This window comes from Marasmius oreades, chromosome 5 (genome assembly GCF_018924745.1).
Source record: "Marasmius oreades isolate 03SP1 chromosome 5, whole genome shotgun sequence".
In the NCBI taxonomy this organism is placed as follows: domain Eukaryota; kingdom Fungi; phylum Basidiomycota; class Agaricomycetes; order Agaricales; family Marasmiaceae; genus Marasmius; species Marasmius oreades.
This window is the reverse complement of record NC_057327.1, coordinates 1,046,097-1,315,691: the sequence shown is the minus strand read 5'-3', so window position 1 is coordinate 1,315,691 and position 269,595 is coordinate 1,046,097. Positions and strand designations below refer to the sequence as shown.

At 45.6% G+C, this 269,595-nt stretch overlaps 56 protein-coding genes across 62 annotated transcripts; 25 read left to right on the top strand and 31 right to left on the bottom strand.

The window, feature by feature from the left end:
* Nucleotides 1–604: 604 nt before the first annotated feature.
* E1B28_008445 (uncharacterized protein) lies at nt 605–2,344 on the bottom strand (the record flags this gene model as incomplete). The annotated part of the gene is made up of 2 exons (XM_043153250.1): nt 605–2,076; nt 2,296–2,344. 2 exons carry the CDS (start codon nt 2,342–2,344, stop codon nt 605–607), a joined length of 1,521 nt encoding a protein of 506 aa, XP_043008534.1.
* Nucleotides 2,345–13,520: 11,176 nt separating this feature from the next.
* Nucleotides 13,521–14,069, bottom strand: E1B28_008444 (uncharacterized protein; the record flags this gene model as incomplete). Its single annotated transcript, XM_043153249.1, has 3 exons — nt 13,521–13,607; nt 13,660–13,875; nt 13,923–14,069. The coding sequence occupies 3 exons, from the start codon at nt 14,067–14,069 to the stop codon at nt 13,521–13,523; spliced, it is 450 nt and encodes a 149-aa protein (XP_043008533.1).
* Nucleotides 14,070–16,999: 2,930 nt separating this feature from the next.
* On the bottom strand, nt 17,000–17,946 carry E1B28_008443 (uncharacterized protein; the record flags this gene model as incomplete). The annotated part of the gene is made up of 6 exons (XM_043153248.1): nt 17,000–17,020; nt 17,070–17,207; nt 17,262–17,507; nt 17,562–17,618; nt 17,670–17,726; nt 17,773–17,946. The coding sequence occupies 6 exons, from the start codon at nt 17,944–17,946 to the stop codon at nt 17,000–17,002; spliced, it is 693 nt and encodes a 230-aa protein (XP_043008532.1).
* A 3,945-nt stretch (nt 17,947–21,891) lies between these two features.
* On the top strand, nt 21,892–22,467 carry E1B28_008442 (uncharacterized protein; the record flags this gene model as incomplete). The annotated part of the gene is made up of 1 exon (XM_043153247.1): nt 21,892–22,467. The coding sequence occupies one exon, from the start codon at nt 21,892–21,894 to the stop codon at nt 22,465–22,467; it is 576 nt and encodes a 191-aa protein (XP_043008531.1).
* Nucleotides 22,468–24,642: 2,175 nt separating this feature from the next.
* E1B28_008441 (uncharacterized protein) lies at nt 24,643–24,921 on the top strand (the record flags this gene model as incomplete). The annotated part of the gene is made up of 1 exon (XM_043153246.1): nt 24,643–24,921. One exon carries the CDS (start codon nt 24,643–24,645, stop codon nt 24,919–24,921), a length of 279 nt encoding a protein of 92 aa, XP_043008530.1.
* A 10,355-nt stretch (nt 24,922–35,276) lies between these two features.
* On the top strand, nt 35,277–35,697 carry E1B28_008440 (uncharacterized protein; the record flags this gene model as incomplete). The annotated part of the gene is made up of 2 exons (XM_043153245.1): nt 35,277–35,343; nt 35,402–35,697. The coding sequence occupies 2 exons, from the start codon at nt 35,277–35,279 to the stop codon at nt 35,695–35,697; spliced, it is 363 nt and encodes a 120-aa protein (XP_043008529.1).
* Nucleotides 35,698–35,770: 73 nt separating this feature from the next.
* Nucleotides 35,771–36,100, top strand: E1B28_008439 (uncharacterized protein; the record flags this gene model as incomplete). Its single annotated transcript, XM_043153244.1, has 1 exon — nt 35,771–36,100. The coding sequence occupies one exon, from the start codon at nt 35,771–35,773 to the stop codon at nt 36,098–36,100; it is 330 nt and encodes a 109-aa protein (XP_043008528.1).
* Nucleotides 36,101–113,129: 77,029 nt separating this feature from the next.
* E1B28_008438 (uncharacterized protein) lies at nt 113,130–117,939 on the bottom strand. The gene is made up of 13 exons (XM_043153243.1): nt 116,994–117,939; nt 116,702–116,940; nt 115,800–116,649; nt 115,592–115,742; nt 115,342–115,528; nt 115,171–115,281; nt 114,993–115,105; nt 114,738–114,934; nt 114,429–114,469; nt 114,100–114,243; nt 113,793–113,915; nt 113,704–113,734; nt 113,130–113,646 (listed from the first exon to the last, which is right to left on the bottom strand). Exons 1-13 carry the CDS (start codon nt 117,855–117,857, stop codon nt 113,608–113,610), a joined length of 3,090 nt encoding a protein of 1,029 aa, XP_043008527.1. The 5' UTR covers nt 117,858–117,939; the 3' UTR covers nt 113,130–113,607.
* A 98-nt stretch (nt 117,940–118,037) lies between these two features.
* On the top strand, nt 118,038–120,343 carry E1B28_008437 (uncharacterized protein). Its single transcript, XM_043153242.1, has 6 exons — nt 118,038–119,175; nt 119,306–119,423; nt 119,497–119,672; nt 119,732–119,931; nt 119,997–120,171; nt 120,227–120,343. The coding sequence occupies exons 1-6, from the start codon at nt 118,070–118,072 to the stop codon at nt 120,261–120,263; spliced, it is 1,812 nt and encodes a 603-aa protein (XP_043008526.1). The 5' UTR covers nt 118,038–118,069; the 3' UTR covers nt 120,264–120,343.
* Nucleotides 120,344–120,634: 291 nt separating this feature from the next.
* E1B28_008436 (uncharacterized protein) lies at nt 120,635–122,187 on the bottom strand (the record flags this gene model as incomplete). The annotated part of the gene is made up of 5 exons (XM_043153241.1): nt 120,635–120,820; nt 120,893–121,228; nt 121,287–121,494; nt 121,559–121,833; nt 121,897–122,187. 5 exons carry the CDS (start codon nt 122,185–122,187, stop codon nt 120,635–120,637), a joined length of 1,296 nt encoding a protein of 431 aa, XP_043008525.1.
* Nucleotides 122,188–122,598: 411 nt separating this feature from the next.
* Nucleotides 122,599–125,737, bottom strand: E1B28_008435 (uncharacterized protein; the record flags this gene model as incomplete). Its single annotated transcript, XM_043153240.1, has 4 exons — nt 122,599–123,377; nt 123,469–124,996; nt 125,066–125,595; nt 125,659–125,737. 4 exons carry the CDS (start codon nt 125,735–125,737, stop codon nt 122,599–122,601), a joined length of 2,916 nt encoding a protein of 971 aa, XP_043008524.1.
* A 201-nt stretch (nt 125,738–125,938) lies between these two features.
* PSMB7 (Proteasome subunit beta type-7) lies at nt 125,939–127,073 on the bottom strand. Its single transcript, XM_043153239.1, has 5 exons — nt 126,989–127,073; nt 126,775–126,928; nt 126,556–126,722; nt 126,321–126,495; nt 125,939–126,267 (listed from the first exon to the last, which is right to left on the bottom strand). The coding sequence occupies exons 1-5, from the start codon at nt 127,042–127,044 to the stop codon at nt 125,998–126,000; spliced, it is 822 nt and encodes a 273-aa protein (XP_043008523.1). The 5' UTR covers nt 127,045–127,073; the 3' UTR covers nt 125,939–125,997.
* Nucleotides 127,074–127,131: 58 nt separating this feature from the next.
* On the top strand, nt 127,132–129,284 carry E1B28_008433 (uncharacterized protein; the record flags this gene model as incomplete). Its single annotated transcript, XM_043153238.1, has 14 exons — nt 127,132–127,332; nt 127,386–127,444; nt 127,496–127,672; nt 127,723–128,020; nt 128,071–128,143; nt 128,197–128,237; nt 128,293–128,355; nt 128,413–128,512; nt 128,568–128,622; nt 128,676–128,722; nt 128,772–128,788; nt 128,856–128,891; nt 128,945–129,176; nt 129,229–129,284. The coding sequence occupies exons 1-14, from the start codon at nt 127,162–127,164 to the stop codon at nt 129,282–129,284; spliced, it is 1,425 nt and encodes a 474-aa protein (XP_043008522.1). The 5' UTR covers nt 127,132–127,161.
* Nucleotides 129,285–129,399: 115 nt separating this feature from the next.
* E1B28_008432 (uncharacterized protein) lies at nt 129,400–131,500 on the bottom strand. The gene is made up of 9 exons (XM_043153237.1): nt 131,277–131,500; nt 130,782–131,222; nt 130,629–130,726; nt 130,465–130,567; nt 130,296–130,412; nt 130,114–130,240; nt 129,657–130,054; nt 129,484–129,605; nt 129,400–129,424 (listed from the first exon to the last, which is right to left on the bottom strand). Exons 1-9 carry the CDS (start codon nt 131,475–131,477, stop codon nt 129,412–129,414), a joined length of 1,620 nt encoding a protein of 539 aa, XP_043008521.1. The 5' UTR covers nt 131,478–131,500; the 3' UTR covers nt 129,400–129,411.
* Nucleotides 131,501–131,547: 47 nt separating this feature from the next.
* On the top strand, nt 131,548–132,938 carry E1B28_008431 (uncharacterized protein). The gene is made up of 4 exons (XM_043153236.1): nt 131,548–131,900; nt 131,956–132,201; nt 132,252–132,475; nt 132,531–132,938. The coding sequence occupies exons 1-3, from the start codon at nt 131,654–131,656 to the stop codon at nt 132,254–132,256; spliced, it is 498 nt and encodes a 165-aa protein (XP_043008520.1). The 5' UTR covers nt 131,548–131,653; the 3' UTR covers nt 132,257–132,475; nt 132,531–132,938.
* A 1,580-nt stretch (nt 132,939–134,518) lies between these two features.
* Nucleotides 134,519–136,107, top strand: E1B28_008430 (uncharacterized protein). The gene is made up of 5 exons (XM_043153235.1): nt 134,519–134,909; nt 134,975–134,992; nt 135,051–135,319; nt 135,377–135,658; nt 135,718–136,107. The coding sequence occupies exons 1-5, from the start codon at nt 134,760–134,762 to the stop codon at nt 135,731–135,733; spliced, it is 735 nt and encodes a 244-aa protein (XP_043008519.1). The 5' UTR covers nt 134,519–134,759; the 3' UTR covers nt 135,734–136,107.
* Nucleotides 136,108–136,122: 15 nt separating this feature from the next.
* Nucleotides 136,123–136,389, bottom strand: E1B28_008429 (uncharacterized protein; the record flags this gene model as incomplete). Its single annotated transcript, XM_043153234.1, has 1 exon — nt 136,123–136,389. One exon carries the CDS (start codon nt 136,387–136,389, stop codon nt 136,123–136,125), a length of 267 nt encoding a protein of 88 aa, XP_043008518.1.
* Nucleotides 136,390–137,070: 681 nt separating this feature from the next.
* Nucleotides 137,071–138,935, bottom strand: E1B28_008428 (uncharacterized protein). The gene is made up of 4 exons (XM_043153233.1): nt 138,832–138,935; nt 138,053–138,777; nt 137,884–137,993; nt 137,071–137,825 (listed from the first exon to the last, which is right to left on the bottom strand). The coding sequence occupies exons 1-4, from the start codon at nt 138,861–138,863 to the stop codon at nt 137,130–137,132; spliced, it is 1,563 nt and encodes a 520-aa protein (XP_043008517.1). The 5' UTR covers nt 138,864–138,935; the 3' UTR covers nt 137,071–137,129.
* Nucleotides 138,936–138,982: 47 nt separating this feature from the next.
* Nucleotides 138,983–143,173, top strand: E1B28_008427 (uncharacterized protein). Its single transcript, XM_043153232.1, has 7 exons — nt 138,983–139,039; nt 139,095–139,411; nt 139,491–139,863; nt 139,912–140,283; nt 140,336–142,357; nt 142,411–142,661; nt 142,717–143,173. Exons 1-7 carry the CDS (start codon nt 139,027–139,029, stop codon nt 142,882–142,884), a joined length of 3,516 nt encoding a protein of 1,171 aa, XP_043008516.1. The 5' UTR covers nt 138,983–139,026; the 3' UTR covers nt 142,885–143,173.
* A 241-nt stretch (nt 143,174–143,414) lies between these two features.
* On the top strand, nt 143,415–144,484 carry E1B28_008426 (uncharacterized protein). The gene is made up of 2 exons (XM_043153231.1): nt 143,415–143,949; nt 144,000–144,484. The coding sequence occupies exons 1-2, from the start codon at nt 143,439–143,441 to the stop codon at nt 144,125–144,127; spliced, it is 639 nt and encodes a 212-aa protein (XP_043008515.1). The 5' UTR covers nt 143,415–143,438; the 3' UTR covers nt 144,128–144,484.
* A 638-nt stretch (nt 144,485–145,122) lies between these two features.
* E1B28_008425 (uncharacterized protein) lies at nt 145,123–145,608 on the bottom strand (the record flags this gene model as incomplete). The annotated part of the gene is made up of 2 exons (XM_043153230.1): nt 145,123–145,163; nt 145,227–145,608. The coding sequence occupies 2 exons, from the start codon at nt 145,606–145,608 to the stop codon at nt 145,123–145,125; spliced, it is 423 nt and encodes a 140-aa protein (XP_043008514.1).
* A 485-nt stretch (nt 145,609–146,093) lies between these two features.
* Nucleotides 146,094–146,924, top strand: E1B28_008424 (uncharacterized protein; the record flags this gene model as incomplete). Its single annotated transcript, XM_043153229.1, has 5 exons — nt 146,094–146,106; nt 146,338–146,544; nt 146,608–146,678; nt 146,735–146,812; nt 146,877–146,924. The coding sequence occupies 5 exons, from the start codon at nt 146,094–146,096 to the stop codon at nt 146,922–146,924; spliced, it is 417 nt and encodes a 138-aa protein (XP_043008513.1).
* A 338-nt stretch (nt 146,925–147,262) lies between these two features.
* On the bottom strand, nt 147,263–148,775 carry E1B28_008423 (uncharacterized protein; the record flags this gene model as incomplete). The annotated part of the gene is made up of 6 exons (XM_043153228.1): nt 147,263–147,417; nt 147,496–147,962; nt 148,024–148,217; nt 148,272–148,305; nt 148,364–148,410; nt 148,473–148,775. The coding sequence occupies 6 exons, from the start codon at nt 148,773–148,775 to the stop codon at nt 147,263–147,265; spliced, it is 1,200 nt and encodes a 399-aa protein (XP_043008512.1).
* A 474-nt stretch (nt 148,776–149,249) lies between these two features.
* Nucleotides 149,250–150,445, bottom strand: E1B28_008422 (uncharacterized protein; the record flags this gene model as incomplete). The annotated part of the gene is made up of 6 exons (XM_043153227.1): nt 149,250–149,458; nt 149,511–149,947; nt 150,010–150,188; nt 150,246–150,279; nt 150,334–150,347; nt 150,413–150,445. The coding sequence occupies 6 exons, from the start codon at nt 150,443–150,445 to the stop codon at nt 149,250–149,252; spliced, it is 906 nt and encodes a 301-aa protein (XP_043008511.1).
* A 724-nt stretch (nt 150,446–151,169) lies between these two features.
* On the top strand, nt 151,170–152,203 carry E1B28_008421 (uncharacterized protein). Its single transcript, XM_043153226.1, has 4 exons — nt 151,170–151,309; nt 151,369–151,990; nt 152,048–152,098; nt 152,163–152,203. The coding sequence occupies exons 2-3, from the start codon at nt 151,786–151,788 to the stop codon at nt 152,053–152,055; spliced, it is 213 nt and encodes a 70-aa protein (XP_043008510.1). The 5' UTR covers nt 151,170–151,309; nt 151,369–151,785; the 3' UTR covers nt 152,056–152,098; nt 152,163–152,203.
* Nucleotides 152,204–152,681: 478 nt separating this feature from the next.
* Nucleotides 152,682–153,497, bottom strand: E1B28_008420 (uncharacterized protein; the record flags this gene model as incomplete). Its single annotated transcript, XM_043153225.1, has 1 exon — nt 152,682–153,497. The coding sequence occupies one exon, from the start codon at nt 153,495–153,497 to the stop codon at nt 152,682–152,684; it is 816 nt and encodes a 271-aa protein (XP_043008509.1).
* Nucleotides 153,498–153,879: 382 nt separating this feature from the next.
* E1B28_008419 (uncharacterized protein) lies at nt 153,880–155,116 on the bottom strand (the record flags this gene model as incomplete). Its single annotated transcript, XM_043153224.1, has 3 exons — nt 153,880–154,135; nt 154,187–154,777; nt 154,833–155,116. The coding sequence occupies 3 exons, from the start codon at nt 155,114–155,116 to the stop codon at nt 153,880–153,882; spliced, it is 1,131 nt and encodes a 376-aa protein (XP_043008508.1).
* Nucleotides 155,117–155,210: 94 nt separating this feature from the next.
* Nucleotides 155,211–155,633, bottom strand: E1B28_008418 (uncharacterized protein; the record flags this gene model as incomplete). Its single annotated transcript, XM_043153223.1, has 4 exons — nt 155,211–155,283; nt 155,336–155,350; nt 155,413–155,580; nt 155,626–155,633. 4 exons carry the CDS (start codon nt 155,631–155,633, stop codon nt 155,211–155,213), a joined length of 264 nt encoding a protein of 87 aa, XP_043008507.1.
* A 2,501-nt stretch (nt 155,634–158,134) lies between these two features.
* On the bottom strand, nt 158,135–158,998 carry E1B28_008417 (uncharacterized protein; the record flags this gene model as incomplete). The annotated part of the gene is made up of 2 exons (XM_043153222.1): nt 158,135–158,903; nt 158,961–158,998. 2 exons carry the CDS (start codon nt 158,996–158,998, stop codon nt 158,135–158,137), a joined length of 807 nt encoding a protein of 268 aa, XP_043008506.1.
* Nucleotides 158,999–159,131: 133 nt separating this feature from the next.
* E1B28_008416 (uncharacterized protein) lies at nt 159,132–159,546 on the bottom strand (the record flags this gene model as incomplete). Its single annotated transcript, XM_043153221.1, has 4 exons — nt 159,132–159,147; nt 159,216–159,333; nt 159,387–159,421; nt 159,470–159,546. The coding sequence occupies 4 exons, from the start codon at nt 159,544–159,546 to the stop codon at nt 159,132–159,134; spliced, it is 246 nt and encodes an 81-aa protein (XP_043008505.1).
* Nucleotides 159,547–159,935: 389 nt separating this feature from the next.
* Nucleotides 159,936–162,266, top strand: E1B28_008415 (uncharacterized protein; the record flags this gene model as incomplete). The annotated part of the gene is made up of 8 exons (XM_043153220.1): nt 159,936–160,368; nt 160,432–160,550; nt 160,622–160,703; nt 160,773–161,083; nt 161,144–161,497; nt 161,563–161,789; nt 161,860–162,039; nt 162,103–162,266. Exons 3-8 carry the CDS (start codon nt 160,662–160,664, stop codon nt 162,264–162,266), a joined length of 1,278 nt encoding a protein of 425 aa, XP_043008504.1. The 5' UTR covers nt 159,936–160,368; nt 160,432–160,550; nt 160,622–160,661.
* A 125-nt stretch (nt 162,267–162,391) lies between these two features.
* Nucleotides 162,392–163,737, bottom strand: E1B28_008414 (uncharacterized protein; the record flags this gene model as incomplete). The annotated part of the gene is made up of 4 exons (XM_043153219.1): nt 162,392–163,165; nt 163,232–163,338; nt 163,399–163,472; nt 163,541–163,737. 4 exons carry the CDS (start codon nt 163,735–163,737, stop codon nt 162,392–162,394), a joined length of 1,152 nt encoding a protein of 383 aa, XP_043008503.1.
* A 75-nt stretch (nt 163,738–163,812) lies between these two features.
* E1B28_008413 (uncharacterized protein) lies at nt 163,813–164,851 on the bottom strand (the record flags this gene model as incomplete). Its single annotated transcript, XM_043153218.1, has 9 exons — nt 163,813–163,870; nt 163,924–163,967; nt 164,031–164,056; nt 164,122–164,294; nt 164,345–164,361; nt 164,419–164,428; nt 164,483–164,612; nt 164,665–164,761; nt 164,822–164,851. 9 exons carry the CDS (start codon nt 164,849–164,851, stop codon nt 163,813–163,815), a joined length of 585 nt encoding a protein of 194 aa, XP_043008502.1.
* Nucleotides 164,852–165,949: 1,098 nt separating this feature from the next.
* E1B28_008412 (uncharacterized protein) lies at nt 165,950–168,335 on the bottom strand (the record flags this gene model as incomplete). Its single annotated transcript, XM_043153217.1, has 11 exons — nt 165,950–166,639; nt 166,705–166,811; nt 166,881–167,258; nt 167,333–167,349; nt 167,409–167,452; nt 167,516–167,541; nt 167,607–167,871; nt 167,904–167,913; nt 167,974–168,103; nt 168,156–168,252; nt 168,306–168,335. The coding sequence occupies 11 exons, from the start codon at nt 168,333–168,335 to the stop codon at nt 165,950–165,952; spliced, it is 1,794 nt and encodes a 597-aa protein (XP_043008501.1).
* Nucleotides 168,336–168,864: 529 nt separating this feature from the next.
* On the top strand, nt 168,865–170,085 carry E1B28_008411 (uncharacterized protein). 2 transcript variants are annotated; one of them, XM_043153215.1, is made up of 3 exons: nt 168,865–168,947; nt 169,032–169,385; nt 169,444–169,838. In XM_043153215.1, exons 1-3 carry the CDS (start codon nt 168,896–168,898, stop codon nt 169,575–169,577), a joined length of 540 nt encoding a protein of 179 aa, XP_043008499.1. In that variant the 5' UTR covers nt 168,865–168,895; the 3' UTR covers nt 169,578–169,838. The 2 variants fall into 2 exon arrangements, with proteins under 2 accessions (XP_043008499.1, XP_043008500.1); XM_043153216.1 differs by adding exons at nt 169,877–169,937; nt 169,995–170,085 and having other exon boundaries at nt 168,894–169,797.
* A 368-nt stretch (nt 170,086–170,453) lies between these two features.
* Nucleotides 170,454–171,721, bottom strand: E1B28_008410 (uncharacterized protein). Its single transcript, XM_043153214.1, has 6 exons — nt 171,555–171,721; nt 171,071–171,508; nt 170,973–171,007; nt 170,848–170,912; nt 170,653–170,786; nt 170,454–170,590 (listed from the first exon to the last, which is right to left on the bottom strand). Exons 2-6 carry the CDS (start codon nt 171,311–171,313, stop codon nt 170,546–170,548), a joined length of 522 nt encoding a protein of 173 aa, XP_043008498.1. The 5' UTR covers nt 171,314–171,508; nt 171,555–171,721; the 3' UTR covers nt 170,454–170,545.
* Nucleotides 171,722–171,875: 154 nt separating this feature from the next.
* Nucleotides 171,876–173,750, bottom strand: E1B28_008409 (uncharacterized protein). The gene is made up of 2 exons (XM_043153213.1): nt 172,985–173,750; nt 171,876–172,926 (listed from the first exon to the last, which is right to left on the bottom strand). Exons 1-2 carry the CDS (start codon nt 173,714–173,716, stop codon nt 172,174–172,176), a joined length of 1,485 nt encoding a protein of 494 aa, XP_043008497.1. The 5' UTR covers nt 173,717–173,750; the 3' UTR covers nt 171,876–172,173.
* A 681-nt stretch (nt 173,751–174,431) lies between these two features.
* E1B28_008408 (uncharacterized protein) lies at nt 174,432–175,808 on the top strand. The gene is made up of 9 exons (XM_043153212.1): nt 174,432–174,561; nt 174,615–174,812; nt 174,873–174,920; nt 174,973–175,036; nt 175,104–175,233; nt 175,289–175,393; nt 175,446–175,498; nt 175,558–175,601; nt 175,655–175,808. Exons 1-9 carry the CDS (start codon nt 174,486–174,488, stop codon nt 175,660–175,662), a joined length of 726 nt encoding a protein of 241 aa, XP_043008496.1. The 5' UTR covers nt 174,432–174,485; the 3' UTR covers nt 175,663–175,808.
* Nucleotides 175,809–177,457: 1,649 nt separating this feature from the next.
* E1B28_008407 (uncharacterized protein) lies at nt 177,458–178,653 on the bottom strand. The gene is made up of 6 exons (XM_043153211.1): nt 178,521–178,653; nt 178,155–178,471; nt 178,006–178,096; nt 177,874–177,946; nt 177,674–177,792; nt 177,458–177,622 (listed from the first exon to the last, which is right to left on the bottom strand). The coding sequence occupies exons 1-5, from the start codon at nt 178,621–178,623 to the stop codon at nt 177,681–177,683; spliced, it is 696 nt and encodes a 231-aa protein (XP_043008495.1). The 5' UTR covers nt 178,624–178,653; the 3' UTR covers nt 177,458–177,622; nt 177,674–177,680.
* Nucleotides 178,654–178,973: 320 nt separating this feature from the next.
* Nucleotides 178,974–182,197, top strand: E1B28_008406 (uncharacterized protein). The gene is made up of 4 exons (XM_043153210.1): nt 178,974–180,015; nt 180,066–180,599; nt 180,669–181,300; nt 181,356–182,197. Exons 1-4 carry the CDS (start codon nt 179,167–179,169, stop codon nt 182,137–182,139), a joined length of 2,799 nt encoding a protein of 932 aa, XP_043008494.1. The 5' UTR covers nt 178,974–179,166; the 3' UTR covers nt 182,140–182,197.
* Nucleotides 182,198–182,346: 149 nt separating this feature from the next.
* On the bottom strand, nt 182,347–189,270 carry E1B28_008405 (uncharacterized protein). The gene is made up of 8 exons (XM_043153209.1): nt 188,562–189,270; nt 186,355–188,509; nt 185,557–186,301; nt 183,429–185,491; nt 182,989–183,375; nt 182,878–182,939; nt 182,665–182,808; nt 182,347–182,607 (listed from the first exon to the last, which is right to left on the bottom strand). Exons 1-8 carry the CDS (start codon nt 189,190–189,192, stop codon nt 182,534–182,536), a joined length of 6,261 nt encoding a protein of 2,086 aa, XP_043008493.1. The 5' UTR covers nt 189,193–189,270; the 3' UTR covers nt 182,347–182,533.
* Nucleotides 189,271–190,122: 852 nt separating this feature from the next.
* Nucleotides 190,123–192,818, top strand: E1B28_008404 (uncharacterized protein). Its single transcript, XM_043153208.1, has 6 exons — nt 190,123–190,992; nt 191,049–191,320; nt 191,380–191,564; nt 191,622–191,802; nt 191,855–191,989; nt 192,039–192,818. The coding sequence occupies exons 1-6, from the start codon at nt 190,159–190,161 to the stop codon at nt 192,571–192,573; spliced, it is 2,142 nt and encodes a 713-aa protein (XP_043008492.1). The 5' UTR covers nt 190,123–190,158; the 3' UTR covers nt 192,574–192,818.
* Nucleotides 192,819–192,937: 119 nt separating this feature from the next.
* EIF1AX (Eukaryotic translation initiation factor 1A, X-chromosomal) lies at nt 192,938–193,893 on the bottom strand. Of its 2 annotated transcripts, XM_043153206.1 has the most exons (6): nt 193,810–193,893; nt 193,735–193,746; nt 193,491–193,673; nt 193,322–193,424; nt 193,124–193,266; nt 192,938–193,054 (listed from the first exon to the last, which is right to left on the bottom strand). In XM_043153206.1, the coding sequence occupies exons 1-5, from the start codon at nt 193,816–193,818 to the stop codon at nt 193,142–193,144; spliced, it is 432 nt and encodes a 143-aa protein (XP_043008490.1). In that variant the 5' UTR covers nt 193,819–193,893; the 3' UTR covers nt 192,938–193,054; nt 193,124–193,141. The 2 variants fall into 2 exon arrangements, with proteins under 2 accessions (XP_043008490.1, XP_043008491.1); XM_043153207.1 differs by having other exon boundaries at nt 193,491–193,746; nt 193,810–193,891.
* An 8,864-nt stretch (nt 193,894–202,757) lies between these two features.
* E1B28_008402 (uncharacterized protein) lies at nt 202,758–204,913 on the top strand (the record flags this gene model as incomplete). The annotated part of the gene is made up of 12 exons (XM_043153205.1): nt 202,758–202,865; nt 202,918–203,025; nt 203,083–203,211; nt 203,259–203,421; nt 203,468–203,551; nt 203,600–203,696; nt 203,754–203,889; nt 203,944–204,069; nt 204,129–204,306; nt 204,365–204,471; nt 204,543–204,679; nt 204,736–204,913. The coding sequence occupies 12 exons, from the start codon at nt 202,758–202,760 to the stop codon at nt 204,911–204,913; spliced, it is 1,551 nt and encodes a 516-aa protein (XP_043008489.1).
* Nucleotides 204,914–205,111: 198 nt separating this feature from the next.
* E1B28_008401 (uncharacterized protein) lies at nt 205,112–205,411 on the top strand (the record flags this gene model as incomplete). Its single annotated transcript, XM_043153204.1, has 1 exon — nt 205,112–205,411. The coding sequence occupies one exon, from the start codon at nt 205,112–205,114 to the stop codon at nt 205,409–205,411; it is 300 nt and encodes a 99-aa protein (XP_043008488.1).
* Nucleotides 205,412–205,572: 161 nt separating this feature from the next.
* On the top strand, nt 205,573–205,955 carry E1B28_008400 (uncharacterized protein; the record flags this gene model as incomplete). The annotated part of the gene is made up of 2 exons (XM_043153203.1): nt 205,573–205,665; nt 205,716–205,955. The coding sequence occupies 2 exons, from the start codon at nt 205,573–205,575 to the stop codon at nt 205,953–205,955; spliced, it is 333 nt and encodes a 110-aa protein (XP_043008487.1).
* A 345-nt stretch (nt 205,956–206,300) lies between these two features.
* On the bottom strand, nt 206,301–209,665 carry E1B28_008399 (uncharacterized protein). 4 transcript variants are annotated; one of them, XM_043153200.1, is made up of 11 exons: nt 209,485–209,665; nt 209,344–209,415; nt 209,046–209,293; nt 208,528–208,985; nt 208,377–208,466; nt 208,158–208,317; nt 207,817–208,090; nt 207,581–207,744; nt 207,035–207,530; nt 206,643–206,963; nt 206,301–206,580 (listed from the first exon to the last, which is right to left on the bottom strand). In XM_043153200.1, exons 3-11 carry the CDS (start codon nt 209,048–209,050, stop codon nt 206,443–206,445), a joined length of 2,106 nt encoding a protein of 701 aa, XP_043008484.1. In that variant the 5' UTR covers nt 209,051–209,293; nt 209,344–209,415; nt 209,485–209,665; the 3' UTR covers nt 206,301–206,442. The 4 variants fall into 4 exon arrangements, with proteins under 4 accessions (XP_043008484.1, XP_043008483.1, XP_043008485.1 ...); XM_043153199.1 differs by having other exon boundaries at nt 209,046–209,278; XM_043153201.1 differs by having other exon boundaries at nt 208,528–209,293.
* Nucleotides 209,666–210,187: 522 nt separating this feature from the next.
* Nucleotides 210,188–211,183, bottom strand: E1B28_008398 (uncharacterized protein; the record flags this gene model as incomplete). Its single annotated transcript, XM_043153198.1, has 1 exon — nt 210,188–211,183. One exon carries the CDS (start codon nt 211,181–211,183, stop codon nt 210,188–210,190), a length of 996 nt encoding a protein of 331 aa, XP_043008482.1.
* A 280-nt stretch (nt 211,184–211,463) lies between these two features.
* Nucleotides 211,464–216,995, top strand: E1B28_008397 (uncharacterized protein). The gene is made up of 11 exons (XM_043153197.1): nt 211,464–211,579; nt 211,649–213,963; nt 214,030–214,117; nt 214,182–214,456; nt 214,509–215,608; nt 215,679–215,887; nt 215,975–216,013; nt 216,105–216,202; nt 216,252–216,323; nt 216,377–216,437; nt 216,492–216,995. Exons 1-11 carry the CDS (start codon nt 211,528–211,530, stop codon nt 216,959–216,961), a joined length of 4,779 nt encoding a protein of 1,592 aa, XP_043008481.1. The 5' UTR covers nt 211,464–211,527; the 3' UTR covers nt 216,962–216,995.
* Nucleotides 216,996–229,003: 12,008 nt separating this feature from the next.
* On the top strand, nt 229,004–229,369 carry E1B28_008396 (uncharacterized protein; the record flags this gene model as incomplete). The annotated part of the gene is made up of 2 exons (XM_043153196.1): nt 229,004–229,100; nt 229,167–229,369. The coding sequence occupies 2 exons, from the start codon at nt 229,004–229,006 to the stop codon at nt 229,367–229,369; spliced, it is 300 nt and encodes a 99-aa protein (XP_043008480.1).
* Nucleotides 229,370–229,605: 236 nt separating this feature from the next.
* Nucleotides 229,606–231,294, bottom strand: E1B28_008395 (uncharacterized protein). 2 transcript variants are annotated; one of them, XM_043153194.1, is made up of 6 exons: nt 230,997–231,294; nt 230,868–230,941; nt 230,718–230,814; nt 230,098–230,648; nt 229,948–230,036; nt 229,606–229,896 (listed from the first exon to the last, which is right to left on the bottom strand). In XM_043153194.1, exons 1-6 carry the CDS (start codon nt 231,264–231,266, stop codon nt 229,739–229,741), a joined length of 1,239 nt encoding a protein of 412 aa, XP_043008478.1. In that variant the 5' UTR covers nt 231,267–231,294; the 3' UTR covers nt 229,606–229,738. The 2 variants fall into 2 exon arrangements, with proteins under 2 accessions (XP_043008478.1, XP_043008479.1); XM_043153195.1 differs by having other exon boundaries at nt 229,633–229,896; nt 230,718–230,806; nt 230,997–231,269.
* Nucleotides 231,295–231,489: 195 nt separating this feature from the next.
* On the top strand, nt 231,490–233,426 carry E1B28_008394 (uncharacterized protein). Its single transcript, XM_043153193.1, has 2 exons — nt 231,490–232,553; nt 232,616–233,426. The coding sequence occupies exons 1-2, from the start codon at nt 231,733–231,735 to the stop codon at nt 233,007–233,009; spliced, it is 1,215 nt and encodes a 404-aa protein (XP_043008477.1). The 5' UTR covers nt 231,490–231,732; the 3' UTR covers nt 233,010–233,426.
* Nucleotides 233,427–238,622: 5,196 nt separating this feature from the next.
* E1B28_008393 (uncharacterized protein) lies at nt 238,623–239,234 on the top strand (the record flags this gene model as incomplete). Its single annotated transcript, XM_043153192.1, has 4 exons — nt 238,623–238,788; nt 238,842–238,948; nt 239,005–239,035; nt 239,092–239,234. The coding sequence occupies 4 exons, from the start codon at nt 238,623–238,625 to the stop codon at nt 239,232–239,234; spliced, it is 447 nt and encodes a 148-aa protein (XP_043008476.1).
* A 3,897-nt stretch (nt 239,235–243,131) lies between these two features.
* Nucleotides 243,132–247,657, bottom strand: E1B28_008392 (putative NRPS-like protein biosynthetic cluster). The gene is made up of 18 exons (XM_043153191.1): nt 246,818–247,657; nt 246,600–246,760; nt 246,414–246,545; nt 246,312–246,365; nt 246,179–246,261; nt 246,094–246,128; nt 245,940–246,040; nt 245,736–245,894; nt 245,665–245,683; nt 245,464–245,614; nt 245,345–245,402; nt 245,234–245,292; nt 244,980–245,180; nt 244,407–244,932; nt 244,316–244,349; nt 244,128–244,262; nt 243,837–244,075; nt 243,132–243,788 (listed from the first exon to the last, which is right to left on the bottom strand). Exons 1-18 carry the CDS (start codon nt 247,137–247,139, stop codon nt 243,357–243,359), a joined length of 2,901 nt encoding a protein of 966 aa, XP_043008475.1. The 5' UTR covers nt 247,140–247,657; the 3' UTR covers nt 243,132–243,356.
* Nucleotides 247,658–249,503: 1,846 nt separating this feature from the next.
* On the top strand, nt 249,504–250,716 carry E1B28_008391 (uncharacterized protein). Its single transcript, XM_043153190.1, has 4 exons — nt 249,504–249,717; nt 249,778–249,876; nt 249,935–250,004; nt 250,062–250,716. Exons 1-4 carry the CDS (start codon nt 249,572–249,574, stop codon nt 250,566–250,568), a joined length of 822 nt encoding a protein of 273 aa, XP_043008474.1. The 5' UTR covers nt 249,504–249,571; the 3' UTR covers nt 250,569–250,716.
* A 149-nt stretch (nt 250,717–250,865) lies between these two features.
* On the bottom strand, nt 250,866–252,232 carry E1B28_008390 (uncharacterized protein; the record flags this gene model as incomplete). Its single annotated transcript, XM_043153189.1, has 3 exons — nt 252,148–252,232; nt 251,848–252,094; nt 250,866–251,792 (listed from the first exon to the last, which is right to left on the bottom strand). Exons 1-3 carry the CDS (start codon nt 252,195–252,197, stop codon nt 250,866–250,868), a joined length of 1,224 nt encoding a protein of 407 aa, XP_043008473.1. The 5' UTR covers nt 252,198–252,232.
* Nucleotides 252,233–269,595: the final 17,363 nt, after the last annotated feature.

Genomic DNA, 269,595 nt, shown 5'->3' with positions numbered 1-269,595 from the left:
ACGGTGGACATATTCTGTTAACCTGCGATCCATCCCAATGTTCCAGACTCTGCACATAGTTCCCAGAGAACAGTTCCCCCATACACCACTTCCCAGCATGAACGCATCTCCGATGCATCAAATTACCAGTGGGCGTGGGATTAACGAATGTAAATGCGGAGAAATGTGATGCATCATGATCTCAGTGATCAACAGTGTTAGGGATATCCTCGAGAGAAAGAGATCAATCATAAAACAGAGATTCCGGATCAGAACAGAAACCTCCATGTAAGAAATATAGCCGGTTGGAGTAGTCAACTTGCCAGGAGGAGTGCTGGCCGTCACTACGAGGTAACAGTGTTTTCGGAAGGAGAATATGGCAGTCGCCTTCCTCAAGTCGCAGTCCATAACCATTCTCCATAATAATACCCCCAGAAAAAATATTAAAGGGAGCATTGGGCGAATACAGACAATTAGGCATCCACACTCGAAATTTTTCATTCAAACCATGGGCCGGGATCTCAAATACACATATTCTGCCCCCTGTGACCTCCACATTTCTGGCAACCCCAGTTGTGATACATTGCTTGCAATCCTCCTCAAAGGAGACAAAGGAACTCCGGTCTCAAATAATGTGGAAAGACGATGCCGTATCCAGTATATTACTGAAACATTGTGTCAGTTCAAGATATGTCGCCAGGTCCTTCTTGTGAAGAGAGACTAAAGGCGGATCCTCAAGTGATGAGGAACCCATTTGCAATATCACACCTGCAGTGCACAGAGAAACATTGGGTTTATTGGATTCTGTAGCTATAGCAGGCTTTGTAGTAACAGATTTCGTGGTAGCGGTAGTGGTACTCATGATTTCCTTCTTCTCTGTGGCACATCTTGAACATTCAGCATCTGCAAAATGCCAATGTCCATTCGTACAATGTATATGTCTTCCCTTCCTCTTCACACCCCCATTTGGTGCCAAGGTCCCAGTCAAAACATCAATCAGTTGATTATGCCAGATTTGGTATTGAATCATCACATCTTGGACATTGTGGATAGCGTCGTCGAAGGTAGCCCGAGTGCAAAGAGAATAAGAAAGACAATTAATGGTGTCCTTTGCAACTGAAAGAACAGAGTTTTGGGGTAGTCCGCTAGCAAAGTGGAATATAACATCTCCCCATTCAAGATCTCTGTGCATTCCTCGTTTGATGAGCAAAATCTGGTCCCAATATGTCTGCACATATCCATCAACCTTCCCAATATCATTCGCCACTGTCTGGAATAGTGCATTCCGAATAGTCTGCAGGCGGGCGAGGTTCGTGGTACCCCATGTGGTATGGATGGTGTCGTAGAAGGACCGAGCTGAGATACACGAACCATCTTCCCCTACTGTGCATGGCAGTTGTCTTTTAGCATCATCCGATATTTTCGCAGTGATAATCGATAACACCATGAAATCATTACTCTCCCATTTCTTGAACTCCGCTCTATCCTCCTCTGATGTGATTGGGGTAGGTTCGTCTAGAGGATATATGGGAGTGTTATGCCAGGTACACCTCACACTGTCTGCAGGTTCCCCACAAATGTGTGGAAAAAGACCCAGTTGCACAATTGTTAGTCGAATCGCTTCATCCCAGGAAGCTAGATTTTCCGCACCCATTAGGACTGGCTGTTCCTTGAGCTGTGCAAGTGCGTTTGCAAGATCCTTCTGCGATACAGCATCAAGACTGTAGCGGATAACATGAGGCAGCACTAAGGGAATCGGTGTCCGAGATATGTGTGCATTCGACAAAAATTGATTCCATTGTGGTTGCATATATGGGACAGTCCCAGGATCTGGATGATGGTGTATAGTCATGCCCGGCACATATTGGGTTGGAGTTTCATGGGATACTGGATGAGTCGACAGAGGTCTGCCCAAATCAGCCTGGCGGTCGGTAGATGAAAGAAAAGGATTATGACTACTATGATAAGTAGGAAATGGAGCCGTAGGTAAAGCATTAATTAAGGGAACAGAGGGGGCAACAGGAAAAGGAGAAAATGCAGTTCTTTTAACAGTATTCTGCGCAAAGATAGTATTATTTGTAGGTACATGCATCATATCTGGATGAATGTGAGAATGAATTGGATTTGGAGGATGTGATGGGGCGACAAACGGATTAAAAGATGAATGAATGCTACGTAAAGGATGTGGAAACGAGTGAGATGATGGAAAGGTGTTCGAATGAGAGTTCAACAATTGATTAAAAATTTGTGCAGGAGAGTGAGAAGTAAATTGGGCCTGACCGCCAGAGATTGAAGTGGGCAGTGCATGGGACTCACCCGCTGCTAGACCCACATCCTCCAGTATCCGTAGACCATTACTCGCCATCAGTGCTGAGACAGGTGTGGGTATCGCGATAATGGGCGAAGTATACCACTCAAGAGTCAACCTAATATCAGAGCTACGGGAGTAGCACCAACACCAAATCAACCCAAAAACTAGTAAACCTCCATGAAAAGTCTATCAATAACTCTACACACCAGGAAAGATTGCAAGGGTGGACTGCTTGGCAAAGGTTACGCACAAGATCACAGTCTCAATATCGTATGAAGTTCTTATGAAATCAATGTGTAACTGCAAGTGTAAAAACACCACAGCTACGGGATTCTAAGGTTTGTAGGGGCTCTGTTTATTGTCCAGTGGACTAAGTGGGACTATGAATTTCGTCTACGGTAAGACTAATTCAAATGATTGGAGACTATTGCCCTCGACGGACACGAACGCTAAGACCCTCGACAGATCACGAAACAGTAATCAAGACCTCGGCGGCCTACGGACGGATAGTTCTCTAGTTTTGACCTCGATGGTCTCGTATAGTTCAAATCAAATCTTATCGTTTCACTGCACAATGACAGGGCAAATCTCTCTATTGGTGTCAAGAGCAGTTACTCACGGGCAACTCACTCAGGACTTTCCTACGCACGGGTAGTACTTTTTTATCTACGGATACATGAGCTGCTTTTATACTACTTCTACACTAGCTTTGTAATCCTATCTCTACTTGTTCTATCTCTAAAAATAATGCACCGTAGCTACAAATCCATGCGGAGTCTTATCGCTAGGGACTGCTACATGTGCAGAATCTTGTCTATGGAGCTTTTCCGTATTCGAATCATATGTTTTGGACCAATCTGGACCGTTCTTCATTCTTGTTTCAGCATGTAGAATGGACCTACATAGGTGTACCATATGGTATTTCCTGCCTATGGACCTTATCCTGCATTTCGACGTTATCAAATCATATGGACTTTGTGTGTCCAAGTAGTTCCAGCATATGGATCCAGAGTTCTGAATCGCCGTAGCACCTGAACAGCGCGGACTCCGAGATCCGTTGTTCATTCCTGCCTAGTTCCTAGGTACTCTATCTGTGATCTGGGATCTGTATCATGTCTTTTTGTCTTTTCCTCAAATCGGGACTCGATCTACGGTCATATCAAATTTCTCCTAGTCTGTGCGGTCCTATGTCTGATTTCTTGTCAACTAAATCCCCCGTAGAAGTAGGTACTCCTAGTATGAAGGTCTTTTGACTTTGTTAAGTTCTGCTACGAACGGTTCTGTGAAGACTACAAGTCTTCTAATAGTACAATCCCTTGATATGCCAGTGCATAGTAGAATGTAGAGAGTAGAACTCGGTGGATTACCGCTTAAGTCCTCTGCTCATAGTGTTCTACAGGTTTCGAACGGTCATACAGTTTTCTGACACGATCTACGGCTCTCTCTAACTGGTCTAGCTGCGCCTATGGCACATCCTACTAGCGGCACTAGCTTTAACTAGCAATTCGGGCTCACTCTAGTTCTTAATACGATAAATATCGCTCCGTAGCACCATTTAAAGTGCAAAAAGAACTGTGTAGCATAGTCAACTAAGTCGCATTAGCGATCCGACTTGGTATCATATCAGAACAACCCTGAAAACAAGGCGGTACTATTGCAGGTGCTTGATCATGATGATCAGAATCCATCTTGATTAAATCTGCAAGTACAGGCCAACAACAATTGATCCCGAGATTATTGGAAATAAAAGTAAAAAACTCATTTGATGTCTGGGTATCCTCGAATAGATCAGCTAATCAGAACCACTCTCTAGAAAAAAGAGAGGACCATAACCTATAGGAGTGGACTAATAACATGACCTAGCGAGATACAATACAGGTGAGTAATCAAGCTCCTCAGACCAGACACAAAGGTGAAAGGATCATTCTACCTAGCGAGATACGATACAGGTGAGTAATTGAGCTAGTAGTAAATGAATCAGTAACTAATGGTGTCTATAGTGGAAAAGAGACTCACCTCCTCAGACCAGACACAAAGGTGAAAGGATGAGGAGGTAAACACAGGTACCATATAAGGCAAAGATCATGTGACTATCGGTAATACAGATACCATACAACAACTCTAGCAGCAAGGGAGTTGAACTTCACTATGTAACGAGCAATTCAGTCAGTAGTCTTTATAGTGAGTAAATCCAACTTGTCTGAAGCTTCTCTGGCAGAGTCCACTTGGCCAAAGTTTGTCTGCAATTCTACCATCCAAGCTTTATAGCTACCCATCCATGCCAGCGGATCCTGCTCGGAAAATTTGCTACCCAATAGTTCAGGTTTGAAAAATTCAAGAGCAGTACCTCAGAGGAAAGAGAGGCCATAATTGACCTTTGCGGATGGATCAGAGAAAACGTCGGGGTAGTGATTAAATTGTAATTGTAGACCAGTGAGGAAATTTTTGAGTTTGTGAGGATCAGAACTGTCGAAAGTCTCGGGTTCCTTCAGGCATATGCCCTTCTTGGGTTTGGCTTTTTCGCGGAGCATCTGTTGAAGCAACGCATTCTGAACGGTAAGATAACTGGTGAGTGTGGAATAGAAATTATCAGACAGGTTTCGGTAAGGAGCACCGCCTAGCATTCTGCCAGCTGGAGGACCACTACCACCTGGAGGACCACCGTCACCACCACCACCACCAGAACCTCCTGGACCTCCAGAATTATCTGGAGGACCTCCAGGGCCACCACCATTACCTGAACCACCAGGAGGGTCCGATGGATCTTCATCAGGATCATCTGCATCTTCAGGTGGATCATCAACGTCATCAGCTCTACCTTTGCCTTTGTCAATCCTCGGCGTTTCTTCTCCTATTTCCTCCATTTCTAATTTAGAGAGGATAAGAGATGGTTGGGGTCGTTGGGTGGAAGAGTGTCATGAACGATTGATGGTTCCTTGGAGTTTGCTGGGAGAGAGTAGGGTGTTGTAGGGATTGTTGGAATCAGAAGCATAAACATTGCTGACCCTTCGGGGAGTTTTGGGAATATTGAGATGAGAAAAACGAAGAGCAGAACTGACATGGGCCTGAGTTGTAATAGTATATGTGGGAAATAGAGTTTTGAAAACAAAAGGTGTTCATGATGGTCGTCTGGATTGAACAACATGTCGACTCAAGAAAGAGAATTTAACTACTGTTAAGGACGTGTGGAGAACGATTGGACCTGAGTGGATCCGACGAATAGAATGATAGATAGATAGAAAGAAGAAGTGAAGAAGTGATCGGAAGTGATTGGAATGTTTCGGACAGCGATGAGAGAGATGAGAGTGACGAGTCTTGACAGTAGCTGAAGTTATTGGACAACAGCTCCCTGAGTCGAACTGTCTTAGACCTGATCAATGATAACCAGAGTCGAGTTAAATTCTAAAGTACTAGCTATTAAGAAGTACATCTTATGTAGTACTCAAGATATCTAAAGGAGATAGAGTGAAAGTAGATGAGATCCGATCGGAGTCCGAGTCAGACAGACTAAGGAATTAAGCAAAGTTACTAGACCGAATGGACACTCGGCCAAGTAGAGATAGTGGAGTAAATAATGTGAATGTGTGGAGTATAGGAATGATAGTAAGTAAAAGCATCTTGGTCTTTGTTACAATCCTTGGTCATAGACTAGGGACTGGATGGAAGCAGACCGTAATCCAGTCGGTCCGGAATGGATCTGGCACGGATATAACAGTATCCCCCCTCTTAAGGTTCTTGCCTTCAAGAACCTTTCCGAGTCAGGAACCGAAAATGAAATAAAAGTCATAAGTAGTTCAGAATCGGATGGAGTCCGAGAGACGTAAAAAAATTGTAAGTATAAATGATCGAGTGATAGCCGATAGGCCAAAGCGAGACAAATAGAAGAAAGTGATATAAGGCGTACCATGAAAATTTCAAAGTCCAATCTTCCTTAACCCTCCATCCGCACCTTCCTAAAAAATTCTTTCCAAGCTCACCATGTCCAACATCCAGCAACCCCCTTCCCACCTCGCTCAGCCCACTCCGAACCCACAATTCACATGCAAGGCTTTCGAGCAACCAAAACCAAGTCGGACACTGATGGTGTTCGATGAGGACGTATTCGACAGCCAGAGGCCGGAAGGAATGTCGAGGAAGGAATGGTCAAGGGAGGTGGAGAAGGAGCAGGTGAAGGTGAAGGGGTACAACATCAACTTAGAGGAGGAGTTGAAGGAGTGGAGGAAAGCGTGGAACGCACACGAGGACATGGAGGATGAGAGAGAGGAGGCCATAAAGGCTGCGTTGAAACAGTGGGAGGAGACGGAGGCCGAACGGCGCCGTCTATTAGAGGAGTGGTGGGTGGAAGAACAACGGAAAAGAGAGGAGGACGCAGCAAGGAGGAAGGAGAAGGGAAAAGGGAAGGAGGTGAGCGCCGGACCGGGCGGATCCGGTCACAATGTAGAGGATGAGGCTGAAGACGCGGATGAAGAGGTAAGTAAAAAATCTTTCTAAGTATTTTTCTTTTCTTTTTATTTGTTTTTCTTCTTCTTCTAGTTAGCTTTCAAGAGTATCGCTGACGCCTTCAAACAGGGAGAAATGCATGGATATGAGCGGGGAAAGCAGGATGCTGAGGCATCCAAGAAAAGCCCAATAGTGGGCTATTTGAAGCACGGTCATCTGGACCCGAAAGGAAAAGGAAAAGGAAAAGAAAGGGCCTATGTGGAGGCCGAAGAAAGTAAGTCTTCGTTTTCTTTTAACTCTTCCAAAGCTGATTTGAGAATTTTGTAGAGTGTAAGCAATGTCAGGACCATGACGAGGTCTGCCAGGTTCCGGGCGGGTCGAGCAAGGCAAAAGCCTGCGAGGCCTGCAACCTCAAGAAGGTCGGTTGTTCCTTTGCCGGTGGAAGTCGGTCGGCCGTGATGGTCGCCAACAACACGAAATTGGAGGAGATGATGGAGGAATTGGTGGCTGCTCAGGGGGAATTAGTGGAAGGGCAGAAGGAGACCAATCGGTTGCTAAAGCAACTGATTAGTGTTACAAAAAGTAAGTGTTCCTTTACTTGTTGTTTTATTTTCTTCTAACTTTGACTGCAGAGAATGCCAAAGTGGCGATTCCCGAGGTGGAGGCCGGTTCCTCCGAAAGGCTGAAGAAGAGGAAGAGGATAGTGAGGTCGGTCGAAGTAGAAGTTCCGAAGATGAGGGAAGAGAAAGAGAAGGAAAAGGATACCGAGCCGGACGCCAATGAAAGAGAAAAGGATATGGAGATAGAAGAGTAAAGGAACGGGTAGATTGGCTGTTCTCAGCCATTTGTATATAGACAATGTTTTTTGTAGCAGTGTTCTGGAAGTTGTCAGCTTGATGCAAATTGTGTTGATTTTTCTTGACTTTGATTTATTGAAATGAATGAGTGACAGTGATTATAATGAAGTGAGAGGACCAGGCTTATTGGGGTACTTAGCGTGAAACTCAGAAATGATTTCTTCAGCTCAGAAATTATTGGCCAGAATCCAAGAGTATTCTTTATCTGTACCTTCATGGCCTAACCACCATACATAGTACTGTAGTTTGCATCGGAACCGTTGGTCGAGTTTCGAATCAAGAATTTCCAAGACCTCGAAATGATCTTTGGAGTCTTTGACCTTGACAGGTCTGGGCGGATTCTGAATACGATTAGGAATAGGATTTGGAAGGATAGGTTCTAGTTGAGAGACATGAAAGACAGGGTGAATGGAGCGGAGTTCCTTCGGAAGCCAAAGGGTGTAAGCAACTCTAGAAGGTTTCACAATAATTTCAAAAGGACCAAGATACTTCTCTGAGAACTTCTTAGTTGGCTGAGTGGTTTTCACATTTTTCACTGTGACCATGACTCGGTCTCCGACTTTCCAGTCTGGATGAGGCATAAGTTTTTTGTCCTTTTGTTCCTTATAGCGTTTCTGAGAGGCTGCTATTTCGTCACAAAGCATAGTGTGGAGTTTGTCTAAATCGACAACAAATTCACGGGCCCGTTTGGAGGCAATGTCGCGTTCTGGATGAACAGTGATGTTGGGATGATAGCCCTTGTTGACAAAGAATGGTGAAATGCCGGTGGAGGCGTTCGGAGCATTGTTATATGCGAACTCCGCTAACAGAAGAAGTTCATCCCAGTTGTCCTGCTGATAATTGCAGTAGACTCGAATGTACTGTTCTAGAGTTTGGTTAGCATGTTCGGTTTGTCCGTCGGCCGAAGGGTGATATCCGGAGGTGAAGTGTAACTTCATATCCAGAGCTGTGCCTAAAGAGCGCATGAATCGAGAGATGAATTCGGAGCCTCGATCGGAAGTGACATGATTTGGAACTCTGTGTTTAGAGAAGACATGGACAATGATAGCTTGTTTGGAAGCACAATCGATAATGACTAGAATGGAGTTGTAGCCGTTAGAACCTGGTAGTTCCTCAATGAAGTCCATGGAGATGGAATCCCATGGCCGTTCTGGGACTGGTAAAGGTTGGAGCATTCCATATGGTCGATGTCTAGGTGATTTGTTTCTAACACAGATAATACAAGACTTAACATAGTCTCGGATCAATTCTCGGATCCGAGGCCAAGTGTATTGTCTGCGAATAGTTTCTAGAGTACAGTTTTGACCGAAATGTCCAGCTAATATGTGGTCGTGATGGATGCAGAGGATTCGTAATGGAAGATCATTAGCATCCAGAACATAGATTTGTTCATCGAGACAGAGAAAACCAGAATCATCTAAAGACCAGCAAGATTTCTTGGGGACCGAAGCAGACCAGAAGTGTTCTCGAAGGGATTCGTCTTCAGATTGAGCGGTACGGATATCGTTGTGAAGCCGTTCAATGTCCATGATGACACTTGCACAAAGGACTGGGCCTTTAAGGAATGTAGCACGGAGGGAAGTGGAGAGTTGTTCTTGGGTAAAGACTGGGTGGAACTTGTGTGGATTGAGACTGGCATAAGCGGTATCCCCCTCTTTAGGATAGACGTCCCACCATCTAGTGAGAGCGTCCGGTTTGGTTCCGAGATGGCCAGGGTGGAATCGAATTATCATGTTAAAATGAGATAAATATTCGGACCATCTAACTTGCCGATGGGTGAGAATCTTGGTAGAGGTGAAGTATTCCAATGTGATCTGTTACCACATCAACTGGAGTTCTGGAACCTTCCAGATAATGGCACCAACATTTAAAAGCCTCAAAAATAGCAAGAAGCTCTTTATCGTGGACGTCATAGTTGAGTTTGGGAGGAGTGAAAGTCTGAGAGTGGAAGGCAATAGGGTGAATCTCACCGTCTTCAGTTCTAATGGAGAGGATAGCGGCTAAAGCGTGGTCGGAAGTGTCGGTTTCTAGAATGATTTCTTGGTCCGGAAGCCAATGCGTAAGTACTGGAGCATGAGTAAAAGCCTCCTTTAATGTTTCAAAGGCTTTCTGGCATTCTGGTCTGAGATTCCACTTGACACTTTTGTGGGTAAGGCGGGTAAGAGGGACAGTAATGGCACTATAATCATAAATGAAGTGCTGATAAAAATTACAAAAACCTAGGAATGATTGGATATCCTTGATTTTGCATGGCGCAGGCCAATTGGTAATAACTTTGACCTTTGCCATGTTTATGCGCAAGCCTTTGGGGGAGAGAATGTAACCTAGGTATTCAATGGTATCTGTATGGAATTCACATTTTGAAGCTTTGCAGTAACGGCCATTTTTTTGGAGCCACCGGAAATCCTCTTTGACATGTTCCATATGGGACTCAAGGTCATCTGAACACATGAGAACGCCGTCCAAGTAGACAAGGACATTGACATCAAGCATATCAGATAAAATATCGTTAACAAAGTGTTGAAAAACAGATGGAGCATTGGTAAGACCTTCAGACATAACACACCATTCAAAGGACCCGTACCGGGTCCAAAAAGCTGTCTTTGGTTCATCTCCAGCTGCAATCCAGACAAGATGATAAGCATGATGTAAATCTAGCTTGGTGTAAATTCGAGCCTTTCAAGGAGAATTGAGAAGGTCGGAGATAAGTGGAAGCGGATACTGGTCTTTCTTAGTGATCATGGAAGTCAACGCAAAGGCGGAGATCGCCGGACTTCTTTTTAATGAAGAGGACTGGAGCACTGAAAGGAGATTTGGAAGGAGTAATGAGCCCAGCACTGATATGTTCGTCAATGAATTCTCTAAGTGCCTTGAGTTCTGCAGGAGATAGTGAATATATCAGACCGTACGGAGGATCTGCTGTTTCCTCAATATTAATTTTAATATTGTGAGAACGATGTGGAGGTAGTTCCTTCGCCATAGATGGAGAAAATATGTCAGAGAACTCATGGTATTCTTTAGGGATATGTGCAAGATCTTCATTGGAGACATCCAATGCTTTTCCATCTACCGTTTCGGCCGATAGGTTGGCCAAGTGCATAGTATAGGATTTCGCACCTGATTCCTTAGTAGCCCTCATATAAGTGCGAGATGAGATGATGGATACTAGCAGAACTGAGTTTGTAGGGGCATTTAATAGATCTGCATAAGAATAAATAGGCTCAAAAGAATAAGGAGTAGAACTGGATGTGTAGCGGAGTTTTGCCTGTTGGCGTTTACTCGGGCCAAGCAGAGGAATGTAAGGAGAGTCCAAGACCTCAATAGAGGGAATCGGACGTTCGGCCAGATTCGGATGCGTGTTGGTTCGGAAAGCGATACTGTTTTCAGACCAGTCAATCAATGGATTGTAGCGGTTGAGCCAGTTATATCCCAGAACTAAGTTGCAGGTAGAATCTAGAGAAGTGACATAAAAGTCAATTGATATGATTTCTCCCGTAGAAAATTTCATAGGAAGAGAGACGGAGGAAGTAATAACAGAACCGAGAGAACCATTAAGAAGTCGTAAAGATATAGGAGAAATAGGTACAGTATGTACATGGTTCTTAGTAACAAAGTTTGAATCAATAAAACAATGTGACGAACTGGAATTGATAAGGGCCGAGAAACTAAGAGCGTTCGAGTATGGAGGGACAGAAAGAGAATTAGGAGAAGAGAGTGCAGCTGCATTGAGAGTAACCTCAATTCAGACACGATCCGGTGCAGTGCAACTCCGAGCTCATGCCGAGGTCTTGGAGTCGCAGCCTAGTTTCCCAACTTTCTGTCAGACTTGACTTGCTCCGAAGTGGAAGCATTAGCTGCACGGGCCTTAGCCTCTTTTGCAGCTTGGTTAGTTTTCTTCTTTTGACAATCGTCAAGCTTATGTTTACCCCCGCAATAGCTACACAACCCATCCTTCAAGCGGTGGGCCTTTTCGGCCGCATTCAGCTTTCCATCTTTTTCTAACTTATCTAAGAAGGGAAGACGGGGAGCGGTGGAATCTGATCCACAAGCAACAGTGTTCAAAGTCGTAGTGGATTGTTGTCCCTTGCCTTTCGGCTTGGGTTGAGATTGGGAGTTGGTCGAAGAAGTAGAAGAGGAAGTAGATTGTTTCAGTTTGTTGGCAGAATTATTGTTGGATTGACCATGAGCAGCGCGGGTTTTTTGGCCTCACGTTACCAATAGCGTTGGTCACCTGCTTTCACGGCGGCCTGAAGCGGATGGTAAAGGTCTGGACAGCCTCCAGGAAGTGCAGAGACCTGATCCTTGATGCGGTCCGGAAGTCCACGATAAAAGGAATGACAGAGTCCTGGATCACTGTAACCAACTCTAGCAGCAAGGGAGTTGAACTTCACTATGTAACAAGCAATTCGGTCAGTAGTCTTCATAGTGAGTAAATCCAACTTGTCCAAAGCTTCTCCGGCGGAGTCCACTTGGCCAAAGTTTGTCTGCAATTCTACCACCCAAGCTTTATAGCTACCCATCCATGCCAGCGGATCCTGTTCGGAAAATTCGCTACCCAATAGTTCAGGTTTGAAAAATTCAAGAGCAGTACCTCGGAGGAAAGAGAGGCCATAATTGACCTTCATGGATGGATCAGAGGAGAAAACATCGGGGTAGTGATTAAATTGTAATTGTAGACCAGTGAGGAAATTTTTGAGTTTGTGAGGATCGGAACTGTCAAAAGTCTCGGGTTCCTTCGGGCATATGCCCTTCTTGGGTTTGGCTTTTTCGCAGAGCATCTGTTGAAGCAACATGTTCTGAATGGTAAGATAACTGGTGAGTGTGGAATAAAAATTATCAGACAGGTTTCGGTAAGGAGCACCGCCTAGCGTTCTGCCAGCTGGAGGACCACCACCATCTGGAGGACTGCTGCCACCACCACCAGAACCTCCCAGATCTCTGGAATTATCCGGAGGACCTCCAGGGCCACCACCATTACCTGAACCACCACCATGAGGGTCCAACGGATCTTCTTCTGGATCATCTCCATCTTCGGGTGGATCATCAGCGTTATCAGCTCTACTTTTGCCTTTATCAACCCTTGGTGTTTCTTCTCCTATTTCCTCCATTTGTAATTCAAAGAGTATTGGAGATGGTCGGGGTCATTGGGTAGAAGAGCGTCGTGAACAATCAATGGTTCCTTGGAGTTTACTGGGAGAGAGTAGAGTGTTGTAATGATCGTCGGAGTCAGAAGCATAAACGCTGCTGACCCTTTGGGGAGTTTTGGGAATATCGAGATGAGAAAAGTGAAGAGCAGACCCGACATGGGCCTGTGTTGTAATAGTATGTGTGGGGAATAGGGTTTCGAAAACAGGAAGGTGTTCACGATGGTCGTCTGGATTGGATGACATGTCGACTCAAGAAAAAGAATTTAACTACTGTTACAGGGAGCCGTTGTCCAATAACTTCAGCTACTGTCAGGACTCATCACTCTCATCTCTCTCATCGCTGTCTGAAACATTCCGATCACTTCCGATCACTTCCTCACTTCTTCTTTCTATCTATCTATCATTCAATTCTTCGGATCCACTCGGGTCCGGTCGATCTCCGCACATCCGTAACAGTAGTTAAATTCTAAAGTACTAGCCATTAAGAAGTACATCTTATATAGTACTCGAGGTAACTAAAGGAGATAGAGTGAAAGTAGATGAGATCTGATCAGAGTCCGAGTCAGACAGACTAAGGAATTAAGCAAAGTTACTAGACCGAATGGACACTCGGCCAAGTAGAGATAGTGGAGTAAATAATGTGAATGTGTGGAGTATAGGAATGATAGTAAGTAAAAGCATCTTGGTCTTTGTTACAATCCTTGGTCATAGACTAGGGACTGGATGGAAGCAGACCGTAATCCAGTCGGTCCGGAATGGATCTGGCATGGATATAACAGTAAGTTTCTACAAGAAACTTACTTTTGCTCGCGAGGTCGGAGCATTGATAATAATATCCAAGTCAGCATCAGAGTCGATGAATTCGTTAGATTTCTAAGACAGGGATGGTGAGTGCCTCAGAGTATAGTAAATCAAAGGAACATACAGGACCAGGACGTTTGACCGTCTTCGTCGCTTTCTTATGCAATTTTTCGTTGATGGAAGCTTGCACCTCATTAAGAAATTGTAAATGGGATGCGTACGAATGAACAGGAGTAACACCTGGAATGGCTTGGAGCTTCTCAAGAAGAGTGAAGCACTTCTCGAAGAATTCCAATGCCTCTGGGTCCTTCGCAAAGTGATAATGAGACAAGGTGGGGGTCTTTATAAAGTCAGTATATGAAAAACCATGATTTGGGAAAAACATACCAATTGAGAGGCAATTGTACGAGCACCGGCGTCCACAAGGATATGGTTGTTGCTGGTGAGAAGATCTTCCATCTGCTTGAGAAAACTGGATTGGTCGGCGAGAAATTCATCACGTCCGGACCAGTTGGGAACTTTGGGATCAGGCATTTAAAGAAGTACTGAAAGAAAGGATAAAGGAAAGGATGCTGAGGTCCTCAAAATTTTTGAGGGACCCTTATATACCGTTTGAACGTCAACAGGGGTTGACATTTCTTTTTGTTGGGGGGAGAGGACTCTGAGTTTTCGGAAAATTATGGAATTTTGGATTCCAAAAGGTGAATTCTGTGAACCTTGCGAAGTCACCTCAACAACATAAGAATGAAACGGATAGGAGCTAGGGTGTAGGGAATAGGATTGGAATTTTGGTTGCTTAACGCGATTTCAAATGACAGACAGTTACTACACTCTAACACAGGATAGGGAGACAATGGTAGGCAGGGTCTACAATTCTAGGGCGAGCCAATAATTGGTTATATGCCATAGAAACCCATCTGTCATCCCCTAAGGAAATAAATGAGTAAATTCAAGAGACTTTGCGAAGTCTTGGAGAAGACTCACATCTTCGGGAGTATAATTAGTACTTCCAGGAAAAGTGTACCTAGCAGTATTTGGTTCGAAAGAATAGAAGCCATAATACCCATGTTCAGGTAGATAAAGGACGGAATCTGGGACTAGAGAAAGAAAGAAGTTAACTTCATATGCCCAAGCTTCAATGGCTCCGGGTATTGAAGCCACTTCAAGTTTCAAAAATCCAACTCAGGCCATGGCATTTCCCAACTGATTGAACACTTTGTGCGAAGTTGGAGGGAAGCAATGAGCATTGAGAGGACCAGGATAGAGGTGTCTTTGAAGAGGATCGAATCGATGGAGGAACTGGAGATAGGGTCCATTGTGGTGGATTGCCACTAGGAACTGGAGTTGGATTGCCAACTCTGCCTCACGTTCTGTTGAAAGTGGAGTACATTGTACAACTCTATAATCATCTCTAAAATAGGGAGGTCCACCAAATGGAGGAATAAAGTTGACAGGATATGCATCTTCACGAAGTTAGTGGGAACTTGAATAAATATTTTCGGAACTCACATTTCGCTAGCATAGCATACAGAGTCTCAATAGCTAGACTCATAGAGGAAACAGGAAATAGGAAAAGAAAGGAACTTAGGGAACACTCTCTGGAGACTTCGCGAAGTTCCAGGACAGGGGTGTGTTTATGACAATTCTTAAGTTGGTTGCTATGGAATTTTCTTAAGTCACTCAAGACAGGAAAGGAAAATACAATTTATGTATTTTGGCTGCATAAGCAGCGGGGCAGGTGTACAAAAAGTTTTTAGAGTGGTTTCACCACTATTCTATGAAGACAGCTACACAAAACATGTAATAAAAGTCTGAACGCCCATGTAGAGCCAAGAAGCGCTGGTCTCCAAAGACCTCGGTGAAGTCTGACTTAGAGCCACTCTTTGCAGGTGTGGGTTAGTAGAACGAAAAGGAAAAGGAATGGGAGGGAGACTTACATTCAAGAACCCCAGCAAGAGGGTGAGAAGGAGAAAGCGGGTCGATGGACATCGTACTATCAACCTCTGCATCTCCGGTCGCTTGGAAATCGTCATCGACTGGGTCCTCCTCCAGAACTGTAGTGCAGACGGACTCCAAAGTGCCGGGTGGAAGTGTCATAAGACGTTCAGGCAACGGAGGAAGCTAGGAGTACAGTTAATAAAATAAGAAGGGAATAAAGGAATTTAAAGCTTACCTCAGAACGACAGATCAGATAACCACTGAGGTCGACAGTAAACACTTCTTGAGTCTTGCAGTTGCGGAAGACAGTCTGGGAACCTTGAATGGAAACCTCATGAAAGTCTTCGGTGAAGTTAAATTTGAGGGGCCATTCGAAGAGCGAACCAAGTCCTCAGATCGATTCTTGAGACAGTTGCAGACCTTTGGCGTGGAGTTGGAGATACTCCAGTACGATCTTTGGGTTGGTGGCAATCTTGCAAACCTCAGCTTCCTTGTCAATGATGGTCTTGCGGACCAGGGACATGGTGTCAAGAAGGGACTGAGTGGTTGTGGAAAGACGATCATGGGTCTCTAGGAGCCGGACAAGCTCGGCCATCCGTTCGTGAAAGTCTGAAATAATGTTAGCAGTTAAAAGAAAAGGATTAATAGATTACTTACATGCAGGAGTGGGTCCACCCCATTCACGGACATGGTCCATCTGCGCGAAAGCTTGCTTTTGAGGCAGTATCCAGTTACAGAGGTGGCGATGGGTCTTGCACCACTCGCACTTCTCAGATTTGCCTAGATAGTTGCATTCCGTGTTTGAAAGGACGCAAGTCAGACAAGGCACGCAATGCTCCTAAGGAGAATTGTGATCAAAAAGGAACAAGTTAAATGGAATGGTGGACTTACAGCAGACATGGTACACCCGCTTTCCAAGACCTCACGAAGTGAATAAGCCTCGCCAAGTTCGACGTCGAATCGATAAGGGATTTCTAAGGATAATTAGAAGGCTATAAAAAGGATGATGCAAAGCAAGGACTTACCAACGGCAGATCTGGCCAGAGGATGTTTGACAGCTTGCGATTCCTGGAAAGATAATAAGACAAAAGGATATAAAGGATAATGAGAGACTTACCATGTCGGTCTGACGACCTCACGCAGGCTTCTTGACAGGAGGAGGGCTTGCAGAGACTGCATGACCTTTACCTTTGTCGGTAGCCAGAGTCTTTGCTGGAACGGCGCTGACTTTCGAAGGACCAGACTATAGTAAATGGCAAGTTAATATGGAAAAGAAAGGAAATGGACAGAGCATGTGACACGGCACTTCTAGCTGTGGGCCAACCTTCCACTGTCAGAATCGGGGTCGCAGAGACCTTTTCGCTAACTTTGTGAGGAGTCTGTAACCAAGATTAAGGAAAGATTCCTTTAAAAAGAAAAGGGACACTTACTTTTGTAATGACAGGCTTGGGAATGGGCCGAGGCTTTGGTCGACTGGGGACTACAACTTCAAGCTTTTGCTTGTTGACGGAACCTTTTGGACAACCTCACTTCAAGTGAGCCAAGGGCTAGAAAAAGATTAGCAATGTTGGAATGAAGAAGGAGTAAAGGACTTACGACTACAGGAGATGAACAAAGTTGATCGACCTCGGACTCTCCAGAATCGTAATTTTTGGTCTCTTCCTCATTGGCGTGAGGATCCACCGCTTCTTCAGCCTCTGACACAGACTCTGGCTCTGTAGTAGTGACTTTGATCTAAAGGAAAGGATAGCTAAGTGAAAAAGAAAAGAGAAGAAATGTAAGACTTACGTTCTTCGAGGATCGGGTAAACTTTGCCTTTTTGGAAGGAGGAGGAACCTCCTCGACCTCAATTTTGGAGCTTGCGGATGGACTTTGAGCCTTATTCTTCTTGCTGGAACAGTTGCGCTTGGGGGCCGGTGTTTCTTCGAGGACTTGTCGGTACTCCGGTGTCCAAACGTGAGGCTGAAAATCAGAGGAAGGAAGGACTTCACGAAGATAATTGAGCGGAGGAGAAGTTTTTAAGTTGCAAGGAGGCTTTGAAAGGATAGTTAGTATAGCTAAAGAAAAGGAATACAAAGGAATATGCACCATATGAAAACTGTCCCAGCTGGCAAGCTGAGCCGGTGTCAATACACCAGATGAACTCTGAAATCAGGAGGGTGCAAGTTGAGAAATAGTGACGATGAGGCTCCTGACCTTAGCAGGGAAAGAGTGAAGATGGTAGTAGTCACGGAACTTGGAGGCAATCATGTCCTAGAGAGTTCGTTAGAAAAAGAAAAGGAAAAGGAAAGATACTCACTAGGCCACTTTCTTCAAAGAAGAAGGCCCGGTCAATGAGCTTTTGATGCTCTTCTTCGCTCCGAACTTGTTTTGTTAAAGCATCTTGGAAACATCGGTGAACGCGATAAAGCACGTTGTTGAACGCGCTGAGGTCTTCGTCGACGAATTCACTGAGGCCATCACAAGTGGACATGATGAGGGAGAGTGGAGAAAGTGGACGCGTTGAGAGGAGGATGAAAGGGAAAAGGAAGAATGGAATAAGTCGCAAAAGGGGGACATACCTTTTAAAAGGGGAGTTCGGGAATACCCGAATTAACTTAGAAAATATTTGACTTACCTCTCGTGGGAGTAGCGGGGTGGGAACTTACGAATTGGGAAATGATTTTGCTATTCATAGAACTGGGACCCTTGATGGCTCAGATCTTTTGAATTGTGAAAAGATCTTAGTGATAAGATCGACCGGAAAAGGATAGATAGGTATGCAGGGCCTAAAACCCACGGGAAACATAGACCGATATCGTTGAAAAAGTCCATTCCAACGAGAAAAACATTGCGAAATAAGGCAATTTCGTTGCGGATTGACTCCGGGGAACCAACAATGGACTGAGGACATTCCTCCCCCCCTGTTGGGGGGAGATATCACGCTGAAAATTGGATTTAGCCTTAATATGCACATTTTTAATCATTTTATTAACATTTGAGTTATAAAATAAGGGAATGTAGGACTAGGGTGAGCCTGAACTACTAGTCAAAGCACAAGCCTCTATGTGAGACTTTAGCAGTACGAAAAGTACAGAATCAGAAAGACGAGAGACTTCGCAAGGTTTCAAAAACGGTAGAAACTTCAAGAAGCAGCCTCTTAAAAACCTTCATATTTTGAATAGAAGGCCTCATCTGACTTGCAGAATGCTTGGGGCGAACATAGGGAATTTATTGAACACTTTACTTTGACTTCACAAAGTATTGTTGGACAACTCGGACTTAAAGGAAATAACAAAGGATATATCGGACAAAGGACCTACATGCAGACTTAGGATAGAAATATCCGATGCCCATGAAGTCATAGGAAAAGGAGAGGATTACAACGTTCCGAAATAAAGGAAATCTAGACCTCGCAAAGTTGACATAATGGTTGTTACTGGAGACAGGAACACAGGAAATATGTCATGGACGGTGACTGGTTCTTTTCCTTATTTAGAGGACATCAGGACAATGGTGACATAGGAGATATGTTTCCAAGAATATGTGGGCAACTCGGAGACCTCGGGAAGTCTAGGCTCTGTCAGCATAACATGGATACAGACAGGGGACTCTTGGCTTATTATTTTATTCATGGTTTCTGGCACAATCTCTGGCATTATACCCAATTAGGCGAGTTTCTGTTCGACTGAAAGGGATTTTATTATTATTCTCAAGTTTACTACATATCTCGGACTTTTATTATTTTTATTTAGAAAAGTGTATATAAGGAGGGAGGGTAGCAGGAAATTTCCCCCAGCAGCCTACGAGTGGAGACGCAGTTCACCTACTAGTGCTAGCTCAAGGATTTTACCTTTGCCCCTCACTTTGTCGAAGTTTGGTGTTCTGTGTTTGGATTGGATTGATTTGGACCTATTGCAATTTGGATTTGATTTGATTGTTATTGGAATTGAACTTGGATTTTGAAGTCAATTTGGACTTATATTGAATTGGAATTGCATTTGGACTACTTGAACTTCGTGAAGTCTTGAGAAAAGCTTTGTTGAATCCTTATTGTTGAAATGTTGAATTAGTGTTTTGTCTTGTCATTTGATAAGAAGGAATAGAAACTTGATTGAACCTTAAAAACCAAATATCCCTATATTCTCTCTTTCTTAGTGCCTCTTAGTGCAAACTAAAGCCTTAGAATACTGACCTCCACCCCTTACTCTAAGAACACTCTTTTGGTGTGGCTGGTTTGCGCACTTCATGCTTGAGGTGTGTTTTCCAGTCCCATTAGTAGGGCGTTCCAAGCGTTATTAGCGTCTTGGGAGGTATGTATCCAGGAGCACATGGCAGGTACATGTGGTTGCTTTCAACAACCCATTTGCCTGAGCTGAACCAGCTCACAGGGACCAGACTTAATTAATAATCACTTACAGTAATTCATTTCGCGTAATGATGGGAGCACCGTAGTACAAATTTCATAGGCGTGGGAAAAAACCCTTAAATATCTGGGCATAAGTGGGACTATGAATGTCATCTAAGGTAAGAGTAATTTGAACGATTGGAGACTATTGCCCATGACGGACACAAAAACTAAGTCCTCGGCAGACACGAATGCTAAGACCCACGACGGATCACGAAACAGTAATCAAGACCTTGGTGGCCTATGGACAGATAGTTCTCAAGTTTGACCTCGACAGTCTCATATGTTCAAATCAAATCTTATCGTATTAGGTTCTGCTATGAACGGTTCTGTGAAGACTACAAGTCTTCTCATAGTACAGTCCCTTAATATACCAGTGCATAGTAGAATGTAGAGAGTAGAACTCGGTGAATTACTGCTTAAGTCCTCTGCTCATAGTGTTCTACAGGTTTTGAATGGTCATACAGTTTTCTGACACGATCTATGGCTCTCTCTAACTGGTCTAGCTGCGCCTACAGCACATTCTACTGGTGGCACTAGCTTTAACTAGCAACTTGGGCTCACTCTAGTTCTTAATATGATAAATATCGCTCTGTAGCACTGTTTAAAGTGCAAAAAGAACCTTGTAGCATAGTCAACTAAGTCGCATTACCGTTATAGAGACTTGATCATTTTAGGCATATGACTCAGATGGCGACACATCATGGCAATTTCCAGACCTCATTCAACAGGACCACCATCATTAACCTCCTCTGAACTGTGAGGTAAGTTTTTCCTCTTCATACTTCGTATTACAGATTTGTAGTAGTTATAATAAGAAGTTCACAATTACTAAATTACTTGCATGAACCCTCATAAATGTCAAAAAGACGTTGTCTAGATTGTTTATTAATTCAACTTGGAAAAAAAACCTATACCTACACTGTCAGTCTGTAACTAGAATGAATTATTGATAAAGATTCTCACAGTTTCCGTCTCAAATCTGCTAGCTGGGGTGCACACATACATCCAAGCATTGACAATGCCTGCCAGCCATGCAAGCTACTTCAATATTGAGGCTGTAGTCCACTGGATGACAACGACGACTACTCATCTGGTTTGGATGACGATGATGCTGAAGGTATCTAGTTTAGGTCTTGATAAGTCTTTGTTGCATTGACTTCCTTGTTTTGATAGAGTGCAAGTTTATAGAAGATAGCGCAGGTTCACAATCAAATATGCCAACAATACCATACTACCAAAATGCTAATTACAACCACCCACCTCAAACATTCATCGATATGCTTCACAACAAGTATGCTAACCAAGTCATGCAGCTCCTCAACAAGAATTATCAAATGCACCAATGGCTTCCTTCCATCCAATTACCCCAATATTACGATGACATGGTGAAGGTGTCATGAACTGAACCAGGGGGCACCCTACTGTTGACTTTTCCACCTATGGAGTCAACTACGGTCAGACTCGAGGTATGATCAAGGAGAATGTCATGTGAAAGGGTCAATTCATAGGAGAGTACTCCTAATCTTACTTAGGAGAAGGGGTCATCAGTATAGGAGTACAACCCTTTCTATTAGATAGGTATATAAGGAGTACTTAGTAGTAGATAGTTCCCTAGAATTTGATCTCCTTTCGTCACCTCTCTGTCCTGATTCTCTATCCTTTTCCTATCTTTGTCTTTTGCCTCTGCTCTATTCACTCTGTCACTCTACGTTGTCCAGGTTGCCTTTATTAGGGGACTCACTGTCCAGTCATGAGTCCAGAATCATCCTAGAGTCCCTTCCTTTGTGTTAGAGTACAGGATGGGGTACACATGGATTAGGTATGTGGTACCCTATATTGGTGTGCGTTAGGTACTGTCTATTGTATGCTCTCGTCATTGTTGGAGTACTGGCTCGTAAGAGTACAGTCCTTGTCTTAGGACGCTCTCATTGTCAGAGGTTCACTCTCGCCATAGGAGTACGCCCTATGTGGGTGTTGGGTTGTTGTAGGCGTATGCTATCCTCAGCATCAGGGCTTGAGGCCTGGCATATGCATAGGTGGTTCACCCTCCTGACAGAAGGGCATCCGCATGTGAAAAAACATAAGATTTTGAAGAAGTGGGCGTCTTGGGCAGCAAAAGGAAGTAGGGAGGCACTGGAGGATGGTTTTCATAGGCGAAAACTGGCACCTGGAGAGTGGGTTAGGATTTGCCGAGGGATGTACGGAGAAGATTATGGGCTTATTTGGGTCAGCAGCCAAACCATGTCGTATGGTGGGATTGGACATCTTGTTCTCCTAGTACTGCAGCTTAAGGAACTCACGAAGGACATGCAATTCATTGACAAGCAAATTCCTGCCTCTTCCAAGCATAAACAAAGGGAACATCCTTCCCCCCATCTCTTCAACCCTCACAAATGTGATCCTTCTACCTTGCGAGTGAAAGGGTTTGGTGATGGGGTTGTACATGCTTGGTGTTTCGAAGCAGGGGATATGGTGGAGCTCAGCAAGGAAGATGGGGTTTTCATTGTTGACAGTGTTAACGATGCAGGCTGTATTGTTGATTGTGACGACATTGTTGTGCCTGTTTTGCGCAATACTATAAAAGACTTCAATTTTTGCTTTTAAGAAAGAAGAACAGATAATATTTAGTGGAATAAGAGGACTAGAGATAGCCCAATCTGCTAGTCAAAACCCTAGACCTCTGTTTGAAGGAAATTGAATAGAGAGAGATCTTCAAGAAGAGTAATCCAAAACCTGTAGGACTTTGAGAAGACAGCTATCTCCAAACCTTCTATGTTCATTGGCCTCTCTGCCTTTGGTAACATGTTTTGGGTAATCAAGGGATATTATACTATTTTATTTTACTTTTGTTAAATATGGAGGAAAACAGATTACAGACAGATTGTTAAGACATTGACAGATATTAGAGCGAAGTTAGAGATCCTGGACATGAAAACTTCTGAATAAGATTAGATTACTCAGAGATATGACAAGAAAAGTAAGATAAGAGGAGATTAGAAATAGTCCGAGGGAAAGTGTTTCGGACATCGAGCAGATTAGGACAACAAGAGATATGAGATTCATTCAATCATAGCAATGGAAAGATGTGGAATGGAAGGGAGTGATCAAATATGCAAACCATGCATCCGACTTCAGACCGGAAGAAAGAGGGGCTTGGACCTACAAGGATTGCATATGGTAGAAACTGAGAAGACTGAGAAGACTGAGGGAAGAAGAACATTATACTCCAAATCAACGGAGAAATGGCTGAAGAAGGAAATTCAATGTCTATTCCAATTCTTTTCTCATCTGAAATCAGGGATTCTGTAGAAAATCTGTTTATTATTTACTTTTCACATTTTCTAATTCTCGAGCAGTATATAAGGAGCTCTGTAAAAGCTAGGATTCTTCAGTTTAGTACTGCCCAAAGTTGTTGCAATTAAGCAGTTTAGTACTGCCCAAATTGTACGATTAAGCAGGAACTCTCAAAGTGATTGGATTTGCCCTGACTCTGTCAGTGTGTTGGTTTTGGTCAGAACACAGATTTGGTTGACTCCAAGCAGTTTGGCTTGTGAGTTTTATTTGGAAACTGTCCACTTGGGGACATTTGGAATTTGGAATTTGGTTAAGTCCACTTGGGGGCTTTCATCAGATTTTGTATTTGGTATTTGGTATAGTCCACTTGGAGACTCTAGACACTTGGGCCACAACAGATTGTTCGAGTTTCATAAGCCAAAGTAGGCTTCAGACTGTAAGATTCATATATATACATACAGAGACAGATTGGTAGTAGAGATTTCTACTATCTCAGACCAGACTTCAATATCAGAGTTAGTTTTGTCTCCATCTCAAGATTTCAAAGAAGGTGTAACCTTCGACAAGCCGAACTTTTGAACCCCCACTTTTAGAGAATACTAAGAGCAATAGATTTGTTGATCTATTTGCTTGGTGTGATTTTCTTGCTTCAATGTGTTCTGGTATATCCCCAAGATTGAACTTACTAAAGCTATAGTGCCGGGGGTATATGTGGAAGTAATTGAAGGCCCACATATCGGAAAAGAGGGGTTGGTAGTGGAGAGACATGGCTCTTTGGTTTGGATCTCAGAATATCAAAGCTGTTGTGGAGTGGTGAGCATAACAGATATCAATAGCTTATGATATTAACCAGCGACCTAGGATGTTATCGTACATGCCAACTCACTCCAGACAACTGCTAACACATTCTCAACAGTCGATACTTGCTGGAGAAATCTTCCAGTGTGAATCGTTCTCGGTGTCAATGCTGGGTTAGATGCCATCATAAAAGATGTCTGCATGATACACCAGTGCACTACCTTACAACTGTTGCTCTGAGTGCCCAGTATCCGGTCAACAGCGGTTGAGGATTACCATAACGTGGTAACAGAAGGGTCGGTTGTCTTATTCTTGTGCTAGCGCAGTAAATTGACAATAATCATAGAGGGGAGTGACTGATGGTTGGACATCCTCTTCCTCAGGATAAGCTCCAGTTCGAAATTTACACCATTGCACAGCAGATGTACACTGGAACAGTTCCCTGGATTGGTGTCAAAGTCACAGTTATTGGCGGTAATTTTAAGGGGAACACCAGTATCATGAGGGATGTCAACTGAACCTCCAAGTCTACATTCAAGTCTGGACTCGAGATAACCATATAACTGAATATTATCTCACCAACTGAAAGCCAGCCTCAGAAAAAGATAGAATATGACCATATCAGAGAGTTGATGACTCATAAATCTCTGAATAGCTACTGGTGGCTGGGATTACATCTGTCATTTTATGTTAAAGTACTGGTACATCGCCCAGGATTTTGCCCCCATCACGCCTCATACTGAAACTGGTACTCTGCTCTATATTCCTACAACCTTGGATGCTTTGGAAGTGTTATCTCCTGCCTGGGACCCTCATTATGAAGACCCACCATCTTCAGAAGGTGGAGATGCTAAATGGGATTCTTTCCTGCACAATGATGACATGTGGACAATAGATCTGGTGCCTCTTCTTCCCAAAAGCCCTTTGCCCCCCATCCCCACTACTCGTCCATCATCCTCACCATGACACCTCCACTAGTCAGAACTCCTTTGCCTCCTCCCGCTGGCTTGAGTTGGATAGGTGACTCATGTCTATTAGGTTTATCTATCCTTCTCAATATAAACAATGGTCCTCAATGCACTATAAGGAAGAAGTCAGGTGTATATCTCAAGACAGAACATGATTTTGACCAAAATGGAGAGATTGTCGCCAGGCATGTCACTCTAAGGGAGGTTCAGACTATCCCTCTTCAGTTCATAGAGAGCTATTGTGAACGACCAGACATCAATGGAAGGGGACTTGTGGTTGTCACTGGTCCATGACTGGAAGACATTGGGAAGCTAGGGCGATGTGTCTACTACTTCTATAATGGAGAAAAGAGTAAGGCAAATTGTTGGCCAATAGTTGCTGTGGTTGATCAGGTGAATGCCTATTGCGCTCAATTCACTGGAGAGCTGCTGGAGGTTTCGCCAGAACATTTAGAAGCAGTCAAAGAACCCACTGGGCATAAGAAATTTTCTCAGACAATCCTCCTGGCAGGAGTTCTTGAGGCCACTAGAACCAAACAACCCGACGTTTGAGGCCTGGGAGAGGGCGATCTTACCTATCTACAATCCTTCATTAACAAGCATTTACACAGCCTGTAGATTGACATTGTATTTTTTTGAATGTATTTTTGAATGTTCTTGATTGTATCTTTACAAAATTACAGCTAGTATTTGCTGAAGTATTCTACTACAGTAATCGTAGTATGGAGAGAAAAAACTCTTTCTGGCCTCTTTGTGGCTCAAGGGACTAGTAGCCAACTTGCATTGGTGAAGACAACAGATGCGGTGGTCTTGCTTTGCAAAAGGGTAAGTGGCATTACCTTTCATGACTTCGCAATGATCACTGACTGTTGTTGGTTTCAACAGAACACCTGAATGGACCCAGGGCTTGGTTATCCCCAAAAGTGCAGTAATAGCGACAATGGCAAAGTAGGTGACCTACAACACAATTGGTAACAAGCTTTCAACCGCTAAGTTCTCATCGTGCCACTAAAAGTAGTCTCCAGGATATCAACTGGCTTAACATTATCCTTCACTATGCCTGAAACATGTTCATCCATCCGACAAACACACTCCAAGGCAAAGCCACCTTCCAACCACACCGTTGCATCTCCTCCAAAGCAAAAAGTTGTATGGAAGTCCCGCTGTCAGGAGGGTGAACTGCCTATGCATATGCCGGGCCTCGAGCCCTGACGCTGAGGATAGCATACGCCTAAAACAACCCAACACCCATGTAGGACATACTCCGAGGGGTACCAAACCCCGGTACTCTGACCTACTATGAGATCATACTCCAGACTAATGCTGGTGGACCATCCTATGGGCCTATCGGCAATAGAGGATGACAAGAGTTGGTGACCAAGGAGAATGAATAATGATGATGTCTGGTATTGTGAATATCCGTTAATGGGCGAAGAATACCACTCAAGAGTCAACCTAATATCAGAGCTATGGGAGTAGCACCAACACCAAATCAGGCCAAAAACTAGTAAACCTCTGTGTAAAGTGTATCAATAACTCTACACACCAGGAAAGATTGCAAGGGTGGACTGCTTGGCAAAGGTTACGCACAAGATCACAGTCTCAATATCGTATGAAGGTCTTATAAAATCAATGTGCAACTGCAAGTGTAAAACACCACAGCTAAGGGTTTGTAGAGGCTCTGTTTATTGTCCAGTGGACTAAGTGGGGCTATGAATTTCGTCTACGGTAAGACTAATTCAAACGATTGGAGACTATTGTCCTTGACGGACACGAAAACTAAGTCCTCGGCAGACACAAACGCAAAGACCCTCGACGGATCACAAAACAGTAATCAAGACCTCGGTGGCCTATGGACGGATAGTTCTCAAGTTTTGACCTCGACGGTCTCATATAGTTCAAATCAAATCTTATCATATATCGCTGCACAATGACAGGGCAAATCTCTCTATTGGGTGTCAAGAGCAGTTACTCACAGGCAACCCACTCAGGACTTTCCTATGCATGGGTAGTACTTTTTTATCTACGGATACATGAGCTGCTTTTATACTACTTCTACGCTAGCTTTGTAATCCTATCTCTACTTGTTTCATCTCTTATCGCTAGGGACCACTACATGTGCAGAATCTTGTCTACGGAGCTTTTCCATATTCGAATCATATGTTTTGGACCAATCTGGACAGTTCTTCATTCTTGTTTCAGCATGTAGAATGGACCTACATAGGCGTACCATGTGGTATTTCCTGCCTACGGACCTTATCCTGCATTTTGACATTATCAAATCATATGGACTTTGTGTGTCCAAGTAGTTCCAGCATATGGATCCAGAGTTCCGAATCGCCGTAGCACATGAACAGCACGGACTCCAAGATCTGTTGTTCATTCCTGCCTGGTTCCTAGGTGCTCTATCTGTATCATGTCTTTTTGTCTTTTCCTGAGATCGGGACTCGATCTACGGTCATATCAAATTTCTCCTAGTCTGCGTGGTCCTATGTCTGATTTCTTGTCAACTAAATCCCCCATAGAAGTAGATACTCCTAGTATGAAGGTCTTTTGACTCTGTTAAGTTCTGCTACGAACAGTTCTGTGAAGACTACAAGTCTTCTAATAGTACAGTCCCTTGATATACCAGTGCATAGTAGAATGTAGAGAGTAGAACTCGGTGAATTACTGCTTAAGTCCTCTGCTCATAGTGTTCTACAGGTTTTGAACGGTCATACAGTTTTCTGACACGATCTACAGCTCTCTCTAACTGGTCTAGCTGCGCCTACGGCATATTCTACTAGTGGCACTAGCTTTAACTAGCAATTCGGGCTCATTCTAGTTCTTAATACGATAAATATCGCTCTGTAGCACTGTTTAAAGTGCAAAAAGAACCTTGTAGCATAGTCAACTAAGTCGCATTACCATGAACCGTAACCGTGTGGTGAGCCGTACAACGAACCGTACTCATATAACGAGAGTAGATCTTTGGCGATGAGAGCGTCCCACAATGAGGACTGTACCCTCACAGGTCGGTACTCCAATGACAACCAGAGCATACGATAGATGGTACCCAACATACACCAGTGTAGTGTACCACAAACACCATCAAGCCTCGAATTCTCAGAAGCCACAGGAAGCCAACTGTTGGACAAAAACCTTACATTCTGGTGCCACCACTGTATAATAGCAAACCCACCCACTATGCCCAAGGCTCATAAAGTCAAAGTTCGCCCAGACATGCCTCACTGCGATGAAGATCCCCTTTCAGTGTTCCCACAGTTGATCTCTCCTCAGAATATGCTAGTCTCAGAGTTCCACTAGACTTTCAGCTTGCATTACCTCTGCATTCCCCTACCCGTTCGACTCCTCCTGTGAATGCTACTACAACACTGGTTTCAGCAGTTGCTGGAACACTTGCTGTCAATGAACGCCCGTCAGATCTGAGCGCCCCTACCCCTTCTGTATCTCCCCATTCCCCCCCTCTGAACACTTCGACTGTACAAGCTCCCCCAGCTACTTCATTACTGCCTACAAATGCTGTGGATAATTGGGTCCCTCCTGTTTGTCCACAACTGATTGAGGCCACCCAAATCCCAACACATGTGACCCCTATAGCAGAGGAGGAAAAGGATGATTGTTCAAACCACAAAGCTCTTGCTGAGGACATTATCAACAACATCTCTGGGCACGATTATGATTATAACAGGACATGGGGAGGTATCAACACTGAACCTAGGGGGGAAGACAGCAGCAGTGGTGATGAGGATAAGAAGTCGGGATTGGAGGAAATGTAAGGGGACAACCTGCTTTGGTGGACTTGGTCAATTTTGGATCTCTAGTTCGGAGCTGTGCACTTGTTTGTCTTATAGGATCTGCCCCCGGACATCAATCGACACACAGCTTGCACAGTTCAAGAGAGCACATAAAACATGACCTAGCTGCACCCTGTGACTATGGATCCCACACAGATACGCCTTGTTACATCCCCTTGACTTTCCATGTTCTTATCTCACCGAGTTACGCATTTTAGATTTCTTTCGTTTATTGCACCTGCAGTTCGTATGGTATCAACAAACGGTCTTTACAGTATCATTGCGCACATTCGAAAGGTATATACTCCCATTTTTACGTCTATAGCATTTATCGTTCCCACTTTACTTTCGCTTCTTTCTCTTTCCCTTCATGCACTGTACTGGATATATATGGACATGGACATGTGACTAGCTAGATATAGTAGTGCTTGGTCAGAGGGATTCCTTAGTCTTTTCTCTTTGGATTCCCCTCTGCTAGGTGCGCATTTTGGATATGTTTTAGCTATGGCTGCCTAATATACTTTGGATTCCCCTCTGCTAGACCTGTGTGATCATTCTTCCACCTCTAGCAGGGTTGCCCTTATAGAAGAAAAGACTCTCCCTCTCAAGACTGGGTTTTTGCAGCCATCATTGCTCGCTTTGCCATACAGTCTACTGGCTCCCAGAGCTCACTGTCATCACCTCACACTTCAGCTGCAACAGCCCCCTCTTCCCCTATTCCTACTAGCCTATCCCCCTCATCTATTCCTGCTGATCAACAGATCATGGAAGATCAAGCTCATCACTCATCCCAGGACCTTGAACAGCGCATTTTGGGCTTGGAACAGGCTCTACAAATGGCAGATCTAAGGAATCAGAGAGTTGAAAGTGTGTTGAATGAGCTGTTGAATAGGATGTCCACTCCAGGTGTTCCCCAGCATCCTGCTGCATCATCTAACACTGCTCCTTCATCACAGCCACCCTCTGCACCTCAGAACATCGCCCAAACACCCCCTCCTTTACCTACAAACCCTCCTACATCCCTCACTTCCTCCAAACTTGCCAAACCAGCTCTCCCTGTTGCCTTTAATGGTGACAGAAAGCTTGGTAAAGCATTCCTTGCTTCTTGCTACATCTACCTCACAACCCTTCCCCATCTCTTCACCAGTGATCACCACAAGGTCACTTGGGCTCTCTCCTTCATGTCTCTTGGCCCTGCTGCTACTTGGGCTACTGAGCAGACTCAATCCATGATGGAGGGTGGTAATCCTTTCCCCACCTGGTCTGACTTTGAAAGGGCCTTCAAAGAGCGCTTCACTGTGCTTGATGATGATACTCTTGCTCGCAATGAGCTTCGTACCACCTCTTACTATCAGGGTAACCAGTCGTTAGATCAGTACATTGACTCCTTTGATTCTCTTGTCAAGCGCTCTGGTTACACTGATCCCCTTACCATAGTCAACTACTTTCGTGCTGGTTTGAAGCGCAGCATTGGCTCTCGTGTTGCCACCAGTGAGCATCGTCCCTCTGATGATGACCTTGATGGTTGGAAGGCCAAGGCCAAGGCTTACGATAAGAATGATCGTGAGTCCAATGCATTCTACCACCAATCGTCGCTTCCCGCCCCAGTACGTACTGGTGGTGTCTCCCATTCTGCTCCATCTTTCCCTAAGCCTCTGTCTGCTCCCCCTGCTCCCAAACCTCTTCCCATGGGTGTCCCTATGGACATTGATGCAAGCAAAGCTCGAGCTGCATCACAACGTGGTCCTGCTTGCTATTGGTGTGGTAGTCTTGATCATTTTGCCAAGCAGTGTCCTGCTCGCTTTGACATTCGCTACATGTCGCAGGAGGATGCCATGGACTTCTACCAGCAGCAGGCCTTGGATAAGGATACTGCACAGCTGTCCCAGTCATCTGAGCATGTTGTTGGAGCAGAGAAGAAGGAGGATTTTTGACTTTTAGACAGGTGAACTCTGGTATGCCCCTGTCTACTTCTAATCGCTATGCTTGTCTCTATCTACACCATCCAATACACGAGGATGATTCAGAACCACTGTCTGAACCTGAGACTGCTAGCAAAGTCATATCATCCCCTACTTCTTCTTCTCTCTCCTCTTCCATTCCTTCCACTCCCCCCACTCTTTCCTGCCTTCCTAAGCGTCATCGCTGGGAACGGCACCTCCCAGAGTTCTTTAAAATTGCTGCTACCCCTAGCAAGAACTCCCTTGAGATTCCACTAGAGCTCCAGGCTACTGATTCAGGTGTGTTGAGGGTCACATCTGGATTGGTGGATTCTGGTGCAACTGGTGATTTCATTGATCGGGAGTACGCCTCTGCCAATGGCTTTGTGCCTAGGCCTCTCTCTCACCCTATCCCTGTCTACAATGTTGACGGCTCCCTGAATGAGAATGGTTCTATTCGGGAGATGGTTGATGTTGTACTCAGGTACAAGGGCCACACTGAACGTACTCTCCTTTCTGTCACCTCTCTGGGCAAGCAGAATGTTATTCTAGGCCATTCTTGGCTTAGGAGACATAACCCAGAGATTGACTGGTCTGCAGGGCAGGTCAAGATGAGCCGCTGTCCGCGTGTTTGTAGGACTTGCAGAGATGAGTCTCGACATGATGCTCGCATCCGTCGTACTCAGTCAAAGCAAAAGCGCAAACATGCATCTCAGCCCTTGCCTGCCTTTGTAGAGGAAGTTGATGACGAGGATGATGATGTTCAGTGTTCACCATTGGATGTTGACTCAGTTTCTGGATCTGATTCAGAGACTGTGGTTGAGGAAGGTGATCGCATTTTTGCATGCAACCTTCATCCAGTTCCCTCCTCCCATTCCATTTCAGCTACTGGCACTGTTTCTCAGCGTTTAGCTGAAGCTCATTCAAAGCATCATCAGACAGAGACATCTCTTTGTGATGTTTTGCCTGCATCTTTCTGGGACTTTGAGGATGTGTTCTCAAAGGAGTCTTTTGATCATCTCCCAGAGTCACGTATCCACCCATCAAAGTCCCCTATGGCTTCACCAGTCTTCTTTGTCAAGAAGAAGGATGGTAAACTCCGTTTTGTGCAGGATTATCGCATGCTCAACTCTATCACTGTGAAGAATCGTTACCCACTTTCTTTGATTGATGAGTTGATCAACAAGCTCTCTGGAGCGCGGTACTTCACTAAGCTGGATGTCAGATGGGGCTTTAACAACATTCGCATCAAACAGGGTGATGAATGGAAAGCGGCTTTTCGTACCAACCGCGGTCTGTTTGAACCCCTGGTGATGTATTTTGGTCTCACCAACTCCCCTGCCACTTTCCAGACTATGATGAATGACATCTTGCATGATTTGATTATGGAAGGTGTTGTTTGTGTCTACCTGGATGATATCCTTATATTCACCAAGACCAAGGAGGAACATGAATGTGTTCTTCGCAGAGTTACTTCTCTCACCATGCTCAACCATTGTTTCAGTTGACACGCTCTAGTGTGCCCTGGCAGTGGGGCAAGGATGAACAGGATGCTTTTGACACTGTGAAGCATTCAATCACTTCAACTCCTGTTTTGATCCTCCCAGATCCAGACAAGCCATACAGAGTTGAAGCTGACAGTTCTGACTTTGCCACTGGTGCTGTTCTCTCTCAGCAGTCTGACAAGGATGGGAAGTGGCATCCTATTGCATTCTACTCCAAGAGTCTGAATGCAGTGGAACGCAACTATGAGATCCATGACAAGGAGATGCTTGCTGTGATCAGGGCACTTGAGGCCTGGCACCATTTCCTTGAAGGGGCTTCAAATCCCTTTGAGATCTGGACTGACCACAAGAACCTGGAGTATTTCCGCAAGTCGAAGAAGCTGAATCGTCGGCAGGCGCGCTGGTCATTGTATCTCTCCCGCTTTGACTTCACTCTCCACCACAGACCTGGTCGTTCCATGGGCAAGCCAGATGCATTGTCAAGGCGTGCTGATCATGGCAAGGGAACCAATGACAATGAGAACATTGTGTTGTTGGAACCTAAGCTGTTTCAGCTTCGAGTCCTGGAAGCAGTCAAGGTAGAGGGTGAGGAGCGAGACCTCTTGCGTGATATTCGCAACAGCCTCAATGGGGACCTGGAGGAACCTGTTGCTAAAGCTGCTGAGGAGTTGCGCAAGGATAGGAGTCGCCAAAGTGTCCGCACTGCAGAGTGGTCTTTGACTGATGGTTTGTTATCATTCAGAGGCAAGATCTATGTCCCCAAAGACAAAGACCTTCGCCGAAGAATTGTTTCACAATACCATGATACTCGAGTGGCAGGACATCCAGGCAGGTGGAAGACGTTGGAGCTGGTTGCAAGGAACTACTGGTGGCCACAGATGTCGAGATATATTGGTCAGTACACTCGCACTTGTCAACCTTGCATTAGGACCAAGCTACAACGTCGGAAACCACTTGGTGAGCTTCATCCCCTAGACACTCCTCCTGAGCGCTGGCATACAGTGTCTGTTGATTTTATTGTGGAGTTGCCAGAGGCTCATGGGTTTGATGCAATCATGAATGTGGTGGATACACTTGGTAAACGTGCACACTTCCTTCCTACACATACCACAGTTACTGCTGAAGGTGCTGCACGCTTATATCTCAAGGAAGTGTGGAAACACCATGGAACACCACAGGTTGTTGTCTCTGACAGAGGTACTCAATTTGTGGCTGAATTCATGCGTGAACTCTATCGCTTGCTTGGGATCAAGTTGGCTACTTCCACTGCTTTCCACCCTCAGACAGATGGTCAAACTGAACAAGTGAACAAAGAGCTTGAACAGTACCTTAGGCTCTTTGTCAGTCATCGTCAGAATGACTGGGATGATCTGTTGCCCTTGGGTGAGTTTGCATACAACAATCACATCCATTCATCCATCCAGACCACTCCATTCATGCTTGACACTGGAATGAATCCCCGCATGGGATTTGAGCCTAACCAACCCCCATCTCGTCTGGAGAGTGTCAATCAGTTCAAGGATCGCATGCAAGCTGGACTGGATGAAGCCAAGTCTGCACTGAACAAGGCCAAGGAGGAATACACTCAATACTACAATCGTCGTCGTACTCCTGCTCCAGAACTCAGTGCAGGTGATCAGGTATGGTTAGATGCCTCTGACATCCAGACTGATCGGCCTTCATCCAAGCTTGCACATCAACGACTTGGTCCTTTCACTGTTGACTGTCGAGTTGGTCATGGTGCCTACAAGCTCAAATTGCCCAACTCTATGCGTCGATTGCATCCTGTATTTCCGATTGTCAAGCTCACTCCTTTCATTCCTGACCCCATTCCCAATCGTGCTCCTACTCCACCTCCCCCTCCTGTTATTGTTGATGGCCAAGAACACCACGTTGTTGATGAAATCCTAGAAGCACGGTACAGATGGAACAGATTGTGGTACAAGGTGCGATGGAAAGGCTACAATGTCTCTGAGGATGACTGGGTACGGTATGATGACCTTGACAATGCTGATGAACTTCTGGAGGAATTCTACCAAAGGAATCCAGGAGCGCCTAGAAAGGTCATCAGAGCAGTATTTGACTCTATTGAATTCAGGACGATTCCAATGCCCTCTGCAGCTGATCAGGCAAGTAATTGGCGAGTGCGTCGAGGCCGCCGCACGCTAAAAAGGGGGGTAATGTAAGGGGACAACCTGCTTTGGTGGACTTGGTCAATTTTGGATCTCTAGTTCGGAGCTGTGCACTTGTTTGTCTTATAGGATCTGCCCCCGGACATCAATCGACACACAGCTTGCACGGTTCAAGAGAGCACATAAAACATGACCTAGCTGCACCCTGTGACTATGGATTCCACACAGATACGCCTTGTTAGATCTCCTTGACTTTCCATGTTCTTATCTCACCGAGTTACGCATTTTAGATTTCTTTCCTTTATTGCACCTGCAGTTCGTATAATATCAACGAACGGTCTTTACAGTATGATTGCGCACATTCGAAAGGTATATACTCCCATTTTCACGTCCATAGCATTTAAAACTGGCCTTCTTCACCCCTTTGTTCCATTTTCTTGAGTTTGGTAGAATGCATTTCACTACTATATCTAGCTAGCCACATGTCCATGTCCATATATATCCAGTACAGTGCATGAAGGGAAAGAGAAAGAAGAGGATGTAAAGTGGGAACGATAAATGCTATAGATGTGAAAATGGGAGTATATACCTTTCGAATGTGCGCAATCATACTGTAAAGACCGTTTGTTGATACCATACGAACTGCAGGTGCAATAAAGGAAAGAAATCTAAAATGCATAACTCGGTGAGATAAGAACATGGAAAGTCAAGGGGATATAACAAGGCGTATCTGTGTGGGATCCATAGTCACAGTGTGCAGCTAGGTCATGTTTTATGTGCTCTCTTGAACCGTGCAAGCTGTGTGTTGATTGATGTCCGGGGGCAGATCCTATAAGCCAAACAAGTGCACAGCTCTGAACTAGAGATCCAAAATTGACCAAGTCCACCAAAGCAGGTTGTCCCCTTACAATGGGCCCCACACTCCTTTAGCCTGCTGCAGCTCAAACATTGAAGAATACATTGAAATTTGACTTACACAATGAATCTCATCAATGAGAAAGACTGGAGGCAAACTACATTAACCATAATCAAAGAAAGTGAGGACGGTATGAATAACTACAGTGAGTTCGAGTACAAAGCTCAGCTTGACCTTGATGCCATCAGATACTGAAAATGTGTTGGTGGTGCCGAGTATAATCCTCCTGCAATTCCAGAACTTCGACCCAGTCACCATTCCTGGCAACGAAGCTGAGGTCAATGCAGCAAAAGAGAAAGGGAAAGAATGGTTGGAAGGAGACAAAAGAGCATTGGCGTTGATTGTAAAGGCAGTTCCAAAGGAGAAGCTGTATGTGGTTCGAGAATGCAATTCAGCCCACAAAGGCTGGAAGGCACTCAAGAACAAGTGCCAACCCACAAAGGCTGGAAGGCACTCCAGAACAAGTGCCAACCACCCAATATAATCACTGCCAATCCAGTAGCCTGGTGCAAAGTGATAGTCCAGCTGTACATTCGCTGTGCGATGCTGATCCAAAAATGATGCTGGACAAAGAATTTGCGAAACACCTCATTACTCTTATGTTGTCCGGCGATGACTGGAGATTTTGCAGAGATCCGCTGAGATACAAGCTTAAAGTTTGTGAAGCAGCTGGTAGACCATTGTTGTCAGCCACAGTCATCGAGACCTTAAGGGTTGAAGAGATAGAGAAGAGACTTGGACAATCTGTAGCTGAAATCCATGCTATCGTGGCAAGTGGAAAAGGGAAAGGACGCATCAAAAATGAAGCAGCAGTCGTACCTAGTGTGTACAATTACACTTCACCACCTAAATTCACTGCCAACACTTCATTTGCTGGTCCTAACTGAGCATCACGTCCACCTTGCTCCAGTTTTCAACCACATCCTATCTAAATTCTTTTACTGACTGATGTCAAAGTCAAAGACCTGTCTGCGACAATCCTCATTGTCTTCAACCTGTTGGTCATACCAAGGAAACTGCCCCTGTACCAGGATCATATATACTGAGTGAGTTGAGACAAAAGAGAACAAGAAGAGACAGATAAGATAAGATAGTAAGTACTAGTGAGACGAGACAGAACAGTCATCGTTTGGCAGAACTTGAAGGAAAACAGTGGTATCACAATATAAATAGAAAAAGACCTTAAAGATGCAAATTTGTACAATTTTAACACTTATGAGTTATAAATTATGGGATTAATAGGACTACACCACCAATTTGTCCGGATGTGGGTGCGATGGTCAGCACGCAATGTCATGTTGACATTTTTTTATGCACATCAGCCTGAGATCCTAACAACATCAAATCGACATGTCAGCGCTGCTATCCTTCCTCTGCCACTGGGATATCCTTTCGACATCTTCATCATCTCCCGTTCAGGTTCTCATCTCGTTACAACACTCTCATGAACATAGCCTTCTACTGAAATATCGATGTCCCATAAACATTCTTATGCCACGACACTCACAGTTTGAGAAATCTTAGAGAACACAACGGTCGGACCCTTTTTGTGCTGAGGCTATTCTTGTCGTGACTTGAAAAACGGACAAGTGAAAACGGGTGACGAAACCTGGGTTGCTGGCACTCTGTCTCTTTCTTTCATCCATCTAACTCTCCACTTTCCATTCCTGACTTTCTTCCACTGATGTCTGTCTCAGACGATTTTCTTGACAGTCTGCTTATAGCCACAAACTGCCTTCAGTTGGAGGAGACCTGTCGCAGCAGGGGTTGGTCTTGAACCCAGTGGTCAGTTTGATATGGCCACCACCCAGAATGCAGCAGCGCTTGATATTCTGAATGAAGCATTCAAGACAAATATCTCAACTAACTACAGTCGACTTGCAGCCAGTGTTACTCGAGTTGGTCTAACTGCCGAAAACCGCACATTTTTGCTGGAGTTTACTGGTGTATGTCCTTCATGTTTGTTTTCCTGGTCCAGTGAATTCTAACTACAGTTGTATAGATTGACAATGCTTGCCTAGCAAGTAAATGGATTGCTGCACGACTCATCAGCATCAAGAAGATTGTTTCCTCCATTCAACCCAATGAATGCGGTATGTATTTGTTACCTTTTCCACCTATCAAACATACTCATCTTGGCCTGTGGCGAAGGCACACATTGACCATGTCATCGTGCTGGTGTCACTCACCAAATCTCGGTGCCTACATCAAACGGGCATAAACAGTACAGTGGGTGAGTCGTGACAATTCACTCGCTATAAATCATACTTCCCGTGCAGCCGCCGATCCACGCTCCTTTAACCAATGTACATACATGTTCACATCCATCAACCCTTTGACTATAGTAGATACCTGCATTCATTATTCCCAATCCCATAGACTACATCTTAACATCTAATTTCTCGTATGAATAGAGTCTATTCATCACAATGTGCTCATGCAATCAAGCCCTGATTTTTACAATGGTCAAGTAAGAAACCTATTCCCATATGAGGTGCTTTTGAAATGGAGGTGTCCATTACAGAGTTCTGTCATAGTCAGCATGGAGATTTTACAGTAGAACTGAATGAAAAATATGGTCATTTAGCATAGTCTACACAGATTATCTATCTTGAAAGGATATCTAGGCACGATGATGAAGGGGTGTGAGACATAAAAATGCGAGGCTAGTATGAGGTGAGGAATACCTAACCCTACTATATCAACTATAGGGTTATTTTTCTTTTGCTACACAATGTGGGGAACCAAGTTATACAGGCTAAAGCCCTTAAGCTTTCAAAAGCCTAACAAAGATAAGAGCTAAACAGGGGCAGCAGAGAGGTTTAAAATAAGGCTATTTTGAAAAAAATAATTCCAGGTGGTATGTACCAAAGCCTACAAACTAGGTCAAGCACTATATGGTCTGAACAATCAGCGTACGAATGGTACTGGGAGATTAGTAACTTTCTTGTGGGTCTGGGCTTCTACGTGTCTCCTGCAGATAATGGGGTTTTCATTGGACGATGGGATGTTTTGGTAATAACGCTTGGAACGCCCTACTAATGGGACTGGAAAACACACCTCAAGCACGAAGTGCACAAACCAACCACATCAAAAGAGTGTTCTTAGAGTATGGGGTGGGGGTCGATATTCTAAGGCTTTAGTTTGCACTAAGAGGCACTAAGAAAGAGACAATATGGGGATATTTGGTCTTTAAGGTTCAATCAAGGTTCTATTCCTTCTTATCAAATGACAAGACAAATCACTAGTTCAATATTTCAACAATAAGGATTCAACAAAGCTTTTCTCAAGACTTCACGAAGTTCAAGTTCAAGTTCAAGTTCAAATTTCCGATCAAGTCCAAATGCAATTCCAATTCAATATAAGTCCAAATTGACTTCAAAATCCAATAACAATCAAATCAAATCCAAATTGCAATAGGTCCAAATCAATCCAATCCAAACACAGAACACCAAACTTCGACAAAGTGAGGGGCAAAGGTAAAATCCTTGAACTAGTCCTAGTAGGTGAACTGCATCTCTGCTCGTAGGCTGCTGGGGGAAACTTCCTGCTACCCTCCCTCCTTATATACACTTTTCTAAATAAAAATAATAAAAGTCCGAGATATGTAGTAAACTTGAGAATAATAATAAAATCCCTTTCAGTCGAACAGAAACTCGCCTAATTGGGTATAATGCCAGAGATTGTGCCAGAAACCATGAATAAAATAATAAGCCAAGAGTCCCCTGTCTGTATCCATGTTATGCTGACAGAGCCTAGACTTCCCGAGGTCTCCGAGGTCTCCGAGTTGCCCACATATCCTTGGAGACATATCTCCTATATCACCATCGTCCTGATGTCCTCTAAATAAGGAAACAAACCAGTCGCTGTCCATGACATATTTCCTGTGTTCCTGTCTCCAGTAATAACCGTTACGTCAACTTCGCGAGGTCTAGATTTCCTTTATTTCGGAACGTTGTAATCCTCTCCTTTTCCTATGACTTCATGGGCATCGGATATCTAAGTCTGCATGTAGGTCCTTTGTCCGATATATCCTTTGTTATTTCCTTTAAGTCCGAGTTGTCCAACAATACTTTGTGAAGTCAAAGTAAAGTGTTCAATAAATTCCCTATGTTTGCCCCAAGCATTCTGCAAGTCAGATGAGGCCTTCTATTCAAAATATGAAGGTTTTTAAGAGGCTGCTTCTTGAAGTTTCTACCGTTTTTGAAACCTCGTGAAGTCTCTCATCTTTCTGATTCTGTACTTTTCGTACTGCTAAAGTCTCACATAGAGGCTTGTGCTTTGACTAGTAGTTCGGGCTCACCCTAGTCCTACATTCCCTTATTTTATAACTCAAATGTTAATAAAATGATTAAAATGTGCATATTAAGGCTAAATCCGATTTTCAGCGCAATACCATTACTAGCTTTACGACAGGATGACCCAGACGAATATTCCCATACTATTCAACAGTACTCAGTTGTGCTTGATTCAGCCTGTACACACCATGTCATTAATGACTTGTCATACTTTATCTCTTATGATGCATTTACCCAAACAAAACTTATAACTGCTGGCAGCAAATCAGTAGTAATGGGGGGGAATGGAGTCTGTGTCTTTGAACTAGAGAATGAAGACAATTTTGTTTGTATATGGTTACACAACTGTCTCTATTCAATGGGCGCTTCGTTCAACCTTTTTTGTGCTAGTGCACTTATTGAGAGTGGCTTTACAGTCTTGTTTGATGTGGGTGTCAACAAGCTGTTATTGCCTACATTGTTCATGTCCTCTACTGGCCAGTGCTCCTCCTGGTCAGTGGACTGGAACCACTGCCTATTCTTCCTTCAAGGCCATTTCCTTACCTCATCTGATCATGCCTGCTCAACACTGGAAAATCACATAACATCTGATGTCGCATGCTTCACATTTGATCCTGTAACTGATGATGGGAATGTCGTTCATATACGCCTTGGTCACATTGGGGAATGGCAATTACACCACATGCTAAATGGTAACTAAGTGATTGGATTGAAATTGAATGGAAAACACATGAAAGGGATTTGTGCACCATGTATTGAGGGAAAGGGGGTGCGACATTCTTATGATCACAATCAACATTGAGCTGATATACTGCTTCAACTCTTTCACATGGACACATGTGGTGATTTCCCAGTTTGTTCTCTGTCGGGCGTGCAATACTTTCATATCATTTTGGATGATTATACCAACTGGGCCTCTATGTTACCTCTTAACTGGAAAAACGTTGCGTCTAAACATGTGAAAGAGACTGTGGCTGGACTGGAAGCTCTTGATCAGTCCTGGAAACATGACTGGAGAGTTTTATCAATCTGACACAATAATGGGAAGGAGTTTCTAGAATGGTCTTTTGCCCAATAGCTTGTTGCTGAATGAGGAATTGTCCAAGAAGTTACAGTGTCTTATGCTCACCAACAGAACGGGAAGGTGGAACAATACATTTGGACTGTGGAAGAAATGATTCAAGTAATGCTTACTGATTCTGGTTTGCCTCTCCAGTTCTGGGAAGATGCGGCTCTCACTGCCGTGTATATTCTCAATTGTGTACCAATGAAGACCCTGCCAGCTGATATCACCCTGTATGAGGCATTGTTAGGCACTAAACCAGACCTGTCAAATGTTCATACATGGGGATGTTGTTGTTGGTTCATGATCACAATTGAATTACAATCGAAACTTGGCCCCTTGTACAAGGAGGGCATCTTTGTGGGTTACAGTGAAGGAAGCATCGGTTGGAGAGTTTGAGCTAAAAATGGTAAATATCATTTTAGTCAAGATGTGAAGTTTGACGAGGGGAGATTTGGACATCTGGGTACTGCACGTGGCTCTTTTCAAGATCTTATTCCCGCAGCCGCCATGAATGATGATCTGCTTCCAGTTGATCTTCCTTCCTTTACCACCGAGATTGACATGATTATCAAGCCAACATGATCGGATTCTGGAACACCTACTGATGATGGGGATCAAGATGTAACTGCACTGCATCGATCATTAAGATTAAAGGAGACTACACAGTTGGGGGTTGATTGGGAACATGGTATTCAGGTGTCACGAACTCGCCATACTCTGAATACTCCTCCATAGTACTTCACGTGCTATCACAACCCCTCCCGCCCTCACGCTTGATCGTCCTCCCTTTGATCCCTTCGGCTCCTCACCGTTGAGCACTCTGTTGGACTCGTAATCTCCGTAGACCATCATAGATAGGGAGGCCCCTGTCCCCTTGACTCCTTACCCCTTAAGTAGTGTAGTATATAAGTACTCCAAGTGTACAGTAGAACTTCACTCTTGTCTGGTCAATCCTACCTAGGAGTCATTCCTTTTTCCCCTTCAATTGTCAGCTTGCCTCACCCAAGGATCGACTCCTGACAATAGACAAGAGTACCCCAAGGGCAACCTGACCTTTTCTACTCTTACCAACTTTTAGTTTGGAAACCTCCCATCCTGATCACTGTGCACATGTCTGCCACCTTAGATCAGGATACCCACATGAATCCCAACATCTCCCAACATGCTGGACCAGCTCTCCCCGATCCAGAAGTCCTTGCTCAAGGAACTGAAGAATGGTTCCAGGGTCTTAACACACAACAGCAGGAATGCTGTGGACCATGCAAAGGTCCTCGAAACCCTTGCCCATATGACTGACGGAGTACTATCTCCTAAATGGGTGGCTAATAAAATCCAGGAAATCAAGAACGGACAGTGGCCAGTGTCATTCAATGACCTAAAGGCAGAAATCTGTCGAGATTTTGCTGGTGGTGACCAGAAGGATATAGCACAGAGGAAGCTCCACAGCCTGGTCCAGAAACCTAACAAGTTGGCTAGTCAATTCTTCCTCAAGTTTGAGGAGTACTGAGCCGAGTCTGGGCTTGAAGAAGAGGGACTCCTCATGCTTTTAAAGACGAATCTCAAACCGTTCCTCATGAGTCGTATCTATGCCATGGATCCTATGCTGCAGACCTACAACAAATGGAAGGAAGTATAGTGCACGGACTCTGAGAACGCAGCATAATATGCGTACTCCAGCAGCCAAACCTGCAGCAGCAGTACCCTGGAGTACCAACCCTTCCCAGAATCAGGTATCTATGGTACCCACTGTGTCAACCACAACCTCGGGACCTGCAGAAGCTAAGACAGGAACCAGTGTAACCTTTGGAGGTCAAGGACGACCTATGGAAATCGATCGAGCCTGTGCTCATGCTAATGCTTGGAATGAAAACTGTCAAGAAGTCAGCCACCTTGCGTGGGACTGCCCTCATCCCAGGGTTAATCACATGTCTCGACTTCTTAATGAGATCCAGTCGTTTAGTACTGCAGAGAAAGCGGAGTTCAGGAAAATTGGAGAGGAGGCGGGTTTTTAAAACCCCTTAGGAAGAAAGATACGCCACCTAAGGGACCCTTTGCCTGTAAATCCAATAACAATCAGTTCAGTGTTTTAACGAACGAGAGTGACTTGGTGAAAGACAAAGACGTATCAGAAAAACCCATGCCCAACTTATCACCAAAAGCAAAAAGGGATGGAGTACCTCAGCAAGTACCTGCTCAAGTACCCCTTAAAACTAGTAATCCTGAACTTCGTTACCCTGCATCAAAGAAGGATGCCTATTGGATCTATTGGAATGTATGTCACAATGAGGGAAAGGGACGACATCTCCTGAAGAAATGGTTGCATGAAGGCAGGATGTCCAAAGTCGACAACGACTTGTACGCAATGTTCTCCAGATGACAATTCAAGATGCACTTTCAACCATTAAACAGCTAAAAGAATCTGTTTGATGGATCTGGAAGATTCAAGGAGATTCTGTGTTAGTACCGACGACTTTGGAGACCCTCATCTCACACAAAGGAATTGTTACCGAAGCCCTCCTCGATTGCGGAGCCACCAGTTGCTACATTAATAAGGCATTTGTGATGGACAAAGGACTTGAATTGAATGAGTTAGCTTGACCAATTCCTGTCTATAACACTGATGGTACTCCTAATCATGCAGGCAGGATTTCCCACATGGCCAAACTTCGAATTACGATCCAGGACCACACTGAAGTCACCATGTTCACTGTAACTGATATGGGAAAAAGCGATGTGATCATAGGATATAACTGGCTTCGGCATTATAACCTGACGGTGGACTGGAGAAAGGGGACCCTTCAGTTTAATCAATGCCTGCCAGAGTGTAAATGTCACCGGATGTGGCAAATATGGAAGGAAGAAGATACTGAAGATATTGAGAAAGAGGATCGAATCTTCATGACACAAATTTCGCTTTGAAGACTAGAAAGCAGAACAGATTCGCACAGCAAGAAGCATAGCGGCAGAACTAGCTGCCCAGTACATGCAGGAACAAGGAAAAAAGACTATAGAAGAAATGGTACCCCCGGAGTACCTTGAGAAGTACCACTCAGTATTTGAAAAGGGAGATTTCAACTCCTTACCCAAGCAAAGGAAGTGGGACCATGCCATTGAACTCAAGGAAGGCTCAGAACCCTTCAAGAGTAAACTGTATCCACTATCAGCAGAGGAACAGAAGGAACTCGACGTGTTTATAGAAGAACACCTGAAGACTGGACATATTCGCCCATCCAAGTCCTCCATATCCTTGCCCTTTTTCTTTGTAAAAAAGAAAGATGGGAAACTGCGTCCAGTACAGGACTACCGGAAACTGAACACAATGACAATCAAGAATCAGTACCCCATTCCCCTCATCTCCGACGTACTCTATAAACTCTGGAATGCCAAGATTTTCACAAAATTAGATGTACGATGGGGATAAAACAATATCAGGATTAAGGAAGGGGATGAACAAAAGGCAGCATTTGTGACCAACCAGGGCGTTTTTGAACCCTTAGTGATGTTCTTTGGCCTAACAAACTCCCCCCTACTTTCCAGACTATGATGAATGAAATCTTTGCAGATCTTGTTATTGCTGGAAAAGTTATAGTCTATATGGACAATATTCTGATCTTCAGTGAAGACATGGACTCGCACAGAGAAACAGTGGATGAGGTACTCTGCATTCTACAGGAGCACAACCTGTACCTCAAACTGGAAAAGTGTGAATTCCATAAAGCTGAAGTGGAGTACCTGGGTTTAATTGTTGGGAATGGCCGTCTATGTATGGATCCTGTGAAGGTCGATGGAATAAGGAAGTGGGAAATGCCTGAATGCGTTAAGGATGTTCAAAGCTTTCTAGGATTCACGAATTTCTACTGAAAGTTCATTTGTGGGCACTCCAACCTTTCCCGACCCTTGAACAACTTAACAAAAAAGGAGCACATATGGAAGTGGGAAGCCCCCGAGCAGAAAGCATTTGACTCACTAAAGAACGCAGTATGCTCAGACCCAGTACTCCATTTCCCTATCGATCATGCACCATTTAGGGTTGAAGCAGTAACAGCACTAAAAACTACTACCAGGTGCAGCAAAACACACTCCAAGCATGAAGTGCACAAAACCAAACCCAACACTAGCAATTAGCGTAGTTGATTTGTGGAGGTCGGTATCAATGGACGCTCTCAGCAAGGTTCACTGAGAACTCTAAGATATGGCTTCAAAGGTGGGGCTTTTATATGGTTCAAAACAAATTTTAATTCTGTGTTCACAAGTCACAATGACAAAGGCTTTCTATGAAGTTCACTACTTCAAGGAGGTGTTCAATTCTTTCTAAGTTCAAATAGAACTATCAAATTCAATTCAAATTCAAGTCAAAGCAACTCTACAAGTTCAAAGTTTCCAAGTACCAAAGTGGCAACAAATTCAAATCAAATTCAAAGTTCAATCAAATCTTTTCCAAATACAAACACCAACTTTGAAGAAGTGGGGCAAAGTATGAGCCAGAGTCCCCTAGTGAAAGCACTTAGGCTTCTGTCGTAGGTTACTGGGGAAAATACTGCTGTTACTACCCCTCCTTATATACGCTTTTTCGAATAAATAATAATCAAAAGTCGAAGATATAGTAAAAAGTCGAAAATATAGAGAAATCCCTTTCAGAGATACCAAAGTACCCTTAATCAGGTATAGTACATGTCAATTAGATATAAAACTGTCCAGAATACAGTATTTCTTATTTCTTTTCCTCATATTTTCTTTATTCCTGTTCCGAGTCGGATATCTTTGACATTTGCATGTGGATACATCCTGACCCCTTTTTGTTTCCAAGGCGAGTCCCCATGTGCTCCCTTGTTCTCTCTTGTTCTATCTGATCTGGAATAGTCCAAAACGGTTCAATCTACATTCCAGGGATCATTCCTATGGTTCTTTCCTGGCAGAATATCCTTTCTGACCAGACATCAATGACATCTGCCCCTTTTCTTGTTTCCAGCTGTAAGTTACAGCCACCGGCATTGTTTCCGTTCCTTAAGTCCGAAGTGGACTTTAGATAGTTACATCCATCCAATTGTTACTTCCAGATGTACTTCTAAGAGTTGTTTCCGTCTTTTCAACCAATATCGAAGAAATCAAGAAATTGATAGTAAAATCAAGTGTCCCCATGTTTGATACAAGTATTTGCAAGTGAGACAAGGCCTATACAAATGAACAAAGGTTTTTAAAGGCTGCTTCATCTGTTTCTACAGGTTTCAGAATGTCGAAGACTCTTGTCTATAAGGTATTTTGTACTTTTCTGTACTTCGTATAACCCACAAATAGACCCGTGCTTTGAGTAGCAGCTTGGGCTTGCTCTAATCCTCATATTATGTTTCCATTTTTATTATATTATATATAAAAATGTTAAAAATGCGTTTATTTAGGTACTAGTAGAGTTTATCCACGATACTGTGAGGACTTTTAAGTCCTAATGTCATACCCAGTCAACTGTGGCAGTATATATCCTGCGACTTGATCACCAAGCTCCTGGAGGCTGATGGGTACACCATGTTAAAGACGTGCGGAGAACGATCAGATCCAAATGGACCTGATGATGAGAATGATAGATAGATAGATAGAAGAAGGAATAGAAGTGATCAGAAGTGATCGGAATGATTTGGACAGTGATGAGAGAGACGAGAATGACAAGTCTTGACAGTAGCCGAAGTTATTGGACAATGGCTCCCTGAGTCGAACTGTCTTAGACCTGATCAATAAGATAACCAGAGTCGAGTTAAATTCTAAAGTACTAGCTATTAAGAAGTACATCTTATATAGTACTTGTTACATCCATGCCAGACCGATCTGGACTGACGTGTCACAATCACTTTCATTCTATTCTTACTTACTCCACTTACATTAATCTCCGTACTACCTATTAAAGCCTAGACTATCGGTTTGGGAGTCGGCAGTCCGAATGCGGATCCGACTATTGGATCTGTTCAGACCTTGTACATTTCTATCCTATATAAGATGTAAGACTTAGTAGTTACATTCTTTATTAAACTCGACTCTGGTTTCCCAGTGACCTGGTCTAAGGCAGCTCGACTCAGGGAGCCGTTGTCCAATAACTTCAGCTACTGTCAAGACTCCGTCATTCTCCTCACTCACTACCTTCTCTGTTCTCCTCGTCGCTCTCCGACACATCCCGATCAACTCTGTTTCCTTCCTCTCTTCATCTTAGATCATTTCTCTTCTAGTATATCTTTCAGTACATATCCTATATCTTATCTTATCATTTCTCTTTTCAGTTCCGTTCAGTTGCGAGTCATTCCGCACGTCCTTAACAGTAGCTTAATTCTTTTTCTTGAGTTGAAATGTCGTTCACTCCAGACGACGTCTCTGATCAGTTCAAGATCTTCGATTCTATGTTTCCTTCCTGTCCTACTCCGATTACGACCCATGTCAGGTCTCATCTTCGTATATCTCATCTTCAAGTTCCCAGTTCTTCATGAAGGGTCAGTAGTGTTTATGCTTCTGATTCCAACGACCCATACAATACTTTACTATCTCCGAGCAAACTCCAAGGTACCGTCAATCATCCCCAACGCTCTTCCAGCAATCACAGCTCCAACCAACACACCCCCCGACAATCTCCGATCATCTCCGAAATGCACATCGAGGAGGTTCCAGAGACACCGAGGAGGAATAAAGGCAAGGGTAGAGCAGATGACGACGAGGATGACTCTTTTGACAATGGTACTGACCCCGAGGAGGATCTGTCAGATCCTCCGATCGGTGGCTCAGGAGGTGGTTCAGGAGGTGGTGGTTATGGTCCGCCACAAGGCAGCAGAGCCGAGGGTTTCTTTTCGGCTTATGCTACCTACCTCACCACTCACAATCTTCTGCTTCAGCAAATGCTATGTGAAAAAGCAAAACCAAAGAAAGGTGCCAAACCAAAGGACCCCGAAACCTTCAACGGCTCTGACCCCACCAAACTCAAAAACTTCCTCACTGGTCTACAACTCCAGTTCAATTATTTCTCCGAATCCTTCGTCGACTCCACTTCCAAAGTCAACTACGGACTTTCCTTCCTTCGTGGTATAGCTCTCGACTACTTTGAACCTGATTTGTTAGGTAGCAAGTTTTCCAAGCTGGATCCACCAGCTTGGATGGTTAGCTACAGAGCTTGGGTAGTAGAACTCCAAACTAACTTTGGTCAAGTGGATGCCGCCGGAGAAGTGGCGGATAAGTTGGATTACTTGGTTATGCGGTCGAACGAGAAAATTGCGCTGTATATTACTAAATTCAACGACATCGCAGCTAAAATTGGTTATAGCGACTCCACTCTTCAGCATGCCTTTTACAAAGGTCTTCCTGAATGTCTAAAGGACGGAGTTAGTAACATCACCGGTGGGAAGCCAGCATTGTATCATCCTCTCAAAGCGGCCGCTAAAGCCATAGATCTTCACTATTGGCAGCGTGAGGCCGAAAAGTCCCGAGCTAATCGCCAGTCCAATTCCAATTCCAATTCCAACTCTACTCCAAAACAATCCTCTTCCTCTACCTCTACTTCCAACAATAACTCCTCTTCCTCTTCGCAATCCAAGTCCAAGCCGAAAGGCAAAGGACAGACCTCGAACTCTTCCACCTCCAACGCTTCTGCTTCGGCCTCTGCCGCTCCCCGTCTCCCATTTTTGGAGAGGTTAGGAATGGATGGAAAACTCAACGCCGACGAGAAGGCTCGACGGTTGAAGGAAGGGTTGTGTAGTTACTGTGGGTTGGGTAAACATAAAGTTGAGGGTTGTCAAAAGAAGAAGACTAATCAGACTGCAAAGGATGCTAAAGCCCATGCAGCGACAGTTTCTTCTACTCTGGAGAAGGCCAAGTCCGACGAAAAGTTGGGAAACTAGGCTGCAACTCCGATGCCTCGACACAAGCTCAGAGTTGCACTGCACTGGATTGTGTCTATCCTGAGGTTACACTCAACGCAGCTGCGCTCTCTTCTTCTAATTCGCTTACGGTTCCTCTTACCTCCGATACATATAATTTCTTGGCCCTAGTGGACTCCGGTTCTTCCCATTGCTTTATTGATAAAGGCTTTGTTACAAAGAATCTAGTACATACAATACCTATTTCACCTATATCTTTACAATTACTTGACGGTTCCATCAGCTCCGTTATTACGTCATCTGCCTCGCTTCCGATGAAGTTCTCTACAGGCAAAACCATTCTAATCGACTTTTATGTCACTTCTCTAGATTCTACTTGCAACTTAGTTCTGGGATACAACTGGCTCAACCACTACAATCCGTTGATTGACTGGTCTGAAAACAGTATCACTTTCCGAACCGACACGCTTCCGAATCTGGCCGACCGTCCAACTCCCTCTGTCGAGGACTCAGACAAATCCATTCCGGCAGGCCCGAGCAAACGCCAACAGGCTAAACTCCACTACGCTTCTAAAACTTCTCACTTTCCTTTTGAGCCTATTTACTCCTATGCAGATCTTCTTAACGCTCCTTCCAACTTGACTCCGCTAGTTTCCATCATCTCTGCTCATGCTTACTTGAACGCTATGAAGCAATCAGGTGCACGATCTTATACCATGCAGATGGTAGACACAACGGAAAAGTCGGTGACCAGAAGAGCCTCGGATCTTGCATGTATTCCTATGGAGTATCATGAGTTTGCTGATGTTTTCTCCGAGTCGAAAGCCGGGGAACTTCCCCCGCATAGACCTTACGATATTAAAATCAATCTAGAGGATGGTTTGGATCCGCCTTATGGACCGATCTACTCTCTTTCCACAGCCGAACTCAAAGCACTTCGAGACTTCATAGACGAACATATCAGTGCTGGACTCATCACTCCTTCGAAATCCCCTTACGGTGCTCCAGTTCTTTTTGTCAAGAAGAAGTCCGGCGATCTCCGCCTATGCGTCGACTTCCATGGCCTTAACAAGATCACGAAGAAAGACCGGTATCTGCTTCCTCTTATATCTGACCTTCTAGACTCACCTTGGAGGGCTTGGATTTACACCAAGCTAGACTTACGTCATGCTTATCATCTCGTCCGGATCGCTCCCGGAGACGAACCAAAAACCGCTTTCAGGACTCGTTATGGATCCTTTGAATGGCGTGTTATACTGGAAGGTTTAACCAATGCTCCATCTGTTTTTCAACACTTTGTTAACAATATTTTCTCTGACATGCTTGACGTCAATGTCCTTGTTTATTTGGATGACATCCTTATTTACTCGGACGACCTCGAATCCCATCGGTAGCATGTTAAGGAAGTACTCCGTAGACTCCAAAAGAACGGACTCTACTGTAAAGCTTCGAAATGCGACTTCCACACAAATACCATTGAATACCTCAGTTACATTCTCTTCCCCGAAGGCTTGCGAATGGACATGACAAAGGTCAAAGTCATTACCAAATGGCCTCCGCCACGTAAGATCAAGGATATCCAATCCTTCCTTGGTTTTTGCAATTTCTATCCCTCTTACCCACCTCACCCAGAAGCAGATAAAATGGAATTTCGGTCCCGAATGTCAGAAAGCGTTTGAAACGTTAAAGGAAGCTTTTACTCATGCTCCTATACTTACGCACTGGCTTCCTGATCAGGAAATCATTCTGGAGACTGACACTTCCGATTATGCATTAGCAGCAATCCTTTCCCTTCGGACCGAGGACAGTGAGATTCACCCTATTGCTTTCCACTCACACACTTTCACACCTCCTGAACTCAACTACGACGTCCACGACAAGGAGCTTCTTGCTATATTCGAAGCGTTCAAACGGTGGCGACATTACTTGGAGGGTTCCGGAGATCCGGTCGGCATGGTTACAGATCACAAGAACTTGGAATACTTCACTTCTACCAAGATTCTTACCCATCGGCAAGTTAGGTGGTCCGAATATCTCTCTCATTTTAACATGGTTATTCGTTTCCATCCCAGACGTCTCGGAACTAAACCGGACGCTCTTACTAGACGATGGGACGTCTACCCTAAAGAGGGGGATACCGCTTATGCCAGTCTTAATCCTCATAACTTCCGTCCAGTCTTTACACAAGAACAACTCTCCTCCTCCCTCCATGCTACCTTCCTTGAAGGCCCCGTCCTTCGCACTAGTGTCATTATGGACATTGAACGACTTCACAAAGACATCCGAACAGCTCAGTCAGAAGACGAATCCCTTCGGGAACATTTCCGGTCCACTACGGATCCTGAGAAATCCCGTTGGTCTTTTATGAGTCTGGTTTTCTTTGTCTTGATGAACGAATCTACATTCCAGATGCTAAGGATCTCCAACTCCGGGTTCTCCGCATCTTTCATGACCATATTCTAGCTGGACACTTCAGTCAGAATTGTACCCTAGAGACTATCTGCTGACAGTACACTTGGCCACGGATCCGTGAATTGGTCCGTGATTACGTTAAGTCCTGTGTTATCTGTAATAGGAACAAGTCTCCAAGACATCGACCGTATGGTATGCTTCAGCCTCTACCAGTTCCGGCCCGTCCATGGGATTCTATATCCATGGACTTCATTGAAGAACTCCTGAATTCTAATGGCTATAATTCCATCCTAGTCATTATAGATCGTGCCTCTAAACAATCCATTTTCATTCCAACCGACACCACTATCACTTCCGAACAACTTGCACGCATCTTCATTATTCATGTCTTCTCTAAACACAGGGTTCCGAATCATGTCACTTCCGATCGCAGATCCGAATTCGTCTCTCGATTCATGCGCTCCTTAGGTACCGCTCTGGATATGAAGCTTCACTTCACTTCCAGATACCACCCTTCGGCCGACGGACAGACCGAATGTGCTAACCAAACGTTAGAACAGTACATTCAAGTCTACTGCAATTATCAGCAGGACAACTGGGATGAACTTCTTCCATTAGCAGAGTTCGCATATAACAACGCTCCGAACACTTCCACCGGCATCTCTCCTTTCTTTGCCAACAAGGGTTATCATCTGAACATCACTGTCCATCCAGAACGCGATATCACATCCAAATGGGCCCATGAGTTTGTTGTCGATCTAGACGAATTACATTCTATGCTCCGTGACGAGTTAACAGCAGCTCAGAAACACTACAAGGAACAGAAGGACAAAAAGCTTATACCACATCCCGAATGGAAGGTCAGAGACTGAGTCATGGTGACAGCTAAAAACATCAAATCGACTCGGCTGACCAAGAAGTTTTCGGAGAAGTATCTCAGTCCTTTTGAAATCATAGCTCAACCGTCCACAGTTGCTTACACTCTTCGGCTTCTGACAGAACTCTGCTCTATTCATCCTGTCTTTCACGTCTCTCAACTAGAATATATCCTTCCTAATCCTATCCCTAATCGTGTCCAGGACCCACCCGGACCTGTTATCATAGAAGACTCTGAAGATCATTATGAGGTCTCGGAGATACTCGATTCCAAAATCGACCGACAGTTCCGATGCAAGCTGCAGTACTATGTATGGTGGTTAGGTGATGAAGGTACTGACGAAGAATACTCCTGGATCCCAGCCAATAACTTCCAGGCCGAGGAGATCATTACGGAATTTCACACTAAGTACCCTAATAGACCGGGTCCCTCCGGATCCTTATGATCCTTATTCACTCATTAACACTCTCTTCAAATTCAAGAAAACTTTTACAAATACTAAGGCCAAGTGGCCGTTTCGGTCCGCACTATATACATTTTTTTCTCTCTACCTATTAAGGTCCGACATTGGCCACTTCCGTTCCTTACGCTTCTACCTCCATCTCATCTCCATCTTTTTCCCCATCGGCTCCCTTCGGATTTCCTCTTCCTCTATCGCCTTTTTCTTCCCTTTCTTCTTTTCACTCTGTTCCACTTCTACTTCATCTTCTTCACCTGTCACATGCTTCCGTTTCGGAGCCCGCTTCAGTACTTCAACAGCTTCTAATTGAAGTTTTTTCTTCGTCCCCACTCAGCCCCGAACCAACTTCCGTAGCAACGCGTTGTTTTCCTCCGCTAACTCGTTGCTTCTCTGCATCTCCTCCAAAATCTCTTCTAAGACACTGTCCCTATCCTGGACAGTCAGAGCCGAACGACCACCCGAGGTCAAGGAACACTTGACTTTCGACTTCCTACACTCGGTACAAGCATGACCAAGCTTGGAAGCCGCTGGGACCGAACAGTCAAGCTCTTTCAAAGAGCAACGATCGCAAACTAAGGAAAGGTCAGACAGGTGTTGAAAAACGGAAACAAAAAAGACTTACCTTTCGGAGCCACGATAATCCGACCCCCTTCTGCCTCTTTCACTACTCGTTTCTTTTTGCCTCCATCCATATAATTTCCGATCAGCCGCTTCGCCCGATCTTTTCCTTCCTCCACTCCGAGTTCATATGCATCGAAAGGAGTCATTAATTTCAACTATCCAAAGGGTTAGTAAGTACTAAATTAACAACAAAAAGAACTTACGTTTTCGGACAACTCTTCTTCCATCTGCACTTCCTCATTTCTTTGTCCAACCCCGGACCCCCTCACGTCCATCAATCTCCTCTCTTCGTCCTCCCATTGGACCCGTTCAGCTTCATCTCGCTTCCATTTCGCCAACTTCTCCCTATGCTCAGCCTGCTCGGTATCCCACGCTTCCTGCTCCTAAGCCGACTTCACTTCCTTCTTGTACTCCTCATCCTCAAAAACTGTCTTTTCCCACTCCCACTCATCCAACTCCTCCTGTGCCGCACGGATCCGACTCTTTTCGTCTCGCACCATCTTCGCCCACTCCATATCAGAAACTCCGCCGGGGCATGTGAACTTGGACGCATCGAAGGGCTCGACCCCGATTGGACGCGGCTTGTCGAATGGCCTTCGTTTGTTAAGGGTGGGTCGAGGTGTTAGGAGGGGAAGAAACTCGGTGGGGACTGCGCTCATGATGGTGAAGGAAGGAGGTTAAGGGGGAATGGACTTAGAAATTTTCATGGTACACTTTATATATCCTTTTCTTATTTGTCTCCCTTTGCCTCTTGGCAATCACTCAATCGTTTTCAACTTAGGAAATCATGTTCATCGGACTCCACACGGATCCGATTCACTTCCATTTTTTCGAATTCCACCTTACTATATTTACATTGGTTTCCATCTCGGAAAGGTTCTTGAGGGCAAGAACCTTAAGAGGGGGATACTGTTACATCCATGCCAGACCGATCTGGACCGACGTGTCACAATCACTTTCATTCTATTCTTACTTACTCCACTTACATTAATCTCCATACTACCTATTAAAGCCTAGACTATCGGCTTGGGAGTCGGCGGTCCGAATGCGGATCCGACTATTGGATCTGTCTCGGACCTTGTACATTTCTATCCTATATAAGATGTATGACTTAGTAGTTACATTCTTTAGAATTAAACTCGACTCTGGTTTCCCAGTGACCTGGTCTAAGGCAGCTCGACTCAGGGAGCCGTTGTCCAATAACTTCGGCTACTGTCAAGACTCTGTCATTCTCCTCACTCACTACCTTCTCTGTTCTCCTCGTCGCTCTCCGACACATCCCGATCAACTCTGTTTCCTTCCTCTCTTCATCTTAGATCATTTCTCTTCTAGTATATCTTTCAGCACATATCTTATATCTTATCTTATCATTTCTCTTTTCGGTTCCGTTCGGTTCTGAGTCATTCCGCACGTCCTTAACAGTACTCAAGATATCTAAAGGAGATAGAGTGAAAGTAGATGAGATCCGATCGGAGTCCGAGTCAGACAGACTAAGGAATTAAGCAAAGCTACTAGACCGTATGGACACTCAGCCAAGTAGAGATAGTGGAGTAAATAATGTGAATGTGTGGAGTATAGAAATGATAGTAAGTAAAAGCATCTTGGTCTTTGTTACAAACAATCCTTGGTCATAGACTAGGAACTGGATGGAAGCGGACCATAATCCAGTCGGTCTGGAATGGATCCAGCACAGATATAACAGTATCCCCCTCTTAAGGTTCTTGCCCTCAAGAACCTTTCCGAGTCGGGAACTGAAAATGGAATAAAAGTTGTAAGTAGTTCAGAATCGGACAGAGTCCGGTAGAGACGTAAAATTGTAAGTATAAATGATCGAGTGATAGCTGATAGGCCAAAGCGAGACAAATAGGAGAAAGTGATATAAGGCGTACTATGAAAATTTCAAAGTCCAATCTTCCTTAACCCTCCATCCATACCTTCCTAAAAATTCTTTCCAAGCTCACCATGTCAGACATCCAGCAACCCCCCTCCCACCTTGCTCAACCCACCCTGAAGCCACGATTTGAACTCAAGACCTTTGATAAGGCAAAGCTGAGTCAGACACCGATGGTGTTCGACAAAGATGATTTTGACAGTCAGGGGCCGGACAGAATGTCAAGGAAGGAATGGGCAAGGGAGGTAGAGAAAGAGCAGGTGAAGGTGAAGGTTTTCAATATGGAGTTGGAAGAGGAGTTGAAGGAATGGAGAAAAACACGTAATGCACATGAGGACTTGGAAGATGAGAGGGAGGAGGCCGTAAAGGCCGCATTGAAACAGTGGGAGGAGACGGAGGCTGAGCAACGCTGTCAATTAGAGGAGTGGTGGGTGGAAGAACAACAGCAAAAAGAGGAGGCTGAAGCAAGGAGAAAAGAGAAGGGAAAAGGAAAGGAGGTGAGCGCCGGACTGAGTGGATCCAGTCGCAATGTAGAGGAAGAGGATGAGGATGTGGAGTCCGAGGCAGATGAGGTGGTAAGTAAAAATTTCACAAGTATTTTTTCTTTTCCTTTATTTTTATTGATCTTCCTTTAGTTGGCTTTCAAAAGTATCGCTGACACATTCAAACAGGGCAAGTTGCGTGGATACAAGAGGGGAAAGCGGGATGCTGAAGCGTCCAAGACAAGCCCCATAGTGGGCTATTTGAAGCATGGGCACCCGGATTCGAAAGCAAAAGGAAAGGGAAAGGAAAAGGCCTATGTAGAGGCCGATGAAAGTAAGTCCATTTTGTTCTGAACCTGTTTTCGTACTTATAATGTTTTTGTAGAGTGCAAGAGATGTCAGGACAATGATGATGTCTGTCGGGTTCCGGGCAGGTCGAGCCAGGCGAAAGCCTGTGAGGCCTGCAACCTTAAAAAACTGGGGTGTTCGTTCACTGGAGGGAGTTGATTGGCTGCAACAGTCACCAACAATATAAAGTTAGAGAAGCTAATGGAGGACTTAGCAGCCGGGCAGAAGGAGTTGGTGGAGGGACAGAAGGAGACTAATCAGTTGCTGAAGCAACTGATTAGTATCACAAAAAGTAAGTGTTCTTTCACTTGTCATTTTATTTTGTTGACTATTTTGCAGAGAACGCCAAAGTGGTGATTCCCAAGGTGGAGGCCAGTCCCTCTGAAAGGCCGAAGAAGAGGAAGAGAGTGGTGAGGTCGGTCGAAGTGGAAGTTCCGAAGATGAGGGAAGAGAAAGAGAAGGAAAAGGAGACTGAGCCAGAAGCTGATGAAGGAGAAAAGGATATGGAGATAGAAAAGTAAAGGAGCAGGTGGATTGGCCGAGATCGGGCCTTTTGTACATAGACAAAATGTTTTTTGTAGCAGCATTCCTGAAGTTGTCAGCTTGATGCCAAATGTATTGATTTTTCTTGAACTTTGTGCAGTTTGAAAAGAGTGATAGTGGTTATAATGAAGTGAGAGGACCAGGCTTATTGGGGTACTTAGCGTGAAACTCAGAAATGATTTCTTCAGCTCAGAAATTATTGGCCAGAATCCAAGAGTATTCTTTATCTGTACCTTCATAGCCTAACCACCGTACATAGTACTGTAGTTTGCATCAGAACTGTCGCTTGAGTTTCGAATCGAGAATTTCCAAGACCTCGAAATGATCTTTGGAGTCTTCGACCTCAATGGGTCCAGGCAGATCCTGAATACGATTAGGAATAGGATTTAGAAGGATAGGTTCTAGTTGAGAGACATGAAAGACAGGGTGAATGGAGCAGAGTTCCTTCGGAAGCCAAAGGGTGTAAGCAACTCTAGAAGGTTTCGCAATAATTTCAAAATGACCAAGATACTTCTCTGAGAACTTCTTAGTCGGCTGAGTGGTCTTCACATTTTTCGCTGTGACCATGACTCGGTCTCCGACTTTCCAGTCCGGATGAGGCATAAGTTTTTTGTCCTTTTGTTCCTTATAGCGTTTCTGAGAGGCTGCTATTTCATCACGAAGCATAGTGTGGAGTTCGTCTAAATTGACAATGAATTCGCGGGCCTGTTCGGAGGCAATGTCATGTTCTGGATGGACAGTGATGTTGGGATGATAACCTTTGTTGGCAAAGAATGGTGAAATGCCGGTGGAAGCGTTCAGAGCATTGTTATATGCAAACTCCACTAACAGAAGAAGTTCATCCCAGTTGTCCTCACCAGCGAACGTCGACCACTCTGGTTGGGCGCTGATACCCCCCCTTATGTGCGATCAGCCCGGTAAGTCCGAGCTCGCCTGATTGTCGCCTGATTGACATTAGCGTTTATGCTTTGGTGACAGTCACGCAAGCTCAGATGGACGGGACTGGTCAGATGGGCTAGCCTGACACGGCTGATAGGTAGGTCCCATCTGACGGCGTCTGATCAGACTCATCAGATTGACGGTTCTGGTCAGACACTGTTAGGATAATGCAGCTGATACATGTTAACAATCTGACAGCGTCTGATCAGCATCGTCAGATTGACAGGACGGCTCAGACAGTATTGGGATAACCGAGTACATAATGTAGTATTAGCCTTGTCTACGTATACCATGTATTTTATTCTGAATAAGACCTATCACCTAGTTTTAGTCTAAGTTTCTCAACCAGCCCATGTCAGTCTAAGCCCTGCTTTCAACATGTATTAGTCCAATTCCATCTATCAGCCTAAATAATAGTTGTCGTTACTTTCAGGGTATACCAGACTCAAGTGATCAATCAGAAGTGTTCGTTGCAAAGCGGAATAATACATTAATAATGGTACAAAAGAAGCAATAAGAGCAGCGATAATAGTGGCATCGACAACCAAAGACAGTGAGTAACAATGAGCAAGAAGTGGAACAACCGTGACAACAACGACAACTACTCTCTATGCTCCCCATTAACCTCCTCCTCAGCAGCCCTCTGAGCAGTGTGAAGGTGAAGCTGCTCTTCTGCAGCCGCCTTCCGCTCTGCGTGTTCCCGCCTGAGTTTGTCCATGTCCGACTCTTCCTCAGGCTCCTCGAACACAACCATCTTTTCCACGACATGACCCTCATGGTCTCCAAAGACCTTTCTAAATAAGAGGATGGTGTCAACGACAGTGGAGGGAAAAGAATGGAACACGTACATGTTCCACCATTCTAGAAGATTGCCTTTAAAATCCTCCATGCCAGATATGATAGCATCGCGAATGTTGCACCAAAAGCTGGGGTAGTGGAACATTCTATCATGAGGGGACCAAGTCTCTGTTGTTGACATGCCAAAGTAAGCCTATTAGAGAACGAAGTATTAGTATATGGATGGTGAAAAGAGATAGCCGTACCAATGTGGCAATGTGAGCAATGAATTCAGGCGTGAAGGACCGCATATCCATCTTTGCAGCGTTGTCGGTGGAACTGGCGTTAGCCTTCACTTCATACATGGAAGACTCAGAGGTTGCAATGACTCACATGCACTGTATGAGAAGTGTCAGCTAACATTGTAAAGTGAATGAACGAAATATACTCTTATCAAGAACTCGGACTTCAACAGGCCGTGTTCATTTTCGTCTTGGTCCTCTGGTTCACTGAGGGAATTGTCGAAGATATCAAAGAGGTAGGCAGGGCAGGCGTCGGCTTTCGGAATCATCTGACGGCCATCTGCAAGTATCCTATGGAGAGCATAGTGAGCAAAGTCAAAAAAAAGAGTATGAAAAGGCTTACCTTGTCTCTTTATCCTTGTCACCATAAGCTCGATAGAATTCCATGGCCAGTTTGTGAGGTAACCAGTAAGATGCAATGACCGGGTTCATGAGACCGCGGTCAGCTTTCGATGCCTTGCTAAAGACCTGTACACAGGTTTCATGAGTGTAGATGTTGGGGCTAACGAGCTTCTCCATCAGGCCCTTGAGCTTGACATTATCGTCGTACAACATCTGTGTGGCAACGTTGTCCATCTTGAAGGAGATCCGTCAGTAAGAGAACCAAGGCGGAGCATTACTTACCAAAGCAATAGTCTTCACGAAGTGCGAATGGTGCCCTTGTTCTGTGCAGTAGTCTATAAATTGCTTCACGTCTGGGAATATTTCATCGAGAAGTTGCCAAGATGTTTTGCACTGTGCCATGTAAGACAAACTAACAAAAAAAGACAGAAAATCAGTCACATATACATGGGTAGGGGATGATTACTTACGCTTCCTTTGCCATGCGGTCAGCTTCCTTCTTCGCTTTCTCTACCGCTTTCCGATGCTCAGTATTCTCCTCGCCTTGCTCGTTGTCATAGGGGAGACCTTCCTCTTGTTCCAACAATTCTTGAACAGTGGGCGGTGGTGGTGGGATGGCTAGGTTCGTGTCTCGGAACATCCACGTTATATAGTTCATCGTCTTGAAGGCCAACAGCAACGACGTCTTGAAGGCTGCAGAAGGTATTGATACAGTGTCTGAAGTATTTGGCGGCGGTCATGAGGATGTCTTCCTTTGGTTTTTCAGTGACAATCAGTTCTTTTCAACGTCTATTGGGGTAATTCAGTAGGTTGGAATACAGAGACAATAATATGATGCACTTTTTAGGCAACCTAGCCTCTTTAGCTTCCAACCGACCAACTGCATCATCGAAAGCCCTCTTCTTGGAGTTGGAAATTCTCGACCTACGAGGGGCAGGCGACCGTTGGTTTCAACTGTTACGACAGGAAAGGGAGCCTTGGCGGCTGTTACGGCGTGATAGTGGCTGCTGGTAACTTCCGCGGCGTTGGGGATGAGAGCTGGAACCAGAGCCAGCTGTACGACTGGCACCCGGTGGGCGATGAGTAGGAGCTGAGGATGGGTTTACCATTGTAAGTAGAGAGTGAGAGCAGGTGGTGGTGGATGTACAAGGACAAGAGGTAGGGATTGGGGGAGACGCGACTTTATGGGCATGTTTGTTTGGTCATATTTGACCAACGCGCCAGAACAGTGTCTGCACAAGATCGGCGGTATATGCTATAAAAATATTCTGAAACCAGTCAGAAAAAACGTGTAGGGTAGTCAAGAGTATGTAGTAGATACTTTTGGTCAGATTAGTATACAGTATATCTCCTACTAATACAAGAAATTGAAGTAAATTGTCTAAAAGGTATCATAAAAAAGGTATCAGAGAGCAATACAATACCATTACTTTCGTCAAGTCAGTAGTACCTTGTCCTGAGATTTTCTCCAGTCGCTGACTACGTGTTGCAGCACCTGTGTGACCTTCTTATAGTCTACCATGAGAACACAGGCCTGTTCTACAGGTTTTTCTGTTACAGCGCAGATTATGTCGAATGGTAAGCCATTACATGTTTTAATACTCGTATCTGGCCGGACATACGTCCTCAGAGTGATGCTAGTTTGCATCAAGTACCTGAGCCAGCACCCTTGTGCTTTGTGTCTGACTGAGAAAGACGATGTTCACAAGCTGGGGATGGTATCGGACATGGAGAAGAACGAGACGTTGGTACGAGAAGACACCGAACATCTGAGAAGGAAAATTACGATTGTGTGCGAGTTCATATTTGATGAAGGGAAGGCTGGGGGTGGCGACCGTGTACAGGACCTTCTCGGAGATTATTCAGCTCTTCCAATTTTTGTAAGTTACCTATTACAACTGTCCCTAGTACCCACCGCTGAAGATGATTGACTAGCCAAGTTTATCGTACCTATTCCAACAGGACAGCCTCAACCACTACTCGATGCACAGTTCTGACAGCTTTCACGATATAACAGGGTGGGTGTCAGATCTTCTAAAGCAGAATATCTGACTCCTGAACGCACTTGGGAGAAAAAGCGAGAAAGACAAACTGAACGATAGGTAAGACTGCATGACAGTTTTGAAGGCTTGTACTCAACAAGATTCCTAACAGATACCGCATGGTTCCTATGTTTGGCAAAGGAACAATCCGTCATTTCAAGGGAAGTCTATCAAAGTTCAAGAAGTTCGCTGGAAGAGACTATGAGGATGCGCTCCAGGTACGAGGCTATTGTTATCTTCTCTTTTTCTTCAATTTCTAATGAACGGTGCAGTGTGCCATGCCTTGCTTTGAGGGTTTGTTCCCGAACGAAGAAGGCTTGGATACCCTTATCCAAGACCTATTGTTCACGTTCGCTACCTGGGTCAGCTATTGCAACCTTCGCCAGCACACCAATTCCACAGTTGCAACCTTCAAAAGCGAAACAAAAGAGCTTGGAAGGCTATTGCAAAAGTTCATCAGAGCCATGAAGGGTATCAAAATGTTAGAAACAGAGGGAGAGTTAGAGGCACGGCTGCATAATGACTCGATAATGCGACTTAGTTGACTATGCTACAAGGTTCTTTTTGCACTTTAAACAGTGCTATGGAGCGATATTTATCGTATTAAGAACTAGAGTGAGCCCAAATTGCTAGTTAAAGCTAGTGCCGCTACTACGGCACAGCTAGACCAGTTAGAGAGAGCCGTAGATCGTGTCAGAAAACTGTATGACCGTTCAAAACCTGTAGAACACTATGAGCAGAGGACTTAAGCGGTAATTCACCGAGTTCTACTCTCTACATTCTATTATGCACTGGCATATCAAGGGATTGTACTATTAGAAGACTTGTAGTCTTCACAAAACTGTTCGTAGCAGAACTTAACAGAGTCAAAAGACCTTCATACTAGGAGTACCTGCTTCTACAGGGGATTTAGTTGACAAGAAATCGGACATAGGACCATGCAGACTAGGAGAAATTTGATATGACTATAGATCGAGTCCCGATCTGAGGAAAAGACAAAAATACATGATACAGATCCCAGATCACAGATAGAGTACCTTAGGAATCAGGCAGGAATGAACAACGGATCTCAGAGTCCGCGCTGTTCAGGTGCTACGGCGATTCAGAACTCTGAATCCATATGCTGGAACCACTTGGACACACAAAGTCCATATGATTTGATAACGTCGAAATGCAGGATAAGGTCCGTAGGCAGGAAATACCATATGGTACGCCTATGTAGGTCCATTCTACATGCTGAAACAAGAATGAAGAATGGTCCAGATTGGTCTGAAACATATGATTCGAATACGGAAAAGCTCTGTAGACAAGATTCTGCACATGTAGCAGTCCCTAGCGATAAGACTCCGCATGGATTCGTAGCTACGGTGCATTATTTTTAGAGATGAAACAAGTAGGGATAGGATTACAAAGCTAGCGTAGAAGTAGTATAAAAGCAGCTCATGTATCCGTAGATAAAAGAGTACTACCCATGCGTAGGAAAGTCCTGAGTGGGTTGCCCATGAGTAACTGCTCTTGATGCCCAATAGAGAGATTTGCCCTGTCATTGTGCAGTGATACAATAAGATTTGATTTGAACTATACGAGACCGTCAAGGTCAAAACTAGAGAACTATCCGTCCGTAGGCCGCCGAGGTCTTGATTACTGTTTCGTGATCTGTCGAGGGTCTTAGCGTTCGTGTCCGTCGAGGGCAATAGTCTCCAATCATTTGAATTAGTCTTACCGTAGACAAAATTCACAGTCCCACTCAGTCCACTGGACGATAAACAGAGCCCCTACCAACCTTAGAATCCCCATAGCTGTGGTGTTTTACACTTGCAGTTACACATTGATTTCATAAGACCTTCATACGATACTGAGACTGTGATCTTGTGCGTAACCTTTGCCAAGCAGTCCACCCTTGCAATCTTTCCTGGTGTGTGGAGTTAGTGATAGACTTTACACGGAGGTTTACTAGTTTTTGGGTTGATTTGGTGTTGGTGCTACTCCCGTAGCTCTGATATCAGGTTGACTCTTGAGTGGTATTCTTCGCCCATTATCTGGTGACCACCACAGGGGGGGTGGAAATAAGATTACATTCAGTATCGAACGAAATATTGTGAAATTCCGGTAGTTTTAGCCCTACGGCGAGAACTACAAAAACAACAAAAACCAAAAGAACTTCTCTCAGAAAGATTAGTTCATAGCGACGTAATACTTGCACATCACTAGCAGCTGGCAAACAAGTCTTACAGACATATAGTCTTACGGCTTTAGCATCTAGTACCCCAGCTCAAGTACTGAGAGCTGGTCAGTCTTCTCGATCTACATGCAATTCTACGCAAGGAAGAGAAGCTACCCAAGTTATTCCAAACAATTTAAGAAACCCCGGTTTCTCTTTTGACAGAAGTCCGAGAGAAGCTTTCCAAGATACAAGGTCTACGCAAGGTCCTAGAAACCAAGCGTTAGAAACCCCATACGAAACCACAGAGATTTTAACTGAAGACATTGAACCGTTTTCTTCACCGTTATCATCTCTACCCTCTGAATACAATTCAGACTTCGACCTACAGGAAGAAAAGTTTTATTCTTTTGAACTAAACCCGAGTTTATTTCTTGAGAGACCGTTAACAAGTATGTCCCATATATCGAATGACCCAGTAGCGGCAGGTGTGCCAGATGAAGAAAGACCGATAAAGAAGTCCTGGACGGAATTCTTGAAAGGTGCTTTGAAAGAATTAGACAAGGATACGTCGAAACGAAGGCTCCCCACGTTCAACCATCTAGATCCTGGAAATCTATGGGAATGGATGGCGGCTATCCTACAATATGGGAAAGTCAAGGGCTGGAAGTTAGATGAATCTTTTATCATTCTAGCTATGATTCAGATGGAGTTTGAGACCTCTCGACTCCTGGCACATCATTTGCCATCTACGAGAGGCTATAGTTGGGCTGTATTCGAAAAAGAGATGTTTGATTTGTTCCCGTCGATTAGGGATTTAGAAATAGGAGCACTGGAGAATTTAGATCTGTTGAAGGCTAGGTTCTCTGGTATAGGAGAAGAGCAGCTACAAAAGCTTACTTCGTTTAATATGGAGTTTGAATTTGAAGCAGACAAACTTGCAGGAAGCTTGTCAAATCGAGAGAAGGTACAGAAGTTTGCGGAATGTCTAGACCCAACATTCTGGTGAGAGATCAGAAAGAGGCTTCGGGACCCTCACTACATCTGAAACCTGCAGGCAGAAAAGCCCATAGAAGTGGATAGTGGATGGGTGGCTTCCCAGTTAGACCCTTTTGCTTCTCCCAAGTTAGGGATATGGCTTTGACCATAAGTAATGAGTTAGTAGGCGATTGCTACGCACCGCAGGGCTTAGATCCTGTTAGCTACACTCTAGGAGTGAAAGCGGCGGCTCCCATAGGAACCCCCTTGATCACTCGTGCAAAAATCGAGCCTACAATAGCTCCATTGTCTTCGTATAAGAAGGAAATAGCTTCTGACGAGTTGACAATGAAACTTTTGGCTTCCGTAGATGCATAGAATACTCGAATGAACGACTTCGCGCGGGCAGTGTCTGAGCTTTCTAAGAAGATGCCTGACTTCAGTCAGCCTAACTTCTACAAAAACATGCAGGCTATGGTATACCATAATGGAAGCCAAGGGCAGAGTAGCGGTGGATCTAGGCCTTCGAACCAGATTACATCCAACTCTACGGCCGCGGGACAACCATATAGGGCGCCTACGGACAAAAATTGCATTATCTGTGATGAACCCAGGCATTTCTGGAGAGAATGCAGACAAGCACAAGAGCTATCCCAGAAGAAGTGGATAGTTAAAAATGAACATACGAATAGACTGGAGATGTACGATGGGAATAACCTCCCACCGCCTGATCCAGTGAAGAAAGAATTGCGAGCAGACAGAATTAGAGCTATCGCTAGAGAGAAGGGATGGCCAGGTGCTGAAAAGACCAATTTCTTCTTACAAGGAGACTTGGATCTTGATGATGATCTCCCAGACCGTCAATCTGTGCCTACGATAGAAGTTTTGTTACAGAGAATTGCTGCTTTGGAGGTAGAGACTCATCGCCAGTCGGGCGACAGCTCAAAAAACTAAAAGGTCCAATGATGGACTCCTCATATAAGAGAGATAGATCTTGAGATACCCAGAGGAGACTGGAGGACCCCAAAAAAATAAAAATACCACCAAAACCCCAAGTAGTAAGTAATATCTATGCCATCATTCTTAAGAAAACAACCATATGTGATACCCCAGAGAAAGCCTTTCAAAGAAGAGGTCTCTGAAGAAGAAGATGAAGCAGAATCGGATGAAGAAGAACCTCCATCGCAGGTCAATAGACGTCCTTCTACTCCGCCACTGAGGGTATTTGATAAAATTCAGCCTGTAGAACGTGTCCCACAACCAAGGGATTCTGTATTGCCCTGAAGCGTAATTCCTGAAGACAAGGGTGCTTCAAAACCTAAGAAGGTTCAGTCCGAAAATGTGAAGAAAGCGTCTATGGAAAATCTTCAAAATGTTGAAACGAAAAGATATAAGCAACGGGTGATTCAAGACCTGATTGACCAAATGATGGCCAATCCGGCTAGTGTTTGCTTGAACAAGCTCACAGCTTCAGAAGAGTTCCGAAAGGCATTGCTACGGCGAGTTAGGAATAAGCACGTTCGAACGAAGAACTATAAAGCATTCCTTCAAACGTTAGACTATCCGATAAAAGACTCTACGGCGGCTGAAGAACCTTTTGATGAAGAAGCGGAGTTTGTGAAAGTAGATAATATTGAGACCGTAGATTCGTTCGAAACCTTAGAAGAGGAAGAAGACGGATTGGAAGCAGGTTTAGTAGTTCACCGAGATGTTGTGGAAGTTTATCGGACTACGTTAGATTCTGAAGAAAAACAGAAGGTCGTGATAGTAGCTGGATTGTCTGAGGGACTCAGATGTGTTTTTCCTGAGGTTAACAGTTCTATGGAAAGAGTAGAAGCGGTGATCGATGGTGGATCGCAAATAATCGCGATTGACGCATGGGTTGCTCAAGGATTAGGCTTGCAATGGGATCCGAATTCAGTGATTCACATGCAGTCTGCCAACGGACAACTGAAACCAACACTAGGAGTGTGCAGAAATGTACCTTTCAAGTTTGGTGAAGCAACAGTGTACTTGCAACTTCATGTGGTGGCGAAAGCTCCCTTTCAGATTGTCTTGGGTAGACCTGTCGATGTCCTAACAGAATCGAAGGTGCACAACTTCAAGGATGGAGATCAGTGGGTTACGGTTTCATGCCCAAACAAAGGAATTCAAAGTGTCATCCCTACATACATGAGGGGGGAAGGCATTAAGATAAAGCCTAAGCGGGAACCAACCCTACGGACGCAGAGTTCAGAGGAAGCGCAGAAAGAAAGAGAACAACGAGGGACTGAATCTTCAAATTTTCAGTCCACCTTGATGAATTGATAGAGGATCAAGGAGAGGTGGCTCTACAAATATCCGTAGATGCTCACGGTGTTCCACGAATTGAAAAATATAAAAATTTGATAAATACAAAATTCTCTCCTACGGAGCTGGCTGGAGCCTTCATAGAAGCTTCAAATAGTGAAAGGACTACTAGTCAGTCTGATTCGAGAGTGATGAAAAACAATGATATAAACGAAAAAGACCAAAAACACACAGAAGATACAAAACACAAAAACAGTGCTTCTATTTCTCCTTGTGCTACGGACAGTTTTCTTTCTTTATATTCATCAGCACTAGTTTCGAATTCCCTAGATTCCATACACGGTGAATCTACGGAACGAGAACGGTTGCTTTGTACTACTAGAAGAGGTTCAACCCTCGAAGGCTTCAACAGCCAAAAATTGGCACATCGATCGGACTCTTCTCAACAAGATAAGATAGATGAGCTTAGTGAGATCGCCGTAGATGGCAGAGCTTTACTTTTGAAGGCTCAAGACACCCATAGTCTATGCGAACTTGTTGATTCGCTTAGTACGGATTTCAAGGATCTCGCTGATGCGTCGAAAATCGAAGAAAATCCAAATAGATTGATACCCCCGTCGCTCCGACTACGAAGTTTTGTAGGGGGTGCAGTTGAAAATGAAAATGCATTTGATACAATGCTAAATGAAGCATCTACACTAGTAGACTATCATCAAAGGATGTACGAAAATCACTACCAAACCGACAAATGTATAGCTTTGGAATTGGATAGGTTAGCTAAGGACCCCCAACAAACGTGGAAAGACTTTGTTCAATGAACTAGCTTTTCATAAGGAAAGATGGTTGCAAGTCTACGGGACTATAGACAACTTTCCTAAGGACCTTTATACGGGCGAAACCCCGATAGATGAGATTCTATCATCTATGGACTCTCTGCAAAGTCATTACCGAATGGCCTCCGCCGCGTAATGCCTACATTATCGAACTTGAATGTCAGAAAGCGTGTGTGTCCTACAACTTCAGGAAATCATTCTGGAGACCGATGCTTCTGATTATGCATTAGCTGCAATCCTTTCCCTTCGGACCGAGGACGGTGAGATTCACCCTATTGCTTTCCACTCACGCACTTTCACACCTCCCGAACTCAACTACGACGTCCACGACAAGGAGCTTCTTGCTATATTCGAAGCATTCAAACGGTGGCGACATTACTCGGAGGGTTCCGAAGATCCAGTTGATGTGGTTACAGATCATAAGAACTTGGAATACTTCACTTCTACCAAGATTCTTACCCGTCGGCAAGTTAGGTGGTCCGAATATCTCTCTCATTTTAACATGGTTATTCGTTTCCGTCCCGGACGTCTCGGAACTAAACCGGACGCTCTTACTAGACGATGGGACGTCTACCCTAAAGAGGGGGATACTGCTTATGCCAGTCTTAATCCTCATAACTTCCGTCCAGTCTTTACACAAGAACAACTCTCCTCCTCCCTCCGTGCTACCTTCCTTGAAGGCCCCGTCCTTCGCGCTAGTGTCATTATGGACATTGAACGACTTCACGAAGACATCCGAACAGCTCAGTCAGAAGACGAATCCCTTCGGGAACATTTCCGGTCCGCTACGGATCCCGAGAAATCCCGTTGGTCTTTAGATGAGTCTGGTTTTCTTCGTCTTGATGAACGAATCTACGTTCCAGATGCTAAGGATCTCCAACTCCGGGTCCTCCGCATCTTTCATGACCATATTCTAGCTGGACACTTCGGTCAGAATCGTACTCTAGAGACTATCCGCCGACAGTACACATGGCCACGGATCCGTGAATTGGTCCGTGATTACGTTAAGTCCTGTGTTATCTGTAATAGGAACAAGTCTCCAAGACATCGACCATACGGTATGCTTCAGCCTCTACCGGTTCCGGCCCGTCCGTGGGATTCTATATCCATGGACTTCATTGAAGAACTCCTGAATTCTAATGGCTATAATTCCATCCTAGTCATTATAGATCGTGCCTCTAAACAATCCATTTTCATTCCAACCGACACCACTATCACTTCCGAACAACTTGCACGCATCTTCATTATTCATGTCTTCTCTAAACACAGGGTTCCGAATCATGTCACTTCCGATCGCAGATCCGAATTCGTCTCTCGATTCATGCGCTCCTTAGGTACCGCTCTGGATATGAAGCTTCACTTCACTTCCAGATACCACCCTTCGGCCGACGGACAGACCGAACGTGCTAACCAAACTTTAGAACAGTACATCCGAATCTACTGCAATTATCAGCAGGACAATTGGGACGAACTTCTTCCCTTAGCAGAGTTCGCGTATAACAACGCTCCGAACGCTTCCACCGGCATCTCTCCTTTCTTTGCCAACAAGGGTTATCATCCGAACATCACTGTCCATCCAGAACGCGATATCGCATCCGAACGGGCCCGTGAGTTTGTCGTCGATCTTGACGAATTACATTCTATGCTCCGTGACGAGTTAACAGCAGCTCAGAAACGCTACAAGGAACAGAAGGACAAAAAGCTTATACCGCATCCCGAATGGAAGGTCGGAGACCAAGTCATGGTGACAGCCAAAAACATCAAATCGACTCGGCCAACTAAGAAGTTTTCGGAGAAGTATCTCGGTCCTTTTGAAATCATAGCTCAACCGTCCACAGTTGCTTACACTCTTCGGCTTCTGAAAGAACTCCGCTCTATTCATCCCATCTTTCACGTCTCTCAACTAGAATCTATCCTTCCTAATCCTATCCCTAATCGTGTCCAGGACCCGCCCGGACCCGTTATCGTCGAAGACTCTGAAGATCATTACGAGGTCTCGGAGATACTCGATTCCAAAATCGACTGACGGTTCCGATGCAAGCTGCAGTACTATGTACGGTGGTTAGGATATGAAGGTACTGACGAAGAATACTCTTGGATCCCGGCCGATAATTTCCAGGCCGAGGAGATCATTACGGAATTTCACGCTAAGTACCCTAATAGACCGGGTCCCTCCGGATCCTTATGATCCTTATTCACTCATTAACACTTTTCAAATTCAAGAAAAAACTTTTACAATCAAGGCCCAAATGGCCGTTTCGGTCCGTACTAATTACAATTTTTCTACATTATTAAGGTCCGACATCGGCCGCTTACGTTCCTTACTCTTCTACTTCCATATCTTCTCCATCTCGTTCTTCTGCTACAATCTCTTTTGCTTTTCCCTTCTTCTTTTCACTCGGCTCTGCTTCTTCTTCTTCTTCCTCTTCTACCCGTTTCCGCTTCGCAACCTGTTTCGATACTTCCACAGCTTCCAGTTGAAGCTTCTTTTTGGTGCCAGATCGGGCCCGAACCAGCTTCCGAAGCAACGCGTTATTCTCCTCTGCCAACTCATTGCTTCTCCGCATCTCTTCCAAAATCTCTTCCAAAATACTGTCCTTGTCTTGAACTGTCGGCGCCGAGCGGCCACCCGAAGTCAACGAACATTTGACTTTCGATTTCCTACACTCGGTGCAGGCATGTCCCTGCTTTGAAGCCGCCGGGACCGAACAGTCGAGCTCCTTCAAGGAGCAACGATCGCACACTAGAGAAAAGTCAGCTGTGTTCAAGAAACATGAAAATCAAATGAAGGGAACTGTACCCTTCAGTGCCGCAATGATCCGTCCTCCTTCCTCTTTCAACCCTCGCTTTTTCTTCCCTCCATCTATGTAATTTCCGATCGGCCGCCGGGCTTGATCCTTCCCTTCCTCAACTCCAAGGGCATATGCGGCGACGGGAGTTAACAATCTCAACTAAAAAGAAAAAGGTCAATAAGCAATCAATGAATAGGAAATGAAACTTACTGGTTCGGACGTCTCATCGTCCATCGGATCATCCTCATTCTCGGGACGTGATCCGGACCCGCTCGCGTCCATTGATCTTTTCTCTTCTTCCTCTTGTCGGACCCGCTCGGCTTCCTCTCGCTTCCATTTCGCCAATTTCTCCCTACGCTCAGCTTGCTCGGTATCCCACGCTTCCTGCTCCTGAGCCGACTTCACTTCCTTCTTGTACTCCTCATCCTCAAAAACCGTCTTCTCCCACTCCCACTCATCCAACTCCTCCTGCGCCGCTCGGATCCGACTCTTTTCGTCTCGCACCATCTTCGCCCACTCCATATCGGAAACTCCGCCGGGGCGTGTGAACTTGGATGCATTGAAGGGCTCGCACCCGATCGGACGCGGCTTGTCGAATGGTTTTCGTTTGATTAGGGTTGGTCGAGGAGTTAGGAGGGGAAGAAACTCGGTGGGGACTGCGCTCATGATGGTGGAAGAAGGAGGTTAAGGGGGAATGGACTTAGAAATTTTCATGGTACGCTTTATATATCCTTTTCTTATTTGTCTCCCTTTGCCTCTCGGCAATCACTCGATCGTTTTCAACTTAGAAAATCACGTTCATCGGACTCCGCACGGACCCGATTCACTTCAATTTTTTCGAATTCTACCTTACTATATTTACATCGGTTTCCGTCTCAGAAAGGTTCTTGAGGGCAAGAACCTTAAGAGGGGGATACTGTTACATACATGCCGGACCGATCCGGACCGACGTGTCACAATCACTTCATCCTATTCTTACTTACTCCACCTACCTTAATCTCCGTACTACCCATTAAAGCCTAGACTATCGGCTTGGGAGTCGGCGGTCCGAATGCGGATCCGGCTATTGGATCCGTCTCGGACCTTGTACATTTCTATCCTATATAAGATGTACGACTTAGTAGTTACATTCTTCAGAATCAAACTCGACTCTGGTTTCCCAGTGACCTGGTCTAAGGCAGCTCGACTCAGGAAGCCGTTGTCCAATAACTTCGGCTACTGTCAAGACTCCGTCATTCTCTTCAACCTCCTCCACTCTCCTCGTCGCTCTCCGACATGCTCCGATCAACTCCGTTTCTTCCCTCTCTTCATCTTAGATCATTTCTCGTTTAGTATATCCTTCCGTACATATCTTATATCTTATCTTATCGTTTCTCCCTTCGGTTCCGTTCGGTTCCGAGTCATTCCGCACATCCTTAACAGGTCTACGGAAAATACAAGCCAGTAGCGCTTAAAGTCCGACCACAATTGGCTAAGATGCCAGAAGAATTCCGAGTTCTTAGGAATATTACTGGGGATCTGCTTGAAGGGATGCCAGTACTATTGCTGCACCCTCCTGAATTCAGTCCAGGAGAACGGTATACAGAAGAACGTAAGGAAATTATAGAAAAGAATCATAATGAAGGCTTTCTATGGCCTGAAGAAATGAAATTGGTACACCATCTGATGAAAATCCAAGAGAAAGAATTCGCTTGGAGTGCAGATGAAGGTGGAACATTTCGTACAGATTTCTTCCCACCAATTAAGTTCCCAGTGTTGCCTCACAAGCCCTGGGTTGAGCATAATATCCCTATTCCACCTGGGATTTACGAAGAAGTCTGCCAGATTTTGAAGGACAAAATCGCAGCAGGAGTGTATGAACCTACTACGTCGTCGTATCGATCAAAGTGGTTTATGGTACTAAAGAAAGATGGAAAGAGTTTACGGTTGGTTCATTCGTTAGAACCATTGAATGCAGTCATGATTCAGCATTCTGGGATTCCACCTGGAACAGCTGAGATTGCTAATAGCTTTTCTGGAAGAGCGTGTATAGGAATGTTAGACATTTGGGTTGGATACGATGAAAGGCTTATCGATGAGGAATCGAGAGACTTTACTACGTTCCAAACACCCTTTGGTCCCTATAGATTAGTGAAACTACCTATGGGATGGACTAATTCAGTCCCTTTGTTTCATGAGGATGTAATGTACATTCTACGGCAAGAAATTCCTCATGTTACTAGACCATACATTGACAACGTACCTATACGAGGACCTAGTACTAGATATGAGTTGCCCGATGGAGGCTACAAGGTGATCCCTGAGAATCCAGGCATCCGTAGATTCGTTTGGGAGCATCTACAGAACGTGAATCGAATAGTTCAGTGGATGAAGTATGCAGGAGGTACCTTTTCAGGTCCAAAGGCTTTCATTTGTTGCACTGAAGGAATGGTAGTAGGTCATAGAGTGTCCTACGACGGTGAAAAACCCATAGAGAAGTTTGCAGAGATCATTCTCTCTTGGGATCCAAAAAACTTCAGAAGCAAAACTGATATTCGATCATTTCTGGGGATTGCAGGACAAATGTGCATGTTCATTAAGGACTACGCTAAGAAGACAAGACCATTGAATAGGCTCACTGGAGCTTTTGTACCATTTGAAATGAACGAGGAAGCTTGTGAAGCTGTCCGAGAGGTTCAAGATGGAATCCGTGATGCACCCACGCTACGGCCCATCGACTATAAGAATCCGACAGGTATCACTTTAGCTGTAGACTCGTCTTGGCAAGGTGTAGGCTATTACTTGTACCAAGTAGACCCCGAAAATCCGAAAATGAAGTTCTACAATTACTTTGGGTCTATAATGTTCAATGAGAGAGAAGCACGCTTCTCACAACCGAAACGAGAACTCTACAGGTTACTTATGGCGTTACGGGCATCAAAGTATCAGACTTTTGGATGTAGACCATTGACTGTAGAAACGGATGCCAGCTACATTAAAGGAATGTTGAACAATCCAGATAGTGCCCCAAATGCTAGCATTAACCGGTGGATTGAAGAGATCAGACTCTATCATTTTGAACTAGTTCATGTTAAAGGACTTGTACATGGTCCAGATGGACTTTCAAGACCTCCTCCTGGTGGGATATCTATGCCTAGACCAGAAGGATGGGAAGAATTCCTGGTCGACGATGATGGTCAGCCAGTAAAGTTTCGAATGGGAGATGGAATCGAGGATGAACCTTTTGACATTGATATGTTCAAGGATGATATAGATCCGCGGTCAGGTTATTTGGTTTCATTAGCTGAGAAAGAACCGAAGTTGGCTACATCTGTCTTTTGCTATTTCGAAGACTTACAGTCCGCTGTAGAAGAAGCAAACTTTGTAGATAAGATAAGAAATTGGGCGCTACGGAAACCTCCAGACTATGTTTCAACATTTTTGAAGCAAGTACCAGTGGTCCCACCCGCCGTAGATGACAATTGGAACGATTCTCATCCATATAAGCCTATACATGAATATACAAATGAGATTAAAAAGTTCGATGAGAAAGTTCCACAAATTGAAGAGTGGCTTCTAGATCCCGAAGCGGATTTTGTACGCGAGTCGCATAAAAACGAAATGAACAGTTTCATTACATTGGGATCAAAATTCTTTCTAGACCCTGATGGGAGACTGTACAAACGATCTACGGATGGTTCTACACAACATAGGTTGTATGTAGTTCCCGATAAGAGGATGTGGATGCTCGTGGCAAGTCACAATCATCTAGGACATAAAGGAATGTTTGTGACTAAGTCAATCATGGAGAAACGATTTTGGTGGCCGCATATGGACAAGGACATAGATTGGTTTGTCTGTAGCTGTCAAGAATGCCAGGATCGAAGGCTTGATCTTTTGAGAAAACCACCAGTGGTTACTCACACACCGTCACTGTTTCAAGTGATCCATGTAGATGTTTTAAGTATGACTCCCGCTAGCAACAGTTGTAAACTGATTGTTCACGGACGATGCGCGCTATCGAGATGGTCCGAAGCAAGGGCTATTCAAAGTGATACAGCCAGAATACTTGCAGAGTGGTTCTTTGATGATATCATTAGTAGATGGGGTTGTCCCGAGGAGGTTGTTACAGATAATGCACCACAAATGATTGCTATGGCAAGGTGGCTTACAGACAAATACAGTGTCCGTAGCATTAAGATTTCACCGTACAATTCTCAAGCAAACGGAAAGATTGAGAGAGCACATTTCGATCTACGGAGCGCGCTTTCGAAAGCCGTAGCTGGAGACCTTGCAAAATGGTACTGGTTTTGTTACCGGTGCAGAACCTATACTACCGCTTGATATTGTGGAATCTACGTGGCTAGTAAAGTTACCCAACAGGTTTTTATCACGAGAAGAGTTGATTGGCTTTCGAGCGCAGGCTCTGGCTAAACACAGAACGCATGTAACAGCTATGCGAGAAAGAATTACAGAAGAAAAGCATAGACGCTTGATCAAGTATGAACGGGAATATATGCATACTATAAAACCCTTAAACTTTGAACCCGGAGACTTGGTTCAAGTACGGAATACCGCAATTGAAAAGAACTTGGATAGGAAAATGTTTCCTAGATACTTTGGGCCTTGCGTAGTCATTCGACATACTAAAGGTGGCTCTTATATCTTAGTGGAAATGGATGGAACGTTGCTACGGGGAAAATATGGAGCCTTTCGCATCCTACCTCACGCAGCGCGATACCACATTGACCTTCCTACGGAAATAAAAGATTTAATTCAGCTATCTAAGGATGAGTTAGAAGCCATGGCTAATGAAGATGAACCAACTGAGTACGAACTTGGAGTGGATTACATCTTTGACAAAGCTCAAAACCTAAGGCTGAATGGTAATGCCTCAGCTACGGCAGAAAATGATAATGAAATTGAGCTACCTAGCGAATCCGAGGATCCAATGCATGATCCAGTCAGAGTTACTAGGTCCGCTAAGAAGAAAGTTAGATTCTCTAAGATCTGACTGAACGTATGAAACCGAAAAATCCAGTTAGATTCTAATAAAATCTAACTAGTGCACAAGTATACGAAATGACAGTAATATGAAAAGAGCGGACACCGTTTATCGCTACAGCCAGCCATTGTTAAAGAGTGATCTATGGAAAGATACACTACTGAATAGACTCCATGGGAGCACCTGCATCCACCTCAGTAGGCTGGTTTTTAGACCTCTCCTGTGCTGAAGTCGACATAGCTGACTGTTCGATGGAAAGGGCAAGGGTGGGAAAGGACTAGCTGATTTGCCTCGATGAGTTTTTTCTGGGCTGCCCGGTACGCTGCTCCTTGGTGAAGGATCGAAAAGGCCGATGCATTGACCTCCGTACGGAGGAGGGTCTGAATGGCAGCGAGGTCGGACGCAGAAAGGGAGTCCATACCAAAATGGGCTGGCATGCTGGCTATGACCTTGAGTACAGAGAGATGCGTAGACTCTCTGCATTTCTTCTCCTCTGTCCAACAAGTTGTCATAAGTGATGCTACGGCCACGAATAAAGAGAGGACGGTCCCAAGGGGGACACTCACCCTCGGATTCGGGCATAAGGTCTACGCCTGCCTTATCGATACGAGCCTTCTTAGCAGGCTTTGCTTCGATCTATGGAAAGATTAGAAATGATTTATATGAAACGAATAATGTGATCTACAGACCTCTTTCTTCTTGGAAATGCGAATTTTCATAGGATCCTTCCCTTTAGTGGCGTCCTTCATCTTGAAGTCGTCATTCTGGCAAAAGGATTGAGCCGTAGATAGGTTTAGAACGAACTGGAGGGCTTACTTTAGTGTTTCCTTCCTCAGTGTCAGAGATTTCGATAGTAGCTTCGTTGCGAGAAGAGCTAGCTCCCTACGGCGAAGTCAATATCAAAAAAATTAGAAAGATTAATAAAATGAGAGCTTACATTCTTGCGCTTGATAGCAGATGCCTTGTTGCGCACAGCGCACATCTCGACGTAGAAGGACTTGGCCTTTGCAAAGTCAACGCTCTTATCGAGAGAGAACTGCTCGATGTCAGCAGTGACCATCTCGACGACGTTGCGATAAAGATCAAACGCAACATCGTCTTTGGCAGACTGGTAGCTTTGGAGCTTGGTCTGAACCTATGGCAGAAGCATTACAATGAAACAGAGATAGAAGAGTGGTGCTGAACGTACCACAACGTCGAGAAGCTGTTTGGTGAACAGCTCGGCGGACAGCTTGTTAGCGTAGGGACGCAACTGGCTGACTTGTTCAACGATCGGAGCAGCGCATTCAACCCAGATTTTGGTGGGAACAAATTTGCTACGAGTGGACATGTTTAAATTGATATGAGAATGTAAGAGTTGAGAATTGGTTACTACAAATGCTGGTAGAGCTGGGTAGTGAAGAATTGACTATCTACAGTCAACCTTTTATACCTTTCATGCTCTACTATCCAGCCGTAGATGACTTTCTCTACCTTATGGTCCTAAAGGACTCCCGGATCCAACATCTAGTCAACAGGAGTTGACTGCTCATTTGTTTGGGGGAGAGGTACCTTAGGTTCCTGAAAATTTGACTGTAGATTCAAGTTTTGTGATTTGAACACCTACATGAACATACAGGTGTACCTACAGATCCTGAAAAGATAATCATCGCTTAAGAAAAACTTATAAGCGAGAACCTACACGAGAGATGCATAGCGATAGGAATGATTGAACAATGTGCTATGGATAGATTCATCTAACTCCGAGCAAGATATGTGAGCTACGGCTGATGAGACTAACTTAGCAATTAAAGTTTTAAGTTGGACTTATTGGATCTTAGCCACGCAGTAGGCAAATCAAACAAGTTTTGATTGAAATACAAGATATGAAATTAGAAATACAAAAGAAGGATTTAAGCGCCGTAGCGCGTGCCAAAATACAAGATATGATGACTACAAGTCCACTACAAGAAAGAGTCAAGAAGGGCTACAGTAACTGTAGGCTATTGATACAATACAAGAAAACAAGAAATGATTACAAAAGAGATAAAGTTCGAGTCTACCTAAGGCAGAACTAGTTCTGAAGTGAAAAGCTAAGCTCTAATGAAGAGTTAGTAACAAGTTCTAAGATAGAAATATTGAATTTACCATTTACGATACATGGGATAGCCAAAAGCCTCTTCGAATGCTCACCTTTCTCGAGCCAGTTTGTTGAGAACTGCTGCGGTGACTGGAGAAAGGGGACGATGAACAACTGAAGGAGAAGAAGAATCCGAAGATCCTTCATCGCCCTCGTCATCGTCGTTCTCCTCTCCATCACTGGAGTCCTCGTCGCTACTCTAGAAAGAAAGTCAGAAGGAATCTATGGAGATATTAGAGGACTCACTGCTTCTTCAGCCTCATCGTCGATCAAGTCGCGAGCCGTGATATCTTCCTCCTACAAAGATATTTAATTAAAAGAAAGGATAAGAAGAAAGAATGACTTACGGATCTTGCAGCTGGAAGTGTCTCTGGCTCCTTTGCAGCCTCGATTGCAGGAGGCTCAGCTACGGCAGCTGGGAGGTCTTCAGCAGCAGGCAATGAAGACATGGGTTCCTAAAAGAATCGATAAGAAACAAATTTATAAGAAATGAAGAGCATACATACTACAGGTGGGAGAGGAGCAGGCTCCTTGATCTCCTCATCTATGGGGGAATGGCGTAGATCCTTTGTAGTCACCAAGCTTGGTGTACCCACAACTGGCCACCTAAGTGCCTCTCCTAGAGCCTTGACTTGATCTGGAGTCATTGTAAAGTCGTCATTGTCTTGAAGACCCTTCAGAACCTCTACAGGATCTCGTCCGGCAGCCCGTAGCGTTAATTGGCTGGCTTGGATGTCCTCCCAGATAAGTCAACCAGAGTTGTAGGCTGCAATTTGAGCCCGTCGAGCCTGATCGAAGGCTTGGAACTCTCATTGAAGGCGGTGAGCAATCTTCGCCAAAACTGAAAGAGTGATTAGATTCGATCTACAGGAGAAAAGAGACACTTACAAATGTTATTGCTAGAAGCAATTTCAATCTTTTTCGCCCCTGTGTGAGAATCGTCAGAATCGAAGTACGAACACTTTTGTTTCCCTGAGAAATATCGCTGGCAGGTGGGTCGACTACCAGTTTTGCCACTGGGGGCCCAGATTGGTCAACAATCCGTGTAGCCAAAATATGTGCATCGGTTGCACGGGGAAAGGCGATCGAACTAGATAGAATTATAAGATAAGAATGAAAATATACAAGAAGAAAGATAGAACTTACAAAGGAAACCGAACAACCAGCAGCTACGATAGATTTGAAGCTCAATTTAGCTTCGTCAAAATCGAACTGCAGATCCATATCTGTGCTACGGTGTCAAAATCGAAGGCACTAAAGAGAAATCCGAGAACTTACTACGTGCAGCTCCGACCCATTCTTCAGGGAACACATGGGAGGGTGCGGAAGAAGTCCATAACTCATCTACGGATGCTCCCGTACGAGTATTTGGCTCTTTCTTCTTCCCCTTTGTCTTGGAACTCTTCGAGGGGGACGGATGGGAAGGAAGATCCATGACCACACCCTCTGACTCAGAGACAGCAGTCATAGGAGCCTTCTTCGTTCGGGAGCGAGTTTTATAATGCTAAAAGGGTGATTAGAAGACTTGGACAGATTTAAAAAGAAGAAAAGAGAACACTTACAGTTGGGGGAGGAGATCCCGCACCATCAGAGCTCTCAGCAAAGACCACTTTTGGCTGTTTAGACTGAGAAGGGCCAGCTGTAGGAGGTTTGGGACCCTAGAACACGATAAGAAAAACAAATGAGACAATTTCGCAGAAACGTACCTTTCGTTTTTGAACTGGTTTTGAGGGACCAGCAACCGGAAGTGTAGAAGGACCAGCTTCGGATGAACTGAAAGCAGGTTGAACATTTGTTGCCTGGGGCGATAATAACTCTGTGTAACACCACTAAATATGGCTAGCAAACACACCTCAAGCACGAAGTGCGCAAACCAAAACCACACCAAGAAGAGTATACACAAGTGTAAGGGGTGGAGGTCGGTATTCTTAAGGCTTTAGTTTGCACTAAGAGGCACTAAGAAAGAGAGAATATAGGGATATTCGGTTTTTAAGATTCAATCAAGTTTCTATTCCTTCTTATCAAATGACAAGACAAAACACTAATTCAATATTTCAACAACAAGGATTCAACAAAGCTTTTCTCAAGACTTCGCGAAGTTCAAGTTCAAGTTCAAATTTCCGATCAAGTCCAAATGCAATTCCAATTCAATATAAGTCCAAATTGACTTCAAAATCCAAGTTCAATTCCAATAACAATCCAATCAAATCCAAATTGCAATAGGTCCAAATCAATCCAAACACAAAACACCAAACTTCGACGAAGTGAGGGGCAAAGGTAAAATCCTTGAGCTAGTCCTAGTAGGTGAACTGCGTCTCCGCTCGTAGGCTGCTGCCGGAAAATTCCTGCTACCCTCCCTCCTTATATACACTTTTTGAAATAAAAATAATAAAAGTCCAAGATATATAGTAAACTTGAGAATAATAATAAAATCCTTTTCAGTCGAACAGAAACTCGCCTAATCAGGCATAATACAAGAGGTTGTGCCAGAAACCATGAATAAAATAATAAGCCAAGAATCCCCTGTCTGTATCCACGTTACGATGACAGAACCTAGACTTCCCGAGGTCTCCGAGTTGCCCACATATCCTTGGAAACATATCTCCTATGTCACCCTTGTCCTGTTGTCCTCTAAATAAGGAAAAGAACCAGTCGCCGCTCATGACATATTTCCTGTGTTCCTGTCTTCGGTAACAACTGTCATGTCAACCTCGCGAGGTCTAGATGTCCTTTGTTTTCGGAACATTGTAATCCTTTCCTTTTTCCTATGACTTCATGGGAGCCGGATATTTCTATCCTAAATCCGCATGTAGGTCCTTTGTCCGATATATCCTTCGTTAATTCCTTTAAGTCCGAGTTGTCCAACAATACTTCGTGAAGTCAAAGTAAAGTGTTCAATAAATTCCCTATGTTCGCCCCAAGCATTCCGCAAGTAAGATGAGGCCTTCTATTCAAAATACAAAGGTTTTTAAGAGGCTGCTTCTTGAGGTTCCTACCGTTTTCGAAACCTCGCGAAGTCTCTCATCTTTCTAATTCCATACTTTTCGTACTGCTAAAGTCTCACGTAGAGGCTTGTGCTTTGACTAGTAATTCGGGCTCACCCTAGTCCTACATTCCCTTAATTTATAACTCAAATGTTATTAAAATGATTAAAAATATGCATTTTAGGGTCAAATCCGATTTTCAGCGTGATAGCGAACCCATGACAACATCCCGGGAGCGCGTAGCTACCGCAGGAGGGTCCGGAAGTGAGAGTAAAGGAAGCTACAGTGAAAGCTGAGCGTCCAAGAAAGAGAAATGAATAGAAGAACTTACCGTAGGCAGAAGAGTTGATCGGGGAGCGTTCGGAAGATAGAATTCCGGGGGCTCAGAGTCAAAATCAAACCGCTATGAAAATGATAAGTAAGAAAAATGCAGTTAGAAAGAAGCGCTTACACTGAGGGTGGCGAGTAGATTGGTGAACTTGGATTCCCCATACATCCACTCATCTCCTGGTACTTTCCAGTCGTCGGCGAGAAAGGACAGCGTGGCCATAATTTGCAAAGCAGGGGAAATCCACATCTCGTCGCGAAAACGCACAATTTGTTGGTAAAGATCGTTCTTAAGGTTCCAATACTGGTGCTTTGCCTTTACCCTTCTCTTGCGCAGAAGGCATTTGTATATGATCTATGGCATCATGTTAGCACGCGACACCGTAAAATAAAAAAAAAAAAAAAAACAATAGGGAAAGCAAAAACAATCTGCGGGCCTCGGAGCAGACTCCGAAGCCGCCGTAGATTGTCCCCACTCACCTCGAGAACGTTGAGAGCGGCGGCAAAGAAGATGTGAAGAACGGTGGCGAAGAGCGACCATAGAGTGGTGGCGAAGAGCGACCGTAGAGTGGTGGGAGAAGGGAGGAATGAAAATTTCTGCTAAGTCCAACTGCTGCGGTTTTTATAGCCAAAATCCAACATATGAACCAGCACATGACCGTAGAACATCGCAGAATGTTGTAGAATATTCCAGATCTACGAAAATTAAAGCCTCGAGGCTGTTGAAATCATCTACGGAATGATGAGGCAATAATTAAGAAATGATGGAAGTAATTAACGACGGAACATTGCATCGTAGGAGTTCTGGCATGGGAAAATCATTTTGATGTCGGAACATTTCCTTTTTGGGAACATTAGCGCTGGTCAGCGTAGAGCTTGAGCTCAAAATTTCTCTAAGTCAGAGACTTGACGGTTGTACACTAGAGTGTACACTGTAGATAAGATTGAGTAGATCTACAGGCCATTTTGAAGGCTTTTAGTAGAACTACCAAATGAAAGAGCCGTAGATCAATTCAAATGATAGAAGATGATGTTGTACTCAGTCCGTAGATGGACTGGGGACAGTCCTCTTTTGTTTGGGGGAGATAATGCGACTTAGTTGACTATGCTACAAGGTTCTTTTTGCACTTTAAACAGTGCTATGGAGCGATATTTATCCTATTAAGAACTAGAGTGAGCCCAAATTGCTAGTTAAAGCTAGTGCAGCTAGTAGAATGTGCCGTAGACACAGCTAGACCAGTTAGAGAGAGCCATAGATCATGTCAGAAAACTGTATAACCGTTCAAAACCTGTAGAACACTATGAGCAGAGGACTTAAGCGGTAATTCACTGAGTTCTACTCTCTACATTCTACTATGCACTGGCATATCAAGGGATTGTACTATTAGAGGACTTGTAGTCTTCACAAAACTGTTCGTAGCAGAACTTAACAGAGTCAAAAGACCTTCATACTAGGAGTACCTACTTCTACAGGGGATTTAGTTGACAAGAAATCGGACATAGGACCATGCAGACTAGGAGAAATTTGATATGACCGTAGATCGAGTTCCGATCTGAGGAAAAGACAAAAAGACATGATACAGATCCCAGATCACAGATAGACTACCTAGGAACCAGGCAGGAATGAACAACGGATCTCAGAGTCCGCGCTGTTCAGGTGCTATGGCGATTCAGAACTCTGAATCCATATGCTGGAACCACTTGGACACACAAAGTCCATATGATTTGATAACATCGAAATGCAGGATAAGGTCCGTAGGCAGGAAATACCATATGGTACGCCTATGTAGGTCCATTCTACATGCTGAAACAAGAATGAAGAACGGTCCAGATTGGTCTGAAACATATGATTCGAATACGGAAAAGCTCTGTAGACAAGATTCTGCACATGTAGCAGTCCCTAGCGATAAGACTCCGCATGGATTCGTAGCTACGGTGCATTATTTTTAGAGATGAAACAAGTAGGGATAGGATTACAAAGCTAGCGTAGAAGTAGTATAAAAGCAGCTCATGTATCCGTAGATAAAAAAGTACTACCCGTGCGTAGGAAAGTCCTGAGTGGGTTGCCCATGAGTAACTGCTCTTGATGCCCAATAGAGAGATTTGCCCTGTCTTTGTGCAGTGAAACGATAAGATTTGATTTGAACTATATGAGACCGTCGAGGTCAAAACTAGAGAACTATCTGTCCATAGGCCGCTGAGGTCTTGATTACTGTTTTGTGATCCGTCGAGGGTCTTAGCGTTCGTGTCCGCCAAGGACTTAGTTTTTGTGTCCATCGAGGGCAATAGTCTCCAATCGTTCGAATTAGTCTTACTGCAGACGAAATTCACAGTCCCACTTAGTCCACTGGACAATAAACAGAGCCCCTACCAACCTTAGAATCCCCATAGCTGTGGTGTTGTACACTTGCAGTTACACATTGATTTCATAAGACCTTCATACGATATTGAGACTGTGATCTTGTGTGTAACCTTTGCCAAGCAGTCCACCCTTGCAATCTTTCCTGGTGTGTGGAGTTATTGATAGACTTTACACGGAGGTTTACTAGTTTTTGGGTTGATTTGGTGTTGGTACTACTCCCGTAGCTCTGATATTAGGTTGACTCTTGAGTAGTATACTTCGCCCATTATTGAACGGCAACCGCGATCCTCAGCCCAAGGGATTCACCTTGTACAACTATAAAATGCACGCCCTTTGTCACTATCCTGACCTCATTCCATACATGGGAACTGTAGACGGCTTCAACACGCAAGCGGTAAGTTCTACATTTCCAAACATACTACATTCAACTGATAGGCACTTTAGGGAGAACGAGAACACTGCTGCGTAACGCAGCTTTATGGGATAACCAACAAGAACGCGAACTACGAACAGCAGATCGCGAAACATGTCAGCAGACAGAGAAAGGTGGAACGAAAGAAAACGCAGGCAAAGGGGATACCCAAGGAGGTGAATCGGGAGGACCTACCTCCTGATGACCCCTCCTTGCATCATCAGATATTGGGTTCTGAGAAGACATTGGTATACTTTCAAGACCTTGCAATGGACGACCCCGGAGATCCCTTAATTGCAGTGAGTAACATGTAGACTTTCTTTAGTACTTTGAACTCATTCCATGTCATTCAGGACATGGAGAACCGACTTCGCGAACATATCCTCTCCCGGATCCTGAACGCAGATATAGGGACTGAGTTTACCAAAGAAGATCTATACAGAATATCGATCGTAAGCCAGCGCATGTTCAAGCACCAACAAATCTGTGTTCACTATACAACTTATGACCTTCGCCACAAAGACGAAACCATCACTCCCCGGCGTCGACCCCACATTATGCTACTTGCTAATGAGCCTGGAGGCGCACATCCTTACCAGTATGCCCGTGTACTTGGTATATACCATGTGCACTTTATGTACCTCAATGGGCAGCCACCCTACAAAACACAAAAGATGGAGTTCCTGTTCGTGAGATGGTTACAGTACGATGCGACTTACTGCAGCGGGTGGAAGGCCAAGCAGTTACCTCGACTCCACTTTTATGAGGCTGATGATCCTGACGCCTTTGGGTTTGTGGATCCAGCACTCGTCCTTAGGGCATCTCATCTCATACCAGCCTTCAAATACGGAAAAATGAGGGAATACACGCCTTCAGATTCTCTCATCAGAGTGTTTGAAGAGTTCAACGGCCAGAAATATGTGAAGGAAAAGGAGGATTGGAGGTACTACTACGTCAACATGTAAGTTAATCTTATTCTTACTACACAATCTACTCTTGATATGAATACTGTAGGTTTCCGGATCACAATATGTTCATGCGATATCGAGGTGGCAGTATAGGCCACCAGAAGATGGACGTGTTCACTCAAAAGGCCGAAGAAGAAGCGACCCGCAACAATGGTCCTCTGCCAGTCTATAATGAACAGGGAGAACGTATCAATCAAGAAGTTGAAGCCAACAAGGATGATGAGGAAGATGTCGAGGATGAGGATGAGGATGAAGATGAGGATGAGGGAGACGTGTTGGACGAAGAGCGTGAACTGTTGGAAAAGCTCGAGTTAATGCTCGAGTTTGACGACGAGGATGAGGATGATGACAACAACAACAACAATTACAATGACTAGCTACTCTACCATAGAATAACATGGAAATCTGAGCATATGCTCCAACCCGACCTATTGAAAATCATGTTTTTACTGTTCAATTAGTAGTATTTTTTTGGTTCTTTTAAAATTACAGGTGCCAGACAAGAGGGATTGAGGCTGACCCCAAACCAGTTCGAATCTGGGTCGGGACACTAGACGTGATATGTCGTACCGAAGTCTTTTTTGTTCGAATTCGTTTTGGCTTCAGTTTGCTGAACTGAACTAACTTGTCATACATTATAGATTCTACTAAGTACATGATAGGCATCTTGACAGTGACTGGAGGACTAACCTCAGCTCAAACGCTCTGTTCAGTCACCTATCAGATGCTGTTCAGATGTTGTTAGACCAACAGTGGCTGTTCATTACATTCTCAGATCACCTCAGGATGGTGGCTTCTGCTCAGCCACCTATCAGATCTCTGTCAGGGCTTATTACATTAATGGTGAGTGTTCAGTTCAATCCCAGATTACCTCAGGATAACTGCATCTAGCAGGTAGTCAACCAGAAAGACCCAGGCTAAGGATACATTACAATCTTATTACAATACAACTATCATACATGTTCACACTAGAAACAGCTATCAGGCAGGTCAGTTACCTACCAGATAGGTCGACGTTCGCTGGTGCTGCTGATAATTGCAGTAGACTCAAATGTACTGTTCTAAAGTTTGGTTAGTGCATTTGGTTTGTCCGTCGGCTGAAGAATGATATCCGGAGGTGAAGTGTAGCTTCATATCCAGAGCTGTGCCTAAAGAGTGCATGAATCAAGAGGTGAATTCGGAGCCTCGATCAGAAGTGACATGATTCAGAACTCCATGAAGACATGGATAATGAAGAGACGTACAAGTTGTTCGGAAGTGATTGTGGTGTCGGTAGGAATGAATATAGCTTGTTTGGAAGCACAATTGATAATGACTAGAATGGAGTTGTAGCTGTTAGAACCTGGTAGTTCCTCAATGAAATCCCATGGCCATTCTGGGACTGGTAAAGGTTGGAGCATTCTGTATGGTTGATGTCTAGGTGATTTGTTTCTAACACAGATAACACAAGACTTAACATAGTCTTGGACAAATTCTCGGATCCGAGGCCAAGTGTATTGTCTGCGAATAGTTTCTAGGGTACGGTTTTGACTGAAATGTCCAGCTAAAATGTGGTTGTGATGGATGCAGAGGATTTGTAATGGAAGATCTTTAGCATCCAGAACATAGATTCATTCATCGAGACAGAGAAAACCAGAATCATCTAAAGACCAGCAAGATTTCTTGGGGTCCAAAGCGGACTGGAAGTTTTCTCGAAAGGATTTGTATTCAGATTGAGCGGTACGGATATCGTCGTGAAGCCGTTCAATGTCCATGATGACACTTGCACGAAGGACTGGGCCTTCAAGGAATGTAGCACGGAGGGAAGTGGAGAGTTGTTCTTGGGTAAAGACTGGGTGGAAGTTGTGTGGATTGAGACTGGCATAATAGTGAGAGCGTCCAGTTTGGTTCTGAGATGGCCAGGGTGGAATCGAATTATCATGTTAAAATGAGATAAATATTCAGACCACCTAACTTGCCAATGGGTGAGAATCTTGGTAGAAATGAAGTATTCCAAGTTTTTGTGATCTGTTACCACATCAACCAGAGTTCTGGAGCCTTCCAGATAATGGTGCCAACGTTTGAAAGCCTCAAAAATAGCAAGAAGCTCTTTATCATGGATATCATAGTTGAGTTTGGGAGGAGTGAAAGTCTGAGAGTGGAAGGCAATAGGGTGAATCTCACCGTCTTCAGTTCTAATGGAGAGGATAGCGGCTAAAGGGTGGTCGGAAGTGTCGGTTTCTAAAATGATTTCTTGGTCCGGAAGCCAATGCGTTAATGGGCGAAGAATACCACTCAAGAGTCAACCTGATATCAGAGCTACGGGAGTAGCACCAACACCAAATCAACCCAAAAACTAGTAAACCTCCGTGTAAAGTCTATCAATAACTCTACACACCAGGAAAGATTGCAAGGGTGGACTGCTTGGCAAAGGTTACGCACAAGATCACAGTCTCAATATCGTATGAAGTTTTTATGAAATCAAAGTGTAACTGCAAGTGTAAAAACACCACAGCTACGGGAATTCTAAGGTTTGTAGGGGCTCTGTTTATTGTCCAGTGGACTAAGTGGGACTATGAATTTCGTCTACGGTTAGACTAATTCAAACGATTGGAGACTATTGTCCTTGACGGACACGAAAACTAAGTCCTCGGCAGACACAAACGCAAAGACCCTCGACGGATCACAAAACAGTAATCAAGACCTCGGCGGCCTATGGATGGATAGTTCTCAAGTTTTGACCTCGACGGTCTCATATAGTTCAAATCAAATCTTATCATATCGCTGCACAATGACAGGGCAAATCTCTCTATTGGTGTCAAGAGCAGTTACTCACGGGCAACCCACTCAGGACTTTCCTACGCACGGGTAGTACTTTTTTATCTACGGATACATGAGCTGTTTTTATACTACTTCTACGCTAGCTTTGTAATCCTATCTCTACTTGTTTCATCTCTAAAAATAATGCACCGTAGCTACGAATCCATGCGGAGTCTTATCGCTAGGGACTGCTACATGTGCAGAATCTTGTCTACAGAGCTTTTCCGTATTCGAATCATATGTTTCAGACCAATCTGGACCGTTCTTCATTCTTGTTTCAGCATGTAGAATGGACCTACATAGGCGTACCATATGGTATTTCCTGCCTACGGACCTTATCCTGCATTTCGATGTTATCAAATCATATGGACTTTGTGTGTCCAAGTAGTTCCAGCATATGGATCCAGAGTTCCGAATTGCCATAGCACACGAACAGCGTGGACTCCGAGATCCGTTGTTCATTCCTGCCTGGTTCCTAGGTAGTCTATCTGTGATCTGGGATCTGTATCATGTCTTTTTGTCTTTTCCTCAGATCGGAACTCGATCTACGGTCATATCAAATTTCTCCTAGTCTGTGTGGTCCTATGTCCGATTTCTTGTCAACTAAATCCCCCGTAGAAGTAGGTACTCCTAGTATGAAGGTCTTTTGACTTTGTTGAGTTCTGCTACGAACGGTTCTGTGAAGACTACAAGTCTTCTAATAGTACAATCCCTTGATATGCCAGTGCATAGTAGAATGTAGAGAGTAGAACTTGGTGAATTACCGCTTAAGTCCTCTGCTCATAGTGCTCTACAGGTTTTGAACGGTCATACAGTTTTCTGACACGATCTACGGCTCTCTCTAACTGGTCTAGCTGCGCCTACGGCACATCCTACTAGCTGCACTAGCTTTAACTAGCAATTTGGGCTCACTCTAGTTCTTAATAGGATAAATATCGCTCCGTAGCACTGTTTAAAGTGCAAAAAGAACCTTGTAGCATAGTCAACTAAGTCGCATTATCTCCCCCAAACAAAAGAGGACTGTCCCCAGTCCATCTACGGACTGAGTACAACATCATCTTCTATCGTTTGAATTGATCTACGGCTTTTTCATTTGGTAGTTCTACTGAAAGCCTTCAAAATGGCCCGTAGATCTACTTAATCTTATCTACGGTGTACACTCTAGTGTACAACCGTCAAGTCTCTGACTTAGAGAAATTTTGAGCTCAAGCTCTACGCTGACCAGCGCTAATGTTCCCAAAAAGGAAATGTTCCGACATCAAAATGATTTTCCCATGCCAGAACTCCTACGATGCAATGTTCCGTTATCGCGGATATAATCTACTAGTACCTAAATAAACGCATTTTTAACATTTTTATATATAATATAATCAAAATGGGAACATAATATGAGGATTAGAGCAAGCCCAAGCTGCTAGTCAAAGCACGGGTCTATTTGCGGGTTATCCGAAGTACAGAAAGTACGAAACACCCTATAGATGAGAGTCTTCGACGTTCCGAAACCTGTAGGAACTGATGAAGCAGCCTTTAAAAACCTTCGTTCATTTGGATAGGCCTCGTCTCACTCGCAATTACCTGTAGCAAACATGGGGACACTTGATTTTACTATCAATTTATTGATTTCTTCGATATTGGTTGAAAAGACGGAAACAACTCTTAGAAGTACATCTGGAAGTAACAATCGGACGGATGTAACTATCTAAAGTCCACTTCGGACTTAAGGAACAGAAACAATGCCGGTGGCTGTAACTTACAGCTGGAAACAAGAAAAGGGGCGGATGTCGACGATGTCCGGTCAGAAAGGACATTCTACCAGGAAAGAACCATAGGAACAATCCCTGGAATGTAGATCGAGCAGTTTTGGACTATTCCAGATCGGATAGAACAAGAGAGAACAAGGGAGCACATGGGGACTCGCCTTGGAAACAAAAAGGGGTCAGGATGTATCCACATGCAAATGTCAAAGATATCCGACTCGGAACAGGAAAAAAGAAAATATGAGGAAAAGGAATAAGGAATACTATATTCTGGACAGTTTTATATCTAATTGACATGTACTATACCTGATTAAGGGTACTTTGGTATCTCTGAAAGGGATTTCTCTATATTTTCGACTTTTTACCATATCTTCGACGTTTGATTATTATTTATTCGAAAAGGCGTATATAAGGGAGGATGGTAGCAGCAGTATTTTCCCCAGTAACCTACGACAGAAGCCTAAGTGCTTTCACTAGGGGACTCTGGCTCATACTTTGCCCCACTTCTTCGAAGTTGGTGTTTGTATTTGGAAAAGATTGGATTTGAACTTTGAATTTGATTTGAATTTGTTGCCACTTTGGTACTTGGAAACCTTGAACTTGTAGAGTCGCTTTGACTCGAATTTGAATTGAATTTGATAGTTCTATTTGAACTTAGAAAGAATTGAACACCTCCTCGAAGTAGTGAACTTCGTAGAAAGCCTTTGTCATTTTGACTTGTGAACACAGAATTTGAATTTGTTTTGAACCATATAAAGCCCCACCCTTGAAGTCTTATCTTAGAGTTCTCAGTGAACCTTGCTGAGAGCGTCCATTGATACCGACCTCCACAAATCAACTACGCTAATTGCTAGTGTTGGGTTTGGTTTTGCGCACTTCGTGCTTGGAGTGTGTTTTGCTGCACCTAGTAGTAGTTTTTAGTGCCGTTACCGTCGTTAATTACTTCCATCATTTCTTAAATATGGCCTCATCATTCCGTAGATGATTTCAACAGCCTCGAGGCTTTAATTTCCGTAGATCTGGAATATTCTACAACATTCTGCGATGTTCTACGGTCATGTGCTGGTTCATATGCTGGATTTGGCTATAAAAACCGCAGCAGTTGGACTTAGCAGAAATTTTCATTCCTCCCTTCTCCCACCATTCTACGGTCGCTCTTCGCCGCCGTTCTTCATATCTTCTTTGTCACTGTCCCCAACGTCTTCGAGGTGAGTGGGGACAATCTACGGAGGCTTTGGAGTCTGCTCCGAGGCCCGTAGATTGTCTCTCTTCTCATATGTTTTTACAGTGTTGGGCACTAATACCACGCCGTAGATCATATCCCAATGCCATCAAAACAGGACAAAGGCAAAGGAAAGGCGCCAGCACCAGGGCCGTTTGTTCCCTCCCCCATAATCCTCGATGCTCTGGAGGCCAACCTCCAGTATCTTCATACTTGGATCAGTAATCTCAACAATCGTCTGATCGCAAAAGTGACAGAGGAACCACAACTGTTTGCAGAATTCCGCAAGAATAGCTCTTTTCTGGTACGTTTCCGTCTTTTCCTTTTCCTCAGTCCTTTTGGGGCTAATCTAATCTCGTTGTAGAACGACCTTTACCGACAAATCGTGTGTTTTCGCGACGAGATGTGGATTTCCCCTGCTTTGCAAATTATGGCCACGCTGTCCTTTCTTGCCGACGACTGGAAAGTACCGGGAGATGAGTGGATGTATGATGAATCCGAGTTCACCAATCTACTCGCCACCCTCAGTGTAAGTGCTTCTTTCTAACTGCATTTTTCTTACTTATCATTTTCATAGCGGTTTGATTTTGACTCTGAGCCCCCGGAATTCTATCTTCCGAACGCTCCCCGATCAACTCTTCCGCCTACGGTAAGTTCTTCTATTCATTTCTCTTTCTTGGACGCTCAGCTTTCACTGTAGCTTCCTTTACTCTCACTTCCAGACCCTCCTGCGGTAGCTACGCGCTCCCAGGATGTTGTCATGGGTTCACCCCTGACAGAGGATCGTTTAACAGTTATCGGTTCACCCGTAGCTGGTCCTTCTTCTCTCCCGGTTGCTGGTCCCTCAAAACCAGTTCAAAAACGAAAGGTACGTTTCTGCGAAATTGTCTCATTTGTTTTTCTTATCGTGTTCTAGGCTCTCAAACCTCCTACGGCTGGCCCTTCTCAGGCTAAACGGCCAAAAGTGGTCTTTGCTGAGAGCTCTGACGGTACGGGATCTCCTCCCCCAACTGTAAGTGTTCTCTTTTCTTCTTTTAAATCTGTCCAAGTCTTCTAATCGCCCTTTTAGCGTTATAAAACTCGCTCCCGAACGAAGAAGGCTCCTATGACCGCTGTCTCTGAGTCAGAGGGTGTGGTCGTGGATCTTCCTTCCCATCTGTCCCCCTCGAAGAGTTCCAAGACGAAGGGGAAGAAGAAAGAGCCAAATACTCGTACGGGAGCATCCGTAGATGAGTTATGGACTTCTTCTGCACCCTCCCATGTGTTCCCTGAAGAATGGGTCGGAGCTGCACGTAGTAAGTTCTTGGATTTCTCTTTAGTGCCTTCGATTTTGACACCGTAGCACAGATATGGATCTGCAGTTCGATTTTGATGAAGCTAAATTGAGCTTCAAATCTATCGTAGCTGCTGGTCGTTCGGTTTCCTTTGTAAGTTCTATCTTTCTTCTTGTATATTTTCATTCTTATCTTATAATTCTATCTAGTTCGATCGCCTTTCCCCGTGCAACCGATGCACATATTTTGGCTACACGGATTGTTGACCAATCTGGGCCCCCAGTGGCAAAACTGGTAGTCGACCCACCTGCCAGCGATGTTTCTCAGGGAAACAAAAGTGTTCGTACTTCGATTCCGACGATTCTCACACAGGGGCGAAAAAGATTGAAATTGCTTCTAGCAATAACATTTGTAAGTGTCTCTTTTCTCCCGTAGATCGAATCTAATCACTCTTTCAGTTTTGGCGAAGGTTGCTCACCGCCTTCAACGAGAGTTCCAAGCCTTCGATCAGGCTCGACAGGCTCAAATTGCGGCCTACAACTCGGGTCGACTTATCTGGGAGGACATCCAAGCCAGCCAACTAGCGCTACGGGCTGCCGGACGAGATCCTGTAGAGGTTCTGAAGGGTCTTCAAGACAATGACGACTTTACAATGACTCCAGATCAAGTCAAGGCTCTAGGAGAGGCACTTAGGTGGCCAGTTGTGGGTACACCAAGCTTGGTGACTACAAAGGATCTACGCCATTCCCCTGTAGATGAAGAGATCGAGGAGCCTGCTCCTCTCCCACCTGCGGTATGTATGCCCATCATTTCTATAAATTTGTTTCTTATCGATTCTTTTAGGAACCCATGTCTTCATTGCCCGCTGCTGAAGACCTCCCAGCTGCCGTAGCCGAGCCTCCTGCAATCGAGGCTGCAAAGGAGCCAGAGACACTTCCAGCTGCAAGATCCGTAAGTCATTCTTTCTTCTTATCCTTTCTTTTAATTAAATATCTTTGTAGGAGGAAGATATCACGGCTCGCGACTTGATCGACGATGAGGCTGAAGAAGCAGTGAGTCCTCTAATATCTCCATAGATTCCTTCTGACTTTCTTTCTAGAGTAGCGACGAGGACTCCAGTGATGGAGAGGAGAACGACGATGACGAGGGCGATGAAGGATCTTCGGATTCTTCTTCTCCTTCAGTTGTTCATCGTCCCCTTTCTCCAGTCACCGCAGCAGTTCTCAACAAACTGGCTCAAGAAAGGTGAGCATTCGAAGAGGCTTTTGGCTATCCCATGTATCGTAAATGGTAAATTCAATATTTCTATCTTAGAACTTGTTACTAACTCTTCATTAGAGCTTAGCTTTTCACTTCAGAACTAGTTCTGCCTTAGGTAGACTCGAACTTTATCTCTTTTGTAATCATTTCTTGTTTTCTTGTATTGTATCAATAGCCTACAGTTACTGTAGCCTTCTTGATTCTTGTACTGGGCTTATAGCCCTCTTATCTTGTATTTTGGCACGCGCTACGGCGCCTAAATCCTTCTTTTTGTATTCTTATTTCATATCTTGTAGTGAAATCAAAACTTGTTTGATTTATACCACATGTGACTAATAAGTCCAACTTAAAACTCTAATTGCTAAGTTAAAGTCTCATCTGCCATAGCTCACATATCTCTATGCTCGGAGTTAGATGAATCTATCCGTAGCACATTGTCCAATCATTCTTATCGCTATGCATCTCTCGTGTAGGTTCTCGCTTATAAGTTTTTCTTAAGCGATGATTATCTTTTCAGGATCTGTAGGTACACCCGTATGTTCATGTAGGTGTTCAAATCGCAAAACTTGAATCTACGGTCAAATTTTCAGGAACCTAAGATACCTCTCCCCCAAACAAATGAGCAGTCAACTCCTGTTGACTAGATGTTGGATCCGGGAGTCCTTTAGGACCATAAGGTAGAGAAAGTCATCTACGACTGGATAGTAGAGCGTAAAAGGTATAAAAGGTTGACCGTAGATAGTCAATTCTTTACTACCCAGCTCTACCAGCCTTCGTAGTAACCAATCCTCAACTCTTACATTCTCATATCATCTTTAAAATGTCCACTCGTAGTGAATTCGTTCCCACTAAAATCTGGGTCGAACGCGCTGCTCCGATCGTTGAACAAGTCAGCCAGTTGCGTCCCTACGCTAACAAGCTGTCCGCCGAGCTGTTCACCAAACAGCTTCTCGACGTTGTGGTACGTTCAGCACTGCTCTTTCATCTCTGTTTCATTGTAATGCTTCTGCCGTAGGTTCAGACCAAGCTCCAAAGCTACCAGTCTGCCAAAGACGGTGTCACGTTCGATCTTTATCGCAACGTCGTCGAGATGGTCACCGCCGACATTGAGCAGTTCTCTCTCGATAAGAGCGTTGACTTTGCAAAGGCCAAGTCCTTCTACGTCGAGATGTGCGCTGTGCGCAACAAGGCATCTGCTATCAAGCGCAAGAATGTAAGCTCTCATTTTATTAATCTTTCTAATTTTTTTGATATTGACTTCGCCGTAGGGAGCTAGCTCTTCTCGCAACGAAGCTACTATCGAAATCTCTGACACTGAGGAAGGAAACACTAAAGTAAGCCCTCCAGTTCGTTCTAAACCTATCTACGGCTCAATCCTTTTGCCAGAATGACGACTTCAAGATGAAGGACGCCACTAAAGGGAAGGATCCTATGAAAATTCGCATTTCCAAGAAGAAAGAGGTCCGTAGATCGCATTATTCGTTTCATATAAATCATTTCTAATCTCTCCGTAGATCGAAGCAAAGCCTGCTAAGAAGGCTCGTATCGATAAGGCAGGCGTAGACCTTACGCCCGAATCCGAGGGTGAGTGTCCCCCTTGGGACCGTCCTCTCTTTATTCGTGGCCGTAGCATCACTTATGACAACTTGTTGGACAGAGGAGAAGAAATGCAGAGAGTCTACGCATCTCTCTGTACTCAAGGTCATAGCCAGCATGCCGGCCCATTTTGGTATGGACTCCCTTTCTGCGTCCGACCTCGCTGCCATTCAGACCCTCCTCCGTACGGAGGTCAATGCATCGGCCTTTTCGATCCTTCACCAAGGAGCAGCGTACCGGGCAGCCTACGAAAAACTCGTCGAGGCAAATCAGCCAGTCCTTTCCCGCCTCGCCCTTTCCGTCGAACAGTCAGCTACGTCGACTTCAACACAGGAGAGGTCTACAAACCAGCCTACTGAGGCGGATGCAGGTGCTCCTATGGAGTCTATTCAGTAGTGTATCTTTCCGTAGATCACTCTATAACAATGGCTGGCTGTAGCGATAAACGGTGTCCGCTCCTTTCATATTACTGTCATTTCGTATACTTGTGCACTAGTTAGATTTTATTAGAATCTAACTGGATTTTTCAGTTTCATATGTTCAGTCAGATCTGAGAGAATCTAACTTTCTTCTTAGCAGACCTAGTAACTCTTACTGGATCGTCCATTGGATCCTCGGATTCGCTAGGTAGCTCAATTTCATTATCATTTTCTGCCGTAGCTGGGGCATTACCATTCAGCCTCAAGTTTTGAGCCCTGTCAAAGATGTAGTCCACTCCAAGTGCGTACTCAGTTGGTTCATCTTCGTTAGCCATGGCTTCTAACTCATCTTTAGATAGCTGAATTAAATCTTTTATTTCCGTAGGAAGGTCAATGTGGTATCGCGCTGCGTGAGGTAGGATGCGAAAGGCTCCGTATTTTCCCCGTAGCAACGTTCCATCCATTTCCGCTAAGATATAAGAGCCACCTTTAGTTCGTCGAATGACTACGCAAGGCCCAAAGTATCTAGGGAACATTTTCCTATCCAAGTTCTTTTCAATTGCGGTATTCCGTACTTGAACCAAGTCCCCGGGTTCAAAGTTTAAGGGTTTTATAGTATGTATATATTCCCGTTCGTACTTGATCAAGCGTCTACGCTTTTCTTCTGTAATTCTTTCTTGCATGGCTGTTACATGCGTTCTGTGTTTAGCCAGAGCTTGCGCTCGAAAGCCAATTAACTCTTCTCGTGATAGAAACCTATTGGGTAGTTTCACTAGCCACGTAGATTCCACAATATCAAGCGGTAGTATAGGTTCTGCACCGGTAACAAAGAAGTAGGGGGAGCAACCTAGGTCTTTCCTAGTTGTTACTCTATCAGCCCACAAAATATGCTTCAAAAACCAGTACCATTTTGCAAGGTCTCCAGCTACGGCTTTCGAAAGCGCGCTCCGTAGATCGAAATGTGCTCTCTCAATCTTTCCGTTTGCTTGAGAATTGTATGGTGAAATCTTAATGTTACGGACACTGTATTTGTCTGTAAGCCACCTTGCCATAGCAATCATTTGTGGTGCATTATCTGTAACAACCTCCTCGGGACAACCCCATCTACTAATGATATCATCAAAGAACCACTCTGCAAGTATTCTGGCTGTATCACTTTGAATAGCCCTTGCTTCGGACCATCTCGATAGCGCGCATCGTCCGTGAACAATCAGTTTACAACTGTTGCTAGCGGGAGTCATACTTAAAACATCTACATGGATCACTTGAAACAGCGACGGTGTGTGAGTAACCACTGGTGGTATTCTCAAAAGATCAAGCCTTCGATCCTGGCATTCTTGACAGCTACAGACAAACCAATCTATGTCCTTGTCCATATGCGGCCACCAAAATCGTTTCTCCATGATCGACTTAGTCGCAAACATTCCTTTATGTCCTAGATGATCGTGACTTGCTACGAGCATCCACATCCTCTTATCAGGAACTACATACAACCTATGTTGTGTAGAACCATCTGTAGACCGTTTGTAAAGTCTCCCATCAGGGTCTAGAAAGAATTTTGATCCCAATGTAATGAAACTGTTCATTTCGTTTTTAGATAACTCGCTTACAAAATCTGCTTCGGGATCTAGAAGCCACTCTTCAATTTGTGGAACTTTCTCATCGAACCTTTTAATCTCATTCGTATATTCATGTATAGGCTTATATGGATGAGAATCATTCCAACTGTCATCTACGGCGGGCGGAACCACTGGTACTTGCTTCAAAAATGTTGAAACATAGTCTGGAGGTTTCCGTAGTGCCCAATTTCTTATCTTATCTACAAAGTTTGCTTCATCTACGGCAGACCGTAAGTCTTCTAAATAGCAAAAGACAGATGTAGCCAACTTCGGTTCTTTCTCAGCTAATGAAACCAAATAACCTGACTGCGGATCTATATCATCCTTGAACGTATCAATGTCAAAAGGTTCATCCTCGATTCCATCTCCCATTCGAAACTTTACTGGCTGACCATCATCGTCGACCAGGAATTCTTCCCATCCTTCTGGTCTAGGCGTAGATATCCCACCAGGAGGAGGTGTTGAAAGTCCATCTGGACCATGTACAAGTCCTTTAATATGAACTAGTTCAAAATGATAGAGTCTGATCTCTTCAATCCACCGGTTAATGCTAGCATTCGGAGCACTATCCAGATTGTTCAACATTCCTTTGATATAGCTGGCGTCCGTTTCTACGGTCAACGGTCTACATCCAAAAGTTTGATACTTCGACGCTCGTAGCGCCATAAGTAACCTGTAGAGCTCTCTTTTAGGTTGTGAGAAGCGAGCTTCTCTCTCATTGAACGTTATAGACCCAAAGTAATTGTAGAACTTCATTTTTGGATTTTCGGGGTCTACTTGGTACAAGTAATAGCCTACACCGTGCCAAGACGAATCTACGGCCAAAGTGATACCCGTCGGATTCTTATAGTCAATGGGCCGTAGCGCAGGTGCATCACGGATTCCATCTTGAACCTCTCGGACAGCTTCACAAGCTTCCTCGTTCATTTCAAATGGTACAAAAGCTCCAGTGAGCTTATTCAACGGTCTTGTCTTCTTAGCGTAGTCCTTAATGAACATGCGCATTTGTCCTGCAATCCCCAGAAATGATCGAATATCAGTTTTGCTTCTGAAGTTTTTCGGATCCCAAGAGAGAATGATCTCTGCGAACTTCTCTACAGGTTTTTCACCGTCGTAGGACACTCTATGACCTACTACCATTCCTTCAGTGCAACAAATGAAAGCCTTCGGACCTGAAAAGGTACCTCCCGCATACTTCATTCGCTGAACTATTCGATTCACGTTCTGTAAATGCTCCCAAACGAATCTACGGATGCCTGGATTCTCAGGAATCACCTCGTAGCCTCCGTCGGGCAACTCATATCTAGTACTGGGTCCTCGTATAGGTACGTTGTCAATGTATGGTCTAGTAACATGAGGAATTTCTTCCCGTAGAATGTACGTTACATCCTCATGAAACAAAGGGACTGAATTAGTCCATCCCATAGGTAGTTTTACTAATCTATAAGGACCAAAGGGCGTTTGGAACGTAGTAAAGTCTCTCGATTCCTCGTCGATAAGTCTTTCATCGTATCTAACCCAAATATCTAACATTCCTATGCATGCTCTTCCGGAAAAGCTACTAGCAATCTCAGCTGTTCCAGGTGGAATTCCAGAATGCTGAATCGTGACTGCATTCAATGGCTCTAATGAATGAACCAGCCGTAGACTCTTTCCATGTTTCTTTAGTACCATGAACCACTTTGATCGATACGACGACGTAGTAGGTTTGTATACTCCTGCTGCGATTTTGTCCTTCAAAATCTGGCAGACTTCTTCGTAAATCCCAGGTGGAATAGGGATATTATGCTCAACCCAGGGCTTGTGAGGCAACACTGGAAACTTAATCGGCAGGAAGAAATTTGTACGAAATGTTCCACCTTCATCTGCACTCCAAGCGAATCCTTTCTCTTGGATTTTCATCAGGTGGTGTACCAATTTCATTTCTTCAGGCCATAGAAAGCCTTCATTATGATTCTTTTCTATAATTTCCTTACGTTCTTCTGTATACCGTTCTCCTGGACTGAACGCAGGAGGGTGCGGCGATAGTACTGGCATCCCTTCAAGCAGATCCCCAGTAATATTCCTAAGAACTCGGAATTCTTCTGGCATCTTAGCCAATTGTGGTCGGACTTTAAGTGCTACTGGCTTATATTTTCCGTAGACCGACTGAACTGTATGTTTTCCAAGCGCCGTAGCACCCTGGGAAACATAGTTCTCACGCTTTATAGACTGCGAGCTACTCAAGAATGTGCTATATGAATTCGTAGGAAGACTTTCTCTCGAAAGGTTTCCTTCTAAGCTGCGTAGAGCAAGCCCCATCTCTTGTACACACGCATCAAGTTCGATAACGTAGGCATTCAGAGAGTCCGTAGACGATAGAATCTCATCTATCGGGGTTTCGCCCATATAAAGGTCCTTAGGAAAGTTGTCTATAGTCCCGTAGACTTGCAACCATCTTTCCTTATGAAAAGCTAGTTCATTGAACAAAGTCTTTCCACGTTTCTCAGGATCCTTAGCTAACCTATCCAAATCCAAAGCTATACATTCGTCGGTTTGGTAGTGATTTTCGTACATCCTTTGATGATAATCTACTAGCGCAGATGCTTTATTTAGCATTGTATTGTCACAGATTTCACTATCTTATCCCTATCTAACATTTATCTTATCTGTGCCATGTGTTTATCTTTCATATCACTAGATATTCCAAAGATGGAGTGGACCATTGGACTTGTTCTAGACCATTCTAGACACTTCAGATTGTAGATCAGGTCCAGGGGGAATTATGTTAGATCTAGATCACACTAGTAACAGCCTTGGCAGGCTAGATGTCTAGATGTTGATCCTTGTTGCCAAGCATGCTTGGGCAACCCAGAGTACTATATATTTACTCAGTGTTACCCACTGCACCATATGGTTTCCCAGGCTTCACCATGTGGTTTCCCAGGATTACCCAGTGTACCATATGGTTTCTCAGATTGTTGCTAAGGAACCATTGTTCTGGAATGTACCTGAAGTATTCCAATCAGACAATTACCAAGCACACCATGTGCTACTATTCAAATAGAGTATTAGAGGTCTTAGTATAGTATCTGGGGTCCTAGATAGAATTCATGTATATAAGCTAGACAGTCTGAGCCTTAGAGCCTCAGACTTAACAACATCTTTTGTCTTCATACAACATCTCTGTGCTCTCCATCTAAGCTTCACTGCTAATCTCCTTCTATCACTCTTCCATATCACATCAAGAAACTAGGTGAGTTGCAGATTTGTGATATGTATCAAATGCATTTTCATTTTCAACCGCACCCCCTACAAAACTTCGTAGTCGGAGCAACGGGGGTATCAATCTATTTGGATTTTCTTCGATTTTCGACGCCTCGGCGAGATCCTTGAAATTCGTCCTAAGCGAGTCAACAAGTTCACATAGACTATGGGTATCTTGAGCCTTCAAGAGTAAAGCTCTGCCGTCTATGGCAACCTCACTAAGCTCATCTATCTTATCTTGTTGAGAGGAGTCCGATCGATGTGCCAATTTTTGGCTGTTGAAGCCTTCAAGGGTTGAACCTCTTCTAGTAGTACAAAGCAACCGTTCTCGTTCCGTAGATTCACCGTGTATGGAATCTAGGGAATTCGAAACTAGTGCTGATGAATATAAAGAAAGAAAACTGTCCGTAGCACAAGGAGAAATAGAAGCACTGTTTTTGTGTTTTGTATCTTCTGTGTGTTTTTGGTCTTTTTCGTTTATATCAATGTTTTTCATCACTCTCGAATCAGACTGACTAGTAGTCCTTTCACTATTTGAAGCTTCTATGAAGGCTCCAGCCAGCTCCGTAGGAGAGAATTTTGTATTTATCAAATTTTTATATTTTTCAATTCGTGGAACACCGTGAGCATCTACGGATATTTGTAGAGCCACCTCTCCTTGATCCTCTATCAATTCATCAAGGTGGACTGAAAATTTGAAGATTCAGTCCCTCGTTGTTCTCTTTCTTTCTGCGCTTCCTCTGAGCTCTGCGTCCGTAGGGTTGGTTCCCGCTTAGGTTTTATCTTGATGCCTTCCCCTCTCATGTATGTAGGGATGACACTTTGAATTCCTTTGTTTGGGCATGAAACCGTAACCCACTGATCTCCATCCTTGAAGTTTTGCACTTTCGATTCCGTTAGGACATCGAAAGGTCTACCCAAGAGAATCTGAAAGGGAGCTTTCTCCACTACATGAAGTTGCAAGTATACTGTTACTTCACCAAACTTTAAAGGTACATTTCTGCATACTCCCAGTGTTGGTTTCAGTTGTCCGTTGGCAGACTGCATGTGAATCACTGAATTCGGATCCCATTGCAAGCCTAATCCTTGAGCAACCCATGCGTCAATCGCGATTATTTGCGATCCACCATCGATCACCGCTTCTACTCTTTCCGTAGAACCGTTAACCTCAGGAAAAACACATCTGAGACCCTCGGACAATCCAGCTACTATCACGACCTTCTGTTTTTCTTCAGAATCTAACTCGGTGCGATAAACTTCCACAACATCTCGGTGAACTACTGATCCCGCTTCCAATCCGTCTTCTTCCTCTTCTAAGGTTTCGAACGAATCTACAGTCTCAATATTATCTACTTTCACGAACTCTGCTTCTTCATCAAAAGATTCCTCAGCCGCCGTAGAGTCTTTTATCGGATAGTCTAACGTTTGAAGGAACGCTTTATAATTCTTCGTTCGAACGTGCTTATTCCTAACTCGCCGTAGCAATGCCTTTCGGAACTCTTCTGAAGCCGTGAGCTTGTTCAAGCAGACACTAGCCGGATTGGCCATCATTTGGTCAATTAGGTCTTGTATCACCCGTTGCTTATATCTTTTCGTTTCAACATTTTGAAGATTTTCCGTAGACACTTTCTTCACGTTTTCGGAATAAACCTTCTTAGATTTTGAAGTACCCTTGTCTTCAGGAATTACGCTTCGGGGCAATACCGAATCCCTTGGTTGTGGGACACGTTCTACGGGCTGAATTTTATCGAATACCCTAGGTGGCGGAGTAGAAGGACGTCTATCGACCTGCGATGGAGGTTCTTCTTCATCCGATTCTGCTTCATCTTCTTCTTCAGAGACCTCTTCTTCGAAAGGCTTTCTCTGGGGTATCACATACGGTTGTTTCCTTAAGAATGACGGCGTAGATATTACTACTTGGGGTTTTGGTGGTAATTTTATTTTTTTGGGGTCCTCCAGTCTCCTCTGGGTATCTCGAGATCTATCTCTCTTATCTGAGGAGTCCATCATTGGACCTTTTAGTTTTTTGAGCTGTCGCCCGACTGGCGACGAGTCTCTACCTCCAAAGCAGCAATTCTCTGTAGCAAAACTTCTATTGTAGGCACAGATTGACGGTCTGGGAGATCATCATCAAGATCCAAGTCTCCTTGTAAGAAGAAACTGGTCTTTTCAGCACCTGGCCATCCCTTCTCTCTAGCGATAGCTCTAATTCTGTCTGCTCGCGATTCTTTCTTTACTGGATCAGGCGGTGGGAGGTTATTCCCATCGTACATCTCCAATCTATTCGTATGTTCATTCTTAACTATCCACTTCTTCTGGGATAGCTCTTGTGCTTGCCTGCATTCTCTCCAGAAATGCCCAGGTTCATCACAAATAATGCAATTTTTGTCTGTAGGTGCCCTATACGGCTGCCCTGCGGCCGTAGAGTTGGATGCGATCTGGTTCGAAGGCCTAGATCCACCGCTACTCTGCCCTTGGCTTCCATTATGATACGCCATAGCTTGCATGTTTTTGTAGAAGTTAGGCTGACTGAAGTCAGGCATCTTCTTTGAAAGCTCAGAAACTGCACGCGCGAAGTCGTTCATTCGAGTATTCTGTGCGTCTACGGAGGCCAAAAGTTTCATTGTCAACTCATCAGAAGCTATTTCTTTCTTGTACGAAGACAATGGAGCTATCGTAGGCTCGATTTTTGCACGAGTGATCAAGGGGGTTCCTACGGGAGCCGCCGCTTTCACTCCTAGAGTATAGCTAACAGGATCTAAGCCCTGAGGTGCGTAGCAATCACCTACTAACTCATTACTTATGGTCAAAGCCATATCCCTAACTTGGGAGAAAGCAAAAGGGTCTAGCTGAGAAGCCACCCACCCACTATCTACTTCTACAGGCTTTTCTGCCTGCAGGTTTCGAACGTAGTGAGGGTCCCGTAGCCTCTTTCTGATCTCTCGCCAGAATGTCGGGTCTAGACATTCCGCAAACTTCTGTACTTTCTCTCGATTTGACAAACTTCCTGCAAGTTTGTCTGCTTCAAACTCAAACTCCATATTAAACGAAGTAAGCTTTTGTAGCTGTTCTTCTCCTATACCAGAGAACCTAGCCTTCAACAGATCTAAATTCTCCAGTGCTCCTATTTCTAAATCCCTAATCGACGGGAATGAATCAAACATTTCTTTTTCGAATGCAGCCCAACTATAGCCTCTCGTAGATGGCAAATGATGTGCCAGGAGTCAAGAGGTCTCGAACTCCATTTGAATCATTGCTAGAATGATAAAAGACTCATCTAACTTCCAGCCCTTGACTTTCCCATATTGTAGGATAGCCGCCATCCATTCCCGTAGATTTCCAGGATTTAGACGGTTGAATGTGGGGAGCCTTCGTTTCGACGTATCCTTGTCTAATTCTTTCAAAGCACCTTTAGAGAACTCCGTCCAGGACTTCTTTATCGGTCTTTCTTCATCTGGCGCACCTGCCGCTACTGGGTCATTCGATATATGGGACATACTTGTTAACGGTCTTTCAAGAAATAAACTCGGGTTTAGTTCAAAAGAATAAAACTCTTCTTCCCGTAGGTCGAAGTCTGAATTATATTCGGAGGGTAGTGATGATAACGGTGAAGAAAACGGTTCAATGTCTTCAGTTAAAATCTCTGGGGTTTCGTATGGGGTTTCTAACGCTTGGTTTCTAGGACCTTGCGTAGATCTCGTATCTCGGAAAGCTTCTCTCGGACTTCTGTCAAAGGAGAAACCGGGGTTTCTTAAATCGTTTGGGATAACTTGGGTAGCTTCTCTTCCTTGCGTAGAATTGCGCGTAGATCGAGAAGACTGACCAGCTCTCGGTACTTGAGCTGGGGTACTAGATGCTAAAGCCGTAAGACTATGTGTCTGTAAGACTTGTTTGCCAGCCGCTAGTGAAGTGCGAGTATTGCGTCGCTGTGAACTAATCTTTCTGAGAGAAGTTCTTTTGGTTTTTGTTGTTTTTGTAGTTCTCGCCGTAGGGCTAAAACTACCGGAATTTCACAATATTTCGTTTGACACTGAATGTAATCTTATTTCCACCCCCTGCGGTGGTCACCAGATAATGGGCGAAGAATACCACTCAAGAGTCAACCTGATATCAGAGCTACGGGAGTAGCACCAACACCAAATCAACCCAAAAACTAGTAAACCTCCGTGTAAAGTCTATCAATAACTCTACACACCAGGAAAGATTGCAAGGGTGGACTGCTTGGCAAAGGTTACGCACAAGATCACAGTCTCAATATCGTATGAAGTTTTTATGAAATCAAAGTGTAACTGCAAGTGTAAAAACACCACAGCTACGGGAATTCTAAGGTTTGTAGGGGCTCTGTTTATTGTCCAGTGGACTAAGTGGGACTATGAATTTCGTCTACGGTAAGACTAATTCAAACGATTGGAGACTATTGCCCTCGACGGACACGAAAACTAAGTCCTCGGCGGACACGAACGCTAAGACCCTCGACGGATCACGAAACAGTAATCAAGACCTCGGCGGCCTACGGACGGATAGTTCTCTAGTTTTGACCTCGACGGTCTCGTATAGTTCAAATCAAATCTTATCGTTTCACTGCACAAAGACAGGGCAAATCTCTCTATTGGTGTCAAGAGCAGTTACTCACGGGCAACCCACTCAGGACTTTCCTACGCACGGGTAGTACTTTTTTATCTACGGATACATGAGCTGTTTTTATACTACTTCTACGCTAGCTTTGTAATCCTATCTCTACTTGTTTCATCTCTAAAAATAATGCACCGTAGCTACGAATCCATGTGGAGTCTTATCGCTAGGGACTGCTACATGTGCAGAATCTTGTCTACAGAGTTTTTCCGTATTCGAATCATATGTTTTGGACCAATCTGGACCGTTCTTCATTCTTGTTTCAGCATGTAGAATGGACCTACATAGGCGTACCATATGGTATTTCCTGCCTACGGACCTTATCCTGCATTTCGACGTTATCAAATCATATGGACTTTGTGTGTCCAAGTAGTTCCAGCATATGGATCCAGAGTTCCGAATTGCCATAGCACACGAACAGCGTGGACTCCGAGATCCGTTGTTCATTCCTGCCTGGTTCCTAGGTACTCTATCTGTGATCTGGGATCTGTATCATGTATTTTTGTCTTTTCCTCAGATCGGGACTCGATCTACGGTCATATCAAATTTCTCCTAGTCTGTGTGGTCCTATGTCCGATTTCTTGTCAACTAAATCCCCCATAGAAGTAGGTACTCCTAGTATGAAGGTCTTTTGACTTTGTTGAGTTCTGCTACGAACGGTTCTGTGAAGACTACAAGTCTTCTAATAGTACAATCCCTTGATATGCCAGTGCATAGTAGAATGTAGAGAGTAGAACTTGGTGAATTACCGCTTAAGTCCTCTGCTCATAGTGTTCTACAGGTTTCGAACGGTCATACAGTTTTCTGACACGATCTACGGCTCTCTCTAACTGGTCTAGCTGCGCCTACGGCACATTCTACTAGTGGCACTAGCTTTAACTAGCAATTCGGGCTCACTCTAGTTCTTAGTACGATAAATATCGCTCCGTAGCACTGTTTAAAAGTGCAAAAAGAACCTTGTAGCATAGTCAACTAAGTCGCATTAGCGTAAGTACTGGAGCATGAGTAAAAGCCTCCTTTAATGTTTCAAAAGCTTTCTGGCATTCTGGTCTGAGATTCCACTTGACACTTTTGTGGGTAAGGCGGGTAAGAGGGACAGTAATGGCACTATAATCATAAATGAAGTGCTGATAAAAATTACAAAAACCTAGGAATGATTGGATATCCTTGATTTTGCGTGGTGCAGGCCAATCGGTAATAACTTTGACCTTTGCCATGTTTATGCGCAAGCCTTTGGGGGAGAGAATGTAACCTAGGTATTCAATGGTATCTGTATGGAATTCACATTTCGAAGCTTTGCAGTAAAGGCCGTTTTTTTGGAGATGTCAGAAAACCTTTTTGACATGTTCCGTATGGCACTCAAGGTCATCTAAATATATGAGAATGTTGTCCAAGTAGACAAGGATGTTGATATCAAGCATATCAGAGAAAATATCGTTAACAAAGTGTTGAAAAACAGATGGAGCATTGGTAAGACCTTCAGACATAACACACCATTCAAAGGACCCGTACCAGGTCCAAAAAGCTGTCTTTGGTTCATCTCTGGCTGCAATCCAGACAAGATGATAAGCATGACATAAGTCTAGCTTGGTGTAGATTCGAGCCTTCCAAGGAGAGTCGAGAAGGTCGGAGATAAGTGGAAGCGGATACCAGTCTTTCTTAGTGATCTTGTTAAGACCATGGAAGTCAACACAAAGGCGGAGATTGCCAGACTTCTTTTTAACATAGAGGACTAGAGCACTGAAAGGAGATTTGGAAGGAGTAATGAGCCCAGCACTGAGATGTTCGTCAATGAATTCTCTGAGTGCCTTGAGTTCTGCAGGAGATAGTGAATATATCAGACCGTACGGAGGATCTGCTGTTTCCTCAATATTAATTTTAATATCGTGAGAACGATGTGGAGGTAGTTCCTTCGCCATAGATGGAGAAAATATGTCAGAGAACTCGTGGTATTCTTTAGGGATATGTGCAAGATCTTCATTGGAGACATCCAATGCTTTTCCATCTACCGCTTCGGCCGATAGGTTGGCCAAGTGCATAGTATAGGATTTCGCACCTGATTCCTTAGTAGCCCTCAAATAAGCGCAAGATGAGATGATGGATATGAGTGGAACCGAGTTTGTAGGGGCATTTAATAGATCTGCATAAGAATAAATAGGCTCAAAAGGATAAGGAGTAGAACTGGATGCGTAGCGAAGTTTTGCCTGTTGGTGTTTACTCGGGCCAAGCAGAGGAGTGTAAGGCATCCCTGGCAGCCAAATATGACTGCTAGTTAGCTAGGTTCCTCCCACCAGAGATAACCTAGCTGACTAGCAGTCATATTTGGCTGCCAGGGATGCAGTCTTGCCCGTTAATGGGCGAAGTATACCACTCAAGAGTCAACCTAATATCAGAGCTACAGGAGTAGCACCAACACCAAATCAACCCAAAAACTAGTAAACCTCTGTGTAAAGTCTATCAATAACTCTACACACCAGGAAAGATTGCAAAGGTGGACTGCTTGGCAAAGGTTATGCACAAGATCAGTCTCAATATTGTATGAAGGTCTTATGAAATCAATGTGCAACTGCAAGTGTAAAACACCACAGCTACAGGGTTCTGGGGTTTGTAGGGGCTCTGTTTATTGTCCAGTGGACTAAGTGGGACTATGAATTTTGTCTAGGGTAAGACTAATTCGAACAATTGGAGACTATTGCCCTCAACGGACACAAAAACTGAGTCCTCAGTGGACACAAACGCTAAGACCCTCAACGGATCACGAAACAGTAATCAAGACCTTGGCGGCCTACAGATGGATAGTTCTTAAGTTTCAACCTTGACAGTCTCATATGTTCAAATCAAATCTTATCATTTAAGAGTAGTTACTCATGGGCAACTCACTCAGGACTTTCCTACACACGGGTAGTACTTTTTATCTACGGATACATGAGCTGCTTTTATACTACTTCTATACTAGCTTTGTAATCCTATCTCTACTTGTTTCATCTCTAAAAATAATGCACCGTAGCTATGAATCCATGCGAAATCTTATTGCTAGGGACCGTTACATGTGCAGAATCCTGTCTACAGAGCTTTTCCATATTTGAATCATATGTTTTGGACCAATCTGGACCGTTCTTCATTCTTGTTTCAGCATGTAGAATGGACCTACATAGGCATACCATATGCTTATCCTGCATTTTGATGTTATCAAATCATATGGACTTTGTGTGTCCAAGTGGTTCCAGCATATGGATCCAGAATTCTGAACTCCCGTAGCACATGAACAGCATGGACTCCGAGATCTGTTGTTCATCCCTGCCTGGTTCCTAGGTACTCTATCTGTGATCTGGGATCTGTATCATGTCTTTTTGTCTTTTCCTCAGATCGGGACTTGATCTACAGTCATATCAAATTTCTCCTAGTCTGCGTGGTCCTATGTCCGATTTCTTGTCAACTAAATCCCCCGTAGAAGTAGGTACTCCTAGTATGAAGGTCTTTAGACTTTGTCACTGCACAAAGACAGGGCAAATCACTCTATTGGGTGTCAAGAGCAGTTACTCACGGGCAACTCACTCAGGACTTTCCTACGCATGGGTAGTACTTTTTTATCTATAGATACATGGGCTGCTTTTATACTATTTCTACACTAGCTTGGTAATCCTATCAGTACTTGTCTCATTTCTAAATATAATGCACCGTAGCTATGAATCCATGCAAAATCTTATCACTAGAGACTGCTACATGTGCAGATTCCTGTCTATAGAGCTGTTCCATATTCGAATCATGTGTTTTGGACCAGTCTGGACCATTCTTCATTCTTGTTTCAGCATGTAGAATGGACCTACATAGGCATACCATATGCTTATCCTGCATTTTGATGTTATCAACTCATATGGACTTTGTGTGTCCAAGTGGTTCCAGCATATGGATCCAGAATTCTGAACTCCCGTAGCACATGAACAGCATGGACTCCGAGATCCATTGTTCATCCCTGCCTGGTTCCTAGGTACTCTATCTGTGATCTGGGATCTGTATCATGTATTTTTGTCTTTTCTTCAGATCAGGACTCGATCTACAGTCATATCAAATTTCTCCTAGTCTGTGTGGTCTTATGTCTGATTTCTTGTCAACTAAATCCCCCATAGAAGTAGGTACTCCTAGTATGAAGGTCTTTTGACTCTGTTAAGTTCTGCTACAAACGGTTCTGTGAAGACTATAAGTCTTCTAACAGTACAATCCCTTGATATGCTAGTGTATAGTAGAATGTAGAGTGTAGAACTTGGTGAATTACTGCTTAAGTCCTCTGCTCATAGTGTTCTACAGGTTTTGAATGGTTATACAGTTTTCTGACATGATCTATGGCTCTCTCTCTAACTGGTCTAGCTGTGTCTACGGCACATTCTACTAGCTGCACTAGCTTTAACTAGCAATTTGGGCTCACTCTAGTTCTTAATTCGATAAATATCGCTCCATAGCCCTGTTTTAAGTGCAAAAAGAACCTTGTAGCATAGTCAACTAAGTCACATTAACGTCACTGGTCTCTATTCATCAGTTAGTCTCTTAGCGAGAACTTGTATAGTTCGGCACATGGAGTCCGACCCTCAATCCTATCCAAGAGCGTTAGCTCTCTCAGACCTGTCCGAAGACAGTCTGTCCCTATTGCTCTCACATGTTCAGACACTTCTCCGACCACTTGCACTTAACTTCATCTTGTCCTTGGTCTTAAGCATGTGTTTTACTTCTCTCTGTAGCATCCGCTCAGTCCATATGAACTGCTAGCGCTCAACACTTCGGCGCGCCTTCCTCTAAGTCCATCTCTGTTCGAGAGCACTGGCTCTCTCTTCAGGAGTCTGTTTAAGACTTCATCCCTCTTAGCTACAAGTCCAATACTGAAGCATAAACCTCAACATAATATCCCTTAATCACTTAGTGCATAATAGCGTACAGAGAGTGGTCTTTTTGAATAGTGACCACTCATGTAGTGTCTTACAGTTTTCAGGCTAGCTCTACAGGATGCTCTCTAGCTATTTCTCAGCTGTGCTAGCGTACTCTACTAGCAGCCATAAGCTTTAACTAGCAGCTCAGGCTCACTCTAGTTCTCATACGATGTCTATACCGTTCCAAAGCACTTAGTATATGTGCTGAAATGGACATAATGTAGTGTAGATGTCAAAAGTCACATTACCACACTAAACACGGTGCTAATAATGCTGTGTAACACCACTAAATATGGCTAGCAAACACACCTCAAGCACGAAGTGTGCAAACCAAAACCACACCAAGAAGAGTATACACAAGTGTAAGGGGTGGAGGTCAGTATTCTTAAGGCTTTAGTTTTCACTAAGAGGCACCAAGAAAGATAGAATATGTGGGGTCTTCGGTTTTATAGTAGTTTCAATCAAGGTTCTTTCACTACAAGAGTGACAATATGATACACAAATCCCAAAATTCAATATCTGACTTTTCAACAAAGCTTTTACAAGTCTTCACCGAAGTTCGGTTCCAAGTTCAATATCCAAACTAGACAATAGCAATCCAAATTCAATATAAGTCCAAATTGACTTCAAGATCCAGAGTTCAATTCCAAGACAATATGCCAATACCAAATTCAATTGCAATAATCTAATCTATCTTTCCAAACACAGAACACCAACTTCAGTGAAGAGTGGGGCAAAGGTCAAATCTCAAGTGAATCCTAGTAGGTGAACTGCGTCTCCACTCGTAGGTTGCTGGGGAAAATCCCTCTTTTCTGCCCTCCTTATATACGGTTTTTCTAATAGATAATAGTAAAAGTCCAAAATATGTATGAAAACTGGCAAATAATAATGAAATCCCTTTCAGTCGAACAGAAACTCACTTAATTGGGTATAATACAAGAGTTTTATGTGTAGAAGTGCCAAATAGAATATTAAACTGAATATCTGTTCCTTGTTTCCTGGTTGTGATGTAGGGACTTGACTTTGCCGAAGTACCCGACATATCCGCATTCTCCTGTTTTCCTAGGGAACGAGTCCCTGTTTCAGGTGTATCCATTCTTCCTGTTCCTATTCTATTCCTTTTTGGAGAAGATCTGGCCTCGGTTCTAGGCCCTGTCTCCAAGGTTTCTCTCTTGAAATCTAATGCCACATGCACTTCGCTGAAGTCTGTGTTTCCTGGGTTTTCCGAGAAATCCCTATCCTTTCCATTTTCCATTTGTGAGAATTGGATATTCCTTCCTTTATCCTTGTTTGGATTTCTATATCCGAGAATTCCATATATCCGAGCAGTCCAACCAGACTTTGTTGAAGTTCCAATAAAGTGTATAATAAAATCCCTATGTTTGCTATGAGCATTCCAGGAGTAAGATGAGGCCTTTCAATAAAAGAACAAAGGTTTTTAAATGGCTGCTTCCCGAAGTTCATACAGTTTTCTGAACTTCGGTGAAGTCTCTCATCTTTCCTAATTTTGTACATTTCATACGGATAAAGTCTCTTGTAGAGGCTCATGCTTTAACTAGAAGTGTGGGCTCACTCTAGTCCTATTAATCCCATAATTTATAACTCATAAGTGTTAAAATTGTACAAATATCCATCTTTAAGGTCTTTTCCGATTTATATTGCAATAGCGCACCATTGGTAAAATATGTGAAGTGGCTGCCTATACAGTAGCCGCCCACACATACACCCATGATTTCACCACATTTAAGTATCTTCTGCTTCTGGCCAGTGGCCGGACTTGTCAAGAGCTTGTTAATGTATAGCTGTACTTTCTTCACTCATTCCTTTTGAATTAGAGTAGATTAGATTGCTGACTAATTTTCTGGGGGAAATCCCCACCTGAAAGTCTTTGTCTTTGTCATATTCTCATAGCATGAGACATACAGTGACCCAAAAAACTGTCCAGTTTGGTACATAGTCTGATAAAATCCTTAAATAACTCTATGGGAAATCCATATTATACAATACTCTAAGTGTATAAAATGTAGCCCTACATCCATGCTTCACATTTTATTTTGTTTTGTGCAAAAATATTGACATTTGATGAAGTAATTGTTAAAAGGCAAAAAAATCCAACTTGACAGTTTTTTTGCTACCCAAAATTTATACTATATTTTAACTTTAATACTTTGTATAACCTCCATTAGCCTTTATGACTGCTTGAAATCTTCTAGGCATACTCTCTATACCTCTTTGGCACTCTTCCACTTCAATTTTACCCCACTCCTCAGCAACTCTTTCCCACAATTTATAAACTCCACTAGGCTGTATTGAATATTCATTCAACCTGCATTCCAAGGCATCCCAGAGATGTTCAATTGGAATAAGGTCTGGAGACTGTGGTCACTACTCCATAAGCTGGATTACACATTCATCAAACCATTTTACCACCTTTTTTGATGTATACTTTAAATTATTGTTTTCCTAAAATATGGCCATGTTAATCAAAAGTTGTAAATTTTCAATGTAGCAGGCAGGTCATCATTCAGAATGTCTACATACTACTATGCATGCATCCTCCCTTCCACCTCTACCATTTTCCCCACTCCATTCCACCTCTACATCCCCCAAACCATGATATTTCCTCCTCCAAACTTGACTGTACCTTCAACCTCCTTCTTGGCAGTGGATTACTATTCTCCTTCTGCACCCACTTGTGCCCATCTCACCCAAATATATTGATTTTAACCTCATCTCACTATATAACCCTCTTCCAGTTATTGAATGTCTAGTTCAGGTGTGCTTTAGCAATGTTTATTCTTGCCCTCCTATAGCAAATGCTGAGAAGAGGCTTTTCTTCTTCACTACAGCATGAAACTTGTATTTAGGAAAGACATTGTGGGTTGTTTGGGGAGTAATAGAAGAGGAGAGTCACATATTAAGGCTTTGAGTGAGCTCAGTAGCATTCTCAATGTGCCCTGAGCACATTTGTATAAAAATATACTGTTCATTGGCAGGCTTGAGCATTGTTGGCCCGCCCTCAATGGAGTTCTCCTTGTCGGATAGCTCCTTGGAGACAAGGGTGGTCACTGTAACCTTGCTACAGCCCACTTGCTAGGCAATGCTACCAGCACTAAGGTCCGTGGTGGTGGAGAGGTGAAGAATTTGGTTTTTCTAAGATTGAGGAAGTTGAGGCATGGTGTTGATGATTTTGTGAAGGGAATATCACATTTTTATATTCTAAAGTGGAGTATATGATGTCATATAAAAGTCTACTAATGATGTCATTCAAAATGTGATGATATATAATATAATATCATGGCACTATATCATAATGACAGATGTAAACTAGTCTAGCAAAAAAACAGTCCAGTTGGATTTTTTTCATATTGTAATGATAACTTCATCAAATCTCATTATCTTTTTACAAAACAAAAAATATTGTAAAGCATAGATGTAGGGCTATATTTTATACACTTAGAGTATTATGTAATATTGATTTTCCATAGAGTTATTTGAACCAAACTGGATGGTTTTTTGGGTCACTGTAGGATTATCACACAGACAATATTCTCAACCTTTCTAACCTATTTACATGGCCATGACATAACAAGATTATGGCACTGCAACTATTTGTAGCTAGTGCTTTGCACCAGATTGCACCCAACAAGAACTGTGTAAATCATTCAGTAAATAGCAATGAGAACACTCAGCAAATGAACAACATTTGTGACAGCATGCATGAACTCAATGGATGAACTTAATGGATGGGCACATGAACATGTGAAATTAACCAACCCTCCCTACAACAAAACCACAATGCCCTCACTGAGCCATTCTCGCCTATTCTCATCTATTCTTTTCACTGAGTTTGTAGCCACCCACATGAATGAGTGTAAAAAATGTGAACTTAGTGAACCATCATGCTCAACTTTTGCCCTTTGTCTCTAGTCCAGGCTCAAGTTGTCACCTTAGTTGGCAAACAGGTGTGTAGCCTTGCCCTACACATATTTCTGGTTCTGATATCCCTTCATACCCACCAGGTTACCATGTTTTGAGTTGTCAATCTGTGATTTCTGACTGTAGATATCATTGTATCTCTGTTACTAATTTATGCTGATCAGAACCATACATGCACAGTACTAAATGCAAACTTAACCCCTCTGAATGCAGCAGACTTTGTTCTAGTTTGGGTGATTTGTGAACAGGATGGGCAGTTTATTTAGGGCATAGAATTGGAGGGGGTGGATACAAGAAAGTATTGGGGGTGATAGTCAGCAGCAGCAATATTGTATGATTAGTGAATTAAATTAATTATGCATGTATTGTACTCATATAGTTATTCAATGACGTGATTTCACCATGTTAATCAAGGCAATAGCTAGGATTATGCTTGAACTATCGTTTTCCACCTTTGTTAGACCTATCCCGGATATTGACTGGATGTTTTCACCTAAAATCACCAAGAATGGCAGGGAATAGACAAATTAATGATGTGATTTTTACCTGGTGTGACGAGCAATAGCTGGGACAAGGTTGAGCTACTGTTTCCCACCATTGTCAGAGGTATCCTGACTATTGCTGCTAAAATTTACCCGACAATTGTAGACAAAGGCCAATAATATTGTCAATTTTCACTGGGTCTCAACGCTTGCATTGTGATTGCACATGATGAGCAAGATGCAGTGACAGTTATGTCACATGCATCAACACGAAAAACTGTTTTCGGTACCTGTTCAGTCCGAAAACTTCCATTGATTCAGAGTCTGCTTACAGAAGACTATCTCTGGACACAAAATGAAGAAAAAGAATGATCGTAACATCGTTTATATCTATCGTTCAGGTCCCATCACGCGGCGCCACATAACTATAGATAAAATGGGGAAGGAACGGTGATAAGTGATAAGTGATTCGTGAATTACTGTTTGACTGACGTGGAAAAAGAGATGTGGTGGAATGGGGTTATGAAGGCGTTGGTGCCAGACATGATGACGTCAATCATGGGGCGACCACGGAAAAGAAAAGGGTTACGTCCGGGAGAATTCAGCCTGTCAAAGGCGTGTTGAAGCTAAAGGTAAAATACTAGAAGGGTATCAAAAGAGTCTGGGCATCTACAGATAAGAAATAGACAAGTTCGTGTGTCCAATGTAAAAAATGAAGTTCGCGTCCAGTGGAGAGTAGATAAGAAACAAAAAAACAATTTGTCCCGGAAGATTCGGTCAATACGAGAACACCATGAGCCACGGGTTCAATAGGATCTAGGTACAATGATCGTGTCAATAGAGATGGGAGGGGAAATGTGTAATGGAGCTTACAGGGAACAAGATATGACATGAAGCCACAACCCTAAGAGAACCAGTGAGTAACGTCAACCGAGCAGGTAATATGAAACGCAAACACTCACGCCAGTGGGAAGATCGCCGCCCATTCTTCACCACCAACCCGCCACTCAATAGGAACTAGAGCCGTGCTAGAGATAACCATCCCAGCGATGATGACAACGCTGACGACAAGCGGGAACCAGAATCTACCCACCAAGTGTCAGAGGTATCCAGAAGCCAGAAGAAAGTGGGAAAGAGTGATAGAGAACAACACGTAAAAGAAGGCACATCAACCAAGCCTCACTCCAAAGCTTCAAGACTACCGAGGAGACCGAGATCGATGACGCAGCGACAATGGAGGGCAGGCAAAAAAAAATTCGTCCCACTCACCTCTTCACTATTCGAGGTATTTCCTTGAAGAAATTTGAACGTTCGACCTCTTTCTTAGTAGCCGACCAAGTGATATTCACGGAGAACAGGTGAGCGAGAATAGCCTGGCTGACGGGAATAGCAAGTCCACCAAAGAAGAAAAAGCTAAACAGAGGGAAACACGTCAGTTATCGCTTATCGTGTTATCATTCGAACCGCGTTGACGTCGATTGATAATTAAAAAAGAATGGCGCGAGCTCCACACGAAGCACGTAAATTTCATCGACTTGAGAATCAATGGGCACACCATCGCGAGCACACGGTGGTACGGATGGAATAACGCAACTCACAAAAACGGAATCCACATCAGGTTTTCTAAAAGGGCTTTAATCTATAAGAGAGCTGTACGTCAGAATCAGGGATGCTCAATGATTGGAATGTCAACAATGAGGTAGCATGAGGAAGAAAAAAAAAGTTTCGGAAGCCAATGTGAGAGAAAACAGGGGTGTCCGGGGTCCAGTATTTGCAAATCTTTTTTTTTAAAAACGCGAACCCAGGGTCGTTGCAGAGGCAACGTCCAAAGTCCAAAGAAACGCGTCATCGGTGACACAAACCATGATGCATCTTCATCAAGGAGTCCTTGAGAAACGAAGACTCACCAATGACTTTTCACCAAGTCGATACTGCACCAATGTATACGCCACATTTCCCGACCCTGTGAAGACCACGGTGACGGCCAACCATATCTCCCAGCTGTGCAGGTAAAATCCGTCAATCGGAAATTGGAATGCCAGTAGGACGTAGTTGAGCAACGAGATAAGGATAGAACAAGCGAGGCCGTAGTACGAGAACATATCTGTACAACGTGACTCTTGAGTACGGGTAAAGCACGAAGGGCGGAATGAACCACTGACAAGCCATGACGGAAAACTTGTAATGTAACGGGGCATTGCTCCACACGAAGGTGTGTATTTGCTTCGATATGGGCCCTCTATAGATCCACTGGTAGAGCGGATTGAAGAGAAGTCTGGAAGCACGGTTCATTCCATTTGCGTCAACGCATGAAATGGAAGGGAGAAAAAGAAGACGTACTCGTTACAGCCATACGCGTATTTCATCCAACGATTCAATTCATCGTCGACAGTCAAACTCACACCCTCTTTGAAACCCCCTTTAGAGTAGGTTGCCCAACGAATGGTATAGCTGTACAACCCACTGCGCGTTAGTTTCATATATCGGAGGGGGAAGGGTCGTAAACCTCACCCCTTCTTGAGTAACCTTAAAGCCATGTCGAAGTCCTCCGAGACATTCCATTCGCTCCAAATTTTAGTCTTGCTTTCAGTATTCTTCTCGGACAGTGTTGAGTCGACGTATGCAGCGTCTTGAATCGCTCGCCAACGAAGGAAAGCATTGTGTCCGACGAACGGAGCCACTTCACCGTTCGCGCAGGCTGTGGTATACCACTATCAGCACCAATGACAGATGTAGGGAGGAATGCGGGAGAAAAGCTTACCGATACCAATGCACTTGTTGACTCGGCGAGTGAAGTAAGCAATTCCGTTTTCAAAGTAGTGACGAGCGACTTGCATAACATCACTCTCATGCTGTATAATGGCGAGGGAAGGAGAGTGGTGCATTTCACGAGCAGCGTCGCGTAGACAGTCCTTAACGCGCGACGTTCAGTTGATTTAAGGATAAACGGAAAAGTAAGGTGGGCATACCTCAGGAACCTCAGTGTCACTGTCAACTAGGAGTACGATCTCTCCTACACGCATAGCCCGAGCGTTCGCAGCCCAAGGTTTCCATTTTCGACCGGACTGGGTGTACATATCTTCAATCGCGAGTTTCAGAGCCTGTTCCTCGATATCATCGTGCAGCGTTGGCGTTTCACGACCAGGAGTTGACGCCGGAGGAGTCGAAGTTTCCGATGGGGTACCAGGTGTGCCCATAAGGGGCGAAAATGCGGAAGGAGAACGGGGAATTGGTGAAAGTATCGCGCTTTGGCCATACCCAGGCGTCGGAGGAGAGTCGGTTACACTCGAAGTCGAAAACATGTCGTCTCCGTCGCGGTTGAGGTATTGCATTCCGTAGCCTGAGACCACTGTGTTTCGGCCCCATGAGGAAATGGGGGAGGTAGGCGGATATGTAAACTCGGAAATTCGACGTTCCTCTCCAACCAATTGCTGCAATGTTGGTTGCTGGACATGTCGCTTGCCTTCCTCTCGTTCCCTCAGTAGAACCTCGAGCCACCGTTCAACGCACAAGCTCAAGGCGAGACCGTAGTTCAGGTTACTGGCTTTCTTGAAACGTCCCGGACGATGGAACGTGTCTTCCTTGGACTTTCCTTTACTCGAGGTCTTTTCCCTGCGGAACAGCCCTTTTTCGACGTCTGTAGGTTGGTCGTTCGTATCAGTATCTGCAGGACATCCTTCACGAGGCCGGGCACACCAGCCGATGTCCTCTTCACGGTAGAACTTGATACGTTCATTTCGATCTGCAGCGGTCATGCCTGTCGCCCGGAGACCATCATCAAACATTAATAGCGAAGAGGTTCCACCCTGTAGAGCATATCTAGAAGGGGTGTGAGGACGCCACCTTTGCTGTCAAAACGTAAAGAACTTACGTCCTCATTGCAGCCTTGAGACTTGCCACGCTTGGTTTGAGTACAAGATCGAGCGACTCCTTGTAGACTGGCATTTGAATCGTTATATGTGGAAGGGGTTCCTTCCTTTGTGCATTCGAAGAGGAGCTGGAAGGAATGGGTGGTGGGGGTATAGCGGAGTAGTATTTGGAGTTTCGATGGTAATGAGCAATAGGGCCAAAGGCCATGGTGAGATTTTGCAAGATCTGGAGGGCGAAGAACTGCGGGAAAGTGAGTATATGATAAATGGGAGGCCAATGATGATGGAACGAACCAAGGAGATGCAATAGAGTAAGGGTAACGTCACACAGAGTACAAACCTGATGAACTGTCCATCCATAAGGAACTCCCAAACAAGGACCCGAGCACCATTCCCAATGAACACGAAAGATAAACCTGCAGCTAGACCATTGTAAAGAGGAGCGTAAAGGAGAGTCGGTCGCGGATGGACGAAGTCTTTGGATGGAACAGTAACTGTTTTGGTTTTTCCATACCAAGTCCGCTTTTTCACGGTGACGGGAGGGGGAATGGACGATTCGGAGCTCGAGATCGGGGCAGGTTCTTGTTCTAGATGGAGAGGGCGAGCTAAGAGACTATCAGGATGGGATTCGTGCCCAGCGACTGAATTTGGAGACGAGGAAGAAAGTGCAGATACGTTTGAATCTACAGGTCTCGACCGCCACAAGAACTTGATCATTCGCTCCTCGAAATCTTGGCAGGTCGGGATGATGTTTTCGAGGGATGAAGCCCAAACGACGAGAACGCGTTCATCGCGTAAAAACGCAGCCCTTTGTTCCTTATCGGCCTTCCCGAGATCAAGCATCGTGTCCAGGATTTGAATACACGTGTTGGCATCGATGTAAAGACTGTGTTCGTTGGGATCGACGTGGGCCAAGGCTGCATGAACGGCGGCGCTGCGGACCTTTACAGCGACGACAGGATTGAGTGACCGTACCGCGACCTCGAAGGGTTCCAAAGAAACATTTTCGTAAGGAAAAACGCGAAATTCTGGGGGATCATCGTGGATTCGAATGGCTACGCCTGAAGAGATGTTTTCTTCTTGAGGACGGAACCAAGCATCACCCTGAGTTTGCTTGAAAATGTGGTGGAGGAGAGCATCCCAACGGTCATAGTCCATGGAGAAGTAGGGTCAGTCGCAATCCCAGGTATGCCTTGTGCTTGCGCATTTAAAGTTTTTTCCATGGCGGGTATGAAGTCGGAGCGCGGTGACTGGGGTCCCACCGGCGCGTTATTATGTGTCACATTTTTCAGATAAAGTATTATCCAAATTGAGTAAGTTGGTTCCCTCAAAAACCTCCACCATGCCTCATCACTCTCAACGAGGTCCCCATGGCCGATTTCCAGCCTGCTCAACGTTCGCGCTCTCATCGTCGTCGTTCCAGCCTCGTTTCTGACCCTTTCGACAACTCTTCTGACTGGAGCCCCGTTTCTCTATATGCTGCTCGACCTCCACCCTCGTCGTTCCCGGCATTTCCATTCCAATCTCATGCTGGAAATCCAGACCCAGGGACACCCATTCCTGGCTTGTCTTCGCGTCGCTCGTCCTTTGAGTCGACTCCTGGCGATCCTCGGTCCCCCTCCTTCGATATTCAGCCTCCAAACCCTCCATTCAAGACCCAATCAGAACAGGGACACTCGAGCAGCGGGGCGTCCACCCCAAATTATCCGAACCGAGGGAGTGTAGGGTTTCAACCAATGTCCTCTTCCACGAGCAATTTACCATCCACGAATTCACGTCACTCTTTTCGTGCCCCGTTTCTAGCCCCGTCGTCAAGACCCACTTCATCTCTGTGGTCTCCTCCGTCGGTCCCTGATCTACACTCCCAACTGCCTTCCACGAGTTCCCCTGTAGGCTCCACAACTGCGTTACCTGCCACCAAACCCCCTCTTCCTTCCACCAGGTTATCTCAACCTCTCACAAAGTCAGATAAGCCTTGGTTATCTAAATCTCGATCCTTTGCCTCTCCCAGTAGAGATCGGCTAAGTTACTTTGTTACCTTACTATGCATCATTCTGGGTGTGGGTGGTGCAGCAGCTCTGTGTTTCTTTGGAACAAGACCCGACTCCATCCACCGTCTCGCCGATAATGAACTGTGTCTTGTCCTCAATGAGCAGTTCACAGGAGGTGATTTAGACACTTCCGTTTGGAAAAGGGACGTTGGGCTCGGGGGCTTTGGTAATGGCGAGTTTCAGGTCATGACCTCTTCGTCTGATAACGCAAAGATTGTCAACAACCAACTCTACGTCATCCCCACCCTCACCTCCGCGAGGATTGGCGCCAACAGCATTTTTGACGGTTTCCACTACACCGCGGATGGGTGTACGACGCCGCAGAATAAATCTACGTGCGAGGTCAGATCCAGTGCTAATACGTCTACGGTCATTCCTCCTGTCGAATCGGCACGACTCACTACAAACGGAACGAAAACAATTAGGTCAGTGGTTCTCCCGCTTCTAAAATATTTGCTCCCTTTCTCGTTATTCTTATCTTGGTCACGGGGCGTACATGTCCACTCTCAAATCTTCCCCCTCTCCTTGTATGCTAAAGGTGCTATTTTGTTACAGGTATGGTCGTGTCGAAGTACGTGCCAAACTCCCACAAGGCGACTGGCTGTGGCCCGCAATTTGGTTATTGCCCCAAGATAGCAAGTACGGCCCGTGGCCTTTGAGCGGTGAAATTGACGTACGTCCTTCTGCCGTCCCTGCTTCATTTCCGCCTTCATTAACCCCTGGTCCTTCTTTTCATCTCTCCTCAGATCATGGAATCCCGCGGGAACGCTCCAAACTATCCCTTCGAAGGTGTCGACTGGATTCGGTCATCTCTGAATTATGGTCCTCTTCCCGGAGTATTAGCGCAGTTGACCTCGTCTGTGCCAACAAAACGTGCAAAAGCTGGCTTTGCAGAGGGATTCCATACATACGCCCTGGAATGGTGAGTTATAGAGCCTGCGATGGAGTCCACAGCCTCATGTATTCTTTAATCTTCCGCAGGTCACCAAAGTTCATGAGACTGTATATTGACACACGGTTACACGCCGTCATGGATCTATCGACTACGAAAAGTAAGGAATCCTTTTGGTATAGAGGTGGTTTTCCACCTACCGCTCCAAATGGTACTTCCAATTCTCACGTTGTCGTTGAGAACATATGGGAGCAAAACGGGGGAGGATTGAACGCTCCTTTCGATCAAGGTATGTTCTCTCGCGAAGAGCCCTTCTGGCACAGAAAACACGCTCACAATTTGGTTTTTGCCTAGATTTCTATCTCCTTATCTCCCTTGCTGTCGGCGGCACGTCGGGCTGGTTCCCTGATAATTTGGGTGGGAAGCCGTGGGCAGACGGGAGCGTGAATGCGATGCATGAGTTCGCGAAAGCGGAGGGGGAGTGGAGTAAGACATGGCCGGAGAATGTCGACGACAAAGCTTTTAGAATGTAATTTCTTCTCCTTTGAATAGGCGAGGACCGGGGCTGATCAGATTTTCCACAGCGACTACGTCAAGATGTGGCAGCTTGGAAGGTGCTGAACAAATTATGGCACCATTACCTATTATATTTTTTGGACAGAAGCGAAACACGATATAACGAAACACGGCACAGGACAATGGACTGTTTGAACTCAAATACAGAGAATATACTCGCTCCTGTATTAAAAGGTTATACATTACAGATACATTCATTAGATATGCGAACATAGTTTGAGTACAATACCCATATATACAAACTGCCGCAGGAGATGCGCCGTAGCTCTTCGCAACCACTGCCATTCATACCTCTCAGAAGTGTCGGACGCTCGCCCAGTGGTGGCTAGCTAGATGGGCGATTGCGGTGGTCTGCAGCAACTGTACATCTTTGCTACAGAGGATTTCCTAGTCCTCCTTTGTCCCATTTGTCTTGTTCATGTAGTTGGAGATTGTGCCTTGGCAAGGCCCAATGCTGGCGTTGGTAGCCCACCCATGGACGTCAACTCCCTGTGTAGACTACCCCAGTTATCCGTAGTGAGCTCTACAACTTCTTCATGCGAAAACGAAGGGAGATTGTCGACGAAAGGAAGCGCTGGGGTTATGCTGAGTTTGAGAACATACTATTGGCATAGCCGTATCAAAAAACAACGATAAGAAGCGTTGAATGCACTAATGAGCACAGGAGAACTGACCTGAACACCGGCATAGTTATCGAGCTTCCAGGAACACTGACTTCCGGCTGTCCCGGTCCCAACACTTCCTCGGAGCATGTAAACTCCCTCGCGATATTCACTATGAAGCCTCGGTCGACTGGTGGCGAGCCTCCACTCAACTCGGAAAGGACTTGGAGAGACAACTTTCGTCCGTCGATGTTTGGGTGACCAGAGGAGTAATTGTTTCACGATCGTGACTTGAATGAAGGATTTTGCATACAAGGTACTTAAATGAGGATGCGAAGGGAAGACGAAACTAAAGAGATAGGGTATCTGTAGACCAGATGTGAAACACAGCGAGCGAGGGAGAGTAACCTGCAGAAGGTCGGGTTGTCACGAGGATCTACAAGTGGAAGTGAGAAATCGCACTCACGAAAATTGAGCTATGGAATTCCGTTTCTGCTCCTGTAGAACGAGGGCGAGGGAATCGGGGAGAAAGAGCGAATGTTCGGGTGGAATCTGAGGAATCGAATTCTGGGCAGAATATGCTTCCATCCCGGGCTTGTAGGGGCCTCCGTATACTAGTTAACGGAGGTATTGACGGACGTGATTTAGGGAGGTAGAGGATGTGCACGACCTTGCTGGAGCATCAGCAGACAATGAGATCTATGGGCTCGAAACGTCTGTGGAGTGGTAAAATCTTACGTTTCATCGCCCCAGACCCGTAATCCTTGTAGACCCGTAAGGCGTATCTTGACGCGGTATGTTATCTCGTATACCATCCCAGAGAGGTCGTACATCGTAAAAGACGGAGGGCAGGAACTCGTGAGACCGCCACCTACTGTAGAAGGGATTTTGATTGTGAATCCTCTCACATCCTTCTGATTTCCTCTCTGGGGTGCACTCGAAGTTGAAGGTATGGCCGCTGACATGAAAAGGATGCTTTTTCTCGTGATGGACGAAAACAGTGTTCCCTCTAGCTTGTGGACGGTTTGAGGAATCTTCAGTAAAAATTACATTCTACGATACAAATGGCAACGTACCACAGCGGACACATCTTCAGCCTTTGGGTCTACACCGTTCGTTCGAACTGAAAACTGAATTGTGCCACCTAGACCATAAGCCGGATGGCCAAGTCCCCATATCCTTGGACCAAAATCGATGGACATATGACTCGATTTGTACTTCCAGTTGAAATTCGTGAAGCGAGAAGGGTCGAAAAAAGTGTGAGGGTCATCAGGAAGTATTATGTCGGTGGACCTTGGAGAATCGGAGTATGGGGGTGCTGAATAGTCAATACTAATAGCTTGATACGAAGGGGGAGGAACCTCCATGAGAGCAAATCCGTTGCGTACAGGTTCAGTACTTGTTTAAGTACGCTGTTGTCCATTAAACCAGTCTATAGAGAAGTCAGAAGGTGGTTACCGCGGATCCATTGAAGTAGCGCTGCGGCCGCGACCAATTCTGGCCATCTCTTTATTCAACGAGCCTATTAGGACCTATAAATTATTACTGACATTCATTATGTGGTTACGCGAGCTATAATTGCACTGACAGGAAGAACGTGAACATGCTATGCTAACTAGGGATGACATCGACGAATGCTACGACAGGGAAAAGACTAAGTATTTGTGAGATTAGCTTACATCGAGGGTGATCCATAAAACGGACAGAAAGAAGGCTCAACATGAACAGGAGCCAGACAATGCGAGAGAAGGTAAATCACCGACAGGGGAAAAGGTAAATCACTCGATTTCCATATCATTATCGGCTGCTTCCCTTCTTCGTCCCTCGGCCGAGAGAAATCGTTGGAATGCAGAAGCGGCTTCGTTCCTTGTTCTCTCATCAAGATCAGCGTTGGATGGTTCAGCGGCGCGGCGACCCTGCATCCTATGGTTTACTTGACCTTGATTAGGGACGTAGGGAGGAATCACCAGATCCCGTCTTGAAGTCGAAGTTGCGCCTGTGACAGTTTCGGCTCGCCTTCTTCCTGGACTACCGACTTCCGAGCCTTCACCTCGACTACCACCCACGCCGAAAGCCGTTCGGAGATACTCTGCATACATTGCGGGGTCCGCTCGGACTTGTTGAACGGGTCGGTTCAGTAAGATCGGGTTCCCAGGTGCATTGACAGTGTTGTGGGGGTTTGTACCACGACTTCGAGCGAGCATGCTCAAAATACCATGTGGGGGAGCTTGAGTCTGATTGATCGGATCAGGACGATCTCGTCCTCGGCGAACGGTCGCGGTGACATCTCTTGAAGTAAGATGGACTGTTCCTGCCACAGAATCTCCACGGACACCACTCTGAGTAGCAGCTTCAGTGGTTATACCACCCCTCCCTGTACTCCCATTCACAGTGGCAGCATCATCCACATCTCCACCACCATCCTTCGCGCTACACCAGAACCGATGTCCTTCACTCCAGGCTGTACTCTGACATTCTTTCCCGCAATATTTAGCCTTTCGACATCGTCGGCACTTGGCGAACTCTCGGGGGTAAGACTCCCAGCGGCCACAGAGCACTAGAAACAAAGGAAGGAGAAACGATCAGCTTCAGGTTTGGAAGATGAAAAACGCAAGCTAGAAAAGATGGGAACGAGGACAAACACCCACTATTAGCACATTGCCTGATTCCACCCCTGCTATCGTCCTTCCGACATGCGTTTCGCATGATCACCCCGGCCCAATATTGGATCTCTGGCGGGAGTTTTACGCCGTTACTAATTCCATCTCCTGACATGGACGCAGAACTTGATCTGAATGTGAATCTCTCCACGAGTGAGAACACATTAGTTTGTTTGCTAGGTCGCGTCTCTGGAGCAGAATTTGGATCCTTTTCCTTCCCCTTCCCTCTTCCTGCCAACACAGGGACAACAGCCGCAGGATGGAAACAGTCACGCTTCTTGTAGAATGCTTGTCGTACATGAGGATACTTGCTGAGATATGCAAGTAACTGCAATCCTAATAACACGTCTTCGTCTCTATATGGCGAAATAGGATGAGTGTGTGAAATGTGATGATGACTCGATGAAGGACGGCCAGAGAATGGTGGAGCAGGAGCAGGCGGACGAATGATTTCATTTGCTACTGCGGCCCTGTTCAGATCAGTGAAGAGGGTGGTGGGATTAGGTACGATTGTGTCACCTCGACCCCTTCTGGAGGATGAAGGCTGACGGTCGAGGAGATCATCCATCGGTCGTCCGCGAAGAGTACCGCTCCTTGATATTGCGTTACTTGAGTTTGTGTGTTCAGGGATGACAGTGGATGATGAGGACGCATTCATTATTGGGGTCGGTAAACCAACGACGCCTGCACGAGGGGTTACATCTGGGGGGACTTCTCCTGGTCGCGGTGGGCTGAGCATTCCATCGGTTGTAATTGCTTCCTCAGAACGTGATCGTTCAGATAGTGTGATTGGTCGAATAGACGGTGTGGGACTCGCTTGGATAGCGGAAGATGTAGAATCCTCTCTTTCCGTTTCGCTTGCACTGTAGCTTCCCTCATCTAAGCCTAAGCTGATGTCCGGATTACTTGTAATGGCTCCTGGGGCTCCGGGCGGGGCGCCCATTGCTAGGTCGTCGTTTGCATCTAGAGACACCATCCCGTCTTCTCCAACACTGCCAACGCCAACGCCAACAGCAACACCGTCCATACCCATTGTCATATCATCGGAAACGACAATATGAGCATTGTCACCACCATTGATGTTAGGAGCTGGAGGATCAGCTACGATGCTGACGATTCTTGAAGGGCGATGAGTATGCGTAGCGCGGCGAGGACGTCGTTCAGGAGAGGGACTCGCACTTGGCCCATCGTTGTCACTGGCATTGGCAGAAGCACTGGCCGAGGACATGTCGATATCCCCATCCATATCCCCGTCAGCTTCTGCGATATCATGCGAGCTGTATCCATCGTCATCGGATGTATCAGGACGGCTGTTTGAACCAGTTGATAGGGACGGAGATGGAAGTGCAGAGTGTGTATTGATAGACACTGAACTTGAAGCATATGTAGCAGTTTCGTTACGATTGTGTCTGTTGTGCGAATTGGATGAAGTGTTCTCCCAAACGGACCGTGCAACTACAGTTCCGCTACGGTCCCTAGTAATCGTGGTGGTTTCGCTTGTGATGGACGTCGATTCCTTAAATAAAAAGAGAGAATGAGCAGGTTCGTTGAGAAACTTGAAAGATTAGAAGTCAAAACACCATACAGTATGACTCATCTGTCTCTGTAATGCCCTCGCCAGCTCGACAGCCTCGTCCTGCTGTTGCTTCTGCATCCTCCTAGCATGTCTTTGCTCTCTTGTTTCCCGTACTGTTCCGACAGGGGCTGCTCCTCCAAACCCCCTGCTATCCAACCAAGCCTCCAGAATGCACCCAACAACCTCCAAAGTCCCAGCCTGTACCACTCGGCTCCTGATTGGCTCACTCCCTCGCACACCAATGTTCACCACACACTGAAAAGCTAAGGAGAAGCGATAGGTTGCATGTTTATCCCAGGTAGGTGGATTCAACTGAGGTGCAGGTTTAAGTGGGCGTGCGGTAGGAGGTGCGAGACCATAGAAGAGGGAGGGATTTTCAGGCGGAGGAGGCGATAAGCAGAAATCGTGCAGAAGTCGAACAAGGCGTTCAAGACCGCCGTCCATGGTCATTATTTCACGAATACGTGGGGAGGTCGAGGTGAGATAGGCGAGATGCGTTAGAGAGTTGAATAGAGGGAGAGGGGAGGTGGTATCGAGCGCTGCAACAACACATAAAATTGAATTGATGACCTAGAAAACAATCGGAAGAGCAGATACGATACCTCGCCTGTCATAGAGTTGAGAAGTAATGCAAACGCAAGCCTTGTTTTGTGTTGGAAAACTAAAGTTGGATTCTCGCATGTCGTAACCTTAGAGACTGGTGTAGCAAAAAATGTAGAGCTGATGAGGGTCGTTGGGTCGTGACTAACGTAGAAGTGAGAAGAGGGAAAGGGACGTGTCGCAAGTAAGTAGAAGAGAGCAAGATGCACAAGACCCACCCAACAGGGTCAGCAAGCCGGTATTGTCATGTTTGGCTGTGGCCTCGACTCAGGTCAAAGCAGTCCACTTGCAAGTCTTTGTGCATGTATTGATCACCAGTAATTACGGTACATTTCAATTTTCTATGAGGTATCCATAGCATCTCCACCAATGGGCGTAATTTCCTCGCTTACAATCAATTTCCTGATACTTTCGCTCTTCCATTCAGTAGTCCCTCTCCTGAACTTATAGCTCTTCTCCTTCGTCTCTCGCTCGTTGGGCATCTCCACATTGCGCAACATTTCCGTGTGATTGGGGGTGATAATGCAAGCATCGATGTTCGAACCTGATCCTAGATCATTGAAGATTCCTGCTGCAATCGCGTCCTTCACGAGTTGCAGAGCGTCCTCACGCTTAGAGGAAATCAGGACAAACTGTGGTTCATACCGATTCAGTTCCAACTCACCGACATCTTCGTTTTCCATCCACTCTCAAAGACCGCCATTGCAGCAAGACTACCGGAGCCCATCGTAACGTATGGCAGTTTGTCCGTGGAACCGTGAGGATGGATGGTGAACAGATTCGGACCCGTCGAGTCTACTCCTCCGAGGACCAGAGCAGCCCCTACGTGACCTTGATATCTATGAGGAAAATTCCGCATTAGAACCAGTAATACTTGTGAAGTAGATCATAATGCTCACCTAAAAAGGTACTGCTTGAGCATGGTCATGGCGGTAACAACTCGTGGTTTCCGGCCATGGGTAAGGGCGTGCATTTCCATGTTCGATGAGATCAAGTTGGTGACGAATTCGGTATCAGCTGCAGTTCCTGCACCACAACATCGAATAGACTCTGTGATATAGTGGATCTAGAAACAATCTCAGGAATGGCGCCTCTAAGCATAACGATCCAACAAGTACCTTTTCGCAGTTCTTGTCTGCAACGATAGGTCCTTCGGTCGCACGCGTATCCGCCCCCAAAATGATGCCACCTTCAAATAAACAACCCACGATCGTCGTACCAGTGCTGGTAGCTTTAGGAAGAGGGAGGCCTTTCTCGGCCAGGAAGTTATTTCTGATCCCGTATGAATGAACTTGCCATTCACGAGTAGGAAGTATTTTAGTATCTACACACCTTATCTGATTTGAAAAATCAAATCCAGGGCTTGAATATACGGAGGCAGTGGCCATGATGAGCGTACAAAGGCAAGAGCTTGAATCTACACCTCAAGCATACGCGTCGCAGCGTGACGAAGACTGTAGCGCCGAGATAAGATAAGATTGTCATCGAGCTTAACTTTAACCACCATGCCCGAAATCCAAACAACCATTACGCCTCACAATCAGCAACCCTATATCGAGATAACGTATCCCACCGAGGTAGAACTCGATACGTCTCTCCATAATGCTCATACTGCTCAGGTCGCGTGGGCCAAAGTCCCCATCGAAGAGCGTCTTGCGATTGGACGAAAGTTCATGGTAGGAAAATGTTCAAACCCTTCCCTACCTGACTTTTTTGATCGCTCTGATAGGAAGAGTTTCGCTCGATGAGTGAACAACTGCCGCTGGAACTTTCACTGCAAATGGGACGGTCAGTCGTGGTTCACTGAGCGAAACTCTTCAACTGAATCGAGGGAAATAGGCCTGTTTCGCAAGGTGCAGGAGAAATTCGAGGATTCCTAGAGCGCGCCGAGTACATGTTATCTATCGCCGAATCCTCTTTGGCCGATGTTGGACTTGAAGATACCGATAAGCCGGGATTCAAGCGGTACATCAAGCGTGTTCCCTTGGGCGTTGTATTAGTGATTGCGCCATGGAAGTGAGCTTGCCACCTGTTTAAAACTATAGCCAGCTTATCGATCTCAACAGTTTCCCGTATCTGGTCTCGATCAATTCTGTACTTCCTGCGATAATAGCAGGAAACGCAGTCATCTTTAAACCATCTCCACAAACGCCCCTCACCGCTGAACGTTTCGCTACAGCTTTGGTACGCGCAGGCGTCCCGGAAAATATCATTCAAGTTGTTCATATGTCGTCTGCATTGGCCTCTTACGCTGTTTCTCATCCGCTGGTCAACTTTGTTTCATTTACTGGAAGTGTCGTGGGTGGCCGCTCAGTGGAGGAGGCTGCGGTCAGGTCGAAAAATCTGAAAGGCATAGCACTGGAAGTAAGTCTTATTATCTAATACCACATTCAGTACCTTACACTCTTCGATAGCTTGGTGGAAAGGATCCTGCTTACGTGCGACCTGACGCCGACCTTGAGTATACCGTGGCTGAGCTTGTCGATGGTAATGCTTCAGTTTGACTTCTCTGGCCGATTGCCCATTCAAAGTCTGATCAGGTGCCATGTTTAACTCGGGGCAAAGCTGTTGCGCAGTCGAGGTATTTGATTTCAATATCCGTCGAATGTCGGTGCTTACCTTATATTGTATTCAAGCGTATCTATGTTCATGAGTCGATATTTGATGCCTTCGTGCAGAAGTACACGGAAATCGTCAAGGTAAGGTTGGGATTTTTGTCTTTCAGTTTGTTCTATTGCCTGACCTCCTCCATACAGTCTTACAAACTCGGAGATCCTACCAAGCCAGAAACGAACCTAGGGCCTGTTGTTAGCCTTGCTAGCGCGAAGAGGATCCGAAAACAAGTCTCTGATGCTGGTACAGTAGCTCTACTGTAACTCACCTCGCGAGGCTTATTCAAGGTCATCGACAGTGGCAGCCGGTGCCAAAACTCTTATCACTGAGGATTTGTTCCCCATTGCACAGCCGTAAGTCTTAATAATCTTTTCTCTGCCGTCGTCCTGAATCTTGACTTTTCTAGGGAGACCACATACGTCGCGCCTCAAGTTCTTATCGATGTCAACCATAGTAAGTGACTGGGACCCTCTAATTCCTTTGCTTCCTTATCCTTTCTTAGGCATGGACATAATGATGGTAATGCGCCCAGTACCCTCGTGTCGCAAAACTTCTCTTACCCTCATACAAATAATGACTCTCCCAGGAAGAAACTTTTGGGCCAGTCGTTGGAATTCAAAAGGTAAATGCTGCGGTTCACTCGCGATTTTTTGGACGGTTGGAAACGTTGTCTAGGTCTCGTCTGACCAAGAAGCAATCCACTTGATGAACGATTCACCATACGGCCTCACCGCTTCTGTGTGGACCAACGCTGACGGAAATTCTGAATCCCAAGAAGCATTTCTCAAGCTTGTAGAAGAATTGGAGACAGGGACTGTTTTCTTGAATAAGTGTGATTACCTGGACCCGGCTTTATCGTGGACAGGAGTCAAAAACAGTGGACGGGGCGTTAGTCTCAGTAAATTTGGTGTGTTGATTCTCTTTTATCCATCTCGGAATTCAAACTCATTTTCTCCGAGGGTATGATCAACTCACGCGGCCCAAGTCTGTACATATGAAAATCAAAACAAAGTGAGACCTGGTGTTTGGAAAGATAGATAATTTCGTTGTATGCGAAGTCTCCAATCAAATGACGCAGATCCTGTAACAGATAATGTACCGTTTCAAAGGCAGGAGGAACCCGTAGTTAACACGGGCCGATCCTAATTTTTCCATCTGAATGTTGAAATGATGAACAAGCGAGTTTTCGAGAGTGGCAAAATATCTAGACTCACATCTTGACATGTTTATCTCTGCCACCGCTTACGACTTTATCAGCCACGAAATCAACGCAGTAAACCTCATCGGTGTGTCCAGGGAGATCAACTTTGAGTTTATACGTCTTCAAATCCCAGATCTGCAACGTGGAAGATCAGTTTAGGTTCTCTGAAACTATTACCATACGCACTTTGACAGTCCCGTCTTTACTTGCACTGACAACCATCCTTCCATCTGCGCTCCAAGCTAGTCGGTATACGGCACCTACGTGACCTCTCAATGTCGCAACGAATTTACCTGTACGACCTTCCCAAAGGCGTACGGAAGAGTCCCACGAAGCTGAAGCTGCCCAGCGTCCGTCTGGGGAGAAAGCGACATGAGAGATCTGGCGTTGATGTCCTGTCAAACGTGCTAATGGTTTCAATTTCCCCGATTTATTGTCCTGAATTTCTGCATTTGGTCGTGGTTGTGTGACCGAAGATGGGAAGAGGGACCAGAGGAAGAGGGTATGGTCGTCTGATCCGGTTATCAAGAGTTCTGGTGCGGTGGAGAGGACGGAAGTATAGCGTTTTAGGGCAAGTTGTTGGGCTAGAAATTTGAAGGATAAATTTCTTCCGGACGGACAAAAGGATTCGAATTTGACTGACCTTCTTCGTCGGTTTTTGGCTTCTTCCCTGTATGATCGAATGGGCCTGTCCGCAAAACAAAGTCCGTGTTTAGTGTTAGAGTTGTGACCCAATGTGCGTGGTCCTTTAGTGTGTGCAATGGACGCCCCTAAATCGTAGAAATCGTAAACAAGCGGAAGTAGAAGATGGCTGAAGAGGCTCACGCTATCAGCATCCCATACTCTCACCGTGCGATCGCTCGACGCGGTGTATAGGATGCCCTTTTTGAGACCAAATCCACCAACGTCTCCACCGCCCCATTTGACAACATTGACACTTGCCTGAAGAGTATTGATTGAGTTACCCATCACAAAGGAACAGAGCAGAACATACAGTATGCCCACCGAGTGTATACTCTGTGCGTCTCGTAAGTGTGGACCAGATACGAACAGTTCCATCCTTGGAGGACGACGCGAGTCGTGGTGAGGTAGGTGCCCTTCACCGGGAGGGGACTGGTGAGCTGATTGGTTCAAGCAGCCCGTCTGAGGGACACTCACAAGTGTATGGGTTCCCAAGACAGGGATGTAACCCATTTAGAGTGCCCTTTCATAGCATCACCAATCGCCTTGCCAGTCTTGGGATCCCACAATCTGACCTATCAGCTTGATCGGTCCGGAAAGCATAGTTAGAAGATGTCATTCATAGCTTACATGTCCGTCATGACCGCCAGTAACCAATAACCTCTCCATTGCCTCCCACTCGACGCACAAAACCCAGCCTTTATGCCCTAACAATGTATGGCTCGGGGTTTCAGTATCCAGATTCCACAGCCTGGCAGTTGCATCACCAGAGCCAGTCGCTAACAGGGTTCCGGTCGGTGAAAAGGAAGCACACAAGATGGGTGATGTATGTCCACTCAAACTTGCTGAACACCGCGTTGCAGGGCGAACACGGAAAACGCTCTGCGGTGCACAACGCACGACGAACACGTCTTCTTCTGTAAAAGAGTCACCGTGTGTGGGATGGTTTAGCACATCATTTTGTATGGATTTGGTGATGACAATCCTCGAAGGACCGGGAGTAGTCTTGTTCTGATGAGAGTTTTCTGGGAAGTCGATATGGAATGCGAAGGGAACTGCTTCTTCGGAAACCTTTGATAATAAGGTGAAGAAATGAGACGAAATAGTTTTAGAAGTATTACTCACGGTTAATTTGTTCACTAAAACCTCTAGACCTTCTCGAGAGACGTCGGCTGGCAAGTTTACAGCTGGGGCCAGGGCAGAACCATCATCCTCAGACACAAATTGAACAAGGATGTTACGTGATGGTTCAGGTAGTTCAGATTCGGGCTCGGGTACTCCATGATAAGTTTTCTGTCGTTTTGGAGGAGGTGAGAGTGTGGCCATTTTCAGCACCGATTCAAATATTCAAAGATCAAAAGCAGGAGAAAAAAACCCGAGCTGAGATAAAGATAAGTAATACCATGGGAAAGAACTCCCTTTTTGGGTGTTTCGTCACGCGTCATCTGTGACGCCCTTCGACGTGCTTGAACGCTCACCTCCCTCTTTCACTTACCGTCATCATGTCCTATCGAGCCACGCAGCATAGACCCGGCACATCTTCCCCAAGTGGTGGATCTCGAACGATTACTCTTACAGGAGCACCTCCTCGGGAAGAAGGGGAGGATGATTCTGGCTCAGGAGGACCTAGCAACGCACCGACCGTAGGTACCCTGAAGCTTCGTGGGGTTACTCGGAAAGCTCGACAGAAGGTTGTATGGAGTGAAAATGTTGTCGATAACGAGGGTTGTGGGAGGAAATCGTCAAAGAGTAAGTTCCGACCTCACCTTGATCAAAAACTATTTCGCTAAACTATATCTCGTAGTTTGCTGCATTTACCACAAGCCTAGAGCTTTTGACGAATCTTCAAGTGAAGAGGACTCGGATTCTGACTCTGATTCGTCTTGTGCCGGACATGATCACAATCACTCACGACGATTATCTGGTAGCGGTGAAGGACTGCAGAACAGAGTGAACGGCGGAACCATCGTAGATTATTCTGATGACTCAGACGATAGGAGCAATGCGTATGAGAGTGCCCCTTCGTCGAAGAAAGGCAAGCGAACTGATGGTACGTTTACCTGTCTGAAATTCACGCTCATCCTCTAATCTGTTTCACAGCTTGAGCATCATTCCAAACACACGTTGGTTACCCGTGATTCCACCTCTCCTCCATAATGACGATACACGTATAATCCAATCCTACCTCCGCCGCTTTTCTTGGCGGGTTCAGGTGGCCTGCGCTTCGGAGACTATCATTATCTTTCCGACAAGCGACTATTAATTCACGTCATCTCCAGGGTGATTCGGATCTCAATCAGCACCATACTTCCTCCTCAGTAAATGTATTCTAGTGTATTCTGGATTGTTTATAGTATACTCAAGTTGTTTTGTGTGCAGCCGTACGAAACATGCGTATTGCGTTGCGCTAATCACACGTAAATGAGCTGCGTTGTGCCAGTTCCCGTACTTCTGGCATCTTGACTTGTGGTATTATCGGTGACTGTCCACTGGTATTTCACTCTAATTCAAATAGTGCTGCTCTTTGCTTCTGGAGATGACTCGGAGGAGTGGGGAAGAAGCGTCAAGAGATCGACCAAAAGACCGATGAACTTCGGGAAGAAATCACAGAATTTTCTTACTCCAATCACCATCCTCCCGCCCAAAACTCTAGGCGGGGTCTTCACATTGCTTTCATTAGCGACCTCAAAAGTGCCGTGCAAGCTATCGCATACCAAACTCCGTCCACGTAACGATCCTCAGCGCACAACTAATATCAAGCTCCATGACTCGTATGTCATTTACCAAGCCTGCAGATTGCTCTCAGAGGCTCTCCGGGATATATTCCGCTTCGAGCACTTGTGTTTAACCACCGTTTATCTAGGCCTGCCTCTACAGTTCGTTCTTTAGCGTCCGACACTGAGCTTTCTTCTTCCTTTCGACTTTCCTGAGGGAGCACCCCTTCTCATTCATCTCTCTTTAGCGGGATGTCGGCTTCCGTGGAGTTCGAATGAAGTATCTAGTTTCCCTCGAATCAAACGTTCTTCAGTGAATCCTCTCCGGACTCGTCTCCTATCTCTAAACAGTTGAAAGACTTGAGTTGGGGTCGTGCCTGCCACTTGGAGCCCATCGGACCCCATGATGGTCAAGCTCTCTCGCATGCGCTTTCCAGGCTATGCGGGAAAAGCTTGCTAGTTGTTCGGAGAACGACGAGGATTGGCCTTCTTTGCACACCACTCGCTCACTCATTCCATGGCGTTGATGGGATTGGATACGAGTGCCGCCTTGAGTGCGGTTGTTCAATCAGTGCTTCATTGTCTATCTCTTCTGGAGTATGTGGCAGTCATTCAAGCGAGTGAGTGAATCCTCACTGGGATGGCGGCCTCGACGTGGCGATTTGGATTCGGAGTCTTGGTCAGAAATAATATCGAAGCAGGTTTGTTTCAATGAACCTGAATGATATTACCGGGCTTTTTCTGGGATATGGGACCAGATCATACAAGACCTTTCAAAGCGTGAGGAACTCTCTGAAGTAGTACGGAAATACCTCGAGCCGTGCAGTCATTCTCTCTGGCGGTGACTTTCCTTTGAGCTTTATACAAACGTCGTCGGGAGTCTGCAGGAAAGGACAGGATTCAGAAGGGAGGATGACCTACCCGTTTGCTGTATCCCACATGATCATCTTGAGGGGTACCAAGCTGAACAGCAGGATGAGGAGGGAAGAGCCGTACTGTTCGGTGGAACTGTTGTTCAACAACTTCGTGCGGTACATGGGGTACCGATCCTGAAACTTGTATTGAGGGGCTGTGAATCTCGTTTCAAACTGATTGAATGCTTACCTTGGATTCTACAAAAAGTGAAGGTTGTACTTGACTGACTCTTTCCATGGACGCAGAGCTAGATTCAATGAACAGGCAAAATCCTGAATGGAAACAGGGGGCAGTTCGAGTTGACGACAACCCTCCAGCCTTGTCTCCATGAAAACTCGACCTTCCGACTTCAAAGCGACATTTTGACAAGAGATCGTCGGACCTGGTTGGACAGCACTCCCTCGCAAAGGACAAACTCAGGCTCCATCCGTCACTTGCTTTTCTAATAGGGAGTCTCGACACTCTAGCAGCCTGATGACAATGGTTGGGCCAAAAATCAAGTACTGTCCGAACTGAGAGCGCACCAGTAGTATTCCGTGTACAACCTACGAGGTCCTTTCCATAAAAGTGCGTTAGCTTGAAGATACCAAAACTAGAAATGACCTCGAGGACGAATCTTTTGTCAAAATACTATCGAGGACATAATTGTCTTTACTTGGGCCGGCTATAAGAGGCAGGTGGTCCGAGCGTTGCTTTTTGTCTTTTTGATGCTCACGCGTGATACGCGACTTTCTTTTTGTTCTTTCTGCTCGCCATCTGAGGCACGTCGCACACAAAGACAAAAGAAAAAACCAGCAATTACTTTCCGAGCCTTTCACTTTTCCTGAACCGTCGAAACAAAAGAGCAACTTCCGACTTTCTCTCGCCGCAAACCTGCCGCAAATGGGTTCTCAAAAATCGTCATTGGCGTTTGGCTACCTCTATAAAAATACTCTCACAGAATGTTTTTCTCTATCTTGTCGCCTATTTTCTCTCAGTCATGTCTGCTGCAACTCTCTATCCTCAGCCCGCTGCTGCCAACTACCACACCCCCCCAGCTCATGCATCAAAGCAACGGGGATATCGTATCTGCGATCAATGTGGTGCCGTCGAGACACCTATGGCTAGATTTCGCCTCTGTGGGGGTTGCGTACGTCCCTGTCTTATGTTCGAGTCATTGCTCGTCGATCTGACTCTATCTTTCCTCTTCCCTAGATGACAACCCAATACTGTGTACGTTCTTTACTCCATTTGCTTCGAGAATCCTTTTGTAACTAAATCCTGTTGACAGTCACAAGAATGTCAAAGAATCCATTGGCCCGGTCATAAAGCCATTTGTCATCACACAAAATCCCAAACTGCCAAGGTCGCTGCCGTCTATGCAGTTTCTCCCGATGAAAATGTGGCAAAGAACCTCCGACGGTTCACCTCTTCGTACACCGGCCTTCTTGGATGGGCTGGTTTCCAGGCTCTTCAACTCAAACGTGTTCCTTCCAATATCCGACAAAACGCTCTTCTCATCGAGCTTACCCCACAACATCATCCAGAATCGCATCGTCGGTAAGTCGATCATTGATCTACCAAGTACCTCTCACGCTCAATCTCGATGTCATCCAGATTCTCAATCGCTGCGACCCACATTGTTTCACGGAAATACATCCGTGACCCACTCGTCATTAACGACATTCAGCGACGAGAGGAGCGCTGTCGCCAAAACGGCGGTATTGGCACGCTAGTCATTATTATCCAATGTGGTAATGTTTCTCAGGTGATGCCTGTCGAAGTCGACCCTCCTTCAAAGATCACTTGGGATACCAGGGAAGACTGGTTACAAGTTCTTCATCATTTCGTCAACTCTGGTCGGACAGACTTCCAACCGATATCGACAACGACTAGGGGGTGAGTTGTATTTCAATATTGTTATCGAGAACATAAGTGCTAACGTTACTCTATCAAAGGGTTTACTATGGATAGACACTTCGACCCTTCATAAACGCCTCTAGACCCTGATAGATTCCATCACGGATTGACGTCGATCGTCCCATTCCTTCTCGTATTCACTGTATTTTTTACACACCCTTCGGTTTCCGCTCGTCCTCTTTTTCGTATCTTCTTGGTTCAGGGACTCGATTGTCATTTTCGCCATTTCATCTTCGTGATACCCCTCTTACATACCCTACGCGGATTCAACTTTCCCATTGTACATGTACGCATTGCTTGTTCTCATCTGCTACCAATGTTGTTTTATTAGTAACTGTTCAATTATTATCTGTCCTACGGAATCATGTATGGTCACTGGCAGAATATCTAAAGTTATCATTATCGGAGTGGACACTGGCAAGGTGGCCTCAACGACAACAGGCTCACTTGGTGTAAGGATAAGTCTTCGCACCATTGATAGGTTGGAAGCGATAAGGTTCTGACTCCAAATGATTGAATTTGATCGCGAGCCTTGCCACCGCCAACATCATCAACAAGAAATACATTCCTTTCAAGATATCAAATCCTTCTCCTTTCAGACAGCTTACCATTGATACCCTCGCATGGTTCTGGAAAACAGATGGCTTTTCAGAGATGAGGTACTCGACAGTGGAAGACAATGAGACATTGAGCTTGGGGATAATTTGCATATTGGAAGGGATCTGTCGTGGTTCCGCGTAAACTTGGGGTGCTTTGATGTGTAGGACCTACCCTCATGATATAGATGGAACGTCCCGCCGTTATTATAGCTGTAACCATAGCCTTGGTTGTCTCATTTGCAATGGCACGTAAGCTTGCCCCTCGACAAAATTGAGAGCTGCTAGAAAGCGCAAAGCTCAAACTGAGGTAGGATGAGTCAGTAGTTTGGCTTTTTCAACCCCAACGCCATACATATTAGACCTTCTTCACTCCGATATCTGTGGCAAGCTGCTTTGTGCTGATGTGAGGATAGCAACATCAATATGTACAGCGATCTTGGACTGAAATGGCTGGAAGGGGTAATCGCCATAAGTACGAGGCTTCTGAACAAGCCGCAGCTATGTTGAAGCTACATGGGTGTACCCTCAGCTCTGCGTACTAAGGTCTCCTTCTCCAAGATATTCGTACCTTCTCTGTCACGGAGACAAATTAGAGACAAATTAAACGCGAAGTCATTGATGGAAGTTTTGCCCCACAACGTACTATAGCCCGTGAGCGATTGAGATTCTGCCCACGGGCTACTGGGCTTTGATACATGCCGAACTAGACATGCCGTATATCGGCATGAGCTCACGGCATGATTCTTTTTGTACTCGGTCTCCGATACTCAAGTACTCACTCCCGCAATGGCTGGCATGCGGACATTCTACATTGATTGATCTACTTCTATGTACATCTTTGTATTTTAAATCTAATCCTTCTTCAACAACGACCTCCCCTCCATCTCCTCCGGCTTCGGAATACCCATAATATCCAATAAAGTCGGAGCAACATCACAAAGAGCTCCGCCTTCTTCGTCTTCTTTATCCTCAATCATCTTGAATTTGTCCTTATCACCTGTAATGATAAGAGGTACAGGATTCGTCGTGTGAGCAGTATGCGGATCTCCAGTCTCTTCATTGATCATCTTTTCTGCGTTTCCGTGATCGCTGGTGATGACGAGAACATAGCCTTTCTCTTTACAAGCCTTGTACACCACACCAACAGCTTCATCCGTTTTTGTGACCGCTTCAACAGCAGCGTCGTATACACCCGTGTGGCCAACCATATCAGGAGGAGCAAAGTTGCACATGACAAAGTCGTGTTTGTCTTCTTTCACAAGTTCTGCGACTTTTTCGGCTACACCCAGAACGGACATTCCGGGGTCTTTGTCGTAAGTGGGCACTTTGGGGGAAGGGATCATGAATCTGTCTTCTTTGGGGAATTGTTTTTCGACACCGCCGTTAAAGAAGAAGGTGACGTGAGCGTATTTTTCGGTTTCGGCAACATGGGCTTGAGCGAGGTTTTGTTTAGAGAGCCATTCGGCGAGGACGTTGTCCATGACCTGAGGAGGGAAGGCGACGGAAAATGGATAGTCTACGCTGTAACGGGACATGGTGGTAATGTGCTGTGAGAGGAAGAGGGTTAAGGATGGAAATCTTCTTGTATAAAGGGAGGGAACTTACCAAGTCTTTGGGAACGTCTATTTTCATTGGTTTATCAGGAAGGCCAAAGACAGAGACGATTTCTCTCATTCTGTCAGAACGATAGTTGAAGAAGAAGAGTGTGTCGCCATCTGTTATGACGATCGATGAGCGATCGAGGGAGAAAAATCAGTTGAGAAAGACAGCGCACCTTTAATCCTCCCCTCTTCACCATTGACGATGATAGGTTTGAGGAATTCATCAGTGATATCTTTGTCGTAACTGGCTTTGATGGCGTCTACCACGGCCGAGTTGGACTCCCCTTCACCTTTCACCAAAGCATCAACGGCGATCTTTATCCTCTCCCACCTCTTATCCCGGTCCATAGCATAATATCTTCCAACAATAGTAGCAAGCTGAGCATAATCGCCTAGCTCGTTTTTGATGAAGTCGAGTAGATCCTGTGCGTACTTGGCAGATGAACGGGGAGCGGTATCGCGGCCGTCACCGAAAAAGTGAACATAAACGTTGGGTACTTTTTGTTCCTTGGCTGTTTCGAGCAGAGCGTAAAGGTGATTAATATGAGAGTGAACGCCACCATCGGATATGAGACCGAGGAAATGTAAACGCCCGTTTCCGTCCTTTGCGTGTTGGATGGATTGAAGAATGGTTTTGTTTTTGTGAAACTCTTTCTTTTTGATGGATACGTCGATCTTGACAATGTCTTGCCAGACGATACGACCGGCACCGATATTGAGATGACCGACTTCAGAGTTGCCCATAAGGCCATCGCTGAGCCCGACGGCAGTACCGTGGGCGGCTAGGTTGCGGACGTTGTGGTTATTAGAGATAGTGTCCATGTTGGTTGTATCTGCGGCGTGGATGGCATCACCTTTACCGCCAGATTTGTCGTTATGGCCCCATCCATCGTGAACACTGCAGGCGATGATGAGCAGGGAATGATGGGGATGAAGTTAACAGGACACTTGCATCAGGCAGACCTTGTTCTTGACTGGGGACATGATAGATGAAAGGGAAGAAAGTCTAACGCCGAAGTACTCTAGATCTGATACGGCCGCTCTGGTAAAGATAGCTCAGTACCTTGATCATCGTGGGAACATTGGGGGTTATTTAAAGCTCATTTTGACTCTGGGACTCTCCCTTTTTCCCTTTCCTCATTCATTCATGTCTTCCAAAGGTAGCTATCTGATCAATCCATCCATCCGTCTATCACTAACTCTTCCTTCCTGCAGCGATTCGCGAGTACGATGCCAAACTTTTACTCTCTTACTGGCTCACTCGCTCCCCTTTGATCAACCCTTCCCTTCAACTTGGTCCATCTGCAACCCCCGATTATCCTCGCGTTGCTCAGATCCTTTGTGACGAAGAAACCAGATCTCTCACTCCAGTAGATGCCCTGCCGCGATGGGTTTCCGAGTCTGGCATCAAACTCGTCGCAAAACCTGATCAACTCATCAAACGACGAGGAAAGGCTGGCCTTCTTGCTCTCAACAAAACCAAGGGCGAGGCCTACGATTGGATCTCTGAACGTGCTGGAAAGATACAAAAGGTGCAAAACGCGTCCGACGCGTGTTTTTCTTTTTCGCTTGTCGATCTTGTCGCTTATCGATCTGCTTGCTGATTGCTAGGTCGAGTCTGTTTCCGGTCCTCTCACTTCCTTCATCCTCGAGCCCTTCATTCCCCATCCGTCCAACACCGAATTCTACGTCTGTATCAACTCTTCCCGTGAATACGACACCATTCTCTTCACTCACGAAGGCGGTGTCGATGTCGGCGATGTCGACGCCAAAGGTCTCAAACTCAACATCCCCGTCACCACTTCCACCAAAACTCAGACTTTCCCTCACAAACAAGTCATCAAGGACACCTTGTTGACCCATGTCGACTCTGAAGAAAAGAAGGACGCTCTCGTTGATTTCCTCGTCAGACTCTACAGTGTTTACGTTGACCTCCACTTTGCCTACCTCGAAATCAACCCTCTCATCTGCTTGGGTTCCAAGGGTGAGCCGCAAACATAATATGCCCTTCTCGTTCTCATCCATCCTATAGACAGCAAATCTGGCAAGGTTGAAATTCACTACATCGACATGGCTGCCAAGCTCGATCAAACCGCCGAATCCATCGTCGGTCAAAAGTGGGCCATCGCACGTGATCTCACCATCTACGAGTCTTCCGGTGCCACTGGCGCTGCTACTTCTAGCGGTGGCAAGGGTGTCATCAATGCCGACCGTGGTCCTCCAATGGTCTTCCCTGCTCCCTTTGGCCGTTCCCTCACTAAGGATGAAGCCTACATTCAGAAATTAGACGCTTCTACCGGTGCTTCTCTCAAACTCACCGTCCTTAACCCCGAGGGTCGTATCTGGACCATGGTTGCCGGTGGTGGTGCAAGTGTTGTCTACAGTGATGCTATTGCTGCGGCTGGTGAGTCGAATCCTCTCAAGTACTCCTCATTTCACCCAACCCCCTCTCGCAGGCTTCGCAAGCGAGCTTGCCAACTATGGTGAATACTCGGGTGCCCCTACTGAAGGTCAAACCTACGAATACGCCAAGACCATCCTCGACCTCATCACCCGTGGTAACCCCCACCCCAAGGGAAAGATTCTCATCATCGGTGGTGGCATCGCCAACTTTACCAACGTCGCCGCTACCTTCAAGGGCATCATCCGCGCTCTCAAAGAATTCAAGCAACAGCTTATCAATGCTCACGTCAAAATCTTTGTCCGTCGTGGGGGCCCCAACTACCAGGAAGGTCTCAAAGCCATGAGACTCCTCGGTGAATCTCTCGGCGTACCCATTCGTGTCTTTGGTCCTGAAACCCACATCACTGCCATTGTTCCTCTCGCTCTTGGCGTCGAAGTTAAGAAGACCGTCTCCGTCCCCAAGAGCGTTCAACCCACCGCTCCTGGTTCCCCTCGTGAACCGACTGTTGAATCCGTTCCCGAAGACCCCGTCGGTACCATCAAGTCTGATGGTTCTCGTACTCAACCGGGGGACCAGATCGTCCACTTTGAGAATGCCACGACCTCCAATCCATCTAAACGTCCGTGGTACCTGCCATTTGATAATAACACCCGTTCCTTCGTGTACGGTCTCCAACCTCGCGCTATCCAGGGCATGTTGGACTTTGACTACTCTTGTGGTCGTTCCACTCCTTCTGTAGCGGCCATGATCTACCCCTTCGGCGGACATCACATTCAAAAGTTCTACTGGGGAACCAAGGAGACTCTGTTGCCCGTCTACACCTCGGTCAAGGAAGCCGTCGCCAAACACCCTGAAGTTGACGTCGTCGTCAATTTTGCTTCCAGTCGTAGCGTCTTGGGCAGCACCATGGAGATTCTCAAGACTCACTCCGACAAGATCCGGTGTATCGCCATCATCGCAGAAGGTGTACCTGAACGTCACGCTCGTGAGATCCTCTGGGAAGCCAATGAGCGCAAAGTCCTCATCATCGGTCCCGCCACTGTCGGCGGTATCAAAGCTGGATGTTTCAAGATCGGTAACTCTGGTGGTATGATGGATAACATCATCGCTTCCAAACTTTATCGAGCTGGTTCTGTGGGCTACGTCTCTAAATCTGGAGGCATGTCCAACGAGCTCAACAACATTCTCTCCCTCACTACCAACGGTACCTATGAAGGTATTGCCATTGGTGGTGATCGCTATCCCTCTTCGACTTTCATCGACCACTTGTTGCGCTACGAAGCCGACCCCGCTTGCAAACTCCTCGTTCTGTTGGGCGAAGTCGGAGGCGTTGAAGAGTATCGAGTCATCGAAGCCGTCAAGGCTGGTAAAATCCGTAAACCCATCGTTGCTTGGGCCATCGGTACATGTGCCAAGATGTTCACTACCGAAGTCCAGTTCGGACATGCAGGATCTTTGGCCAACTCTGATATGGAAACCGCAGAGGCCAAGAACCGTGCCATGAAGGAGGCAGGATTCCTTGTTCCAGATACGTTCGAGGATCTCCCTGTATTACTCGGGGAGGCCTATCAATCGTTGGTAGCAAATGGAACGATTACTGAAATTCCTGAGCGTGACCCGCCGGCTATCCCGATGGACTATAAATGGGCGCAGGAACTTGGGTTGATTCGTAAACCTGCGGCGTTCATCTCGACCATCTCTGATGAGCGGGGACAAGAATTGTTGTACGCCGGGATGCGTATTTCGGACGTGTTCAAGGACGAAATCGGACTTGGAGGTGTCGTTGCACTGTTGTGGTTCAAGAGACGTTTACCACCGTGGGCGACCAAGTTTGTTGAGATGGTATTGATGTTGACGGCTGACCATGGACCTGCGGTGTCGGGAGCGATGAATACGATTGTAGCGACGAGAGCTGGGAAGGATCTGATTTCTTCGTTGGCGAGTGGATTGTTGACAATTGGAAGTCGATTCGGAGGAGCTTTGGATGAGGCTGCCAGTATGTTCTCAAATGCGAGGGATACGGGCTTGACGCCGAGAGAGTTTGTGGATGAGTCGAGAAAGGCGAATAAGCTTAGTGCGTGTTCCCTCTTCCTTCATTCTTCTTCGTGTTCTGAATGTCGTTCTCAGTCTCTGGTATTGGCCACAAGATCAAATCCGTCAACAACCCCGATTTGCGTGTCGAATTGGTTAAGGAGTATGTCCGCAAAAATTTCCCGGCACACAGTCTGTTGGACTACGCGCTTGCAGTGGAGAAAGTGACGACGTCGAAGAAGGACACGCTCATTCTCAACGTCGATGGATGTATAGCGGTTTGCTTCGTCGATCTCCTTCGTGACAGTGGAGCTTTCACACCCGAGGAGGCTGATGAGTACATCAAGGTTTGTTTCTGTGTGCTCATTTTAACGACAGATCGCTAACGATATTCAATACTAGATCGGAGCTCTCAACGGTCTATTCGTCCTTGGTCGTTCGATCGGTTTCATCGGTCATCATCTCGACCAGAAGCGTCTCCGTGCCCCGCTCTACAGGCACCCAGCCGATGACATATTCATCAACATGGCGGACGTGTCGCAGCCTCGTGTGTTGGGGAAGATGCACTAAGAGCGTTGATTTCAAGTTATCGTGATTTTTTTTGCCTTTGTAAATTTTCGCTCGCTCGTCTTTCCTTTTTTCGCTTGCTTCGCTACTGAGGAAACAAAATAAAGAGATGTACATGATGACAACAAATCGTACCTCGCATGCCTGCTTAGAACTAGAACGTTGTAGTTGGTGGGTTGTGGAAACTAACTACATAGTATATAATGATAGTGGCTTCACGGCAATAGATAATTTCATCCACAATATTGATATTAGTGGGAAACCTGGAATTCTACTAAGCGGTACAAAACGGAATTTCCGACTCCACTGAGTCATCTATCACAGTTCCAAGTCTCATTTATTTCATATGTATTCGTCTAGGGATGAAAGGCGTCTTCTTCCGTTGTCCCATTTCGGGCCAATCTGTAGAAGAGAAGTAATTCGTATTCCTCTCGATTGATCTGTCCACTAGTGCCGACTTGAATTTGTTACGGCCCGAAGGTCGCACGTGATCATTGTGACAACCCACGCACGACGGCCTTTGGTCACCGTCCCCCACCCTCTTCTTTCGTTTCCTCATGACGACTCCTGCTCCAAACACTAGCAACAGTGGTAGAAGCACTGTACCCACACGAGGGAGTAACACTGGTGCAAACCAAGGGACAGGAACTCCAGTCATTATACCGACATCCGCTCCAGCTGGCCAAATCTCCTTCACCCAACCGCCCCAGTTCTCGACTTCCTTCTTTAAGATCGCACCTAGTCAACCCATTACGTTTGCCTGGAATGCCACTGGGATACTTGCCACGCCGACGTCGCTAACTGTTGAAGCAGTGGGCACAGACGGATACACCCACCTGGTTGGACCGTCAGACGGAAGGATTCCTGGAGGGGCAACGTCAGTGGTATGGGATGTATACAGTTACCGACAAACACATCAGGAGACACCGTTAGGGGTTGGACTCTTTACATTACGAGTCCACGATGATAGAGGGATGAATGCGCCAATCAGGGCAGGATATCTTACGCCAAATCAAAATCTGAAGTTTGCGTTGTACACTCCTCAATCGTACACACCGTTAGCTAGTGGTGCGTAGTGAAATCATTGTCACCTTTTGTCTCTGATAATTTTACTTTAGGCTGGAGCTGCAACGCTTGCAATGGCGCGTTGTCAAATACGGTCGGCAACCCGCTTTTCATGTCCCTTGTTGTCACATTCCTCGTCATGTTCCTCTCCGGATTCTCACTCATACGGCAGCGACGGTGAACCATTGGAGTTGAGCTGCTTACGCAGTCCTCATGATGGACGCTAAACCTTCCCTTTCCCGCTTTAGATGGAACATCGGCGCTGTCGCACCCCTTTACCACAGACTCTCCCTCTGTATTCCAGGTCACTCTTTGCGTTGGACTTTATCGATCATCATCGTACACTTCTTTTTATAATTGAAAGGTTATTCGCTGCGGTATGGAATATTAGTATTCCCTGCAGTTCAGGTTTTCCTTCCCGCTAGCTCGTTTTGTTTGGTGTTTGTTGAACGCATTTACATTTTCTCTTCCGAGTCGAAGCTACAATTTTGCTCATGACAGTATATATGTTTTCAATGCACAGATATGCATGATACGTCAGTTGGATCTCCCCAGTGGACCTCTTAAGTTTCCGATTTTAATTTTGCAGCTTCAACTTGAACCGGTGCTGCCTTTGTGGAACAGGGTGGAGTCGATATCATCGGGATCCTTGGAACTCTGATCCCTCGTGACGATCGAAAATCCTCAAAGACATGCCTCAGTCTCCTCCTCTTGCACAAGGTTGTGCCTTGATTACGGAGGGAAACGAGGGCAAAATGAATCCGATATCAGCAGAAGGAGCTATTTCTTGCGCAGAACACCCAGAGGCCATGCACGGGAACGAGGTTACGCCGAAGTGAAGGTAAGGCGTATGAACTGCCGTCAGTAATACAAGCGTCTTAATCTGGAACGTATGATCGGGTTCTTCAGACCGGGAATGCAGGCACCGGGACCCAAGCTACCGTGATTACAGTATCAGAGGGGATGAGATGGACTGCCGTCAAGGCCGTAGCATCTATGTTCTCTCGCCGTGTTCGAAGGCCGGAAGTTCGGTAATTTCACGTACAAGGTTGCAAAGTAAATGTGCAAATTCTTCCAGTGTGTAATGACTTTCCATCTACAAACTAAAAGAGATTTTAAGACGCGTTATGAGGCAAAGAAGATACGAAAACACACCATTAAGGCTGTGAATCCTTTCTAGGATGAATTCGGGAAAAGCTCTTCCCTCGTGGAGATACCTACATAATACATCGCAACTTGTAAGAACGTTCCGCAACAAGCCTAGAATAACATCTACTCACCGAGTTCCTCTCTAAGCCCTTTCGACTCTTGCAAATACGCCTGATACTGCGTGACATTCTCCACCTTCTCTCTAATCCCTTCAAAAATCCTGACTGCCGTCGAATAATCATTCACCCTTCTCGCAGCTCGCACAGCGGCATCTACAACTTGCAGCGACGGTACAAGGTCATGCGCAAAGCAATTATTCAACCCTCGTTGCACCTCAAAGAGATCCTCCGCGTTTTGGAAGAAGGTAACGTAGCGTTCGGAAAATTGTTCAAAGGTTTCTTGGTGCGCGTGGTTCTGACGAGTGAAAACGAGAGCTGAACGGGAGGCAGTTGCTGTTGTAAGATGGGGACGAGCAGCTGCTCGCAAAGCCTTGGCGACGACGGGGCGCATCATGGTTCGGGCAGAAGTCGGGGTAGAGCTTGTGCGGGAAAAAGGTTTCGGGGTAAACCGGAATCGAATGGAATTCAAATGGCGACTTCTCTGGGTAATGCAATGTATACATTATTGCTCAACGACAGTGTCCATGCACAAGGTAACCATTGATTTTCGAAACGGCGATGGTACACTACTAAATGATCTGTCGAACGCGTGACATGAACGAGATCGAATTCTCTTATCTGTACCGCTTCTTTCACTTCAGCATCATGCTTAAAGGACAGACACGAAGGGGACGAACACTCCTCAGCCGTCCAGAGAAGTTATAGGGCAGGCAAAAGGTCGAAGATCACAGAACAGACGGAGAAGAGGTATTTCCGGCAAAATCCGAGAGAAACTGTACAGCTCTCCCTTTCACCCACATGCCGAGCACCGGCACCAAACTCTAATTCCTACAATCTTTCCCGTCATCACCTTCCTCGTCCTCCACTTCTCCTCGAACAATGTCAAAACCCTGTGAGTTCCAGTTTACCTCAATTCCTCTGTAAACCGCATATCTGACTCGTTAATACACATCCTTTCGCGCCCTTTCTCGTATAATTTTCAATCTTCTATAAAACGCTTCTAAATCCTCGACTGTAATACCGAAATCGAAATCGACTCTTCGGACTTGATGCGTTCCTCAAACTCTATGATCCCTCGCACCACACCCTAATCGCGTTCCTTTCACTCCCGACCTTTCCTCAGCCGGCGGTGCTGGAAACAAGTTCCGTCTCACTCTCGGTCTGCCAGTAGGTGCAGTTCTGAACTGCGCTGACAACAGCGGAGCAAAATCCCTCTACATAATCGAACCCTTTGGTTTCGGTGCTCGTCTGAACCGTTTGCCTGATGCCGGTGTTGGCGATATGGTTGTCGCGTCGGTGAAGAAGGGAAAGCCCGAGTTGAGAAAGAAGAGTTCGTTCTCTTTCGGCGAGATGTGTGTCGGTCGTAAATGCTGATTCCTGTAACTCTCTCTAGCCATGCCCGCCGTAGTCGTCCGTCAAAGAAAAGCATGGCGTCGAAGAGACGGCGTGTTCCTCTACTTCGAGGTTCGTCGTTTCCGAAACCGCGTTTCATCCACTCACATAACCTGGGCCTTTTGTAGGACAATGCCGGAGTCATCGTGAACCCCAAAGGAGAAATGAAAGGCTCAGCTATCACTGGTCCTGTCGCAAAAGAATGTGTACGTCCTTGGCTCTTCTATCAACCTTTGGACTTCAGAATTCATCAACATCCCTCCCTTACAGGCGGATTTATGGCCGCGTATCGCATCCAACGCTGGGACGGTCGTATGAGTTCTATGAGGTCGCAGAGTTCATTGTCGTTGTCATGTATAGTTACTTCTTTTCTCCTGCAACCACTTGAAGTCCTTGCATCGATATATTCTACCTTGGATAAATCGGTCGTCTTTCAGCTGCTCATAAGTTGTAGGAAGTTGTAGGAAGAACGAACTCGAGCAAAGATTTATAATTCTACACACAGTGCTTCCGGTGATGCATTTGAGAACGATACATGAGCTAGAGCTCCCTCCCTCGCATCACTCAATCGAGGTCCAGTCTGACCAATCTTGCAAGTTCAAGGTATTCTTTTGCAATAGCATGAGGTATGTGAGGAACGTAATGACAGGACGCTCTCAGCAACCCCCGCGCTTCTCAGCTTCCTCCCGCATGTTCGCGTAATCGGTGGCTATCTTTTCTTTCTCCTCGCGAGCCTTGTTCAACGATTCCCTCAACGTTCTCGCTTCTTCCTCCAGCTCCTCTTGCAGTAGTGTGTCCTGATGTCTCGTTGCTATGGCGTAGAGTATGATTATCATCGACCAAGAGTCAGCGACCAAGAGTGAGTCAGCGAACAACACAAAACACATACCAGCCATCTCCTCTCGGAGGTTCTTCAGTTCTTCTTCGTGCTTCTTGATTTGTTCCCTGAGTTCGTTGTTGAGATAGGAACCAGCAGCACTTTCCGTCAATGTCTTCTTTTCATCTACCATCTCCTTCTGGATTTGAAGAGTGACCGGGTCTTTGGCAAGCAGCTTTGAAATGACTGCACGCGCTGACTCCTTCGTGTTTTGTGGATGTCGAATAAGTTGGGCTCCACCTTCAAGGGCCTGCTTGAGAAAGATGCTTTTGGCCCCCAATTGTTGTTCCCTCCTAGCCCCTTCATCCTGGTTCTCGAGCTTTTGCCACATCGTCGTAACGATGATGACGTTCGACATGGCATTAAAACCACAGAGCTGTTGAAACATCATCATGTTGCGCCTGGTGACACCGCTCACGCGATTATCCGTGATACGGTGAAGGTAGAGGACACCGGAGAGCTGAATGCCGTTCTTGTACCTGCGGTCGTCAAAGGAATCTCAAAACCTATTCAAACGAAAGTCACGGGAGAGATGCTCACGACTCGGCAAGGTAGAGAGCAATCTCCTTCAAGACGTCAGCGTCACTCTTGTTCGTGTCGTCGAACCCAGGCGTGTCAATCATGTAGACAGTACGACCGCCCATCGTGAAGGATTTGGAGACTTCGATGGACTGGGTGCAGGATTCAAGATCATTTCCGACGGCCATCCCCGCGTCGCAGGCTTTGTTAATGAACTGTACAGGAACGCGTCAGACCTTCGTATCGTGCATATGATGACGTCCACCCACGGTCGATTTTCCACTACCTGTGGCTCCCATAACGCTAAAAGTGTTCGGTGAGCACGATATCAGCGGCGGGAAGCGATTCACAGACGACGCACGCAATCAGGGCAGCCTTTTGCCGCTTCATGTTGTTCATCAGCGCTAGCTAGAGGTTTCGACACGAGTCAGACATCGTCGAGGCATGAGAAAATGGGAGGGGGGACTCACTTGGGACATTCCGGAGGGTAGATGGGACATGATTTGAGACGCTAAGGTTTCAACATCGTCTGAGTCTTCCGTGTCGTAGCTGTATGACTCCTTGTAGTTACGCGAGCCTTTATGGTTGCGAGTAGTTGCGCGGTTGTGTGAGTCGGTGGCATTATGTGAATCCGTCTTGTTGTGCGAGTCGGTGATATTGTGGGAGTCAGTTCTGTCGTGGGAGTCCGTTTGGTTATGTTGATCTCTACCAACATCGTTAAAGGTACCACCCGAAATATCGGATTGGCCACGATCTGCAATGCGGTAAGGCATAGTAATTTCGAAGAGAGGAACCGAGTGGTAAATGAAGTTTCAAAACTTGGGGACTCATGGCTGAGAACAGTCTCCTTTTATCTGCAGCGGCGAAGGACGCTTTTGGGGTTGGAAAATAGCGCGAAGTGATAACGACCTTTTGAAGAACCGTCCACAGAACACCAGTGCCTCCAATGGCAAAGAAATGTGCGGTTCTCTTTGCTACAAGCACATCAGATAGATGAGATGAAGTAAAGTTCTATCGATGTATTGAGTAATAGACGATCGACAGAGGTGAGGAGAACTTGTAGGACGTAGAACCTGTAGATGGCGGGATCTGCGGAGTATATTCCATTCACGCTTTCGCACATTAGCTCGATCAGATCGGGATAGTTATAGTTGTACTGGGAAGTACCAAAACCAAGCCGTGAAGTGACGGTGGACAGGGCCGAAGCTCGTTGATTCATCGCAAGATTCTAACCAGACATGATACCTTCAGAGGACCCAAAGCGCCATCAACATCATGCTTCCAAGAATGAGGGCATGTAACAGTGATAGGCCTTGGGTTGACTCATAGGCATGGTACTCATCAGCGAGCTCATCTCGTTCTGCCTCGGTAAGAGCTACTAAAGCACGGAGTTCTTTGACTTTAGCTCCTAATCCCGGCTTCGCCAGGCTGTCGCCTTGCATAGTCGAACGAAGGTCTACGTAGATTGTGAGGCTGCAAAAATTGGTCTTCAAACCCAGGAACCGCACCTTTCATTGCTTGTTCGTGGTCTCCTATCTCTTTCGCCAGCTCGGGATCAAGCTGTACACCGATAACGCTTTCTGAAAACCCTTTCCCGAGGTTTGAGAGCTGTTCTTGAATCTTCAAGGATGTACTGTCCTCCCCTGCAGCCCGTACCAGCTGGAGGACAATGCCCCTTGCAGACTCCACCGTTCCGTCGTGTCGAACAAGTCGCGCCCCTTCCTGAATCACTGCCCGGAAGAATTTGGGATTTTCTTGAAGTTCCATCTCGCGCGTGTCTGACTCGCTGTCGATACCTGTTGTTACAATGATAACCCTTTTCATTGTACCCTCGCCACAAATATCCCGAAAGATGCGCATATTTCTTCTGCTCAATCCCCCAACACGAGGGCTAGAGATGTTTTGAAAATACACCAGCCCAAGGAGTTTGATTTGCCGTTCGTATCTTGGTATACCGTATAGAAGTGTGAGCAGGTAAAGGAATGATCAGCGACGACAATCACTTACACACTGGCGAGGAAGTCAGCGATTTTTTTTAATGCGTCCGCATCCTCGTCACCTGGAGTATCGACAAGCCGTAATATCTGGCCATTCAAGTCGAATGGCTCAGAAAGCTGCACAATTGTTGTACAAGGGTCAAGGGCTGATCCGACCTGAAGACTTGAGCCACTCGCGGCGTTGATAAACTGTGTGGCAGAGGGGTGAGTGAAGCCCCTTCGCCCTGAATGCGTAAATTAACTCACAGTGGTTTTGCCACTGCCACTGGCCCCTAGAACCCTAGTGTATCAGGCAGTCAGCGACAGCAGCTCGTTGTTACGCGGAAAACGTTACACTATAATTGAACTCTAGCAGGGAGTAAAATATTAGTACATCCGAGTCCATGATGACTGAGTGCATCGTTTTAACTAACCTTTTCAAGTTTTAAAAGTTCGAGGTTTACCATGAAATTTGGCAGGGCTGTGCACTCGTTTCTGGTTGAACACGGGCGGATAAAGCTTGAGCAACGGTTTGTCACCCACGGGGCGACAGCAAGCTAAGCTGCAGGTTTTGGGGAGGGCTGCAGGCGGGTAGTCTGCCAGATGGGAGAGCCGTCATTCTCTGCCGCGCCAAAGAGGCGTGGGCACCGCGAGACGTGCCATTTGACAGATTTAGAATGTTGATCCGGAGCCTTATTAACCCTTTTTTTTTTGTCTTCTGCAGATCAACGTGTTACAAGCAGTCTAGTGCTAATACACACGGGTGTGCTCCTGGAGCAACACCAGTCCAACCCCTTTCCTTCCAGATCATTGGTGAGCGCCTGAACTCTTTGTTGTGTAGCTGGTGTTATAGGTGTGATGTGTGAGTGGTATTATGGTGTATCGTTAGTCCGTAGACCCCTTATTAACCCTTCACAACCATATGTTCAGAAGCTTCACTGTGACTCTGTGAGCTTAGCTTAAGGATAAGGGGTAACATATCAAATTAGGTCTCAACTGCAACGGCCTCCAACGGTTCTCATGCACATGTCCAAGCTTCATATCGATCTATCAAAGCCAAGGCGCAAACATAACACCAGCCCTAGTGTCCTCTGTGAACGGAGTGAGTGAGTGACCCTGGCCCATTCAAGAATCAGTGAAAGCAAGATCACTGCGAGTCCGATCCCATGTCTTCGTAAATTGTGTCGCCGAGGCTTGCTCTTTCCACTGTTCTCTAATTTCTTTAGTAGTTCTCCACACCCGAATCACTTCCAAGCTCCTTATGAACTCGGAAATGTATTCATATCCCGGCTAAAGTTTAAGCCCAATATTCAAGTGTCGGAACATGGTCGGTACGTCGTGAATAAAATAGAGTATTACCACCTTTGAACACTTCCGCGAACGGTGGAAGCTCTTTCCAGAAGGCTCACCTCAATCTGTTCATGGCAACTTGCCCAGACCGGCCTAAACAGGAAGCTTCCAAGGCTTGCAGGCTGAGGAACTGGGGTTAGCTTGGCTATCATTGGTATGAACTACAATACCCTCGATCGCCCTGGACATCCCAATCGTAGTGCTGCCTCCAACGCTGGACGTTCTGTGTCCAACGCACAACATCACGTTGCGCACCATAGGATCGATCCGCGAATCTGGCTCTGAGCCTCGCCGCCAATCGAGGAGAGGGAAGTCGACCTTTATCTGATATTGAACAGCGTGATTTTTTCTGTTCCTGACCCTCCGGCTTTCTATAAAAACAACTTCGCTCTCTTCTACCTTCCCTCAGGGATCCCACTTGGACTCCCAGTACCTCGACCAAGCAGCCCCATTCACAATGCCTTTCAACTTCGGTCACCGCGGCACAGCTAACGTCCACGGTGGGACATTCAACGATGTCGCTGGCGACCAGAATAACACCACCAACAAAAATTCGCACAACGTAAAGGACTCATACAACACCAAGACCGAGTCTCACCAGGCGGTGATGGGTACTGGTAACAGAGTGGGTTCGGATACCAACAAGAACAATAAGAATACAGGTCAGTTTCGTCGTGCTCTCGTTAGAGCACCGAGATTCACCGCATTTTGTCCTGTAGGCCGTTGATTGGTCTCCAGTGGGACGATGAACAGGTCCAGGGTCGCGGCAGGTACACATTTATTGTTATTGATGCCCGCTACTTGTGGCTCGTTATTGAGTTCACCCTCTTATAGAACTGTGTGCCAGTGATTCGAATGATCCAGCCTTGTATTGTATGTCGTTATTAGCAATGGATGTAAACTAGGACTCGGAGAGAAGTGCAAACCAGAAATGTGAAATATGGGCTCGTGGCGTATGTCTGTTGACAGAGCGACAAAATCAAAAAAAAAAAAACAAAAGGAAGAGAGAGGGGAAGAGAGAGAGGGAAACCTATCGTACTTATCAAGAGTCTATCTTATCCTGGCTAAACATAATTTTGCATTATGCAAAACCCAACATTTTGTCCAGGGTGAACTTCCATAAATTTCAGCTACTATTTTCATTTGAGTCTCCCCCCACCAAAAGTAAGGCCTGCCCGTTGCGATAGTGATTGCGGGAACACGACGGGTTGCCTGAGACGGGACAATTCCGGAAGTGAGTATTCCCTAGCATCAGCAGACTGTTGAGACGTCCCAAAGAAGGATGAACTCACATGGAGAAGGACGACGGGAAAAGGAGCCAAGGACGATAGTTATTTCACCGCTTTTCACACTTCAGTCACTCCATTCCGGGCAAGGCATCTCTAATCCTTGACTCTCGAGTGTACCTCGAAACATCTTCGCTCGCGTTTTCCACTCATCTGCCTCGCCGGTCAACTGCTGAACGTTCTCCCCCAATTGCTGCACGTACAGCTTCATCTGTTGGCGGCTCCTGCGAGCAGCTAAAGTATTGCGGTAGCACTGACGCTCGATCCGCTGTTGGTCAGTTGCATCCGGTGGGAGCTCTTGCAGTTTTTCTTCTTTCCCATCGTTATCTCGGGACATCATGATCTCCACTTTTGTTTCGCTCTCCTCGGCTACGGTTGCCAACTGGTATACAGTCTCCTCCAAATCCTTGCGGAACGTACGAGTAGCTGGAATTTCGCCGTGCCGCAGGTTCGTTACATCGGCTGGAAGTTTCTCCAAGGTCTCTTCTTCGGCGTTGTTTCGAAGCATCTCCGCTCTTGTTTTCCATTTATCCCTCTCAACAGTCAACTGTTGAACGGCCTCCTCCAAATGCTTCACGTATCGCTTCTTCGCTTGGCGGGACCTACGAGCAGCCAGTATATTGCGGGAAATCTGATGCTCGATTCGCTGTTGATCTGTTGCGTCGGGTAGGAGACATTGCAGCTTTCCTACTTCGTCAAGCATAGTAGCAGTGGTGTGGTGTTTGACTTGAGAAGGTGGGAAGTAGGGATGGTCGACTTCTGATACGGATGAAGTGAGTTTGCGATGAGGTCGATGGAGTATGTCTGGTATAACAGAAAGGTGTGAAGGAGCGCCAGAACTGGACGGTGTTCCGCTTGACGTTCTCCGAGTACGAAGAGTCATAGCGTAGGCAGTCGAAAGAGCAGGAAAGGGAATTTGAATGTTCGCTAAGTAACCTTTTAACTAGATACTGTTGTTGAAGAGGTGCACTGCCCATGGCGGGGGGTTGGAAGTTATCATGGTGACATGACTTCGGTAATGGCATTCCAAAACAGAAGAGGACCGCCACGAAAGAGCGGTGCTTGTGGCAGTACAGACCTTAGTTCAAGTTGTCATCATCTTCAAGCTTCAGAGATATGTAATATTTTCCAACAAGTTTAGGAAAGAGGTCGATTGGCGATGATCAAGATGGATTGCAATATAAACTATGTGTATGCAGAAGTACAAATCCTGGTTGCAAACGAAAGACATGAGAAGAGCAAGAAAAAATAAGCTGGCTGGTTGGCTACCAGTTCCATTCGTCATCGTCGTCGTCGTCGTCGTCGTCTACTTTTGGTGTAGTGACTCGTGAAGGAGAAAATGCGGGTACCAAAGCGGGAGAAGAGGATATGGGAGGGACGGCTTCGTCGAGTAGGGAAGGAGAAGTTGGATTGGTGTTGGCGTTGGTGTTGAGAGTAGGGGGTTGAACGCTGACAACTTGGGAAAGGTGGGAAAAGAATATGGAAGCGCGTTTTGGGATTTCCATGGGCGATTTTGAGAGGCTAGCAGGGGTGGTAAGTAAAACGAGTGTTTAAGGAATAGAAGAGACTTACGCATCCCATTTCTTTAACCAAACGTCCTCACGCGGCAGGACAGGAAGAGACATTCGCTTCCTAGACGGAGGGCGCTGCGGGTCAGTGGGCGGTTTTGGCTTGCGGGGACGAAGATCTGATGGCGAGGGGTGGATGTCAAGAGAGTTGGAACGATGGGTTGAATTGTCGCCAAAGTAAGCCTCAAACTCGCTGTTGGGGGAACAGAGGGGAGTAGCACCTGTGTCGGTCACGATGAGGATGTCGTCTGGACGGCGGCGTTTAGTGGAAGCGACAGCAACATCGGTGGAGGAGGACGACTCCGTTGTGGAGGAGGAGACACTCAGCGATGGCGTGTGAGGGAGACCAAGCAGTTTGCCAGTGTTGGTGACGAGCGAGTCGAGGTATGACAGTGAAGCGGTTGTATAGAGGGACGCTGAAGGAGATTCCGGGTTGTATGCTGCACTTGGATGCGTTTTGCTGTAGCTCCTCTCTACAATTCGCTCCCATTTCTTCTTGAGCTGCAATAATTCTGCTTCATGAGCTGCTAACTGACTACGCAGGTCGAGACATTTCGACTCTTTTTGCGCGATAAATTGTAGCAGGTCCGCGTGCCTATATACTCGTACGTCAAGCGAGAGATTGACACCAATTACGGCTCAACACTCACTTTTCGACCAATGTAAGCGGTGTCGTTGGACGAGTCTCTTGCGGTGTCCCATTCCATGAGTTCCGCTTTGCCATCCTTGGTCTGTCTGTGCTGTCTGTATTATTGTAAGATATTGATGACTGTCGGCGAACGTTTGGGTCTCGAAAGCTACTGGGCGCGGGTCGTGGACTTGCTGGGGACGACACCTGTCCTTCCACAAGCTGCAATGGTTTAGGTCCACTCAGCGACTGCCGTTTCATAGCGAGAGCGGTATAAGACGATGTTGGTGGAGGAGACGAGAGCATCACTAATTTGGTTGTCAAGTTCGGGTAACGATCGTCAAGCAAGACGCCGGGGGCGCGGCCAGCTTCTATGTAACGCAAAACTCTACTCTACAGTTCAGTGCTTTGACCCTCCTGCTGCTGTATCTGCCTTTTCCGCCTCCGCAATAAAGCTTTTGATACTGGCAATCCTGATAGTTAGTCAATCCGTTGTCCTTCGCCAACACACTCTGCGATACGTACAATTGTTCTTCCTCGCTGCAATCATAATCACGTTGTTAGTACGGTCAACGTTAATGAGCAATAACAGCCTTAATCACCTGGAACCAGCATTAATAGGTATTGCTTCCTTAATCTTCTCAATCGTCGATGGTGGTTCAGCCTTCTTCGAACTGGATCCGCGAGTTGCGAGGTAGGCTCCTCCAAAAACCGTGCCTAGCACGGTCAAAGCGAGGTGTTCGTTTTTGATGGCGCGCCCGAGGATGGTACTGGAGCTTTCAGTAGAGATATAGGAAGAGAGATGAGATACATACTAGGACATTGTTCTATGGTCGTGGTCGTGGTCGAGGTCAAGCCAAGTTTCCGGAGCTTCCCGCCCAGCTTTGTTAAGCGCCCAACGGCTGAGCAGAAATTCTCATCCATCAATACTTAGTAGAGTAAAAGGTATGGTTATATTATATTTGATACATTATACTTTTATAGAACAGAAGTCCTGTCGTCTGGCAGCTTTTGCAGGAGAGCGAGGGTGACATGATATTTGAATATTCCAACTTCATAAAAACAACTTCGCTCTCTACCCTCCCTCAGGGATCCCACTTGGACTCCCAGTACCTCGACCAAGCAGCTCCATTCACAATGCCTTTCAACTTCGGTCAACGCGGCACAGCTAACGTCCACGGTGGGACATTCAACGATGTCGCGACCAGAATATAACACCACCAACAAAAATTCGCATAGTAATTGGTATTAATTTATATTATGTAATATTCTTGCTAATTACCATGCTAATGTGTACTAATATTCGTACTAATTCCTGGTAAATACATACGGATTAAGTGCTAATTAGTGTTAATTGATTTTATAACCTAGCGAATTTTAATTGGCGCAGAGAAACAAGGCAGCTCGAGGGGTCGTGGCAGCATCGGCGTTAATCTATTCATTCTGTACCACCTTTGTTTATTTATTTATTTTTCAATCATGATCAAGAAATCATACTAGACATTTCTCTTTTCATTCTCGTAACTTATTTGCTCTTGGTCGAAGTTACAGATTACTACGGATTAATTGGGATATAGGGGATGGAAGTCTGGGAGAAAAGAAAAGGAAGACATTCATCCTCTTGAGGTCATATCCAATCCATGACTATGTCCCCATCATCCACTGTTTCGCCATCCTCGACATATTCATCAACATCAGGCTCCACCTCACCTATCATACCACCCATGCCATTCTCCTTCAACACTGCTTCAGGGTTTTGAAGTCCAAGTGACTGAGAGGCCAGGGGCAGTGTATAGTACCTGAACATCCGAGTAACAGCGGTATCTGATATACGGATCTGGATTTTCTTGCCCCTCTGGACAACAAGGATAAAATGAAAGCCAGATGGTGGTTTGCCACAGATCGCCTCAAGCCGCTTTTGAAGCAGCTTGAGGTATGTAGTTTTGAAGCTGTGTGTGCCTGATCCGGTATCGCGGATATAATCTACTAGTACCTAAATAAACGCATTTTTAACATTTTTATATATAATATAATCAAAATGGGAACATAATATGAGGATTAGAGCAAGCCCAAGCTGCTAGTCAAAGCACGGGTCTATTTGCGGGTTATCCGAAGTACAGAAAGTACGAAACACCCTATAGATGAGAGTCTTCGACGTTCCGAAACCTGTAGGAACTGATGAAGCAGCCTTTAAAAACCTTCGTTCATTTGGATAGGCCTCGTCTCACTCGCAATTACCTGTAGCAAACATGGGGACACTTGATTTTACTATCAATTTATTGATTTCTTCGATATTGGTTGAAAAGACGGAAACAACTCTTAGAAGTACATCTGGAAGTAACAATCGGACGGATGTAACTATCTAAAGTCCACTTCGGACTTAAGGAACAGAAACAATGCTGGTGGCTGTAACTTACAGCTGGAAACAAGAAAAGGGGCGGATGTCGACGATGTCCGGTCAGAAAGGACATTCTACCAGGAAAGAACCATAGGGACGATCCCTGGAATGTAGATCGAGCAGTTTTGGACTATTCCAGATCGGATAGAACAAGAGAGAACAAGGGAGCACATGGGGACTCGCCTTGGAAACAAAAAGGGGTCAGGATGTATCCACATGCAAATGTCAAAGATATCCGACTCGGAACAGGAATAAAGAAGATATGAGGAAAAGGGATAAGGAATACTATATTCTGGACAGTTTTATATCTAATTGACATGTACTATACCTGATTAAGGGTACTTTGGTATCTCTGAAAGGGATTTCTCTATATTTTCGACTTTTTACCATATCTTCGACGTTTGATTATTATTTATTCGAAAAGGCGTATATAAGGGAGGATGGTAGCAGCAGTATTTTCCCCAGTAACCTACGACAGAAGCCTAAGTGCTTTCACTAGGGGACTCTGGCTCATACTTTGCCCCACTTCTTTGAAGTTGGTGTTTGTATTTGGAAAAGATTGGATTTGAACTTTGAATTTGATTTGAATTTGTTGCCACTTTGGTACTTGGAAACCTTGAACTTGTAGAGTCGCTTTGACTCGAATTTGAATTGAATTTGATAGTTCTATTTGAACTTAGAAAGAATTGAACACCTCCTCGAAGTAGTGAACTTCGTAGAAAGCCTTTGTCATTTTGACTTGTGAACACAGAATTTGAATTTGTTTTGAACCATATAAAGCCCCACCCTTGAAGTCATATCTTAGAGTTCTCAGTGAACCTTGCTGAGAGCGTCCATTGATACCGACCTCCACAAATCAACTACGCTAATTGCTAGTGTTGGGTTTGGTTTTGCGCACTTCGTGCTTGGAGTGTGCTTTGCTGCACCTAGTAGTAGTTTTTAGTGCCGTTACCGGTCATTTGAAACACAGCGCCAAAGTCCTTGCCAGCTAGAAAAGAGTCAAAGAAGGGATTGTTGACCTGGATGGGGACATAATAAGCGTTCTGCTCGCAAGTCGTTGAAGGGTCGGAGGTAGAGTCATAGAGCGTCATGGCCCGTGGACCGATCTCCATGGACTGGGCATGCTCGGCTTGACTCAGACAGGTTTTGTTTGTTCCAACCCATGTCTCCGTCATCAGGCACTGGTTGGTGACGATATGAGTGTGTCCTTTGGCCTCGAAAAGCCAGCTGAGAGCTGCTGCCATCTTCATGTCGGAGCTAAGTAACGTCTCCATAATTGTCCGCATCTTGTCGGCTTGCTTTGTCCAGGCCTTGCAGAGTAGGTTCACTACGAAGGAAGATTGGACTTCATGTCGCAGAGTGTGATTAGGCTCAAGGTGTAAATGAGTCGGCAGTAAGAGTGGTCGCCTTCGGTATGAGGCAATAAGTCGATGGGAGTACTGGGGAGAGTCTGAACTACCGCGTAGCAGCGAAGCGACGTCTTCAGCTTTCAGGTCGTCAAGAGCACTCCGGACATCATCCACAAATTCCCGAATCGCTTTGGACAAAACAGCGGGTAGGTGTGAGTCAAACCGAAGTTCAGAGAAGATCCTGTCGAAATGACGGAGGTCCACATTGAAGGTTTGAATCAAGAGGCGGATAAAGTTCTCCATTTTTGGCGCTGTAAGCCCTGACCTGGGATATGCATGGGTGAAGCTAAAGTATTTGTTTCAGACTAGAACATGACCACAGAACTTTAATGCGAAAGCTTACATTCTGACAACATCCGCAACATCGGGTGGGTTCATCATCAGCGGAGTGATTCGTAATTGCTTTCACCAAGTCTTAAGTCGTTGTAATTGTGGGTTCGGGGAAGACGTGGGCGCCGCCGTCCCAACCGAGTAAAGCATATTCGGCGTTTCCATGAACGCGGGGTTTGCTGCACTAGTCCAATCCATGTCTATCGGGAAAAGCATGTCAGACACATATACAGATCCCAAGACATCGGAAGAGTTGGGAACGGCGTACACATCTGTCACTTCGGGTCCAAGAAAGACAAATGTATTAGCTTGGATATGGAAGAATACCGGTTGTTTGCGAGCTAATATTTTAGCCAGAAGATAGTAGATAAGAAACACTGATTTGCCTGTTTGAACTATCAGATCAGGAACGTGTGGATGGAGTGAGAACTGGACGCACCAATCCCAGGCGTCCCAGTAACAAGGGCACCGCGGCTATTGCGTCAATTTTTACAGTCAGAAGCGTACTGGTTCATTACGCACCTTTCGAGTTCGAGATATTCAGATTGAACGGAAATGACTCCATGGCCAAGGAAAGGGTTGTTGTAGGACGCTACCATCTGAGGAGAGCTCGGTGCCAGTTGGAGAAGGCTCGGTGCCCCCAGCAACAGAGCATGTGTGCTATGCCCTGGTGAGCAGCGATAGTGGGATCAATGTTGGAACATCCTTTTGTTTCCAGGTATCCTCGAAGGTAGCCGATCTTGTTATCGAGACTAGGTAGAATGGGATTGGCCATAGTAAGGATCTGAGCCTCGTGGGAAATGGGTTGTTCAAACGTTCACCCCTGGCTAGTCTGGCTACGGCCAATGTGATATGACATTCCGGCAAGGCACGAGCCTCGAATCAGAGGATAAGATAGCGACAGAGATTAGCGCCCTCACGCGCTCAGGCGGTTTCTCGTTTCCCTTTCCAGACGCGCCTTTTCACGTGCCACCAAACAGTGACAAACCTGATCTAGTATATCTCCTCCTTCCTTTCTTCTTCTCCTCTTCTTGCGCCTCCAAGAAGACTATCTTATCGCGCGATTTCTGACTACATTCAGCCTTGCTCGCTCCGAAAGTTGAGTCTCAAGTGCCACTGCTTCACCTTCTTTCTTCGCAATGTTACGAACAAGATTCTGCCTCGTCGATCTATAATTAGTCATTCCAATAAAATGTCCAAGCGTCACCTCTCCAAATTACATCACGGTCTACTAGTTCAAAGATACAAAGAACTCAATCTGACTAGTGTTCTTCCATCTGACTAACGGTGTCCAATTTACCGCTTGGTGTGAAAACATAGGCTGGATTCACAGGGCTGTACCTCACTCAAAAGCGGGTGACTAGTATCCTCCCTAGTCACCTGGCACATTACTCTGCATCATGATATTCGCTCGCTGAGGTGTGCGTTTTCTCTCTTTTTTTCTTCCTCCCTCAACCAAAATTCTTACAAACATGTTCTCAAAGCGACCCCGAGCGAACCACATTGAAGATCCAGGAAAGCCGGAATATGAGGTGGCATCCTCCGAAAAGGAGTGCGAAAGCTCACTTTCACAATCCCCCATCGATTCAGAACTTGCGTCAAGGTTAGGCTCATTTCTAATTAACGATCTTGTCCAAGGGAGCTGATCGTCTAGCCACGCATTCTCTCATTCAGGCTTGTGTATCGCATTGATGTTCGCATTGTACCTTCTTCGATGTTCATCTATCTTATATGCTTCTTGGATCGCTCCAATATCGTTAGTTGCATCTGCGTTTCTTCATTTTTCTCGATCGGACTCTGATGGACAATCGACTTACCTTACCAGGGTAACGCGAAAGTCCTCAACAGCGATGTCAACTCTTCCCTCCAACAGACCACACACATTTCGAACCCCGATTTCAACACTGCGCTAATGGTCTTTCTCGTCTCCTACATTCTATTCGAAACCCCCTCCAATTACTTACTCAAGAAGTTTCGTCCAAGCCACTGGATTGCTTTTTTGATGTTAGGTTGGGGTTCCGTGACGCTCTGTCTGGGTGCCGTTCGTAATTCTGCTCAGCTGATGGCTCTAAGGTTTCTGTTGGGCATGTTTGAGGCGGGATTGTTTCCGGGACTGATTTATTTGTTGACATTTTGGTGGGTTTACGAACTGGACCCCCCTTCTGTTGTTTTGTTCCTGACGCCGACTATTTTCAGGTATAGACCAGAGGAACGCGCTCTACGCGCAGCTCTTATCGTTGCATGTGCCACCCTTGGAGGTGCATTTGGTGGCGCCATCGCATTTGGAATAGGAAGATTGAACGGTGTACAAGGTTTACAAGCTTGGAGATGGTTGTTCTTCATAGAAGGCGCCCCATCTTGCGTCTTGGCCGTCCTCGTCTTTTTCTTCTTTCCTGACTACCCGGAAATCGCCCAGTGGCTCAGTCCTACCGAAAGGGATATCGTAATTGGGAGACTCAAAGGCGTCGCTTCATTAGGTCATGATAAAATAACCTGGAAAGACACGAAGGAGACTTTGGTTGAGTGGAGGCTGTATGTTCACTACATGCTGTACGTCACCCTGCTTGATCCCTTCCCGTCAAATTATCGCTGACTGAGGCCCCGGTACTTACCAGTATGTTCTGTATCTCCGTCCCATTCTCGAGCATTTCGCTCTTTACTCCTACCATTGTAGCTGGCCTCGGTTACCATGGCCTCGACGCCCAACTGTTCACAGTTCCACCCTACGCCATTGCATTCGTGGTCACCGTTACTGTAGCATGGCTCGGTGATAAACATGAAGCGCGCTCTTGGTGTAGCGCTACGTCGTTGTTCATTGCGGGTGTGTGCTTTATAGTCGAAGGTGAGACGGTGATCATCAGAGTCCTCTCGGATCCTAAAGACTCAAGTACTCATCTCTCCGTTTTCTCCAGGTGCACTTCAACCAACCTCATTCAAATCCCGATACATTGCACTCTGTATCGCCGTATCATTCTCCTTCTCAAGCATACCACCACTGCTTTCATGGCTTACCGGAAATCTGAGGACCACAGCGTCTGCTACACTGAGTGTTCCGTTGAATGTCTCTCTCGGGAGTATTGGACAGATTCTCGGTATGTATCTCAACGGACTATGTCTGACCGACCGAATCTGAAATATTCGTTTGGATCTTATAGGTGTCTACATCTACAAAGCAAGCGAGTCACCAGGATATCCCACTGGACACTATACAAACGCCGGGTTCGCGTTACTTGGGTCGATCCTAGTTTTGTGTTTAAGGATGATTTACGTGAGGCGAAACTCCCGCCTTGAAGTGGGTGAACGTAGATGGCATTTGTAATGGGACCGAAAAAGCTAGATGTCCAACTCCCCCGTTGGAAGGCTGTGAACAATCCATTTACTCGGTCTCGAAATGCTTTAGAGGGGTCAATTGAAATACTCACGAAGCAATCATTACGACTAGTACTACCTTCCCGGATACTCCGGTGGCATATCCTGTGTGCCAACGTTTTCAGAAGGTCTATCCAACCCCTGGTTCAGTACCCGAAGTACCCGATGCATGTCAGCTCTGAGCCTTTGAATAACTTCGTGTAGCTGCTCGTTGCCTTGATCTCTTTCACTTCCTGACACTGACGGTCCCTCCGTTAGCGCGAGTTGGTGGTTACTGGATACGTAATGCAGTGGTTGTTCCTTCTCCCGAACTGCGCCCATTGAGCTTGGGGATATTGTTTCAGTATCACCTCTTGTTTCAGTATCACCTCTTGTTTCAGTATCACCTCTCGTTTCAGTATTATCTCTCGTCTCAGTACCACCCCCCGTTCCAGTATCACCTCTCGTTTCAGTACCATCTCTCGCCTCAGTATCACCTCTCGTTCCAGTATCACCTCTTGTTTCAATATCATCTCTTGTTTCATTTCCATCCATGCTTATGTTTCTTGTACTCCCCCGTTTATTTGTCTCTTTGGTACTACGATGTCGCAAGTAGAGATAGAGTCCCAGGGCGACAAGAACGAGGCCGACAATACCCCCCACTACACCCCCCACAATGGCCTTCACAGACGAAGAGTGTGAGGAGACTGAGCGAATTGAACCAGAACTAAGGGTAATTGCGGTTATTAAAATGCCTTGCACAGTAATTTGCGCTTCGAAATCGAAAGTAGGATTCGTTGGTGGTCCAGACCAATTATAGCTATAAGTGTTGCTACCGTCGGCAGTGCTTAGATCCAGGATGGCGTTGTACTGATCGGGAACGTCATTTTAGAATCTGTACAAAACGGAGAATGGAGAGAAAGCAGAGGTATATACCTGAACTGCCAGATACTTCTCAATATCGGCGCGGAGTTCAGGGGATTGAGTGCGTTGGTATACGGCTGCAAGCCCGCGGGGGAGGTTGAGATTACCCATTAGAGTTTCTGTACATGAGTGAAAAAGTGTTCTTCCGGAAGCCAAAACCACCATGGATGTGTGTTTACCTGGGCTTGAAAGAATTTGATCACTGGTATGCCAATCGCTCTTGGTTATGGCGCTCCTGAGACTTCCTTGCATGCTAACATTCCGAAACGACGCTGCACCGTGAGTAATAGCATTCTTTGTACTCATGAATCGTTCACTTACAGTTGTTCACGACTCGCATCATCAGCGATATAGTTGAAGACAGCGAGCCCCTCAATCCATGCCCCAACATTGGCCGAGTCGGTAGATATCGAAGTCGTACACTTTCTTGGGTCTTGTGAGTTCAAGGATATCGAGTTTTGCGGGAGATATTCCGATGACGTGAACAGTTGGGATCGAATGAAGTTGAAGGACTGCATAGCGGATCCGAGGTAGGTTTTGTTTGATGAGGTCGCTTCTCCAAGTAGGCCAGATAATCTAGGACATCTACTGCCTTAACAAAAAAACCATGCGTGCATGGAGGGCTGGTCGAACTCGTACATGAAGTAATAACTTGCCAATAGAGTCAACTTCTGTCACGGTTCACGATGGTTACATCGACTCACCCAGACGGTATTAGCGATACAATGGCATCGCTTGGGTTAATAGACTGAATGCCAGATGTCAGCCACCTGGGTAACTAGGTACCTTGTGCACAAAGCAAACTACGAACATCAAACGTCCCTCCAGCAACAGGATCTTGAATTTTGAAGAGATCACAGCCGTATGAACGACAAAGCTTTGACAAAGAAAAGAAGACGGACTGTTCATGCAATGTGTTTGAATGGTTAAGTTCTTTCCAGCGACGGCTCCTGAGATGACTTCGCTATCCGTGATGGTCCATGCTGAGGCCCAATTCCACCAGTTTATCGCAAAGTTGAGAAACGCAATTTCTTTGTATACGGAATAGGAGCGTGCAGCTGCATATCCGTAGGTACTAGACAGTATATCAGGATGAGTTATAGAATAACGGCGAAGGAAACTTGCAGGCCATCTCGAAGATACTGAACAGCGACGGGAATATTGAGCTATGGTTCAAAAGATGTGAGATCGATACTGACAGGGTTCAATCTGCGAGATGTAAGTGTATTGATGCTATACAGAACCGCTCAAACACGTACGTACCTCTCTCTTTCATTCTCCCTCGACTGGAGGAAACTCAACAGTTTGTCCTTGTACAATTTCTGATTAGAGATACGGTCAAACTCGGCCATCTGAGAGTACAGTAATCCACACTGGTAGTAGTATTTCGGGACTGAAAATTCGACTTGTCAACCAAAGTCTCAAGATCAATAAGTAAAGCTCACCGAATTGTCCGTCTGAAGAAAGCTTTCGGACAGACTGCTCCAATGCCGCAAGGGCAAGTCGGGTCCTATCCTGCACAGAGGATGTTATCATCGGTTTCTGGAAATCCTTCCGCTTAGCTGAATGTGCGTATATATTTGGCATATAATGGGCACGTACCCGCCAGTTTGAGGTGTCGACCGTGGTCATCACGATGGACGAAGAAATAAGGCTATTTCTCGCATACAGCTTTTATATCGACGGCTAGTGTGTGTTACGAGGACATCTCGGGCATAGAGGAGGGGTCCTTATCAGATAACTTGAACTAACCTCAACCTTGCACTTATACTTTTGACCCATGGACTCGGATCCCGTATACATACATACTTTCTAGAGTGCAGACAACCATATCAGTCATAGTTAGGTAGAATTGGACGGTTCTCCTACCTGTTTTATTCGTCCGTAATCGTGAAGCATCAACTATTCTGATTGGCTGGGGAAGAACCTCGGAATCAGAGGCGCGTGCGCATGCGTCCGACGACATCTGCAAACTCCTCAAAACTCCGACTCTAACAAACCTCTACGCTTATTCAACCATAAAAAGAGTGCAAAAGGCAAAGTATATCCCTAAAAAGTTGTCAGGAAAGATTCTCGCTATGGCGGGGTGTTATAACAAAGTTGGAGGTAGATGGTATCGTCATTAATGCCGCGAATCAGAGTCTGTTGGGTGCAGGTAAGTTTCAACATCAAGTTCGTGCCCCCTCACGCATCCGAGTCGTTCCTGACGAACTTCACGAAGATCTCAGTGGATGGAACAATACACAGAGTTGCCGAGAGAAGATTTCCCGAAGAATGTGAGCGTCCATACATTTTCATTTATCACATCATCCCGACGCCCGCTCTAGGTCTAGAGCGGTATGACGCTCAACGGTGCCAAAATTGGTGAAGCGAAGATTACCGAGGGATACAATCTACCTCTGCGAGCTTCGATTTATTTTTGATCGATGATATTACCCAAAAACTCAAGAAACTCACGAAATCAACGAAAGAAAACACATCATCCACACACTGGTTGGACCCGTACACAACAACAAAGACAAAGACGTGGAGACGATGGCCTCCCAGCTATCTTTGTGTTATAAGAACAGTCTCAATCTTGCGATGAAGAACGAGTTGAGGAGCGTGGTCTGTCTACGTTTGTTTAGATGTCCAACTCCCCCGTTGGAGGCTGTGAAAGATTCATCTACTCAGTGTCTAAATTCTTCTAAAGAGGGGTCGATTGAAAGACTCACGCAATAATCAATGCGACTACCTTCCTGGATACTCCGGTGGCATATCCTGTGTGCCAACACTTTCGGAATCTCCATCCGGCCTCCGATGCAAAACCTGAAGCACACGATGCATGTCAGTTTGGAGCCTTTGGATAACATCGTTTATGCGGGGTGGCTGCTCGTTGTCCTGATCTCCTTCACTCCTCGGCAATGACGGTCCTTCCGCTACGGGTAGTTGGTGATCTCGATCTCCCTCACTTCTTGATAATGACGGTCCTTCCGCTACTGGTTGGTGATCACCGGACACTTGGCGGAGTGGTTGTCCCTTTTCCCGAATTGCGGAGGATGTCCCTACAATAGTATCACCTCTTATTTCATTGATTCCATACGGGCTTATGTCCATTGGGCCTCCACGTTTACTCATCTCTTTAGTACGACGATGTCGCAAGTAGAGAAAGAGCCCCAGGGCGACAACGAGACCGGCAACACCCCCCACTACACCCCCCACAATGGCCTTCACAGACGAAGAGTGTGAGGAGCTTGAGCTAGTTGACGTGTTTGGATTGCCAGAACCAGGGCCTGAAAGGGTAATTGCGGCGATTAAAACGCCCTGCGCAGTAACTTGCGCATCAAAATCGAAAGCGGGATCCGTCATTGGTGGTCCAGTCCAATTATAGCTATAGGTGTTGCTGCCGTTGACAGTGCTCAGATCCAGGATGGCGTTGTACTGACCGGGAACGACATGTTAGAACTTGATCAAACGGAGAGAAAACAGAAATATATTATATATACCTGAACTGCCAGATACTTCTCGATGTCGGCGCGGAGTTCGAGTGATTTAGTGTTCTGGTAAATGGCGGCAAGCCCACGGGGGAGATTGATATTACCCATCAGAGTCCCTGTCCATGAGAGAAAAAGTGTCCAAACGTCAAGTTCCGGAAGCCAGATCACCATGAGGATGTGTTTACCTGGGCTTAAAAGAATTTGATCGCTGGTATGCCAATCGCTCTTGGTTATGGCGCTCATGACGCTCCCTTGCACGCTAAAAACCCGAGAAGGTACTGCAGTATGAGTAAGAGCGTTCCTTGTAGTTATGAAATCGTTCACCCACAGTTGTTCGTGACTCGCATCATCAGCAATACGATTGATGACAGTGAGCCCCTCAATCCATGCTCCAACATTGACTGAGTCACCAGATGCAGCAGTCGTACACTTTGTCGAGTCTTGTGAGTCCAAGGATATCGAGTTTTGCGGGAGGTATTCCGATGACGTGAACAGCTGGGATCGAATAAAGTTGAAGGACTGCGTAGCGAATTCGAGGTAGGTTTTGTTCGATGGTGTCGCTTCTGCAAGTAGGCCAGATAATCTAGTATATCGATTACTTTAACAAAAAAATGCGTGCATACAAGGCTGTTGGAACCGTACATGAAGTAATAGCTGGCAGATACTTGTGTCAGCTTGTGTCACGACGGTTCGCGAGGATGACGTTGACTCACTCAGACGATAATAACGATACAACGGCATTGGTTGGGTCAAGAGTCTGAACGGATGTCAGTAGCCGGTAAGTATCTTGTTCGCATAGTCACAAACTTGAACTACGAACATCAAACGTCCCTCCAGTGACAGGATCTTGAATTTTGAAGAGATCACAGCCGTATGAGCGACAAAGCTTTGACAAAGAAAAGAGGACTGACTATTCATGCAATGCGTTTGTAAGGTGAAGTTCTTTCCAGCGACGGCTCCTGAGATGACTTCGCTATCCGTGATGGTCGATGATGAGGCCCACTTCCACCAGTTTATCGCAAAGTTGAGAAATGCAATTTCATTGTATACAGAATAGGAGCGTGCAGCTGCATATCCGTAGGTGCTAGACGGCGGATCAGGATGGGTTATAGAATAAAAGGCGAAGGTAACTTGCAGGCCATCTCTAAGAAACTGAGCAGCGACAGGAATATTGAGCTAGGGTTCAAAGGTGTGAGATTGATACTGACAGGCTTCAAACTGCAAAATAAGGAGAGATGTGAGTGTATTGAATCCATACGAAACCGCTCGAACACGTACGACCCCTCTCTTTCATTCTCCCTCGACTGGAAAAAACTCAACAGTTTGTCCTTGTACAATGTCTGATTAGATATACGGTCAAACTCGGCCATCTGAGAGTACAATAATCCAGACTGGTAGTATTTCGAGACTAAAAGTTGACTTGTAAGCTGCAGTCTCTTTGATGAATGAGTAAGGCTCACCAAATTGACCATCGGAAGAAAGGGTTTGGACAGACTGTTCCAGTGCTGTGAGCGCAATCTGGATCCTGTCTTGCACAGAGGATGTTATCACCGGTTTCTGGAAAACGTTCAACTTGAACGTGCAGAGATTTTGACAAAGTGGGCACGTACCCGCCAGTTTGAAGTGTCAACTGTGGTCATCACGAAGGTTACGAAGCCATTTTTTGCATACAGGTTATACTTATATCCATGGCCAGCGCCTACTATCACCGGGCTGGTGTTGTCAAAATTTTCAAGAGCCTAGATGCACTTCGGACTTGTAATTCCCATGAGTATTCCTTCTTCGGCTTTGGCATACCAGACCATTAGTATCTGTACTAGTTAAACTCCAGATTCAGAGTGTTTTTATTGAACGAACGTGGTGAGAGAGAGGTACCGGGGAGGGAGCTCTGAAAAACGGATGTTCAGTCGACACGCAAGGTCAGGTACAACCTGTACATCAGATCATGATATTCAATTTGATCGGGATTGGGTCGTGTGGGTAATTTCGGAAAATCCCGATACATGGAAGATACGACTTCAGCTGGAACGGGACAAATACCCAACTTATCCTTGTGGCCATCACGATGGGTGCAAAGCCATTTTTTCGCGTGCAACTTACTTAACATTACCCATGGCGAGGGATGCTCGGACAGCTCGGGCATGGTCGTGTGAACACGAGAGTCTCGGTTCGAGCTGAGCTCTATTCAACACCCTCCAACATGTCAGACCCCAAATTCAAGGCTAATGATCCTTTGAACCCTTACGACCCAGGTATTGCAAGAATACTCTTCTTTTTGTTCACCTTCCTTACTACCCATCATCGTTCTGATCCGATCTCTTTATCTGTCCCTGTAGCGTCCTTCAGCTTGGGTACCGAAGGTGTTGGAGCCAGACTCAATGCAGGAACTGCACCAACCCAAGTGTTATCTCAGATCAACAAGAATCCCAAAATGATGGAGGGCTTTTTGAAAATGATGAAAGAAGACATAGCAGACGCTAAAAGACGCGGCGAGACCATGGAGGAAAGGATGATGCGCGAGAAACGCGAATGGGCCGAGGCAGACGCTGAATCTGCTAAGATCAAAGAGAACGGTAACGACGCTTTTCGGAAGGGGGATTTTGAAGATGCGTTCGTCGCGTACAGCGCGTGTATTGAGATCAGCGAACATGAACCGTTGTATCCCCTTAACAGGTCTGCGGCTGCATTGAGTGATTTTTATCTGACCTTCTTGTAGGCCATCGAATCTGACAGACTTGAATCCCTCAGAGCTCAAGCTATTCAAGACCGTCGTGCTCGATGCAACCTTTTGTTTGGAGCACGATTATAATCAAGCAAAGGCGTATTTCCGTCGAGGTCAAGCACCATTATCGATTGGGCAACTTGTCGAATGCTCGTCGTGATTTTGAAGCTGCCCATGCACTTCAACCTCAGGATTCCGCTATTCGCAGGGAAATCGGTGTGCTCAGTGAACTCGAGGGAAAGTCAGAGGGAGAACTCGCTGCTTGGATTGCAGAGCAAGGATGTATAGACATCGGAGATCTGTTTCCGAAGGAAAACGAGCTCGACAATCGTGTCAAACAAAAGATCGCCGGAGCTTGAGTGAGGTGGGATTCGTTAACCGTATGTGTGTGATCTGTATTATAGTTGACTGCTAACCGATTGTAAAATATGTTACGCATATGGCAACTTCGACCTGTAGGTTTGAAGTTGAACCTCATGCCCGTAACAACGATTACCACAGAGACAGACCCTAAAAGAAAGTACGCCTCGCTTCATCTCGCCAGATTACGACTAACAAGCAGCTGAACACTGGGCAGGTTGAATCTTTCAATTTTAACCACAATATCTGTTGCTCCATGTGGGTCAAATTATCAGATTTCAATTGTACTATCTACATATTTCTGGGTGGAGACTGAAACAGAAAGACATTCAAGCGGTCTGAACGGAGAGCACAACATCTACTATCAACTCATTTTGGAGTTCGAAATCCAAAGACTACGGCAACACAAGAAGTATCACAACTGTTTCGGGTGAAGTACCTCTCCTATATAAATTATAATAATAATGCTAATAATCGGTTGATTCGCCTCCGCCTGATAGCGGGTGTTCCGTACCTAGATACACAGGGGTGGGGCTCAATCTAACGCCCCGTCGGTTCTATGAGGTACTATAATTCGCGGTCTCGTTCAGTTGGACATGCCAATGCCTGAGGCCTGATACGCCATGCACAAGCCCACTAGAAACAAAACGATACCACAAATTCATATTCAGAACCGGATTGTAGTACATACATTCCGAAACAATGTTTCGTGGCGACAGATGGCGCCTTTCAAATACTCAACACGATGGGGAATGTTTGTGCAAATCTTTAAACATGCTTGTACAACGCTTGCTTCTCAAATGACTGGGACGTCTAAAAGTTGAATAAGTTGATCAGTATCGGAAAGTAGAGAACGCGAAAAAAAAAGCCGCGACCTTGTAAAGGTTGAAAACCGTGGTATGATGGGAGGTATCCGCGTGGGTGAATAATTGGGCAACGACACCTCGCGGAGAGAAACATGCTTCTTTGGGTCCCAACACGATGCGAATGTAGGTGCCTGTACCAGATTCTAAACAGACCAGTAGGTCAGTCTGGGGAGCCAATCACGGATGGAAATTGCAAGTAGTAACCTTTGAAATCATAGTACCATGTTCCTTTCAAAACAAGAGCGATTGTGTCTACGTGAGTCACAAACCTATCGGATAGAGTAAGAGGCTGGGTTAAACCAGGGGAGGCTTGGGCTTCTCAAACTTACTCCTTGGAGAATTGATCAAGGTTTTCCTGAGCAGTCTGCTCGGGGTACCAGAGTGTAAGCGAGTATAGCAGTCACCAAGAATTTGTTTGAAGGCTCACCGTGTCCGGAGCACCTGGCGCCCCCGGATTTGGCAGTTCCCAAAGATACTCCTGCATGGTACCACTGACGAACCCCAGTCCTTCACCGACTTGCCTCAGCTTGTCCTTGCACTGGGAGTCGGTACCTTCCAAAGTCCAAAATTTGAGTCCTAGAGCAACTAGTTTGTCTTCAGAAACCGTTCGACCAGAGTCGTGCGGTAAATTGAGGTTGGCTGTAGATGTGTCTCGATAGTATGCCCGCATGTTTGGATTCCGGGGAGTGGATGGGCGTGAAGAACTTGCGAGGATTTATAACCCGGTACTCGAGCGCTGAATTTGTATCACAAGGGCAGTCATCCGACGTTCACATATTTAGAGCACCATGGCAAAGTGGCTTGAGGACACGGACATTTCCTCCGGGTTCTATCGATCTGATATAACATATTTAGAGCATTCGAGCTGTCTTTATATGGCGTTTAGTTGTGCCTATGTAGGCTTCACATACCGATTGTGTTGCTTGTTTCGCATGAAAAGTCACCTGTGCGCACTCTTGATTTAACGACCAGATCTTCTTATTGCAGCTCGGGGAAGTGGTGGATCCAAGTGACCGTATTCCTATGGCGTACCAAAGGTGACTATCGTATAGAGGTTCTGGTATTCCACAGAGGCGCACGAAATGACGTGCGAAAAAGTTGAGTTGAGGGCAGGTCAAAGCGGACTGGGAGTTTTTTTAAACTAGCGCTTATTTACATAACTCAACCTCTAGAAACGACACCCTGAATCTGCACCGTTCACGAATCGGACATTCTTAAAGATGAAGGCCTGGCATAACCACCATTGGGGATTGAAGACCATGTATGTTGGTGATTGATTACTACAATGCTAAGTAAAAACAAGTAACCCAGAGCAAAACAGAACAACTATGGTATCAAAGGCATGACAATATAGAACAGGAACATAATACTTGTAATCAGGTAAGATATCGATTATACATCATACACAAGAAGGAGAGAAGGAAGAAGAAGAAAAGAACAAGAAAACGCCAAAATAATGATACATGAATACAGGCTCGTAACGAATGGTCGTAAAACATAAAAAAACTCGGAGGGGGGGGGGGGAAACAATTACTTTTTCAACACTTTCAACAACGACTTGACACCCTCGATTCCAAATCCACCCTCCGTGGCAGGATAACAAACATACATCGGCACCCTTCCAGAATCAAACTTGGCTCTGAAATCGCCTCGTTTCAGTAGACCAGCTGTTCCGGCTACCTTCGAGTACACCTTCGACAACCCAACAATCCTCCATCCCGACAGGTTAGCTTTCGGATGAAGCGTGTCAGACGCTGTTATTCCAAAAGTGACCTTGGGAGGCCGTGAAGGCGACGCTTTTTGAAGGAGCTCAAGTGATGTATGGATGAGAAGCTCGGACGTGCCTCGGGGTGCGGATGGGAAAGAGATGGCATTTTTGATGAGGTAGTAGCGCGAATTGAGGGCGGACTTGGACATCATATGAAGGGAGAAATCAGCGTCAAGTGAGGAGGAAGATGAGGAGAGACTATGGGAAGAGAATGTGGGGGATTGAACGGGAGATTCAGAATCCGACGAAGAGGTAGATCGAGAAGATCCTCGTTCAGGAGATGTCTCCGGAGAGGACTTGTGGTGCCCCAGTGCGGGGATGAAGAATTTACGCTTCTGTTTGAGCGCCGATGTGGTTGGGACTGGGACCTGGGCAGGTGTGGATGATACCTCGGAGGCAGGGGGCTGGTATGGCCCGTGGATGGGAGTGAGGATCAGAATCCCGACGATGTGGCCCTCGTGACGAGCGACCAAGTATCGACGGTGCTGTTCATCTATCCATGGAAGTCCAGTGGTCTGCAAGGGACACGGTAAGTCCTCTAATCCAGAACTCGGAGAAAAGAGAGAAACTTACAGAGGCCAACTGGACACCTTTCAGACCCTTACTCTTTCGCCACTCAAGTAGGCCATCTTCAACTTCCTGTCTGTCATGCTGTGACCATTGTTCGGTCGTTTCTTCAACCGAAACACCAGCTCTCTCTGCCCTCCGGAGATTCTTCTTCAAATCTTTGACTGCGCCGACACCCTCTTTTCCCTTAGCGTTCGTCAAGTCCAAGATGTGATCCGGATCGAGAACTTCCTCGTGGATACACTCGACCGCAGACCATCCAAGACCACGTTCTTTGTCGTTGTTGGCCAAAACTGCCTCGAAAGCGAGATCGGCACAACACCAAACGGGTTTCGCTTCTTGTTCATCGACTGCCCAGGATACAAATGCCTTGGCTGTGGGACCGAGAAGAGAAGGATGGGAGACGAGTGGGTTACCCCATGCAAAGATGAATTGTTTGTGTTGCATGTATCCTTGGATGGGGAGGAAGGTGGAAGTGGGGTTCTCGGCGAGGAAGGAGGCGGGCGCTTGCCATATCTTGTAACGAGAGAATTCGAGCCAAGCTGTGGAAGAAGAGGAACCGTATGAGGAGATGAGATGAGCGATGGAGGATTTATCAAAGGAGGAGGAAGGCTCGGCGCGATCACGCTCGTCCTCATCGTCATCAAAGTTGAATATAGAGGATCTGGCGTCGGAGTCGACGTAATTGGACTCTTGGTGGTCTTGGTGTTCTTGGGATTCCTGCACTGGGATCGACATTGTGTTGACAGGAGGCGAGTGCAAGCAGGGGAGGTTTTGAGTTGGAAATGGAGTAGCGGAAGGTGGGTTTTTATAAATATCCGCACCGTGGCCGGGTTGAGTCAGTACGTCCGCTATTTCTGATGTCAGCTTCTTACTCACGCATCATTAATCAACCGCTCATTTTTGTCTTGCATTTGTCGCCGATTTTCGGGAACGAATGTGTTCGGCTAATTCTGCTTACCTCCTCGGCGCAAAATCCGTACACGATTCCCTAGGATCTTGGGCGATGTCGCACTTTCGAATAAGCCTCCCACCAATGCCTCGCAGCAGCGCAGCAATTGAGACTACGCTCGTCGAATCTGAGGATCTACACTAGACGCAGTCAGTACTCGTTGAGGAATCTAGAACCAAAAACATTCAAAATTCCATTCATTGAGCCACGGAACATGCTCTACACGACAGCTGTCGGTTGTCCTCGGGTCGATGGTGCATCGGAGGGAAAGGTATTTCGTACGAGATCAATTGTCATCCTTAATGTTGCTGTAATTACGTGTGTTCTACCCCGGGAAATTCAGAAATCTCGATTTTGAGGGATCTTCCGCGGACGTGAATGTTATAGCTTCTAGCCCTGAGGGCGTTGGTTTGGGGGAGGAGATGGAACTCGGATAGTTCCGGGAAGAGCCTCGGAGTCGACCGCTTCGGGTCAATTTACTGTCGGCGATGATGGTGATGACCAACGCACAGCTACGTATTGAGTACGCGTCCGACGACATCGATATCGACAGCAATGGCAGAGATCTCCAGCTTGCAATTGCCATCTCCTCCAACTCATATGCCTCAAGAGCAAGATATCAACAAGCCAGGTATCTTCTACTACAAATCATTCTTTCAAGTTAACATACTTCAACCTTGATAGCAATCATCAAACTCCTCAAAATTCCCACTCTAACAAACCTCTACGCTTCTTCAACCATAAAGAAAGTGCAACAGGCAAAGTATATCCCTAAAAATTGGTTATTGGAAAGAGTCTCGCTTTGGAAAGGTGACATAACAAAGTTGGAGGTAGATGCTATCGTCAATGCCGCACAACACAGTCTGTTGGGTGGAAGTGGAGGTAAGTTTCAACATCAAGTTTCAAGTACCCTCACGCATCGTTCCTGACAAATATCTCCAGTGGATGGAGCAATACACAAAGCTGCCGGGAGAAAGTTGTACGACGAATGTGAGTGCCGTCCATTACATTTCTATCGTTTATCCTGACGCCTGTTGTATAGGTCTGACGCTCGGCGGTGCCGAGACTGGTGAAGCAAAAATTACTAAAGGATACGATCTACCTTCGTGAGCTAACGATTTTCGATCGATGATCTTACGCAAAAACTCAACAAACTCACGAAATCAACGAAAGAAAACACGTCATCCATACAGTTGGACCCAAATACAACGACGGCAAAGACGTGGAGAGCAAGGCCTCCCAACTAGCTTTGTGTTATAAGAACAGTCTCGATCTTGCGATGAAGAACGAGTTGAGGAGTGTGGTCCGTCGACCATCTTCTGTACGAGTCATGATCTGACGCTCCTTCCGAACCACAGGCCTTTCCCTCTATATCCACGGCAATATACCGTTATCCGATCGTTGACGCCACACACATCGCCTTGAAAACTGTCCGGGAGATCCTAGACGAGCACGAACAGCAGGCAAGTTTCACTTTTTTTTTGCGGTCCACCTCTACCAACGCAACAATCACAGTTCGATCGGGTGATATTCGTAGTGTTCAGCGACAAAGATAAAGAAGTGTACGAGTAAGTCTGTTTCTTCGCATTCTCTTGCTTCAAGTTCATATCCCATTTCCTTGAACCAGGACTCTGATACCGGAATACTTCCCATCGGAGGAAGGTAGTACAGGTAAGTCTGCTCCTTCGTATTCTCTTGCTTCATATCTCATTTCCGGGAACCAGGGCTCTAATTCCGGAATACGTCCCATCGAAGGAAGGTAGTACATGAAGGAGAACCGCAAGAAGAAATATTGTACCATTTCCCTGTACTCTATGTGATCGAAGGCAATCGATGAACCACCTCGGTCAGAGAAACCCGATAAGCCCGACGTGCCCACATCTCTGGATCAAAACTTGGTCTTTTCCTTTTCGGGTCCGGTGTACTTTGGGCTATTTGCATTCGGAATGCGCCACCGGTTTCATGAAACCTTGGATGATATCGTTGCTGAAGGCCGTTTTTCTTCACAGCCTGTTAGGAGAGTCCCCCCCGGGCGAGAACTGTGGACGGTAACTGAATCCGACGATCGAGAAAGACGAGTATGTACTCGTGCTCGTATGGTGCTACTAAACTGGTCGCCGACTACAGCAAGGAGGAACCGCGGGCCCGGGAAAAACAGAACAGCATTGGAATGTTGATGAACGTTTGAACGTCTCAACTCGAAGTGATGGAGCTAAACGTGCTTTCATGTGGTCTCATTGAATGTAAAGATCGGATGATATCAATCGAGAGTTGCCCTAACATCTCGGAGTAGAGGGGGAAAATCGAGAGAGTTGAGTTCTCGGAACTTCTCCTGTAGCTCTCCATACCGCGGATTGATTCAAACACAATTTTGAGCGGCGGGAGTCCGACTTGAGATAGCATTCAACATTGAAAAAGGTGAAAGGTGAAATGATGAAGGGAACTTAGGGAAGTACAGGTAATTAAGTATACCGTGTAATCTGGCCTCACGGGTGACACTTTTCGGTGAGAACTTGATTAGTTAGTACTTCTACAGGGGGAATCCTTTGAGTGGGGGAGTCCGACTCGACATAGCCGTCAACAAAAAGATGAATGATGAAATGAAGTGTGTACTCTGGCCCCACGGTTTCATTCTCTGATCTTTGAGAAAAACACCTCGCTAGTAGGTACCCTCTAAGTTCCACCGTCCAATGAAAGCGCCTCAGGATACGCCACAAGTGACCCGGCCCATGGCTATTGATTGTCAAGTCCCAGCCACTCCCCTTCGCAAAGATCACAGTTCTAGGTCTAGATTTCGACAATCCCGACGAGAGCAAGGACCCAAGGGACCGCGCCGCGGGATCCCCGACTCGGAAATCGCAAGTGGCAGGTGAGTCGGCGACTCCTGTCCAGAATGAATGGCGCGACAAAAGACAATAATAATACATAATAACGGCGGGAAAATCACCTCACCTGATACACGAGGGATCTGAGTCGAACATCCGCCAACTGCACCGCGGGCGGTGCTAAGTACTAATGAATCTATCCGAGTCGGTCAATGCTAAGTAAATTCAATCCGGGTCGGAAAATCGGGAAAATCACCCGCGGCACTTCGATAGATTCAATCATACTAAGTATATCTTCGTATTTCCTGTCAACTAGCGTCAAAGCAAGCTCTCACCAGATTCCTTTTTGTAAGTACCAGCTCGTGCCAGCTCGTGCCAAGTTCACACAGTTTTGGGACCCCACTGCCCAGGTACATAAGCGCAGGCCCTACAGCTCGAAAGAAAATAATTCCGGGGCTAGCGGGAAGGAGTGTCGATAGAAAGATAAAAATGCAAACCGTCGGGAGTACGTAAGGCTTAAGGTACGACCTTCAGAACAAGAGAATGAACAGATCCGGATGAACTTGGTTTCAATAACCACGCAATATTCGATGAACTCTAGGTGGAATCTGAATCATCCGTGGTCTCCGCCCGCACTTGAGAACGCTTGGCAAGGCGCGGGGACCCACACGGACCTATTATCGCTTGGCGCTTACGGACAGTGGACTGATTCATAGATCTTAGATCTTATACTATTAGGGTAGAAAAAACAGTAAGGTACAACGTCCACCGTGTATACAACACCAACTCGTGAAATATTCGTATGCAAGAGAATGTCATGTGGAATGGTATAGTCTGATAAAATTGAAGTCGTGCCATTTTTTAATACTGTGGGAAGGAATTAGGAGCTGTGGAGTTAAGACGAACAGTCTGACGCACCTTATTCTCAAGGCGAGCCAGTATCAGCGACTTCATGTCCTTTTTCCCTCAGAGTCTCATCGCGGGGGTCGGTTCCATGAACGGCATCCCAGTCTGCAGCAATGAAGAGGATGACAGTGCTAAGAAAGAAAAAACAGGGAAATTAACAAATGAACAACAACCAAACGCGCAGCTCGGACGCGGATGCCGCGAACACTCACCTTGCAGCGGTAGCGAGGAATCCGGGCCATAGAACGCAGACATAGGCGATATTGACAGCCCACTTGTTGTATTCTAGTAGCACATGGGGCGTCGGACGAGACGCATGATGAGAGGTAAAGATAGGAACGTACGCAGAGGGGGTCTGAAATAGAGGTCGGTGAGAGATTTGGCTTCTTCAGCGCTGACACCAGATATTGTCGCAGAGTTACGTGCTACGATAACCTGTCGAAGCGAGTAAGTTGGCATGAGTTGTGGGGGAAAGAGCGTGGAAACAACGCACGGTGCTCAACACTGCAGCAGCAAATACTCCTGCTGTAATAACGACAGCAAAGATCTTCTTGGTGATCGTATACCAAGCTGGGTATCTTCTTCTTGGGAAGAAAAGGAGAAAGAAGAAGTCTGCGCCGAATAAAGTGGCCACCATGACGCAAAACACAATGGTCGTGATTTCTGCGTCGATGATGTCGTTGTTGAACAGGTGGGCACGGTGACCAGACCACGCTTCGACATGCTTTTGGAGATCTTCGTACTTGTCGAGAGAGTATGTGGCGGTACATTCCGCTGCGAGACAGATGAGCATGGCCAGCTGGTAAACGACTGTAGAAAGATAAGCCAAACTGGAGCCAGCGAAGAGCCAAATACAAACCGAACCGTTCCCTTCGAAGATGCCAACGGCGGTCGAACATGTTGGCATGACCGAAAGCACTCCAGTGCATTTCTGAAAGATCGAAACCCCATATTACAGGCATGATGGTTCGTGGGTTGTGGATAAAAGGGCGCACGGGTTGGGCTACGCCCGCCCGCCTTTATAACTTTTTTTCGCGCCCACATGATGTCACACCTCCGTCACATACGCCTCCTTTTCCAGCTTCCTTCACGCTCCATCCTCCACCAGAAACTAGGAACAGGCACAAAGTATAAGCTACTCGTAAAGTTGAGGCAAAGGTCCCCTCGGACAGTCAATTGAGTTAGCTTGGGGAATTCGGCCGAGAAGCCCACTTGTTGAGGTGAGCTGAGGAGTCCCACAAAGCATCAAGTAGCGAGCATCATGATACGTGGGTAGCAGTACTGTAGTTGTTTTATGAGAAAAAATTACACTGGTTTGGTAAATACATACTACGAATGAGGATTTGTCCGCTTTGAACTTGAAGGAATACCTAGCGGATGTGGACGTGATGACATAAGGTGGCCCGACAGGATTAATTGGCCACAAGCTCATCGCCATCAACAACGACGAGGACCTCCTACCCCACACATAAAGCTCGCCAACTCAGTTGGCTGCCAAGTCTGAGATGGCCGACTCATTCGCCGATCTCTGGAACTCAAGCGCTACCTCAAACTCTAATAAACCCACTAAACCCACTCTGGGCTCTCTATCCTCTTCCTCTTCCTCCAATTCTCTTTTCACCTCTTCCAACACCCGCAACGGAAACGGTGCTGCCTCCTCAAACGACTTGTTCTCCAAACTATCAGCAGCTTCAGGACCTTCATCCAGGCTAGGCTCCAGAGCAGGCACTCCATCATCAAGCACAGTCCCACCACAACCATCGCAGACGGGGAAAAAGAATGTCGTTCCCGGAGGAGGAGACGCATTCGATGGTTTATTCAGTTCAACTGGGCTTTCTAGCACGTCTACGAACATGACCATCGCACAGCGAGCTGCTAAAGCGGAACAGGAGAAGAGAGAAAAGTTCATGAGGGCACAAGCTTCGATACCCAAGACTGATGCTGCTTGGGACGGGTTAGATCTCCTTGGGGGTAGCAGCAGTTCAGGTCAACCGCAAACTGGTGGCAACACTTTGGATTCGGGAGATGACTGGGGATTCACTCAGGCCGCTACTACGAAGGTTAACGTATCTGTTGATAATGATGATGATGATTGGGGACTGGGGGATTTTACTCCCGCTCCTTCTGCGACCAACTCGAAGAATTACAGCCCTCGAGGGTCATTATCTGACATCGATAGTTCAGATTCTGTCAACGGGAAACAAAGTCCATTGCCTGGAGCAGCTGGGAGAGTAGACTCGCCGAGTAGTGGTTTCGATTGGGGGAACCGGGAGGATCGAGATGGTTTATTAGGTAGGAATCCGGGTCGTGCAGAAGACGATATACTTGGGGATTTGGCAAGGCCTGTGCAAGAGGTAAATTCTCTCTCTCATGCCAACTTCCTCTAAAACTAAACATAATCTAGACCTCCCGACGACCCTCGCCCTCACCCTCACCTCCACATGCCACAAGAAAACCCTCAGCACAACGCAAACCGTCTCCTCCACCTCACATCCTCGGCCAACTCGTTGAGATGGGTTTTTCAATAACACAAGCAAAGACAGCGTTAGCCGCCACTGATACAGGACAAGACGTCCAAGGAGCGTTGGATATCTTGATTTCCAACGACTCTGCAGGAGGTGGTGGTGGTGGTGGAAGTAGTGAGAGGGAGAGATCGACACCTGTACCTGACGAAGACGATGAAAGAGAAAGTAGACCAAGACCAAGACATGATAATAGACGTCCTGAACAACCTAGAAGGCCTGTTCCGCAGAGGCAGAGACAAGACTCCGATCGTCCCGGTTCAGCATCATCTCGACAGCGGGAAAGGGAAAGGGAGGCGCAGAGGAATATCTCCAAACAAGCAGACAAGCTATTAGCACAGGCTTCGACGATTGGATTGAGTCTGTTCAACCGCGCTAATGCGGCTTTGAAAGATGCTGGAGAAAAAGTGCAAAAGGTGTGTGTTAATTTATTTATTTTTTCCTTCTTTTTTGGCGCCAGCCATCTAAAAGAAATTTGACCCTAGGTGTATGAAGAACGTGTTTCAGCGAATGAAAGACAAAAGGCAGTAGGGCCCGGCGCAAGAGGAGGAGGGTCAGATGGAAGGCCAAAATGGTGGAAGGAGGACTCGAATGGCGACGGAGAGGCTGGACCAAGTGGTGCAAGTCAGAGAAGGAAGCAGCGGAATGAAGACAGGGACCGAGAGCGGTTCGTCGATGACGACGAGCGAGATAGGAATGAGAAACCGAAGGTACCCAGAAGGACTAAACCTCAACCAGAACCAGAACCTGAGCCTGAAGTTGATCTTTTCTCCCCTGCTACGAACACCGCACCTGAATCATCTTCTACCTCCACTGAACCTGGGGCCTACGTATCCCCTTTCCGTCACGGCAGACCGAAACCCAAACCTCAACATACATCTGCATCTGCATCTGCATCACCTTCACCTTCCCATCCAACTCCAAAGTCAGATTCCCCTCATCCCACGACACTCGTTCTCGCATCCCCAACAGCACTACGTACTTCCGCAGCACACAAAAGCAAAGCAACTGAATTCTTCAAGCTGGGAGACTTCCCGGTTGCAGAAGGAGAATATACAAAGGCCATTGAGTGTTTACCACCTGGACAGACGTTGTTGATTACCTTGTATAATAATCGGTGAGTTTTATCTTCTTCACTCCTCATCAACCCCTTCTCACTACAGTTCTTTCAGAGCTTTGGTTCGGTTAAAAGTGGGCAATTCAACAGGAGCGATTGAGGATGCTGGGCAGGTGATCGATCTAGTTGGATCAGGGAACACCGGTATCGTTCGTAGTGGGGTTGAAGGCGGCACTATCCCGGACGGGGTAGACCTCCAAGTGAATCTGGGTGATGCTATCGTAAAAGCATGGAAGAGACGCGCGGAAGCCTTGGAAGGAAAGGAAAAGTGGGAAGAGGCCGGAAGGGATTGGGAGAGGGTTGCTGGGGCTGAGTGGGCGGGACAGGGCGTGAGAGGGGAGGGTGTGAGAGGGGCTGGGAGGTGTAGGAGGATGGAGAAGCAGAAGCAGGATCCAGAAGGGATAAAAGCTAGGCCCCCTCCGTCAGTTCGACCGAAACCCAAGCCCAAAGTTCCAACACCCACACGTATGACACCCGATTCGGAAGCGCTGAAGAACCTTCGTCAGGCGAACGCAGCAGCAGAGAATGAAGATTCAGAGAAACACGCATTGAAGGATGGTGTGGATGGGAAGTTGACTGCGTGGAAGGGAGGGAAGGAAAACAACATTCGTGCACTTTTGGCATCTCTAGAGATGGTTTTATGGCCTGAAATAGGTGTGCCAAAGTGGGGGATGCATGAATTGATATCGGAGGGACAGGTCAAGATCAAGTACATGAAAGCTATCGCAAAAGTTCATCCAGATAAATTGAGTTCTGGGAACTTTTCGGTCGAGCAGAAGATGTTGGCGCAAGGGGTTTTTGGGGCGCTGAACGACGCGTGGAATTCGTTTAAGCAGTAGAAACTACATGTGGGGATATTTATTGATTAATTAGATGATCGATATTATTAGTCTCGAGCCAGACCTTCTAGTAGAGTGGCAGTGTAATTTCCTTTTGTGGTGAATTACACTGTTTATGTTTTATTTGTACTATCTGTCAACGCGCAGTGCGTGCCCTGACAAACAAAAGACAAACAAGTTTAATTCACCATAAATAGAAATTACACTGCCACTCTACTAGAAGGTCTGGCCTGACTAGGAAGGCGTGTATTATGGCTATGGACATTATGATGATGAGATATTACAGTGCATTTTACTTTATTTTACAGAAACTGTCCATGAGCAGTCCAATGTCACTATGCATCGTGATTACCGAAGATCATAATCTATGATGTTGAAAAAAAAACGAGCGTCTTTACAAAACACTCAATAGTGCGTCGAGGTCATTGATGATCTTGTTTTCTGGCTCTAAAGGCTTCGACCATTTGTCTGTGTAGTAGTGATATTACGATATTGAATCATAACAAGAAACGGATGGACGCTCACCAGGACAGGCTAGGAAGTATCTTTCGAGCGCAGACACGAATCGTTCCTGATATTCAGCAGGAGGAATGACTGTGACTTCCTTTCCTCCTGCACCCAAACCTTGTTTGGCTTTATACTCTAGCGTCTTCGCAAATGTGTAGCTACCTATAATGGATGCAAGACAAGACATGTTAAGCCGCTAGTACCATCCCTCGAAACGGAATGATAACTCACCTATCGTATCCACAAGTCCGCAAGCGATTTCTTTATTTTTGGTATCCACCCCGAGCAGTAGCCTGGGGGGAAAGAATCAGTATTTGCCTCATAAGGTTGATACCCACTCACGAATAATCCATGATATTACTCCTCGCAAGAAAATCTGCATCACTCCGGATAGCTTCTCTCAATACCAGTTTCGAGTGGGGCCGAACAAGCGTTAGTGTCTGTTGTTGACCTTCTATCCACTCCCCGTCGAACAAAGTCTTCGAGGAGCCAGTACCGGGTTTGACTTTGCGCCCTTGAATCCCTTTGAGGTCGAAAGTCTTATCGATAGTCTGATTGTAGAACAGATTTTCCATGACAAGCAAGTCAGCCTTGGACTGAACGTTTCCTGTCTCCAGATTCCGGATCTCGATCGTGTAGAAGCCAACGAGTTTGGCGAGCACGGTAGCTTTGCAGGCCGTCGAATCCAAATATCGGAAATAAGATGGTGCCAAATCAATGAGTACTTGACTAATTCAAACAGATATTGAGCGGGAGCGACGGCAACCTCAACCGAGACTCACAGGTCAGCTACGTTCCACGCGTTGACTAGTGTCTTGATTATGAATCTGTCATCGAAAGTCTTCCAAAAGTTCGACTTGCTCTTGCCTCCTTCAGCAGACCAATTCTGGCTTTTCGACAGACTCTTCAAGAAAACATCGTCCACACCACACCTCTTCCTGAGGATATCGAATTGCTTGGCGTAGTATACAGTACAACTAAACTTGAGTCTTTTGCCCACTGTCCAATCGTACTTGATATGCGGACGCTCGTCAATCGGTGCAATCTCTGCAGAGAGTAACCCGTGATGCCTATTTGACGACATCGATGCAGGCGATAGAGGGCGAGAGATAGCGTCTGGGGCGCTTCTCAGCATAGCGCGCATGGCCGTAGTCAAACCGCTGGTATATGTCGAAAACGATGAGGGGGGAACCGCAGTAGAAGATGTGAGGGCAGCTTCTTTCATTGGGACTGGTGGTGGGGGTAGGTAGCTTCCTTTAGTTGCAACGGCGGAGGCCAAACTGAGTCTCCCTGTATCACTTCCTTCCATGACAGAAAAATCATCCCGCCCCACGGTAGAGTTGCTCTCGACCGAAATGATCGAAGATGCTTTACCACGCTTGATATGGGCGTCCTCAAACGAATTCGACATCCAAGGCTCAATGGAGCGCGACGACATAGAAGAGTTCGGCCGAGAAGTCGTCCTGGAAGACGTAACAGCATCTAGTTCTTGCAGAATTCTGTCTGTTGCAGATGTATCGCCCGTGGGTAAACCACTCACAACCTCGCCTCCAGCAGCCTCCTTACTAATTTGAACCTCAGGTTTCGCCCACGCGGAAGGTGGCGCAGAGGTAATACTTGGCCGACTATCACTTCCATAAGAGCCTTGCAAGGCGCTGCTTAACAACCGACTCCCTTCCCTTCCCAATGTTGCAATACGGGATCCACTCAGAATACCGCCTATCGACGTAGGGCCGACCTCCGGGATACCAGGAGCCTTCTGCCTCAGTACTTCCCTGATCGACAACAACCCTGTCGCATCTTTCGGGTGTTCTTTCCTGCTTATCACAGCAGAATATGCCTCTGGTTCATGCCAAATGACATCCTCCTGATCTGGATCCGGTTGGGAGAGGGCTGAAGAACGGAACAAGCGATATCCAGTTGTTGAGAAGAATGAGGAAGACGTCGAAGGCGATCCTGGTCTGCTTCCCGGAGCAGGCGACGGAAGTGAGGAACCTGAAGTGAGAGTGATAGGTCGTGAGCCAACACCAGACATCGCCCCAAGCTCCTGTCTATATGCATCTGTACTGAGCGTGAACGCAATAATACTTCCCCAATCGTCTTCCCGTACAATGATGTTACCTCCTGGGACGACATGACAGGACTTATCCCACCATTCTGGCTCCCTTACACATAAAGAAAGCTTGTTCTGGTCTTTTCTAGACTTCACCATCTCTCTGTCTCTTTTCGCCGTCTCGTTCTGACCGCCCTTGTCTTTTCCCGCCTTGACATTGACAACTTTCAATCCCAATCCCGTGTGTTTCTTCTGCCATGCTCCTAACCGTCTCTCCACACCTTTCGCAGCACTCAAAAACGCTCGTCTCACCTCATTTAAAGATCCAGTTGGTGTTTTCGAAAGCTGCGTATATAAGGACTGCTCGGTTCGATGGAATGTCTGTCTAAGATTGGACAGGAGTAATGTGGGGTCTTTGATGCTTTCTTCTGTAGATGACGACGAGGAAGGAACAGAAGTAATCGAAGATGAAGAGAGTGATGCCTCGGAAGCTATGGAGTCCTTGCTCGGCATTGATGGCAAAGCCGGTCTTGTCTGTTTCGGCGTTCCTTTGGGTGTGACGACATCTTCCGTTTCGACAGACTTATTTTCAGCACTACCGGAGAAGTATGCCGGTTTTCCTGTCGGTGTTATGGGACTTCCTGGTAGACCGTCACGTTTCGGAGTAGGCATCGCAGTTGGAACCTGGACTTCGTCAAAATCGTTGTAGGCGTCGTCCGACGACGGAAGCCGAGGAAGAGACTTCCTTGAGCTGTTATACGAGTCTTGAGACTCTGTAGCCAGTCTACTCTCCTGTAAACATAGAATGCAAAAATTTATATGAGGCAATGCACGACGACGATAAGAGTCGATCTTACCAGCATATCAACATGGTCAGCGACTCCTTCCCACCAGACCTTGATTTCCCTCCTCAACTTCTTCTTCTCTACCTCATCCTCGTGCTCAATCTCGTCGTTCACACCTCCCGTGGTACTCGCAGTCCCTTCCTGTGTGTGATGCGGTCCAAGTACGGAGATTCCGCGGATGACCTGCACTCTGGGAACTCTCAACTCAAATACCTCATCGATCTTATCGACAAAAAAGGATACCGTATGCGTTCGGTTTGAGAAGTGACGCACGATATTGAATCGCATATCCGGTAACTTCTCCATCCCCTCATTCACTGTTTTGTCATCCACCTTCCGTCCAGCATTTCCCGCTGTTGACTGCTCTTCCAGACGTGGGAAACCCCGAGATACGATACGGGAGGGTGTAGGAGTGATATCCTCCGACTCTGCAACATTCTGCTCCTTCGAAGAAGAACGGGGAGAGTTCCTTAAGGAACTCGATTTTTTCACCATTCCAACACTCGGCCAACCCAAACCACGAACATACGGCCGTCCTACTGATGTGGGAGTCGTTAAAACTGAAGCAGGCCCTACGCTATCGAGAGGACTCGAGCTAATCGCAGAGCCTGGAGGCGAAAAGGCTGAAGGCGAAGGTACGTTTCTATTGAGAGCATCGGAAGTAGAAGGTCGAACGTGATCGCACAAGGGCGTGTCTATCTTTGAGAGTGATGGCGAATATATCAACAATTCGAGAAACTTCCCAAACGGTAGTAAGCTTAGAAGACAAAATTAATGAGGAAACGAAAAATGTCCAAGAGGTACACTCACAAAGTTCCATCACTCATCGGAAGCCTTCCCTGTGCCCAATCATCACTTTCACAAACTCCACAACTCGTCCATATCTCAATCTCACTGTCATTTTCACCAGAACTCTTCTTATCTTTCCTGCTCTCTCCAACCACATTCGTATCACTCTTCGCTTTCACAATCGACGGGAACTGGGGTGAGGTGGGCGATGCCGTCGAGTTTCTACTCCCTGAATTCGAATCGACAGAGGGAGGAGCCAAACCGATAATCGAATTCGACTTCCCGCCCCCCTCTTTCCTCCTTCTTTTTATGGGATCGAGTTCCGACACGACGACAGTCACCCTTACACCCCCATGCATGAAACGTATTTCGTGTTTGCCTCGTTTCACTTTGCACGAACCAGTCTTGGGGTTTTGTCCTAGGCCACCTGTCCTTGTTGTACCAGCCTTCTTAGTAGCTGCAGCGGACTCCGTAGCGTGTGCGTGATGGTCATCCTTCTCTCCTTCCTCTTTCATCTTCCCATCTGAACTTCGTTGTTGTTGTTGTTGTTCCGCTCCTTTCTCCCTTGTCCCTTCACCACCGGACACATTCCGTTCACCAAGATCCTCATCATTCTTCCGTGCCACCTTCCCACACATATTCAACCCAACGGAACAAGGTTCCTCAGCACCATTAAGCCAACCTTGAATCATTTCTCCCAAACACACCCCATTCGAAGCACCATCACCCCCATCCATCCGCGTTTTTCTAAACAAGAACGTCTCCCATCTTGGCGCTTGATAGTTCATACAAGGCATAAACTTCTGTCTCGCCTTTCGCTTTCGACGTCGCACCTTCTTCATGGACTGTGGAAGACTGGATATCGAGCTGGCACTGGACAACGCCTCAGACGCTGACGATGTCTGTTGTTGTTCTCGTACCGCTTTGGTCCTTTCATCCACCGTCCCATCTTCTCGCGAGTGCTGACCTTCGGAAGATGTCTCTGAAGGATCTTCATCGCCCTCACCCTCACTCAGATCGTCCGACTCTCCTTCGTCCGTAGAAGCTGAACCCATCGAAGAAGCCACCGATCCTTCCTCAACCGGTACATGTATCGAAACCAGCGTTGATATCGCCTGATGCCTCAAAAATCCTTTGATTCCCACCATCCCAACACCTAATCCTAAACCTTGAAGATGATTTTGATGACCTCCATTTCCCCCAACCTCCTCACGTTCCTCACCACCCGCACTCGCACTGGTACTCCACCCTATCAACTCCTTCAACGCCACCCTCTCATCCCCTCTCACCCTCCCCACAGACAACATCTCCCGTTCTCTCTTGGCAAGTCTCACCAACAACTCTGGCAGCTCTATATTCTCTCCGACCCCAGGTGACGTAGAAAACATATCTTTTGTTTCAGATAGCCGGTTCACAAGATTCGTAAACGGGAAATGTTTCGTCGGTGTCGTTGATTTGGACGTCGTTATTGATGACGGTGAAGGACTTTGGCTGGCTGTACTTGTAGGACTCGACGCAAGAGTAGACCCTCCAAACGAAAACCGTCTGATTCGTCCACCTAGATTGCTAGGAGTGGCCGTAGTTGCACCACCACTAGGAGAGGAAGAAGAAACAGAGGAAGTATCCATCGAAGATCTAGCATGTGCAAGTTCCGAATAAGAGTTATTCGACGAACCACGAAGATCTAATGACTCTCCCCGAACAGAATTTACTGGTAACTCTGACCCTTGACTTCCACTCGTGCGTGGCGAGCTCCGTTTTGAAAAGAACGACAAGATCCCGTTCGGGATAAGAGACGGTTTACTCGAGTGTCCCTTTGATTGCAAGTGTTTCCGTTCACTGAGATCCGAGCTATACCAGTGCTTGGCATCGCCTGCTTCCGAAAGTTGACTACGGTATCGATCCGTCGTAGCTCCATGGCTTGACACTCGATTTCTAGGAGTGGTAGTGTTCCGGTTTTGCCGAGAGGCCGAAATCAAAGACGGCGAGGGGAATGTCAACGCTAACCGCGAATCGGACAGGAGGTGTTGTTCGAGGAGCAGAGATATATGTTGGTAAATGGCGAGTTTGAGTAGTTTTCCCAGAGCGGTGTGGAGTGCGGGAGAGCCTGGTACACCGGAAAATTGGAAGGTGCCGCCAACTAATCTTGGAAGGGTTGGAGAGGAAGATAATGCAGCTTTGATATACACTTAGTTTTGAGGAAACATAACAGAAAAATAAAAGCATACACGACCATTCATCGTAGCCATACAGAAGAATGTTGCCTTGATCCAGATCTGGAAAAACGAATACACCTGGTGTGAAGGAGCATCGTATTTGCGAAGGTATGATGTCAAATCCAGCGTCTTCCTCTGGAAGAGCAACGCGGGATCCCACTGGTGCAAAGGAGAGCAGTAGATGTTTAGACGTCGGTAATGGTGTCGGGGGTAATTGATGTGCAGCGAGTTCACGAAGTTGACGGATCTTCATATTCGAATCGTTGCCACCACTATCGGAGATTAAGTATTCAAGTGAGTCCCTTGCTCTTCGAATACCAACAAGCCATCCTCCTTGACCGATAGACCTCCCAAGGCCATCGAGAGCGTCTTCGATAGACCATACAAGTTCCTCCTTGTTTCGGTCAATCCATTCGTTAACGCCAACATCGACAAGGACCTCTGGATCCTGGCTGACCTCATCCAAGACGAAACGAATAAACCTGGCGCGATGCTGCCGGGCCTGCACACAGAGGTTGGCCAACTTGTTGGTGTTGGGTGATTCTCTCCTGACTTTATGAGGTTTATTATTCGAAACTGAAGGTGGATCGAGAAATTGAGAATTGAAAGGAGAAGGAATGACTGGGAGAGGTTTGTCCTCCATATAGTCAGGAGTTGTGAATGGAATGGATCATAGAAAGGTTGTTCACGCTGCGTAGAGTGCAAAGATGAGTCGTCGTCGGTACTTTTAATTAGCTGTTGGTCCGGCGTCATGTCGGCGTCGAGCATTGACGTAATAATATTTCACGTGATGTATCAATACCCACGTTTTCTGAATATACCTTTCAAATCTGGGTTGATCTCCGAAATCTTACTACCGGCAGATCCCGTTGAGGGTCCGCGCGGGTGTTATGTTACGTAACATTTATGCAAAATTGATTACGCTATCCTAAAATTTGTCAAACCTCATCCTGTGTTATGGTATCCTCATCCAGCACTTACAAGCAACATGCAAATGTTATCCCAGTGTACTAGCTATTTTGGCAGGAAGAATCTGCTCACAATTGGAGACATCACAAGAGCACCGTGCATGAAACAACGGCCGTAATCATCTTGACATCTTTGCGCATCAACCATCCCACGATCCAAAGCACCAGAGAGGACAGCAATGACCGCTAACGATAGGATCAACAAGGAGGGTAGATTAATATTGGAGGTTCGAAAAAAAAAAGATTACAGTAAGGATTACATGTCACAGTGTCTCAAGAGTCAAAACAGCTTCGATCTCCCTGTTGATCACCCCTCTAACCTCCTTTGTAATAACTTACTCATTGGTATGTAGTTGTGAATGTTTCGTAGGTAATTTGTTTCAAGGCTTCAGGTGCTTAATTTCCTCTTTCGCTCATATATAAATCTACTCGTCGCAGAGTTCGTAGTCACAAGGTTGTCCCGAGATTCCCGACTACCACAATAACAAAGAGTAATAACAGGGTCTAAGTATATGCGTTATCACAAAGGAAGCTGTGTGGGAAGATGAACAAAGGAGACTCGGGCGCCCCCGATCGACAGACGTGACATTGGAACAGGTATAAAACAAATTCTGCCAGCATGGCATGTAACATCGCCCACCATGCTTCCCCCAGGCGCTGCTCCTCCGTTAACTCCTACGACTCCAGAACACCATGTCCAGTTTGCTTCATATCCCCCAGAGAGCTCCAATAATGTCACCATTGCTTCCCCCAAAAAGCCTTCCTCTCCTGTTGAAGATCCCAGAGACATTATTGATTCGACCACCGCAAACGTCTGGACCCCACTACCCCTTCGCCCCATATTCTACATTCCTTACATTGTCCTGCTCGTTCTACTCGCTGTAGGTCTTGAAATCGCTTTTCACTTTTCACAGAAAAATACCGGTTTCAAAGTTCATGGAAATCCCAATGCGCTCGGCAAACAGGCTGGCGTCTGGCATTACATCTACACTCTACCCCTAGTAGCTCTCGCTATGTGCATCGTGGGTGTTTGGGCTTGGACAGATATCGAGATCAAAAAACTCCAACCCTACGTTGATCTCGTCCAAGGCAACTCCCCTCCCCACAAATCCTTACTTTTAGATTACACACGCACTCACAATTTTTTCGTCTGGTTCGACGCTCTTTCCAATAGACACTACACCGTCACTATCGCTGCCCTCCTTGCTTTGGCCTCGCTTGCGTTCCAACCTCTTTCAGCTTCCCTCCTCGAAGTCAGAGATATATGGTGGTCTCTTCCTCTTTCTACCACCACCGCAAACTCCGTATTCGGTCTTTCACCAGGCATCGCAGACCCAAATTCCCCCGTCGGAGACACGTCTGTCTTCCTAAGCGCTGCCGGCTTCGCAGCTGCAGCCGTCTCTTACGACGTTCCTAACCCACCCTTCGTAACCATAGCTGATGATGGTACTGGATGGACTCTGATGGATGTCAAAGTGTGTTGTCCTCATCTCTTCCAGCTTTTTTATATATTCTTAGTTTCTGCCTGTAGGTACCCCCCGAACTTCCTCGCAACGGGACAACAGTAGCTATGAACACCACCGCTATCAATACCAACGTCAATTGCAGATCCACTTCTGTTAACATGGCACAGCAGGGTGGTCCCGGCAATTGGATCAACACCATACAAGATTCCGCCACTAACTGCGGTCTGACATTCAACGTCTCCAAGACAGGGCCGACGTTGTTCGGTGCTTCTGTCGCCATTTGCTCAAATACTTCAACAAGCAATCTTAACGATCCTGTCATCTTTTGGTTTTTCACGTGAGTAACAGTCTCCTTTCTTCCACTTCCAAAGACGCCAGCTTACCGTGCATTCGCAGTTACGTCCCACAACCTCGAGCATCTGCCACCATATGCACACCCACTGTCAAGATGTTTGAGGTTACGGCAACGCTTCGTCTCGACGAGGGTCTCGATGGAAATGTTATCAAGGTAGTCCAAGGAAAACCGTTTGATCAGACGAAATCACCGTTTGCTGGGAGTGCTGGGAATTTATCTGCACTTGGTGGGTTTCTCCATCCGTTTTTCTTACTTTTCTTATCGCCTAACTTTCCTGCGTCAGTGGACTCATCCACTGGATCCATAAAAGCATTCAACGGCATCGTATGGAATTCTACGCTTACCACTAATGATTCGAGTATAAAGGACAGAATGTCAGCTGTCGGAGTTGTCATGCCTGCTGCAATATTTCGGTCTGCTTCGAGTGGTGATGTTGGTGTCGCTGGGGCGTTTACGGCTGATAAGTGAGTATGCTGTTGTTTTTTTCCAGTACATGTTCTTATAGCCTCCAATCAGATTCCCAGACTTGAGCAACAAGGTGTACACCTCATACCTATCCCTCGTTGCCAAGAGCCTCTATTTCGTCCAGCCACCGGCAGGGACCAATGTCCAATTACAGCCGAAAACGACGGTAAAGAGATTATTCTTGAGGTACGTATCGTTTCTTCACCCTTCCTTCCATACTGACAACGAACCACAGTGCCTTCTCAACACACTTCCTCACAGCCCTCCTCCTCATCCTCGCCATCTTCTCCATCTTCATCCATGTTACCCACACTTACTCCCGCCGTAACCTCCATCTTCGACATCTTCCCGGTACCATCGCATCAGCCGTATCCATAGGCGGACAAACATCCACATCTGCTCTTCTAGCCAAATCAACTGCGCCAACAGAATCAGATCTGGAATACGCGTTGCGGGAACGACGATTCCGGATTGATCCGAAAACGATGAAGATTGTGATGGAAGGGGACGAAGGGTACGACTATGCTTCGAGTCCGAATCGAGGGGAGTTCCAGTGGGTTGGAGAGGCGCTTAAGAGGGGGGGTAGGAGAGTCAGTGGGGTGTTTACCACGAGTGGAGGAGAGTATGGGAGGAGGAGACCTGCCAGTGTTGTTAGTGGGTTTGGTGGAAGTGCGGGACCCAGATCGCCCAGATCACCCAGGTCACCGATGCCTGTTTCAGAGGCTGAGCCGAAGATGCCTTTGATGACGAGTAGGTCTCCGGAGCCATAGAAAGCGTTTGTTTTGTTTTTGGTTTTCTTGCCCTTTTTTCTGTTGTTTTTTTGAATACCCTAAGTATCCCGGCTCTTGCTTTTTAGGTTCTTGATCTTTTAGGACGTTGATTGTTTAATTTGCGACCTTGTCCTTCGTTGGGATCCACCCTTGGACCCCTTTTACCTGTTTACGATTTCGGATGCTCATACGAACATGTGATGTAGTAATGCTTAAATACACCCCTACACTAACAGTTCACCTTGATCTGTTGTCCGAGGGTGAGCGGGAATCAGCGAAACGCGAAACCATGCTCGCAACCAACTTGATCTGCGAGTCTGCCACCCAATGTTCATATGAGCATAGGGCGTTCGGGCATGCAACAGCGGACCATAATCAATCGATTGCGCCTCATGCACCGCACGCCGGTCATGATAAATATGTAAGATCGTAAAAAAAGTACGGACTATTACAGCGTGTAAGGGGGTGAACATGTACATAGCTGAGGCGTTGGGTAGAGAACATGGATGAAGAAATCCGAAAAACAAAGACAACAAGCATATATACTTACAGTATATGCAGAAGAAATCTAGATGTCATCAATATCGACATCGCCCTCATCGCCAAACTCGAATGTACATTCTCCCTCTTCTTCGCCAAAGGTATCAGTTTCGTTGATCTTGGCGTTCTCCGGAAGTTCACCATATGCTTTCACTGTAAGAAAAAAAGAGCAATTAGGCGGGGTAAAAAGAGTCATCGAACAACGTACGATTCCGCGCCTCATCAGCGGTATACTTTACAATGACATCCGCCTTGTCGTCTTGGAAGTCTCGAAGGGACAAAAGTATGATATCCCCCTGATTTATCCAAACCTACGACACAGGATCATTAGCTTGAAAACCTCCAGAACCGAACGAACAAGTGCAAGTGCAACGCACCTTTTTCCTCATCTTCCCTCTTATATGTGCCAACCGCTTTTCTCCATCAAAGCACTGAGCCTCCAAACGCCCGTTTCCAAGCATCTTCGTCACTTGAGCATATTCCTGACCGTCTTCTCGGAAAACAAGTTCACGTTTATCGCCGTCGTTTTCGTTCTTGCCGCGACGCCGGTTTTTACCACCCTAGAAGAGACAATATCTATGGACGCCGATCGAATTGTCTTTTTTTCATTTTTTTTCATACCTTTCCTTTATTCTGAAAAACAGGAAGAGAGGGTCAGTGAGTGGGGAGAGCTGTCAGGTCGATCTTGCAGCTCACCTTGGGCATGCTAAATGGATTTTTAGGTGAGATAAAACTCTGCCTAAAGTCGCTCTTACTATTAGTGAAGAGAAAGTGGACCACGTGCACTAGTCTAAAACGTCGTTGACTCGTATGATCCCGTCCCAGTCATTACACTAGATTTTATATACCGCTTTTATTATTATCAGTAGTTTGCTCATAGTCGAGGCGGTATGGCGATGCCGGAGTTGACATGCACAAGTTAGAACTTTTGTAGGAAGGAACTTTATATACAGAGCCCATTGAGAGCTCAGAATGCTGTTGATGAGGTCAAGTATAGGCTGAGCCCAAGAATCCTATATATAATGGGACAAAGAGACCTGATTATCAGCGATTATCAGCGATTATCTCCAAAAAATGATCTATGCGACAGGACCAGGGTAAATTAAAGCGGAGATCGAAATTTCCTGTGCACACGACGCCTTCCACCACTTTTCTCTTTACCCTTTCCCCCACAGCTTGCCTTTTCCCTTCCCTCTGTATCCCTGCTATAGCTTTTTTTTGTTTTGTGAGTGTCTGAGGTACTGTTGTCCTTTTATACTTCTGTTTATTTCTACTGTGTCTAACATACATTTCAGCTGTTATTGCAGATTTTGATTTCCCCTTTGTGCTTGGGGCTTAACTTTTCTTCTTCAGAGATACCAAGTACTTTTTATATTTCTGTTAATTTCTACTGTGTCTGACATATATTATTTCAGCTGTTATTGCAGGTTTCTCTGTTGTTGCAAGTGTCTCTGTTGGGTAATTTTTATATTTCTATACTCTTTTTTTAATAATAATTTCTCATCTCTTGCTGTTTCCATTATACAGTTCTGTTCCTGTGAACCTTCCCCTTCCTTTCCCTGGCTGTACTATTACATTCTTCTTGATTCCATAGAACAAAGCTACCTCCAAAGCAAGCCCACCCCCAGTCCTTTGTTTGGCTGTTGACCAGGGCCTCTGTTTGGATACGACGCTGTGGAGAGTTGGTGTGGCGGGACCGGAAGGGTGCAGATTTTACGATCTCTGCATAGTTGCCCCCAATTTTTTTGCTCTCTTAACACACGTTGTCTTGCGCTGATTTCTGGAGTCTGTTGAATTGTGTTGTACTGCTACGGTTTCCAACTCAGTTATTTCTCAAATCTACTTTGTAACTTCCGTAGCTACAAGCTCGGATTTTGTGACTTCTGTAGCTTCAAGCTCAGATTGTCAGCCATCTGCTTTGGATTCAATCCAAGCTTTCAATTTCTGGCTTTTCTTCATTTCTTTCCATCCTCTATCCTCTATCCCCTATCCTCTATCCCCTATCCCTTTCCATCTCCTATCCCCTATCCCTTTCCATCTCCTATCCCCTATCCCTTTCCATCCTCTATCCCTTTCTATTCCAGCCTCTATATCCCTTTTCTCCCTTACATACTTGATGTGATATGTGAGCCAAGCCTTTTTTTCTGTATTCCAGTCCAGTTCTGATTATAACTTTTTATTATTATTGAAGGTCTATAAATCCCCTTCAGAGTTTTTCTACTTCAAACCAAGATCATAATGCTTCACACAGGTTCGTGTGATCCCCTTAGTAAATTGATTGTGTGCTCATGGTGTTTTTAGTCCTCCTCATACTCCTGAGCGTAATCGGAACTTTGAGCGTGAGCGTCTTCGTCGCCAGCGAGAACTACAGATGACTTCTCCAAGTCATCGCCATCGTCGTCACCCTCCTCAGAGACGTGAACCTTCTCCTACTCCTGTCCACAACACTCCCCCACTTTTGTTTCCATATTCTATGGGTCTTCATGCATCTCATACACCTTCCCCATCATATATTCCTCTTCTACCCCTCACTCCATATCAACGTGCCACTCATATATATGGTTCTCCTGTATCTCATCCACCATTTATGACTGCTGCACAAATCCAAAACCGAAACTATACACATCAACGTGATGAGCATTTTCGACGTCTCTCACCTTTGCAGCAGAATAATACTTTGCTTGCACAAGCTGCACGCGCTGCAGAAAGACGGGAACGGGAGCGATCAGAGCGAATGACAGCACGTGCTGAAGAGTTCCGTGCTACTCAAGCACGACGCTGTCATTCGCTCTGATCGCTCCCGTTCCCGTCTTTCTGCAGCGCGTGCAGCTTGTGCAAGCAAAGTATTATTCTGCTGCAAAGGTGAGAGACGTCGAAAATGCTCATCACGTTGATGTGTATAGTTTCGGTTTTGGATTTGTGCAGCAGTCATAAATGGTGGATGAGATACAGGAGAACCATATATATGAGTGGCACGTTGATATGGAGTGAGGGGTAGAAGAGGAATATATGATGGGGAAGGTGTATGAGATGCATGAAGACCCATAGAATATGGAAACAAAAGTGGGGGAGTGTTGTGGACAGGAGTAGGAGAAGGTTCACGTCTCTGAGGAGGGTGACGACGATGGCGATGACTTGGAGAAGTCATCTGTAGTTCTCGCTGGCGACGAAGACGCTCACGCTCAAAGTTCCGATTACGCTCAGGAGTATGAGGAGGACTAAAAACACCATGAGCACACAATCAATTTACTAAGGGGATCACACGAACCTGTGTGAAGCATTATGATCTTGGTTTGAAGTAGAAAAACTCTGAAGGGGATTTATAGACCTTCAATAATAATAAAAAGTTATAATCAGAACTGGACTGGAATACAGAAAAAAAGGCTTGGCTCACATATCACATCAAGTATGTAAGGGAGAAAAGGGATATAGAGGCTGGAATAGAAAGGGATAGAGGATGGAAAGGGATAGGGGATAGGAGATGGAAAGGGATAGGGGATAGGAGATGGAAAGGGATAGGGGATAGAGGATAGGGGATAGAGGATAGAGGATGGAAAGAAATGAAGAAAAGCCAGAAATTGAAAGCTTGGATTGAATCCAAAGCAGATGGCTGACAATCTGAGCTTGAAGCTACAGAAGTCACAAAATCCGAGCTTGTAGCTACGGAAGTTACAAAGTAGATTTGAGAAATAACTGAGTTGGAAACCGTAGCAGTACAACACAATTCAACAGACTCCAGAAATCAGCGCAAGACAACGTGTGTTAAGAGAGCAAAAAAATTGGGGGGCAACTATGCAGAGATCGTAAAATCTGCACCCTTCCGGTCCCGCCACACCAACTCTCCACAGCGTCGTATCCAAACAGAGGCCCTGGTCAACAGCCAAACAAAGGACTGGGGGTGGGCTTGCTTTGGAGGTAGCTTTGTTCTATGGAATCAAGAAGAATGTAATAGTACAGCCAGGGAAAGGAAGGGGAAGGTTCACAGGAACAGAACTGTATAATGGAAACAGCAAGAGATGAGAAATTATTATTAAAAAAGAGTATAGAAATATAAAAATTACCCAACAGAGACACTTGCAACAACAGAGAAACCTGCAATAACAGCTGAAATAATATATGTCAGACACAGTAGAAATTAACAGAAATATAAAAAGTACTTGGTATCTCTGAAGAAGAAAAGTTAAGCCCCAAGCACAAAGGGGAAATCAAAATCTGCAATAACAGCTGAAATGTATGTTAGACACAGTAGAAATAAACAGAAGTATAAAAGGACAACAGTACCTCAGACACTCACAAAACAAAAAAAAGCTATAGCAGGGATACAGAGGGAAGGGAAAAGGCAAGCTGTGGGGGAAAGGGTAAAGAGAAAAGTGGTGGAAGGCGTCGTGTGCACAGGAAATTTCGATCTCCGCTTTAATTTACCCTGGTCCTGTCGCATAGATCATTTTTTGGAGATAATCGCTGATAATCGCTGATAATCAGGTCTCTTTGTCCCATTATATATAGGATTTACAGCAGGAGGAAGAGGAACATCGTTATTATGAACTCCAAGCCCAGGAAAGGCAACGGCAGATGGAGGAGGAGCGTCGTCACCATGAACTCCAGGCCCAGGAAAGGCAACGGCAGATGGAGGAGGAGCATCGTCAGCATGAACTCCAAGTCCAGGAAAGGCAACGGCAGGAAGAACAACAGCAGCGACGCGTAGAACAGCGTCGTCGTCGTGCTCAGCATGAGTTGGAGAGACAGCATCACTTAGGCCGTAGACCATATCAAGAGCCTGAGAGTCGACATAACCTTGGGCTTATGGATGTAGTTTGTCAAAAGTGTCAGGCACTTCATTGGGATGCTGAAAAACTATCAACCTCAACAAGAGCTGTTTCATTATTTGGCAGTTATTGCCTCCAGGGCCAAATATCTCTCCCTCCCTTCTCCCCTCCCCCTGAACCCCTGCGACGTCTGCTCATTGGCAAAGGACTTGCAACTGACCCTCCTAATGTTGCATCTCAGACCTCAAAGCATTTTCGTGATAATATCCGACAGTATAACTCTGCTTTTGCATTCACGTCATTGCAAGCAAAGGTTGATGAAAGTGTCACACGTGCTTCAGGCCCTTTTGCATTTCGCATATTTGGTTCACTTCACCATCGGCTTGGTCCAATAGGTCCCATTCATCCCAATGGTGCACAGGACTCACACAAGTATGCTCAGCTGTATATCTATGATGCCCAGGAAGCTTTACGTGTTCGTCAGCAACGAAACTCTGACTTGAAGCAATCTGTTATGCAGGAAGTCCAAGACATGCTTTATTGGGAGAATCCATTCATCCAGACTTTTAAGCAAGCTGCAGAAGTGTTACGCGAAAAGGCAGACACAGAGTCTACAGATGTTGAAGTCCAACTACACATGTCAGATGATGCAGATCATCGTCGATACAACCTACCCACTGTTGATGAAGTTGCTGCTGTTATACCTGGTGATGGAACAGATAGACAGATTCTACCTCATCGGGATATTCTTCTTCGCTACCGTGAGGGTGGAATCCGTCATATGAGCCATCTTCATCCCAATTACACACCACTTCACTATGTTCTAATGTTTCCAAAAGGTGACAAAGGCTGGAATAGGGATACACCATTGGTTAATGCCCAAGGACGTAGACGTACCAGATCTGGCTTTCTTTCTCAAACCCTCTATTATGCATATCGTCTACATCGCCGAGCTAATGAGGCTCTTTCCTCTGTATTTTTGGCTGGAAAACTCTTTCATCAGTACATTGTTGATGCTTGGGCTTCAACGGAGCAGTCAAAGCTGTCATGGATCTATAATAATCAGAGGGAGATACGTGCAGAGCTTTATCAGGGTCTTAGAGATACTATCAACCATGATGATCATTCTGGAGATCTTAATGATACTGGACGTCGTGTTATCCTCCCTTCCACACATACCGGCAGTCCACGCCATATGTATCAGCTCTTTCAGGACTCCATGGCTATTTGCCGCTACTACCAGAAACCTGACATCTTTCTTACAATGACAGCTAATCCACAATGGCCAGAGATCAGGGCAGCTATGCCTAAGGACGATGAGGAGACTACAATCGGTATACCTTCAGACTATCCTGATATCATTGCACGGATATTTGAAATGAAGAAGAATGGGCTTTTGAAGGAGATCAAGTTGGGCATATTTGGCAAATGTGTTGCAAATGTCCACACCATTGAGTTTCAAAAGCGAGGTCTGCCTCACATGCATCTTTTGATTTTCCTGGACCCAGAGGATCGTATTCGCACTCCAGCTGAAGTTGACCATATTTCATGTGCTCAAATTCCTGACCCTATCACTCAACCTATCCTATATGAAACTGTCACCAAATTGATGCTGCATGGTCCCTGTGATGAAAGGTGCCAGGATGATCAAGGACATTGCACAAAACACTATCCCAAAGCATTTTCTGAGCAGACTGTCTTTTCTGATAATGGCTATCCTGATTTGGCACGCCCTAACAATGGTCGGACTGTCACAAAAAGAATTCGGGGAGAGGACAGAATATTTACAAATCGTGACGTTGTCCCATACAATCCTTATCTCACTGCAAAATACAACTGCCATATCAATGTCGAGATTTGCAACTCAGTTCAGGCAATCAAGTACATCCACAAGTACATCTATAAAGGCCATGATCGAACAACTCTGGAGTTTGATTCACAGGATGAGGTGAAAACCTATTTGGATGCCCGCTATGTTTCTGCTATTGAGGCATCCTGGCGCCTCTTCGAGTTTCATATGCATGCAGAGGAGCCTACAGTATACAGACTACCTGTACATCTCGAGAATCAGCAGGTGGTCTATTACCATCCTGAGGACGATCCTGACCAAGTTCTTTCCCGGGGTGAAAAGGATGATCGTCTGACTGGATACTTTCAACTTAATGCAAGAGATGAGGGAGCCCGGAACTACACCTATCAGGAGATTCCACAGCACTATGTATGGGATGCCAGGTCAAAGAAATGGAAGTCACGTGAGAGGGGTTTTGCTATTGGGCGAATGTACTTTGCTGCACCATCAGCAGGGGAGCGCTTCTATCTCCGTCTGTTGCTGACTGTTGTTAAAGGAGCTACCAGCTTCCAAAATCTTCGCACCATTGGGAGGGGAACACCAACAGCACGGGTGTGTGACACATATAAGGAGGCATGTCTTGCATTAGGTTTACTTGAAGATGACCAAGAGTGGAGGGAATGTCTTCAGGAGGCCTCAGTTATGCATCTTGGGCGACAGATGAGGGACCTTTTTGTTACACTGCTACTTCATTGCCACCCTGCTCAGCCCTTAATATTATGGGAGCAATTTAAAGATAGCCTCTGTGATGATCTACGCCATGCCCTTGAAATACGGCCCAACTTCAATCTCCCTCAGATAACTGCCGACCACATATATGACTATGGCCTCTATCTTATTTCACAGAGCCTACGGGATAATGGAAAAGATTTATCAGATTATAGCCTTCCTGAAGTTGCAAATCCTAATCTGTGGAATGCCATCTTCAACGACAACTATCTCCTTGCTGAGCAGCTTGACTATGACCATCATGCTTTACACACTGTAGTAGAGACAAACAAGCAGCTGATGAATGAGGAGCAGTATGCTATCTTTAATGCAGTTTTAGCATCATGCACTCACCACGAGGGAAAAATCTTCTACCTGCAGAGTGCAGGAGGCTGTGGAAAGACTTGGGTGTCAAACACTATTGCAAGTGCAGTCCGTGCAGAGGGAAAGGTTGTTCTCACTGTAGCGTCTTCTGGAATTGCAGCCCTCCTCCTTCAAGGGGGTCTTACTGCTCATGCACGGTTTAAAATTCCCATTCCCATTTTGGAAGATTCCATGTGTCCCATTAGTAAAGGCAGTAGACTTCACAAAGTTATCCAACATACACAACTCATTATATGGGATGAGCTTCCAATGCAGCATCGGTTTACCATTGAAGCATTGGAACGGACACTACGAGATCTTATGAACACTGATCAGCCATTTGGTGGAATCACTGTTCTTTTTAGTGGAGACTTCCGGCAGACCTTGCCAGTTATTCCAAAAGGTACTCGGGAGCAGATTGTTGGAGCCAGCTTCCTGAGGTCAGCACTGTGGGAACATGTGCATGTATTTCATCTCACCCAAAATCTACGGCTACAAAATGAGCCTGGTGCAGCAGACTTTTTGACTTGGCTTCTGGATGTTGGTTGTGGGAAAGACCTCCCAGCAGACAATGCAATAAATCTGCCACAGTCATTCCGTTGTGGAGACAATGTTGAAGATCTTATACAGGAAATCTACCCATCTATTGAGCATTTTCAGCCTAATGAGTACTTTTTGGAGCGCTCAATCCTTTCCTGCCGTAATGATGATGTAGATGATATCAACGCAAGTATCCTCCAGTCTTTTCCAGGTAACACACGGATCTATCAGTCCGCTGATAGTGTTGCAGTGGAAGAAGGAGCTGATGCCCCATATCAACAACCATATCCTGCTGAATTTCTCCACTCTCTAAAGGCTTCTGGACTTCCACTTTCCTGTTTATGTCTAAAAAAAGGGTGCCCATTGATGCTTCTGCGAAATTTGAAGGTCAAGGATGGATTGTGCAATGGAACTCGACTCCGGTTACTGGAAATGACAAACCGGCTTCTTCACTGTCAGATTCTGGGAGGCACTCATGATGGAAAGGAAGTTCTCATTCCACGAATCACTTTAGAGCCCTCCAATGAGTCTCTTCCTATCAAGCTCCAGCGGAGACAGTTTCCTGTGCGATTGGCATTTTCAATGACAATCAACAAGTCTCAGGGACAATCCCTTCGCTTTGTAGGACTTGATCTTCGGACTCCAGTGTTTTCACATGGCCAGCTTTATGTTGCACTCTCAAGATGTACTTCAGCCTCCAATATCAAGGTGTTATTTCCCAACACAGAACATGGTACAAAGACAATCAATATTGTCTATCCAGAGGTTCTGCATAACCTGATATAAATTTAATTCAACCTGCTGTTTTTTTTCAAGTGAGCCTATTTTGATTTATAAAACTTATAGTCTAATATCTGATTGGTTTAACAGATTTTTTTCTTTTTTTCTTTTAACAGTTTTGAACCATTGTAAACATAGGAATATATGTATATATATATATATTTGTTTTATATAAATGACTTGAATGGTATTATTAACTTATTGCATGTAAGCATCTGCAAAAAAATCGGCACAAAGGGCCAGGTCCATAAGCTTGTGAGGTACTACCGAAGGAGAGACAAGGGTGAATTCGTCGAAGTCGATGGACAGTCTGATCATGAGTTGGTCGGGCCTTCTGTTCTGTGCTCAGTAATACACCTGTCCCCAGATTTCTCGTGCCTCGCCCCTTACCTTGGACTATTCTCCTGATAAGTAGGGACAGAATTGTCGGAAATACGTTTACATAAGCCATTTCTCACAAGGGAAAATAGTTCCATATACAGTAAGTACGTATATGGAACTATTTCAACCTTACGGAACCTTACAACCGCTTACACAGTACTTATGAGGCGCTTCGGACTTCTCGGCCCACCACGCAATATTGCAAAAGGCGGGATTTATAAACACTCAATATTTCCGACAGGTGCAGCGATCCAACCATGACCTTCCTATCACTCCTCCCTACCGACATCTCCACTTCTTTTCTCAGTGTGGTCGTCCTTTTCCTCGCATATCGATATGTGAACGCGTATCGTGTTAAGGCTAAGGTGCGTGTAGACGGTTTTTGTTACATCATCCTCATCCAAATTGTTTCTTCAGTTGGACGGGATCCCCACGGTCGGCCACAACGGAATCTTCTCTTCGTACATCACCGCTTGGCAACTTCTCAAGGATGGGAGAGATGTTATCGAAGAAGGTTGTCGGAAGGTGCGGGAAGGAGGAAAGGTTTCTTTTTTTGAACACCTCTGCTAACCAACCATCCAGTACCCCAATCGGGCGTTCAAAGTTCCAACAATGCAAGGCTATCACATCGTCGTGAATGGGCCAAAACTCGTGGACGAACTTCGTCGGGCAAACGAGGATGATCTGTCGATTATGGCTGCAATGACGGATGTTAGCATCCTTTCACTCTTTACACTTCTTTCCTCACTGTTATACAGACCCTTAAAGCAATCTACACTATCTCTCCCACCGTTAACGAGAACCCGTACCACGTAGACGTGATCCGTACGCCGCTCACGAGGAATATCGGTGCACGGTTTCATGAAGTACAGGATGAAATACGTGCTGCATTCAAAGACAACATCCCTAATGCAGAAGATGGTTAGTCCCAGTACAGCGTCGTTAGTGTTATCTGAGTTCCACTTAGACTGGGTTGAGATATCCGTCGTTAAGCCAATCCGAAACATCGTTGTTCGTGCCTCCAATCGGTTGTTTGTAGGATTACCCTTATGTATGCTACTCCTTCTGACCATATGAGCTCGATCTGAACCTTTACTAGGTCGTGACCCGGACTACTGCGATCTCAATATCTCATTCACGATTAGTGTCGTAGTAAACGCTACGGTCATATCCCTCTTTCCAAAATTCTTACATCCGTACGTCCGCTTCACTCTCCTTATTTTCCATGAGTCAAGTGCCTCACCCGAATACAGAATTGTCGGTCGCATTTTCACAGTTGGAAAATCTAGCCTTCGAAGGGCGCTTAAACATTTGAGGCCTGTTATTGAAGAACGAATTAGGATGGATAGAGAGCACGGGAAAGATTCGTATCCCGACGGAAACCGTCCGGTAGCTTCACTTCCAATTACTTCTTTCGCTCCCTGAAAGAATTTACCTTTACAGAACGACTACATTTCCTGGCTCATCGACACATCTGAACAAATGGGCGAGGACTGGCAAAGAGGCTCTGTCGAAGATCTCGCTCTTCGAGTTTTGGCTGTCAATTTTGCAGCAGTCCATACTACTTCCGTTTGTTTACCCCCTCCCTCCTCCATTTCCTCTACTCCTTACCACCAACGGTTTTCTAGATGGCATTCACCCATGCACTTTATCACCTAGCCGCCAACCCACAGCTTGCACAACCTCTTCGGGACGAACTAGAGGCCGTGACAGGCAAGGAGGGGTGGTCAAAAGTTGCAATGGTTCAACTCAAACTCATGGATTCCTTCTTGAAAGAGTCACAAAGACATATCGGAGCTGGAGCCAGTATGTTGGGCCTTCCTGTTCCAGTCGCACATTGAATGGTTGTCCCCTTTGTCTCTAGTCGGTGTCGTACGTATTACCCAGAAAGATTTCCGATTCTCAGATGGAACTATTGTCCCTGCTGGGCTTAGAGTCGGAATTCCTACTTATCAAGTTCATCATCAAAAGGTCAGTTTGGGCGGGTTTTTTTACGCTTTAAAAAAAAATACAGATCACCCTCTTTTTCTTCTGTGATCCAGGACGTCTACACCTCTCCGGAATCCTTCATCCCAACCCGCTTCTTCGACCTCCGAGCTCAAGAAGGCGAAAGCGTCAAACATCAGTTCGTCACTCCAACTCCTGACTGGGTCGTATTCGGATCAGGGAAACATGCTTGGTGAGATTCTTCTCTGCCACAAAAGACAATCGACCATCTTTTCTCATCTCTCACAGTCCTGGGCGGTTTTTTGCAGTCAACGAAATCAAAGCAATGATTGCATATGTTCTCTTGAATTACGACGTCAAATTCAGAGACGATGCACCGGGATTTCCTCCATCTCTGTTCTGGGGAGGCAACGTCGCGCCTAATCAATCTGCGAAGGTGATGTTTAGGAAGCGGAAGGTCCTATAAGATTTTGTTGTCTGTTCTACAATTCCAACCGTCATTCAAGTTTCTACTCGTAGCCATCATAAAGACCATGACATTGGCGGTGTTAAAGTGATGAATGACTCCGGGAGCCTCAGCGCCAGCACTTGACTCATTTTTGGCGAGAGATGTCGCGAACGTGAAAATTTTTTGGTGTAACACAAAAGTTTTCCAATTCCCCACATGAAACCGTTTGATGTTGACTCGTCGCCCGCGTGGAAAATTTGCGGTCTAGTTGTGGCCACGGAATGCTCTGAGAGCGATAATAACCTTCCATCCTCATTTTCCCCACCTTCTCTTTCTTCTTCAATCTCTTCCACGAGTACTACAATCACGGAGGCGATTGCTCTGATTGATCTCAACTCCTCAGAAAATGAGACTGGAGATTCTACCTCAGGACTACTCTCATCGCCCCCCTGGCATGGTGGCGTTAGGACTCACTTATCCTTCGTACACTCGGGAGTCGATACAAAGCGTCATTGATGTAGTACGTGTCGTTTGACTAGTAGCTTTGCCATATTTCTCAAAGCTCCTCCTGCAGCTACGCTCTACGTCAACAGATTTTAAATACCTCAGCAATCTCGTCCATTTCCGCGATCGAAGTTCGATCATCCGTTTTGGCTATGGAAAGACTTCCATTTTCAATGTTCAAATACTTCTATAACTACGAGACCTCTGCCGATTTCGCCCAGAATTTCGACTGGATGCAAGCGCAACACAACAGCGATTGGAATCAGGTAACCTCATCTATTCCCCAAGTTTTTACTAACCTTTTTACCTACCACAGCACGATGTAGTTGACAAATCGCAACGCCTCGCCATCCTCATCGACAACTATGATGTCCCGTTTTGGGTGGCAACCAGGTCCGAATCCGACGACTATTACTTTGCGGTCACAGATACCATCGGGGCATTCTTCTCTGCGATAGAAGTATGCAGTCAAACTGAGCGGATCGGGCTCGTCCTTCTTGCGGGCGAAACATTCATTCTAGATCATATGCCGCCGAGACCCGATCAGCTACCGTGACGGGGGTGCGACATTCTACAACGGGGGTGCTATGTGGATACAGCGAAAAAGATATTCGCGTCATTGGGAGGGTGTTACATTATAATTTTCATGCATTGGGGTTTGATGCAGTTGCAGACGATTTTCTGGGTTCGGAAGCTGCAAAGAAAGAGTTGTCGGAGGTGGGGTATTGGCGGTACCTCGAATGCTCTCATGCGTCTGTTATCAGGTTCTTCCGTGAGCGGTTGGAGAAGGCGGCACAGACAGTTGTAGGCAAAGTAGAAGAAAAGACTGGGTGGCGTGGCGCCAGAGTTTGATGAAAGCCTCTAACTTGCACCGAATTTATCATTATCATTATCATTCCTTGCCAGTGCACCGGGGGGTAATATTATACCTAATCAATCTGCGAGGTTGATTGAGACTTGAATGGACGGTAGAAATGCAACATGAAATGTTTGTTTCTAGGCCTCAAATGAAATCGTTTCTTAAGATTTAACTCTATTTTTTTTCAGTCAACACCACCGCCGTCCCTTCTGTTTCGTTCATCATCATCATTATCCTCTTCTGAACCGTCGGCGGGGGCAGTATTTCCTGCCCCGCTCCAAAGTCTGCCGATGAGATTTCTGATCATCCGTATAGGCATGGGCTAATAGACAAAAGGGGAAAGTTGTCAGAGGTGTCAGCACTAGTGAAATGTTGAAAACTTACCGCAATATCTTCGTCTTCTTCTTCGTCTCCCTCGTCTTCTTCTTCTTCTTCTTCTGCTATGAGTTGTGGTAATCCACCGCCATTTCCTTCTACACCTCCCATCACCGCCACATCGTCAACATCCTCAAAAGCGCCAGGCATACCCCCACCCTCACCGAATTCTTGAACTAAAATATCACCTCCAAATTCTCCCTCTCGAGCAGCCGCGTGAGCAATCAAATCATCCAATACATCAGGCGGCATCTGCGCAAGCCTCTGTGCAAACTCGAAGACCCCCCCTGGAATACGTTCAGCTAGGAGTGGATTCGCGTTGAATAATTCCTGCAACGCGGAAGAAAGGGGGGGGGGGGGAAGTCAATCTTCAGAACATTAGCCTTCCCAAAAAAACAAACCTGAATCTGTCTTCGAAACCCGGCATCAGGTACCAACCTCGCCAACCTCCTCTCATCAACCTCCCTCTGTGCTCTCGTCATTCTCCTCCTCCCACCGGAACCGCCTTCCTCCTCCTCAACGCCAGCGAAAAACTCTGTGTTATACTCTGTGACTCTGCTAGGTGGAGGTAACGGATCACACGATAAACCTCTCGCCTCCACTACGCTTCTCGGGATGAACTTGATTAACGAACGATAGTTCGATTCGAGCACGAGTATGTGTCTCCAAACGGAACGCGAGAGAAGATCCGACGTTGGACACTTGGGAGAGTAGAGATGGAGGATTCGGGTTCGTTTGAGTGTAGGCGGAAGCCGGTTGATGTTTGTGGACGAGAACATATTTCGAACGGTCTCACTTAACCATGACGATATCGCAGGAGGTTTCCATAACGACCATGCGCGTTGTACGTAGAGGTGGGATAACATATGGAGGACCGCTTGTTCTTGTGGTAACGAGCTGTCGGAAGTTGACGAAACGTCACTTCGATTGCAGAGGGGCATGCTCACCTTCCATCAACCTCAATCCGACATTCCTTCAGCCCTCGAACGTAATCCGGAACGTGAGCATCGATTTTGTCCGCCAACAGTGGTAGAACCGTTGGGAACGATTGTATCGCCTCCTTCAACAACTCCGTACTTTTCTTGTCTATCTCTTCGCGTTCTGCCGGACTCTGTTCACAAGGAAGACACAGAAAACATCAGCCTCTCCATTCGATGCAGTAACACAAAGCGAATAAACACACCTTCCCAGTCTCTTCCATCCCCATCCTCATCACCACCGCCCGACTCCAAGTCCACCCTGGCAGAATCGTTGGATGCAACTTATCTTCTATTTCCTTTTGAACCTGTTGAGACTCAAATACTTGCGACACATCTTCCATCCAACCTCGCATCCCCTTTGACGCCAAAAACTCCAAATGGAAAAGAGCACCATGGGGATCTGTCCATGGATCCAGAGCCCATAGAAGTCTGGCAAATTCAAAGGCGGTTCGGCTGAGGCCACGGCGGGTGAGGTCGCTTAAGAAAAGAGAGGCATAAGTGAAAATGACCGTAATCCAAGATTATCCAGCTCTGAGCTACGTACGCGACAACTCTATGAACAGCCATATAAAAAACCCTGTTTTCCACTCTGTCGAAATCTAATCGGTTCACACCGCTGGTGAAGTTGAACGATCCCATTCCGAGGAAAGCACGTTCATATGCAAACAGAGCTCGTTCGATAAGATCAATGGCTTGCGCATGTTCTAAAGCAAGATATCTGAGCTACTGGATGATATGAGAAGGAACCAACAAAAATACGCACCATCACGATGTCGATAAACCTCGGACAATTGAAGTAAAGTGTCTGCATGCCAAGGATTTCTATAGAGTAGGTCATAGAAACCTTGAGGATCTGATAAAAACAACACCATAAGTCTCTCGGTAGGCATCAGCAAAAGATTTGTGCATCTCACCGCCCGAGAGAACAGTCCTCAAAAAAACCTTGGTCACACTCTTATACCTTTTCCCATAATCAACACTCCACCACCTTTCCCCTTCCACTCTCAACCTCTGCGGCTCCTCTCTCTTAAGCTCTCCCTCACTCAGCAGTTTCAAGCCAAGTCCTTCCCTCATCCTCGCCGGAGGCCACCCTGCTTGTGGTCGTGTTAAGTTCGATCGTTCTGTTGCAGGTTGCTTCGCGTTTCCTCGCCTGGGATGAGAGGATGAGGTCGCTCCGCGAGAACCACGTTCTTGAGGAGTAGTTGAAGCTTTCACTACTTTCGCCCCAAAAAATCGACGGAGTTCAGCTGATGAGTCTAAATGCGTCAACGATACGGACAACAATGGTGAGAGTCGTGGAATAAGGCCCTCAGAGGTGGGCCACGATGTCGGGGTAGAAGGCGCAAGGCTTGGTTTCTGAAAATCGGGATGTCTGTTACAATATTGCGTGGGTTAGTGGGGGGAATGACACAGAAATGACTTTTCAACGCGCTTCATCGAAAGTTCCTCTAATGCTCGATCGATTTCGTCGAGTCCATCGTTTTCTTTCCCCTTCTCCTTCTTTGCCTTTGCTTTCGCCTTCTTTGCTGCTCTCCTCTCGCTACTGAGTTTCGGGTTTTCAGTCTTTGGAGATGATACCGGCGCAGGGGTAGGAAGTATTGCAGCCGGAACTTCAGAACCTGCGACGCTACTACTTCGGGTAGCGGTCTTTTTCTTTTTCTTCGACTACATTGAGACCACCTTGATAATGAGCATCACCGATCGTAGCAGATGCAGAGCGATGGATATACCTTCTTGCTCGACTTTGCAGCAGGAACCTCCTCTTCCTCTTCTTCGTTTACATCTTCATCTGGTACAAGGAGCTATAAGAAAATGAAACGAGTTAAAGGTTCTGAAATCGTGAATGTATGTCAATTTAGTTCAGGACATACTGCTGTGAATCCCGTCTTTGATCGTGTTCCTGTTGTACGTAGTTCTTCATCTTGGCTTCCATCGGAGACTTCTGCCTTGGGAGGACCAGCTTGGGCGAGCTCTTGAAGCTCGTCGATTGCTCGTTGTTGTCGTTTCGAAAGCCGAGGCGCCATGAGAACTAGAGATCAAGTTGAGGAGAATACAACTCCGATAACTCCGCCTTCAACTTCTGACTCCGAACTCAAAATCCTGGTCCTCGCCTTTTTCTCATTTTTCTCTCGATGTCATCGACACTTGGATAAGCTTATCGAACTTCCTGACCCTACTTGGCCTCGATTCTCGCCAAGATATCTATCTATCTATCCCTCATCAACTGCGACGACTGGTGACCCTCCCACCCTGATCTCATATTCACGGTCTACCAAGGAGCTTAAGAAATCGACAAGGATCACAGTCATTATTACCACTGAAGACGACTCGAAAATGACGCTTCTGTGCAACATCAACATATCGTTCATTGTTCAAGCCACATCCCCTCAAAAGAGATCGTTGCCGCGTTAACAGATTTTCATTTCTGGTGGTGAGGATGGCGGATAAGTTAAAGATGTTAAGTTAGGTAAGAGTATAAATATAAGGAGGGTGTGCTCAAGTGAAAAGAGTGCAAGATTAAGTTTTTGACCTTCGTTGTCCCGCAAGAACGACCAAACCAGCATAACAAGTATCTCAAATTGCCCGGGCCTTGCCCTTTCTTCCCCTATGATCTGTACTACGATACTTCTGTGGAATCTTCTCAAAAACGACCTCTCCCCAGTTATCCAATACCACAGTCCCATTCCTAGTGAGTTTTGCTCGATATCCCGAAGTTGGTGGCGTTGGGAGTGGATAATCGACCACAGGATAATCCGGATCTGGGGCTATCTCTTCTTGTAGTTCAATCGCTTCGGGCAAATTTGGCACCACAACCTGACCCTCTTCGATGTATGACTCGGCCCAGCTGAGCAGCTGAGAAGTTGCCCCACGAGTAAGGCGCTTTCCGAATGCTTTAATGTCGACAGTCTTCCCCTTGGTCGCTGAAATTTCCTGGGTTTCGTTCTCTTCGTCCTCCGTAGTAAGGACATCAAGTTGCTCCCCATCCGAAAGAGTAGAATACGCCAATGCCGTATTTTGCTCGTGTTCACCTAGTGAACTGTACCATTCCCTGAATTGCAACACCAGACACTCCTCGCTCTGTTCGACGCGCCACTGGAATGTGCTTGTGGTAAGATCCGCTTTGTTGGGATTGCGACTAGCTCCACTCCCGCTCTCATGATCACTGACTTTGCGAGCGTCACCTCTTTCCTTGCACACCGCCATCATCGACATGATGAGCGCTCTACGTTTGTCAAGTGTCAATGACTTGTACCAGTCGCAAAAGTTTGTTTTCCCCAAGGAATCCGAGGCTGACCCAATTTTGGTGTTATTCGGCTTTTTGGGAGCGTTTAGGACACTCTCAGAAGGAGATCTTCCAATCGCGTTCGCGGGGGTTTCATTAGCACGAATACGGCGCCTTGCAACCACAGTAGCGAGGACGCCAGGCTTAGAAGTGGCAGAGGCAATCGTGTCCTCTGCGATCCGAGGAAGGGCACGACGAGTGTGGCGGGGGAGGCTACCTTTGTTGGTTTGGTTTGCGGAATGGGATTGGGTGGAGACCTTTGCTACGGACGGGGTAAGGAAACGCATAGTGAATGCGGACTAATAGAGGATGAAAATCTTTGATGGAAGAAAGATCGGTCAGGATTGACGTTTTATATGTGGGTGGGGCTGCCTGGATATAGAATGTGGCTGCTGCTTTGTCCGCTCATAGTTGTTATAATGGCCCAAGCATATGCCTTGCCACAAATTTATCGCACCCAAAAATGCACACAATTACGGTGCCATTGATGCCAGTGGTCGCCACCGTTGCCAGTCTGGTTGCGAGTACCATGTTCGTGGGAAAATATCGCGACCTGCTGACCGTTGGTTTTTACTTTGCATACTACCGTTAACCGTGACCTCAAATGCTAGTTCAACTCTCTTTATAGGTAATGGCTACCAACTTCTTCGCTCAACACCCAGAGCCAGCCTGGCGCGTCAAGAGTATGTCCTTGTTCTTCAAAACATCACCGTGACATTTCTGACTTTGCTGTCAATCACTCATACTTATAGCCCGGCCGTGCGAGTTCCACCTTAAGGGTCATTGTATATTTGGTGAAGACAGATGCAATTTCCTCCATGCCAATCCAGCAGGTTCCCCTGATTACGACTCGATAACAACATCGACACCGATGCAACCCATTCGCCAGTCTAGGACACACCATCACCACGACTACAATGCTCTCAAGGACGACATTCTGGGTGAACTACGGCAAAGAAACAACCCACTTAGTCCTACAAAACCTTCGCCTGCTCTCCATGGTACAGGAACCTGTTCCCCATCACGTTCGCCACGTAGAGCCAGCTTGTTGCTTGCTTTGAAGGATATTATCGGCGACGATGGAATGAACGAAGTTGGACAGGAAGGAAGTAGTATTCAGGAAAGGCGCAACTCTGGCATGAATCAAGAATCGTCTACAACAGCTGCTGCGACCGTTCGAGCACCCCCAATCGACATATCCTTCACAGCTTCCAATCATTCACCCCTAATCACCCCTGACCAGATCGAAGAAGACGATACCATGAATCTTTTTGAATTAAGGCGTTCTTCACATACCTCTCATATTTCCACTCTATCTGCTCTTTCTTCTTCACTCGGTCTCTCCCAATTCCCAATTCCACCCTCATATCACACATTCTCCAAAGACGATGGAGACGAAGCCTCGGTTCTCAACGATTCAGGCTTCTACGATACCAGTAAACCGTGGAAGCCTTCACCTCCCCTCAGCCCACCTCCACATACTGCTACCCGATCCAAATTTGGCCTGTTACACTCGCCATTTGGCAGCCCATCATCAAGGCTCAATACCATGTCCCGTTCAGGCCTCATGTCACCTCGTCTGGTCTCACCCACGGGAGGAATGTTCGTTCCTCGCATGCACTTTCATGACCCTGCACTCCACGGAAACTCGGATATCGGTACAGTCGGGCAAATGGCTGGCTATGGCGCCGAATTGGAGGCTCAGCACGGTAATGACTCGGATGAAAGTGCCGAATCACTCGATTCGCCTACCGTTTATAACCGAAAACGTGAATTGGAGGAGAGACGAAAGCAAATGGAGGAGAAAGAACTCGAAACGAGGAGAGGCGGGGAAGTTGGGAACAGGGCTGGGTCGAACCTTGAAGAATGGAGCATGCGGGACATGAAAATTCTCCGACGCCCTTCGTCGTCCTCTCGTAGTCTCCGTGTTCAGACTGATGGATCTGAAGTAGACCATCGGATCGAAGATGTCGACCCGTCAACACCACGCTCGGTCTTTGAGGATGACGAGGATGACGATTATATCGTAAACGAAGACGATTCAGTATTCGAAGAGGAAGATAGTATTGAGCAGGAAGAGGAAGCAGCCTCCTCAGGTCACACTTCTCTCTGGGATGATTCGCAGCGCAATCACGATACGATTGTCTTTTTGGGCCAGCGCACGAAAATTGAATCTACCAAGTCGAACCTGGAGTTTGTTGAGGAAGATATGCAAGGTTGTTCTTCCTTCGCTGATGATCAAGATGATATCGATGAAGACTATGAAGAGACGGCTCGCCTTGCGTATGTTGTCGATCGAGAAGATGACACCCTTCATTCTCTCTACGACGTGTACTCTGATATTGGGTCTGAGGCCGGAGATGATCCTATGGACGACATTGAACCGGTTCTTGATGATCCTGATAGACCCTACACTCCAGCTGGAATCTCTCTCCCCTCGCCGACACACTCTGAGGTCCACGCCTACGCACTATTGGATCTATTCGAACGAAGTAAGAAAGAAGAGCACCGCATTTCACCCGCTGATGCTTGGGCTTATGAACCCAACGAGTCTTTCAGCTCCAATTCGAGCTCCGATGCAGCCAAAGATCTATCCAGGGTGCTTGTTGACGGTATCAAGAATATCTCTAAAGAAGTGGAGCCAGAACGTGTGTTCTCTCCGGTTAGTCTTCCTTTTCTCAGAGAGCGTGTCTTTACCCCGCCTCCGCCTCCAACACCACCAATACCGTTCAAAGAGAAGATTCCCCCACCACCTGTCAAAACCCAACCTCAACCTCAACAACAACATCGAACCCCTCCTCAATCATCTACATCCAAAACACGCCCACAGACTCCACGTTCCGCGCCCGCTGCGACAGCGGTGTACGAAAAGGATAAGAGAAGAACCAGTACAATGATTGACCCTGATATGTCCATGCCTCCCAAGGTACATCAACAGGAAGCGGAAGATGGGAGTGATGGTTCAAACGAAAACCTCGGAGATCTCGATCCACCTGAGGAGATGGATAAGCAGGAAGAGAAGGGTGAAAATGAGGTGCTGAGGAGGGGGTTGAGACCTCTCAGATTGGTCGGTTTTTTTTCTCGTCTTAATTTCCGAGGGCCAGTGTATCGCTAACTACCCTTATCGTTTCAGTCGAATCTGCTTCTGTCGGAAAATGCTAGCGTCGAGTCTCCTATCCTGACTTCATCTGGGGCGGTTTTTGGTTACTCTGATCGTGCCGGTATGTCTTTCGTGATTGTCAAGAACCACCACGGCGGCTGCGAGCTGAAAGGGTTTCCTAACAGGCTCCCATCTCTCAACTACTGCTGTCAAATCATATTTAGATTCTGCGACATATAACTTATCTAATCCTGCACATATCAACGCTACTTACGACGACAACAACGAACAGGCTAACGTCATCTCACGTCCCTCTAATGGTCTATCATCCTATAGGAACCAAACATCTTCATCTGTATTACCATCCGCACCTACATTTGCATCGTCGCCAACTGCTATCTTGAACTCGGACCCTCAATCTCTTTCGGTATTTAATGCTCCTGCGTCTTCGGCTTCATCGGTGCGACTTGTTTTTGATCCTACGAGTAGTGTTTGACTTTGATTCTTTCCAGCTATCGTCTTCCTCTTCCCAACCATCACAATCTCAGCAACTGTCCTCTATGACATTCTCTCGCCCCAGACCTACCTCGATCCTCCTCCCACCTTCCCGATCGACTTCTCGTCCTACTTCATTCTCAGCTGGACCTACTCAGAGACGTCAATCCCGTATCCACTACATCCGACATGTTGACCCTGACCCCAATGTACCGATACCGAAAACAGCACCGGTATATACAACAGATCCCGCATGGAATATGGCCTTCGTTCACTCCAGAGGATCTTTATCCCCGGTTCCCAAGCCAAACTTGGAGCGAGACTCGAACTCTTCCGCTGGGAGACGGTTTGATGAGCAAAAAGCGGCTGTGGGCGGGTCTGAGTTTTCGGGGAAACAACAAGAAGAGTCGGGCTCCGGTTCGACGTCTTCCAGAATCCCATATACTCAACGATCCCATCTCCGTCACACCTGGGGAGAGGACATGGACGTTCGACACCATACATTGCCGCCGCCACCACCACCTATACGCATCCCAACGCCGTCACAACGCTCCCAGTCCCAGCGATCGTCTCTGTCCCAGTCTGTTAGCGCAGAGTCTCCGGCTATTCGAAGTAAATCGTCTAGGACGTCCCCGCTCGCCGAGTCCCTTCAACACCATCCACCCGTCCCTTCCTCTGCGTCGTCAGTCAAACGACCTCCAACGTTGTTATTCGCTATTGCAAGTGACGATCCTGCAGAGGTAGAGAAAGTTTTGGAGGAGGCAGAGGCTTCAGCCGCTTCGTCTTTACATTCCACTTCCAATACTAATGCGAACGGCAACACTCCAAACGCCGAACCACCTCTTACCTCTTCAACAATCGCTCCAAATCCAGTTCATGCCAATGACACCGTCGGTCCACAATCTCAATCAGCTTTAGAATTCGTGTTGACGAATGATGGGTTACGAAACAAGTTGGATATTGTCAAAGTTTTGCTTGGGTATGGAGCTGATCCTCTTAAGGCTGGTTTTGGAGGTTCTTCAGAGGCAGGGAATACAAATACGAATGAAACGGCTGAAACAGATTCGATGATGAAGAAAGTCAAGTCAAAGATTGATGGTTTAGATGAGGCTTCGAGGTGAGATGCTACCCTCCCTCTCCTTTTTTATTCAACCCACAGCTAACAAATGGGCTCTATGTCCTCGCAGATACTACCTGTCCCGAGCAACGTCCACGATGGCCCGTAAAACCGCTGCACTCTTAAAGCGTTCTACATTCCGGCCTTTACAACGAATGAGGTACGGCATTGTAGGGCAAGATCGAGCGCTGGAACAGCTGTTCCGTGTTTTAAGTATGCATTCGTATCCGGGAGCGAAGATGGGTCGACAGCAGCAGCCGGTGGTCGTCTTTCTTTGTGGTGAGGGTTTTTCCTTCCTGAGTTTTCAATATCAACCATCGAGAAACCTGCTCCCGCAAATCTGATGTTCTCTTCTCGTCTCTGTAGGCCCCAGTGGACATGGAAAGAGTTTGTTGGCACATCAATGTAAGTCCCTTTCTGGCGTTTGCTACCGACTGGCTCAGCTCGTGGACATCGAATCCTTCTTGGACAAACTGAAGTGACAAAATGTTGACAGTCGGTTCCCTGTTGGACGTTCCCATTCATACCGTGAACATGACCACACTACGATCGGCGGACGAGCTATGGAAGTCCTATTCAATCAGTTCTAGTGAGGTATGCATGTTCGTCTCCTTGCGTTCCGTTTCTCAAATATTTTCAACAGGACACCGTTCCATGCACCTTGGTCGAGTTCCTCGCGAATAATGAGGGTAAGCGATGCGTTGTTGTGCTTGATGTACGTGACAGCCAACGATCTGTTCTTGATGTTATACTTAACTCGATCCCTAGGAAATCGAGAAAACGGAGGACGCAAGAGCTCTCTGGTCCCTACTTGTTCCGTGGGAGCTGGGTAAGTCAAACCTTGTCTCCAACCGTTGCGTCTATTTATCATTTTTGGCTCTAGGACGCTGCACCTTTGAAGCCAACTCTCGGACGATCGACGTCCGAAATGTGATTTGGGTCGGTACCTCCAACATCGGGCAAGACATCATCTTCTCATTTCACGAATCCCGTTCTCGATCGAACGACATCTACACTCGTGAGGAATACGTGGAACTCATGGGTATCCTCCGACCTCGCGTTTCTGATCAACTTGGTGCCTCCATATTATCAAGAGTTTCGGCTATTCTACCCTTCGTACCCTTCACGGAACACGAACGTCGAGTTATCGCCGCTGAATTTGTGATACAAAGTGTAAATGAGTCGGAGTTGGTGAAGGAGTTGGTGTTCAGTCAGAACGATAAGGAGATGGAGAGGAGGTGGAGGGAAAAGATTATTCAGGGGGCGATGGATGATTTTATTTTATCAGAGGGAGCTAGGTCGTTGTATAGAGCGGTGTCGAGTCATTTGGTGGATTCTCTAGATGAGTTGTAGCATGGCTCTACTTGAATAGAATCCCCTGCACTCCTCGATATACCAGTGACCACATCTTCGCTGACTTCTCCGTATCGCATCGGACCAGGCCATCCTATCGCGAACTGGCACAACGCCGACAGAGAACCAATCCAGCATACAAACGAACGAACGAGACTGGAGTTTTTCTTTTAGCTTCGTTTCTTATACCCTTCGTTACGACCATGATTTTTTATTCACGAATTTCACTATATGATAGAGCAGCTTTGGAGCAGCTACACAACGTGTCCGCCAGTAACTTGGCGGCTACACATGACTCCGGCTACTGTCCGCCACTGGTGACTTGCTCAACACTGGGCGCAGCCTGGAAAGAAGGCAGCTCGAGGGGTCGTGGCAGCATCGGCGTTAATCTATTCATTCTGTACTTACCACCTTAGTTTATTTATTTATTTTTCAATCATGATCAAGAAATCATACTAGACATTTCTCTTTTCATTCTCGTAACTTAGTTGCTCTTGGTCGAAGTTACAGATTACTACGGATCAATTGAGATATAGGGGATGGAAGTCTGGGAGAAAAGAAAAGGAAGACATTCATCCTCTTGAGGTCATATCCAATCCATGATTATGTCTGCATCATCCACTGTTTCGCCATCCTCAACATATTCATCAACATCAGGCTCCACCTCACCTATCATACCACCCATGCCATTCTCCTTCACTTGTTAAGGACGTGCGGAATGACTCGGAACTGAACGGAACCGAAGGGAGAAACGATAAGATAAGATATAAGATATGTACTGAAGGATATACTAAAAGAGGAGTGATCTAAGATGAAGAGAGGAAAGAAACAGAGTTGATCGGAGTGTGTCGGAGAGCTACGAGGAGAGTGAAGGAGGTTGAAGAGAATGACGGAGTCTTGACAGTAGCCGAAGTTATTGGACAACGGCTTCCTGAGTCGAGCTGCCTTAGACCAGGTCACTGGGAAACCAGAGTCGAGTTTAATTCTAAAGAATGTAACTACTAAGTCGTACATCTTATATAGGATAGAATGTACAAGGTCCGAGACGGATCCAATAGTCAGATCCACATTTGGACCGCCGACTCCCAAGCCGATAGCCTAGGCTTTAATGGGTAGTATAGAGATTAAGGTAAGTGGAGTAAGTAAGAATAGAATGAAAGTGATTGTGACCAGTCGGTCCAGCATGGATGTAACAGTATCCCCCTCTTAAGGTTCTTGCCCTCAAGAACCTTTCCGAGACAGAAACCGAGAAATGAAATAATTCGTAAGTAGTTTGGAAATAAATGGAGCCCGAAGAGGCGTAAAATCGCAAGGTAAAAATGATCGAGTGATAGCCGATAGGCCAAAGCGAGACAAACATGAAAAAGTGATATAAGGCGTACCATGAAAATTTCGAAGTTCAATCTTCCTTGTCCTTCCTCCGCATCTTCTCTCAATTTACATCTTAGTTCATCATGTCCAACATCGTCCAGCCCCCTCCCCACCTCGCTGTACCCGTCCCCAAACCGACATTTACGTGCCAGCCTTTCAACAAGTCGAAGCCCGATCGGACGCCGAAGGTTTTTGACGAAGACGAGTTCGATCATGCTCGGCCGGATGCGATTCCGAGGAAGGAATGGGCTCGAAAAGTCGAAGAAGAACAAGAGAAGGTCAGGTCGTTCAACTTGGAGCTGGAGGAGGAGATGAAGCAGTGGAGGAAAGCGTGAAATGCGCATGAGGATGCTGAAGATGAGAGAGCGGAGGCCGTGGAGGCCGAATTGAAGGTATGGGAAGAGTCGGAGGCCGAAAGGCGCCGACAACTTGAAGCATGGTGGACAGAGGAACAGCGGAAAAGGGAAGAGGACGAGGCGAGGAGAAGGGAGAAAGGAAAAGGGAAGGACGTGAGTGTCGCCCCGAGTGGATCCGGCGAGAACGATGAAGAGGAGGAATCCAATGAAGGCGAAAAGGTAAGCCTAAATCTGACTTAAGTATTTCTTTCTTTCATTTTTTCTCACAGCTAATTTTCAAAAACGCTGATGATGCTTTCAAACAGGGGGAACTCCTCGGGTACCAGCAAGGTCGACGAGATGCCGAGGCATCTTTGAAGAGCCCCATCGTGGGTTACTTGAAACACGGCCATCCAGATCCGAAGGGGAAGGGAAAAGGCAAAGAAAGGGCCTATGTAGAGGCCGAAAATAGTAAGTGGTTTTCTCTGATAAAATCCTTGGGCACTAATCGGTTTTCTTTCCAGAATGCAAGCGATGCTCTGAACAAGAGATCCCTTGCCGAATTCCGGACGGACCGAGCAAGGCCAAAGCCTGCAAGGCATGCAACCTTAAGAAGGTTGGATGTTCGTTCGCAGGAGGAGGACGATCGGCCGTCAATATCGCCGACAATACAAGGCTGGAAGAGCTGATGGAGGAGATGATAGGAGAGCAGAAGCGGACAAATCAGCTCCTAACCGAGTTGATTGGTTGCTCTAAAAGTAAGTTTCTCTTTATTACTCCTTTCTTTTTGCTCACTATTGCAGAAGCTTCCAAGATTGCGATCCCCGAAGCGGAGGCCGGGCCTTCGAAACCAAAAAAGAGAAGAAGAATCATGAAATCGGTGGAAGTAGTAGTACCGAAGGAGAAGGATACCGAGGAAGAGCCGAAAGAAACCGGCAACGAAGGGGAGGATGAAGATATGGAAATGGGAGAGTGAGGGAATGTAAGCAGCCGAAGTCGGACCTGAATAGGTATAAATTGTAAATAGTATGGACCGAACCGGCCAATTGGGTCTTGTAATTGTAAAAAAAAAGTTTTTTTCTTGAATTTGAACAGAGTGAAATGAGTGAATAAGGATCATAAGGATCTGGAGGGACCCGGTCTATTAGGGTACTTAGCATGAAATTCCGTAATGATCTCCTCGGCCTGGAAATTATCGGCCGGGATCCAAGAGTATTCTTCGTCAGTACCTTCATATCCTAACCACCGTACATAGTACTGCAGCTTACATCGGAACCATCGGTCGATTTTGGAATCGAGTATCTCCGAGACCTCGTAATGATCTTCAGAGTCTTTGACGATAATGGGTCCGGGCGGGTCCTGGACACGATTAGGGATAGGATTAGGAAGGATAGATTCTAGTTGAGAGACGTGAAAGACGGGGTGAATAGAACGGAGTTCTTTTGGAAGCCGAAGAATATAAGCAACTGTGGATGGTTGAGCTATGATTTCAAAAGGACCGAGATACTTCTCCGAAAACTTCTTGGTCGGCCGAGTCGATTTGATGTTTTTGTCTGTCACCATGACTCGGTCTCCGACCTTCCATTCGGGATGCGGTATAAGCTTTTTGTCCTTCTGTTCCTTGTAGCGTTTCTGAGCTGCTGTTAACTCGTCACGGAGCATAGAATGTAATTCGTCAAGATCGACGACAAACTCACGGGCCCGTTTGGATGCGATATCGCGTTCTGGATGGACAGTGATGTTCGGATGATAACCCTTGTTGGCAAAGAAAGGAGAGATGCCGGTGGAAGCGTTCGAAGCATTGTTATACGTGAACTCTGCTAATGGAAGAAGTTCGTCCCAATTGTCCTGCTGATAATTGCAGTAGATTCGGATGTACTGTTCTAAAGTTTGGTTAGCATGTTCGGTCTGTCCGTCGGCCGAAGGGTGGTATCCGGAAGTGAAGTGAAGCTTCATATCCAGAGCGGTACCTAAGGAGCGCATGAATCGAGAGACGGATTCGGAACCGCAATCGGAAGTGACATGATTCGGAACCCCGTGTTTAGAGAAGACATGAATAATAAAGATGCGTGCGAGCTGTTCGGAAGTGATGGTAGTGTCGGTTGGAATGAAAATGGATTGTTTAGAGGCACGATCTATAATGACTAGGATGGAATTATAGCCATTAGAATTTGGGAGTTCTTCGATGAAGTCCATGGATATAGAATCCCACGGACGGGCCGGAACCGGTAGAGGCTGAAGCATACCGTATGGTCGATGTCTCGGAGACTTGTTCCTATTACAGATAACACAGGACTTAACGTAATCACGGACCAATTCACGGATCCATGGCCATGTGTACTGTCGGTGGATAGTCTCTAGGGTACGATTCTGACCGAAGTGTCCAGCTAGAATATGGTCATGAAAGATGTGGAGGACCCGGAGTTGGAGATCCTTAGCATCTGGAACGTAGATTCGTTCATCAAGACGAAGAAAACCAGACTCATCTAAAGACCAACGGGATTTCTCGGGATCCGTAGCGGACCGGAAATGTTCCCGAAGGGATTCGTCTTCTGACTGAGCTGTTCGGATGTCTTTGTGAAGTCGTTCAATGTCCATAATGACACTAGCGCGAAGGACGGGGCCTTCAAGGAAGGTAGCATGGAGGGAGGAGGAGAGTTGTTCTTGTGTAAAGACTGGATGGAAGTTATGAGGATTAAGACTGGCATAAGCGGTATCCCCCTCTTTAGGGTAGACGTCCCATCGTCTAGTAAGAGCGTCCGGTTTAGTTCCGAGACGTCCGGGACGGAAACGAATAACCATGTTAAAATGAGAGAGATATTCGGACCACCTAACTTGCCGACGGGTAAGAATCTTGGTAGAAGTGAAGTATTCCAAGTTCTTGTGATCTGTAACCACGTCGACCGGATCTCCGGAACCCTCCAAGTAATGTCGCCACCGTTTGAACGCTTCGAATATAGCAAGAAGCTCCTTGTTGTGGACGTCGTAGTTGAGTTCGGGAGGCGTGAAAGTGCATGAGTGGAAAGCAATAGGGTGAATCTCACCGTCCTCGGTCCGAAGGGAAAGGATTGCAGCTAATGCATAATCGGAAGCATGTCGGTTCGGAAAGTGATACTGTTTTCAGACCAGTCAATCAACGGATTGTAGCGGTTGAGCCAGTTGTATCCCAGAACTAAGTTGCAAGTAGAATCTAGGGAAGTGACGTAAAAGTCGATTAGAATGGTTTTGCCTGTAGAGAACTTCATCGGAAGCGAGGTGGATGACGTAATAATGGAGCCGATGGAACCGTCGAGTAATCGTAAAGATATAGGTGAAATAGGTATTGTATGTACTAGATTCTTTGTAACAAAGCCTTTATCAATAAAGCAATGGGAAGAACCGGAGTCCACTAGGGCCAAGAAATTATATGTATCGGAGGTAAGAGGAACCGTAAGCGAATTAGAAGAAGAGAGCGCAGCTGCGTTGAGTGTAACCTCAGGATAGACACAATCCGGTGCAGTGCAACTCCGAGCTTGTGTCGAGGCATCAGAGTTGCAGCCTAGTTTCCCGACTTCTCGTCGGACTTGGCCTTCTCCGGAGTAGAAGAAACTGTCGCTGCACGGGCTTTAGCATCCTTCGCAGTCTGATTAGTCTTCTTCTTTTGACAATCCTCAACTTTATGTTTACCCAACCCACAATAACTACACAACTCTTCCTTCAACTGTCGGGCTTTCTCGTCGGCGTTGAGTTTTCCATCCGTTCCTAACTTCTCCAAGAATGGGAGACGGGGAGCGGCGGAGGCCGAAGCGGAAGCGTTGGAAGTGGAAGAGTTCGAGGTCTGTCCTTTGCCTTTCGGTTTGGACTTGGATTGCAAAGAGGAAGAGGAGTTGTTGTTGGAAGTAGAGGTAGAGGAAGAGGGTTGTTTCGGAGTAGAATTGGAGTTGGAGTTGGAGTTGGACTGGCGATTAGCTCGGGATTTTTCGGCCTCGCGCTGCCAATAGCGAAGATCTATGGCTTTAGCAGCCGCTTTGAGAGGATGATACAACGCCGGCTTCCCGCCGGTGATGTTACTAACTCCGTCCTTTAGACGTTCAGGAAGACCTTTGTAAAAGGCATGCTGAAGAGCGGAGTCGCTATAACCAATTTTAGCTGTGATGTCGTTGAATTTAGTAATATACGGTGCGATTTTCTCGTTCGACCGCATAACCAAGTAATCCAACTTATCCGCCGCTTCTCCAGCAGCATCCACTTGACCAAAGTTAGTTTGGAGTTCTACTACCCAAGCTCTGTAACTAACCATCCAAGCCGGTGGATCCAGCTCGGAAAACTCGCTACCTAACAAATCAGGTTCAAAGTAATCGAGAGCTATACCACAGAGGAAGGAAAGTCCATAGTTGACTTTGGAAGTGGAGTCGACGAAGGATTCGGAGAAATAATTGAACTGGAGTTGTAGACCAGTGAGGAAGTTTTTGAGTTTGGTGGGGTCGGAGCCATTGAAGGTTTCGGGGACCTTCGGTTTGGCACCTTTCTTCGGTTTTGCTTTTTCGCGTAGCATTTGCTGAAGCAGAAGATTGTGAGTGGTGAGGTAGGTAGCATAAGCCGAAAAGAAACCCTCGGCTCCGCCGCCTTGTGGCGGACCATGACCACCACCTCCACCACCGCTAGGAGGACCACTGCCTCCTGAACCACCTCCTGAGCCACTGATCGGAGGATCCGACGGATCCTCCTCCGGGTCAGTACCATCGTCAAAAGAGTCATCCTCGTCGTCATCCGCTCTACCCTTGCCTTTATTCCTCCTCGGTGTCTCCGGAACCTCCTCGATATGCATTTCGGAGATGATCGGAGATTGTCGGGGGGTGCGTTGGTTGGAGCTGCGATTGCTGGAAGAGCGTCGGGGACGATTAACGGTACCTTGGAGTTTGCTCGGAGATAGTAAAGTATTGTATGGGTCGTTGGAATCAGAAGCATAAACGCTACTGACCCTTTGTGAAGAACTGGGAACTTGAAGATGGGATATACGAAGATGAGACCCGACATGGGTCGTAATCGGAGTAGGACGGGAAGGAAACATAGAATCGAAGATCTTGAACTGATCAGAGACGTCGTCCGGAGTGAACGACATTTTCGACTCAAGAAAAAGAATTAAACTACTGTTAAGGACGTGCAGAATGACTCGGAACTGAACGGAACCGAAGGGAGAAACGATAAGATAAGATATAAGATATGTACTGAAGGATATACTAAAAGAGGAGTGATCTAAGATGAAGAGAGGAAAGAAACAGAGTTGATCGGAGTGTGTCGGAGAGCTACGAGGAGAGTGAAGGAGGTTGAAGAGAATGACGGAGTCTTGACAGTAGCCGAAGTTATTGGACAACGGCTTCCTGAGTCGAGCTGCCTTAGACCAGGTCACTGGGAAACCAGAGTCGAGTTTAATTCTAAAGAATGTAACTACTAAGTCGTACATCTTATATAGGATAGAATGTACAAGGTCCGAGACGGATCCAATAGTCAGATCCGCATTTGGACCGCCGACTCCCAAGCCGATAGCCTAGGCTTTAATGGGTAGTATAGAGATTAAGGTAAGTGGAGTAAGTAAGAATAGAATGAAAGTGATTGTGACCAGTCGGTCCAGATTGGACCGACTCGGTCCGGCATGGATGTAACATTCACTATAATCAAGTGACAATATGATTCACAAATCCCAAAATTCGATATCTGACTTTTCAACAAAGCTTTTACAAGTCTTCGCTGAAGTTCGGTTCCAAGTTCAATATCCAAACTAGACAATAGCAATCCAAATTCAATATAAGTCCAAATTGACTTCAATATCCAGAGTTCAATTCCAAGACAATATGTCAATACCAAATTCAATTGCAATAATCTAATCTATCTTTTCCAAACACAGAACACCAACTTCAGTGAAGAGTGGGGCAAAGGTCAAATCTCGAGCGAATCCTAGTAGGTGAACTGCATCTCCACTTGTAGGTTGCTGGGGAAAATCCCTCTTTCCTGCCCTCCTTATATATGGTTTTTCTAATAAATAATATTAAAAGTCCAAAACGTGTATGAAACTGGTAAATAATAATGAAATCCCTTTCAGTCGAACAGAAACTCGCTTAATCGGGTATAATACAAGAGTTTTATGTGTAGAAGTGCCAAATAGAATATTAAACTGAATATCTGTTCCTTGTTTCCTGGTTGCGATGTGGGGACTTGACTTTGCCGAAGTACCTGACATATCCGCATTTTCCTGTTTTCCTAGGGAACGAGTCCCTGTTTCAGGTGTATCCATTCTTCATGTTCCTGTTCTATTCCTTTTTGGAGAAGATCTAGCCTCGATTCTAGGCCCTGTCTCCAAGGTTTCTCTCTTGAAATCAAATGCCATGTGCACTTCGCTGAAGTCCATGTTTCCTTGGTTTTCTGAGAAATCCCTATCCTTTCCGTTTTCCATTCGTGTGAATCAGATGTTCCTTCCTTTATCTTTGTTTGGATCCTATATCCGAGAATTCCATATATCCGAGCAGTCCAACCAGACTTCATTGAAGTTTCAATAAAGTGTATAATAAAATCCCTATGTTTGCTATGAGCATTCCAGGAGTAAGATGAGGCCTTCCAATAAAAGAACGAAGGTTTTTAAATGGCTGCTTCCCAAAGTTCGTACAGTTTTGTGAACTTCAGCGAAGTCTCTCATCTTTCCTAATTTTGTACAGTTTGTACGGATAAAGTCTCTTGTAGAGGCTCATGCTTTAACCAGAAGTGCGGGCTCACTCTAGTCCTATTAATCCTATAATTTATAACTCATAAGTGTTAAAATTGTACAAATATACATCTTTAAGGTCTTTTCTGATTTATATCGCGATACCGGCTAGAAAAGAGTTGAAGAGGGGATTATTGACCTGGATGGGGACATAATAAGTGTTCTGCTTGCAAGTCATTAATGCGACTTAGTTGACTATGCTACAAGGTTCTTTTTGCACTTTAAACAGTGCTATGGAGCGATATTTATCGTATTAAGAACTAGAGTGAGCCCGAATTGCTAGTTAAAGCTAGTGCCGCTAGTAGAATGTGCCGTAGGCGCAGCTAGACCAGTTAGAGAGAGCCGTAGATCGTGTCAGAAAACTGTATGACCGTTTGAAACCTGTAGAACACTATGAGCAGAGGACTTAAGCGGTAATTCACCGAGTTCTACTCTCTACATTCTGCTATGCACTGGCATATCAAGGGATTGTACTATTAGAGGACTTGTAGTCTTCACAAAACCGTTCGTAGCAGAACTTAACAGAGTCAAAAGACCTTCATACTAGGAGTACCTACTTCTACAGGGGATTTAGTTGACAAGGAATCGGACATAGGACCATGCAGACTAGGAGAAATTTGATATGACCGTAGATCGAGTCCCGATCTGAGGAAAAGACAAAAAGACATGATACAGATCCCAGATCACAGATAGAGTACCTTAGGAACCAGGCAGGAATGAACAACGGATCTCGGAGTCCGCGCTGTTCAGGTGCTACGGCGATTCGGAACTCTGGATCCATATGCTGGAACCACTTGGACACACAAAGTCCATATGATTTGATAACATCGAAATGCAGGATAAGGTCCGTAGGCAGGAAATACCATATGGTACGCCTATGTAGGTCCATTCTACATGCTGAAACAAGAATGAAGAACGGTCCAGGTTGGTCCGAAACATATGATTCGAATATGGAAAAGCTCCGTAGACAAGATTCTGCACATGTAGCAGTCCCTAGCGATAGGACTCTGCATGGATTTGTAGCTACGGTGCATTATTTTTAGAGATGAAACAAGTAGAGATAGGATTACAAAGCTAGCGTAGAAGTAGTATAAAAGCAGCTCATGTATCCGTAGGTAAAAAAAAGTACTACCCGTGCGTAGGAAAGTCCTGAGTGGGTTGCCTGTGAGTAACTGCTCTTGACACCAATAGAGAGATTTGCCCTGTCTTTGTGCAGTGAAATGATAAGATTTGATTTGAACTATACGAGACCGTCGAGGTCAAAACTAGAGAACTATCCATCCGTAGGCTGCCGAGGTCTTGATTACTGTTTCGTGATCCGCCGAGGGTCTTAGTGTTCGTGTCCGCCGAGGACTTAGTTTTCGTGTCCGTCGAGGGCAATAGTCTCCGATCGTTCGAATTAGTCTTACCAGAGATGAAATTCACAGTCCCACTTAGTCCACTGGACAATAAACAGAGCCCCTACAAACCCTAGAATCTCCATAGCTGTGGTGTTTTACACTTGCAGTTGCACATTGATTTCATAAGACCTTCATACAATACTGAGACTGTGATCTTGTGCGTAACCTTTGCCAAGCAGTCCACCCTTGCAATCTTTCCTGGTGTGTGGAGTTATTGATAGACTTTACATGGAGGTTTACTAGTTTTTGGGTTGATTTGGTGTTGGTGCTACTCCTGTAGCTCTGATATTAGGTTGACTCTTGAGTAGTATACTTCGCCCATTATCATTGAAGGCTCAGAGGTAGAGTCATAGAGTGTCATGGTCCATGGACTGACCTCCATGGACTGGGCATTTGACTTAGACAGGTTTTGTTTGTTCCAACCCATGTCTCTGTCATCGGGTAAATCTTGAGGCACTGGTTGGTGACGATATGAGTGTGTCCTTCAGCCTCGAAAAGCCAGCTGAGAGCTGCAGCCATTGTCGGAAAGAAAAGAACACCCCGAACGAATCAAAGGTAATTCAGATCTGACCAATAAAAAGTGTGAGTTTGAGGAGGCGTGGATGTTGTAATAATACGAGAGGGTTTCACACCACAAAGGTATGAATACTGTATGTCAATGTACAGTATAAAATAAAAGAAAACAACGAGCAAGAGTCCAGCGAGAGTCTAGAACAATAGTGAGTCAGAAGAATAGCAGCGACAACACACCTAGCGATATTGAACGGCAATCCACCCTTGGGATCCGTCAATTATCCTACTAGCGTGATCCAATCACTAATGAAGAGCCAGAAGTAAGTTTTTTTACTCCAAGGGGTTCTTACTACTTATATACTACAAATGGATGACTCGGAGTGACTTGAAATGACTCGTTTTGGTATGAGTCACAGTGACTAGAAAATAATACTCCTAATTAAGTAACTAACGGTTGCGATCCGAGGCAGTGTAAAAGGCAGTGTTTAGAATGGTTCCGAGTCCATGTTCAAGAAAGGAAATTTGTACATGAAAGGGAATGAGCTGCATTCAATGACCAACAAACTTTAAGCTTGACACCATCTTCATGTCAGAGCTTGTAGGAGTGAACGAAATCATGATCTAAGAGAGAATGACAAAAGCCGTGAGCTGGGTACAAATCAGTATGAAGTAATGTAGTGAATAGAATAAGGCTTACCTCACACAGACACATAAGGTGAAAGAGTGAGGAGTGAAGGCACATGAAAATGTAAATAAAGGTCCGAAAAAGCCACATGTGACAGAGTATCACCAACAGAGCTAAGTAACGTCTCCATAATCATCTGCATCTTGTCGGCTTGCTTTGTCCAGGGTTCGTTCTCATTGGGTTGGGTTGGGTCAGATCAGGTCAGGTCATGCCAGGTCAGCTCGCATCAGGTCAAATGGACCCATTCAAGGACTCAGGTTGGGTCAAAAACCTGACCCGACCTGGGTTAACCCATGGGTCAAGAAGGATTTTCCCACTTTTCTAGTTGAGCCCCCATATTGCTTTAACCTGTGTGGGACTTGCTTTTTTTTCTATAATTCTTTGCACCTTTTGGAAACTTCAAGAAATTAGTGTATTTACAACTATGTATTCTACATATTTTAATCAATAAGCTCATTGATCATGGAGACTTGAGAGCAAGCACAGATGATAGTGGTTATAGGGTCAGTTGTGACTGGGTCGGAAGTGGGACATGCAGCACATAACTTAGCCAAATTGGGGTCGACTTAGCATGTGAGCTACCGGCTTCAAAAGATTTAATATAGCAAGGTACCCATATTTATAAATAAAAAATATAATTTATTTTTTTTTGTGACCCATTGGGTTTTTCAGGTCGGACCACGTGGCTAACGGGCCTAACCCGGGTTGGTAAACAGGTTTACCAGGAACCCAGTCACTGGCCCAGGTCACCTTTTTGGGTCACAGGTCAGGTTCAACCTGGGTTGAACCTGGCCTAATGAGAACACTACTACCAAGGAAGACCAGACTTCATGTTGCAGAGTGTGATTAGGCTCAAGGTGTAAATGAGTCGGCAGTAAGAGCGGTCGCCTTCGGTATGAGGCAATAAGTTGATGGGAGTACTGGGGAGAGTCTGAACTACTGTGTAGCAGTGAAGCGGCGTCTTCAGCTTTCAGGTCGTCAAGAGCACTCCGGACATCATCCATGAATTCCTGGATCACTTTGGACAAAACAGTGGATATGTTTGAGTTGAGGCTGATGCACAGGACTGAGGCATGGAACCCCCACAAGTTGAAACAATGTGAGTTCTTGTTACTGTAACCCCCAAGTTCATGGCCATTGGCTATTGATATTGACCATTGACTAGGTCATCTGTCCCAACCAAACACTGAGTCTACACAAACTTTTGAAGATCATACTAATCACCTGACTCAGTTGATTAATCAACACCTACCGCAACTTGAAGATGACAATAACGACAATGACGCTGTACGGGACCTCAGCAATCTTTTTGACTTCACCAAACCATTCTGGGTCAACAAATGGGAGAACAATGCTCAAAGGTCTTGATGATGAGATGTTAGTATTTCAGTGGTTGGACATTGATGCAGAAGGTGATGACGACGACAATAACCCAGATACAGAGGACACTATATTCCAATAGAGACTGTAGTTACATGTAAATCCAGTAAATACTATGAGAGGAGGCCCAGCTTCCTGCAGAGTTCCAGGAATACTGTTTCCCTACATGAGATGACCGACCTTAGCTCAGTTGGAAGAGCACAAGACTGTAATTGGTTGTTAATCTGGTGTTCATCATCTTGGGGTCTCCTGTTTGAACCAGGCAGGTCGGATCGTTCTTTTTCTGCGCAGAGAAGCATAGAATACAGTGCTTTCAATAGAGTCCTATTTTACTTTTACATCTCGCGATCACTCCCATTAACTCGCCTTGCTTAGTTGCTGTCCCCAAAGAACATCAGGAGCATCTGTATTAATGTCTTCAACACTCCACTTTGGTCTTGGAGCAATGGTATAATCATCGTAATCGCCTGCGAGGAAACGGCGCATTGAGGACCAGGCGATCATCGCTGCATTGTCTGAGGGAGAAATAAGCAGTAGAGAAGTAGGCTAGGCAGAGTCGCACATACCTGTACATAAGGCAGGCGGTGGAAAGATCGGTACTACCGGTACATTCAAACCGACTTCTCGCTCAACTTCTTCTAAGCATGTCGCAAGTCTGGCGTGTGTATTTGTGTGTCAATGAATAGCAGGATGAACAATTGGGATGTACAACTGACCTCATCCTTAATAAGGCATTACTCGCAACCCCTCCGCTGACAACCAAATGTTTGACCTCAACTCCACGTTTCTGGCACCACCGAAACGCCAACTTCAATTTACCCTCCAAATGCTCGAATGCTGCTGTCTGAAACGCTCTCGCGATACCGAGTTTCTCTTCTTCTACCAAATTACCGACTCCTCCAATTCGGTCTAGATATCTCTCGACACTGGAGTGAAAACCTGAATACGAGAATGCAAGTTTTCCAGGCATAGGTCGGGGAAACGGTGTAAAATCTTCAGGAACACGGCTTTCACCCTGCGAAGCGCAAAACCTCTCCAAAGCGACGCCGGGTCCGACATCGTCCCATTTGAGTTCAAGCATCCTTGAGACCTTGTCAATTGTTCTTCCAATACTTTCATCTGGTGTCGTTGCGAGGATTGTGAACGAATCTTCGGAGGAGGCCAACAAAAGCAGAGTGTGTCCACCAGAGACGAGGAGTGTCAGGAACGGGAACGTTGGGATTGAGTCCGGAGGAGTTGTGAGAATGGGGGTAAGAGCGTGTGCTTGCTAGAAATGACTAGTGAGCTTTTTGCTCTATCGTCGACGAATCCAAATTGAATTTTTGGTTCGACGAACCATATGGTGAACACCAACAAGTGGTTTTCCTAAGGCAGCGGCCAGATTTTTGGCGGCGTTACATCCAACAGCGAGACAGCCAGGAATACCTGGACCTCTTGTCAAACGTTTGGAACCGTATCAGAGCAATTAGGATATCATCAAACACACCGAGTGAAGGCAACTCCGTCTACATCGTTCACGTTCATATGGGCTTCTTCCAGAGCACGTTTCACAGCGACTGGCTGGAGAAGTGGGTGAGTGAGGTAAGTACCACCACGAATCAAAAAAGAATCAGACCATATTTCTCTGGTGTGCCAGTATGGCTACCGCTGGATGTATCCCACCCCAACTTTCGTGCAACTGGTGCTGTCTAATCCTGACATTGGAGAGAATCTTCCGGTTTGAATCGACTACGGCTGCGCATGTGTCGTCGGCAGAGGACTCGAGGGCAAGAACAGTGAAGGGCTTTGAAGGTACGCTGCTGAGTTTTCTGCAGAGAACAAAAGGTCGTGTACGAGATATCAAAGCTAGCTTTGAACCCAGAAATTTTGGCTTTGGCGATAACATCCAAGATGGATGCTTGAACGTGTGAAAGTCCAAAGATTTAGATAACTACTGTAGCGATTGTCCCTCGAGCCCTTCGTATAATAGGTAGATCTAGAATCCTATGAGGCCCCATTCCCGACCAAAACTGAAACACCGTCGTCAATGGATATGCCATAACGTTCAGCCCGATGAGGTTGAGCTTTGTTCACAAAGACATTTCCTTCAAGTTCTTACGGGAGAGTATCCAGAGCCAGTCAAGTCACCACTCAGAGGGTGCTACTACCGTTTTTTTGTGGTGAATTAGCTATAGGTTTGTCCGAGTCGGGGAGTGTCAATGTCATAAATATACCGCAGCTTCCCTCAGCAATCACCAACCCCCGCGAGGCCCTTGCCTGCTTTCTACTTCAACCTTCTCTAGTTTTTTTTTCTTCAACCATTTCCACGCCAGATACAACAAACTTGGTCATTTGTGCATCAATCAATAACCATGGATTCTGGCGATGTGTTACCCTCTGTTCGGCCCTTGAAGCGTTCGGCTTCGACAGCATCGTTACCTACACCACCTAGGACTCAAAGGAGGCGACGAAGGAATATGCGATCGAAGAAGGATGTTTCGACGGATGAGGATTGTGATACAGGAGGCGAGGGACAAGATGGTCGGGTTATTTTTGGTTCGGATGAGGAAGATGAGGGCGACAATGCACGTATTCACAAGCAAGGAAGTGTCAGTCACGTCAGTGAAGACGATGAGCAAGATGCATTCTGGGCAGAATCAGTTTCAAAACCAAAAGTGTCCAAGAACTCATCGTCGTGGTCACTCTCAGAGCCTGAAGTAGGCACTGCTCTGGGTGACGATAATTCAGATTTGGAGACGTCTTTTCTTTCTCGACGACGGGTGAAGCAGTCTATGACTACAAGTTCTGCCCCGGTCTCACCACCGCCTTCTCATCGCAGGCCACGGGCAGCCAAGGTAGCTAACATCAAAACTGGTAGGGCAGGTGCATTTGCTGTTCTCCATGCTGTCGCAGAAACAGAAGAAGAGGAGTCACCTTCTTCTCGGCCTGATGCAGAACTGAAGAGCTCTACCAATGCTAGTCCCCTTCCACTAACATCCTCACCTCCTACGACACCCAAGACACCAAAGTCACAAATCCGCTCTGGCATCTCACCGATGATGTTCCTACGGGACTCTCCCGATAACCCTTTCTTGTCATCTCCAGAATCACCGAGTGGTAGCTCCAGCGCAGCCGAGAGGCCAGCTGGAAACGGTGGTGTCTACGAGGAAAAACCGACGGTCGAGATGGTTTTGTAAGCATTCTTCGTCGAATCGAATTTTAGAAAGGTAGCTTGACTTGCCTATTTTTTCCTAGCCGTGGAGTCCGAAAGTCGTATCCTAATCCCTATTACAACCACAAGCTGGGAAGACCCAATTCTCCAAAGCTCAATTCTCTGCTACCACCTGAACATCCCGATTTCTCCCCTGATTCACGTATCGTACCGAGGGTACTTTGGCCGAGGAAAGCCAAGGTGAAGAACGCGCGCACAGACGAAATTGAGGAACCCACGACACCAACCAAGGTTAAAGGGAGGAACGTGGCTTCACTTCTGAAGACGCCGCCTATGACGGTAAAGCGGACTGCTGGAAAGGTTGCTCATGCCAACAGTCCGAGTTTGATCGATAGCGATGATGAAAACCAGAAGCTCGACCCGGAAGCTGTGTTTCCAGTGCGGCCGATCAGGCTCTTCACAAGGAAATCCTCCTGAAAATCATACTGGGTCTTGCTGCTCTTTCATCCAATTGCCTCCTTGTTACCACCTCCATTTTCTTGAACACCTATGAGTTTTCTCTTTACCCCCCTTGTTCGTTTTTTCTCTTCTCGATTTGTGCGACACCTTTGTTCTACACAAACGACTGCGATACCTTATACATTATTCATATCTACCTGAATCCAGTGTAGCTCCTCACTACCTCTTTCCACGTCTACCCACCTACCCTAACCGCTTTTTCACGTTCACTCGTATTGACTTTCATCATGTTGTTTCGCTCGTTGCTTTCTTTATGACCAAATGCAAACGAATTGGGTTACCACACAATCAGTTTTAATATACAGATACATACGTTTATTCTGCTGTAGCTACTTACTCTACATATCGAAAATGTGACTTTGAGTAAAGCTTTGGGACTCGGACACGATCGGTTGAATGGAGTTCGAGAGAATCAAATGCGGCACCCCTCCTCCACATACTGGTGGATTCTTGCCTGAGATGTGCTTGACGGTGCTGAAGAAACAGGTTTAGACCTAATCGTTTTTCTTGTCTTCCTCAGATTGATAATCATAAAGTTACACCCCTTACACAACAACTGAAGTCCTTCCTCGTAAATGATCGAGAAAATCATCCCAAGGTTGAGGATAAGGATAGTGATGTTATACGGTTCCTGTTCGAACCGGTTCTGTACGGTCGAACCGGTTTCGACATCGGTTCTGAACCGTGAAGAACTGGAACCGGAACCGGAGTCTTGAGGATTTTGGAACCGCGGCTCGACCAGTTCGAACCAGTTCCGGACCGGTTCCAGTTGCCGTGGGTTTGAAAGGCCGGCGGCATGATGCCGAGCTGTACAATCCATCGGATACTCCTGATATCAACTTAATTTATCACCATACAACACGCCGTCACTGGAATTCACCATATAATTGGATCAACAAGGACTGATAAGCATGTTATGGACTTGTTTGGCGGTGTGTGTAGTTGATTTACTGCCAATCCGAGTGCAATTTGTTTCGAAATTTCAGTACACAACATTGTAAAAATGGTTAGATTTAACTTGTACTACTTGTATATTATTTTTTGGTATATAATTTGTGTCCAAAACCTACAAATTATTTATATATATGGAACCGATAGAACCTTCAGTTCGGTTCCAGTTCGAACTGGCTTGAACCTAGAACCGCAGAGAACTGGAACCGGAACTGCCTTTCTCTCAAAAGTGGAACTCGGTCAGAGCCGGCTCGGACCGGAACTGAACCGTATAACATCACTAGATAAGGATCATCTGAGCTGAGATATCCTGAACGTGGTTTGATACCACACATCCAGACTGAACTGGCGTGTTATTTTGACAGTCTGAAGGACATAGCATCCCAGAAAGCCTATCGTCTAGGGCTGCTCGCCGTTACTGTCCCGTCAAGGAAATTTATGAAATCTAGTAGTGCCGTGGACGGGGCAGCCGTGTACCATTGCCAGACCTCTGAAAACGGTAATAAACGGCTGTTAATGGAGTCCACAGCTATATCGGCGCTAATCAGACACTAAGGCGTGGAAAACCCCTAATGCAGTGACCCTGGCAGGTAGGAACAGTCTCCATATGGTACTCATCATCTATTTGCGTCATTTTAACCTACTTTTATTTCTACTTATGCCCAAATGAGAATTTTCGGATCATGATATCAACATAATATAACAGAAATTGACAAGATTACCTACTTTTGGGCTAATTCAAAGTAAGCTACAGTCCAAATTTAGAGCTGGCTACTAAAAAGGAGTTGTTTAGTAGTATTAAATCAAGTTAAAAGGGAAAAAATTAGTACATAAGGGCTTTGCCGACTGTATAACTGTTGATGGCCGTTATTTGCCGTTTATCATACCGTGCCATTCTGAGGCCATGCTCCGAGTACCCATTCGGTGGGCAATTTATGACAGCCCAGGACTGTTGCTGACTTGCGACCAACGGCTGTTTACCGTCGACGGCACGGTGAGCAGCCCTAGCTATCGTCCTCGTCCATATACGCATAAAAACCTGGGTGGCCGGTTCACGACTTTTGGAGTAGACGTTTGAGTAGTGATCCAAAAAGGTAGGTACCGATGATTGCGTCCGAGGCAGCAAAAGAGAAAAGTTTGTGAAGAGTCCTGGGAAATCTCAAAGAGGTATATTGTAGCCCCATTCACAATCATTTTCGATGACCCTGTGGCGAACACTTATCCAGAACCTCTGTCCAGATGTATGAGAGAACTTGGGGGCAGGGGTGAGAAACTTGGTTTGAATGGTATAACTAATGGTGGAAAGACGAAGAAGAAATGAATGGATTGAAAGAGGAGAAGATTGGAGAAGAAACACCGACCTTCATAGCCATCATCGATTTTTCTGCCAATTACGTGTCACACCTTGAATCACCTTCGAGAGCTCTGAGATATCTGAACATGTTTAACTCTGAGATATCTGAACATGTTTAACTCTGCAATATTGTAGAAGTTAGGATAAGGGAGATTGCGGGGGTGGTGCTTGGAGATGCAGCTCGAGGTCATTAGATTGGTGTAACGTGAAGGCTAGAGAAAGAGTGTGTAAAACCTGGGCGATCATAGTGTACACGTCGACCATTATGCGAATCTGTGAGGTGTTGGAAGTAATCGGTCAAGGTGCCTCCCGAATCGGCGAGCGACGGTCAACAGCAACAACTATCGATGATTTTTGCTCTGCACTTGACATCATGATTGACGTCAGATAGAAATCGGAGGAAGACAAGTAAAGCACTCACAGCGGGATCCTATAACATCAAATTACTTATTCATGGCTGGCCTCTCCCTTTAACGAAAAGTGGGACATGCAAACAGCACTAATGGAGGACTTGTTGGCTCTTTGTGCGAACATAGATGTGCAGAAAGGGTTCTGTTTTCAGCATTGCAACTGCCTGCATCTTCACGTATTCCAAGGATTTACTTTCACAATTGGACGCTCACGAAGCCCCATCGTCAGCTATATACACATGCCGTGTAGGAGCGATGTGCATCTCCGAGTCCTACCGTTCAAACGTTCAGTTCGCATCATCTAGTTTGCTTTCCAAAGCTGCAATAAGATCCGTTCACCCACGTCTGTACTAGTAGGCGACTCATCAACAAAGTCATAAGCTCGGATGTAGGATAAATACATAAATATGGGTATGTCATACCCAGACCTCCATTACCCCTGGGACCCATATAATCTTCGATTCATGCTTGCCATCCTGAAGTTGAAGATAAGGGATCTGGAAGAAAGATTGTGGATCTCACCTTGTAGAACAAGGCCGACTACAGTGACGGCGAAAACTTCCAAAAAAAGAGGTCCTTATCTGCTGGAACCAACACACTTTTGCAACACTTTTGTATGGACCAACGAGAAACTAACTTGGACATGGAGAGATTTCTCGAGCAGTACATGCAGCCTTGGTAGCGGTGTCAGTGCAGTGAGTTGTCAGGCATAGGTCACGCTCTAGTCACGCTATATCCCGACGAAGTATGAACAGATTCCCGATTGGCAAAAGAGGAGTCCACTGTGAGAACTTGATCATGAGGTCAGTGCCAGTGATCTTTGTCGGCTTTTTGCATTACTTTGGCGTATAGACATCGTTTAGTCTGTGACTAGATTGTACTGTATGTCCCAGTCCAAATTTGTGATCTCCTCTCTGATTGATCACCATTTCCCTGTCTCCTCTTCTTCTATTCTGAATACGTTGTTGACACCTTGACCCCTGTGGCAAATCCTTCTACGAACGACCAAGGAAGCCAACTAGACATCTGTCACCCGTGGAAACAACTCTCATGAACCCGTCTATCTATCCTGTGGAGTTCCTGTCTACTCAGACTTGCAGATATCAGAAATTCTCCTTATTTTTCAATTGTGATTCAACGTTCAACACTGGAGACACTTTGGAGCCAAAGTGCTGTTTAATATATCACAAGGACCTGGTCTCTCCCAGCTATCTTTAACCACACACGCAGGTGAGCACTCATCTTAAACCCTGATCTCATTATTATCTATTTTTTATTCTAAATATCATTTCATTGTATACAACTAAAGAAATTACGGTGTTGGAGTTGGAGACAAACCATCTAACTTTCCTGTTTTGCTAGTTCTCCTACACCAGTTACTCAGTCTGGAGGCTCAAGCACACCAAATTTGGAGCATCTAGCCAGTAATATCCCGACCTCAAATGATGTGTCGTTTCTGGTGACACACTGCATACATAGATTAGGGGGCTCTATGAGATGCAGCACACCACCGGCCAAAACAAAGTACAGCACACTGCACACTGTGCTCTAAGTGCAGCACACTGACCTCAGATCCAGCACATTGGCTCGGAAATCAATTTCCAAGTGTGCTATACCTTAGCCGAGTGTGCTGCAAATTGGGACCAGTGTGCTGTAATTTGTCATAAATTTTCAGGGACAGAAATTGAAATATATTGAAAAAAAAAAGTTAGTATAATAAGCCCGGGGGGACTTGGGGAACTTGGGGATGCAAGTTGACATGACAACAACACCATGTGATTTTGTTGATTGTTCAACAAACAATTTTCTTCGGCACCTTTTGTGCTCTGTCCCCCTTTTTTATACTCCATCTAAAAAAACCTAGGTAGACAGTAGATAGAGTAGTATTTACCATACATAATTAATACTGACAATATAATAACTATTTACTGTGGAAGGGAGGAGGGACTGAGGGGAGGAGGACATCAACAAAGTTGATGATGGAAGTTGGGAGGAAAGGGCAAATGCTGTGCCATTGGGTCCTGTGGCTGCTGATATTCCCAGCGTGCCTTGGGATGAACCAACATGTGACTATTTTCCACACGCTCCATGATGACATGGATGGAGCGTGTGGAAAATAGTCACATGTTGGTTCATCCCAAGGCACGCTGGGAATATCAGCAGCCACAGGACCCAATGGCACAGCATTTGCCCTTTCCTCCCAACTTCCATCATCAACTTTGTTGATGTCCTCCTCCCCTCAGTCCCTCCTCCCTTCCACAGTAAATAGTTATTATATTGTCAGTATTAATTATGTATGGTAAATACTACTCTATCTACTGTCTACCTAGGTTTTTTTAGATGGAGTATAAAAAAGGGGGACAGAGCACAAAAGGTGCCGAAGAAAATTGTTTGTTGAACAATCAACAAAATCACATGGTGTTGTTGTCATGTCAACTTGCATCCCCAAGTTCCCCAAGTCCCCCCGGGCTTATTATACTAACTTTTTTTTTTCAATATATTTCAATTTCTGTCCCTGAAAATTTATGACAAATTACAGCACACTGGTCCCAATTTGCAGCACACTCGGCTAAGGTATAGCACACTTGGAAATTGATTTCCGAGCCAATGTGCTGGATCTGAGGTCAGTGTGCTGCACTTAGAGCACAGTGTGCAGTGTGCTGCACTTTGTTTTGGCTAGTGGTGTGCTGCATCTTGTTGGCCCAATAGATTAGGCTACATCGGGTGCTAGGGGCAAGGATCTAGACATAATAACATAATAATCACAATCGCCAAGTCAGTCGTCCTTATTCCTACCTGTTATAAGGTGAGCTGATCAATCAACTTAAGCTGTATCACTAGTCACTCCTCATAGTGATGATTTCCAACGATACTACCCTAAACCTCGAGTCACCGGCACCACATAAAAACTTTGTGTTGTCTGTCCTTCTTAAAACACCTTCTACCGAAGAGATTCAAGGATGTTGGGAACTCTGCAGGCTGCATAATAACATCAGCTTCTGGGTAGTATGGCTTCCAATGGGTTGGTCACTCTTCAAGTTCCAACAAGATCCTCTCTGATTTCTACGCCTCCAGCATGGTCTATCGTGATGGCTTACAATGCGCAAAGGGATATTTCTACAATAAATGCTATTCAGACTGCCTTGCTCTATGTACCTCTTTGTTTCAGCATGAAATCTTTGGTAAGTGTGCCATGCCTGTCGGGTTTGTGGTTCACATTAAAACATCCCACCTGTAGATCATGACTATCGATGACATTCTCGACTGGGGTTTGCTGCCCAATTTGTGTGCATCTTTAACTATATTTTCTGATTCATTCACACAGATATTGACTTGCTCGTTGAGCGAACGAAGAATAGACCACTTCCTCGGGGCTCAATTTCTCCTAAACGTGCCTGGTTATTCTTTTCTGCTCAGGTCGCTATCAGCATGGTCCTCACCATTCAATATCTCGATAAAACATCGTAAGTTGTTGATAGAAGGTGTTACATCCATACTGGACCGATCTGGACCGACTGGTCACAATCACTTTCATTCTATTCTTACTTACTCCACTTACCTTAATCTCCATACTACCCATTAAAGCCTAGGCTATTGACTTGGGAGTCAGTGGTCCGAATGTGGATCTGACTATTGGATCCGTCTCGGACCTTGTACATTCTATCCTATATAAGATGTATGACTTAGTAGTTACATTCTTTAGAATTAAACTCGACTCTGGTTTCCCAGTGACCTGGTCTAAGGCAGCTCGACTCAGGGAGCCGTTGTCCAATAACTTCAGCTACTGTCAAGACTCTGTCATTCTCTTCAACCTCCTTCACTCTCCTCGTCGCTCTCTGACACATTCTGATCAACTCCGTTTCTTTCCTCTCTTCATCTTAGATCATTCCTCTTTTAGTATATCCTTCAGTACATATCTTATATCTTATCTTATCGTTTCTCCCTTCGGTTCCATTCAGTTCCGAGTCATTCTACACGTCCTTAACAGAAGGCAATAGCACATACAATCAACCTTCTTTGCCCCAGGTTCCAGATCGCAACTTTGATATTTCCCGTGTATATAATTTATCCAACATGCAAGGCAAGTGGCTCAATCTTCGATGTCTTTAACCTCCGCTCACCTACCAGTGAAGCGCTGGACAAACCTGGCCCCTATACCTCTGGTCAGTCTTTTTTTCGTTTGTAAATCCATTCTGGTGGCTAATAACCCTTTCCTATGAAAGGGGTTCATGTTCAATGTTGGTGTATTCATGGTAGTGTTCTCATGAGTTCGGGCTAGCGCCGGTTCATAACTGAACTGCAAACCGAATTGCTGATATCAGGGATAGGCTCTACTAGTACCTAAATAAACGCATTTTTAACATTTTTATATATAATATAATCAAAATGGGAACATAATATGAGGATTAGAGCAAGCCCAAGCTGCTAGTCAAAGCTCGGGTCTATTTGCGGGTTATCCAAAGTACGAAAAGTACGAATTACCTTATAGACGAGAGTCTTCGACATTCCAAAACCTGTAGGAACCGATGAAGCAGCCTTTTAAAAACCTTCGTTCATTTGCATAGGCCTTGTCTCACTCGCAAATACTTGTAGCAAACATGGGGACACTTGATTTTACTATCAATTTATTGATTTCTTTGATATTGGTTGAAAAGACGGAAACAACTCTTAGAAGTACATCTGGAAGTAACAATCAGACGGATGTAACTATCTAAAGTCCACTTTGGACTTAAGGAATGGAAACAATGCCGGTGGCTGTAACTTACAGCTGGAAACAAGAAAAGGGGGCAGATGTCATCAATGTCCAGTCAGAAAGGATATTCTACCAGGAAAGAACCATAGAAATGATCCCTGGAATGTAGATCGAACCGTTTTGGACTATTCCAGATCAGATAGAACAAGAGAGAACAAGGGAGCACATGGGGACTTGCCTTGGAAACAAAAAGGGGTCAGGATGTATCCACATGCAAATGTCAAAGATATCCGACTCGGAACAGGAATAAAGAAAATATGAGGAAAAGAAATAAGAAATACTGTATTCTGGACAGTTTTATATCTAATTGACATGTACTATACCTGATCAAGGGTACTTTGGTATCTCTGAAAGGGATTTCTCTATATTTTCGACTTTTTACTATATCTTCAACCTTTGATTATTATTTATTTGAAAGAGTGTATATAAGGAGGGGTGGTAGCAGCAGTATTTTCCCCAGTAACCTACGACAGAAGCCTAAGTGCTTTCACTAGGGAACTCTGGCTCATACTTTGCCCCACTTCTTCGAAGTTGGTGTTTGTATTTGGAAAAGATTAGATTTGAACTTTGAATTTGATTTGAATTTGTTGCCACTTTGGTACTTGGAAACTTTGAACTTGTAGAGTTGCTTTGACTCGAATTTGAATTGAATTTGATAGTTCTATTTGAACTTGGAAAGATTGGAACACCTCCTCAAAGTAGTGAACTTCATAGAAAGCCTTTGTCATTTTGACTTGTGAACACAGAATTTAAATTTGTTTGAACCATATAAAGCCCCACCTTTGAAGTCATATCTTAGAGTTCTCAGTGAACCTTGCTGAGAGCGTCCATTGATACTGACCTCCACAAATCAACTACACTAATTGCTAGTGTTGGGTTTGGTTTTGCGCACTTTGTGCTTGGAGTGTGTTTTGCTGCACCTGGTAGTAGTTTTTAGTGCCGTTACTGAAATAGTTCCACAAACGGTTTGCTGAAAAACCAAATATAGAACAGCTTCAACCCAAAAAACCCTGTTTTCGAACCACGTGACCCAGTGAGTCACTTGCACCTATGAGTCACAAGAAATGTCACATCAGAGCACCATCATTGTCACATCAAAGTGGTGCCATTTGCCATCATTTCACAAAAAGTCGGCAAAAAGTTTAATATATTTGTCTGAGGAAATTTTACTCAGGAACTGCGGTTTAACCAGTTTGGGTCAGGTTTTCGGCCCGAACCGTGTCCATGAATGGTTCCTGCCAACCCATCAAAGCCCAAACTGGTACAAACCGTGCCAAACCAAACCAAACGCCCCGATGATAACACTAATTCATGGGATGGAGTCACCTCAGTGCCCATATGGTACCATGGCACATTCTTCTTCCTGTGTATTTGGGCACATGTTTCTGGACGTTTACATACAAAACGATCTACCAACATCAGGTTTGTTTCTGATCCTACTTTTTGCATCCCAAATTAAACTCAGCACATTGCTAGGACAAAGTCAACGATGTCAAGATTGGCATTCACTCTTCTGCCCTTCTTCTTGGTTCCTTGACGGTCCCAGTCTGCAGCACCTGCACAGGATTGCTATTTTTCCTTTTGGTAGCATATGGTGGATTCCTCAACAATCAAGGTATTACCTTCTTTGTCGGCGTAGCTTATGCAGGAAGCCTCTTGTTCAGAAAACTCCATACCACCAATATCGATATTCTGGAGGACTGTAAACAGTTCTTTCTACTTACCGTCAAAGTGGGGCAGATCATTCTGGGGGCTCTCATCATTGATGGTGTATATAATCGTTTCTTGACACAGTTGGCTAGATTGTATTGGGGGTAGCCTATATAATATTATTAATATTGATTTTCTGGTCCTTCTTAAAATATTATAGTGGGTTTTTATAATTAGTGTTATTATTAGGACTTTCATGAAGGACCTGACGTCGTACATCAGTGTATGATGCATGTCCTGTCTGGCCCTGCCAAATCTACCAAGTGAAACCGAACATATGGTAGCACACTCACTCCATAAGGCACAGAAAGAACTTCAAGTACCATTGGTAGTCAGTGATATATCATTCCTGCAACGCACTCAGTCGGCCATTAGTTGCTGTAAAAGCGGACCTGAGGCCTGATCAGCTGCAGATTTAGAATCGAAATTTGAAATCCGACTCTCCGACTTTCAGCCTGCACATGGTTGTCAAAGTTCGCCCCATTTCAGCAGCCCTGTCTGCGACCATACCTGTGGTTCTTTCACAAGCATACACGGTACTTGGCGTCCTTGTTTCCGTAATAATTATGTGGGTATGAAAGCTCCACGTAGTGAAAGACTAAATAAAAATAAGAATGAATGACTCGTCTTCCCGATAACTTCCCAAGTTCCCATACTTCTGTCTCAACGAGATCAGACTTCCGGATGATAATTATAGCTGTTTGCATAAATAATGAGACTTGTCAATTATCTATTTTATATAGAAATCAATGGCATTGATGACACATACCTTATGAGTCCGGATCTCTCCGGACCTTCCCATTAGTTTTAGAAGGAGCGGAGCAGCGCCGTAACTGTAAGAGTGAGGGTAACCGGCGTCAATCGGCATCGAAGGCCGGCAGGAGAATGCGACACGTCCGGAAGGCGGGCAGGGCTCCGAAGGGCACCAAATTGTTAGATTTCTATATAAAATACATGTTGAGTGAGTCCCATTATTTACGCAAATGGCTGCAAGTCTATCGTTGTCGTAAATGCGATACGATCGTGTAGAAGTCGCAAGTACTGGATTCTGTTTTAAGGCCGAAAAACACCGGGAATCCAAGTTTATGGTAGACAGCGTGTAATAATACTCTACCAACCCATCTGAATCAATCTGATAGCACACCTTGTCTTTTCCAGTATTCCAGCCACATCAAAACGTCCTTCTCTTCTAATAGGTCCAAAATTTGCAGATGGCGAGATGTTGCCTGAGATCGTACCGTACTCAATCTGTTGGCACCAAAAGCTTCTTTCGCCTTCTCTTTTGATTCCGAAAGCACAGCCTTGAAGAAGGGTAAAAGAACGAGTGCATTAAGGTGTTGAGTTCTACCTTGTACAACACCTTCCAGAGCGTAGAGCCAGTCCTTGGACGACACGAGCGACGCATCTAATTCTTTGACCAGAATTTGAGCAATCATTCTCCAAGGTACCGGTCGCGGGTGCACAAGGTGAAGGAATCGCGGGTTTTCGGCATCAGAAGGAGAGTTCAGGAAGTCTACCATTGCTTGGCCAGCAGCACGAAGCGGAACCCATGACACTACCTATGTGAAAAATGAGTCAATTGCTAACCAACATGGAGCGCAGCTCACTCCATCATCATCTGGAACCATCTTGAAGTGCGACGAAGCCTCAACGAGGGAAGGGAACCATTCCCTCGCCGACCACGCGCCGCTAGGACCACCAGATAATTGCCCAACCCGAACAATAGAGGCACGAAGTCCAGCCGGCGTTGATGCACAAATGATTTCTTCCGCCACCCACTTCGATTCACTGTATCCATTCCCAAGAGCGGCATCCGCGGAAACTTGTTCTTCATGGCCATGGGAAGCTGCCACAGGTCATTCGACAACAGCCTAGCCTCCGAACCGAAGAGAACATACCATTGCGACACACAGCAACAGTACTGGCAAAAACATAGTGAGCGTCTCGCCGAATCGCCAGATTAATCATATTTCGCATTCCCTTCAAGTTTGTTTGAAATGAAGAAACACTGAGATTGAAGTCGACACGCCACGCTAGTGAAACTCTCAGTAAAGGGCAGCCGGTTGCGTGAATTGTATCCACGTACCAATGTCAATAATATGGGTCACAGTGTTGGAAATCTGAACGGAAGAGTTAAATTAGATGCGGACTTCTCATGCTAGATTGAAAGCAATCACCACGTCAAACACCGAGTCGTTGACACCAAGTACCTCCTGGGCTAGGTCTGCCTCAAGCAGCGTAACTTTCTCTGATTGAAGAATAGCCGTCGCGTCAAGACCACGGTTTTCCAGAGCCACCTTCTGCCGCTGATGAACATCGACTGTTCCTCGTCGAATCAAGGCGTAAACATGAGAAACGTCCGGGTGCTCTATCAAGCGGGAGAGAACATAGCTGCCCAAACTTCCTGTGCTTCCTGTTAGTAGAACGATCTTCGCCGCACCCTCGGAGCCGTCACTCCGTCGCAATTGAGCTGACATCTCTTGCGAATATTTTTTTACAAGATCTGCCATGACGGCCTTCCGAGCAGAGTCATCGGGCTCCTCGGGGGACATCCCACCCACGGCGAGTGAGAAAACGTACGTCGACAGGCGTTCAATTGTAGGGTGGTCGTAGACGAAGTTATGAGTGACAGTACGACTATCCAATTCGGCCGAGTCTCGTAATGCCCGAAGAAGAGAATTTCGAATCCAAGTTGCTTGAAGACTAAGCCAGATGTCAAAACAATCTCGAGAAGAAACGAGAGGTCCTACCTGTCACCTCCATGCTGGAAGATATCTTCGTCGTCTTCGATAGCATGGGTTAAAACACTGTTGACGACAGCCCGAACGAACGTTGTAGTGGATGCCATGTCCCAAAACGTTGGTAGTGGGATATTAGATTGTGTGGTTTCATCAAAGATGTCATAGAGCTCAGATATTTCATCTGAGTAGACACGAAGGACAGCTTGTCGCCTAGATTAATGTAAGCCCCCCCGGTTTGTTTGATATCCCAACGGGTTCCTCACCTCGCCGTTCCCTTCATTGTGTAAGTGAAGGGCTTCGTGGGCGACGCAATGAGAACCATCTGTGAATAGCAGAATTTGAAGGAAAGGCTACACCATAACCGCATCACTGACCTCCTTGAAGATACGGGAATGTTGCGGCGCGTGTTCGTTCGCCTGCTCGACAGTCGGCCTTATCATGTTATTGCGCCGATCAACACTACCCTTGAGTCTGTTGGGAAAAGCAAGCTCACCAAATACTATTGCGAAACTCTGCCAACTTCACTTTGTCACTAGGATCAAAACGGAAGGTTGGCTTTGGCTCGATTAAAACTCCTGCATGAAAACGACCTTGACCAAACATGACGGCTGCCGCAACATGGGGGTCTTGATTGAGAATGCTTTCTAAACCACATTTCATTCACCGGTCCAACCCATATGCCGCCAGCGCTTACCAAGAGGACCTGGGTTTGTCTGCAGATCGTTGAGCAAACAACGCGATTTTGATTGTCAAAACAGAATATACCTTTTCACCTGTGCTATGGATAATTTGGTCATCCACGCGACCGTGTATTTGCCAACACCCGGGTTTGGTCGGATGTGGTATGAAGAGGTCGGACGTAGCGTAGGACCTGACCCCGTCAACCTCTGTATTGAATACGCCTGGGGAGCAATGAGGGTTGTCCTAGTTCCTTCAACAAAAATTCATAAATCATGGGAGTTGACTTACCATGACGATCAACTCAAACAAATTGTCCCCGTGCGGTTTCCAATGGCACTTGACTTGATTGCTGAAACAGAAATGATCCCATTCCTCGTTTGTTGTCTTTGCTGATGTATGCAATAGTTCAGTAGGTAGTCTCAAAGAATACGAAAATTCGAACATGGGATTAATGGGGTGAGGGTGTTCACTTCAGTCCTATCAAGACTCTCAGTAGGGATGCCGGTTCAGAATAGAGTCATACCCACATTCCATACATACTAAAGATGGACACTCCTTGAGCTGTCAGATATTCTCCAGTTTTATGGTTGAGGGGACCGCCGCCATAGATCTGATTCGAAACATTAAACTCAGTAAAAAGAGTAAACGCAAACTGCTTACGAGACCAGAGCGACTAGCAAGCCACTGAACATAGTCTGGACGACGTGACCAAGCCTAACGAAGGATGAGCGTGTATGAAAACCAATCGCCGGTTGCATGTACCTCTGCGAAGGCCGGCACGCAAAGAAGGACATCGCAGGATGTCAGACGCGATGCCTCAAATACATTTTCAGGTGTCGGTAAGATAGCGGGAACCTTGGGTTCAAAAGCCGCGACCACAAGTCCCGTAGATGCCTGTAATGAGAGTTCAGACTCAAACGTGAAAAGATGAGAGGTCAGACAGCTAACAGTCCAAGCGGGTAGTGAAGTACCCATACCATGACTCATAGGCATGAGATGAAAGGATAAAACCTTATCAGTCCAATCTAGGTCGCCGAACCAGGGAACCTGTGCAGCCTGGATCCATCGGAGGTGGCTAAGAGCAATTGGCTTTGGAAAATTGGTCGACCCTAAGATGATGACATTGTGAGCCAGAATCGACGTGACGTTGATAAACATGTAAGTACCGGATGAATGAAGATAGTACACCGTATCGTCGAGATCTACCGACGTGAGAGGAAGCTCGTCGAGTTGCAGGGTATGCGCATCTTCGTTACATGGCACATACAGGTCTTCAAATATAAATACAGGAGAAAAAGTTGGTGGTTCCTGGGATGGGAATAAGCTTTTGAGTTGCTGAAGAGCCCCGGTCATCAAATCTTGCATAGCAACTTCGCGGCCAACAAGAACGTGATCAACTCCCACTGTTCCGAGCAGGTGTGCGACAGCAGCAGCCGAATTTCGTGGAGAGATCGGAAAGGCGACGAAATTCACTCTCAGCACAGACATGAATATCGTGAAGGAAGTAATCGTGTCTGTATCATGAATCAGTGTACGACACACGCATACACAGAAAACAACACGTTCCTGTCATTGCTAGAATTGCAATAATTGCCCTGGGCTTCCCAACAGAGAATTCAGCCATCCTGTTTCGGAACAAACGAGCTCCTCTGTGTATTGAAGTAACAGCCTCCTTCCAAGTTATGGTCTTGACATTTCCATGTTGATCATTGAAAATAAATAAGCGATGGTTAGGTGAATGTTGAGCTTGCCAGTCATAGATCTGAGTCAAGGTCAACGATCCATCTAATGGAGGTGGCACGAAAGTTGTGCTGGAGAGCGCCTGGGTTTGAGGGGGTAAAGGAATCTGTCTAATGGTTTGCATAGGGAAGAAAAAGTAATGTCACTGTGGTCGGACACCTACTTATTGTGAAGACCAAGAAATGGTTTAGAGGCCATTGGAAGAAGTACTTTTAACTAGATCTGTCAGATGGCGGTAGCGTGGGTCCGGAACCCCGAACCACGCGTTGCAGTCTCGTGGGAGCAAAATTGCTACGGCTTTCCTGGGCTTTTCGGCCGATTTGACCAAGATTTAATGCTCTTTAGCGGAAGGACTGAGTAACATTGAGCTTGTCGGAATCCTTATCAGCGGTGACTGCTTGCCAGTTTGTGCAAGAAGTTTACAAGAAGCCGTCAAACACCATTGAATTGTAAAGATGCTAATGGCCACATCAAGATTCGAGATCAAGGGTTTCGCAGCTGAAAGCCACATTATTAATTTCGGTCAAAAGGAAACTTACCTGAAGTTCCCTCGCAAGTGTCGCTTGTAAGATTTGTTTCTTATTTCCGCCATACCCCATAACTTGTTCTTGGCAGTGTATAACAGTGTATGCACCGAAAAACAGACCATTATGATTCCGATCGAAAGATGGGAGAGTACCTCGTCAATCGGGCCTTCCGGCGATGTCGTTTCATCCTGCCTGACCCTCAGCTCCAACGGGATCAAGCTAGGATATACACGTAGAATTGACATTTATATTAAACTAGTCACAGATATGAATAAGCTCAAGCTCCTCAAGTACTTGGCGCCGGCCACTGTAGCATCCATGCACAGATCCAAGGAAGGCACCACTGGAAGTCGCACCGACTCAGACTTGTTGCGTGGCGTTCGAGCGGAAGGGTGAGTTGAAAATCTGAAGCTACGCTAGAAATGGTGGACTGGCCCTTCAAGTTCTGTGAACCCCCATTCTTTTGAGCCGGAGTTGCCTGACGCTACCAATAGCTCGGAGACTCGCGAGATAGACGCGAAATTAAAATTGGATGATACAAACGATGCTATAACTCACAAGCTGGGGCCGATAACCCTCTGAGATTGAAAGCGAGGTTGCGATATACGGCGGAAGATTCCGGAATTACATTCTTTCCAATTATCCCCTCCTCGCACTACCTAGATTGGGCGTCGTTAATGGGATTGAATGTGCAGCTCGTCGAAGAGCCGTAAATTTCAGAGCGCCGGGTTCAGGATAACCTAGTTCAGGGATAGAGGTGGACGCTAAATCACAGGAAGTCGTGGCGAGGAACTTGAGGTCGTGCTAGGTGAATGTGAGGGTCTTCATGCGGACCGATCATTGAACGGTGAGACGTGAAACGCTCGGGAAAATGTCTAACGATAGTCCAAAGTGGGGGATACGGAACTGTGGTCAGAGATAGGTTCAACAGATAGAAGTTGACCAGCTTACCTTGATTGATTCCGACTTCTAATACATACATGGCTTTCTCCAAACGAATTTTGAATCTGATGCAAGCACACCGTTAATGGAAACGAGACCACTGCACCTGGAACACAACCGACACAAGACATTCCCAGGTTGGTAACAGGATTACACTGTCAGTGGATTGATACCCTCGAAGCTCAAATAGCTAGGCATGATCAACATCCATGCGTCCTCCAAAACGCGTCCGCCCCCGATGAAACCCTCTCTGTTTTAACAACCCAACCAACTTGCTCCGAATCGACTTTTCCTTGAGGTATGACTTTTGCTCTCAACCCAACGAATCGACCATGTACTGCCATAACCAGAAATTCTGCCACATTCTAGATTAAGGAAGTGGTTTTCAGCGATTTGAGCGACACGAAGAGGGCGGTTATAGGTGAACGCATGAGCTGATTTGGCAGATAATAGACGGGCGTGGTTGACTTGGTTCCAGAGGATATATCCAATGCCTTTCTGTGCTTGTTTGCAGTTTGTACAGTAGAAGTAGAAAACAGATAACAAGAATCAAAGCACAAGGGAACCACTCCGGCGCTAAAGGTTAAATGGAGGTTTCCGAACTGTTCTTATTTGAAATTCACGTGGCACAACAACCCCAGCAATTTGATTGATCATCTCGAACCATTTCCTCTTAATCAAGAAACCAAGCATCACTATCACTTAGTTCAAATGGCGGATACAAATTACAAACCACCCCAGGGACGTCTGGGAAATCTTACAGAGACACAGAAGAATGCGCTGGAGAGATTGAAGAAGGAGTTGAAGGATGAAGGGGCGTTCGTAGAGGAGAGAATGGACGATGCGACGTTATTGCGGTGCGTTTTCCTCCATCTGATCTACGAAATTGACTCTTCCTGAAGTTTATTCTCTTAAAGGTTCCTGCGAGCACGTAAATTCGACGTTGCGTTGGCAAAGAAGATGCTCTTAGACGCAGAGCAGTGGAGGAAAGATTTTGGCGTTGACGATATCGTCAAGTGAATCGATTTAGGCTTTCCATCATGAAGACCAAGGTGCTCACACGATCCTCCATAGGAACTTCGACTTCAAGGAAAGGGACGAAGTAGCGAAATATTATCCACAGTACTACCATAAAACGGATAAGGTACAGAGGAGCTCTCTTGCGATCTCTTTCGCTGACATTCCATATTTCTTTTTACAGGCCGGTCGGCCGATTTACATCGAGCGATTCAACAATATCAACATCAGCGCACTTCAGCAATGCACAACCTTCGATCGTCTCCTCAAACGCCTCGTACTAGAATACGAGAAATCCTTTCGAATCCGCCTTCCTGGAGCTTCTGAAGCAGCCGGCCACCCCGTCGAGACGTTCTGCACCATTCTCGACTTAGGCAATAGCGGTATCTCCACCTTTTGGCACGTCAAAGATTATGTCATGGCAGCCTCGAAAGTCGGGCAAGATCGTTATCCTGAGACAATGGGCAAGTTCTTTATCGTTAATGCTCCCTGGGGGTTTTCAACCATATGGTCACTCGTCAAACCGTGGTTGGATGAAGTGACCGTGGCGAAGATTGATATCTTGAGTGGAAGTAATATGGCGAAGTTGCTGGAGTCTATCGATGCAGATTGTTTGCAAAAGGACTTCGGAGGGACTTGTCAGTGCCCAGGTGGTTGTGAAAAGAGTGACGCTGGTCCTTGGAAGAAGTAATACGGTGGAAGTTTCGAAGCAGTTTCTGTGTACTACATCGTATGCACATATGCCAAACTTTGCAGCCGCCAAAACGAAGGCGTTCAACACAACGAAGTCACTCCACAAGTTCCAGCGAATGCACCAAATGACTTGACACCGCCCTATACAAGTCTAACACTCTCTGGAGGTTTGCGGGGGGCGCCTGTGATAGCTTGGCGGCACACCGACAGGATATTTAAATAACATACACGGATATGAGACCTGGTGAGGCGGAGTCTACGTACTCAACTTGGGTGTCGATAGGTATAAACACCCTCACAGGTCCCATTTCCTCGTCACCTTTTCGTTTGGAAACCCATCGAGATTCAACAAAGCCTCCTCCTCACCCAATACCCTCGGACCACCCCCAACCTTCGTATGAATGAGTCCCTTGACGGAATCAACCTCCCAAACCCTCGAAACACCTTCATTGAATCCTTCAGGTACCTTCCCAGCCATATCCTCCTCACGGAACAACCCAAACGGATCTTTGAACTGTTGCGGGAAGAACCTTAAAATCAGCTGAACAATCTCCTTGATACTGCTCTCTGGCGCGTAAATAACCGCATTGGGTCCAGCATCGAATGTATAAGCCGCCCTCAAATGTCCCGTAGCAGCCATCGAAACCCTGTTGTATTCCTCGACAATGGCGATAATAGCCCTCGACACGTCGTTCATGTAAAAGATGGGTGGAGAGGTATCCAATGCGACAGCATGGAACTGATTCGAATCGGCCATCGTGATCCTCGCAAACGAATCAAAATCTTTCTCATGAATAGCCTTGGAGATGTTTTCCATCCTCTGCGGAACAACTTCTTTGATCCGATGTTGAAGCAAAGCAGAAGTCTCTACCGTCCTTTGCATACCGGCTGTTGAACTTGTTCCCTTTTTGGCATCATTGACAACACATATCAGCGCGTGGATTTCAGGCCAGTGCGATTCGGGGGCGACTTGAACGGCGTAAGAGTCGAGGCCGTTGGCTGCGGAGCCCTGTTCCCATGCAACATACCCACCGAATAGTGAACGACAGGCGGAGCCGGAGCCTTGCCTAGCAATTAGGGAGAGATCTTTTAGGGATACAGGGAGTTGGTAGAGCGCGGCTAGCGAAAAAACGAGAGCTGCGAAACCCGAAGCTGATGAGGCAAGGCCTGCGGCAGTGGGAAAGTTGTTGAAGGAGGATATATGAACGTGATACGTCGATAGCTACAACATCTGATCAGCCTTACTCGCCGACAGAGACAAGGTGTGCTTCACCCACCTTCGGAGCGGAAGAATCGTTATCCTCCACCGTTTTCTTTCGTAAAGTCTTCATCTCGGTTATGCAAGTGTGCATACGAGATCCTGGCTTGATCTCCTCTTCATTTCCGTTCAGCCAAAGTCTATCCTTCGAAAATTCTGGATCTGCACGAGAGGTCGTCGTGGACCGTAGATGATCTTGGTCAAGAGTGACAGAAAGCGATGAGTTGGTGGGGAGAATTAGCTTGGTATCTCGTTTGCCCCAGTACCTGAAGAAGAGTTGAGATCGTAGAGCATAGACGAACGAACAGGTAATCATTACTTTATACAGGCAATATTGACTGGAGCGGAGGTTGTGGCTTGGTAGACCATATCGATGGAGGAGAGAAAGAAACAAGCGCGCCGCCGTTAAAAGTTAAATATTGAGAGACCACGTGCCATTTTGAGTCGCGTAAGACGCGACAGGACCCATGAAAATGGGTGGGAAGGTCGGTTCCAAAATCGGCCTATTTCCACGGTTTGTAGGTGGACGAAAATATTGCCTTTTATGGTAACTTATAGGTGGAAACTGCCACCAACCTCGAACTTGGACCTCTGGTAGCACTGGAAAAATTTAGTCATTTTCAGTGCATTTTCAGAAGAGCAAAATGTTCCCAAGAGTGTGACTTTTTGTATTGATTTTGCAGATTAGAAACTCATCAAAAAGTCCAAGTTTTTGTAATGTTTTAGCGGAATGAATATTTTCCCAACATCTGGACTTCTTTGAAGCTTTTTAAAGACCAAGAATGTGTCTAAAATGAGGCATGTTCTGAGCATGTTTAACCTACTAAAATTCTCCTGAAAGTCCACATTTTCTTCCTGCTTTAGTATATCTAAAATACCTTTAAAAAATGGAATTTTGATAAAATTTCCAAATATAGAAAAGCTGTTGAATATTCTACACTTTTACTGCATATTTGTCATCTTGCAATTTGGTGAAAAGCCATGCTCTTGGAAGTATTTTGCTCTTCTGAAAATGCACTCAAAATGACTCAATTTTTCCAGTGTAGGTGGATTGCGGAACCAACCTCAAAAAACAGAAAATATAGAAAAAACATTTGTAGCTACTGTACATTGTATTTGATATATCATTGGAGCTCTCCTCTCTGGCCCCAATTATGGCAGTTTCATCACAAGTGACCTTGGTCATCATCCACATCCTCACCTTTTTTGTTGGATGCTGTAATTGCCTAAATGCTTGAACAACCGTCGACTTTGCTCTGCCATCAGTAAAATAACAAATGTCCTTATGAGGTTTTTTAGGGTATGATAAGGAGGCTAAGGAGGTAAGGACATGTACTTTTCCAGGGAACGTCCACAAAGTCTAAAAAAGTTCACTTGCCCGAAAAAAAGTTGATAAGGAGGATAAGGAAAGGAAAAAGTTGACCTCCTTGGCCACCTTTCCTATACTTTTTCTATACTTTTATCTTAATCACATATCAAAATTGTCAGAACAATGCATCTATATTTCTGTACATAGCATACACAAGGACAGGTACCAAACAATTCTACATAATACAAACCAATCTGAGCCATTAACAGCACTAAAAACTACTACTAGGTGCAGCAAAACACACTCCAAGCACAAAGTGCGCAAAACCAAACCCAACACTAGCAATTAGTGTAGTTGATTTGTGGAGGTCAGTATCAATGGACGCTCTCAGCAAGGTTCACTGAGAACTCTAAGATATGACTTCAAAGGTGGGGCTTTATATGGTTCAAACAAATTTAAATTCTGTGTTCACAAGTCAAAATGACAAAGGCTTTCTATGAAGTTCACTACTTTGAGGAGGTGTTCCAATCTTTCCAAGTTCAAATAGAACTATCAAATTCAATTCAAATTCGAGTCAAAGCAACTCTACAAGTTCAAAGTTTCCAAGTACCAAAGTGGCAACAAATTCAAATCAAATTCAAAGTTCAAATCTAATCTTTTCCAAATACAAACACCAACTTCGAAGAAGTGGGGCAAAGTATGAGCCAGAGTTCCCTAGTGAAAGCACTTAGGCTTCTGTCGTAGGTTACTGGGGAAAATACTGCTGCTACCACCCCTCCTTATATACACTCTTTCAAATAAATAATAATCAAAGGTTGAAGATATAGTAAAAAGTCGAAAATATAGAGAAATCCCTTTCAGAGATACCAAAGTACCCTTGATCAGGTATAGTACATGTCAATTAGATATAAAACTGTCCAGAATACAGTATTTCTTATTTCTTTTCCTCATATTTTCTTTATTCCTGTTCCGAGTCGGATATCTTTGACATTTGCATGTGGATACATCCTGACCCCTTTTTGTTTCCAAGGCAAGTCCCCATGTGCTCCCTTGTTCTCTCTTGTTCTATCTGATCTGGAATAGTCCAAAACGGTTCGATCTACATTCCAGGGATCATTTCTATGGTTCTTTCCTGGTAGAATATCCTTTCTGACTGGACATTGATGACATCTGCCCCCTTTTCTTGTTTCCAGCTGTAAGTTACAGCCACCGGCATTGTTTCCATTCCTTAAGTCCAAAGTGGACTTTAGATAGTTACATCCGTCTGATTGTTACTTCCAGATGTACTTCTAAGAGTTGTTTCCGTCTTTTCAACCAATATCAAAGAAATCAATAAATTGATAGTAAAATCAAGTGTCCCCATGTTTGCTACAAGTATTTGCGAGTGAGACAAGGCCTATGCAAATGAACGAAGGTTTTTAAAAGGCTGCTTCATCGGTTCCTACAGGTTTTGGAATGTCGAAGACTCTCGTCTATAAGGTAATTCGTACTTTTCGTACTTTGGATAACCCGCAAATAGACCCGAGCTTTGACTAGCAGCTTGGGCTTGCTCTAATCCTCATATTATGTTCCCATTTTGATTATATTATATATAAAAATGTTAAAAATGCGTTTATTTAGGTACTAGTAGAGTATATCCACAATACTGTCACTGTAAGTATCATGATCAGCCACTTGCGGGGAGGAGCTTAATGCTATTTGAATATGATAGTTAGTGAAAAGACCACAGCGGGAACACAGACAAACTTATCTGAGGTTCGTCTGTACAGCAGAAGGAATAGTGTCAAGGCCGGTAATGGATGGGGTTGGCATAGTGGACTCGGTTGGTAGATGGCGACAGGGCTGAGACTCTGATTTTCATTATGTCATCTATTGTATGTGAGGTTAGTAGAGAATCATCAAAAGGATTGAACACACCAGTTTTGATACCAAATTGCACTGGAGTTTCATCCCATCAGTCTTGATACAGCTAATCCTTGAGCCAGTGACTTGAGGCTGCTGTCCATTGTTGTGTGGTGTGCAGAAAGAGAATGGAGATGTGTCGGTGTTACAATGACTGGCCATGGTTGCAACAAAACCTTGGTTATAAAGGCAGAATTATGATTATGATGATTAGAGAACAAAGGGGACGCACCTTTGATTTGAGGGTCAATTACTATTGCTCTGAATGGACCTGGAGGGGAGCAAGATGGAGGAAGTGAAAGAAAGTTGAATGCGTGACTCATCAACATGACCATGTGACGCACGGAGTAAAGTCGGACTTTAAATTAACTTAGCTACTTTTACGTTCGTTTCCCTGATTATTTCACACGTTCTGTAAAAGTACAATAAGGATATAAGTAACGAAAACCTGGGAAAAGTAGGCCTCAAAAAAGTTCAAAAAAGTTCAAGTATGAAAAAGTTCAGAAAAGCTTCGAAAAAGTTGTTGCTGTTTTACTGATGTGTATATCTCCACAAAAATGTTGTTGAAGAATTTTGGTTCAAGATCAGGGTAGGATGATGCGGGATGCACGGTCCATGGAAAACTCTGGGATCCGATGGAGAAATGTGGAAGGCGGGAGATGTGAAAATCGGGGATTGAAAGGTGTGTGGTTGAGCCAAAGCTAGCCATAAAGCAACATGCATTGGACCAAACTTGAAGCACAAGGTTGTCAGGTGGTAGTAGGTTTTTGGAGGTGGGTGATAACTTCAAGCAATGTTTAAGCTCTTGGACAATGTCACCTGTAACATCCTTGTATCTTCTTTGATAACCAATCCAAGAGCTGAGGTTCTCCTCAATCATAGTGGGTTTGAGATAATGAATGGCAAGGAAAGAGATGTTACATCCATGCTGGACCGATTCAGACCAACTGGTCACAATCACTCTTGTTCCATTCTTACTTACTCCACTTACCTTAATCTCCATACTTCCCATTAAGCCTAGTCTATTGGCTTGGGAGTCGGTGGTTTGAATGCGGATCTGACTACTGGATCTGACTCGGACCTTGTACATTTCTATCCTATATAAGATGTACGACTTATGTCACAAACTCGCCGTACTCTGAGTACTCCTCCATAGTACTTCACGTGCTATCACAACCCCTCCTACCCTTGCACTTGATCATTTCGATCTTTGCAATCTTCCTCCCTTCGACCCCTTCGGCTCCTCACCATTGAGCACTCTGTCCGACTTGCGATCGCTGTAGACCATCGTAGATAGGGAGGCCCCTGCCCCCTCGACTCCTTACCTCTTAAGTAGTGTAGTATATAAGTACTCCAAGTGTACAGTAGAACTTCACTCTTGTCTGGTCAATCCTACCTAGGAGTCATTCCTTTTTCCCCTTCAATTGTCAGCTCGCCTCACCCAAAGGATCGACTCCTGACAATAGACAAGAGTACCCCAGGGGCGACCTGATCTTTTCTACTCTTACCAACCTTTAGTTTGGAAACCTCTCATCCTGATCACTGTGCACATGTCTGCCACCTTAGATCAGGATACCCACATGAATCCCAACGTCTCCCAACATGCTGGACTGCTCTCCCTGATCCAGAAGTCCTCACTCAAGGAACCTAAGAATGGTTCCAGGGTCTTAACGCACAACAGCAGGATAGGGAACTCAATGTCAACATTTGGCGACAACTTAGTTAGTTGAATACTCAAAATGAAGTCATTGCTAGGTTACTTGAGAAGAGTCATAGCCGGAGTAATGAGAAATCGTCTGCTACAAAGCCCAAAGCGTTCAATGGAACCCCCGAAGGCATCGATCCCTTCTTCGCCCAGCTCTATATTTATTTCCAAAGAAATCCAGAGAAATACGCTGTGGACCATGCAAAGGTCCTCGAAGCCCTTGCCCATATGACTGACAGAGTACTACCTCCTAAATGGGCGGCTAATAAAATCCGAGAAATCGAGAACGGATGGTGGCCAGCATCATTCAATGACCTAAAGGCAGAAATCCTTCGAGATTTCGCTGGTGGTGACCAGAAGGATATGACACAGAGGAAACTCCACAGCCTGGTCCAGAAACCTAACGAGTTGGCTAGTCAATTCTTCCTCGAGTTCGAGGAGTACCGAGCCAAATCTGGGCTCGAAGAAGACGGACTCCTGATGCTTTTAAAGACAAATCTCAAACTGTTCCTCATCAGTCATATCTACGCCATGGATCCTATGCCACAGACCTACAACAAATGGAAGGAAGCAGCAATTTGGTTCGACCTTCAGGAGCACAGTGCACAGACTCTGAGAGCGGAGCATAATGTGTGTACTCCAGCAGCCAAACCTGCAGCAGCAGTACCCTGGAGTACCAACAATCCTTTCTGGAATCAGGTATCGACAGTACCCACGGTGTCAACCACGACCTCGGGACCTGCAGAAGCTAAGATGGGAACCGGTATCACCTTCGGAGATCAAGGACGACCTATGGAAATCGATCGAGCCTGTGCTCGTCCTAACACTTGGAATGGAAACCGTCAGTGTTACAACTGTCAAGAAGTTGGCCACCTTGCGTGGGACTGCCCTCATCCCAGGGTTAATCGCTAATGGGCGAAGAATACCACTCAAGAGTCAACCTAATATCAGAGCTACGGGAGTAGCACCAACACCAAATCAACCCAAAAACTAGTAAACCTCCGTGTAAAGTCTATCAATAACTCTACACACCAGGAAAGATTGCAAGGGTGGACTGCTTGGCAAAGGTTACGCACAAGATCACAGTCTCAGTATCGTATGAAGTTCTTATGAAATCAATGTGTAACTGCAAGTGTAAAAACACCACAGCTACGGGATTCTAAGGTTTGTAGGGGCTCTGTTTATTGTCCAGTGGACTAAGTGGGACTATGAATTTCGTCTACGGTAAGACTAATTCGAACGATTGGAGACTATTGCCCTCGACGGACACGAAAACTAAGTCCTCGGCGGACACGAACGCTAAGACCCTCGACGGATCACGAAACAGTAATCAAGACCTCGGCGGCCTACGGACGGATAGTTCTCTAGTTTTTGACCTCGACGGTCTCGTATAGTTCAAATCAAATCTTATCGTTTCACTGCACAAAGACAGGGCAAATCTCTCTATTGGTGTCAAGAGCAGTTACTCACGGGCAACCCACTCAGGACTTTCCTACGCACGGGTAGTACTTTTTTATCTACGGATACATGAGCTGCTTTTATACTACTTCTACGCTAGCTTTGTAATCCTATCTCTACTTGTTTTATCTCTAAAAATAATGCACCGTAGCTACGAATCCATGTGGAATCTTATCGCTAGGGACTGCTACGTGTGCAGAATCTTGTCTACGGAGCTTTTCCATATTCGAATCATATGTTTTGGACCAATCTGGACCGATCTTCATTCTTGTTTCAGCATGTGGAATGGACCTACATAGGCGTACCATATGGTATTTCCTGCCTACGGACCTTATCCTACATTTCGACGTTATCAAATCATATGGACTTAGTGTGTCCAAGTAGTTCCAGCATATGGATCCAGAGTTCCGAATCGCCATAGCACATGAACAGCGCGGGCTCCGAGATCCGTTGTTCATTCCTGCCTGGTTCCTAGGTACTCTATCTGGGATCTGGGATCTGTATCATGTCTTTTTGTCTTTTCCTCAGATCGGGACTCGATCTACGGTCATATCAAATTTCTCCTAGTCTGTGTGGTCCAATGTCCGATTTCTTGTCAACTAAATTCCCCGTAGAAGTAGGTACTCCTAGTATGAAGGTCTTTTGACTTTGTTAAGTTCTGCTACGAACGGTTCTGTGAAGACTACAAGTCTTCTAATAGTACAATCCCTTGATATGCCAGTGCATAGTAGAATGTAGAGAGTAGAACTTGGTGAATTACCACTTAAGTCCTCTGCTCATAGTGTTCTACAGGTTTCGAACGGTCATACAGTTTTCTGACACGATCTACGGCTCTCTCTAACTGGTCTAGCTGCGCCGACGGCACATCCTACTAGCGGCACTAGCTTTAACTAGCAATTCGGGCTCACTCTAGTTCTTAATACGATAAATATCGCTCCGTAGCACCGTTTAAAGTGCAAAAAGAACCGTGTAGCATAGTCAACTAAGTCGCATTATCTCCCCCAAACAAAAGAGGACTGTCCCCAGTCCATCTACGGACTGAGCGCAACATCATCTTCTATCGTTTGAATTGATCTACGGCTTTTTCATTTAGTAGTTCTACTAAAAGCCTTCAAAATGGCCTGTAGATCTACTTAATCTTATCTACGGTGTACACTCTAGTGTACAACCGTCAAGTCTCTGACTTAGAGAAATTTTGAGCTCGAGCTCTACGCTGACCAGCGCTAATGTTCCCAAAAAGGAAATGTTCCGACATCAAAATGATTTTCCCACGCCAGAACTCCTACGATGCAATGTTCCGTCGTTAATTACTTCTATCATTTCTTAATTATGGCCTCATCATTCCGTAGATGATTTCAACAGCCTCGAGGCTTTAATTTCCGTAGATCTGGAATATTCTACAACATTCTGTGATGTTCTACGGTCATGTGCTGGTTCATATGTTGGATTTGGCTATAAAAACCGCAGCAGTTGGACTTAGCAGAAATTTTCATTCCTCCCTTCTCCCACCTGCTCTACGGTCGCTCTTCGCCGCCGCTCTTCTTATCATCTTCACCGCCGCTCTCAACGTTCTCGAGGTGAGTGGGGACAATCTACGGAGGCTTCGGAGTCTGCTCCGAGGCCCGTAGATTGTTTTCGCTTTTCTTATTGTTTTTACGGTGTCGCGTGCTAACACGATGCCGTAGATCATATACAAATGCCTTCTACGCAAGAGAAGGGTAAAGGCAAAGCCCCAGTATCGGAACCTTATGTCCCATCACCCATAATTCTCGATGCTTTGGAGGCCAACCTCCAATATCTTCATACTTGGATCAGCAGCCTCAACAATCGCCTGATCGCAAAAGTGACAGAGGAACCCCAAATGTTTGCGGAATTCCACAAGAATAGTTCTTTTCTAGTACGTTTTCCTCGATCTTTAGTTCTTCTGAGGCTAATCTAATCTCGCCGTAGAACGACCTTTACCGACAAATCGTGCATTTTCGTGATGAGATGTGGATTTCCCCTGCTTTGCAGATTATGGCCACGCTGTCCTTTCTCGCCGATGACTGGAAAGTACCGGGAGATGAGTGGATGTATGGGCCATCTGAGTTTACCAATCTACTCGCCACCCTCGGTGTAAGTGCTTCTTTCTAACTGCATTTTTCTTTTTTATCATTTTCATAGCGGTTTGATTTTGATTCTGAGCCCCCGGAATTCTATCTTCCGAACGCTCCCCGACCAACTCTTCCGCCTACGGTAAGTTCTTCTATTCATTTCTCTTTCTTGAACGCTCAGCTTTCACTGTAGCTTCCTTTACTCTCACTTCCGGACCCTCCTGTGGTAGCTACGCGCTCCCAGGATGTTGTCATGGGTTCGCCCCAGGCAACAAATGTTCAACCTGCTTTCGGTTCGTCTGAAGCTGGTCCTTCTACACTTCCGGTTGCTGGTCCCTCGAAACCAGTTCAAAAACGAAAGGTACGTTTCTGCGAAATTGTCTCATTTATTTTTCTTATCGTGCTCTAGGCTCCCAAACCTCCTACGGCTGGCCCTTCTCAGCCTAAACGGCCAAAAGTCGTCTTTGCTGAGAGCTCCGACGGTGTGGGATCTCCTCCCCCAACCGTAAGTGTTCTCTTTTCTTCTTTTTAAATCTGTCCCAGTCTTCTAATCGCCCTTTTAGCATTATAAAACTCGATCCCGAACGAAGAAGGCTCCTATGACTGCTGTCTCCGAGTCAGAGGGTGTGGTCGTGGATCTTCCTTCCCATCCGTCCCCCTCGAAGAGTTCCAAGACAAAGGGGAAGAAGAAAGAGCCAAATACTCGTACGGGAGCATCCGTAGATGAGTTATGGACTTCTTCTGCACCCTCCCATGTGTTCCCTGAAGAATGGGTTGGAGCTGCACGTAGTAAGCTCTCGGATTTCTCTTTAATGCCTTTGATTTTGACACCGTAGCACAGATATGGATCTGCAGTTCGATTTTGACGAAGCTAAATTGAGCTTCAAATCTATCGTAGCTGCTGGTCGTTCGGTTTCCTTTGTAAGTTCTATCTTTCTTCTCGTATATTTTCATTCTTATCTTATAATTCTATCTAGTTTGATCGCCTTTCCCCGTGCAACCGATGCACGTATTTTGGCTACGTGGATTGTCGACCAATCTGGGCCCCCAGTGGGAAAACTGGTAGTCGACCCACCTGCCAGCGATGTTTCTCAGGGAAACAAAAGTGTTTGTACTTCGATTCTGACACTTCTCGCACAGGGGCGAAAAAGATTGAAATTGCTTCTAGCAATAACATTTGTAAGTGTCTCTTTTCTCCCGTAGATCGAATCTAATCACTCTTTCAGTTTTGGCGAAGGTCGCTCACCGCCTTCAACGAGAGTTCCAAGCCTTCGATCAGGCTCGACGGGCTCAAATTGCGGCCTACAACTCTGGTCGACTTATCTGGGAGGACATCCAAGCCAGCCAACTAGCGCTACGGGCTGCCGGACGAGATCCTGTAGAGGTTCTGAAGGGTCTTCAAGACGATGACGACTTTACAATGACTCCAGATCAAGTCAAGGCTCTAGGAGAGGCACTTAGGTGGCCAGTTGTGGGTACACCAAGCTTGGTGACTACAAAGGATCTACGCCATTCCCCCGTAGATGAGGAGATCGAGGAGCCTGCTCCTCTCCCACCTGTAGTATGTATGCTCTTCATTTCTTATAAATTTGTTTCTTATCGATTCTTTTAGGAACCCATGTCTTCATTGCCTGCTGCTGAAGACTTCCCAGCTGCCGTAGCCGAGCCTCCTGCAATCGAGGCTGCAAAGGAGCCAGAGACACTTCCAGCTGCAAGATCCGTAAGTCATTCTTTCTTTTTATCCTTTCTTTTAATTAAATATCTTTGTAGGAGGAAGATATCTCGGCTCGCGACTTGATCGACGATGAGGCCGAAGAAGCGGTGAGTCCTCTAAATCTCCGTAGATTCCTTCTGACTTTTCTTTCTAGAGTAGCGACGAGGACTCTAGTGATGGAGAGGAGGACGACGATGACGAGGGCGATGAAGGATCTTCGGATTCTTCTTCTCCTTCCGTTGTTCATCGTCCTCTTTCTCCAGTCACTGCAGCAGTCCTTAACAAACTGGCTCGAGAAAGGCGAGCATTTGAAGAGGCTTTTGGCTATCCCATGTACCGTAAATGGTAAGTTCAATATTTCTATCTTAGAACTTGTTACTAACTCTTCATTAGAGCGTAGCTTTTCACTTCGGAACTAGTTCTGCCTTAGGTAGACTCGAACTTTATCTCTTTTGTAATCATTTCTTGTTTTCTTGTATTGTATCAATAGCCTACAGTTACTGTAGCTTGTCTTGAATCTTGTACTGGGCTTATAGCCCTCTTATCTTGTATTTTGGTATGCGCTACGGCGCCTAAATTACTCTTCTGTATTTTTTATTTCTCATTTTGTGGTAAAATCAAAGCTTGCTTGATTTATACCCCGCGTGAACTGAGTTCAAATGAGTTTGACTTTCAACTCCACTGATTAAGTTAGAGTATTGACAGGCATGCTCACGTATCTCTATGCTCGGAGTTAGATGAATCTATCCGTAGCACGTTGTTCAATCATTCTTATCACTATGCATCTCTCGCGTAGCTTCTCGCTTATAAGTTTTTCTTAAGCGATGATTATCTTTTCAGGATCCGTAGATACACCAGTATGTTCATGTAGGTGTCCAAATCGCAAAACTTGAATCTACGGTCAAATTTTCAGGAACCTAAGGTACCTCTCCCCCAAACAAATGAGCAGTCAACTCCTGTTGACTAGATGTTGGATCCGGGAGTCCTTTAGGACCATAAGGTAGAGAAAGTCATCTACGACTGGATAGTAGAGCGTAAAAGGTATAAAAGGTTGACCGTAGATAGTCAATTCTTTACTACCCAGCTCTACCAGCCTTCGTAGTAACCAATCCTCAACTCTTACATTCTCATATCATCTTTAAAATGTCCACTCGTAGTGAATTCGTTCCCACTAAAATCTGGGTCGAACGCGCTGCTCCGATCGTTGAACAAGTCAGCCAGTTGCGTCCCTACGCTAACAAGCTGTCCGCCGAGCTGTTCACCAAACAGCTTCTCGACGTTGTGGTACGTTCAGCACCGCTCTTTCATCTCTGATTCATTGTAATGCTTCTGCCGTAGGTTCAGACCAAGCTCCAAAGCTACCAGTCTGCCAAAGACGATGTTGCGTTCGATCTTTATCGCAACGTCGTCGAGATGGTCACCGCCGACATCGAGCAGTTCTCTCTCGATAAGAGCGTTGACTTCGCAAAGGCCAAATCCTTCTACGTCGAGATGTGCGCTGTGCGCAACAAGGCATCTGCTATCAAGCGCAAGAATGTAAGCTCTTATTCTATTAATCTTTCTAATTTTTGATATTGACTTCGCCGTAGGGAGCTAGCTCTTCTCGCAACGAAGCTACTATCGAAATCTCTGATACTGAAGAGGCAAACACTAAAGTAAGCCCTTCAGTTCGTTCTAAACCTATCTACGGCTCAATCCTTTTATCAGAATGACGACTTCAAAATGAAAGACGCCACTAAAGGGAAGGATCCTATGAAAATTCGCATTTCCAAGAAGAAAGAGGTCTGTAGATCGCATTATTCGTTTCATATAAATCATTTCTAATCTTTCCGTAGATCGAAGCAAAGCCTGCTAAGAAGGCTCGTATCGATAAGGCAGGCGTAGACCTTACGCCCGAATCTGAGGGTGAGTGTCCACCTTGGGACCGTCCTCTCTTTATTCGTGGCCGTAGCATCACTTATGACAACTTGTTGGACAGAGGAGAAGAAATGCAGAGAGTCTACACATCTCTCTGTACTCAAGGTCATAGCCAGCATGCCGGCCCATTTTGGTATGGACTCCCTTTCTGCGTCCGACCTCGCCGCCATTCAGACCCTCCTCCGTACGGAGGTCAATGCATCGGCCTTTTCGATCCTTCACCAAGGAGCAGCGTACCGGGCAGCCTACGAAAAACTCGTCGAGGCAAATCAGCTAGTCCTTTCCCGCCTCGCCCTTTCCGTCGAACAGTCAGCTACGTCAACTTCAACACAGGAGAGGTCTACAAACCAGCCTACTGAGGCGGATGCAGGTGCTCCTATGGAGTCTATTCAGTAGTGTATCTTTCCGTAGATCACTCTATAACAATGGCTGGCTGTAGCGATAAACGGTGTCCGCTCCTTTCATATTACTGTCATTTCGTATACTTGTGCACTAGTTAGATTTTATTAAAATCTAACTGGATCTTTCGGTTTCATATGTTCAGTCAGATCCGAGAAAATCTAACTTTCTTCTTAGCAGACCTAGTAACTCTTACTGGATCATCCATTGGATCCTCAGATTCGCTAGGTAGCTCAATTTCATTATCACTTTCTGCCGTAGCTGAGGCATTACCATTCAGCCTCAAGTTTTGAGCCCGGTCAAAGATGTAATCCACTCCAAGTTCATACTCAGTTGGTTCATCTTCGTTAGCCATGGCTTCTAACTCATCTTTAGATAGCTGAATTAAATCTTTTATTTCCGTAGGAAGGTCAATGTGGTATCGCGCTGCGTGAGGTAGGATGCGAAAGGCTCCGTATTTTCCCCGTAGCAATGTTCCATCCATTTCCGCTAAGATATAAGAGCCACCTTTAGTTCGTCGAATGACTACGCAAGGCCCAAAGTATCTAGGAAACATTTTCCTATCCAAGTTCTTCTCAATAGTGGTATTCCGTACTTGAACCAAGTCTCCGGGTTCAAAGTTTAAGGGTTTTATAGTATGTATATATTCCCGTTCGTACTTGATCAAGCGTCTACGCTTTTCTTCTGTAATTCTATCTCGCATAGCTGTTACATGCGTTCTATGTTTAGCTAGAGCTTGCGCTCGAAATCCAATCAACTCTTCTCGTGATAGAAACCTGTTCGGTAACTTTACTAGCCACGTAGATTCCACAATATCAAGCGGTAGTATAGGTTCTGCACCGGTAACAAAGAAGTAGGGGGAGCAACCTAGGTCTTTCCTAGTTGTTACTCTATCCGCCCACAAAATATGCTTCAAAAACCAGTACCATTTCGCAAGGTCTCCAGCTACGGCCTTCGAAAGCGCACTCCGTAGATCGAAATGTGCTCTCTCAATCTTTCCGTTTGCTTGAGAATTGTATGGTGAAATCTTAATGCTACGGACACCATATTTGTCCGTAAGCCACCTTGCCATAGCAATCATTTGTGGTGCATTATCCGTAACAACCTCCTCGGGACAACCCCATCTACTAATGATATCGTCAAAGAACCACTCTGCGAGTATTCTGGCTGTATCACTTTGAATAGCCCTTGCTTCGGACCATCTCGATAGTGCGCATCGTCCATGAACAATCAGTTTACAACTGTTGCTAGCGGGAGTCATACTTAAAACATCTACATGGATCACTTGGAACAGCGACGGTGTGTGAGTAACCACTGGTGGTATTCTCAAAAGATCAAGCCTTCGATCCTGGCATTCTTGACAGCTACGGACAAACCAATCTATGTCCTTGTCCATATGTGGCCACCAAAATCGTTTCTCCATGATCGACTTAGTCGCAAACATTCCTTTATGTCCTAGATGATCGTGACTTGCTACGAGCATCCACATCCTCTTATCAGGAACTACATACAACCTATGTTGCGTAGAACCATCCGTAGATCGTTTGTACAGTCTCCCATCGGGGTCTAGAAAGAATTTTGATCCCAATGTAATGAAACTGTTCATTTCGTTTTTAGGCAGCTCGCGTACAAAATCCGCTTCGGGATCTAGAAGCCACTCTTCAATTTGTGGAACTTTCTCATCGAACCTTTTAATCTCATTCGTATATTCATGTATAGGCTTATATGGATGAGAATCATTCCAACTGTCATCTACGGCGGGCGGAACCACTGGTACTTGCTTCAAAAATGTTGAAACATAGTCTGGAGGTTTCCGTAGCGCCCAATTTCTTATCTTATCTACAAAGTTTGCTTCATCTACGGCAGACCGTAAGTCTTCTAAATAGCAAAAGACAGATGTAGCCAACTTTGGTTCTTTCTCAGCTAATGAAACCAAATAACCTGACCGCGGATCTATATCATCCTTGAACGTATCAATGTCAAAAGGTTCATCCTCGATTCCATCTCCCATTCGAAACTTTACTGGCTGACCATCGTCGTCGACCAGGAATTCTTCCCATCCTTCTGGTCTAGGCGTAGATATCCCACCAGGAGGAGGTCTCGAAAGTCCATCTGGACCATGTACAAGTCCTTTAATATGAACTAGTTCAAAATGATAGAGTCTGATCTCTTCAATCCACCGGTTAATGCTAGCATTCGGAGCACTATCCGGATTGTTCAACATTCCTTTGATATAGCTGGCGTCCGTTTCTATGGTCAACGGTCTACATCCAAAAGTTTGATACTTCGACGCTCGTAGCGCCATAAGTAACCCGTAGAGCTCTCTTTTAGGTTGTGAGAAGCGAGCTTCTCTCTCATTGAACGTTATAGACCCAAAGTAATTGTAGAACTTCATTTTTGGATTTTCGGGGTCTACTTGGTACAAGTAATAGCCTACACCGTGCCAAGACGAATCTACGGCCAAAGTGATACCCGTCGGGTTCTTATAGTCAATGGGCCGTAGCGCGGGTGCATCACGGATTCCATCTTGAACCTCTCGGACAGCTTCACAAGCTTCCTCGTTCATTTCAAATGGTACGAAAGCTCCAGTGAGCTTATTCAATGGTCTTGTCTTCTTAGCGTAGTCCTTAATGAACATGCGCATTTGTCCTGCAATCCCCAGAAACGATCGAATATCAGTTTTGCTTCTGAAGTTTTTCGGATCCCAAGAGAGAATGATCTCTGCAAACTTCTCTACAGGTTTTTCACCGTCGTAGGACACTCTATGGCCTACTACCATTCCTTCAGCGCAACAAATGAAAGCCTTTGGACCTGAAAAGGTACCTCCTGCATACTTCATCCGCTGAACTATTCGATTCACGTTCTGTAAATGCTCCCAAACAAATCTACGGATGCCTGGATTCTCAGGAATCACCTCGTAGCCTCCGTCAGGTAACTCATATCTAGTACTAGGTCCTCGTATAGGTACGTCGTCAATGTATGGTCTAGTAACATGAGGAATTTCTTCCCGTAGAATGTATGTTACATCCTCATGAAACAAAGGGACTGAATTAGTCCATCCCATAGGTAGTTTCACTAATCTATAGGGGCCAAAGGGCGTTTGGAACGTAGTAAAGTCTCTCGATTCCTCGTCGATAAGCCTTTCATCGTAGCCAACCCAAATGTCTAACATTCCTATACATGCTCTTCCGGAAAAGCTACTAGCAATCTCAGCTGTTCCAGGTGGAATCCCAGAATGCTGAATCGTGACTGCATTCAATGGTTCTAACGAATGAACCAGCCGTAGACTCTTTCCATCTTTCTTTAGTACCATGAACCACTTCGATCGATACGACGACGTAGTAGGTTCGTATACTCCTGCTGCGATTTTGTCCTTCAAAATCTGGCAGACTTCTTCGTAAATCCCAGGTGGAATAGGGATATTACGTTCAACCCAGGGCTTGTGAGGCAACACTGGAAACTTAATCGGCGGGAAGAAATCTGTACGAAATGTTCCACCTTCGTCTGCACTCCAAGCGAATCCTTTCTCTTGGATTTTCATCAGATGGTGTACCAATTTCATTTCTTCGGGCCATAGAAAGCCTTCATTATGATTCTTTTCTATGATTTCCTTACGTTCTTCTGTATACCGTTCTCCTGGACTGAACGCAGGAGGGTGCGGTGATAGTACTGGCATCCCTTCAAGCGGATCCCCAGTAATATTCCTAAGAACTCGGAATTCTTCTGGCATCTTAGCCAATTGTGGTCGGACTTTAAGTGCTACTGGCTTATATTTTCCGTAGACCGACTGAACTGTATGTTTTCCAAGCGCCGTAGCACCCTGGGAAACATAGTTCTCACGCTCCATAGACTGCGAGCTACTCAAGAATGTGTTATATGAATTCGTAGGAAGACTTTCTCTCGAAAGCTTTCCTTCTAAGTTGCGTAGAGCAAGCCCCATCTCTTGTACACACGCATCAAGTTCGATAACGTAGGCATTCAGAGAGTCCGTAGACGATAGAATCTCATCTATCGGGGCTTCACCCGTATAAAGGTCCTTAGGAAAGTTGTCTATAGTCCCGTAGACTTGCAACCATCTTTCCTTATGAAAAGCTAGTTCATTGAACAAAGTCTTTCCACGTTTCTCAGGATCCTTAGCTAACCTATCCAAATCCAAAGCTATACATTCGTCGGTTTGGTAGTGATTTTCGTACATCCTTTGGTGATAATCTACTAGCGCAGATGCTTCATATAGCATTGTATCAAATGCACTTTCATTTTCAACCGCACCCCCTACAAAACTTCGTAGTCGGAGCAACGGGGGTATCAATCTATCTGGATTTTCTTCAATTCTCGACGCATCAGCGAGATCCTTGAAATTCGTACTAAGCGAATCAACAAGTTCACATAGACTATGGGTATCTTGAGCCTTCAAGAGTAAAGCTCTGCTGTCTACGGCGACCTCACTAAGCTCATCTATCTTATCTTGTTGAGAAGAGTCCGATCGATGTGCCAATTTTTGGCTGTTGAAGCCTTCGAGGGTTGAACCTCTTCTAGTAGTACAAAGCAACCATTCTCGTTCCGTAGATTCACCGTGTATGGAATCTAGGGAATTCGAAACTAGTGCTGATGAATAATAAGAAAGAAAACTGTCCGTAACACAAGGAGAAATAGAAGCACTGTTTTTTGTGTTTTGTATCTTCTGTGTGTTTTTGGTCTTTTTCGTTTATATCAATGTTTTTCATCACTCTCGAATCAGACTGACTAGTAGTCCTTTCACTATTTGAAGCTTCTATGAAGGCTCCAGCCAGCTCCGTAGGAGAGAATTTTGTATTTATCAAATTTTTATATTTTTCAATTCGTGGAACACCGTGAGCATCTACGGATATTTGTAGAGCCACCTCTCCTTGATCCTCTATCAATTCATCAAGGTGGACTGAAAATTTGAAGATTCAGTCCCTCGTTGTTCTCTTTCTTTCTGCGCTTCCTCTGAACTCTGCGTCCGTAGGGTTGGTTCCCGCTTAGGTTTTATCTTAATGCCTTCCCCTCTCATGTATGTAGGGATGACACTTTGAATTCCTTTGTTTGGGCATGAAACCGTAACCCACTGATCTCCATCCTTGAAGTTTTGCACTTTTGATTCCGTTAGGACATCGAAAGGTCTACCCAAGAGAATCTGAAAGGGAGCTTTCTCCACCACATGAAGTTGCAAGTATACTGTTACTTCACCAAACTTGAAAGGTACATTTCTGCACACTCCCAGTGTTGGTTTCAGCTGTCCATTGGCCGAC

What these genes read in the sequence shown, in the direction of transcription:
- E1B28_008438 (XM_043153243.1), bottom strand. Translation starts at nt 117,857, where the DNA reads ATGGACTATGACCGTTGGGATGCTCTCCTCCACCACATTTTCAAGCAA. An exon ending in CTGATGTGGATTCCGTTTTT is followed by an intron (nt 114,244 to 114,428) that starts GTGAGTTGCGTT and finishes CCCTCTGTTTAG; the next exon opens with CTTTTTCTTCTTTGGTGGAC. An exon ending in GCGGCGATCTTCCCACTGGC is followed by an intron (nt 113,735 to 113,792) that starts GTGAGTGTTTGC and finishes TGGTTCTCTTAG; the next exon opens with GGTTGTGGCTTCATGTCATA.
- E1B28_008437 (XM_043153242.1), top strand. Translation starts at nt 118,070, where the DNA reads ATGGCCGATTTCCAGCCTGCTCAACGTTCGCGCTCTCATCGTCGTCGT. An exon ending in CTTTGAGCGGTGAAATTGAC is followed by an intron (nt 119,424 to 119,496) that starts GTACGTCCTTCT and finishes ATCTCTCCTCAG; the next exon opens with ATCATGGAATCCCGCGGGAA. An exon ending in CATACATACGCCCTGGAATG is followed by an intron (nt 119,673 to 119,731) that starts GTGAGTTATAGA and finishes AATCTTCCGCAG; the next exon opens with GTCACCAAAGTTCATGAGAC.
- PSMB7 (XM_043153239.1), bottom strand. Translation starts at nt 127,044, where the DNA reads ATGGCCACTGCCTCCGTATATTCAAGCCCTGGATTTGATTTTTCAAAT. An exon ending in CAGACAAGAACTGCGAAAAG is followed by an intron (nt 126,723 to 126,774) that starts GTACTTGTTGGA and finishes GATTGTTTCTAG; the next exon opens with ATCCACTATATCACAGAGTC. An exon ending in CTCAAGCAGTACCTTTTTAG is followed by an intron (nt 126,496 to 126,555) that starts GTGAGCATTATG and finishes TTTTCCTCATAG; the next exon opens with ATATCAAGGTCACGTAGGGG.
- E1B28_008432 (XM_043153237.1), bottom strand. Translation starts at nt 131,477, where the DNA reads ATGGCCACACTCTCACCTCCTCCAAAACGACAGAAAACTTATCATGGA. An exon ending in GAGTATGGGATGCTGATAGC is followed by an intron (nt 130,241 to 130,295) that starts GTGAGCCTCTTC and finishes TCTACGATTTAG; the next exon opens with GGGCGTCCATTGCACACACT. An exon ending in GTAAAGACGGGACTGTCAAA is followed by an intron (nt 129,606 to 129,656) that starts GTGCGTATGGTA and finishes TCCACGTTGCAG; the next exon opens with ATCTGGGATTTGAAGACGTA.
- E1B28_008431 (XM_043153236.1), top strand. Translation starts at nt 131,654, where the DNA reads ATGTCCTATCGAGCCACGCAGCATAGACCCGGCACATCTTCCCCAAGT. An exon ending in TGGGAGGAAATCGTCAAAGA is followed by an intron (nt 131,901 to 131,955) that starts GTAAGTTCCGAC and finishes TATATCTCGTAG; the next exon opens with TTTGCTGCATTTACCACAAG.
- E1B28_008430 (XM_043153235.1), top strand. Translation starts at nt 134,760, where the DNA reads ATGTCTGCTGCAACTCTCTATCCTCAGCCCGCTGCTGCCAACTACCAC. An exon ending in CATCCAGAATCGCATCGTCG is followed by an intron (nt 135,320 to 135,376) that starts GTAAGTCGATCA and finishes GATGTCATCCAG; the next exon opens with ATTCTCAATCGCTGCGACCC.
- E1B28_008428 (XM_043153233.1), bottom strand. Translation starts at nt 138,863, where the DNA reads ATGTCCCCAGTCAAGAACAAGGTCTGCCTGAT. An exon ending in AAGAACAAGGTCTGCCTGAT is followed by an intron (nt 138,778 to 138,831) that starts GCAAGTGTCCTG and finishes CATCGCCTGCAG; the next exon opens with TGTTCACGATGGATGGGGCC. An exon ending in TGAAGAGGGGAGGATTAAAG is followed by an intron (nt 137,994 to 138,052) that starts GTGCGCTGTCTT and finishes TCGTCATAACAG; the next exon opens with ATGGCGACACACTCTTCTTC.
- E1B28_008427 (XM_043153232.1), top strand. An exon ending in TGATGCTATTGCTGCGGCTG is followed by an intron (nt 140,284 to 140,335) that starts GTGAGTCGAATC and finishes CCCCTCTCGCAG; the next exon opens with GCTTCGCAAGCGAGCTTGCC. An exon ending in GAGAAAGGCGAATAAGCTTA is followed by an intron (nt 142,358 to 142,410) that starts GTGCGTGTTCCC and finishes TGTCGTTCTCAG; the next exon opens with TCTCTGGTATTGGCCACAAG.
- E1B28_008426 (XM_043153231.1), top strand. Translation starts at nt 143,439, where the DNA reads ATGACGACTCCTGCTCCAAACACTAGCAACAGTGGTAGAAGCACTGTA. An exon ending in GTACACACCGTTAGCTAGTG is followed by an intron (nt 143,950 to 143,999) that starts GTGCGTAGTGAA and finishes ATTTTACTTTAG; the next exon opens with GCTGGAGCTGCAACGCTTGC.
- E1B28_008421 (XM_043153226.1), top strand. Translation starts at nt 151,786, where the DNA reads ATGCCTTTCAACTTCGGTCACCGCGGCACAGCTAACGTCCACGGTGGG.
- E1B28_008411 (XM_043153215.1), top strand. Translation starts at nt 168,896, where the DNA reads ATGTCAGACCCCAAATTCAAGGCTAATGATCCTTTGAACCCTTACGAC. An exon ending in TTTGAACCCTTACGACCCAG is followed by an intron (nt 168,948 to 169,031) that starts GTATTGCAAGAA and finishes CTGTCCCTGTAG; the next exon opens with CGTCCTTCAGCTTGGGTACC. An exon ending in CAGGTCTGCGGCTGCATTGA is followed by an intron (nt 169,386 to 169,443) that starts GTGATTTTTATC and finishes TGAATCCCTCAG; the next exon opens with AGCTCAAGCTATTCAAGACC.
- E1B28_008410 (XM_043153214.1), bottom strand. Translation starts at nt 171,313, where the DNA reads ATGCGGGCATACTATCGAGACACATCTACAGCCAACCTCAATTTACCG. An exon ending in CGCCAGGTGCTCCGGACACG is followed by an intron (nt 171,008 to 171,070) that starts GTGAGCCTTCAA and finishes TACCCCGAGCAG; the next exon opens with ACTGCTCAGGAAAACCTTGA. An exon ending in ATGGTACTATGATTTCAAAG is followed by an intron (nt 170,787 to 170,847) that starts GTTACTACTTGC and finishes TGGTCTGTTTAG; the next exon opens with AATCTGGTACAGGCACCTAC.
- E1B28_008409 (XM_043153213.1), bottom strand. Translation starts at nt 173,716, where the DNA reads ATGTCGATCCCAGTGCAGGAATCCCAAGAACACCAAGACCACCAAGAG. An exon ending in AAGGTGTCCAGTTGGCCTCT is followed by an intron (nt 172,927 to 172,984) that starts GTAAGTTTCTCT and finishes TGTCCCTTGCAG; the next exon opens with ACCACTGGACTTCCATGGAT.
- E1B28_008408 (XM_043153212.1), top strand. Translation starts at nt 174,486, where the DNA reads ATGGCAGAGATCTCCAGCTTGCAATTGCCATCTCCTCCAACTCATATG. An exon ending in TCTGTTGGGTGGAAGTGGAG is followed by an intron (nt 174,813 to 174,872) that starts GTAAGTTTCAAC and finishes AAATATCTCCAG; the next exon opens with TGGATGGAGCAATACACAAA. An exon ending in AGAACGAGTTGAGGAGTGTG is followed by an intron (nt 175,234 to 175,288) that starts GTCCGTCGACCA and finishes TCCGAACCACAG; the next exon opens with GCCTTTCCCTCTATATCCAC.
- E1B28_008407 (XM_043153211.1), bottom strand. Translation starts at nt 178,623, where the DNA reads ATGCCTGTAATATGGGGTTTCGATCTTTCAGAAATGCACTGGAGTGCT. An exon ending in TCTTCGAAGGGAACGGTTCG is followed by an intron (nt 178,472 to 178,520) that starts GTTTGTATTTGG and finishes ATCTTTCTACAG; the next exon opens with TCGTTTACCAGCTGGCCATG. An exon ending in CTATTTCAGACCCCCTCTGC is followed by an intron (nt 177,947 to 178,005) that starts GTACGTTCCTAT and finishes ATGTGCTACTAG; the next exon opens with AATACAACAAGTGGGCTGTC.
- E1B28_008406 (XM_043153210.1), top strand. Translation starts at nt 179,167, where the DNA reads ATGGCCGACTCATTCGCCGATCTCTGGAACTCAAGCGCTACCTCAAAC. An exon ending in CTGGAGAAAAAGTGCAAAAG is followed by an intron (nt 180,600 to 180,668) that starts GTGTGTGTTAAT and finishes ATTTGACCCTAG; the next exon opens with GTGTATGAAGAACGTGTTTC. An exon ending in ATTACCTTGTATAATAATCG is followed by an intron (nt 181,301 to 181,355) that starts GTGAGTTTTATC and finishes CAGTTCTTTCAG; the next exon opens with AGCTTTGGTTCGGTTAAAAG.
- E1B28_008405 (XM_043153209.1), bottom strand. Translation starts at nt 189,192, where the DNA reads ATGGAGGACAAACCTCTCCCAGTCATTCCTTCTCCTTTCAATTCTCAA. An exon ending in TGGCTACGATGAATGGTCGT is followed by an intron (nt 188,510 to 188,561) that starts GTATGCTTTTAT and finishes TGTATATCAAAG; the next exon opens with CTGCATTATCTTCCTCTCCA. An exon ending in AGTAATATCATGGATTATTC is followed by an intron (nt 182,940 to 182,988) that starts GTGAGTGGGTAT and finishes CTTTCCCCCCAG; the next exon opens with GCTACTGCTCGGGGTGGATA.
- E1B28_008404 (XM_043153208.1), top strand. Translation starts at nt 190,159, where the DNA reads ATGCTTCCCCCAGGCGCTGCTCCTCCGTTAACTCCTACGACTCCAGAA. An exon ending in GTCATCTTTTGGTTTTTCAC is followed by an intron (nt 191,321 to 191,379) that starts GTGAGTAACAGT and finishes GTGCATTCGCAG; the next exon opens with TTACGTCCCACAACCTCGAG. An exon ending in TGGGAATTTATCTGCACTTG is followed by an intron (nt 191,565 to 191,621) that starts GTGGGTTTCTCC and finishes TTCCTGCGTCAG; the next exon opens with TGGACTCATCCACTGGATCC.
- EIF1AX (XM_043153206.1), bottom strand. An exon ending in GAGGGAAGATGAGGAAAAAG is followed by an intron (nt 193,425 to 193,490) that starts GTGCGTTGCACT and finishes CCTGTGTCGTAG; the next exon opens with GTTTGGATAAATCAGGGGGA. An exon ending in CGCTGATGAGGCGCGGAATC is followed by an intron (nt 193,267 to 193,321) that starts GTACGTTGTTCG and finishes TTTTTCTTACAG; the next exon opens with TGAAAGCATATGGTGAACTT.
- E1B28_008399 (XM_043153199.1), bottom strand. Translation starts at nt 209,637, where the DNA reads ATGGCGCCTCGGCTTTCGAAACGACAACAACGAGCAATCGACGAGCTT. An exon ending in CTGCAAAGTCGAGCAAGAAG is followed by an intron (nt 209,279 to 209,343) that starts GTATATCCATCG and finishes GTCTCAATGTAG; the next exon opens with TCGAAGAAAAAGAAAAAGAC. An exon ending in GCTGTTCATAGAGTTGTCGC is followed by an intron (nt 208,091 to 208,157) that starts GTACGTAGCTCA and finishes TCTTTTCTTAAG; the next exon opens with CGACCTCACCCGCCGTGGCC.
- E1B28_008397 (XM_043153197.1), top strand. Translation starts at nt 211,528, where the DNA reads ATGGCTACCAACTTCTTCGCTCAACACCCAGAGCCAGCCTGGCGCGTC. An exon ending in GGTTGAGACCTCTCAGATTG is followed by an intron (nt 213,964 to 214,029) that starts GTCGGTTTTTTT and finishes TTATCGTTTCAG; the next exon opens with TCGAATCTGCTTCTGTCGGA. An exon ending in GAGTTTGTTGGCACATCAAT is followed by an intron (nt 216,014 to 216,104) that starts GTAAGTCCCTTT and finishes AAATGTTGACAG; the next exon opens with TCGGTTCCCTGTTGGACGTT.
- E1B28_008395 (XM_043153194.1), bottom strand. Translation starts at nt 231,266, where the DNA reads ATGTTATCGCCAAAGCCAAAATTTCTGGGTTCAAAGCTAGCTTTGATA. An exon ending in TGGCACACCAGAGAAATATG is followed by an intron (nt 230,942 to 230,996) that starts GTCTGATTCTTT and finishes CCACTTCTCCAG; the next exon opens with CCAGTCGCTGTGAAACGTGC. An exon ending in TTGTTGGTGTTCACCATATG is followed by an intron (nt 230,649 to 230,717) that starts GTTCGTCGAACC and finishes AGTCATTTCTAG; the next exon opens with CAAGCACACGCTCTTACCCC.
- E1B28_008394 (XM_043153193.1), top strand. Translation starts at nt 231,733, where the DNA reads ATGGATTCTGGCGATGTGTTACCCTCTGTTCGGCCCTTGAAGCGTTCG. An exon ending in CCGACGGTCGAGATGGTTTT is followed by an intron (nt 232,554 to 232,615) that starts GTAAGCATTCTT and finishes ATTTTTTCCTAG; the next exon opens with CCGTGGAGTCCGAAAGTCGT.
- E1B28_008392 (XM_043153191.1), bottom strand. Translation starts at nt 247,139, where the DNA reads ATGTCTGTGCTGAGAGTGAATTTCGTCGCCTTTCCGATCTCTCCACGA. An exon ending in TGTTTGAGTTGATCGTCATG is followed by an intron (nt 245,895 to 245,939) that starts GTAAGTCAACTC and finishes TGAAGGAACTAG; the next exon opens with GACAACCCTCATTGCTCCCC. An exon ending in GACCCATATTATTGACATTG is followed by an intron (nt 244,263 to 244,315) that starts GTACGTGGATAC and finishes GAGTTTCACTAG; the next exon opens with CGTGGCGTGTCGACTTCAAT.
- E1B28_008391 (XM_043153190.1), top strand. Translation starts at nt 249,572, where the DNA reads ATGGCGGATACAAATTACAAACCACCCCAGGGACGTCTGGGAAATCTT. An exon ending in GACGATGCGACGTTATTGCG is followed by an intron (nt 249,718 to 249,777) that starts GTGCGTTTTCCT and finishes ATTCTCTTAAAG; the next exon opens with GTTCCTGCGAGCACGTAAAT. An exon ending in ACTACCATAAAACGGATAAG is followed by an intron (nt 250,005 to 250,061) that starts GTACAGAGGAGC and finishes TTCTTTTTACAG; the next exon opens with GCCGGTCGGCCGATTTACAT.